At 41.2% G+C, this 288358-nt stretch overlaps 2 protein-coding genes, 2 long non-coding RNA genes, 1 other non-coding gene and 2 pseudogenes across 16 annotated transcripts; 4 read left to right on the top strand and 3 right to left on the bottom strand.

The window, feature by feature from the left end:
- Nucleotides 1-24413: 24413 nt before the first annotated feature.
- On the top strand, nucleotides 24414-31837 carry LOC144338496 (uncharacterized). Its single transcript, XR_013412713.1, has 3 exons — nucleotides 24414-24564; nucleotides 29524-29658; nucleotides 30822-31837. It is a non-coding gene; the product is annotated as an uncharacterized LOC144338496 (long non-coding RNA).
- A 34843-nt stretch (nucleotides 31838-66680) lies between these two features.
- Nucleotides 66681-80551, top strand: LOC114675022 (uncharacterized). The gene is made up of 3 exons (XR_003726107.2): nucleotides 66681-66793; nucleotides 79552-79626; nucleotides 80308-80551. It is a non-coding gene; the product is annotated as an uncharacterized LOC114675022 (long non-coding RNA).
- On the bottom strand, nucleotides 69908-74953 carry LOC100427882 (coiled-coil-helix-coiled-coil-helix domain-containing protein 2 pseudogene; annotated as a pseudogene).
- Nucleotides 80552-81759: 1208 nt separating the features above from the next.
- On the top strand, nucleotides 81760-81821 carry LOC114675207 (U7 small nuclear RNA). The gene has a single exon (XR_003726297.1). It is a non-coding gene; the product is annotated as a U7 small nuclear RNA (small nuclear RNA).
- Nucleotides 81822-85416: 3595 nt separating this feature from the next.
- On the bottom strand, nucleotides 85417-86467 carry LOC710748 (histone H3.3C). The gene has a single exon (XM_015116023.2). The coding sequence runs from the start codon at nucleotides 86355-86357 to the stop codon at nucleotides 85947-85949; it is 411 nt and encodes a 136-aa protein (XP_014971509.2). The 5' UTR covers nucleotides 86358-86467; the 3' UTR covers nucleotides 85417-85946.
- A 42367-nt stretch (nucleotides 86468-128834) lies between these two features.
- THOC2 (THO complex subunit 2) lies at nucleotides 128835-261258 on the top strand. Of its 12 annotated transcripts, none has more exons than XM_015128126.3 (39): nucleotides 128835-128929; nucleotides 149638-149696; nucleotides 155324-155415; nucleotides 158769-158820; nucleotides 164121-164191; nucleotides 165029-165150; nucleotides 165720-165853; nucleotides 175793-175959; nucleotides 188622-188714; nucleotides 192081-192236; nucleotides 193115-193287; nucleotides 194568-194763; nucleotides 214699-214740; nucleotides 215174-215304; nucleotides 215407-215508; nucleotides 219459-219543; nucleotides 221079-221172; nucleotides 221964-222044; nucleotides 223918-224014; nucleotides 226031-226148; nucleotides 228036-228215; nucleotides 229217-229381; nucleotides 233413-233688; nucleotides 234715-234856; nucleotides 235307-235464; nucleotides 236710-236838; nucleotides 237184-237315; nucleotides 237404-237588; nucleotides 238086-238264; nucleotides 238509-238611; nucleotides 240068-240498; nucleotides 240696-240754; nucleotides 242250-242285; nucleotides 247527-247664; nucleotides 248007-248076; nucleotides 248159-248316; nucleotides 250210-250286; nucleotides 250762-250807; nucleotides 258077-261258. In XM_015128126.3, the coding sequence occupies exons 1-38, from the start codon at nucleotides 128859-128861 to the stop codon at nucleotides 250787-250789; spliced, it is 4782 nt and encodes a 1593-aa protein (XP_014983612.1). In that variant the 5' UTR covers nucleotides 128835-128858; the 3' UTR covers nucleotides 250790-250807; nucleotides 258077-261258. The 12 variants fall into 12 exon arrangements, 11 of the variants coding, with proteins under 11 accessions (XP_014983612.1, XP_077843691.1, XP_014983608.1 ...); XM_077987565.1 differs by having other exon boundaries at nucleotides 242169-242285; nucleotides 260487-261258; XM_015128122.3 differs by having other exon boundaries at nucleotides 242169-242285.
- Nucleotides 258078-287778, bottom strand: LOC106995314 (tyrosine-protein kinase Fer-like; annotated as a pseudogene).
- Nucleotides 287779-288358: the final 580 nt, after the last annotated feature.

Below are 288358 nucleotides of genomic sequence, written 5' to 3'. Positions count from 1 at the left end.
ACTAAAAATACAAAATTAGCCGGACATGGTGGCACATGCCTGTAATCCTAGCTACTCGGGAGGCTGAGGCAGGAAAATCGCTTGAACCCGGGAAGCGGAGGTTGTGGTGAGGCGAGATTGCACCTCTGCACTCCAGCCTGGGCAACAAGAGTGAAACTCTGTCTCAAAAAAAAAAAAAGAAAAGAAGACAAAAAGAATGGATTTTAGATTGGGTAACCATCTGTCTTTGCCACAATATTCATGGATTGGTGAACTCAATATCATAAATATATTTCCCCAGTGAATCTAAATACAGATCCCGTTGGAATTCCAATAAAAATCCCAACAGATTTTTTTTATTTTTTATTTTTATTTATGTATTTATTTATTTATTTATTTTATTATTTTTTTGAGTCAGAGTCTCACTCTGTCACCCAGGCTGGAGTGCAATGGTGCGGTCTTGGCTTACTGCAACCTCCACCACCTGGGTTCAAACGATTCTCCTGCCTCAGCCTCCAAAGTAGCTGGGATTACAGGCATGCTCCATCATGCCCGGATAATTTTTTTTTTTTTTTTTTTGACACCAAGTTTCACTCTTGTTGCCCAGCCTGGAGCCTTGGCCTGCCTCAGCTTCCTGAGTAGCTGGGATTTCAGGTGCATGCCACCACGCCTGGCTAATATTTTGTATTTTTTTAAGTAGAGAAGGGATTTCACCATGTTGACCAGGCTGGTCTTGAATTCCTAACCTCAGGTGATCCTCCCACCTCAGCCTCCCAAAGAGTTGGAATTACAGGCGTGAGCCGCCTCGCCCAGCCCTACTTTTGTTTTTTATCATTTCCACACTGTATTCTTTGGTTGAAAGTTACTATGCCCAGTTTATAGTAGGAAGTGGGTAGTTGTGTGCTCCATCTCCTGAAAGGTAGAGTATCTACATACATTATTTAGAATACTCCTGCATGGTGTACTTATTCCTTCTCCTTCATTACTTTTTCTTCTTTTAGAGACAGAATCTCAAGAGCCCACTGCAGGCTTTGAACACCTGGACTCAGGTGGCACTCCCACCTCAGCCTCCCAAGTAGGTGGAATTGCAGGTGTGTGTCACCATGCCTGGCTTCATTTCCTTATTTAATCATTTCTTTTTTTCTTTCTTTCTTTTTTGAGACAGAGTTTTGCTCTTTTGCCCAGGCTGGAGTGCAATGGTACCATCTCGGCTCACTGCAACCTCCACCTCCCAGGTTCAAGTGATTCTTCTGCCTCAACCTCCTGAGTAGCTGGGATTACAGGCATGTGCCAACACACCCGGCTAATTTTGTATTTTTAGTTTAGATGGGGTTTCACCATGTTGGTCAGGCTGGTTTTGAACTTCCAACCTCAGGTGATCCGCCTCCCAAAGTGCTGGGATTATTAGGCGTGAGCCACCGTGCCCGACCTCAATCATTTATTTCTATCAGTATGCACTCATGGAAAAATACTACTTTATTTTGTTGCTCAAATTGCCCAGCTTTGGCTGAAGGGAATTATTTCTGCTGACTCCTGTGTTCCTTTCACATACCTCCATCATTGTGGGTTTTTTTTTTTTCCCTTTGTTTTCTTATTTCTTTTTAGCACATCCTTACTTTCTGGCAGTACAAGATGGTCCAGGCTCACCTTATATATTTCCTGTACCATTTCTGGAATTAGCTATTTCTCCAAGGAGCCCTGGTTCCTTTTAGTGGGGAGTGGGATTAGAAACCAAGATCTGAGTGGTAGGTGTGCCTGTTGCTACTGGGTTGTCATTGCTTTTAGACTCAAATAACAGAGCAAGAAGATATGTGTGTATGTCTACTAACCCATGTATATACACATACTCGAATATTTCTGATGTAAACATCAGTATCCATCTATATATATACACATATACATATATATACACATATGTGTATTCACCTTGTGATCCACCCGCCTTGACCTCCCAAAGAGCTGGGATTACAGGCGTGAGCCACCACGCCTGCATAATTTTTTGTTTTGTTTTGTTTTGTTTTTTGAGACAGAGTTTCTCTCTTGTTGCCCAGGCTGGAGTGCAATGACATGATCTCAGCTCACTGCAACCTCTGCTTCCTGGGTTCAAGAGATTCTCCTGCCTCAGCCTCCTGAATAGCTGGGATTACAGGCATGGGCCACCACACCTGGCTAATTTTGTATTTTTAGTAGAGACAGGGTTTCTCCATGTTGGTCAGGCTGGTCTCAAACTCCTGACGTCAGGTGATCTGCCCGCCTCAGCCTCCCAAAGTGCTGGGATTACAGGTGTGAGCCACCACGCCCAGCCCCGGCTAATTTTTTTTTGGTATATTTAGTAGAGATGTAGAGATGGGGTTTCACCATGTTGGACAGGTTGGTCAAGAACTGCTGACCTAGTGATCTGCCAGCCTTGGCCTCCCAAAGCACTGGGATTACAGGCGTGAGCCACCGTGTCTCGTCCCTCCCTTTTTTTTTTTTGAGACAGAGTCTCACTCTGTCACCAAGGCTGAAGTACAGTGGCACAATCTTGGCTCATTGCAACCTCTGTCTTCCAGGTTCTAGTGATTCTCATGCCTCAGCCTCCCCAGTAGCTGGAACTGAAACCACAGGTGTGCACCACCACATCTTGCTATTTTTTTTTTTTTTTTAAATTTTTAGTAGAGATGGGGTTTCACCATTTTGGCCAGGCTGGTCTCAAACTCCTGACCTTAGGTAATCTACCCACCTTGGCCTCCCAAAGTGTTGGCATTACAGGCGTGAGCCACCACACCCACCAATATCTATCTATATATTTTTTGAGGCAGGGTCTTGCTGTGTCACCCAGGCTGGAGTACAGTAGTGCCATCTTTGCTCATTGCAACCTCTACATCTTAGGCTCAAGCGACCCTCCCACTTCAGCCTCCTGAGTAGCTGGGACTATAGGCACACACCACCATGCCCAGCTAAATTTTTTTTTCTTTGTAATTTTGTAGAGACAGGGTTTTGCTGTGTTGCCCAGGCTGGTCTTGAACTCCTGAGTTTAATCAGTGGGCCCATCTTGGCCTCCCAAAGTGCTTGGATTACAGGTGTGAGCCACTGCACCCAGCACAGTATCTATATTAACCCAAAGAATTCATACTGATGTATCCAACTCTAATCCATTATCACATGGTTCGTTCTAGCCTCTTCCTGTTGCCTATCTGTACCTCCCACTCCAACAGTAAGAAACATGGCTCCCACCATCCACTATCCATTTACTTATTGTTGAATCCCAGTATATACATACAGCAATTTCAGAATTGTTAAGCCTTATCTTCTTGGGAAACAACTTTGACAACTACAGTACAGTGCTTATGCACAGTTCTTTTTGTCTTTAGTCTTACAGACCTCACTCATTTCCAATAGTACTTGCATTAGCACCTTTCCTCCCACCCTCTTCATTGAGGTTATGCTATGCATTTGTAATACAGTTAAATCCCTTTGTTACAGTCTGCATTCCATCCTGGGATTCCCTTAATCTCCTAAATATTTTTTCTTAATTTGCATATATTAAACTTATTCTCTTTTTCTTTTTTCTTTTTTTTTTTCCGGAGAAGGAGTCTTGCTCTGTCACCCAGGCTGGAGTGCAGTGGTGGGATCTCGACTCACTGCAATCTCTGCCTTCAGAGTTCAAGCAATTCTCCTGCCTCAGTCTCCCAAGTAGCTGGGATTACAGGCACGCACCACCACACCCAGCTAATTTTTGTATTTTTAGTAGAGATGGGTTTTCACCATGTTGGCCAGGCTGGTCTCAAACTCCTGACCTCGTGATCCGCTCACCTTGGCCTCCCAAAATGCTGGGATTACAGGCGTGAGCCATCGTGCCCAGCTGATGCTATGCTTTTTGACAAATGCACTGTGTCATGTATCCACTGTTACAATATCATACAAAATACTTTCATCACCCTAAAAAACTCCTTGTTTCACCTATTCAACCCTCCCCTACTCCAGCAACCATTGATCTTTTTTTTTTTTTTTTTTTTTTTGAGACGGAGTCTTGCTGTGCCCCAGGCTGGAGTGCAGTGGCGCGCGATCTCGGCTCACTGCAAGCTCCGCCCCGTCGGTTTCACGCCATTCTCCTGCCTCAGCCTCCCAAGTAGCTGGGACTACAGGCGCCCGCCACCTCACCCGGCTAATTTTCTTGTATTTTTAGTAGAGACGGGGTTTCACCGGGTTAGCCAGGATGGTCTCGATCTCCTGACCTCGTGATCCGCCCATCTCGGCCTCCCAAAGTGCTGGGATTACAGGCTTGAGCCACCGCGCCCGGCCCCATTGATCTTTTTACTGTTTCTACAGTTTTGCCTTTTACAGAATGTTATATAAATGGATTCATACAGGATACCACCTTTCCAAACTGGCTTCTTTCACATAACAATATACATTTACGATTCATCTATATAGTTGTGTGAATTGACAGTACATTCCTATTTATTGCAAAATATATACCATTGTCAGGCTGTACCACAATTTGTTTACCCATTCAGATACTGAAGTTTACCTTGGTTTCTTCCAGTTTTTGGCAATTATGAAAAAAGTGGCTATAAACCTTCACATGAAGGTTTTTTTGTGGGCATAAATGTTTAAATCAGTTGGGTAAATACCTAGGAGTATGACTGCTGAGTTAAATGATAAGAATATACTTATATTAATAAGAAACTGAGGCCAGGCCAGGTATGATGGCTCACACCTGTAATCCCAGCACTTTGGGAGGTCGAGGCAGGTGGATCACCTGAGGTCGGGAGTTCGAGACCAGCCTGACCAACATGGAGAAACCCCGTCTCTACTAAAAATACAAACTTAGCTGGGCTTGGAGGCATATGCCTGTAATCCCAGCTACTTGGGAGGTTGAAGCAGGAGAATCTCTTGAACCCGGGAGGCAGAGGCTGCAATGAGCCAAGATCATGCCGTTGAACTCCAGCCTGGGCAACAACAGCAAAAACTCCATCTCAAAAAAAAAAAAAAAGAAAAGAAAAGAAAGAAAGAAATTGAGTCCAGGCACAGTGGCTTAGGGCTGTAATCCCAGCACTTTGGGAGGCTAAGGTGGGTGGATCACTTGAGGTCAGGAGTTCGAGTTCAGCCTGTTCAACATGGTAAAACCCCGTTTCTACTAAAAATATGAAAAATAGCTGGGCATGGTGGTGCACACCTGTAATCCTAGCTACTCGGGAGGCTGAAACAGAAGAATTCCTTGAAGTCCGGAGACGGAGGTTGCAGTGAGTGAGATCGCGCCTTTGCACTCCAGCCTGGGAGACAAGAGTGAAACTCTGTCTCCAAAAAAAAAACTGTCTCAAAATATGTGTACCATTCTGTATTCTCACCAGCAAAGGATGAGAGTACATCCTCACCAGTAAGTGGTATTGTCATTTTATTGTATTTTTAGCCTTTCTATTAAGTATGTAGTGTTCTGTCAGTGTTTTTTTGTTTGTTTATTTTGTCAGTGTTGTATTAATTTGCATTTCCCTAGTGATGCAACATTGCTTTTAATAGTGACATATTGAAAATGACCTACATATGTACCAATACTAGACTGAGTAAATACATTGTGATATATTTATACAATGGAATTTTTTTCTTTTTTTTTTTTCTTTTTTTTTTTTTTTGAGACAGAGTCTCCCTCTGTCGCCCAGGCTGGAGTGCAATGGCACGATCTCGGCTCACTGCAACCTCCGCCTCCCAGGTTCAAGTGATTCTCTTGCCTCAGCTTCCCAAGTAGCTGGGATTACAGGTGCTCACCACTATGCCCAGCTAATTTTTTTTGTTATTTTTAATAGAGACAGGATTTCACCATGTTAGTCAGGCTGGTCTCGAGCTCCTGACCTCACGTGATCTGCCTGCCTTGGCCTCCCAAAGTGCTGGGCTTACAGTAGTGAGCCACCATGCCCAGCCTGGAATTTCATATGATAGTTGAAGGAATGACTTGCATGTGGCTGGGCACAGTGGCTCATGCCTGTAATCCCAGCACTTTGGGAGGCTGAGGAGGGTGGATCACCTGAGGTCAAGAGTTTGAGACCAGCCTGACCAAGATGGTGAAACTCTGTCTCCAGTAAAAATACACAGAAAAAATTAGCCAGGCGAGGTAGGGGGCGCCTGTAATCCCAGCTACTTTGGAGGCTGAGGCAGGAGAATTGCTTGAACCCGGGAGGTGGAGGTTGCAGTGAGCCGACATCCCACCATTGCGCTCCAGCCTGGGTAACAAGAGTGAGACTCCGTCTCAAAAAAGAAAAAAAGAGTTGCATGTGGTGGCCAGGCATGGTGGCTCATGCCTATAACACCAGCACTTTGGGAGGCCAAGGAGGGCAGGTCACCTGAGGTCGGGAGTTCAAGACCAGCCTGACCAACATGGAGAAACCCTGTCTCTACTAAAAACACGAAATTAGCTGGGCGTGGTGGCACATGCCTGTAATCCCAGCTACTCGGGAGACTGAGGCAGGAGAATCGGTTGAACCCAGGAGGCAGAGGTTGTGATGAGTTGAGATCGTGTCATTGCACTCCAGCCTGGGCAACGAGAACCAAACTCTGTCTAAAAAAAAAAAAAGGGCATCCCGCTCGGGTCCTCTTCCACACTGGAAGCTTTGTTCTTTTGCTCTTCACAATAAATCTTGCTGCTGCTCACTTAAAAAAAAAAAAAAAAAAAAAAAAGAGTTGCCTGTATCATGATCAGGTGAGGTGACTCATGCCAATAATCCCAGCATTTTGGGAGGCCAAGGTGGCCAGACTGATGGAGCCCAGGAGTTTGATACCAGCCTGGGCAACATGGGGAAACTTCATCTCTACCCAAAATACGAAAAATTAGCTGGGGATGGTGGCAAGTGCCTGTAGTCCCAGCTACTTAGGCAGCTGAGGTAGGAGGATCACTGGGGCCCAGGAGATCGACACTGCAGTGAGCTGTGTTCACACCACCGCACTCCAGCTTGGGTGACAGAGCAAGACTTTGTCTCTAAAAAATAAAAAATAAAAAAGAGAGAGAATGAAACATATACCACATATACTACAAGATGCATATACTATAAGAAAAACGGATACCAAGTTACAATTATGCATCTATAACTATGTATACAAATGATAGATACCAAATTATTCTAGTGGTGTTTTTGGGGGAGGGAGAGGGAAATGGGATAGAGAAGAGATACACAAGACAATTTAAGTCTATTTATACTTTTCTTGTACTATTAATGTTTTGTTTTTAAAACAATCTGAAGCAAAAATGGCAAAATGTAGGCCCAGGTGCGGTGGCTCACCCCGGTAATGCCAGCACTTGGGGAGGCCGAGGTGGGTGGATCATGAGGTCAAGATATTGAGACCATCCTGGCTAACATGGTGAAACCCCGTCTCTACTAAAAATACAAAAAATAGCTGGGCATATTGGCGCGCATCTGTAGTCCCAGCTACTCAGGAGGCTGAGGCAGGAGAATCGCTTGAACCCAGAAGGTGGAGGTTGCAGTGAGCCAACATTGCGCCACTGCACTCCAGCCTGGCAACAGAGCGAGACTCTGTCTCAGGAAAAAAAAAAAAAAAAAAAAAAGGCAAAATGTTGAGATTTGTTAAAATTGAGTGGAATAAAAAAGAAAAATACTTAGATATAAACCTAACAAAATATGTATAAAAGTTATGTGAAGAAAACTACAGGTCCAGGCGTGGTGGCTCCAGAAGGCAGAGGTTGCAATGAGCTGAGATTGCGTCACTGCCCTCCAGCCTGGGCAACAGAGCGAGACTCCATCTCAAAAAAGCAAAAAAAGAAAAGAAAAAAGAGAAAACCACAGGTGGGGTGCAGTGGCTCATGCCTGTGATCCCAGCACTTTGGGAGGCTGAGGTGGGTGGCTCACTTGAAGTCAGGAGTTCTAGACCAGCCTGGCCAACATGGTGAAACCCCGTCTCTACTAAAAATACAAAAATTAGCTGGGCATGGTGGCGGAAGCATGTAATCCCAGCTACTCAGGAGGCTGAGGCAGGCAAAAGTGCTTGAACCGGGAAGGCGGAGGTTGCAGTGAGCCTAGATAGCACCACTGAACTCCAGTCTAGGCAACACAGTGAGACTCCTGCTCAAAAAAAAAAAAAAAGGAGCCAAAGACCTGACAGATAATCTCAACAAATAAGACATATAGATGTCAAATAAACATATTAAAAGATGTTCTACATCATATGTTGTTAGCTGAATGCAAATTAAAGCAACAATGAAATACCACTGCATACCTAGTTAGAGTGGTCACAATTCAGGACACTGACAACACCAAATGCTGATGAGGATGTGGAGCAACAGGAACTCTCACTTGTTGTTGGTGGGAATGCAAAGTAGGACAGACACTTTGGAAGACAACTGACAGTTTCTTAGAAAACTACACATATTCCTACCACATAATCCAGCAATCACGCTCCTTGGTATTTATCCAAATCAATTGAAAATTATTGTCCACACAAAAACCTGCATATGTGTGGTTTTTTTTCTTTTTTCCTAGTCCTTAACCAATCACAAATAAAACACATATGTATGTTTATAGCAGCCTTATTTATAATTGCCAAAATTTGGAAGAAACTGAGATGTCCTTCAGTAGATGAATGGATAAATAAACTGTGGTATATCCAGACAATAGAATATTATTCAGCACTAAAAAGAAGTGAGGTGGCCGGGTGCAATGGTTCCTGCCTGTAATCCCAGCACTTTGGGAGACTGAGGTGGGCAGATCACCTGAGGTCAGGAGTTCGAGACCAGCCTGGCCAACATGGTGAAACGCCATCTCTACTAAAAGAAAAAATACAAAAATTAGCTGGGCGTGGTGGCAATGCCTGTAATCCCAGCCACTCAGGAGGCTGAGGCATGAGAATCGCTTGAACCCAGGAGGCGGAGGTTGCAGTGAGCCAAGATAGTGCCACTGCACTCCAGCCTGGGTGACCAATAATGAAACTCAGTTTCAAAAAAAAAAAAATTAGGCCAGGCGCGGTGGGCTCCTGCCTGTAATCCCAGCACTTTGGGAGGTCAAGGCTGGCGGATCACAAGGTCAGGAGGTAGAGACCATCCTGGCTAACACGGTGAAACCCCGTGTCTACTAAAGATACAAAAAAAAATATTAGCCAGGCATGGTGGTGGACGCCTGTGGTCCCAGCTACTCAGGAGACTGAGGCAGGAGAATGGCATGAACCCGGGAGGTGGAGCTTGCAGTGAGCAGAGATAGTGCCACTGCACTCCAGCCTGGGGGAGAGAGCGAGACTCTGTCTCAAAAAAAAAAAAGAAAAAAAAGAAAAAGAAAAAAGAAAAGGAAAGAAAAAAAAAGAAACAAAGAAATGAGTTGGCTGGGCGCAGTGGCTCATGCCTGTAATCTCAGCACTTTGGGAGGCCAGGGCGGGCGGATCACTTGAGGTCAGGAGTTCAAGACCAGAACATGGTGAAACCCCATCTCTACTAAAAATTTAAAAATGGCCAGGCGTGGTGGCTCACTCCTGTAATCCCAGCACCTCGGGAGGCTGAGGCAGGTGGATCACCTGAGATCGGGAGTTTGAGACCAGCCTGACCAACATGGAGAAACCCTGTCTGTACTAAAAATACAAAATTAGTTGGGCCTGGGGTGGCACATGCCTGTAATCCCAGCTACTCGGGAGGCTGAGGCAGGACAATCACTTGAACCTGGGAGGTGGAGGTTGCGGTGAGCCGAGATCGTGCCATTGCATTCCAGCCTGGGCAACAAGAGCGAAACTCCATCTCAAAAAATAAATAAATAAGTAAATAAATAAAAATAAATAAGTAAAAAGGGGGCTGGGCACGATGACTCACGCCTGTAATCCCAGCCCTTTGGGAGGCCGAGGCGGGCAGATCACGAGGTCAGGAGATCGAGACCATCCTGGCTAACACAGTGAAACCCGGTCTCTACTAAAAATACAAAAAATTAGCCGGGCTTGGTGGCCGGCACCTGTAGTCCCAGCTACTGGGAGGCTGAGGCAGGAGAATGGCGGGAACCCGGGAGGTGGAGCTTGCAGTGAGCCGAGATCGCGCCACTGCACTCCAGCCCGGGGGAACAGAGGAAGACTCTGTCTCAAAATAAATAAATAAATAAATAAGCCCGGCACGGTAGTGGGTGCTTGTAATCCTAGCTACTCAGGAAGCTGAGGCAGGAGAATCACTTGAACCTGGGAGGCAGATGTTGCAGTGAGCCAAGATCGCCCCCCATTGCACTCCAGCCTGGGTGATAGAGTAAGACACCATCGAAAGAAAGAGAGAGAGAGAGAGAGAGAGAGAGAGAGAAAGGAAGGAAGGAAGGAAGGAAGGAAGGAAGGAAGGAAGGAAGGAAGGAAGGAAGGAAGGAAGGAAGGAAGGAAGGAAAGAAAGTTATTAAACCATGAAAAGACATATAGGAACTTTTTTTTTTTGAGTCGGAGTTTCACTCTTGTTGCTCAGGCTGGAGTGCAATGGCACCATCTTGGCTCACTGCAACTTCTGCCTCCTAGGTTCAAGTGATTCTCCTGCCTCAGCCTCCCGGGTACCAGGGATGATAGGCATAGCCACCATGCCCGGCTAATTTTGTATTTTTAGTGGAGACAGGGTTTCTCCATGTTGGTCAGGCTGGTCTCAAACTCCTAGCCTCAGATGATCCGCCCGCCTTGGCCTCCCAAAGTGCTGGGATTACAGGCATGAGCCACCACGCCCGGTCTAGACATGTAGGAACTTTAAATGCATATTACTCCCTGACAAAAGCCAATCTGAAAAGTCTACATATTGTATGGTTCTAACTATGTGACATTCTGGAAAAGGCAAAACTATGGAGATAGTGAAAAGTTCAGTGGTGATCAAGGGTTAGGAAGGAGAGAGACAGGGATGAATAAGCAGAGCACAGAGGATTTTCAGAGCAGTGAGACTATTTTGTATGATATTGTAATGGTGGATACATGCCATTATTCATTTGTCCAAACTCATAGAATATACAACACAAGGCCGGGCGCGGTAGCTCACGCCTGTGATCCCAGCACTTTGGGAGGCCGAGGTGGGTAGATTGCTTGAGGCCAGGAGTTCGAGACCAGCCTGGCAAACATGGCAAAACCCCGTCTCTACTAAACATACAAAAATTGCCAGGCGTTGTGGCAGGCGCCTGTAATCCCAGCTACTTGGGAGGCTGAATCAGGAGAATTGCTTGAACCTGGGAGGCATGGATTTCAGTGAGCCTAGATCATGCCATTGCACTTCAGCCTGGGCGACAGAGAAACTCCGTCTCAAAAAAAAAAAGTATATACAACACAAAACGTGAACCCTCACTTAGTGTCAGAAACAGCAACAGCCTCCTGTAGAAAGGAGTAATCAGACGTTGTCAATGGAACCAACTGTGTTGTCTTTTTGTTTTGTTTTGGGTTTTGTTTTTTTGTAGAAATGGGGTCTCACTATGTTACCCATGCTGGTCTTGGAGGCCTAGGCTCAAGTGACCCTCCTGCCTTGCCCTTCCAAAGTGCTGGTATTACAGGTACGAGCCTCTGTGCCTGGCCCCAACTATCTTCTTCACCTGTCACGCTTTGGACTCAATCACATCTTGGTTGTGTGGACTGGTTTAAGGGTTGTCAAGCTCACATATAAGACAAGGTAAGGGCCGGCCAGGCGTGATGGCTCATGCCTGTAATCCCAGCACTTTGGGAGGCCGAGGCAGGTGGATTACAAGGTCAGTAGACCATCCCGGACAACATGGTGAAACCTCGTCTCTACTAAAAAAAAATGAGCCGGGTGTGGTTGCATGCGCCTGTAGTCTCGGCTACAGGAGTGTGAGACCAGCCTGGCCAACATGGTGAAACCTTGTCTCTGCTAAAAAAAAAATGTGAAAATTAGCTGGGTGTGGTGGCATACTATGCCACCTCAGGAGGCTGAGGCAGGAGAATCGCTTGAACTCGGGAGGCGGAGGTTGCAGGGAGCCAAGATCGTGCCACTGCACTCCAGCGTGGCGACAGAGGGAGACTCCGTATCAAAAAAAAAAAAAAAAAGGCAAGGCAAGGGCCAAGATCTGACTAATTTAGCTGGTAAAGAAACAATGAGTCATTCTAGATATAGACATTTTATTACTTAGACAGCAAAAAGAAGACGAAACCCAAGGTGAGAGCTCCCTGTGAATCATTGTCCCCAACACTAAAAATACAACACTGGCTGGGCATGGTGGCTCACACCTATAATCCCAGTGCTTTGGGAGGCTGCGGCTGCAAGACCACTTGAGCCCAGGAGTTCAAGACCAGCCTGTGCAACATAGTGAGACACCGTCACTACAAAAAATAAAATAAAAATTAGCTAGGCATGGTGGCAGGCACCTGTGGTTCCAACCACTCAGGAGGCTAAGGCAGAATGATCGCTTGAGCCCAGATTTCAAGGCTTCAGTGAGCTGTGATTGCACCATTGCATTTCCAATCTGGGCAACAGAGCGAGAATCTGTCTCAAAAACAAACAAAAAAACACGACAATGAGGCAAAAAGGGGCCAGATGACTGCAATGTGTGTTGTGGGACATTATATTTGGGAGGAGTCCCTTCACAACTGCCACTTGGAGGTTTTATATTCTGCAGCTTTATGGTATGTATTTGTATAAATTTATATTTAATATTTATACAAAATGTGCATTTTATAAATTTTTATTTATATATTATATTTAAAAGCAGCTTTATATTATGTGGGAGTGAGGCAGAAAGCTCCATTCCTCATCAGAAGCTGAGAGCTGATGGAAAGTTGTCTGACAGCCTCCCATGGGAGATTTGAGAGGTGGGATATGGCCTTGTAGACTCAGGCCTCTTGTGATTGATCAGGCGATGACCTGGATTGGTCATTATTTGGAAGAAATCCAAGTTCAGACTTTTCAGGTAACTGGCTACAAATTCCTAGAATCCTTATGTTGTCCTAGAAATTGCTTCACTTCCCTTAGCCATTTCTTGCTAAGGACGAGGAGGAATTAGTGGTAGTTCATTAGTTCATAAATTAGCCTTTACGTGAATTGCAATATGCTTTAATTTTTTTTTTTTTTTTTTTTTTGAGACAAAGTCTCACTCTGTCACCCAGGCTGGAGTGCAGTGGCGTGACCTTGGCTCACCACAACCTCCGCCTCCTGGGTTCAAGTGATTCTCCTGCCTCAGTCTTCTCCTGAGTAGCTGGGATTGCAGGCATAGCATGCCACCACACCCAGCTAATTTTCGTATTTTTTTAGTAGAGAAGGGGTTTCACTATGTTGGCCAGGCTGGTCTCGAACTCCTGACCTCAAGTGATCCACCCTCGGCCTCCCAAACTGCTGGGATTACAGGGGTGAGCCATAGCGCCTGGCCTCCTTCTGGTTTGCTTTAGAAATTCCTGAGCAAAGATCTGTTCTGTGTGAAGTAAAGAGCTCTTAACTGGTGGATGGGCTTAACTCAGTTACAGCCAGGTTTCTGACCAGAGAGAGCAGACTGAGTCAACAATCCTGCTTCGGGATGGTATCTGAACAAGGCTTATTCCTGTTTGGGTATGCCACATGTTACTAGACCTTAGGACAAATTAAGATTAACATTCAAAAAGTCAATAACCCACAGGAAGCCTGCGGACTACTTTAAAAATACTTTATTGGAAGCCTGAAAAAAATGTATGCCAATGATAAAAAATACTATGCACTTGGGAAATAAAACCTGCAGCTTGGTGAACTAGCAAAGTGAAAGAGGCTATTGTAAGGGGGAAAAAGTGTTTTTCAAAAAATGGAAATATAGCCGGGCGCGGTGGCTCACGCCTGTAATCTCAGCACTTTGGGAGGCCGAGGCGGGCGGATCACAAGGTCAGGAGATCGAGACCACGGTGAAACCCCGTCTCTACTAAAAATTACAAAAAATTAGCCGGGCGCGGTTGTGGGCGCCTGTAGTCCCAGCTACTCGGGAGGCTGAGGCAGGAGAATGGCGTGAACCCGGGAGGCGGAGCTTGCAGTGAGCCGAGATCGCGCCACTGCACTCCAGCCTGGGCTGGGCGACAGAGCGAGACTCCGTCTCAAAAAAAAAAAAAAAAAAAAAAAAAAGGAAATATAGTTTCTAATGGGGAGAACGGGGAAGTCTGGAAAAGATGGCAGCTCATATACAAAGTAGAAATTACATAGGCTAAAAATGAATGATGAGTTCTTTGCCAGGGACTCTAAAGCTCCTCTCTGAAATATATCCAAGAGAAAGCCAGCTAGAGAATCAGTGGGATAACAAGGCTTAAAAAGGGATTTGACATGTGGCAGGAGCCTGGGAGGTGGGGGTTTCAGGTTGCTGGTGGCTTAAATGAAAGGGCTTTGGCACAGCTTTTGGTGAGGCCCTGGAGAGGTGACTGAGTAAGAAAACTTTTATCTTTTCCTCTCTCTAAATCTCTTCTTTCCTCCTCCTATTTCATTCTCTCCCTGGCCTTTTCCTGATTCAGCTTTTTTGCTCTTCTTTGCCTTGAACATTCTTTTTCTGTTTTTCCTTGACCTTATCTTGGTCATTTCCAAATTTCCATGTCTAGGGAGACTGCGGAACTGAGTTTAGTCTGTAGGCAGGCAATTCTCACCTAAAATGGGTACTAAGATATTTCTGGGCTGGGTGCGGTGGCTCACGCCTGTAATCCCAGCACTTTGAGAGGGCGAGGTGGGTGGATCACCTGAGGTCAGGAGTTCGAGGCCAGCTTGGCCAACATGGCGAACTCCCCGCCGTCTCTACTAAAAATACAAAAAATTAGCTGGGCGTGGTGGCACACGCCTGAAGTCCCAGCTACTCGGAAGGTTGACGCAGGAGAATCGCTTGAACCTGGGAGGCGGAGGTTGCAGTGAGCCGAGATTGCGCCATTGCACTCCAGCCTGGGCAACAAGAACGAAACTCCATCTCAAAAAAAAAATTGATACTGATATTTGTGCACCTAAGTAGCTCAGAAAAGGAATAGGTGAAAGGCAAATCATCACATCAAGATCCTTTGCTCTTTCCTCTGGTGTTGGAGAGGATAGACAATCTGGCCACCCTTCACCTGGTAGGGTTTGGCTAGGGGAGGCTGACACCTGGTGGTCACATTTGGGAGGTGCAGAGAGTTCATAATAGCCTCATGCCTTTACCGTTTACTGACCATATATATATATTGAGCTATTTGCTGTACATTAATGCTCTCCTTTAAAACTCAAAACAATGTTTCCCTGTGAAGTGGGTGTCATTACCTCTACTTGATATTTGGATGATTTATGTTAAACAGTTATGAACTAATTTGAGCAATGGGATAATGTGGTCTTTTCTTTCTCCTTTGTTCTCAGCTTCTGGGACAGTACCTAGCATGTAGTAGGCTCTCAGGAAATATTTGATGAAATATTGTTTTATTTATCAACATCATGGAACTTTAATTCAATGTCATCCCTTTGTAATAGAGTTGATTTGAATACATTCTTGCCTAGACTGTCTGCTGCAACTCTTGCTTAAACACCCTTCCCAGACACTTCCCCATATAAGATACTTGGATATCTAGTCAGCCGCTGAAAAAAAATTCAGAATTTTTTTTAGAACTGACATCATCCTCTACTCTCTATACTGGACAACACAAGACTGAGTCTCTGTTCAAATGCAGTACTTTTATAATGAGAAACCACCAAGAAACCAGAAGGTTAAGTCGGTGAAGGCTGTTCAAATGCTGACATCTTAGACTCCCCAACCTGGACATTAAGTGCCCAAGATGGATGTTTATTGATAAGAACACTGAAGTCACCCAGGTTGATGGCCAATTTAGTAGAGAGGAAAGAGAGGAAGACTGTGATACAGGTGCAACATATCCAGTGAGAGACTGACTGGTAGGTTGTTAGATGACTGCAGTGAAGAAGAGAAACTGAGTGGCATGAACTTCAAAGACACAATGTTGGAAGAGTTACAGCTTGGAAATAGTGACAAAGTAGTAGGAGCATATCAACCCTACCTCTGGGTCTTTTTTTTTTTTTTTTTACAGAGTCTCACTCTGTTGCCCAGACTGGAGTGCAGTGGTGCAATCTCAGCTCAATGCAGCCTCCGCCTTCCAGGTTCAAGTGATTCCCCTGCCTCAGTCTCCCAAGTAGTTGGGACTACAGGCATAAGCCACCACGCCTGGCTAATTTTTGTATTTTTAGTAGAGACGGGGTTTCGCCATGTTGGCTAGGCTGGTCTCAAACTCCTGACCTCAAGAGATCCGCCTGCCTTGGCCTCCCAAAGTGCTGGGATTATGGGCGTGAGCCACTGCGCCCACCCTCTGGGTCTTGTAATATGTAGAAGACGAATAAATGTGTGGCCTCCCCTGGAGGGAGATGCAGGGCAGTGGTGTCTTGAGAGAAGAGCAATGTTTCATTTAAAGCTGGAAAGTCGGAAAGTTTCCATGGAAAGGAGTTTGTCTGTCTTTGAATGAGAATTCCCCATGGTGCAGTGGAAAAATCTGAGAGGGAGAGGTGCATTGTGGATTTGTGTTGGGGAGGAAACGGAACAGTGTGGAGATGAAAGGAAGGGAAAGGATAGATGATCCAAGGGGCTTCTCTCGGCCAGTGACCAAATGTGATAGAATGTAAAGAACAGTGGTATGCTTTCCTCAAAGCTGAGGCAAGGGCAGCTATGGTGGGGGATGGGACATTTGGAGCCATTATTTTGAAATTTATCAAGGAGGGGTCTGGAGTCATCAGGATAGGAATGGTGGTTGCAAAGATAAAATCAAAGCCATCTGCCTCACGCCTGTAATCCCAGCACCTCAGGTGGATCACCTGAGGTCAGGAGTTTGAGACCAGCCTGGCCAACATAGGGAAACCCCGTCTCTACTAAAAATACAAAAATTAGCCAGGTGTGGTGGCGGGCACCTGTAATTCCAGCTATTCAGGAGGCTGAGGTAGGAGAATCGCTTGGACCATTGTGCCATTGCACTCCAGCTTGGGTAACAGAGCAAGACTCAGTCTCAAAAGAAAAAAAAAAAATCAAAGCCATCTGAGTGATTAACCTTGGAAGGTAGAAAAGCTAGGGCTCGGAAGGTGAGGAGTACCTTTAAAAGGCTGAAGAATGAAAGTCTTTACATATTGGGCGACCTTATATGAGAAAGAAGGGTATTTTTCAGAAATCAGTAAGCTGCCCCACAAGAAACAATTATGTTGTTTTTTGTTTTGTTTTGTTTTGTTTTTTTCATTCAGCTGAATTTAAGATTCAAAAATGTTGGTCGGGCGTGGTGGCTCACACCTGTGATCCCAGCACTTTGGGAGTCTGAGGCAGGTGGATCACTTGAGCTCAGGATTTTGAGACCAGCCTGGGCAATATAGCAAGTCACCATCTCAATTAAAAATAAGTAAATACAATAAATAAGATACAAAATATTATGCTTTTAACCCGGAAACCTTATTGGGCTCCTTGTCTTCTGATTTTAGGATCTCCTTTGGGTGAAAACTTTCTGAATTTTCTTGGAAGGCTCTTTTTTTTTTTTTTTTTTTTTTTTTTTTTTTTTTTTTGAGACGGAGTCTCTCGCTTTGTCACCCGGGCTGGAGTGCAGTGGCCGGATCTCAGCTCACTGCAAGCTCCGCCTCCCGGGTTTACGCCATTCTCCTGCCTCAGCCTCCCGAGTAGCTGGGACTACAGGCGCCCGCCACCTCGCCCGGCTAGTTTTTTGTATTTTTTAGTAGAGACGGGGTTTCACCAGGTTAGCCAGGATGGTCTCGATCTCCTGACCTCGTGATCCACCCGTCTCGGCCTCCCAAAGTGCTGGGATTACAGGCTTGAGCCACCGCGCCCGGCCTTCTTGGAAGGCTCTTGGTGCTTCCTTTTAGACATCTCTTTTGATCCTCCTGGACTCTATTAAAGGTGTGTGCTGGCCAGGCGCTGTGGCTCATGCCTGTAATCCCAGCACTTTGGGAGGCTGAGGCGGGAGGATCACCTGAAGTCAGGAGTTCAAGACCATCCTGGCTAACATGGTGAAACCCCGTCTCTACTAACAATACAAAAATTAGCCAGGCGTGGTGGCAGGCTCCTGTAATCCCAGCTACTCGGGAGGCTGAGGCAGGAGAATCACTTGAACCCGGGAGGCGGAGTTTGCAGTGAGCCAAGATCGTGACATTGCACTCCAGCCTACGTGACAAAAGCGAAATTCCATCTCAAAAAAAAAAAAAAAGGTCTGTGCTTCTTGAGACCATGGACTGAGTATGTCTGTCTCTCAGATGCCTCTTTATTTCTGTCTCTGTCTAGTTGATATTTTTTCACAATTGGAGCAAAGGAAGTGAAGCAGAAAATTTCCAGAGAAATTTTGAGATGGGTAAGAGAGGAATTGGGGAAGCTTATGTTGGATGGGCTCCTTCTTTCCCACATTATGGAAGGCATGATCATTGGCGGAAGGCGAAGCGGTAATTCATGCTTCATAGGGTTGTGAGCTAGGGATAGGGATGTGATGCATTTAGTAGAGTGTGTGACTCAATATACAGGAGTTTTAAAAAGCTCCCAGTGGGCCAGGTGCGGTGGCTCACACCTGTAATCCCAGCACTTTGGGAGGCTGAGGCAGGTGGATCACCTGAGGTCAGGAGTTCGAGACCAGCCTGACCAACATGGAGAAACCCTGTCTCTACCACAAATACAAAATTAGCCAGGTGTGGTGGCACATGCCTGTAATCCTAGTTACTCGGGAGACTGAGGCAGGAGAATTGCTTGAACCTGGGAGGCGGAGGTTGCGGTGAGTTGAGATCATGCCACTGCACTCCAGCCTGGGCAACAAGAGCGAAACTCCGTCTCAAAAAAAAAAAAGCTCCTGGTGGGGCCAGATGTGGTGGCTCACACCTGTAATCCCAGCACTTTGGGAGGCTGAGGGGGGCAGATCACAAGGTCAGGAGTTCAAGACCAGCCTGGGCACCATGGTGAAACCCCGTCTCTACTAAAAATACAAAAAAGTTTAGCTGGGCGTGGTGGCCCATGTCTGTAATTCCAGCTACTCGGGAGGCTGAGGCAGGAGAATCGCTTGAACCCGGGTGGCAGAGGTTGCAGTGAACCAAGATTGCGCCACTGCACTCCAGCCTGGCGACAGAGTGAGACTCCGCCTCAAAAAAAAAAAAAAAAAAAAGAAAAGAAAAGAAAAAAAGCTCCCGGTGGAGAAGTTAAAGTCCTGACTTAGCGTGGAAGTAGTCAAGGCAACCGACAAGGGTTGGGCAAGGTTCAGTAACTGGAAAATGGTGTGGGTGGAATAGATGGTGCGGCATGTGGCGTGGGGCAGCACTCAGCAAGGGATGAGTGAACAAACAGAAACTGAGACCTGAGCAAAGAGTAATCAGTAAGCTACAAGAGTTAAAGGAATACGTTCAAGTTCCACCTTAAGCCGTGGGTTTTAAGTGATGCATGGATCCTGGCAAACCATTTGCTAGCCAGGAGGCTGTCTTAGACCCAAAGACTATTCCTTTCCAGAGTTGGATGTTAAGGGCTATCCATTGAGAACCTGACTTTGTATGGAATCTGGGCAGTATGATTAGAATTTCTTTCTTTTTGAGACAGTCTCTCTCTGTTGCCCAGGCTAGAGTGCAGTGTCGTGATCTTGGCTCACCGCAACCTCTGCCTCCGGGGTTCAAGAGATTCTCCTGCCTCAGCATCCCATGTAGCTGGGATTACAGGTGAGTGCCACCACGCCTGGCTAATTTTTGCATTTTCAGTAGAGACGGGGTTTTGCCATGTTGGCCAGGCTGGTCTTGAACTCCTGACCTCAGGTGATCCACCCACTTCGGCCTCCCAAAGTGCTGGGATTATAGGTGTGAACCACTGGGCCCGGCCTGATTAGAATTTCTTTCAGAACACTTAGTAGGTAGGAAGATAGTCAGTCAGGCACTGTGGTGCACTCATATAGTCCCAGGAATTCTGGAAGCTGAGGCGGAAGGATCACTTGAGCCCAGGAGTTAGAGGCTGCAGTGAGCTATGACTATGCCTGTGAATGGCCACTGTCCTCCAACCTGGGCAACACAGGGAGACCTCATCTCCTAAGAAAAGAAAAAGGAGGTAGGAAGACGAAGGAGAGAAATTGTGATGGGGTGGAAGACTGTCAAAAAGGAAAGTGAATGAGATAGAAGCCATATTGTTGAAGTGTTTGATAATCAGATGAAGCCAAAAGAGGGAAAGCATTTTGAAGGATAAGAGATGACTATAAAAAGAAAGGAAGGAAATGGAATAAGATGCTGTATATTTGGTTTTCCTCCATCAAATATAGTATCTAGACCCCAAATATGTAATTGCTGGAAATTTAATTCTAAATAAGAACACTACAAATCCATAAAATATGAAGTAAATTTACCTATTAAAATGGATTAAAACTACACTATCATAATTACTAAGGTAAAAAAACAGAGCAAGCAGGATGGATGCAAAATATTTCCCCTGATGTTAAAATGGAGAAAGGTCTTTATTTATTAATTATTATTATTATTATTATTATTTTTCGTGACAGAGTTTCCCTCTTGTTGCCCAGGCTGTAGTGCAATCGCATGATCTCAGCTCACTGCAACCTCCACCTCCCGAATTCAAGTGATTCTCCTGCCTCAGCCTCCCGAGTAGCTGGGATTATAGGCATGTGCCCCACACCTGGCTAATTTTGTATTTTTGGTAGAGACAGGGTTTCTCCATGTTGGTCAGGCTGGTCTCGAACTCTTGACCTCAGGTGATCCGCCTGCCTCGGCCTCCCGAAGTGCTGGGATTACAGGGGTGAGCCACTGTGCCTGGTCTTATTTATTTATTTATTTATTTATTTATTTATTTATTTATGAGACGGAGTTTCACTCTTGTTGCCCAGGCTGGAGTGCAATGGCATGATCGCGGCTCACCGCAACCTCCGCCTCCTGAGTTCAAGCGATTCTCCTGCTTCAGCTTCCCGAGTAGCTGGGATTACAGGCATGCACCACCATGCCTGGCTAATTTTTTGTATTTTTAGTAGAGACAGGATTTCTCCATGTTGGTCAGGCTGATCTCGAACTCCCGACCTCAGGTGATCCGCCAGCCTCGGCCTCCCAAAGTGCTGGGATTACAGGCGTGAGCCACCGTGCCCGGCCTATTTATTTATTTATTTATTTTGAGACAGGTCTCAGTTTGTCTAGGCTGGAGTGCACTGGCGCCATCTGGGCTCACCACAACCTCTGCCTCCAGGGTTCAGGCGATTCTCTTGCCTCAGCCTCCTGAGTAGCTGGGACTACAAGTGCCCGCCAGCACCCCTGGCTAATGTTTGTATTCTTAGTAGAGATGGGGTTTGCCATGTTGGCCAGGGTGATCTCAAACTCCTGGTCTCAAGTGATCTGCTTGCCTTGACCTCCCAAAGTGGCAGGATTACAGGCGTGAGCTACCGCACCTGACCTTTCTCAGGAATTTTTTTTTTTTTTTTTGAGATGGAGTTTTGCTCTTGTCGCCCAGGCTGGAGTGCAATGGCACAATCTTGGCTCACCGCAACCTCCTCCTCCCAGATTCAAGCGATTCTCCTGCCTCAGCCTCCAAGTAGCTGGAATTACAGGCGTGCGCCACCACGCCTGGCTAATTTTTTGTATTTTTAGTAGAGATGGGGTTTCTCCATGTTGGTCAGGCTGTTCTCGAACTCACGAACCTCAGGTGATCTGCCTGCCTCAGCCTCCCAAAGTGCTAGGATTACAGGCGTGAGCCACCGCGTCCGGCCCTTTCTCAGGAATTTTTAAAGGTCTTTCTTTCTCAGAACAAGTTTGTGTGCTTTAAATCTGCGGTAAATTAAACATTTTACTTGTTTTACTATTAAAAAAAAATATCTGCTGGGCGTGGTGGCTCACGCCTGTAATCCCAGGACTTTGGGAGGCTGAGGCGGGCAGATCACCTGAAGTCAGGAGTTCAAGACCAGCCTGGCCAACATGGTGAAACCCTATCTCTACTAAAAATATAAAAATTAGCCGGGTGTGGTGGCGGGCACCTGTAGTCCCAGCTACTCAAGAGGCTGAGGCATGAGAATCGCTTGAACCCAGGAGGCGGAGGTTGCGGTGAGCCGAGATCACACCACTGCACTCCAGCATGGGTGACAGAATGAGACTCCATCTCAAAAAAAAAAAAAAAAAAAAAAAAAAAAATTAGCTGTATTCTAAATTGGTACCACTTGGTACTATTTCAGCTGTCCTAATTGCTTCACTGATGAAGATGTTTGATGAAATCCAGTTGGCATTATACTCACTTTTTCTTTTTTTTTTTTTTTTTTTTTGAGACGGAGTCTCGCTCTGTCGCCCAGGCTGGAGTGCAGTGGCCGCATCTCAGCTCACTGCAAGCTCCGCCTCCCGGGTCTATGCCATTCTCCTGCCTCAGCCTCCCGAGTAGCTGGGACTACAGGCGCCCGCCACCTCACCCGGCTAGTTTTTTGTATTTTTTAGTAGAGACGGGGTTTCACCGTATTTAGCCAGGCTGGTCTCGATCTCCTGACCTTGTGATCCGCCCGTCTCGGCCTCCCAAAGTGCTGGGATTACAGGCTTGAGCCACCGCGCCCGGCCTACTCACTTTTTCAAAGAGGAATGAACTTACTAGTGAACTAGTGAAAAAAAAAAAAAATCCTTGGTGTTTAGACAGGGTCTAACCAAAAAGAAAGGAAATAGAAACAAGTTGTATTAGTTTCCATAGGCTGCCATAACAAATTCCCCCTGAGTGGCTAAAAGCAACAGACATTTATTATCTCTCATGGTTCTGGAGGCTAGAGGTCAGAAATCAAGGGGTCAGCAGGGCCTCTAGGGGATGATTCATCCTTGCCTCTTCTTAACTTCTGGTGATTGCCACTAACCCTTGGCATCCTTTGGCTTGTAGACACATCACTCCGATCTCTTCCTTCACATGGCATTCTCCTCTGTGTGTCTACATCCAAATTTCCCTCTTCGTGTATATATATATACATATATTTATTGAGACGGAGTCCTACTCTGTTGCCCAGGCTGGAGTGCAATAGCAGGATCTTGGCTCACTGCAAACTCCGCTTCCAGGGTTCAAGTGATTCTCCTGCCTCAGCCTCCTGAGTAGCTAGGATTACAGGCATCCCCCACCACGCCTGGCTAATTTCTTTCTTTCTTTCTTTTTTTTTTTTTTGAGATGGAGTCTCGCTCTGTCGCTCAGGCTGAAGTGCAATGGCACGATCTCAGCTCACTGCAACCTCTGCTTCCCAGGTTCAAGTGATTCTCCTGCCTCAGCCTCCTGAGTAGCTAGGATTACAGGCATCCCCCACCACGCCTGGCTAATTTCTTTCTTTCTTTCTTTTTTTTTTTTTTTTGAGATGGAGTCTTGCTCTGTCGCTCAGGCTGAAGTGCAATGGCACGATCTCAGCTCACTGCAACCTCTGCTTCCCAGGTTCAAGCGATTCTCCTGCCTCAGCCTCCTGAGTAGCTGGGATTACAGGCACACACAACCACGCCCAGCTAATTTTTGTATTTTTAGTAGAGAAGGGGTTTCACCATCTTGGCCAGGCTTGTCTTGAACTCCTGACCTTGTGATCCACCCACCTTGGCCTCCCAAAGTGCTGGGATTACAGGTGTAAGCCACCGTGCCTGGGCCTTTTTTTTTTTTTTGAGATGGAGTTTCGCTCTTGTTGCTGAGGCTGGAGTGCAATGGGGTGATCTTGGCTCATTGCAACCTCCTCCTCCCGGGTTCAAGCAATTCTCCTTCGTCAGCCTCCTGAGTAGGTGGGATTACAGGTGTGAGCCACCGTGCCCAGCCACATTTTCCTCTTCTTAGAAGGACATCAGTCACATGGGATTTAGGGCTTACTCTAATCTGATATGACCTTCTTTTCACTTGATTACATTTGCAAAGACCTATCCACAGGTTCTGGGTTGACATGAATTTTGGGGGGCACTCTTCTTCCCACCTGTTAGGGAAAACTAACCATGTTTGGATTCTTCGGAAAAAACTCTCAAACAGGTTTTTCCTCTGCTCTCACACCAACACAGCAACAATCAATGCAGAAGAATTCTGTGACCAAATGTAGGAGATTTCTCCTCACCAACAAACAAGCAATCAATTCTGCAGCGGACACTAACTGGGTGTCCTCTAATTCAATTCTAACTTTACCCTGAGATAGCATCAGATCCCATATATGTTGAGGGCTGAGTCCCCAAAACTGCCCCCCACCCCAGATACCAGTCGCAAGTCCAGGCCTCCAGAACTTCTGACTAACCGGCTTCAAGTTGGGGTTCCCACAACTGCCTCTTTGGGTTTAATTTGCTGGAGTGGCTCACGGAACTCAGAGAAACATTTACATTCACTGCTTTATTACAAAGGATGCAGATGAGATACATAGGGCGAGGTATGCGGGAAGGACTGCAGAGCTTCTGTACCCTCCTTGGGCACACCCCACTCCAGGAACTCCCATGTATTCAGTCATCCAGAAACTCCCTGAACTCTGTCCTGTCCTCTTGGGTTTTTATGGAGTTTTCATTACATAGGCATGATTGATTAAACCATTGGCCGCTGGTGCTCAACTTGACCTTCAGCCACTCTCCACTCCCTGGAGGCTGGCCTTTGTCTTTCGGGTGAGTCATATCCTGAAGCTATCAGTCAATCATTAGCATACAAAAAACACATAACTGGAGAGTCCAAGGATTTTAGTAGTTGTATGCCAGGAAACCGGGAGGAAGACCAAATATATATATTTCACAGTATCACACCGGTACACACGGGAACCAGGACGGTAAGTATGTACTCTGAGTTTCTGAAACTACCGTGGGGAATGACAGCAGTGACTGATAGAGAAACTAAAGAAGGAAGGCAGAGAGTTAATGATAGCAGAGAAAGGGATCATACTTGTTACTTGTTTGCTCTCCAGATTTTTTAGTATCTAGGCATAATGAATGTTTAGGAGTACTCCTTGGCCCGCAGGTTGAAGCTATTGATATGACAGACGTGGCCAGAGTAAAGTATTGCGCGTGGAGACAATAATTGCTTTAGGATGGGTCTGCTCTGTGGAGTACTGGGTTATGCTGTTCCAGCAGAAATTGAGAGTGTGAAAGAGAGCAGTTTGGTTATACTTTTTTTTTTTTTTTTTTTGAGACAGAGTTTCGCTCTTGTTACCTAGGCTGGAGTGCAGTGGTGCTATCTCGGCTCACTGCAACCTTCGCCTCCCAGGTTTAAGCGATTCTCCTGCTTCAGCCTCCTGAGTAGCTGGGATTACAGGCACCTGCCACCATGCCCGGCTAATTTTTGTATTTTTAGTAGAGATGGGGTTTTGCCTTGTTGGCCCGACTGGTCTCGAACTCCTGACCCCAGGTGATCCACTCGCCTCGGTCTCCCAAAGTGCTGGGGTTACAGGCGTGAGCGACCGCGCCCAGCCTGGTTGCACTTCTGATGGAAAGTGTAGCACCCACCCGGACAGGGACCCGTATTCTGCCACCACTCAGCATATTAAAATATAGCCCCTTCCCAGAGCTGGGTGGGCCTATAGCTATACCACTGCTTGAAAAACTATGAGGCTCACTCTTGCCCAAACACAGACTCAGGCCCATGCATAAAAGATCACTTAACTTTTCAGGGCCAACCTGGTCCTGTGTCCCACCTCTAGTCAATATATTGCCAGGCAGTTCATGTAGGATACCTACCACGATTCAACAAGTCTAAGTCAGGTGCTCATGCACTGACCACAGTATGTACACATCTCACCTCTCAACACATGTGGAGACAGCCCTATCTTGTGGGAACCTACACTGACTTCAGCCTTCTTTTTTTTGAGACAGAGTCCCGTTCTGTCGCCCAGGCTGGAGTGCAGTGGCGCCATCTCTGCTCACTGCAACCTCCGCCTCCCGGGTTCAAGCAATTATCCTGCCTCAGCCTCCTGAATAGCTAGGATTACAGGCTTGAGCCACCATGCCTGGCTAATTTTTGTATTTTTAGTAGAGACGGAGTTTCACTATGTTGGCCAGACTGGTCTCGAACTCCTGACCTCAGGTGATCCGCCTGCCTCTGCCTCCCAAAGTGCCGGGATTACAGGCATGAGCCACCACACCTGGCCGACTTCAACCATCTGATCTTCACACTGAGAACAGTCTCCTGCTTAAAAGAGGAGCCAGACAAGTGACCAGTTGGTACAGACAATGTTATCTCAGAGGGTATGGGGTTATGTCTCACGGTGGGTAGGTTTATGCACACCTGCCCCAAAGTGCGAGGCAGTTCACCTTGATAGAGCCCTGCTCAGATCACTGCTCATACTCGTGCATTGTTCAGCAAATTATGAGACAGCCCTTGCCTTAGAATCAGGCCTCTACCCATCCATCTTAAAAATTTTCCATGAAATAGCCTTCTGCCAGGCTGGAATCTATGTTCAGATATTCAGATGTGCGTAGCACATCAGGGAACAGATGAACTCAAACAGGAACACTAGTCATACTACTATTTAGCAAGAGCTTAGTACACAGACTTGCTTCAGCACATCATGGGAAGGATTAGCACAAAGACCAAAACCTATCTGTACTTTATCCCAAACTCAGTGTTCTACAGAACGTACAAAGCAGAGACCAGGAAACACACTTATCTGGGCATTCAGTAAATCAACAGGAGCTCCACATCCAGAGCAATCATCAGGAATCATTCCCTCACTCATTACACTAGAAGACCTACCATAACAACACTATATTGCAGATCACTTGTCAGCAAACCAAGAGAAAAAAGTCTTATACGGAAAAGAGATAATACTATATATACTGCCATTGAACACCATAACATGAAGTCCTTGTTGACCAAGACTGATAACTATACTCACACTTAGCCCATCAGGAAACAGCTCTCACTTGGATAAAGGTCTACATCTATACCATTAGATAGATCAAAACTGAAATCTGAACTAGGCCATAAAACTCCCCACTAGGAGAGATTCATGAGCCGAAATGGGGCCTAGATGCCTATTCAGAAAAGAAAGAATGAGCCCTGGCTGGGTGCGGTGGCTCACGCCTATAATCCCAGCACTTTGGGAGGCCGAGGCAGATCGATCACCTGAGGTCAGGAGTTCGACACCAGCCTGACCAACATGGTGAAACCCTGTCTCTACTAAAAATACAAAAGTGGCCCGGCGTGTTGGCTCACACCTGTAATCCCAGCACCTTGGGGGGCCGGGGTGGGTCGATCACCTGAGGCCAAGAGTTCGAGACCAGCCTGTTCAACATGGTGAAACCCCGTCTCTACTAAAAATACAAAAATTAGCCAGCCGTGGTGGCAGGCTCCTGCAGTCCGAGTTACTCAGGAGGCTGAGGCAGGAGAATTGCTTGAACCCAGGAGGTGGAGGTTGCAGTGAGCTGAGATCATGCCACTGCACTCTAGCCCGGGTGACAGAGCGAGACTCCGTCTCAAAAAAAAAAAAGGAATGAAGAGATTTATTGAAAATGAAAGTACACTCCACAGTGTGGGAGCGGGCGTAGGGGCTCAAGAGCCCCATTATAGAATTTGTGGGGGTTTAAATACCCTCTGGGGGAAAAAAATAAAAATTAAAAAAAAAAAAAAAGAACAAAGAAAAATAAATAAATAAATAAATACTCTCTAAGGGATTCTATTGGTTACTTGGTGTATGCCCTATGTAAATGAAGAGGATGAAGTAAAGTTACAAAGTCATTTTCTCAGCGTACACCCTATGGAGAAGATATGTCCTGTCATAGCTGAAGTGTGTATTGGCCTTATGTTACCTGCTTCCAAACCCCATTTTCCTGCCTCATTGCCACACCAGTATGTGGGCCACTGTGAGACAGCACCAACCTAGAAACAGAGACTACACCATGCCACGCATCCAGCACACCAGAAGACCAGAAGTCAGTCCCTGCCCAGACGACCCTTTGTGGTAACATCAAGACTGGCACATACCAGGACAAAGCACTCACAGAGAAAAACGAACTTATACCATCACTCAGCCCATATGGTGATCCCCACTTCTCAGCTACCATAGGATCTAGAGCACATATTCTCATTTTCTCTCAGCACCACTGCTACCTACCCCTTCTCAGACAAAGGTCAACATCCACACCATCACTGTGCACTCAAAAAAGCAGCATCAGGCCGGGCGCAGTGGCTCACGCCTGTAATCCCAGCACTTTGGGAGGCCAAGGCGGGCGGATCATGACGAGGTCAGGAGATCGAGACCATCCTGGCTAACACGGTGAAACCCCGTCTCTACTAAAATACAAAAAAATTAGCCGGTATGGTGGCACGCACCTGTAGTCCCAGCTACTCGGGAGGCTGAGGCAGGAGAATCACTTGAACCCGGGAGGCAGAGGTTGCAGTGAGCCAAGATTGTGCCACTGCACTCCAGCCTGGGTGACAGAGTGAGACTCCGTCTCAAAAAAAAAGAAGAAAGAAAGAAAGAAAGAAAGAGAGAAAGAGAGAGAGAAAGCAAGAAAGAAAAGAAAGAAAGAAAGAAAGAAAAAGAAAGAAAGAAAGAAAGAAAGAAAGAAAGAAAGAAAGAAAGAAAGAAAGAAAGAAAGAAAACGCAGCATCTGCCCTCGGAGAGACCATTCTTTCCTTCCCACACAAATGTTTCACACATAAGGAAATAGCCCAGACGAAACCAGGGTCTACACCACCATTTGATGAACCAAGAGACAGCTCTGGGCAAAAGCAGAGCCCAGGAACACATCTCTGCTCAGTGAGTCACTGGATAGTTGGGGTGATCAGATCACTGATCTGCACACTGAGAACAGTTTCCTGCCTAAAAGATGACCCAGGCCGGGCGCGGTGGCTCACGCCTTGTAATCCCAGCACTTTGGGAGGCCGAGGCGGGCGGATCACGAGGTCAGGAGATCAAGACCATCTTGGCTAACACGGTGAAACCCCGTCTCTACTAAAAATACAAAAAATTAGCCGGGCATGGTGGCGGGTGCCTGTAGTCCCAGCTACTGGGAGGCTGAGGCAGGAGAATGGCGTGAACCCGGGAGGCGGAGCTTGCAGTGAGCCGAGATCGCGCCACCGCACTCCAGCCTGGGCGACAAAGCGAGACTCCGTCTCAAAAAAAAAAAAAAAAAAAAAAAAAAGATGACCCAGACAAGTGAACACTTGGTACAAACAGTGTAATCTCAGATGGTATAGGCTTATGTCTCATGGTGGGTAGGTCTGTGCAACCTGCCCCAAAGTTCGAGGAAGCTAAGGGGCTGAGAAAGAGGCTGACAAATCCACTTTCTTATTTTTTTTGAGACAAAGTCTTGCTCTGTCGCTCTAGAGCCGGCAGGTAACCTTTGATATGCAAATGCAGGCCATTGGAAACTGGGTCCACCCAATATGGGGATTCCCACCCTTGTCCTCTTGCCCTTTGCCCCCACCTGTGCCTGGCAGTGTAGTCTTCCTCACACCGGTAGAACATCACAGGGCCCTGCATTTGCATATTAAAGGACTAGGGTGGGAGGGACAGTTTTTTCCACGAGCTACGTGAATGACACACCTGGTCAAACCAATCCCCTGAACCCTATACAAATCAGACACCGCCTCCTCCAGCCCCTCATATAACTGGCTGGTGTCCGCATCCTGCAGGGTCTCCACTCTCGGGTTTGGAGCCCCCCTCCCTCTTTCTCTGTAGAAGGGAGCTTCTTTCTTTCTTCTCCCTTCTTTCTTGCCTATTAAACTTTCTGCTCCTTAAAACCACTCCACGTGTGTCCATGTCGTTTTATCTAATTCTCCTCAATAGGAAAAACCCTGGTGGTCCTCCACTCATCAGAGCCGTATCAAAATGACGCCACTGCACTCCAGCCTGGGCAACAGAGTGAGACTCCGTCTCAAAAAAAAAAAAAAAAAAAAAAAGGAATTTATGAACAAAAGCCAGGTCTGTGTTTTGGGTGACAGCAAGACAAAATGGTGGATCCCTGCACCATTTTCCCCAGACCTAGGGTTTATGTACCATAGGGTAGAGGGTAGTTCAGAAGGGATGTGTAGAACAGCTGAAGTATGACAACATCAAGGTTGTTTGACCTAAGGGCGGGATTTACGGTAAACATTAGTACATGTTCCTACACTAGGATCAATACATAAACTGGAAATCTTAGAGACCTTCCTTGAATAGGGGTTGATGGGAAGCCAACACGGTGAAATATCTTCCAAGACAGAGTTGCTTTAGCCTCCACGGGCTAAGTTCACACACTCTCATTTGGCATGCCAGGAATTATCAGAACATGAATCATACCTGAGCCATTGCTCAGGACACTATGAGGGCCTCCCTGTAAATAGATCATGGCCCAGTATTCACCAAACATGACACAGCTCCTAGACATACCCCATGTGACCACTTGATCAGCAGATCAGAACATGATGCGGGTTCTGACACTGCCATTGCAAAATGGTAACTGAGATAGTGAAAGTGATCTAACCTAACCAACCCCATCTTGCTTCTAACCTCCAAGTTGTCCTTGTTCATTCCTGGCTGTAGGCTGAAGTAATTTTTGGGGGAACCTAGTTTATAATTTAATTTTGGAACAAAGATTATAACAGCTCTTTCCCTTTTTGCCTGTGGACTAGACTGTCTTTGTAGGATTAATAAATTAGCCAAAAGATGAGAAATTATGATTTAGGCTGCCGGGGGGGGGGGTGGGTGGATCATGCCTGTAATCCCAGCACTTTGGGAGGCCGAGGTGGGCAGATTATTTCATCTCAGGAGTTTGAGATCACCCTGGGCAACATGGCAAAAACCCATCTCTACAAAAAATAAAAAAATTAGTCTGTTGTGGTGGTACATGCTTGTGGTCCTAGCCACTCAGGAGGCTGAGTTGGGAAGATGGCTTGAGTCCCAAGAGGTCGAGGCTGCAGTGAGCCAAGATTTCGCCACTGCACTCCAGCCTGGGTGACAGAGGGAGACACTGTCTCAAAAAAAAAAAAAAAAAAAAAAAAGAAAGAAAAGAAAAGAAATTATGGTTTAGGAGTCATGCAGCTGGAGGCTACAAGATTCTGACCCTCCCCACTGCTCCTAAGATCAGTGCTTGACATATTTTTCAGACCCTGCACCTGGCACCACCCAGATCGATAAACTGGATTATCTGATCTTGTGGCCCCCATCCAGGAACTGACTCAGCACCAGAGGACAGCTTCAACTCCCTTTTATTTCATGTCTAACCCAACCAATCAGCACTTTTGACTCACTGGCACCCCACCCACCAAATCATCCTTAATAACTCTGATCCTGGAATGCTTGGGGAGACTGATTTGGGTAATAATAAAATTCTGGTCTCCCATGCAACAGGCTCTGAGTGAATTTACTCGTCCTCTATTGCAATTCCCCTGTCTTGATAAATCGGCTCTGTCTAGGCAGCGGGCAAGGTGAACCCATTGGGTGTTTACAGTTCCAACACCAGCTGAGACAACTACCTGCAGGACAGCACTCTACCTATATCCCTGCCCAACAAGGCACAGGACAATACTTAGGCCAGGATCTGTACACATGTCAACCCTCAAGTAAACTCTATGATAGCCAGCTCTTTCTCTGTACAGGGACCCAGTGTTCTCAGCTGCTCAGATAAAGAGTAAGAGACTTGGTTCAACACATGATGTGAACTCTTACTACCTTGCAGCATACCTGGACCCAGCCCCCAACAAGAACCTTCTCTCTATCTCTTCATTCATTTTATTTTATTTTTTTAGATAGAGTCTTGCTCTTGTTGCCCAGGCTAGAGTACAATGGCACAATCTCGGATCATTGCAACCTCTGCTTCCCGGGTTCGAAAAAGAAAAAGAAAGAAAGAAAAGAAAAGAAATTATGGTTTAGGAGTCATGCAGCTGGAGGCTACAAGATTCTGACCCTCCCCACTGCTCCTAAGATGAGTGCATACCTGGACTCCCTGCCTCCCTCCTGCCGCAGCCTCTTGTGATCCACCTGCATTGGCCTCCCAAATGGGATTACAGGTGTGAGCCACCGCACCTGACCTATCTCTTCATTCTTTATTCACTTTCACTCCTTTTCTACTGCATCCTTCCCCAACCTCCTCCTCCTCCTCCTCCTCCTCCTTCTTCTTCTTCCCCTTCCCCTTCTCCTTTTTTTTTTTTTTTTTTTTTTTTTTTTTTTTTTTTTTGAGCAGCAGCAAGATTTATTGTGAAGAGCGAAAGAACAAAGCTTCCACAATGTGGAAGGGGACCCCAGCCGGTTGCCCTAACTTCCTTCTTATAATCAACTACATCTCTTCCACTTGAAATCCCAAAGTTAGCTCCTCCCTCCCTCCCTTCCTTCCTTCCTTCCATCCTTCCTTCCTCTTTCTCTCTCTCCTTCCTTATGATTCATGTGTCCGTGTGAAGAGACCACCAAACAGGCTTTGTGTGAGCAACATGGCTGTTTATTTCACCTGGGTGCAGGTGGGCTGAGTCTGAAAAGAGAGTCAGCAAAGGGTGGTGGGATTATCATTGGTTTGTATAGGTTTTGGGATAGGCAGTGAAGTTAAGAGCAATGTTTTTGGGGGCAGGGGGTGAAGCTCATCAAGTACATTCTCAAGGGTGGGGAGAATTACAAAGAACCTTCTTAAGGGTGGGGGAGATTACAAAGTACATCGATCATTTAGGGTGGGGCAGAAACAAATCACAATGGTGGAATGTTATCAGTTAAGCTATTTTCACTTCTGTGGATCTTCAGTTGCTTCAGGCCATCTGGATGTATACGTGCAGGTCACTGGGGATATGATGGCTTAGCTTGGGCTCAGAGGCCTGACACCCACCCTTCCTTCCTTCCTTCCTTCCTTCCTTCCTTCCTTCCTTCCTTCCTTCCTCCCTTCCTCCCTTCCTTCCTTCCTTCCTTCCTCCCTTCCTCCCTTCCTCCCGCCCTCCCTCCATCTCTCCCACCTCCCTCCCTCCATCTCTCCCACCTTCTCTCCTTTTCTTCTTTCCTTCTTTCTTTTTTGAGACAGAGTCTCATTTTGTTGCCCAGGCTGGAGTACAGTGGTGCCATCATGGCTCACTGCAGCCTCAAGCTCCCAGGCTCAAGTGATCCTCCCACCTTAGCCTCCTTAGTAGCTGGGACTACAAGCGCACAACACCAAGCCAGGATAACTTTTGTATTTTTGTAGAGATGGGGTTCTGCCATACTGCCCAGGTTGGTCTCGAACTCCTAGGCTCGAGTGATCCACCAGCTTCAGCTTCCCAAACTACTGAGATTACAGGCATGAGCTACCATTCTTAGCCCCAAAACTAGGACTTTCTATTTCTATGTCTATAAATGTCAGAGCCAAGCTTTTAGAAGAGCAGTCTGTAGCCCCTGTCTCTTCATTCCTGTTCACCACTCTACCTCCTGTAAGCTGGCCTCTGCCTTAATGCCTCAACTGTGAAACTCCTCTCCTAAGATCAACACTTGCTATATACCCAAAGGCTGCTTTTCCAGCCCTCACATACTGGACTTGATGGGGATGGGACATGTGGGCCCCACCTTCCTCCATGAAACGCTCTCTTCCCTCAGATCCCCGGAATCTGCTCCTGCCTCTCCCACCCTGCAAGTTCCCCTCCCCTGCTCCCATGGACACGTCTCTGGGCCCCTGAAGACCTCCCCCGCTACTTCACACAACTCCCAGGTGACCTGTGAGTCTCTGCTCAGGTGTCCCCTCCTCGAGAAGCCTTGGATGGTCCTACCCACAGCACCTGGACTTGCCTCTGTGTCACAGTGTGACCGTGTGTTCCCGGGCACCTATCTCTCTTTTGAGAGCTAAGGTCCTCATGGGCAGGAAACCACTGCCACTCTCCTCCAGGTCTCCAGCGCCGAGCATGGTGCCCGGCTGTGAGCCAAGGCTCCATAAAACTGGGTGCCTCTTGAGCTGGAAGCCTGCGTGTGTGGAAGCTCAGGGAGCAGCTGTGACCTGCACGTGGGATTCCTGAGCTCCCATGAACGGGCAGGAGAGGAGACACAGGCCTGCACGTTGCTGTGGAAAAAGCCTTTGCAGAAGGCAGGAGGGGCTGTCAAACCAGGCTTGCTCTGAAAATGTGGCAGCAAGGGCCGCCTCTAATAAACCCCGTAAAGGCTCAGTAAATGTGTGTTGAATCAGCAGAGAGGCGTTGCTGCAGACTTAGCCATCATGAGAGGGATGAAGGGCCCTTGAGTTCCTCTGTCAGTAAGGATAATTTAGCAGGCAGAAGAGAGGGAGGCTGCATCAGTGGCTTGTAGGGAGAAGCACTCGGCGCAGCAGAACGGGCAGTGATGGCCCAACAATTGCAGGTCAAGTGATGGCTTCTGAACACACAGGGGATCCAGGCCCCTCCCTGCACGCAGAGGGGGAGCACTCTCTGCAGTAGTCGGTGACACACATTTCATCACAGGGATGAGGAGTGGCTTCAGGGTGACTGACTGTCTTGGCTTTGCTGGTACTAGGGGATTTCCTGAGTAGCCAGACTTTCCAGTTTAAAGTCAGGCCAGTTCCGGGCAAACCGGGACAGCTGGTCACCCTCTGTGTCATTGGAGGGCATGTCAGCCTCAAGCAAGGGTCTCTTTCCTTCTGCTGTTTAGAGTGGAGGAAGTGAAGGGGCCCTGGGTCTGAGTTGTAGCTCAGTGGGACTATGGGCCTGCATCCAGTTCTAATGGGGGCTCCTGGAGGTGGCATGGGTTGGGCCCTCTTCTGGAAGGCTTGCCCTAAAGGGGCTTGGTCTCAGCTCTGCTATGGGCACACTGTGCTTGACAGTTATGCTGTGAGGGTTAATGCATGTATTAACTCTCTGTAAAAGCCATGCCTTATATGGAGATGGCATATATTGAGGTATGCAACAAGGCTGAAATTAGCCTGAGCGTTTTGCCAAAGTTCTTGACTGGCACTGATTCCTGGTCAAAGCATTCAACATATTATCTAATAGTGTGGCTTTGTACCCATGGGTCTGATGAGTTTCAGGGTAGTTTGTACTACAATGACATCATTGTATTGTTTATTTATTTATTTGTTTTGGATGATTCGCATAACATAAAATTCACCATGTAAACCATTTAAAATGCACAATTCGACCGGGCGCCAGCACTTTGGGAGGCTGAGGTGGGTGGATCACCTGAGATCAGGAGTTCAAGACCAGCCTGGCCAACATGGGGAAACCCCATCTCTACTAAAAATACAAAAATTAGCCAGGCGTGGTGACTCATGCCTGTAATCCCAGCTACTTGGAAGGCTGAGGCCGGAGAATTGCTTGATCCCAGGAGGTGGAGGCTGCAGCGAGCCGAGATCACATCACTGCACTCCAGCCTGGGCAACAGAGTGAGACTCAGTCTCAAAAAAAAAAAAAATAAAAATAAATAAATAAATAAAATGCACAATTCAGTGGATTTTAGTATATTCACAATGTTGTAATCACACCTATTTAACTTCAGAATATTTTCATCACCCCAAAAAGAAACCCTGTGCCTCCCAATTTCCCCCTCCTCACATCCCCTGACAACAACTAATCTACTTTGTCTGTATGGATTTTCCTTTTTGTTTTTGTTTTTGTTTTGAGACAGAGTCTTGCTCTGTTGCCCAGGCTGGAGTGCAGTGGTACAATCTGGGCTCACTGCAACCTCCACCTCTCAGGTTCAAGCAATTCTCCTGCCTCAGCCTCCTGAATAGCTGGGACTACAGGTGTGCACCACTACACCTGGTAATTTTTGTATTTTTAGTAGAGACGGGGTTTCACCATGTTGGTCAGGCTGGTCTTGAACTCCTGAACTTGTGATCTGCCTGCCTTGGCCTCCCAAAGTACTGGGATTACAGGCACGAACCACTGCACCCAGCTCCTTTTTTTTTGAGACGGAGTTTCACTCTTTTGTTTTTGTTTTTGTTTTAGATGGAATCTCACTCTGCTGCCCAGGCTGGAGTGCAATGGCACGATGTTGGCTCACTGCAACCTCCACCTCCCAGGTTCAAGCGATTCTCCTGCCTCAGCCTCCCAAGTAGATAGGATTACAGGCTCACCCCATGACATCCGGCTAATTTTATATTTTTAGTAGAGATGGGATTTCACCATGTTGGTCAGGCTGGTCTCAAACCCCTGACCTCAGTGATCCACCTGCCTTAGCCTCCCAAAATGCTGGGTTTACAGGTGTGAGCCATCGTGCCCGGCTTTATTTTCCTCTTTTGAAAAAATATAGCCATCCCAGTGGGTATTAAGTAGTATCTCACTGTGATTTTGGTTTGTATTTCCCTAATGATTAATATGTTGAACACATTTTCATATCATTGCCAGCCATTTGGGTAGCTTCTTCGGACATATATCTTTTCAGATGCTTTCTTTGGCCACTTTTAAATTGTGTTGTCTTTTTTATTGCTGAGATTTAAGTCTCCTTTAGATATTCTGGATACTAGAGGATTTACTTTCATTACTAGTGAGATTAACAATGCTCCCTCTCCTTCCTCTCCCGCACTCCCAGGGTTCTGGGGTGGAACTTCTGTGGTTATTGCTGGGTGAAGTGGCTCATGCCTGTAATCCCAGCACTTTGGAAAGATCATTTGAGCCCTGGAGTTTGAGACCAGACTGGGCCACATAGCAATTCCACATCTCAAAAAAATAAATAAACAAACAAATAAATAAATAAACTAGCCGGACGTGATGATGTGCACCTGTGGTCCCAGCTACTTGGGAGGCTGAGGTGGGAGGATTACTTGACCCAGGGGGTCAAGGCTGTAGTGAGCCATGATAGTGCCACTACACTTCAACCTGGGTGACAGAGCAAGATCCTGTCTCAAATAAATAAATAAATAAAAACTTAAAAAAGAGGAAAATAAGAAGAACTTCTGTGGTTCTTTATCTCAGAGATAAAACGCATCCTCCCAAGGCCATTACAGAGGAGGACAATTGGAGCTTGCTCCTGGCTTCTCCAGACCCCTTGCTGTGAGACAGCCTTTGCCTATGATGCATATCCTTCCTTTCCTGCTATATGTATCATTCTGCTCTAATCCACTGTGCATTGGTGGGTTTTTTTTTTTTTTTTTTTTTTTTTGGACAGAGTTTCGCTCTTGTTGCCCAGGCTGGAGTCTAATGGTGTGATCTCAGCTCACCGCAACCTCCGCCTCCTGGATTCAGGTGATTTGACTGCCTCAGTCTCCTGAGTAGTTGGGATTACAGGGATGTGCCACCGTGCCGGCTAATTTTGTACTTTTTAGTAGAGATGCTGTTTCTCCATGTTGGTCAGGCTGATCTCGAACTCCTGATCTCAGGTGATCTGCCCATCTCGGCTGCCCAAAGTGCTGGGATTACAGGCATGAGCCACCGTGCCTGGCTCAACTGTACATTTGTAAACACTGTCATGCTGGGTCTCCTGGGTCTGCTATAGCAATCCAACCCTGTTTAACTATTGGGAACTTATAGTAGGGGAGTTGTGCCTGATTCTTGTCTGTTAAATTTTGGAAGCAGGAGAATTGTAGAACTAAGCCACACCAGTGTGGTATGAAAGAATTGTAATGTGACATCTAGACACTTAAACATCTAGACACAAGAGAGGCCCAAGATCACTCTGATTAATTATCTGTACTGCCTATCTTCTTGTTAAGAATTTCTGTCCTGAAAGAATTCTTCCCGTTTTACACCCTTGTCTCGCTTCTCGAAACTGATGCTTGGCATGGTTTTTCCTCCTTTCTTCCTCTCTCCCTGCTTTCCTCTCCTTCTTTCCTTCCTATCTTTCTCTCCTTCTCCCTTCCTTGCTTCTTTTTCTTTCCTCCTTTTTTTGAGACAGAGTCTTGCTGTCTCGCAGGCTTGAGTGCTATGGCACAATCTGGGCTCACTGCAACCTCTGCCTCCCAGGTTCAAGTGATTCTCCTGCCTCAGCCTCCCGAATAGCTGGGATTACAGGCACCTGCCACCACGCCCCACTGATTTTTGCATTTTCACTAGAGATGGGCTTTCACCATGTTGGTCAGGCTGGTTTCGAACTCCTGACCTTGGGTGATCCACCCACTTTGGCCTCCCAAAACGCTGGGATTACAGGCATGAGCCACCATGCCCAGCCCTTACTGGGTATTTTTCATGGATTCCCCTTGCCTCCAAAATTTGTTCTCCATCCTTCTTCCTCTTGCTCCAAGAAGCTAACTTTTCCATGATGTATGTCACATGAGCTCCCCTGCCCATTGGCTTCTGACTGGGTTTGGCCAGTGGCAGACACTGACATGAGTTTGGAGGGTAGAAAGAAAGAGAAGTCAGGATGTTTATTCTCCTTGTTCCCTTCCTGTGCAGCCATGGTTCTGGAAGGGGCAGGATTCCTCAGTGGCCACAATGGCCATTAAGCCTTTCTCTTCCACAACTGCATCTCTCACCAAGCTCTGATAGTGCTTTGCTCTCATTGACTCTTCTGAGAGAGGGGTGGTAATAAGTTCCCTCCATAACTAATCCATGAAGACTTTGATATGCCTTATTGCTTCCCTTATTCTTACTTCATTCAACTCGCCTCAGATAAATCCTTTCAATGTGGTGTCTGTTTCCTGCTAGGACCCTGCCTCATACAAGTAGGGCAAAAAGGTGCCCTAAACCCAGGGCCAGGATAGTGGCATTTCAATTAAGCATGGGGCTCTCCTTCCCATCAAGTGAGCCATGAGATTGGGTCCTAGAAAAAGAGATGAATACAAGGCCGGGCGCGGTGGCTCAAGCCTGTAATCCCAGCACTTTGGGAGGCCGAGACGGGCGGATCACGAGGTCAGGAGATCGAGACCATCCTGGTTAACACAGTGAAACCCTGTCTCTACTAAAAAAAATACAAAAAACTAGCCGGTCGAGGTGGCGGGTGCCTGTAGTCCCAGCTACTTGGGAGGCTGAGGCAGGAGAATGGCGTAAACCCGGGAGGCGGAGCTTGCAGTGAGCTGAGATCCGGCCACTGCACTCCAGCCTGGGCGACAGAGTGAGACTCTGTCTCAACAAAAAAAAAAAAAAAAGAAAAAGAGACGAATACAAATCTGAAGTATGGCTGTAAGAGCATTGATTCTTTCTGATAAAGCTCTGGGACTTTTTGTGAAAAAGTGAAGTGAGAAGGTCAGGCTTTGCTGAGACTATCAGATCCTAAACAAAGAGGATGGTACAGAATCACTATTCTCCTGCTTGTCTCTGGATGACTGGTTTGTCGCAGAAATGCTCAGGAGCTCTCAAATCTACACTTCATGGGAATGAATAATCTTATCCAAATCAGAGAGTGATAAATCAAGATGTCATTTTAGTCTTTATACGGCAGAAATGGTACTGGATGTTGCCTTTGGACTTGGCAACGGGCCTGCATTATTCCCAAGCCAGGTATATGGCGTCCTCTATGACCTCCTGGAATGACAGTAATCATCTAAAAAGATAACTATTATGAAACTCCTGGTTTATGTAATTGTTCCCATGGCTGGAATTGAACTGTTTGGGCATGTCTCTTGACTTGGAGGAGTAGGCAATTCAAAGATATTATTTGGAACAGTATCAAATTGCATAGTGCACCTATGTAAAGGAAGTTTGAATGGGCACCTGGGGAAAGATGAAAATAAAGAGGACGGTACCTTATTTTTCTTGGGTATTGATTTCCCTGCCCAGCCTCAGAGACATATTTGAGCCCTGTGGAGACGGAGACAAATCACAAAAGCTGATGGATCACGGATCTAGTTCCTAGCTGACATCTGATAGCATGGGAGGGAGCACTTTCCTGACACCTCAGTAATTTGCAATTTCAGCAATATAAAAAGTACACAATCTTGGCACTGATGTTGTTTTTTTTTTGAGACGGAGTCTTGCTCTGTCACCCAGGCTGGAGTGCAGTCGCACAATCTTGACTCACTGCAACAACGTCCACCTCCTGGGTTCAAGAGATTCTCCTGCCTCAGCCTCCTGAGTAGTTGGGATTACAGGCGCCTGCTACCATGCCTGGCTAATTTTTGTATTTTTAGTAGAGATGGGGTTTCACCATATTGGTCAGGCTGGTCTCGAACTCCTGACCTCAGGTGATTGGCCTGCCAGGGCCTCCGAAAGTGCTGGGATTACAAGCATGAGCCACCATGCCTTGCCTAATTTACTGCTTACTATTGATTAAGATCAAGTCTCTGTGAATTTGCATATTAACTTGCAGACTTCTTTCATGCAAATGTTTTCTGTCTGGTGGAAAAGATAATCCCAAAGCTAACAGCTGTGTTCCCCTATGGGATATCAACCAGTGTTGTATCTAATTTAGTAATCTTATTCTAAAATTCTTTTAGTATCAATATCTATCTTTCAGATTTTCCTCTGAACCTACTTACCATACTGCTGTATCCTCATTAATGAGTTAAATACGAATTTTAAGGCTGGGCATGGTGGCTCACGCCTGTAATCTCAGCACTTTGGGAGGCCAAGGCAGGTGGGTTGCTTGCACTCAGGAGCTCAAGACCAGCCTGGCCAATATGGTGAAACCCCGTCTCTACTAAAAATACAAAAATTAGCTGGGTGTGGTGGCACGTACCTGTAATCCCAGTTGCTCGGGAGTCTGAGGCAGGAGAATCGCTTGAACCCAGGAAACACAGGTTGCAGTGAGCAGAGATTGTGTCACTGCACTACAGCCTGGGAGACAAAGCGAGACTCCATCTCAAAAAAAAAAAAAATTCATTGGTGCTCACTTTATATTTTGTGAGAGTCAGATTTTTAACTTCCTAAAAACTATACTTTGACAGTGAACACTAACTGTGGCAAGGGTAAGGCACTCAGGTGTCTTATTGAACTATCCATATCAGTGAGAGGGCTGCAGCAGATGAGGAGAATGGTGGGTGCTACATGTTCACTATAGCTAACAGGTTCATGAGGTTCATGAGGACATTAAAAACACCTCCTGAGGACTCCCAGACATAATTTGGTAAAACAAATATTTTACCCAGACTTCCTGGTTTCATCTTGATTGTGAAAGCAAAAGGAAATTAGAAGAGGGAGACTGTCCACGTTTCTTTTTTCTTCTTCTTCTTTTTTTTTTTTTTTGAGATGGAGTCTCACTCTGTCGCCCAGGCTGAAGTGCAGTAGCACGATCTGGGCTCACTGCAAACTCCGCCTCCCTGGTTCAAGGGATTCTCCTGCCTCAGCCTCCTGAGTAGTGGGGATCACAGGCGCGTCACCACGCCCGGTTAATTTTTGTATTTTTAGTAGAGACGGGTTTCATCATGTTGGTCACGCTGGTCTTGAACTCCTAACCTCGTGATCTGCCCGCCTCGGCCTCCCAAAGTGCTGGGATTACAGGTGTGAGCCACCACGCCCGGCCTTTTTTTTTTGTTTGTTTAAGATGGAGTCTCCCTCTATCGCCCAAGTTGGAGTGCAATGGCGTGATCTCGGCGTACTGCAACCTCCGCCTCCCGGGTTTAAGTGATTCTCCTGCCTCAGCCTGCTGAGTAGCTGGGAGTACAGGCGTGAGCCATCACGCCTGGCTAATTTTTGTAGTTCAGTAGAGACAGTGTCTCACCATGTTACCCAGGCTTGTCTTGAACTCCTGAGTGCACAGAATCCACCTGCCTTGGCCTCCCAAAGTGCCGGGATTACAGGCTTGAGCCACCACTCCAACCAACTTTTGCTAATTCTATCTCATAGACATTTATCTCTTTTTGTCCAATCTTCCTGCTACTGCCTTCTTAATTCAGTTCTTTATCGCCTTTTATTTTCTGAGCCTCCTTACCTGCCTCTGGTTCTACCATTCTTATCACTTATTCTCCTAGTCTAATCCATACAACATTGCCAGTTTCCTCTCACTAAAAGAAAATTATAATTCTGTTACTGCCCTGATTAAAAAACCTCGAGGTCCAGGCACAGTGGCTGACACCTGTAATCTCAGCACTTTGGGAGGCTTAGGTGGGTTAATCAATTGAGCTCTGGAGTTTGAGCTCAGCCTGGGCAGCATGGTGAAGCCCTGTCTCTACGGAAAAAAAAAAAAAAAGATTAGCAGGGTGTGATGGCCTGCGCCTGTAGTCCCAGCTACTTGGGAGGCTAAGGTGGGAGGATTGCTTGAGCCCAGAAGTTCGAGGCTGCAGTGAGCCATGATTGCACCACTGCACTCCAGCCTGGACGATAGCATAAGAGCCTGTCTAAAAAAAAAAAAAGGCGCCGGGCGCGGTGGCTCAAGCCTGTAATCCCAGCACTTTGGGAGGCCGAGGCGGGCGGATCACAAGGTCAGGAGATCGAGACCACAGTGAAACCCCGTCTCTACTAAAAATACAAAAAATTAGCCGGGCGCGGTGGCGGGCGCCTGTAGTCCTAGCTACTCAGGAGGCTGAGGCAGGAGAATGGCGTGAACCCAGGAGGCGGAGCTTGCAGTGAGCCGAGATCGCGCCACTGCACTCCAGCCTGGGCAACAGCGTGAGACTCCGTCTCAAAAAAAAAAAAAAAAAAAAAAAAAAAAAAAAAAAAAAGGCTGGGCGCGGTGGCTCACGCCTGTAATCCCAGCACTTTGGGAGGCCGAGACGGGCGGATCACGAGGTCAGGAGATCGAGACCATCCTGGCTAGCACAGTGAAACCCCGTCTCTACTAAAAAATACAAAAAAATTAGCCGGGCGAGGTGGCGGGCGCCTGTAGTCCCAGCTACTCGGGAGGCTGAGGCAGGAGAATGGCGTGAACCTGGGAGGCGGAGCTTGCAGTGAGCTGAGATCCGGCCACTGTACTCCAGCCTGGGCGACAGAGTGAGACTCCGTCTCAAAAAAAAAAAAAAAAAAAAAAAAAAAAGGGGGTCGGGTACAGTGGCTCACGCCTGTAATCCCAACAGTTTGGGAGGCCAAGGCGGGGAGGTGGATCACCTGAGGTTGGGAGTTTGAGACCAGCCTGACCAACATGGTGAAACCCCCCATCTCTACTAAAAATACAAAAATTAGCTGGGCGTGGTGGCACATACCTGTAATCCCAGTTACTCGGGAGGCTGAGGCAGGAGAATCGCTTGAACCCGGGAGGTGGAGGTTGCGGTGACCTGAGATTGTATCATTGTGCTGCAGCCTGGGCAACAAGAGCGAAACTCCGTTCCCTGCCTCCGCCAAAAAATAAAAATAAATAAAAAAAAAATTTAAAAAACCCTTCAAGAGGAGCCATCGTGGAAGTAGAGTTGATGGAAACTGATGACTGAGTGAATATGGCAATATTGCAATCAAGGGTGTGGAAAATATCTTCAAGGGTTTCTTCCTGCCTCTAGGATAAAGTCCAGGCTCTTAGCACCTAATGCAATTCATAACCCAGCCTCCGCCTATTCTATTAGCCTCATCTCCAGGCTCTCCCTAACAAACATTCTCTACTTCAGTTACATTACACTTTTTCACAATGCTCTTTCATGCTTCCTTGCCTTTGCACATACTGTTCCTTTGTCCTGTCTTGATCCTCTGCTAGGTGTATACCTATTCACCTATCAGATATCAGACTCCTCCAATCAGAGTTCACTAGTGTCTCCTTGAATTTTGCGCCCAATATGCCTTACCTCACCCTAGTCCTGACATTAGTAGACCTTAAAATATCCCTATTTGGCAGGGCATGGTGGCCAAGGTGGGAGGATCACCTGAGGTCAGGAGTTCAAGACCAGCCTGGCCAACTTGGCAAAACCCTGTCTCTACCAAAAACCCAAAAGTTAGCCGAGCATCATGGTACATGCCTGTAATCCCAGCTTCTCGGGAGGCTGAGGCATGAGAATCGCTTGAACCCAGGAGGTGGAGGTTACAGTGAGCTGAGATCGTGCCACTGTACCCCAGCCTAGGTGACAGAGCAAGACTCTGTCTCGAAAAAAAAAAAAAAAAAAAATTCCCTATTAATGTTAAGCAAAAGAAGAAAACGAAAAAGAGTGTATGTAGTAGTTTCCCATCTGCTCAACAAAGAAGGAAAAATAAGAAAACAGTCATATGTCTGCTTATCTTTAGGAAAAGAAACACAGGACAAATAAACCAAAAAACAACAATGCAGATCACCACACAAGAGGTTGGAGGAGCAATGGTACAGAAAGGATATGGATGGGAGGAAGTGACACTCCTGAGTATGAATTATTACATATTTTTGACTTCTATAAGCATATTAATGTTTTATATAATCAGAAAATTCAATAAAGGCCGGGTGTGGTGGCTTACACCTGTAATCCAAGTACTTTGGGAGGCCGAGGCAGGTGGATCACCTGAGGTCTACATCTCTACAAAATTAGACGGCGCATGCCTGTAATCCCAGCTACCCGGGAGGCTGAGGCAGCAGAATCACTTGAACCCGGAAGGTGGAGATTGCGGTGAGCTGAGATAGGGCCACTGCATTCCAGCCTGGGCAACAAGAGCGAAACTCCTTCTCAAAAAAAAAAAAAAAGAAAGAAAGAAAGAAATTAATTCAATAAGAATTGGAAGGGGAAAAAAACTGAAAGAAAACTGAAACAGGCCTGGCACAGTGCCTCAAGCCTGTAATCCCAGCACTTGGGGAGGCCTAGGCTGGTGAATCACTTGAGCTCAGGAGTTCGAGAATAGCTTGGGCAATATGGTGAAACCCTGTATTCAGGGTTTTTGTATTTTGTAAAAATACAAAAATTAGCCGGGCGTGGTGGCTCAGGCCTGTAATCACAGCTACTAGGGAGGCCAAGGCACGAGAATCGCTTGAACCCAGGAGGTGGAGGTTGTGGTGAGCCGAGATCGAATCACTTCACTCCAGCCTGGGCATCAGAGCGAGACTTTGTCTCCAAAAAAAAAAAAAAAAAAGGGCCAGGCGTGGTGGCTCATGACTGTAATCCCAGCACTTTGGGAGGCCGAGGATGGCGGATCACGACGTCAGGAGATCAAGACCATCCTGGCCAACTTGGTGAAACCCCGTCTCTACTAAAAATACAAAAAATTAGCCGAGCGTGGTGGCGGGCACCTGTAGTCCCAGTGACTCGGGAGGCTGAGGCAGGAGAATGGGGTGAACCTGGGAGGTGGAGCTTGCAGTGAGCCGAGATCACGCCACCGCACTCCAGCCTGGGCGACTGAGCGAGACTCTGTCTCAAAAAAAAAAAAAAAAAAAAAGACAAAACAAAAAATTAATACCTTCATTAGGGTACTTATATTGTGACTATGGCTCCACTAGTCTGTGAGCAATCACAGACGCGAACTATGTCTTACTCATCATTGCCAGGGCCTTGGTGTGGGAGGGTGTCTTCACAGGACAGGACAAATAGTAGGTGCAGCAGGAATGTTTGCTGATTTATTGACCAGAAGCATCTGCAAATGAATGCCCTGAAAAGTGTGTACTGATGAGTATTATTTCCTGAGTGATGTGTTAGGTAAGGGCACAACTAAGTCAAGGATTCTCTGCTAGTGCTCTATCAAAAGCATTTACAGGTTTCTTAATGTTATTACCTTTTCCCTTCAGGGACTCATTTGATATTACAGGCACACCCCTGCAAAACATGTGTTATGAGTTCCTCAGCTCTGAATAAGGCTTTAAGGCTTTCCTAAAGTCCACACAATTTTGTTCAGGCTATGTTGAAATTTACCATCTCATGTTATCTTTATAATTAAGCAGACACCCTGAAAAATTTGTGAACACTCCCACACCACCTTCACAAAACGATATAATTGTAAGCCATAAATAGGTCACATGATTCACTAAGGACACTATCCAAACAAATGCCTGCCTCATCACATCTGCGTGTAATTAAGAGAGTGACTCATCAGTAATCCATGATGGTTAATTGTTGTTATTACTACTTTTGACTTTTTTTCACTCATTAAACTTAAAAAAAAAAGTCAAGTATCTACTATTTGAGAGTTACCGTCCTCATCCCTGAGGATACAGCACACAACAAAACACACATGTCCCTGTTCTAACAGAGTCATGGAATTTAGTAGGGGACATAGACATCAAATAAACACATCAGAGATTATCTTTGTGAAATTCAACATTTTAAAAAAGATATTAGGCCGCGCATGGTGGCTCACGCCTGTAATCCCAGCACTTTGGGAGGCCAAGGCAGCCGGATCACTTGAGGTCAGAAGTTCAAGACCAGCCTGGCCAGCATGGTGAAACCCCCATCTGTACCAAAAGTACAAAAATTGGCCGAATACTCAGGAGACTGAGGCAGGAGAATCACTTGAACTCAGGAGGCGGAGGTGGTGGTGAGCTGAGATTGTGCCACTGTACTCCAGACTGGATAACAGAGCAAGACTCCGTCTCAAAAAATAAATAAATAAATAAATAAATAAAAATAAAAAATTTAAAAGATATTACAGATTCCTGAGCTTAGAACTCAGGAAAAAAAATATGATTTCTTTTCTTTTCTTTTTTTTTGAGACGAAGTCTCGCTCTGTCACCCAGGCTGGAGTGCAGTGGTGTGATCTCGGCTAACTGCAACCTCCACCTCCTACGTTCAAGCAACTCTCCTGTCTCAGCCTCCCGAGTAGCTGGGACTACAGCCATGTGCCACCACGCCCGGCTAATTTTGTATTTTTAGTAGACATGGGGTTTCTCCATGTTGGTCAGGCTGATCTCGAACTCCCGACCTCAGGTGATCCACCTGCCTTGGCCTTCCAAAGTGTTAGGATTACAGGCGTGAGCCACCACACCCAGCAATTTTTGAATTTTGGTACTTTTTTTTTTTTTTTTTTTAGATGGAGTCTCGCTCTGTTGGTAGGATTATAGGCGTGAGCCACCACATGCCAAATTTTTGTGTTTTTTAGTAGAGATGGGGTTTCACTATATTGATCAGGTTGGTCTCCAACTCCTGACCTCAGGTGATCCGCCTGCCTTGGCCTCCCAAAGTGCTGGGATTACAGGCGTGAGCCACCGTGCCAGGCTTTTTTTGTTTGTTTTTGTTTGTTTGTTTGTTTGTTTGTTTGTTTTGAGACAGAGTCTTGCTCTGTTGCCCAGGCTGAAGTGCACTGGCAAGATCTTGGTTCACTACAACTGCCGCCTCCCAGGTTCAAGCAATCCTCCTGCCTCAGCCTCCCGAGTAGTTGGGATTACAGGCTTGCAACACCACACCTGGCTAATTTTTGTATTTTTAGTAGAGACAAGGTTTTACCATGTTGGCCAGGCTGATCTCGAACTAATGACCTCAAGTTATCAGCCCATCTTGGCCTCCCAAAGTACTGGGATTACAGGCGTGAGCCTCCGCACCCAGCCTGGATATGATTTCTTTAGGAAATTTGGGTGTAAACATTTTGTGGTTTCACATTATTAGAGTGTCTTTTTATATATCTCTTCCTTGAATTGAAAGTTAATGAGTTGTCATTTAATAGAAGTAATGGAATTATTTTGTAAGGAATTTTCTCAGTAATACAAAAAGGAGTTCTGGATCAGTTAAAGTCCAGTAGGAACAGATGGCCTAACCAATTTTTTTGAAAGAAGCACTGAATAAAACAACGATTTACAACATTTGCTTTTTATTTTTTTATTTTTATTTATTTATTTATTTATTTATTTATTTATTTATTTGAGACGGAGTCTCGCTCTGTGCCCAGGCTAGAGTGCAGTGGCCGGATCTCAGCTCACTGCAAGCTCCGCCTCCCGGGTTTATGCCATTCTCCTGCCTCAGCCTCCCGAGCAGCTGGGACTACAGGCGCCCGCCACCTCGCCCGGCTAGTTTTTTGTTTTTGTATTTTTTAGTAGAGACGGGGTTTCACCGTGTTAGCCAGGATGGTCTCGATCTCTTGACCTCGTGATCCGCCTGTCTCGGCCTCCAAAAGTGCTGAGATTACAGGCTTGAGCCACCGCGCCTGGCCTTTTATTTATTTTTTTGACACAGTCTCACTCTGTCACTCAGGCTGGAATGAAGTGGCGTGATCTTGGCTCACTGCAAACTCCGGCTCCCAGGACTAACAATTCTCGTGCCTCAGCCTCCTGAGTAGCTGGGATTACAGGCCTGTGCCACCAAGCCTGGATGATTTTTGTATGTTTAGTAGAGACGGGATTTCACCATGTTGGCCAGGCTGGTCTCAAACTACTGGTCTCAAGTGGTCCACCCGCCTCAGTCTCCAAAAGTGCTAGGATTACAGGCTTGAGCCACCGCTCCCGGTTTATTTACAACATTTGTATAGGATGTAGAGAATCCATAAGTGATATTGCAGAACCTAGGTTTAACAAAGTAAGAGGCAAAGGAAGGGGGTGGTTTCTTGCATTTGGGTTGGAGAAGAGCAAATATTGTATGGAAAGGGCTAATTCACAGGAGAAACTATGACCTTCATTCAGGTGAGAGAAAGGGCCAGCCAGCATGCTGGAAACCCCTCAGTAAAAAAGTCAGGGAATAAGTACCCTAACTTCATTCTCTGCCCTTTCTGAAAGTTCTTGCCAGTCTCTCCCATTGACCAAACTCAGCTGGAGAGGCTGGGTGTGGTTTCTCACGCCTGTAATCCCAGTACTTTGGGAGGCCAAGGCAGGCGGATCACCTGAGGTCGGGAGTTCGAGACCAGCCTGACCAACAAGGAGAAACCCCGTCTCTACTAAAAATACAAAATTAGCCAGGCATGGTGGCGCATGCTTGTAATCCCAGCTACTCGGGAGACTGAGGCAGAAGAATCGCTTGAACCCAGGAGTCGGAGGTTGTAGTGAACTGAGATTGAGCCACCACACTCCAGTCTGGGCGACAGAGTGAGACTCTGTCTCAAAAAAAAAAAAAAAAAAAGAGAGAGTGGATCTAGAGGAGCAAATCAATAAAGGACATGCAGCACAGGTCTCTACTACTCTTTCCTCTTGTTTTTGTTTTGTTTTGTTTTGTTTTGTTGTTGATTTTTTTGAGATGGACTGCAGTGGAGCAATCTCGGTTCACTGCAACCTCCACCTCTTGGGTTCAAGCAATTCTCCTACCTCAGCCTCCTGAGTAGCTGGGACCACAGGCACAGGCCACCATGCCCGTATAATTTTTTTATTTTTAGTAGAGATGAGGTTTCCCCATGTTGGCCAGGCTGCTCTCTAGCTCCTGACATCAGGTGATCCACCCACCTCAGCCTCCCAAAGTGCTGGAACTACAGGCCTGAGTCACCACACCCTCTCCTCTTTTTTCAATTCAGCCCGGGTCTTGAGCTGTTTGCCTCAACTTAACTTACATTTTCTTTTCTTTTCTTTCTTTTTTTTTTTTTTTTCTGAGACGGAGTCTCGCTCTGGAGTCACCCAGGCTGGAGTGCAGTGGCCGGATCTCAGCTCACTGCAAGCTCTGCCTCCCAGGTTTACGCCATTCTCCTGCCTCAGCCTCCCGAGTAGCTGGGACTACAGACGCCCACCACCTCACCCGGCTAGTTTTTTATATTTTTTAGTAGAGACGGGGTTTCACCGTGTTAGCCAGGATGGTCTCGATCTCCTGACCTCGTGATCCACCCGTCTCGGCCTCCCAAAGTGCTGGGATTATAGGCTTGAGCCACTGCGCCCGGCCACATTTTATTTTCTGACCAATTTCTGACCTTACCATCTAGTAACCCGTAAACTATTTTTTTTTTTTTTTTGAGATGGAGTCTTGCTCTGCTGCCCAGGTTAGAATGCAGTGGCCCGACCTCGGCTCACTGCAACCCCCGCCTCCCGGGTTCAAGCAAGTCTCCTGCCTCAGCCTCCTGAGTAGCTAGCACCACAGGTATGAGCCACCACATCTGGCTACTTTTTGTATTTTTATAGAGACAGGGTTTCACTATGTTGGCCAGGCTGGTCTCGAACTCCTGACCTCAAGGGATCCGCCGACCTGGGCCTCCCAAAGTGCTGGGATTATAGGCACGAGCCACCACACCAGGCCTAAACTTATTTCTTTTGGAAAACTGAAGATGATTCTTGGAAGCCAATGCTTGTCACCTCTTTCTTACTTGTGACTTCTGGCTTCCTTCCTTCCTCATCCCTTTGATCAAGATGTTTTCATCTGCTGTGGGTTGCCTTGCCCAGTACAGCATGCACTCTGGAACACCATTTAAACAAAGGCCCTTATAGGAAGTGCCCCTGCTATATTTGCTTTGGCCCTGTGAGTAGCAGCTGGATGTCACAGACTGAGATAGGAAACACTTAATTGTGGCCGACTAATGACTCAGACCTGACTCTAGTTCTGTTTACTTCCATCCACCTTTCTTGCCTGGCAACCACTCCCGTGAATAGATTAAGATCACCATGAACAAAGACACTGAACTCCAAACAACCAGGTTCAAAGGCTACCTCATCAGAGGAGGGATGAAAATGATTGGAGAGACTATATGAACTTGAAAAACTAGTATTTCTTGCCTATGCTGGATGATGAAATTAAAAAAAAAAAAGGCAGGCTAGTTAAGAGTTCTGGCACACACAGGAAAGATAAGCTCCAATTTCAGAATAGTGGTTACCACTGGAGAGAGAAGGAAAAGAGATCCAGAAGTAAACCGGGAGTTTCAACTGAGGCTGTATTTTAGTATTTTTTATTTTTTTAATTTTGATTTTAATTTTTTTTTTTTGAGGTGGAGTTTCACTGTTGTCGCCAAGGTTGTAGTGCAATGGCACGATCTGGGCTCACTGCAACCTCTGCCTCCCAGGTCCAAATGATTCTCCTGCCTCAGTCTCCCGAGTAGCTGAGATTGCAGGCACCTGCCAGGGCACCCAGCTAATTTTTTTTTTTTTTCAGACGGAGCCTCACTCTGTCGCCCAGGCTGGAGTGCAGTGGCTCAATCTCGGCTCACTGCAACCTCTGCCTCTCAGGTCCACGCCATTCTCCTGCCTCAGCCTCCCAAGTAGCTGGGACTACAGGCGCCTGCTACCACACTCGGCTAATTTTTTGTACTTTTAGTAGAGATGGGGTTTCACCGTGTTAGCCAGGATGGTCTCGATCTCCTGACCTCGTGATCTGCCCGCCTTGGCCTCCCAAAGTTCTGGGATTACAGGTGTGAGCCACTGCAACCGGCCAATTTTTGTTTGTTTTTTTTTTTGAGATGAAGTCTTACTCTGTCGCCCAGGCTGGAGTGCAGTGGTGCAATCTCGGCTCACTGCAACCTCTGCCTCCCGGGTTCAAGCGGTTCTCCTGTCTCAGCCTCCCTAGTAGCTGAGATTACAGGCGTGTGCAACTACGCCTAGGTAATTTTTGCTTTTTTTTTTTTTTCTGGAGAGACAAGGTTTCACCATGTTGGCCTGGCTGGTCTTGAACCCCTGACCTCGTGATCCACTCCCCTCGGCCTCCCAAAGTGTTGGGAATACAGGTGTGAGCCACCGAGCCCGGCCTGTATTTTATTTTTTAATAAATGAGATTCTGAAGCAGATATAAAAAAATGCTAGAATTTAATAATAGTTAATAAATAAGTGTTACTTATGAAATTCTTTGTTCTTTCTTATTAGAGACAGGGTCTTGCTCTGTCACCCAGGCTGGAGTACAGTGGGACAATCATAGCTCACTGCAGCCAAGTGATGTTCCTAAGTAGCTAAGTCTTTGTCATTTTCTACGTGTGGAGCGTATGGCTGAGGAAAGTAGAACAGGGAGGCCTTCACAGATGTGACAAGGGAACTCAGATAGGATGTAAAGAATAGCGCAATTATTTGTCTGCAAGGGTCCAGATGTTGCACTGGAGCATGTTGCTTTGGTCCAGCTGAGGCCTCAATTAACTCTGGAATCATGATAATGCTAGCAGGGTGGAGGCTGTATAAAGGCTGCATGTCTAGCCTTCTTTACAAAGGAGACAGTTCTCTGTAGTAGATAGGAGCCAGTCTATAAAGCCAGCCTGTTTGGGGCCAGATCTTGATTCTGGCACTTACTAGCTGTGTCACTTCACTTCTCTGTATCTCAGTTTCCTCATCTGTGAATGTGATGAGAACGTTACCCTACGTCAACGGGTTGTTGTGAGGATTATGGCCATGAACTAAATTTTATGCTCTTTTTTGCCATCTATTATCCTTCCAGATGAGCCGAACAAATGGAAATGGAAACAGTCCTCTAGCATAAGGATTGGCAAACTTTAAATTTCCTTTTCCTGGCCGGGCGCGGTGGCTCAAGCCTGTAATCCCAGCACTTTGGGAGGCCGAGATGGGCGGATCACGAGGTCAGGAGATCGAGACCATCCTGGCTAACACAATGAAACCCCGTCTCCACTAAAAATACAAAAAAATTAGCCGGGCGTGGTGGCGGTGCCTGTAGTCCCAGCTACTCGGGAGGCTGAGGCAGGAGAATGGCGGGAACCCGGGAGGCGGAGCTTGCAGTGAGCCGAGATCGCGCCACTGCACTCCAGCCTGGGCGACAGAGCGAGACTCCGCCTCAAAAAAAAAAAAAAAAAAATTTCCTTTTCCTTCCTTCTTTCCTTCCTTCCTTCCTTTCTTCCCTCCTTCCCTCCCTCCCTCCTTTCTCCTTCCTTCCTTCCTTCCTTCCTTCCTTCCTTCCTTCTTTCCTCTCTCCTTCTTTCCTTTTTTCGAGACCGAATCTCACCTTGTCACCCAGACTGCAGTGCAGTGGCAAAATCACTGCAGCCTTGACCTCCCGAGCTCAAGCAATTCTCCCACCTTAGCATCTTGGGTAACTGGGACTACAGGTGCTCACCAGCATGCCTGGCTAATTTTTTTTTGAGACATACTCTCACTCTGTTGCTCAGGCTGGAGTGCAATGGCACGATCTCAGCTCACTGCAACCTCCGCCTCCTGGGTTCAAGTGAGTCTCCTGTCTCAGCCTCCCGAGTAGCTGGGATTACAGGCATGCACCACCACGCCCAGTTGATTTTTGTATTTTTAGTAGAGACGAGGTTTCGCTATGTTGACCAGGCTGGTCTCGAACTCCTGACCTCAGGTGATCTGCCTGCCTCAGCCTCCCAAAGAGCGAGACTCTGTTTCAAAAAAAAAGAAAAGAAAAGAAAAGAAAAAAAGTGGTGAACAGCCTAGATTATTTGGGGTGAGTGATACACATGCCTAGGCTCTGTTTGGACCCTTACTAAAAACTATACCATCCCTTTCTTCAATAAAGAAGACATTTTGTTTCCTTAATACAAACTGGGGACCAAATCTCCACCATTGCGACCCTCCCTAAGCAGATTCTGCTCGTATCCCTCCAGTTGCATTACCCCAAGATTCAGGACTTGCTTTCAAAACAGGATCTCCTCAGTCATACCATTAATACTTCAGAAAACTCTCCATCCTGTTGAAGAACTATAGAGAGTCTCAGCCAGGTGCGATGGCTCACACCTGTAATCCCAGCACTTTGGGAGGCAGAGGTGGGTGGATCACTTGACCTCAGGAGTTCAAGACTAGCCTGGCCAGCATGGTAAAACCCCGTCTCTACTAAAAATACAAAAATTAGCTGGGCATGGTGGTGCATGCCTGTAATCCCAGCTACTCGGGTGGCTGAGGTGGAAGGATCACTTAAACCTGGGAGGCGGAGGATGCAGTGAATTGAGATTGCACCAGTGCACTCCAGCCTGGGCGACAGAGCCAGGCTCTGTTTGAAAAAAAAAAAAAAAGAAGAAGAAATACAGGGAGTCTCTAACAGGGACACTTGAAACCTGCCCAGAACTCAGGTTGCACAGCCCACGCAAGTTCTAAATCACAGCATGAGTCAGCCATTATGGTCAGGGACAGACATGGACTATGAGACAGACATTGTCTAGAAAAGGGTAAAAATTACCACTAACATGCCAGGGGACTGCCACAGTACATATCTTTATCTCAGGAGACACCACCAGCCAAGATGACACCATGGCACATCAGTGCCAAGGACATGACCTACATATATACCCACAGAGAGCACTTTCCAAACCAGCTCATGGCTAGACCAGGGTTTATGGCCAACCTTCAGCTAGGCATACTGAGACAGCTGCCCCTCAGATACCTGCTCATGCTTCCACTTAGGGGGCAGGCTTTGTTGAGACAGGATGTGGACATCTCCCTGCTCAACAAACCATGACACTGACTTGACACAGGCCTGCACACACACTGATCCCTAAACCAGTCCAGAGTGCATAACCATAACAAGATTAGGGATTCCCCAAGACAGACTTTGGCCACACACAGAGCCCAGTTTAGGACAAGACAGACTGGTCTTAGCTCAGTCTTGGGTCATTATGAGTACACCTGCCAAGAACAATGTGCCCATAGCAGAGCTGAGACCAAACTTTTCTAGGGCAAGCCCTCCAGAACAGGGCCCAACGTTCCAGGCATGGGTAATGTCAGCACTTTGGGAGACTGAGGCAGGAGGATTGCTTGAGCTCAAAAGTTTGAGACCAACCTCAAAGGCAACATAACAAGACATCGTCTCTACTAAAATTAAAAAATATATATAGCACCAGGCATGGTGGTACGCACCTGTAGTCTCAGCTACTTGAGGGAGTTGGTGGCTGAAGGAGGAGGATGACTTGAGCCTGGGAGATCGAGGCTATAATGAGCTCTGATGGCACCACTGCAGTCCAGCCTGGGCAACAGAGAGAGACCTGTCTCAATAACTAATTAAAAAAGAAAAAAAAAAATCGCTGGGCGCGGTGGCTCACGACTGTAATCCCAGCACTTTGGGAGGGTGAGGTGGGTGGATCAGGAGGTCAGGAGATCGAGACCATCCTGGCTAACACAGTGAAACCCCATCTCTAACAAAACTACAAAAAAAAAAGAAAAAAAATTAGCTGGTTGTGGTGGCGGGCGCCTGTAGTCCCAGCTACTTGGGAGGCTGAGGCAGGAGAATGGCGTGAACCCTGGAGGCAGAGCTTGCAGTGAGCCGAGATCGTGCCACTGCACTTCAGCCTGGGCGACAAAGCAAGACTCCGTCTCAAAAATAAAAAAAGAAAAAAGAAAAAAAAGAAAAAGAGGGCCCAACCCATGCCACCTCCAGGCAGTCCCCATTAGAACTGGATGCAGGCCCATAGTCCCGCTGAGCTACAACTCAGACCCATGGCCCCTTCACTTCCTCCACTCTAAACAACAGAAGGGAAGAGACCCCTGCTTGCGACTGACATGCCCTCTAATGCCACAGAGGGTGACCAGCTGTCCCGGTTTGCCCGGGACTGGCCTGATGTTAAACTGGAAAGTTTGGCTTCTCAGGAAATCCCCTAGTACCAGCAAAGCCAAGACAGTCAGTCACCCTGAAGCCACTCCTCATCCCTGTGATGAAATGTGTGTCACCGGCTACTGCAGAGAGTGCTCCCCCTCTGCGTGCAGGGAGGGGCCTGGATCCCCTGTGTGTTCAGAAGCCATCACTTGACCTGCAATTGTTGGGCCATCACTGCCCGTTCTGCTGCGCCGAGTGCTTCTCCCTACAAGCCACTGATGCAGCCTCCCTCTCTTCTGCCTGCTAAATTATCCTTACTGACAGAGGAACTCAAGGGCCCTTCATCCCTCTCATGATGGCTAAGTCTGCAGCAACGCCTCTCTGCTGATTCAACACACATTTACTGAGCCTTTACGGGGTTTATTAGAGGCGGCCCTTGCTGCCACATTTTCAGAGCAAGCCTGGTTTGACAGCCCCTCCTGCCTTCTGCAAAGGCTTTTTCCACAGCAACGTGCAGGCCTGTGTCTCCTCTCCTGCCCGTTCATGGGAGCTCAGGAATCCCACATGCAGGTCACAGCTGCTCCCTGAGCTTCCACACACGCAGGCTTCCAGCTCAAGAGGCACCCAGTTTTATGGAGCCTTGGCTCACAGCCGGGCACCATGCTCGGCGCTGGAGACCTGGAGGAGAGTGGCAGTGGTTTCCTGCCCATGAGGACCTTAGCTCTCAAAAGAGAGATAGGCGCCCGGGAACACACGGTCACACTGTGACACAGAGGCAAGTCCAGGTGCTGTGGGTAGGACCATCCAAGGCTTCTCGAGGAGGGGACACCTGAGCAGAGACTCACAGGTCACCTGGGAGTTGTGTGAAGTAGTGGGGGAGGTCTTCAGGGGCCCAGAGACGTGTCCATGGGAGCAGGGGAGGGGAACTTGCAGAGTGGGAGAGGCAGGAGCAGATTCCGGGGATCTGAGGGAAGAGAGCGTTTCATGGAGGAAGGTGGGGCCCACATGTCCCATCCCCATCAGGTCCAGTATGTGAGGGCTGGAAAAGCAGCCTTTGGTGCTGAGCAGCGGTCATTACAGAGGTCTCGCTCCAATGAGGATTTCTTATATGGTGAGTGATGGTATAGTGAGTTTGCCTGGAGGCTATCACATTCTGTGCTGATCTTTGGTGTGTGAGTGTCTCCTCTGTGGAACAAGGGCTGCATTTGTGTGTGCTGGGGAGTGGATGGTGCATGGGCCTCATTCTTAGTGAGGGCCATCATGTAGCTGCTATGTTACAGCAAGTGTGTGTTTGCGTGTGTGTGTGTGTGTGTGTGTGTGGGTCTCAGGCCTGGCATTTCCATGATATGCTTGGTATGTATAGAGGCATAGATGCAACCTGAGTGGGAGACTGTGTCCTGGTGGTACCTGTATTGGCTCTGATGTATACCATGGTTCACTCTTATTTGAAGAGCCATGGGGTGGGTACAGGGTTAAGCCAGGCCATGTGGTATCTGTTTGTGGTCTGAGTTATTCTGTGGGCATGAGCTTAGGTCTGTGTGGGGGTCTGTCCCCTGTCTCACTGTGTGATGTGTATGTGTGAGTGTGAAACTTATAGGAGTAGGTGCATAGGAGTTTGCTGGTATAGATACAGCTGCTTGTAGATATAAAGCCTCACCAGAGTGGTCCCTTGTCAGTGTGCTGAAGCCTGCTGTGCTTCAAGGGCTCTCTGTGAAGCAGTGAAGAGGTGTATTTGATTTTTAGGTATTTTTGGGGGAAAAAAACATTTTTGAAATGGTAGAAGCACACAGTGTCTCTAGTTTTTTTTTGTGTGTGTGTGTGTGTTTTAATTTTTTTGTCTCAAACTTCTGGCCTCAAGTGATCCTCCCACTTCTGCCTCCCAAAGTGCTGCGATTACAGATGTGACGCACCAGGCCGAGTCTCTTTCTAGTTTTGTTAATGAAACAAAAGTCACTCTTCCCACTCTGCATTGCTAGGACGTGCATTTCTCCATGGCATGGGAGAAATCCATTGATAGCCAGTGGAAGCTAGAATGCTTGATTTTGTAGGACTCAAGAAAGGATTAGGGGAGCAAAGACTTATGATCCCATGGAGAGATTGCATACATCCTAAGGACAGAGTATGAGGACAGGTGTGGGAGAATGGCTTTTCAATGGGTAACAGCTTAAAAGGGAACTATTATCTGGGGAAGGAGAGAAGGGGAAAGTTAGAGAAGAGTTTCCCAAATGGTGTGCCTCTGCACACTGGTGTTCCCCCTATGGATTATAGGGGTCCCAAGGTATTGGCCTCCTCAGTCCTCAGGACTGCCCTGCAGGGTCTGATACGGCAGAGCCCCCAGGCTGATTGTCTTTGGCTATGAGCTTCCTGTCCATTTATCACAGCGTGCCCCAAAAGACTTATTTATTTTTATTTTTTATTTTTTTGAGACAGAGTTTCACTCTTGTTGCCCAGGCTGGAGTGCAATGGCCCGATCTCAGCTCACTGCAACCCCTGCCTCCCAGGTTCAAGCAATTCTCCTGCCTCAGCCTCCTGAGTAGCTGGGACTACAGGCGTGCGCCACCATGCCTGGCTAATTTTTGTATTTTTAGTAGAGGCGGGTTTCATCATGTTGGCCAGGCTGGTCTTGAACTCCTGACCTCAAGTGATCTGTCCACCTCGGCCTCCCAAAGTGCTGGGATTACAGGCGTGAGCCACCATGCCCAGCCCAAAAGATCTATTTCTGTGAATACTATGATAAGAAAACAACCTGGAAGCACCATATTAGGAAACAGGACATACCCAAGGCACCACTCCTGATCTTTCTACCAGCCGGAAAGCCTTAAGTCAAGAGCTGTTTAAGGTCTTCCACATCAGGTGAAGGCAGACCAGGTAATTCAGACCAACCTTATCTTTACTTTCTTTTTTTTCCTTTGTTTTTTTTTTTGTTTTTGTTTTTTTGTTTTTTGTTTTTTGAGACGGAGTCTCGCTCTGTCGCCCAGGCTGGAGTGCTGTGGTGTGATCTCGGCTCACAGCAAGCTCTGCTTCCCAGGTTCACACTATTCTCCTGCCTCAGCCTCTTGAGTAGCTGGGACTACAGGTGCCTGCCATCACGCCCAGCTAATTTTTTGTATTTTTAGTAGAGATGGGGTTTCACCATGTTAGCCAGGATGGTCTCGATCCCCTGACCTCATGATCCGCCTGCCTCAGCCTCCCAAAGTGCTGGGATTACAGGCGTGAGCCATCGCGCCCAGCCACCTTATCTTTACTTTCTAAAGATAAGTAAAAAAGCGATCAAAGCACAAGAAAAGATGTTTAGAATCATCAAATAGCTACTAATGAGCAATTTATTGGTTCAAGATCTAAGAGATAGATAATAAGAGGATAATATCACCAACTTTATGTCGTAAGCTAACATGTAAATAAAATGGATAAGTTCCTTGAAACACAACTTATCAAAATTGATACGGAAAAAATAGAAAAGTCAAATAAAAGTAAAGCTCCAGATCTATACGTCTTTACAGTTGAGTTCTACTAAACCATTGAAGAAGAAATAGTTCCAATCTTCTCCAGAGACTAGAAATAGATAGGCTATTCATCAACTCACTTTATGAGGTTACTATAATCTTGATACCAGAACCCACAAACAGTTTGAAAAAGGGAACAGACATGTCAATTTCACTTATAGGTGCAAAAATCCTAAACCAGATTTTAGCAAACCAAGTCCAGTAATATATGAAAAGGATAATATATCCTGAATAAGTTGGGGTTATTCCCAGAAATGCCAGGATGGTTTATTATTAAGGACTTAATTGTTTTAATTGGTCATCTTAACATATTAAAAGACAAAATCATATGGTAATCTCAGAAGATGAAAAAAAAATACTTTCTACAACTCAATATCCCACTCATGATAAAACTAATGGCAAAATAGGGATGTAAAGAAAAGTCCTTAATTTAATAAAGATATTCAAATGACTTACAGCCATTATCATACTTTATCATACTTACAGCCATTATCATACATTATCATACGAAACAAAAGGTTTTTCCTTTGAGATCATGAACATGACAAAGATGCTCACTACAATCATTTTTCTTCAACATTGTAGCTGAGGTCTTATGCAGTGTAGTAAGGGGAAAAATAGCGTAAGGTTTTGCGAGGATAAGCCAGAATTTTTGTTATTTGCATAAGATATGACTATATATGTAAACATTCCAAAAGTATATACAGATCAATGATTATTATTATTATTATTATTTGTGATGGAGCCTTGCTCTGTCACTCATGCTGGAATGCAATGGCATGATCTTGGCTCACTGCAACCTCCACCTCCCAGGTTCAAGTGGTTCTCCCACCTCAGCTTCCCGAGTAGCTGGGATTACAGGCACCTGCCATCATGCCCAGCTAATTTTTGTATTTTTGTAGAGACAGGGTTTCACCATGTTGAGCAGCCTGGTCTCAAACTCCCGACCTCAGGTGATCTGCCTGCCTTGGCCTCCCAAAGTGCTGGGATTATAGGTATGAGCCACTGTGACCAGCCGGGTTTAGACTTTCCGGTCCAGTGCTGGCTCATGAGTAAGGCTTATGTAGTTTGGGCCTATTATGAGTAGGGACTACCCTTTGCTAAAGAGTTATATGGATATACACCTTAATCTAGACAGAAGAAGTGTCCAGTAAGATTTGGGCTTACCTGTAGTCCTGGGTTGAGAGAAACTGTTTCATAGTTTTTGTTGTTGTTGTTGTTGTTTGAGACAGCGTCTCACTCCGTCGTCACCCAGGCTGGAGTGTAGTGGTGTGATCTCGGCTCACTGCAACCTCTGCCTCCCAGGTTCAAGCAATTCTCCTGCCTCAGCCTACCGAGTATCTGGGATTACAGGCACGGGCCACTGCAATTAGCTAATTTATGTATTTTTAGTAGAGACAGGGTTTCACCGTGTTGGCCAGGCTGGTCTCAAACACCTGACCTCAAGTGATCCTCCTACCTCAGCCTCCCAAAGTGCTGGGATTACAGGTGTGAGCCACTGCGCCCTGCCTGTTTCATGTTATGCTACTCTTTGTCTAATCAAAGTTTGCTAAATGGCTATGATGAGCAGAGCCTCTCTGCTGAACTGCATTGGATATGTAACAAGAACAAAAAATGAACCTTTGTAGTTTTAAGCCATTAAGATTTTTTTTTTTTTTGAGACACAGTCTTGCTCTGTTACCCAGGCTGCAGTGCAGTGGCATGATCTTGGCTTACTGCAGCATTGACCTCCCAGACTCAAGGGATCCTCCCACCTCAGCCTCCCAAGTAGCTGGAACTACAGGTGTGCACCACCATGTCCAGCTAGTTTTTGTATTTTTTGTAGAGATGGGTTTTGCCATGTTGCTCAGGCTGGTCTCGAACTCCTGGGTTCAATTGCTCCTCCAGCCTCAGCCTCCCAAAGTGCTGGGATTACAAACATGAGCCACCATGCCTGGTCACCACTAAGATTTTTCAAACTTGGTATAATCTAGCCTAACCTGATTGATACATCAGCTCTCACCATACAAGACATTCTATGTTCAAAACTAATCCCATAGGTGATGCCCCCATTCTTCCATTGCTATAGTAATACTGGACACAGGGTAATTTATACAGAAACGACGTTTAATTGGTTCATGGTTCTGCAGGTTGTATAGGAAGCACAGCAGCTTCTGCCTCTGTAGAGGCCTCAGGAAACTTATAATCATGTTGGATGGCAAAGCAGGAGCAGGCACGTCTTACATGGCTGGAGCAGGAGGAAGAAAGAGATGGGAAAGGAGCTACACACTTTTAAACAACCAGATCTCGAGAGAACTCTATCACGAGAACAGCTAAAGGGGGATGGTGCTAAACCATTAGAAACTGTCCCCATGGGCCGGGCGCGGTGGCTCAAGCCTGTAATCCCAGCACTTTGGGAGGCCGAGACGGGCGGATCACGAGGTCGGGAGATAGAGACCATCCTGGCTAACACGGTGAAATCCCGTCTCTACTAAAAAAATACAAAAAACTAGCCGGGCGACGTGGCGGGCGCCTGTAGTCCCAGCTACTCGGGAGGCTGAGGCAGGAGAATGGCGTAAACCCGGGAGGCGGAGCTTGCAGTGAGCTGAGATCCGGCCACTGCACTCCAGCCTGGGCAGCAGAGCGAGACTCCATCTCAAAAAAAAAAAAAAAAAAAAAAAAGAAAACTGTCCCCATGATCCAATCACCTCCCACCAGGCCCCACCTCCAGCACTGGGGATTACTTTTCAACACGAGATTTGGGTGGGGACACAGATCCAAACTATATCACCTACCTAAAGGTAAGTGTATGGATTCAGACTACAGCCCATTCTCATACCATCACTCAGCTTAGTGTGAAACAGCTATCAATATATCGAGTTCCTGTATCCATGCCATAGTTCAGAAAATCATGACAAGATATAATTCTAGGTTTGTTTTTTTTTTTTTTTTTTTTTTTTTTTGAGACGGAGTCTCGCTCTGCCGCCCAGGCTGGAGTGCAGTGGCCGGATCTCAGCTCACTGCAAGCTCCGCCTCCCGGGTTCACGCCATTCTCCTGCCTCAGCCTCCCGAGTAGTTGGGACTACAGGCGCCCGCCACCACGCCCGGCTAGTTTTTTGTATTTTGTAGTAGAGACGGGGTTTCACCGTGTTAGCCAGGATGGTCTCGATCTCCTGACCTCGTGATCCGCCCGTCTCGGCCTCCCAAAGTGCTGGGATTACAGGCTTGAGCCACCGCGCCCGGCCTAGGTTTGTATATAATGAACTGTGAAGGGTCTATCTCAACACTCTAAAAATGATCTGTCTAGTGCAGACTGTATCATGTGTAGTGAAAGGGTAGGATGAATATAGGTTTTTGGTTTTTATGTATTATCTTCTGATTTGCCAAATAGTGGCGTGTTTATGTATCATGATCTATGAAGATCCTGTTTCAAAGTCTATTGAGTAATGAATTGGGGATATCTATATGACCACTATTTTTGGGGATGCTGTCTTCATTTTGACTGAATATAGGTAGAGGATTAGGCCTATATCTGGATAGGTAGCTGTATGGCCATATTCTTGGAGAGGACTGTCTGATAGTTGCTGAGCAGCAGGATTACTAGTTCAGATGCCAGCAGGTAAATGAACAAATACTGTAGGCTGAGTATCTACACATTTAATTGCAGAGGAATATTAATTACTTTCACAAAGAAATTAGCACTGCCCCATTTTTCCTGAAACACTCACCCCTCATGGAAACGGGTTCAGAAAACAACCTGTAATATGAGAGAAAAATAAACAGTATAGGCTGGATGTGGTGGCTCATGCCTATAATCCCAGCACTTTGGGAGGCTGAGGCGGGTGGGTTACCTGAGGTCGGTAGTTCAAGACAAGCCTGACCAACATGGAGAAACCCTTCTCTGCTAAAAATATAAAATTAGCTAGGAGTGGTGGTGCATGCCTGTAATCCCAGCTACTCAGGAGGCTGAGGCAGGAGAATCGCTTGAACCTGGGAAGCAGAGGTTGTAGTGAGCTGAGATCATGCAACTGCACTACAGCCTGGGCAACAGAGCAAGACTCCATCTCACAAAAGACATAAAACAGTATTTTTTATTATTATTATTATTATAATATTTAGTGGAGATGGTAGAGATGGGGTTTCACCATGTTGGCCAGGCTGGCCTTGAACTCCTGACTTCAAGTGGTCCACCCACCTCAGCCTCCCAAAGGGCTGGGATTACAGGCATGAGCCACCACGCCTGGCCTCTTTTTTAAAAATTATTATTATTTTTTATTTTATTTTTTATTTTATTTATTTATTTATTTTTTTTGAGACGGAGTCTTGCTCTGTCAACCAGGCTGGAGTGCAGGGGCGCCATCTCGACTCACTGCAAGCTCCACCTTCCGGGTTCACGCCATTCTCCTGCCTCAGCCTCCCAAGTAGCTGGGACTACAGGCACCTGCCACCACACCCAGCTAATGTTTTGTAGTTTTAGTAGAGACCATGTTATTCAGGATGGTCTCAATCTCCTGACCTCATGATAGTGATCTTCCCACCTCAGTCTTTCTAGTAACTGGGACTACAGGTGCACACCACCACACCTAACTAATGTTTAAATTTTTTGTAGAAATGTGGTCTTGCTATATTTCCCAGGCTGGTCTTGAACCCTTGGGCTCAAGCAAATCTCCCACCTCTGCCTCCCAAAGCACTGGTGGCATGGGCCACTGTGCCCTGCCATAAATATTCTGATTTTTAAGTCTTGGTTCAATTTGAAAAGGGGCTGTGTGTGGTGGTATACTCCTGTAATCCCAGCACTTTGGGAGGTTGAGGCAGAAGGATCACTTTAGCCTGGGAGTTCAAGACCAGCCTGGGCAACATAGCAAGACCCTGTCTCTACAAAAAATTTATTAAGAAAAAAGAAACATTGTGTGTGGAGAAAAGTGTGCAATGTGTATCAAGAATCCACTCAAGGATACCACTTTGCCATTCCTGATATAGATGCTGAGTGGTGTCTATCTCCTATCGAACTGTGTTAGGGGTCTGGACCTTGGCTGAATTGCTAGTGTCTGCTCAGAGGATTGTCTGCTTAGTAATTTGGGGAGCATATGTCTGTATGAAGATCCTCAACCAGACAGAGGGTAATTTCCCACCTTGCTGACTCCTATTGTTAAGGACTGTGAACTGTGTGAGGGCTCCTTTGTGTTGGACCAAGACATGGTATGTGAAGGAATCCTGAACTGAGCAGGGACCATGCATGGGATGATGGGCTGTGCTATGTCTTTGGGCTCTGTATCCTGATAGTGATGGTTTGGAAGGGGAAAAAAAAATCAGTCAAGAAAATGGGGTTGCCGGGCGCGGTGGCTCACGCCTGTAATCCCAGCACTTTGGGAGGCCGAGGCGGGCGGATCACAAGGTCAGGAGATCGAGACCACGGTGAAACCCCGTCTCTACTAAAAATACAAAAAATTAGCCGGGCACGGTTGTGGGCGCCTGTAGTCCCAGCTACTCGGGAGGCTGAGGCAGGAGAATGGCGTGAACCCGGGAGGCGGAGCTTGCAGTGAGCCGAGATCGCGCCACTGCACTCCAGCCTGGGCGACAGAGCGAGACTCCGTCTCAAAAAAAAAAAAAAAAAAAAAGAAAAGAAAATGGGGTTGCTCAAAATAAGTTTGATGAAATAACTTAAAAATATTGCCGGCTGGGCCGGGCGCGGTGGCTCATGCCTGTAATCCCAGCACTTTGGGAGGCCGAGGCGGGCGGATCACAAGGTCAGGAGATCGAGACCACGGTGAAACCCCGTCTCTACTAAAAATACAAAAAAAAAAAAAAAAAAAAAATTAGCCGGGCGCGGTTGTGGGCGCCTGTAGTCCCAGCTACTCGGGAGGCTGAGGCAGGAGAATGGCGTGAACCCGGGAGGCGGAGCTTGCAGTGAGCCGAGATCGCGCCACTGCACTCCAGCCTGGGCGACAGGGCGAGACTCCGTCTCAAAAAAAAAAAAAAAAAAAAAAAAAAATATTGCTGGCTGGACGTGGTGGCTCACGCCTGTAATCCCAGCACTTTGGGAGGCCAAGGCGGGTGGATCACCTGAGATCAGGAGTTTGAGACCAGCCTGGCCAACATAGTGAAACCCTGTCTCTACTAAAACTACAAAAATTAGCTGGGTATGGTGGCGGACACCTGTAATCCCAGCTACTCGGGAGGCTGAAGCACGAGAATCACTTTAACTTGGAAGGCAGAGGTTGCAGTGAGCCAAGAATGCACCACTGCACTCCAGCCTGGGCAACAGAGTGAGATTCCGTCTCAAAAAACATATATATATGTATATATATATACATATAAATATCTGCAAAAACCCTGATATGATATTTAACAACAACAACAACAAAAATTGTGCACTAACCATGGCCAAGTGGAATTCATTCCAGAAATTTAAGAGATGGTTCAGTATGATGAACTATATTAATTTTATAGTATTTATTATATTAATAGACAAAAGGCAGAAAACCACATGATCCTCTTGATATATGCCAAAAAAGGCACCTGATAAGTTCAATGTTTATTTATGATAATAGTTTTTAAAAACCTTAGTAAAACAGGCTCAGATGGATATTGTGTTAACATGATAAAAAAAAAGACTAAACAAAAAGCCAACGTCATCTTTTAGTATACATTTTTTTCTGAACAACCTCCTGTCTGCTCTTCCATGGCTTGAGTAGCAAGCAACTGAGTAAGCCCTAAAGCAAACAGTTACTATTTAGAATTTAAACAAAAATCTTGGTTGGGTGCGGTGGCTCATGCTTGTAATCCCAGCAGTTTGGGATGCCCACGCAGGCAGATCACCTAGAGATCAGGGGTTTGAGACCAGCCTGGCCAATGTGGTGAAACCCCATCGCTACTAAAAATGCAAAAATTAGCTGGGCATGGTGGTGGAAAAAAAAATTAGCCGGGTAGCAGAGTGTGCCTGTAGTCCCAGCTACTCAGGAGGCCAAGGCAGGAGAATGGCTTGAACCTGGGAGATGGAGGTGGCAGTGAGCCAAGATCGCATCACTGCACTCCAGCCTGGATGACAGAGTGAGACTCCGTCTCAAAAAAGGAGAGAAACCACAAGGGTCAGAGCATGAACAGGCTTACAGGATAGATGAGGTGGTCGATACCAGCATAGCTAAGGGTCTCAGCTCTTAGCCCTCATCTTTCTTTCTTTCTTTCTTTCTTTCTTTCTTTCTTTCTTTCTTTCTTTCTTTCTTTCTTTCTTTCTTTCTTTCTTTCTTTCTTTCTCTCTCTTTCTTTGTTTCTTTCTTTCTTTCTCTCTCTCTGTTTCCTTCTTTCTTTCTTTCTTTCTTTCTTTCTTTCTTTCTTTCTCTTTCCTCTTCCCCTTCCTTCCTTCCTTCCTTCCTTCCTTCCTTCCTTCCTTCCTTCCTTCCTTCCTTCTTTCTTCTTTCTTTCTTGACGGAGTTTCACTCTTGTCACCCAGGTTGTAGTGCAATGCCACAATCTCGGCTCACTGCAACCTCCACCTCCCGGGTTCAAGCCATTTTCCTGCCTCAGCCTCCTGAGTAACTGGGATTACAGGCACCTGCCACCACACCTGACTAATTTTTTTGTATTTTTAGTAGAGATGGGGTTTCATCATGTTGACCAGGCTGGTCTCGAACTCCTGACTGCAGGTGATCCACCTGCCTCGCCTCCCACAGTGCTGGGATTACAGGCGTGAGCCACTGCGCCGGGCCAGCCCTCATTTTTCTTACCTAGGTTTTTACTATTTGGTTTCCTAATTTTTAATTTTTTTTAGTTAATTTTTTTAAGAGATGGAGGTCTTGCTACATTGCCCAGGCTGGTCTTGAACACCTGGGCTCAGGCTTAAGTGATCCTCTGGCCTCAGACTCCCAAAGTGCTGGAATTGCGGGTGTGATCCTCTGTGCCAGGCTGGTTTGCTTGTTTAAAAGATATGCTTTAACTTTCACCTTTTACCTGTGCTTAATCATTGAGCTTATTCTTCTACATTTCTTCTTTGCTCCCATTTTTAATTGTATTTCTACTTTGCCAGAGAACATTCATCAGCACTTATTCTTACATTTGTTTTAGTCTTAGATTTATATAATTGAACATGTTCAATTCTTAAGATCTGTTTTTTTTGGCTAAAATTTTTCAAACATCTTTTAGTTGCATGAAACTTGACTCCTAGTAGAATCCTCAGAAAGAGTCCTTGAATACAAAATTACTTGAGTTCTTGAAAGTTTAAAGATGGAATCTTTGGCTCACACTTTTTTCTTTTTTTTTTCTCTGATATGTTTGAGTCTTCTGAAACTCAGACTTTTTAAAAACTTGAGTTTCTTCAAGAGATTTCTTCACTGTTATCTTACTTTCTATAATTCTGTCAAGTACTTTGATGCCAACTGATTTTCTTTTCCTGTAGGTCACTTAAGTGTTTTTTTGTTTATTTTGCCTATAGAGTCAAAGGATTTTTTTTTCTAATCACTATTGTCTGTTTTACTGAGCTATGTCTCAGAGTCCTTAAGTACACCATGGAATCTTTAAATATGTAGAAGTGGATGTTGCTTTGTTTCTAGAAAGTTTTAAGTTATAATTTTAAATATTATAACAGTTCTGTTCCATTGTTTGTTTTGTTTTTGTTTTTGTTTTTGTTTGAGACAGAGTCTTACTCTATTGCCCAGGCCGGAGTGCAGTGGCACGATCTCAGCTCACTGAAACCTCCATCCGTTGGGTTCAAGCGATTGTGCTGCCTCAGCCTCCCAGGTAGCTGGGATTACAGGTAGGCGCCACCACGCCCAGCTAATTTTGTATTTTTTTTTTTCTTTTTTTTGGTAGAGATGGAGTTTCTCCATGTTGGTCAGGCTGGTCTTGAACTCCTGACCTCAGGTGATCTGCCCGCTTTGGCCTCCCAAAGTGCTGGGGTTACAGGTGTGAGCCACTGTGTCTGGCCGTTTGTTTTTTTCTTAAGAGCTTTCAGGCTGGGCTCGGTGACTCACGCCTGTAATCCCATCTCTACTAAAAATACAAAAATTAGGTGGGTGTGGTGGCGTGTGCCTGTAATCCTAGCTACTCGGGAGGGTGAGGCAGGAGAATGGCTTGAACCTGGGAGGTAGAGGTTTCAGTGAGCCGAGATCACGCCACTGCACTCCGGCCTGGTGACCAAGCGAGACTGTCAGTTTGCTCTTTGCCCCTTTAATTTGTTTTGGTTGTCTTGGTTCTTTTTTTTTTTTTTTTTTTTTTTTTGAGACAGAGTCTCGCTCTGTCGCCCAGGCTGGAGTGCAGTGGCCGCATCTCAGCTCACTGCAAGCTCCGCCTCCCGGGTTCACGCCATTCTCCTGCCTCAGCCTCCTGAGTAGCTGGGACTACAGGAGCCCGCCACCTCGCCCGGCTAGTTTTTTGTATTTTTTTATTAGAGACGGGGTTTCACCGTGTTAGCCAGGATGGTCTCGATCTCCCGACCTCGTGATCCGCCCGTCTCGGCCTCCCAAAGTGCTGGGATTACAGGCTTGAGCCACCGCGCCCGGCCTATCTTGGTTCTTTTTTATTCACATTCTTTCTTTCCCTTTACGGCATTTTTCAATGATACCAATTCTCCCTTGGGCACCTTGTAATTGAGTTTTCTCTTCTGAGATGATTTTGTCTTTTTCTGCAATTTCTTTCCTGAGTTCAGTCAGCACGCCACATGTTCCTGTTGTTTGTTTCTATTGTGTGTGTGTGTGTGTGTGTGTGTGTGTGTGTGTGTGTGTGTGTGTGTTTTGAGACAAGAGTCTGGCTCTCTCGCCCAGGCTAGAGCACAGTGGTGCAATCTTGGCTCACTGCAGCCTCCACTTCCCAGGCTCAAGCAATTCTCCTGCCTCAGCCTCCTGAGTAGCTGGGATTACAGGTGCACGCCACCACACCTGGCTAATTTTTGTATTTTTAGTAGAGATGGGGTTTTACCATGTTGGCCAGGCTGGTCTAGAGCTACAGGGCTCAAATAATCCACCCACCTCAGCATCCCAAAGTGCTAGGATCATAGGTGTGAGTCGCTGTGCCCAGCCTTAAATTTTTGATTCACAGTAGTCTTTCATATCTGCAATTGCGTGTTTAATTATATTTAAGGTTTTCTCTCCTTTACTATGCTTTTTTTTTTTTTTTTTGAGGGTATTTATTTTCATCAGCTGAAAAGTTTTGGTTCTTGCTTTTTTACCCCCTTATAGTAACTCTGTGAAGATAATCATTTTCTGATTATTGTAAAGTATCCTGGATTTTCCTGATTCGTTCATAACGTTTTGATTAATTCTATGTGAAGAAAAGGATTCAGATACCTTATTTGGTTTATTGGCTCAAGAGCACCCTCTTCTGTTGATACAATAAAGTATAGTGGCTTTAATAAATGATACTTTTGGAGAGAAGGATCTTTTGATCTTCTGAATGCTATTCCTCCAATGACTACTTCTTCATGTCTTGCCTTCACAAGACTACTGTCTCTTGTACTGTGCAATTCTTAGGCTCCTTCCTTTTTTTTTTTTTTTCCTAACACATCTTTCTTTTTCTTTTTTCTTTTCTTTTCTTTTTTTTTTTTTTTGAGATGGAGTCTTGCTCTGTTGCCCAGGCTGGAGTACAGTGGCACAATTATGCCTCACTGCAACCTCTGCCTCCCAGGTTCAAGTGATTCTCCTGCCTCAGCCTCCCGAGCAGCTAGGACTACAGGCATGCACCACCAGGCTCAGTTAATTTTTGTATTTTTAGTAGAGACAGGGTTTCACCATGTTGTCCAGGCTGGTCTTGAACTCTTGACCTCAGGTGATCCACCCACCTCGGACTCATGAAGTGTTGGGATTACAGGGCCACTATATCCTGCCAACACATCTTTCAAATACCACCCTTCCGGTCGGGCGAAAGGGTCACAATTTCTGCTTCGCATTTCAAATAAATGGAACTATATAATATGTGGTCTTTTGTGAGTGATTCCTTCACTTAGCATAATTTCTTTGAGATTCATCCATGTTGTAGCATGTATCAGTACTTCATTCCTTTTTATGGCCAAATAATATTCCATTTAATGGAATAAGTGGAATATTTGGTATAAATATACCACATTTTGTTTATTCATTCATTAGTTGATGGACATGTAGATTGTTTCCATTTTTTCCAAAGTAGCTAGATTATTTCACATTCTCACCAACAATGTATAAGGGTTCCCATTTCTCCACATTGTCAGCAACACTTGTTATGTCTTTTTTGGGCGAAGAAAATCACCTTATTCTAATTAACTCACAAACAAAACAACAACAAAAAAAATCACAACAGCTGGTTTAAGGAGGCCACACAAACATTTGACAAGCCCCAAATTCTATACTATCTTAATGAAATTCTACCAAATAAGAACACTCTCTTCTATTGCAATTCTGAAGCAAGAAAGTAATGAATGACAGAGGATTGGTTTAACTGATGGTTTTACACTTTATACCTTCACTATTAAATATATATATGTGTGTATATATATGTGTGTGTGTATATATATATGTGTGTATGTGTGTGTGTGTGTGTGTGTGTGTGTGTATATATATATATATATATTTTTTTTTTTTTTTTGAGACGGAATTTCGCTCTTGTTGCCCAGGCTGGAGTGCAGTGGTGCGATCTCGGTTCACCACAACCTGCAGCTCCTGGGTTCAAGTGATTCTCTTACCTCAATCTCCTGAGTAGCTGGGATTACAGGCATTTGCCACCAAGCTAATTTTTAGTATTTTTTTTTTTTTTAGTAGAGACAGGGTTTCTCCATGTTGGTTAGGCTGGTCTCGCACTCCCAACCTCAGGTGATCCGCCCGCCTTGGCCTCCCAAAGTGCTGGGATTACAGGCGTGAGCCACTACGCCCGACTATCAATTATATTTTTACACTAAATTAACTTAGTTATGAGAGCTGATTTTCCATTTCTTCAATTTGAACTTCTTGATTAGATAAATCCATTTGCAAGTCTGCACTGCTTCAACACCTCATGGAAACCCTCACAGAACTTTGTCTCCCTAATTCTGGGCACATTCCAAAAACCATTTTATCTCATACAAGCAAGGTTACTGCTGCTGGGCCGGCTGGGTTCCCTGAGGCTCCTGGTAAGTGATGTCACCACTTGTGGGCTCAGCATCATTTGCTCCACTGAAGCTCCCATTGATGGCATGACCCAGTGTGTGCCCCATAGCAGAGTCCACAGCCATGCTTGCTGCAGTGATTGCCACCTGGGCCATCAGACCTTGCTGCTGGGGAGTGCAGCAGCAGGAGAGCCAGCTGCTGTGGGTGGGGCTGATGCTGGTGGCTGACCTGCTGGTGCTGGACTGGGTGTAGTTCTTATCTGAGGTGCTCAGCTGGCCAGAGGGGCCACGTCGGGGGTGCAGCTTCAGCTTCCACGTGACGTTGCGAATGTGGAGCGGCTCAGCGTCTAGATTTGTGAAACTCTATCTTTTTAAAATTATAGCTATTCTTCTGCATGTAAAATGGTATCTCGTGATTTTGGTTTGCATTTCCTTAATGATTAGTGATGTTAAACACCTTTATTTTATTTATTTATTTATTTTTGAGATGGAGTTTTGCTCTGTCACCCAGGCTGGAGTGCAATGGCTCAATCTCGGCTCACTGCAACCTCGGCCTCCCAAGTTCAAGCGATTCTCCTGCCTCAAGTAGCTGGGATTACAGGCGCCCGCCACCATGCCAGGCTAATTTTTGTAGTTTTTGGTAGAGACGGGGTATTGCCATGTTGGCCAGGCTGGTTTCAAACTCCTGACCTCAGGTGATCTGCCCGCCTCGGCCTCCCAAAGTGCTGGGATTACAGGTGTGAGCAACCGTGCCCAGCCTTATTTTTTGTTTTTATATGGAGAGAGGGTCTCACTATGTTGCCCAGGCTGGTCATGAACTCCTGGGCTCAAGATATCCTCCCACCTTGGCAGCCCAAAGTGCTGGGATTATAGGTGTGAGTCACCACATCTGGCCCTGAACATCTTTAAATGTCTTTATCGGCCATTTGTATATCTTCTTTGAAGAAATGTCTACTTAAGCCCTTTGCCGCCCAGCACCCCGCCAACTTTTTTTTTTTTTTTTTTGAGTAGGAGTCTCACTCTGTCCCCCAGGCTGGAGTGCAATGGGGCGATCTCAGCTTACTGCAACCTCTGCCTCCCAGGTTCAAGCAATTCTCCTGCCTCAGCCTCCTGAGTAGCTGGGATTACAGGTACCCGCCACCACGTCCAGCTAAGTTTTGTATTTTTAGTAGAGACAGGGTTTCACCATGTTGGCCAGGCTGGTCTTGAACTCCTGACCTCGTGATCTGCCCACCTCAGCCTTCCAAAGTGTTGGGATTTCATGCGTGAGCCACCGCACCTGGTCCCTGGTTATCTTTAGTTATGTGTTGGATATCCTATTTGAATTATCATTATTATTATTATTTTTTGAGATGGAGTCTTGCTCTTGTCACCCAGGCTGGAGTGCCGTGGCGCGATCTTGACTCACTGCAACTGCGTCTCCTGGGTTCAAGCGATTCTCCTGCCTCAGCTTCCCGAATAGCTGGGATTACAGGTGCCTGCCACCACGCCCAACTAATTTTTGTATTTTTCGTAGAGATGGGGTTTCACCATGTTGGCCCAGCTGGTCTCAAACTCCTGACCTCCAGTGACCCACCTGCCTTGGCCTTCCAAAGTGCTGGGATTACAGGCATAAGCTTCTGTGCCCGGCCCTGAAGAATTATTTATAGAAATAATTTGAGACTTGGAATAATATTATCTTTTCCCAGAAAGGATTTTTTTTTGTTTCTTACCAAGTGCCTGGGGCACTAATAGTATGGGAAAACTATGGGATTACCTTATTCCAAGTTTAAATCTTGATATTTTGTGGGCCATTCAAATGATAAATCTGGTCTATGGAGGTCATGAAGGCGAATTTACTTCTGGTTCGTTCTTACTCCTAGGGTGTAGCTATCTAGTTTCCAAACCCAAAGCAAGGAACAGTACCCCTTAGATTCCACCTTTTGCCCCCAGCCCCATTAACCAACAAATGAGCAGCTCAGCTTCTCACATACCTCTTTGGAATGGTCAAACACCTTAAGGTTAAAAGCTATCCCTGCATGCTATGCTAACCTCTCTGGGTTTCTGTCCTCTCTCAAAGCTTGCCTTAGTCATGACTCACCATCTGAAAGCATTAATGATCTGGAAACAAAGCTTGAGGATTTTTCTGTTTCCATATTCCAGAGCGTAGTCCTTTGAGTTCTCTCTGCACAAGAGTGTAATTTGCGCTAGGAGTCCCCTTTGGCTGGTGCACAGCTTCAGCTGCTTTCTTCAGTTCCCAGTGTCCACCCCAAAGCACTGCTTGCCTATCAGTTGTTTCCTGGGGTAGGCAAATGACCCCTAGGGCAAAGACTACGACAGAATCCTAGTTGAGTGTGTGTGTGTGTGTGTGTGTGTGTGTGTGAGAGAGAGAGAGAGAGAGAGAGACACACACACACACACACACACACAGAGATATTACCCAGAGTCCAGGGTCTACTTTCCTGGCAGCTGCAGGTCACTAACTCATTGCCTCGTGTGTCCCTCTCACTTAAGGAACACCTCTTGTTTGGTAAATGCCTCTGGATGGAAGAGGCCCTGGCTCACTTCTTTCTGTTCTGAGCACAAATTACCCTCCCCACCACCCTGGCCCAAGCTACCATCATATGTATCTCCTGGATTTAACTGAGTTCCCAACTTCCACCTTTGCCATTCTATTCTCCTCATAGAAGTGACAGTGATCCTTTAAAAGAATAAATCAGACATGTCGCTTCTTAGTTTAAAACCTCCCAGTGCCTTTTAAACCCACTCAGAATAAAATCCAAAATTGTTCCCATGACCTACAAGGACTTATATATAACCTGGTCCCTGGTTAGCACTCAGATCTTATCACCTGTACTTCAGTCATACTAGCTTCCTGCTGTTCCTCAAACAAGCCAGTCACGCTTGAGCCTTAGGGCTTTGTACTTACTGCCTGCAATGCTCTTTACCTTGATATCCTCATGGCTGATTCATTCACCTCCTTTAAGTTTCTGCTAAAGTTTTACCTATCAGAAAGGCCTTCCCTGATCAGCCTATGTAAAATAGCATTCCTTTCCTTTTATTCTTTATGCTCTTACCTAGGTTTATTTTCCTTATAACACTTGTCACCAATTGTCATATTATATTTGTTTTTAATTTAATTTAATTTTTTTTGAGACAGAGTCTCACTCTGTTGCTCAGGCTGGAGTGCAGTGGTGCGATCTCGGCTAACTGCAACCTCTGCCTCCTGGGTTCAAGTGATTCTCCTGCCTCAGCCTCCTGAGTAGCTGGGACTACAGGCGTGCACCACCATGCCCGGCTAATTTTTGTATTTTTAGTAGAAACGGGGTTTCACTATGTTGGTCAGGCTGGTCTCAAACTCCTAGCCTCGTGATCTGCCCGCCTCGGCCTCCCAAAGTCCTAGGATTATAGGCATGAGCCACTGTGCCCGGCTGTTTTTTTGTTTTTTGTTTTTTGTTTTTTGTTTTTGAGACGGAGTCTCACTCTGCCGCCCAGGCTGGAGTGTAGTGGCCGGATCTCAGCTCACTGCAAGCTCCGCCTCCCGGGTTCACGCCATTCTCCTGCCTCAGCCTCCCAAGTAGCTGGGACTACAGGCGCCCGCCACCTCGCCCGGCTAGTTTTCTGTATTTTTTAGTAGAGACGGGGTTTCACCGTGTCGGCCAGGATGGTCTCGATCTCCTGACCTCGTGATCCGCCCGTCTCGGCCTCCCAAAGTGCTGGGATTACAGGCTTGAGCCACCGCGCCCGGCCCCGGCTGTTTGTTTTTAAAAATGTTGTCTCCCTCCCCAACTAGATTGTAAACTCCATGAAAACAGGGATATATTCTTGTATGTCCAGCATACAAGAATAAACAGTGCCTTGCACATTACAGGTGACTCATAAATACGATATTAATGAAGAAATTGTGTAACACCTATACAAAGGAGACTAAAATTAATCCAGAGGGACAGCAAAGGATTGAATTTTGCAAAAGTAGTAATTATTCCCAAATTAATTTATAAATTTATCACCATTCTGATTTTAAAACTCCACAGTACTTTTTGGATAGCTGACAAAATCATCTTAAAGATTCATCTGGCCGGGCGCGGTGGCTCAAGCCTGTAATCCCAGCACTTTGGGAGGCCGAGACAGGCGGATCACAAGGTCAGGAGATCGAGACCAGCCTGGCTAATACGGTGAAACCCCGTCTCTACTAAAAAATACAAAAAACTAGCCGGGTGAGGTGGCGGGCGCCTGTAGTCCCAGCTACTCGGGAGGCTGAGGCAGGAGAATGGCGTGAACCCGGGAGGCGGAGCTTGCAGTGAGCTGAGATGCGGCCACTGCACTCCAGCCTGGGCGACAGAGCGAGACTCCGTCTCAAAAAAAAAAAAAAAAAAAAGATTCATCTGAGTGGAAATATGCAAGAATGTCTAGGAATTTGTAAAAATAAGTTTAATAGAGAAAAATCCAGCTCTACTAGGTATTAAAACTTATTGTAAGGTGACAATTTTATTTTATTTATTTTTTTCAGATGTTTCTGAAAACAAGCTTATTTAAATAAGGGTTTAAATACATTATGGCTGGGGGTGGTGACTCTCACCTGGAACCCCAGCACTTTGGAGTGCTGAGGTGGGAGGCTCATTTGAACCCAGGAGTTTCAGACCAGCCCGAGCCACATAGCGAGACCTCGTCTAGAAATAAATAAATGAACAAACAAGCAAATAACACACAACATTAAAATCGAAGGGAAAAAAACCCCCAAAAACCAGTTTGTTACTGCTGCTAATTTAAGTTGAAAGCTCTATAGCTAGCTAGCTACATGACTGATTTCATCAGTTTGAGGTTTGTTCTCCTGTCAAAAGTTTAAGTCTGATGGGAGGTTGGCCTCACATTCCGTTGCTTGGACATCCCTTAGCTAGGATATGTCTGGTCAAAAAGATCTTTGTGGGCCGGGCGCAGTGGCTCACGCCTGGAATCCCAGCACTTTGGGAGGCCGAGGCGGGCGGATCACGAGGTCAGGAGCTCGAGACCATCCTGGCTAACACAGTGAAACCCGGCTCTACTAAAAATACAAAAAAAATTGCGGGCCGTGGTGGCCGGCACCTGTAGTCCCAGCTACTCGGGAGGCTGAGGCAGGAGAATGGCGGCAACCCGGGAGGCGGAGCTTGCAGTGAGCCGAGATCGTGCCACTGCAGTCAGCCTGGGCGACAGAGCGAGACTCCGTCTCAAAACAAATAAATAAATAAAAATAAATAAATAAAAAATCTTTGTGGCAAGCCAGATATCCTGTCACCTCACCAAAGGGTTAGGTTGGAGACATCAGGGGATCTTTCTTTTACCACCAAAGGCTCCCTCTAGTGGTACTGCTGCTGTTGCTCTCAGCAGGTGGTGACATTCTCTTAGGGCAGGGAACTGCAGAGAAGGAGCTGAGGAGCTTCCGGCCAGACACAGCCTAGTCGTCTGTGATCTTAGGACTCTGGGCTTGGGTGAAACATCACGTTATTGCTTTGTTTCAGGCTTGATACTACCAGTTGCCTACTCCTTGACCTCTGTTTAAATGAGGAACTTCAAGAATAGACAATTTCACGCGCGTCCGTGTGAAGAGACCACCTAACAGGCTTTGTGCGAGCAATAGAGCAATAAAGCTTTTTAATCACCTGGGTGCTGGCGGGCTGAGTCCGAAAAGAGAGTCAGCGAAGGGAGATAGGGGTGGGGCCGTTTTATGGGATTTGGGTAGGTAGTGGAAAATTACAGTCAAAGGGGGTTGTTCGCTGGCGGGCAGGGGCCGGGGACACAAGGTACTCAGTAGGGGGAGCTTTTTTTTTTTTTTTTTTTTTTTTGAGACGGAGTCTCGCTCTGTCGCCCAGGCTGGAGTGCAGTGGCGCGATCTCGGCTCACTGCAAGCTCCGCCTCCCGAGTTCACGCCATTCTCCTGCCTCAGCCTCCCGAGTAGCTGGGACTATAGGCGCCTACCACCACGCCCGGCTACTTTTTTGTATTTTTAGTAGAGACGGGGTTTCACCGTGTTGGCCAGGATGGTCTCGATCTCCTGACCTCGTGATCCGCCCGCCTCGGCCTCCCAAAGTGCTGGGATTACAGGCGTGAGCCACCGCGCCGGGCCTGTAGGGGAGCTTTTGAGACAGGATGAGCCAGGAGAAGGAATTTCACAAGGTAAGGTTCACAAGTTAAGGCAGGAATAGGCCATTTACACTTCCTTTGTGATTCTTCAGTTGCTTCAGGCCATCTGGATGTACACGTGCAGGTCACAGGGGTTATGATGACTTAGCTTGGGCTCAGAGGCCTGACAGACAACATGACTCTTTTCAGTTTATTGCATGAAGGAGTTACACTAGTACAAATTAAAAGTAGATCACAGCCAGGCATGGTGGCTCACGCCTGTAATCCTAGCACTTTAGGAGGCCCAGGAGGGTGGATCACCTGAGGTTAAGAGTTCGAGACCAGCATGGCCAACATGGTGAAACTTCGTTTCTAATAAAAATACAAACATTTGCCAGGAGTGGTGGCAGGTGCCTGCAATCCCAGCTACTTGGGAGGCTGAGGCAGGATAATTGCTTGAACTCAGGAGGCAGAGGTTTCCGTGAGCCAAGATCATGCCACTGCACTCCAGCCTGGGTAACACAGTAAAAACCCCATCTCAAAAAAAAAAAATTTTTTTTTTTAAATTAAAAGATTAGGCGGTTATGGTGGTGCATGCCTATAGTTCCAGCTACTCTGAAGACTGAGGCAGGAGGATTGCTTGAGCCCAGGAGTTCGAGGCTACAGCGAGTTATGATCACACCGCTGCACTCCAGCCTGGGTTACAGAGAGACTATCTCTTAACTGCAACAGCAAGGACAACAACAAGAAGCAAAAAAAAAAAAAAAAAAAAAAAAAAAAGCAGGTGAGGGGTTTCTAAGCATGACAAAAGCCAAGAAGTTTTTTGTTTGTTTGTTTGTTTTTGAGATGGGGTCTTTCTCTATCTCCAGGCTGGAGTGCGATGGTACGATCATTGCTCACTGCAGCCTCCGCCTTTTGGGCTCAAGCTATTCACCCAACTCAGCCTCCTGAGTAGCAGCGACTACACTTCAGGTGGGCACCACCATGCCCGGCTTTTTTTTTTTTTAATTTTTAATTTTGTAGAGACAGGGTTTCCCTACTTTGCCCGGGCAAGTCTTGAACTCCAGGGCTCAAGTGATCTTCCTGCCTCAGCCTACCAAATTACTGGGATTTCAGGCATGAGCCACCATTCCCGACCCCAAGAAGCTTTGAAGGAAAAAAAGATGTAAATTCAACTACACTAAAAAAAAAAAATCTTGCACAGCATAAGGCAGCACAAATAAATATTTTAAAAAACAAATTGTGAATAAATACTTGCACTACAGGCCAGGTGCGGTGGCTCACGCCTGTAATCCCAGCACTTTGGGAGGCCGAGGTGGGCAGATCACGAGTTCAGGAGATCAAGACCATCCTGGCCAACACGGTGAAACCCCATCTCTACTAAAAATACAAAAAAGCAGCTGGGCGTGGTGGCGGGCGCCTATAGTCCCAGCTACTCGGGAGGCTGAGGCAGGAGAATGGCATGAACTCGGGAGGCAGAGTTTGCAGTAAGCAGAGATCAGGCCACTGCACTCCAGCCTGGGCAACAGAGCAAGACTCCATCTCAAAAAAAAAAAAAAATTTGCACTACATATGAGAGAGAAAATCTTATTTACTTAATACAAAAAAATTTCTTACAAATCAATGACCAATGACGCATTAGAAAAATAGACAAAGGTTATGAGAATATACATATACAGATGGCTAATGTATGAAAGACACTGAACCTCATTAATAACCAAATAAATGCTAATCAAAATATTTCTTTTTTTTTTTTTTTTTTTTGAGACGGAGTCTCGCTCTGTCGCCCAGTCTGGAGTGCAGTGGCCGGATCTCAGCTCACTGCAAGCTCTGCCTCCCGGGTTTACGCCATTCTCCTGCCTCAGCCTCCCGAGTAGCTGGGACTACAGGCGCCCACCACATCGCCCGGCTAGTTTTTTCTATTTTTTAGTAGAGACGGGGTTTCACTGTGTTAGCCAGGATGGTCTCGATCTCCCGACCTCGTGATTCGCTCGTCTCGGCCACCCAAAGTGCTGGGATTACAGGCTTGAGCCACCGCGCCTGGCCCCTCTAATCAAAATATTTCATTTGATCTGTCAGATTAGTAAAGATTTGAAATATTGACAGTTTCCAGGGTTGGCTTGAATATTGATAAATAGCCATTCTTTTAACACTGTCTGTAGGATTATACATTGGGTTAATATTTTGATGCCATTTTATCAATATCTATAAACATTTTAAAGGTATAGACCTTTTTTTTTTTTTTGAGACGGAGTCTCGCTCTGTCATCCATGGTGGAGTGCAGTGGCGCAATCTTGGCTCACTACAACCTCCGCCTCCTGGGTTCAACCAATTCTCCTGCCTCAGCCCCCCGAGTAGTTGGGACTACAGGCGCATGCCACCATTCTCGGCTAATTTTTTGTATTTTCAGTAGAGACCGGGTTTCACCATGCTAGCCAGGCTAGTCTTGAACTCCTGACCTTGTGATCCGCCCTCCCCGGCCTCCCAAAGTGCTGGGATTACAGGCGTGAGCGACTACGCAGGGTCGGTATAGACCTTTTGATCTAGCAACTACACTTTGGTGAATATATCTTGTAGAAATACTTAAAAACGGATACATAGTAATGATCATTGTAGAATTATTTGTAACGATGAATACTTGAAGGAAGAAGCCCTAAATATAGGGCACTGGTTAAATAATTTTTTTTTTTTTTTTTTTTTTTGAGACAGAGTCTCGTTGTGTCTCCCAGGCTGGAGTGCAGTGGCGTGATCTCGGCTCACTGCAAACTCCGCCTCCCGGGTTCACACCATTCTCCCGCCTCAGCCTCTCAAGTAGCTGGGACTACAGGCGCCCGCCACCACGCCCGGCTAGTTTTTTGTATTTTTAGTAGAGACGGGGTTTCACCATGTTAGCCAGGATAGTCTCGATCTCCTGACCTCGTGATCCACCCACCTCGGCCTCCCAAAGTGCTGGGATTACAGGCTTGAGCCACCGCGCCCGGCCTGGTTAAATAATTTATAGTAATCCATGTAGTACAAATGACAAAACCATTAAGAAAATTAATAAACTTTTTTTTTGAACACTTTTAGGTCTACGAGGAAAATTGAGTGGCCACAACTTTCTCTTGGTATTGTAGGGATAAAAACCTTCTTCTTCGCTAATGCTTTCTCATGGAGTGCTAAATGTTGATATGAATATAAGTCATGGTTGTATCAGAGATTGGCTCCTAGTAAATTAAGTGATGGTACGATGGCCTTGATTTTAAAAGGTGCTTTTACTTGATGTGGTGAAAGTTGGTATGGGTTTTATTCTGGTGCTATGAGTAGGGATCTCAGTAGTACTACCTTATGGTTTTCTTGAGTAATCAAAAGAGTGGTGATGTAATTCCTCATTTTTTTTGTTTTTTTAGATGGAGTTTCACTCTTGTTGCCCAGGATGGAGTGCAATGGGATGGTCTTGGCTCACCGCAACCCCCACCTCCCAGGTTCAAGTGATCCTTCTGCCTCAGCTTCCCAAGTAACTGGGATTACAGCCACCACCCCCGGCTAATTTTTGTGTTTTTAGTAGAGACAGGGTTTTACCATGTTGGCCAGGCTAGTCTCAAACTCCTGACCTCAAGTGATCTGCCTGCCTTGGCCTCCCAAATTGCTGGTATTAAGCCCAGCCATAATTCTTCATCTTATTGCAGCCTTTTTACTGTATGGTGAGTGGTGGCATGGGTACAGGTTCAGCTCTAAATGTTGGTTGTATTGCATTGTGGTTAAAAATGTAGCTCTGGTTTGGACTGCATTTTTGACTGCAATGTACGCTGGAGCGAGTAGCTTGCCTTCTGGAATTTGCTGCCATCCTCACCACTCATACAGTGAATACTTATGCAGTTATACTTGGTCCCTTCCTTCACATACTTACCTGCTTGACCCTAGTCTTTGAGTTTGCCACCCCTGCTTCAAGTATTTCAGTTTAGTCATTAAGATGTTGGGCCAGGCGTGATGGCTCATGTCTGTAATCCCAGCACTTTGGGAGGCTGAGGCAGGTGGATCACTTGAGGCCAGGAGTTCGAGACCAGACTGGTCAAAATGGCAAAACCCTGTCTCTACCAAAAATACAAAAATTAGCCGGGTGTAACAGCACATTTGACTCACTCTGTTTATTCTACCCTCAACAGGGACTGTGCAGATATGCTGCAGTGACCACTCTGTAACAATGCAACCCCATCAAACTCATGCCTGCTTTCTCTAACCCCACAATTGGAAGGGAACTCTGATTTGATAGTATCCTGGGCCCCAGTGAATGACTCATTGCATAGGTCTTCTCTGTTTCTCACTCCCCTCTCACTGGTTTGACAATCTGCTTGTTGGCACCCTTCTTCTCTCTGGGATCTATGAGTAATAAACTCCTTTTGTTTTTCATGTGTTTTTGTTGTGTTGTCTTCTCTGTACCTCACCTGACTGACACACACAGACCTAATTTTACTCCCAGTGAAAGCTCTCCTAAAGAGTGGCTATCTTGGCAGGAATAAACTGAACACAAGTCAGGCAAGAACCTCAAGGGCAGTTGACAGTATAAACAAGTTTCCTATGAGAGGGACACCTGACCATGGGTCAGATACCTAGGTATTAGTCCATCTGATAGGATAAAGAAGTATCCTGTGAAAGGCACAGTGTAAATATCCGCAAAGAATCCCCTGGAACCTGATCAGGGCAGGGCTAGAGTTTATACTTCCTCTGCAGAGAAAGATCTCAAGATCAAACTAAAGAGAAATACAACATAATTTTTAGGTCTTGGAAAACCAATAGCAATGCTATTCCTACTTTCTTTCATTCTTCTCTTTGAAATTAGCTTGGCTGCAATGTTTCTATAGTATGGAAGGTTAAACAAGGAAATAGTATCCTCAAGTTCTGGGATGATAAAAGCTTGAATAAATGTTCCTGATACACTCTTCCTCCTGAATCCTGCTGGAGAGTAACTCAACAGTCAGGATAGGTAGCATGATGGAGCCTAAAATCTGTATTTAAGGCTATATTTCTTTTAGTATTTTCTAGTGGGGATGGAGAGTAGATTTGAGTAGCATCCAGGCTATGACTGCATAAGGCAGTGATGTTAGCATCTGACCATTTCTGCCCAATGTGGGACACTTCATTTTATTTTTAAAATTTATTCTAAATTAAATTAAATTAATTAATTTATGTTTTGTGACAGGGTCTCACTCTATCACCCAGGCTGGAGTTCAGTGGCGCGATCTCGGCCCACTGCAGCCTCTACCTCCTAGGTTCAAGTGATCCTCCCATCTCAGCCTCCTGAGTAGCTGAAACTACAGGCATGCACCACCACACCTGGCTAATTTTTGTATTTTTTGATGGAGATGGGGTTTTGCCATGTTGTCCAGGCTGGTCTCAAACTCCTGACCTCAAGTGATCTACCCAACTCAGCTTCCCAAAGTGCTGGGATTACAGGCGTGAGCCACCACGCCTGGCCAGTGAGACACTTCAAATAGACAATTTTGGCTCTGGAGTTCCCCTGCTGAATTGGCTGAGACTGATCTGCTTAGTGCCAGGAGAGAGTCAAGGAGTAGTGGTAAGGGCAGGGTATCTCTCTTAAAACCTTGGGGGGGGGGGGCGTGTGTTACAGCTCTTTTAGAATTTGTCTAGCAGGCTTTCCAGTAAACACCGGAAAGCCCTCAATGAATTAAAAAAAAAAAAAAAAAGAAAGAAAGAAATCTGGAACAAAGACTGATTCTGCTGTATGAAGCCTGTTCTATGAAGGTTCAACCTGCTCACCTGCCTTCCTGAAGACCTAAGGGAACTGACCGATTCACATGATCATGATGGAACTTGAGGAAAATTATTTTGCTGGCCTGAATTACTTTCAGCTCCTATGATTGGAAGAGATTGCCACGTATGCTCAGGGAGGCTTGGGGCAAAGAGGCTTCCTTCCTATGTCTCAGCAAAGGCATTATATCTCTTCATCTAGTTTACTTCTCACATACAACAGCAAAAACTACTTAGTCTTCCACCATTCACTGGTTTACCACTGTTCAGGAGACCCTAATCTGACCTAACTGCTAATAAGTCAAAACCATGAGCAGGTAAGGAGAAATGACCCCTTTGAGGACATTTGTTAACCAGAGGGAGGAAGACTAACTCACACAACTAGACAGATGGCTTCTATTGATGCAGAATCACAGGAAGAGTCAGAGAGAATTAGTAAATGATTAAACAAGTTAATATTTGTAAAATGTTTAGAACAGTGCTTGGCGTATTTTATATACATGTGTGTCAAATGATAAAGTGTAACAAGTAATGAAAGCTCTCAAGGATGTGCAGTTAGAGCACAATAAAAAGACATTCTAGAACTGGAAAACATGATTTCAGAATTTAAAAAAATTAGTGCACAAACTGGAAAAGAGGATGATCCTTAACTGAGAACCAAATTAGTAATCTGTAAGATCAAGCGGAATAAATAGCTTTCAACAGAGAACAAAAATGTAAAGAAATAGAAATCATTGAGGATTAAGAAACTCAGGAGATCTGTTGTGAAAATGATAGGAGTCCAGAAGGACAAAGTGAATATAAGGAAGCGAAAACCTAACTAGATAAATAATAGAAGAAAATTTCCCTGAGATGAAGAAAGATTTGGGTTTGCAGATTAAAAGTGTTCACTGAGTCATATGAATGATAATCAAAAAAGACACACATCAAAATTTATCCTTGTGAAATCCTTGAATTCCAAGTATAAAGAGAAACCCTTGTTAAGTTTCCAAACAGAAAGAACACATTCTGGCTTCCAGCTGGCTTTGGCCACTGGGAGGCACTGGTAAAAGGCTGAAGACTGGGAACAAGTAGAAGCTTGGATATTTCCGTAGACCTTCCTCTCTGTGTTGGGTAATATGTCTGGTACTGGTTGCAGCTCCTCTGTAACCCCAGATCCTGCCAGACAGGCTTGCACTGGATAACCCTGATTCTTGGGCTCTGGTAACACCACTTTCTTCCCCTCCCTTCTTTCCTTTCCTTTCCTTTCCTTTCCTTTCCTTCCTTCCTTCCTTCCTTCCTTCCTTCCTTCCTTCCTTCCTTCCTTCCCTCCCTCCCTCCCTCCCTCCCTCCTTCCCTCCTTCCCTCCCTCCCTCCTTCCCTCCCTCCCTCCTTCCCTCCCTCCTTCCTTTCTTTCTTCTTTTATTTTTTTTTTTTTTGACAGAGTCTCGCTCCCAGGCTGGAGTGCAGTGGCGCGATCTCAGCTCACTGCAAACTCTGCCCCCCACCGTTCACGCCATTCTCCTGCCTCAGCCTCTCGAGTAGCTGTGACTACAGGTGCCTGCCACCACACCTGACTACTTTTTTGTATTTTTAGTAGAGACAGGGTTTCACCATGTTAACCAGGATGGTCTCGATCTCCTGACCTCGTGATCTGCCTACCTCGGCCTCCCAAAGTGCTCGGATTACAGGTGTGAGCCACTGCGCCAAGTCTTGTCTTGTCTTTTGTTTTCTCTTCTTTCTTTTTTTTTTTTTTTTTCCCAGGGTTTCACTCTGTCACCCAGGCTGGAGTGCTGTGGCGCGATCACAGGTCACTGCAGCCTCAACATGTCCAGGCTCAGGTGATCCTCCTGCCTCAGCCTCCCAAGTAGCCAGGACTACAGGTGTGCACCACCATGCCTGGCTAGTTTTTTTTGTATTTTAAAAATCTACAACACAGAAAGGTACAAAACAGTGGAACACAATCTGCAGAAAATTGGGAGAAAAGAACTGTTAATTAAAAATCCTGTATCTTGCTCATATTCTGTCTCGGGCTCTTCCTGAGTGATTACGCTGATGCAGAGGGCCCCCTGGCAAGGAACTGAGGCCTTTAGTCCAACAGCCAGCAAGAAGCTGCATCCTTCCAGCAACCATTTGAGTTATTTTGGAAGTGCATCCTGTCACAGTGAGCCTTGAGATAAGACTGCAGCCCCAGCTGACACCTTGATTGCAGCCTGTGAAAGACCCTAAATGGACACCTTGATAGCAATCTTATAAGAGAACCTGAAGCAGAAGACCCAGTTAGGTCAGGCCTAGAGTCCTGACCTACAGAAACTGTGAGGTTATAAATGTGTTGCTTAAGCCATCAAGCTTTATTAGAAAAAAGTGGAATTCAAGATCAAATGCATTAAACAAGACAAAAAGGGGGCATAAATGGTTCAATCCTTGTTGAAGTGATGAATCACAAACTTTTATGTACTAAATTATTATAGCAGCTTAATATTTACAGCAAACTCTCAGAAACCCAAGAATATTTTGATAGAAAACCACCACCATAATGGAAGATTATAATATATCTCCTTCAGAACTTGAATGATCAAGTAGATGAAAAATAAGCTAGAGAATAGATGATTGAATAATGTGACAAACAAGTTCAACATATAATCATATATATGTATATTTCCACACACATTTTAAAATGTAAACTATTTTGTTTTCCAGCTCTTGGGAACTTGGAAAAAATTTTTTTAATGTAAATTATGTTCTAATGTCCATCGACTGTGTGCTTCATCACAGAGGAAAACGTCATGAATTTAAAGAAGCAGCGATTTGTAGAGGCTACACCTTCTCATTATAATCCACTAAAATTTAAAATAAATAATAGAAGATGGTCAAAATATCTTTACTACTTAGAAACTGAGGAACAGTCCCCTAGATACCCCTAGATCATGGCTGGGTACAATGGCTCGTGCCTGTACTCCCAGTACTTTGGGAAGCCAAGGTGTGAGGATTGCTTGAGACCAGGAGTTTGATACCAGTCTGGGCAACATAGCGTGACTCCTGTCTCTACAAAAATTTTGTTCAAGATCGAAGCCTGGGCAACATAGTGAGAGCCCATCTCCAAAAAAAAAAAAAAATAGCCAGGCATGGTGGTGCATTCCTGTAGTCCCACGTACTTTATTTTTTAATTTTTTTTTTTTTTTTTTTTTTTTTTTTTTTTTTTTGAGACGGAGTCTCACGCTGTTGCCCAGGCTGGAGTGCAGTGGCGCGATCTCGGCTCACTGCAAGCTCCGCCTCCCGGGTTCCCGCCATTCTCCTGCCTCAGCCTCCTGAGTAGCTGGGACTACAGGCGCCCGCCACTGCGCCCGGCTAATTTTTTGTATTTTTAGTAGAGACGGGGTTTCACTGTGGTCTGGATCTCCTGACCTTGTGATCCGCCTGCCTCGGCCTCCCAAAGTGCTGGGATTACAGGCTTGAGCCACCGCGCCCGGCCTTTAATTTAATTTTATCTTATTTATTTATTATTATTATTATTTTGAGATGGAGTCTTTTTTTATATAGTTTAATGTATTTTAATAGCAAACTTACAGGAACAGCACAGAAGACAGACAACATTAAAAACACGTACTTGTATGTAGGACAACTCAGAAAAGTATAGTGAATGGATGGAATCTACTGTATGATAAAAATGCTACAAACACCATTTAGTTGCCGTCAATAAGAAATTTACTTGTTTTAAAAAAAATCCAAATGCTGGCATTGTCCAGAAAAATTTAACAGGTTTATTTATAATTATTATAAAGTTGAACCGCTGAAACTTGTTCACTGAAACATTTTAACTTGCATTAATGCTTTACGCCTCTGCATTTATATTAAAAATTCACACACAAATGAAAATGGAAAAACTGCCAATACCTGATTTCTGTCCCCTATTTTTCCACTCGCAATCATATACTTAAGTACCTTTTGACCCCATGGAAAAAAAATATCTAACGTTCAGAACTACCAATAACAGGAAGAAGATAATTTGTTTTTTTTTTTTTTTTGAGAATGAAATGTTTCCCATCATAGTGGATTCTTAAGCACGTTCTCCACGTATGTGGCGTGCTAGCTGGATGTCTTTTGGCATAATTGTTACACGTTTGGCATGGATAGCACACAGGTTGGTGTCTTCAAAAAGGCCAACCAGATAGGCCTCACTTGCCTCCTGCAAAGCACCGATAGCTGCGCTCTGGAAGCGCAGATCTGTTTTAAAGCCCTGAGCAATTTCTCGCACCAGACGCTGGAAGGGAAGTTTGCGAATCAGAAGTTCAGTGGACTTCTGATAACGTCTAATTTCACGGAGCGCCACAGTACCAGGCCTGTAACGATGAGGTTTCTTCACCCCTCCAGTAGAGGGCGCACTCTTGAGAGCGGCTTTTGTAGCCAGTTGCTTCCTGGGTGCTTTACCACCGGTCGATTTGCGGGCAGTCTGCTTTGTAAGAGCCATGGTACAGAGACCTCCTTACTTACCTCCCTTCTCCTTCGGCTGGAGCTCGGCGAGAGAGAGGCAGCGCTGGCGTTAGAGAGCGACGGAGGCGCGGCGGCGGCTGCGAACACAGTTCGAGACCGAGTCTTGCTCTTTCGCCCAGGCTAGAGTGCAGTGGTGCGATCTCGGCTCACTGCAAGCTCTGCCTCCTGGATTCACGCCCTTCTCCTGCCTCAGCCTCTTGAGTAGCTGGGGCTACAGTCACCTGCCACCACACCTGGCTACTTTGTTGTATTTTTAGTAGAGACGAGGTTTCACCCTGTTTGCCAGGATAGTCTCGATCTCCTGACCTCGTGATCCATCCGTCTCGGCCTCCCAAAGTGCTGGGATTACAGGCTTGAGCCACCAAGCCCGGCCGAGAAGTTATAAATTTTGTAGGAAGTAACAAAAAGGTAAATGCTTTGTAACAAAACCTATGGGATCATCTAAGTCTCTATTTAGAAGAAAATGTGTATCTTTTTTTTTTTTTTTTTTTTGAGACGGAGTCTCGCTCTGTCACCCAGGCTGGAGTACAGTGGCCGGATCTCAGCTCACTGCAAGCTCTGTCTCCCAGGTTTATGCCATTCTCCTGCCTCAGCCTCCCGAGTAGCTGGGACTACAGGCGCCCGCCACCTTGCCCGGCTAGTTTTTTTGTATTTTGTAGTAGAGACGGGGTTTCACCGTGTTAGCCAGGATGGTCTCGATCTCCTGACCTCGTGATCCGCCCGTCTCGGCCTCCCAAAGTGCTGGGATTACAGGCTTGAGCCACCGCACCCGGCCTAGAAAATGTGTATCTTTACATCAGGAATCACAAATGTGTCCAGGGCCTATGTAGGTGATGTAGAGGTAGGAAGTGGTTAGATGTAAAAATAGGGAGAGGAAGGGCCTATGGAGAATTGGAGAGTACGTGACTGCCCTAAAAGCATTCAAATCCAGCGGTTTGCAATACTCCACTATAAATGCTCTTATTACTAAAAGTGGAAAATATGTACACTGAGTAGTATACTATAAGCACAGTTGCAAAGCCACAAAATTATCCAAAAGAAAATACAAATAGGGAATTAATGAAAGAAAAAGCTCAAATGAATGAACTAGAAACTCGTCACAGGTTGGGTTGTCAGGGAAACAGATACCAGGGAGTTAAGGGTACAAAAGGTTTATAGAGAAGTAATATCCATGAAAAAAAAAAAAGGTCAGGGGGTGTTGTACGACTGCAATGTAGACCTGAGAAAGTCTCTGTCAGTCCACTGGGGAGCTCTGGAGCAAAGATTGTCCCTCAGATGAGTTCTGCATTGAGCAGAAAAGGCTATATCCCAATACCTCCTTTTGCTCCATCGTTAGCCATGGGCATCCTGAGGATGATCTCAGCTTAAAACCTGAGGTGGTCTGACCTTGGAGCTACTAACAGCTGATGGCAGTAACAGCTAACCACACTCCTTGCAGCTGGACAGTGAGAGCCTTCATGAAGTGGGATCTCAGTAAGCCTCTCTGTTTCTGCCACAAAAATAAACAAAAAGGCATAAAGCCAAAACCCAAAAGTTAGCTTTTAAAAAAAGTCAATTCAGGCCGGCGCGGTGGCTCATGCCTGTAATCCCAGCACTTTGGGAGGCCGAGGCAGGCGCATCACTAGGTCAGGAGATCGAGACCATCCTGGCGAACACGGTGAAACCCCGTCTCTACTAAAAATACAAAAAAATTAGCCGGGCGTGGTGGCGGGCGCCTGTAGTCCCAGTTACTCAGGAGGCTGAGTCAGGAGAATGGCGTGAACCCGGGGGGAGCGGAGCTTGCAGTGAGCGGACATCACAGCCACCGCACTCCAGCCTGGGCGGCAAAGGGAGACTCTGTCTCAAAAAAATAAAATAAAATAAAATAAAAATAATAAATAAATAAATAAAACATAAAAAAAGTAAATTCAACCTATTAATGCTTCCACCATTTTGTGTCTCTGTGCAATCTGCAAAATTGTTCAAGTGGAATTCATGTGCACAAATTTTCAAAGAGTGGACATTCATTAAATTATATTAGGCAAAAAGCAAGTAGCATTTAAAGGGCTGCCTGCCATGGTGGGAACTGTAAGTCAACATATTTTCATGTTGGCCTTTCTTCCACTGCCCTAAACGAGGAAGAAATTTGTAATCAATTCAAATTTTAAAAGGACTACTCCTACTAGAAAACAAGAGAACATTCTATTAGTTTGAGGTTTCAGTGTCCCCTAAGATCAAAAACAGTATTTTGGGAAGGGCAGGGCTGGGCTGGGCTGGGACCGTGGACAGAATATGTGTACATGCAGTGGCATCCCTGAGGATCCAGAGCTTCAGTGCTCCAGCTGCCCAACTTATTGGGCTTTCCCGCCAATTTCTACACTGGGCTGAGTGGGCATAATTCAAGCAGGAAAAGGTCATAGTTGTCTTAATATTCTGGAGCTCCATGAGAGCATTTACTGACACCCAATGGGATATATTTCACATATTGTAGTATTGTATTTCTTTAACTGCTAAAATATATGTGGTCCAGTTGCTCTGTAGTACTTACTCTTACATGTTTTATCTAGATTAGATTGTAGATAGTCAATATATTTCTTTTCTTTTTCTTTCTTTTTTTTTTTTTTTTTTTTTTTTTTTTTTTGAGACGGAGTCTTGCTCTGTCCACCGGGCTGGAGTGCAGTGGCCGAATCTCAGCTCACTGCAAGCTCCGCCTCCCGGGTTCACGCCATTCTCCTGCCTCAGCCTCCCGAGTAGCTGGGACTACAGGCGCCCGCCACCTCGCCCGGCTAGTTTTTGTATTTTTTAGTAGAGATGGGGTTTCACCGTGTTAGCCAGGATGGTCTCGATCTCCTGACCTCATGATCCGCCCGTCTCGGCCTCCCAAAGTGCTGGGATTACAGGCTTGAGCCACTGCGCCCGGGCTTTTTTTTTTTTTTTTTAAGATGGTGTATTGCTCTGTCACCGAGGCTGAAGTGCAATGGCACGATCTCAGCTCACAGTAACCTCCACCTTCCAGGTTCAAGTGATTCTCCTGCCTCAGCCTCCCAAGTAGCTGGGATTACAGGCGCCTGCCACCATGCCCGGCTAATTTTTTTTTTTTTTTTTTTTTTTTGAGACAGAGTCTTGCTATGTCGCCCAGGCTGGAGTGCAGTGGTGCCATCTTGGCACCCAGGTTCAAACAATTCTCCTGCCTCAGCCTACCTAGTAGCTGGGATTACAGGCATGCGTCACCACACCCAGCTAATTTTGTATTTTTAGTAGAGATGGGGGTTTCATCATGTTGGCCAGGCTGGTCTTGAACTCCTAACCTCAGGTGATCCACCCACCTCAACCTCCCAAAGTGCTGGGATTATAGGCGTGAGCCACCTCGCCTGGCTTGATAGTCAATATGTTTCTAAGTCTCTCCTGGAGATTCAGCAGAGTAACTGTCCAGAACTTTTGATCTCAATGGCAGAAATAGAAGAAAGAGCACTGTCCAAAATGGTGGTTGCTATTGAGTACCTGGAATGCAGCGAATCTAATCTGATTGGAAATGTGCTGCAAGTGTAAACACAGACAAGATTTCAAAGACTTAGAATGCAAAAAAAAAAAAAAAAAAAAAAAAAGGTAAAATATCTCACACTTTTCATATTAATCGATTATGATCTATTTTGGATATGTAAGATTAAATCTATTACGATTTGGCCAGGTGCGGTGGCTCAAGCCTATAATCCCAGCACTTTGGGAGGCTGACGTGGGTGGATCACCTGAGGTCAGGAGTTTGAGACCAGCCTGACCAACATGGTGAAACACCGGCCCTACTAAAAATATAAAAATCAGTCAGGTGTGGTGGCACACACCTGTAGTCCCAGCTTCTCCAGAGCCTGAGACAGGAGAATTGCTTGAACCCAGGAGGCGGAGGTTGCAGTGAGGTGAGATCGTGCCACTGCGCAACAGCCTGGGCGACAGAGCGAGACTTAATAATAATAAATCTATCAAGATTTATTTTACCTGTTTAACTTTTTCTAATGTAACTACTAGAGCATTTAAAATGACACTCATAGCTCACGTTTTTGGCTCATGTTATCTTTCTATTGGATAGTGCTGCACTAGCTACGTATTGTAGAGTTTCCTATATTCCTCTTTTGACTCACTCAAAGTTCCAACCAGTACAGAAATGATGGTAAGCTCATTCTTATGGTTCTCCATGGCTTTAGCAGTATAAGGCCAATGTATGTCATACTGTGTTCAATTTTTGATTCTCCGTACATCTTTTGCTCAATAGGGAGCTCATACAGAAGTGTCCTGTCCCCATACCAGAAAGTGCACATCGACGGGGGACACATGATGCGAAGGCCATAAGCACCGGCAACAAAAAGACCCATGGAGTGCGATAATGGCTCTAGAGTCTTTTTGTTAATCGACCCTGTGAAAGCCACCCTTCTAGCTGTGCTTTCAGTTGAGGTCCTGAGACTGACTGCCACTGTGTACAGCCTCATCACTCGATTGGCCATCTGGTGCAGGAGGATGAACCGAGTGGCCGAGGCGGCGGCGGCGGCGGAAGAAGCGGCTCCAAGAGGAACCAGGCACCGCGAGCCCAGCGCGGGAGGAGGAGAGGGGGGAGGCGGAGACAAAGGAGGATAAGATGACATCCGGGGCGGCGACGCCGGAAGATGGGGCCCGGAAAACCCTAGGTCCGGCCCTAGGAATTCTCCTTGGCGGGGCTGAGTCCGCGGAGCCGCCTCGGTCGCTCCTTCCTTCGGCTCAGACTGGCGTCATCTCCCGACTCTCAACTAACGCAGCTCTCTACCCTGGACTGAACCCTCCCACCCAGCCCTTAAAGCAGGTGTTTTTTTGGCTTTTTTTTTTGAAAGGACTAATAAAATAGACAAACTGTCAGCTAGCCTGACTGAGGTAGGAAGAAAAAAAAAAAAAAAAAAAAAAGGAAAGAAGGGGAAAAGAGGGAAAAAATTAGTAATGAGCAAGTCGATAAAAGCACAGATATATGATAAAGATGTTAAGAAACTATTGTGGGTAACAAATGTGAATATGTAGAAGAAATTATTGCTTTCCTAGCAAACTATGAACTACCAAAATTGACCCCAAAAGTAGAGAACCTGAAAAGAGCAATAACCATAGAAGAGAATGGAGAGTCACCAGGTCTAGTTGGGTTTTAGCTAAGTTTTAGTTAACCTTTTTTTTTTTTTTTAATGCTTTGATTAGAAAAAAAAAAAAAAAGAGAGAGACTATGTTCCTCAGGCTGGTCTTGAACTTCTGAGCTCAAGTGATCCTCCCACCTCCGCCTCCCAAAGTGCTGGGATTACAGGCGTGAGCCGCTGTTCCTGGCCAATTTTAGCTAACCTTTAAAGAACAAATAATTTCAATGTTACCTGGTCCATTCTAGATAGTGTTTTTCTTTTTTTTTTTTTTTTTTTTTTTTTTTTTTTTTTTTTTGAGACGGAGTCTTGCTCTGTAGCCCAGGCTGGAGTGCAGTGGCCGGATCTCAGCTCACTGCAAGCTCCGCCTCCCGGGTTCGCGCCATTCTCCGGCCTCAGCCTCCCGAGTAGCTGGGACTACAGGCGCTGCCACCTCGCCCGGCTATTTTTTGTATTTCTTAGTAGAGACGGGGTTTCACAGTGTTAGCCAGGATGGTCTCGATCTCCTGACCTCGTGATCCGCCCATCTCGGCCTCCCAAAGTGCTGGGATTACAGGCTTGAGCCACCGCGCCCGGCCTAGATAGTGTTTTTCAAAATATCTGCAGTGAAGAACAAGTTTTTTAAAACTTAGAATTATTGTGGACATATACTTTTGCCATTTCTTTCTTTTTTTTCAGACGGAGTCTTGCTCTGCCACCCAGGCTGGAGTGCGGTGGCACGATCATAGCTCACGGCAACCTCTGCTTCCTGGGTTCAGGCGATTCTCATGCCTCAGCCCCCTGAGAAGCTGGGACTAAAGGTGTGCCACCACACCCGGCTAATTTTTATATTTTTAGTACAGACAGGGTTTCGCCATGTTGCAAAGGCTGGTCTCTAACTCCTGGCCTCTGCCCACCTCGGCTTCCCAAAGTGCTGGGATTACAGGCAAGAGGAACCGTGCCTGGCCTACTTTTGCCAATTTTAATTTAAAAGACTAGAAAAATTAAATATTAAGCAGACATAAAGTACAAGGCCAATTTTCAAATTTTTAGAACAATCAGAAATAAAATTAAATTTTCTTAAAAAATAATCAAAATAGGCCGGGCATGGTGGCTCATGTCTGTAATCTCAGCACTTTGGGAGGCCTAGGTGAGTGGATCATGAGGTCAGGAGATCCAGACCATCATGGCCAACATGGTGAAACCCCATCTCTACTAAAAATACAAAAATTAGCTGGCCGTGGTGGCCCAAGCCTGTAGTTCCAGCTACTCAGGAGGCTGAGGCAGGAGAATCACCTGAACCCGGGAGGCAGAGGTTGCAGTGAGCAGAGATTGTGCCACTGCACTCCAGCCTGGGCGACAGAGCAAGACTCCATCTCAAAAAAGAAAAAAAAACCAAAAAACAAAAAAAACTTAAAAAAAATAATAATCAAAATAAATTTAACATAGGGCCGGGCACGGTGGCTCATGTCTGTAATCCCAGCACTTTGGGAGGCAGAGGCACATGGATCGCCTGAGGTCAGGAGTTCGAGTGCAGCGTGGCCAACACGGTGAAACCCCATCTCTACTAAAATTACAAAAATTAGCTGTGTGGGGGGGCACGTGCCTGTAATCCCAGTTACTCAGGAGGCTGAGGCAGGAGAATTGCTTCAACCTGGGAGGTGGAGGTTTCAGTAAGCCAAGATCGTGCCACTGTACTCCAGCCTGGGCAACAGGGCAAGACCTCGTCTCAAAAAAAAAAAAAAATAAATAAATAAATAAATAAATAGATCAAGACCATCCTGGCATCCTGGCTAACATGGTGAAATGCCGTCTCTACTAAAAAATACTTAAAAAAAAAAAAAAGTTAACATAGGGACAAATAAGATAATTACAAAACCTGAATACACTACTCTTTGATGAGTCCGATGATCACTGCTTGGATGTCATAATGATGTTAAATTGCTATAACAGTTTCTAAACCCTCTCAATTTCTGTATTTATCTCATTATAGATGGTAACAGGTTAGGGACAGGCACCAGTCCTCAGACCACAGAAAAAGATGAAAAGATCCGAAATTTATTTTGTAAAGCTAGCATAGCCTTACATGTGGGAATATTAAAATATGACAATATTTGCACAAAAGATACATGTAGAAATTCAAAATAAAATATTAATAAACTGAATCTAGCAGTGTAGCAAAGAATAATATACCATGACTAAACAGAGTCTATTTAAGGAAAGCAAAAAAAAAAAAAAAAAAAAAATTGCTGAGCACAGTGGCTCACACCTGTAATTCCAGCATTTTGGGAGGCCCAGGTGGGAGGATTGTTTGAGGCCAGGAGTTTGAGACCAGCCTGGGCAATGTAGTAAGATCCTGCCTGTACAAAATATAATTATAAAAATAAAGAAAGCAAAAATGATTCAAAATTAAGAAACCTATTAACATTGCTGGGCATGGTGATATGTGCCTGTAGTCTCAGCTACTCAGGAGGCTGAGGTGGGAAGATTGCTGGAGGCTGGGAGTTCAAGGCTGTAGTGTGTACTATCAATGCACCTGTGAATGGCCACTGCACTCCAGCCTGGGCAACATAGTGAGACTCCAAAAAGTCTATTAACATAATTCATGACCTGAAACAATTAAAGGAGAAAACTCATGTTATTATGTCAATAGAAACTGAAAAAGCATCAAAAATTCAACAGCCATTTCTAATAAAACTTCAAAGTAAAATAGAAATTAAAAAGAAACTACAGGCCAGGCATGGTGGCTCACGCCTGTAATCCCAGCACTTTGGGAGGCCGAGGTAGGCAGATCACTGAGGTGAGGAGCTCGAGACCAGCCTGGCCAACCATTTTGTCTCTACTAAAAATACAAAAATTAGCCAGGCATGGTGGCACATACCTGTAGCCCCAGCTACTCGGGAGGCTAAGGCACAAGAATCGCTTGAACCCGTGAGACAGAGGTTGCAATGAGCCAAGATCGTGCCGTTGCACTCCAGCCTGGGTGGCAGAGTGAGACTCTATCTCAAAAAAAAAAAAAAAAAAGAAAGAAACTGTTTAAACATGATAAAGACTCCTTTCCGAAACTCAACAGCAAACATTATGCTAAATGAAAATGTGAAGCCATTTTCACTAAAATCAGGAACAAGAGAAGGATGCTATCACCACTATTATTCAACATTGTTTTGTATGTTCTGAACAATCCAATAAGACAAGAAAATGAAGTGATATGTGTAGAAGACTGTTAGTTGTCCTCCAAAATCTATTCTCCCCTTCCTCCTCAGAAGTACGGCTTTAAAGCACATGACTGAGAGAGACTACATTTTCCAGTTTTTCTTAAAGCTACCTGCAGCCACATCACCATGTTTGCATCAGTAGAATATGCACAGAAGAGATAGGTTTCAATGTACCCCTCAATTGCTTAAAAGGAAATTGCTTGTCCTAGACTTTTCTCCCACCCTGCTCCCCACAGGCTATAATATAGGTACAACTGTAATTTAGCTCCAACCATTCAGATGAGCACAATACCCCAGTAGATGGCTGGACAGTAATGGATCACTGAATAACCTAGTGGAGCAAGGATGTCCCACCAGCCTGAATTGGTCATATGGATATATAATAAATAAATAAGCTGGACAGGTGTGGTGGCTCATGCCTGTGAGTCCAGCACTTTTTGAGACAGAGGTGGACAGATTGCTTGAGCCCAGGAATTCAAGACCAGCCTGGGCAACGTGGTGAGACCCCATCTCTATTTTAAATAAATAAATAAATAAACAAGCAAACAAATAAATAAACTTCTATTTTATTTTCTCTCTCTCTCTCTCTCTCTCTTGCTCTGGCTCTCGTTTAGCTTTTAGTAAAACTAATATAATAAGAATAATTATCAGAAAAAAAGATCCAGAAATTATCAAATTTTTATTATATTCATAGAAAACCGAATAGACTCTGGTTTTACAAAAATTTCCAGAATAGTTTTCCTCACACTCTTGACATTTTGAAAAAACTACTAGAATTAATAACAGTTCTTGGCAAGGTGGTTAGCTACATGACAAGCAAAAAACCAGTAGAATTTCCTAATGTTATGAATAACCAGCTAGAAATAGCAATGGGAAAATATTCCATTCACAACACCAAAAAAAAAAAAAAAAAAAAAAAAAGTAAAATAACCTAGGAATGAATGGAACAGGAGATATACAAGATTTATATGAAGAACATTATAACTTCTTTTGGAAAAACATAAAACAAGATCTGAGCAAGTTGAAAGATATAAAAACACTAATCCTCCCTCAAATAACCAATACAATAAAATTCAAATAGGAATATTTGTAAAAATCTCATTGAACTGGATAAAACAACTTTATATTATAATTATTATAGAAATTATAATTGTATTTATTATTTTGAATGAGTAAAATTTTCATATCATTCAAATTCAAAAGGTATCAAGAGGGATGCAGTGATAAAGCTCTTTTCCGGGCCTCCCTCAGCCACTCAGTCCACTCCACATAGGCAGCCTAGGTCACCAGTTTCTCCCATAAACTTTTAGAGATATTTACATCATTATTATTATTATTATTATTTTGAGACTGAGTCTTGCTCTGTCACCCAGGCTGGAGTGCAGTGGCACAATCTTGGCTTACTGCAACCTCTGCCTCAAGTGATCCATCCACCTTGGCCTCCCAAAATGCTGGGATTACAGATGTGAGCCACTGTGCCCCCACCGTGCCCAGCCTGCATCATATTTTTTTACACAGGTGATAGTGTGATATACAGATTGTTCTGCATATTGCTTTATTTGTCTTAGCAGTGTAACTCTGAGATGTACAGAGCTTGCTTCTTTTTTTTTTTTTTTTTTTTTTTTTTGAGACGGAGTCTCACGCTGTTGCCCAGGCTGGAGTGCAGTGGCGCGATCTCGGCTCACTGCAAGCTCCGCCTCCCGGGTTCCCGCCATTCTCCTGCCTCAGCCTCCTGAGTAGCTGGGACTACAGGCGCCCGCCACCGCGCCCGGCTAATTTTTTGTATTTTTAGTAGAGACGGGGTTTCACTGTGGTCTCGATCTCCTGACCTTGTGATCCGCCCGCCTCGGCCTCCCAAAGTGCTGGGATTACAGGCTTGAGCCACCGCGCCCGGCCCAGAGCTTGCTTCTTATTTCTTTTTTTTATTTCTATACATTTATGTCTATGATGCTGTATTAGTCCATTTTCATGCTGCTGGTAAAGACATACCTGAGACTGGGCAATTTACAAAAGAAAAAGGTTTAATATGGACTTACAGTTCCACACGGCTAGGGAAGCCTCACAATCATGGCAAAGGAAGGGAGGAGCAAGTCACATCTTTTTTTTTTTTTTTTTGAGGCGGAGTCTCGCTCTGTCGCCCAGGCTGGAGTGCAGTGGCGCGATCTCGGCTCACTGCAAGCTCCGCCTCCCGGGTTCCCGCCATTCTCCTGCCTCAGCCTCCTGAGTAGCTGGGACTACAGGCGCCCGCCACCGCGCCCGGCTAATTTTTTTGTATTTTTAGTGGAGACGGGGTTTCATTGTGTTAGCCAGGATGGTCTCGATCTCCTGACCTCGTGATCCGCCCGTCTCAGCCTCCCAAAGTGCTGGGATTACAGGCTTGAGCCACTGCGCCCGGCCGGAGCAAGTCACATCTTACATGGATGGCAGCAGGCAAAGAAAAAGAGCTTGTGAGGGAAAACTCCCCCTTATAATACCATCAGATCTTGTGAGACCCACCCACAACCATGAGAACACCATGGGAAAGACCTGCCCCCATGATCCAGTTACCTCCCACTGGGTCCCTCCCACAATAAGTGGAAATTAAAGGTGAGATTTGGGTAGGGACACAGCCAAACCATATCATTCTGCCCCTGGCTCCTCCCAAATCTCATGACCTCACATTTCAAAACCAATTATGTCTTCCCAACAGTCCCCCAAAGTCTTAACTCATTTCAGCATTAACTCAAAAGTACACAGTCCAAAGTCTCATCCCAGACAAAGCAAGTCTCTTTTGCCCATGAGCCTGTAAAATCAAAGGCAAGTTAGTTACTTCCTAGATACAATGGGGGTACAGACATTGGGTAAATACAGCCATTCCAAATGGGAGAAATTGGCCAAAACAAAGGGGCTACAGGCCCCATGCAAGTCTGAAATCCTGTGGGGCAGTCAAATCTTAAAGGTCCAAAATGATCTCCCTTTACTCCATGGCTCACATCCAGGTCAAACTGATGCAAGAGGTGGGTTCCCATGGTCTTGGGCAGCTCCACCCCTGTGGCTTTGCAGGGTATGGCCCCACTCCAAGTTGCTTTCATGAGCTGGCTGAGTGTCTGTGGCTTTTCCAGGCGCATGGTGCAAGCTGTAGGTGGATCTACCATTCTGGGGTCTGGAAGACAGTGGTCATCTTCTCATAGCTCCACTAGGTAGTGCCCCAGTAGGGACTCTGTGTGGCAGCTCTGACCCCACATTTCCCTTCTCACTGCTCTAGCAGAGGTTCCCCATGAGAGCCTCGTCTCTGCAGCAAACTTTTGCTTGGACATCCGAGTGTTTCCGTAAATCCTCTGAAATCTAGGCGGAGGTTTCCAAACCTCAATTCTTGACCTCTGCTCACCTGCAGTCTCAACACCACATGGAAACTGCCAAAGCTTGGGGCTTGCAGCCTCTGAAGCCATGGCCCGAGCTGTAACTTGGCCCTTTTTAGTCATGCCTGGAGTGGCTGGCACACAGGGCACCAAGTCCCTAGGCTGTGCACAGCACAGGGACCCTGGACCCAGCCCACAAAACCATTTTTTCTTCCTAGGCTGCCAGGCCTGTGATGGGAGGGGCTGCCGTGAAGACCTCTGACATGCCCAGGAGACATTTTCCACATTGTCTTGGGGATTAACATTCGGCTCCTCATTACTTACACAAATTTCTGCAGCTGGCTTGAATTTCTCCTCAGAAAATGGGATTTTCTTCTCTATCACATTGTCAGGCTGCAAATTTTTCAAACTTTTATACTCTGCTTCCCTTATAAAACTGAATGCATTTAACAGCACCCAAGTCACCTCTTGAATGCTTTGCTGCTTAGAAATTTCTTCCACCAGATACCCTAAAACATCTCTCTCAAGTTCAAAGTTACACAAATCTCTAGGGCAGGGGCAAAATGACGCCAGTCTCTGCTAAAACATAACAAGAGTCACCATTGCTCCAGTTCCCAACAAGTTTCTCATCTCAATCTGAGACCACCTCAGCCTGGATCTTATTATTCATATCACTATCAGCATTTTTGTCAAAGCTATTCAACAAGTCTCTAGGAAGTTTCAAACTTTTCCACATTTTTTCTGTCTTCTTCTGAGCCCTTCAAACTGTTCCAACCTCTGCTTGTTACTCAGTTCCAAAGTTGCTTCCACATTTTTGGTTATCTTTTCAGCAACAACTAATACAATTTATTGTATTAGTCCATTTTCACGCTGCCGATAAAGACATACCTGAGACTGGGCAATTTACAAAAGAAAGAGGTTTAATGTGGGCTTCCAGTTCCACATGACTGGGGAAGCCTCACAATCATGGCAGAAGGCAAGGAGGAGCAAGTCACATCTCACATGGATGGCAGCAGGCAAAGAAAAAGAGCTTGTGCAGGGAAACTCCCCTTATAATACCATCAGATGTTGTGAGACCCACCCACAACCATGAGAACACCATGGGAAAGACCTGTCCCCATGATCCAGTTACCTCCCACTGGGTCCCTCCCACAACATGTGGAAATTAAAGATGAGATTTGGGTGGGGACACAGCCAAACCATATCAGATGCATATTCTTACTTTCCTGCTATGTTGTATCATTGTCCTCTAATAAACTGTACATTCGTAAGCACCCTCATGCTGGGTCTCCTGGGTCTTCTATAGCAATCCAACCCTGTTTAACTATTGGGAACTTATAGTAGGGGAGTTGCGGCTGATTCTTGTCTGTGAATTTTTTTTTTTTTTTTTTGAGACAGTGTCTCACTCTGTCGCCCAGGCTGCAGTGCAGTGGTGCAATCTTGGCTCACTGGAACCTCTGCCTCCTGAGTTCAAACGATTCTCCTGCCTCCGCCTCCTTGGTAGCTGGGACTACAGGATCATGCCACTATGCTTGACTAATTTTGTATTTTTAGTAGAGGCAGGGTTCCACCATGTTGACTAGGCTGGTCTCAAACTCCTGGCCTCAAGCAATTTGCCTGTCTCAGCCTCCCAAAATGCTGGGATTACAGGCATGAGCCACCACGCCTGGCCCTGGCTGATTTTTAATTTTATTTTATAAGCAGTACTCTTGTTGGCTTCTATTATGGGCTGAATTGTGTCCCCCTCAATATCATATGTTGAAATTCTAATCCTCATTTCCCCAGAATGTGACTGCATTTGGAGACAGAGCTTTTAAAGAGGCAATTGAGGTTAAAAGAGATCTTATAGGTGGGCCCTAATCCGATATGACTGGTGTCCTTAGAGGTAAGAGATTAGGACACAGACAATATGGAGCCCATGGGGCAACTATGTTAGGACAGTGAGAAGGAGACCATCTGCAAGTCAATGAGAAAAGCCTCAGAAGAAACCAAACTGTCCCCACCTTGAATTGGACTCCTGGCCTCTAGAACTGTGAGAAAATACATTTCTATTGTTTAAGCCACCTGTCTGTGGTATTTTGTTATGGCAGCCTTAGCAAATTAATATAGCTTCTCATCTATCTTGTTCCTGGGAATGTCAGTTTATTAACCATCTCTGCAGACTCCTGCAGGTCATAGTTCCATCTTTGCCATTCCAGACTTGCTGTCCATTCTGGTTATTACATTCACCTTGACTCTGAGAGTTAACTGCAACTACCTGGCCTCTGCTCTTTCCGAATCCTATTATCTTCATTGACAGACACCAAGGAGCCTAATTACATAGTAATCTTTCCTATCATGCACCCTGACCCATAGAAGACAGCCACCATGGAGTTTTTCAATATTGCTAGTAGCACATTCCTTATTGCCTTAACAAAACAAGTGTCCTCTGGGCCCTCTCAGGAGACATTGTCCACTGATGTATTTTCTGGTTTTACATAAGCAAGCTGTGCTAATTTGCCTACCTTTCTGGCCTTTTAACCCTTCTCTCAAGTCAAGGCAGTTCCAGCAACTCCCCTTCATTTACTATAGAGGCATTGTTTTCTCCAAGTTTCAAGGAGCCATTCCAGCAGCGTACTAGGATTGGCTCCAGATGCCCTTGCCAGGATGCTAAATCCTGAGTCATGGGAGAGTGTTCCAATAACTATAAATTCTCCCATATCCAGCTTTCTATCCCTTCCTGGTCCAGCACCCTCAAGATCTATTCCCAGTTTATTCTCCTGATTCCTGCAAATAGAAATTTTCCAAGACTGACAACTCTTCAGTGGATAATCTATTTTCTCCCAGAGTAGAAACACTGTTTCTCTTCTTGGGCTATGCTAAGAATCATCCCTTGTTATTTGTCTATAGAAGAAATGTGCTGAGGTGGGGGCAGATCTTGTGGAAGACAAGTATCATTCTTCTGTGTAAGTCCATCACTCTCACAGTTGAACCTGGGGTCTATTAGAATAGACTATTCTTTTCTGGAAGAGATAAAAAAAAGATACAATTTCTTATGAAGGCCTTTTGCTTTTACATCATTCTTTAAAAAAAATATTTTTTTTTTTTTTGAGAAAAGGTCTTGCTGTGTCATCCGGAATGGAGCACAGTGGCATGATCACAGCTCACTGCAGCCTTGACCTCCCAGGCTCAAGCAATCTTCCCACCTCAGCCTTGTGAGTAGCTAGGACCACAGGCATGCACCACCATGCCTAGCTATTTTTTAAAAATTATTTGGAAAAACAGAGTCTCACTATGTTTTGCAGGTCTCAAACTCCTGGGCTCAAGTGACCATACCACGCTGGCCTTCCAAAGTGTTAGAATTACAGGTAAGCCACCGAGCCTGGCCCACACTATTCCTTGAGTTAATAGCTGGCTGACCATGGCTGGGCGTGGTGGCTCATGCCTGTAATCCTAGCACTATGGGAGGCCAAGGCGGGTGGATCGGCTGAGGTCAGGAGTTCAAGACCAGCCCGGCCAACATGGCGAAACCCTGTCTCTACTAAAAATACAAAAATTAGCCAGGCATGGTGGCACGCACCTGTAATCCCAGCTACTTGGGAGGCTGAGGCAGGAGAATTGTTTGAACCCGGGAGGCAGAGGTTGTGGTAAGTTGAGATGGTGCCATTGCACCCCAGCCTGGGCAACAAGAGCAAAACTTCATCTCAAAACAGCAACAAAAAAAATGTTGGCTGACCAAACTTATCATTTTCTTCCTTTAGGGTTTCTATGGCCACTAACAACAGGAAACTAACTCCATGATTCTTAAAATTTCCACTTTTCAAGTGCTAGAATTATTGCATAAACTTCCTTTCACTTGTACCCTATACCAATCTCAGCAATTGTGAGACGACAGCATGCTGGGGATTACCAACACTCTGCTTACCATCAGTATTGAGGTTCTTGTTTTCATACATTCTACAAGTGATCCGATTCCAGAATTCCATTCTGAGGGTCTATTTTAAATGACCACTTCTGGTACCAAAAGTCTTACTTGGGGTGAAACAGGCCCTGAGGTAAATGTTTGAGAGCAAGTGGTTTACTTGGGAGGTAATCCCAGGAAGCAATGGAAGGAATTGAGATAGGGAAGAAATGGAAAACAGTACATGGTCTGCCAAGAAAAGAAAAGAAAAAAAAAAAAGGCCATATGCAGTGACTCACTCATGTAATCCCAGCACTTTGGGAGGCCGAGGTGGGCAGGTCAGCTGAGGTCAGGAGTTCGAGACCAGCCTGGCCAACGTGGTGAAACCCCGTTTCTACTAAAAATACCAAAATCAGCTGGGCATGGTGGCGGGCACCTGTAATCCCAGCTACTTGGGAGGCTGAGGCAGGGGAATCACTTGAACGTGGGAAGTGAAGGTTGCAGTGAGCCAAGATCATGCCACTGCACTCCAGCCTGAGCAACAGAGTGAGACTCCGTCTCAAAACGAAACAAAACAAAACAAAACACATGGTCTGCTAATGAACAAATTACACTGAGGCAACTGGGACTCAATTACACTGGGACCTCAGGAAGGGTAGATAGGACATGCATCAAGTTTTCTGCCCAGGGAACAAGGAAGCTGGGGGCATTTTCCCTTCATTTGTGTCCATCATTGATTAAGGGTTTCTAACAAGGGCCTTAACTCCCTGGCACTTCTGGCCTGCCTTGTATACTGGCTAAGCACACTCCTGTGGTCAGAAAACCCTTAGGCAGAGAGTCACAGGTGCTTGCAGTAAGAAAACAGTGGCCTGTACAGAAACATTGAGTGCCTAGAGGATATTGGGAGAAACATCCAGAGTCTGTTATGAGGGGGGATGGTGAGGAGGAATTATTAAGTTTTTTTTTGTTTTGTTTTGTTTTTGAGACAGAATCTTGCTCTGTTGGCCAGGCTGGAGTGCAGTGGCACGATCTCGGTTCACTGTAACCTCCACCTCCCGGGTTCAAGGGATTCTCCTGCCTCAGCCTCCCCAGTAGCTGGGACTCCAGGCGCCTTCCACCACGCTTGGCTGGTTTTTGTACTTTTAGCAGAGATAAAGTTTCGCCATGTTGGGCAGGCTGGTCTCCAACTCCTGACCTCAGGTGATCTGCCTGCCTCAGTCTCCCACAGTGAGGGATTACAGGCATGAGCCACCGTACCTGGCCAGAATTGTTAAATTTGTTTTTAAATAGCCTTGTTCCCTTTTTCTGGTTGAGGTGAGCTTGTGCCTGTGCACTGGTTGCCATGGAGCAGCTAGATGGAAGATTTTCTCATTTAGATTTTGAAGTAGGAGTTTCAGTACTACAAAGCTGTACATACTGGGGGATTCTTCCCCAAATAGGGAGAGGGATTGGATGTTGAGCAGCAGTCAGTCAATCAGTCAATAGAACAAGAAGAAGAAATAAAAATTGGAAAATTCTACTACCCACATTATTCATAACTACCAGTCCAAGTTTCTGTTATATTCTCTCATAGCCTCATACTTTTACATTCTTATCACTCAGAGGTGTTTTTGTCTGTAACAGAATATCTACCTACAATGGCTTTAAAAAATGGATTTCTGGGTTTATTTTCTCACAGAACTGGAAAGCTAGAGATCAGGAGCTGCTAGCAGTTGTTCAGCAGCTCAACAATGTTAGGGCTGATGGCTTTACCGTTCTTTTGGCCTTTTCCTCAATGTCGCTAGATGACTTTTACAGCTCCACATTGAAGACAAAAATAAGAAAGAAGAGGGAGAGATGGTGCCTGTTATCAGGAAAGCAAAAGTTTTCTGAAAGAACCCCTGCATTCGTTTCCCATGACTGCTATAACAAACTACCATAGACTTAGTGGCTTAAAAGAACACAAGTTAGTTAGTTAGTTAGTTAGTTAGTTAGTTAGTTAGTTAGTTTATTCTATTTTGTTTATTTGAGACGGAGTTTCACTCTTGTTTCCCAGGCTGGCGTGCAATGGTGCGATCTCAGCTCACTGAAACCTCGGCCTCCCGAGTTCAAGCGATTTTTCTGCCTCAGCCTCCCGAGTAGCTGGGATTACAGGCATGTGCCACCACGCCCGGCTAATTTTTGTATTTTTAGTAGAGACAGGGTTTCTCCATGTTGGTCAGGCTGGTCTCGACCTCCTGACCTCAGATGATCTGCCCGCCTTGGCCTCCCAAAGTGCTGGGATTACATGTGTGAGCCACCAAAACTGGCTATAAGAACACAAGTTTAATATCTCACAGTTCTGGATGTTGGAAGTCTGAAATGGCTCTCTCTGGGCTAAAATCATAGTGTCTGCAGGCCTGTGTGCCTTCTGGAGGTTCTAGGGGTGTATTGGTTTCCTTTTCTTTGCCGACTTCTCAAGGGTGCCCATATCGCTGGACAGGTAGCTCCCTTTCACCTTCACAGCCAGCAACAGCAATCACAATCACATCGCTTTTGACTTTTTTTTTTTTTTTTTTTTAAGATGGAGTCTTGCTCTGTCATCCCGGCTGGAATGCAATGACAAGATCTCGGCTCACTGCAAGCTCCACCTCCTGGGTTCAAGCGATTCTCCTGCCTCAGCCTCCCAAGTAGCTAGGATTATAGGCACCCACCACCACGCCCAGATAATTTTTGTATTTTTACTAGAGATAGGGTTTCACCATGTTGGCCAGGCTGGTCTCAAAATCCTGACCTCAGGTGATCCTCCTGCCTTGGCCTCCCACAGTGCTGGGATTAGAGGTGTGAGCCACTGCGCCCAGCCTACATCACTTTGACTTCTGTTTTCATCATCACATCTCCTTCTCTGACTCTTCTGCTGCCAGCTGTCTTCCACATTTAAGGACCCCTGTGATTATTTTGGACCCACCTGAATAATTCCAGCTGATCTCCCTATTTTAAGGTCACCTGATTTGCAAACTTACTTCATAATTCTCCTTTGCCACGTAACCTAACATATTCACAGGTTCTGGAGACTAGGACATGTACATCTTTTGGGGGCCATTATATTGCCTACCACAACCCGCTGTGTCTCTTTAGCCAGTATTCTAGCTGGGAGGAGGCTGGGGAAAATGGGACTGGGAGTGAGAGTTGGGTCACTGAACAACAGTGTCTCCCATACCTTGCTAGAACTTTAGACAGTTTTTTACTAGGTACTAATGGTATGATACTCTCCCCAGTAGATTATATGTTCCATAAGAGCAAGAATCATGTCTGTTTTGTTAGTCATTGTATTTTCAGCACATAATACAGCACCAAACACATAATAGCGACTCAATAAACTTATAATGCGTAAAGGAATGCATGAACAAGTACATACACACACATATACACATGCCTGTTACAGCATTTCTTTCTTTTCTTTTTTTTTTTTTTTTGAGATGGAGTCTCACTCTGTCACCCAGGCTAGAGTGCAGTGGCGTGATCTTGGCTCACTGCAACCTCTACCTCCTGGGTTCAAGCAATTCTCTTGCCTCAGCCTCCCAAGTAGCTGGGATTACAGGCGCATGCCACCACGACCGGCTAGTTTTTGTATTTTTAGTAGGGACAGGGTTTCACCATGTTGGCCAGGAATGGTAACAAACTCCTGACCTCAAGTAATCCCCCCACCTCGGCCTCTCAAAGTGCTGGGATTACAGGTGTGAGCCACTGCGCCCAGCCTGCTACAGCATTTTTGAGGTCATAGCTAAGACCTGGAAACAATTTATTCATCTATGGGAAACTGATTAAAGAAATAATTGAGGCCGGGCGCGGTGGCTCAAGCCTGTAATCCCAGCACTTTGGGAGGCCGAGACAGGCGGATCACGAGGTCAGGAGATCGAGACCATCCTGGCTAATACGGTGAAAGCCCGTCTCTACTAAAAAAAATACAAAAAACTAGCCGGGCGCGGTGGCGGGCGCCTGTAGTCCCAGCTACTCAGGAGGCTGAGGCAGGAGAATGGCGTGAACCCGGGAGGCGGAGCTTGCAGTGAGCTGAGATCCGGCCACTGCACTCCAGCCTGGGCGACAGATCAAGACTCCGTCTCAAAAAAAAAAAAAAAAAAAAAAAGAAAGAAATAATTGAGGCCAGGTGCAGTGTCTCACACCTGTAAATCTCAGAACTTTGGGAGGCTGAGGCCGGAGGATTGATTGAGACCAGGAGTTTGAAACTAGCTTGGCTGTAGTGTGACCCTATTTCATTTATATATATATAAAAGTTATAGTTGAGCAAAATTAGTTGGGCATAGCGGCATGTGCCTGTAATCCCAGCTACTCAGGAGGCTGAGTCAGGAGAATCACTGGAACCTGGGAGGCAGAGCTTGCAGTGAGCCGAGATCGTGCCATTGCACTCCAGCCTGGGCAACAAGAGTGAAACTCTGTCTCAAAAAAAAAAAAATAATAATAATAATATATTTTTTTCCCCGAATAAATCCCTAGTGCATTTATATTATAAAATACTATGCAATCGTTATAAGCCATGAGGCAGATCTTAAATGTAGTGACATGGAAGGATGTTCATGATTTATCATTAACGGAAAACGCAAGTTGCAGAACAGCATGTATTGTATGACCCTATTTATGAGATAGAGAATAAACTGAAGCTTATTGCCCAAGGGAGAAAAAAACACAAAGAACCAGAAAGAACAAAGAATCAAATTCTTGGCCTTGAGTTATTCCAGGAACACACACCAAGCATATTCCTGTCTCATGGGTTTTGCACTGATTTTTCTTTCTGCCTGTGATACTCTTCCCTCACATATTAACATATTGACATGAATTATAATTAATAGCTTGCTCTTTGTTCATTAAGGTCTCTGTCCAATGTTTTCTTCTTAGAGATGCCTGATTTGACCACTCTATCTAAAATAGCATTCCCTATCACTCTTCATCTCATTGCTCCACTTTATTTTTATGATATTTTCTTTCTATTAGTTTAATTGCTTATTGTATCTCTTCTCCTTTAAAACTGACACCTCAGGAGGCCAGGGTTCTTGGTGATTCGGATTTAGGTTGCTGGAGTATCTCACTTTAAGAACCACTTTTTTGTTTTTTTTTTTGAGATGGAGTTTCGTGCTTGTTGCCCAGGCTAGAGTGCAGTGGTGCGATCTCGGCTCACTGCAACCTCTGCCTTCTGGGTTCAAGCGATTCTCCTGCCTCAGCCTCCCAAGTAGCTGGGATTACAGGCATCTGCCAAAGCGCCCAGCTAATGTTTTGTATTATTAGTAGAGACGGGATTTCACCATGTTGATCAGGCTGGTCTCGAACTCCTGACCTCAGGTGATCCACCCGCCTCGGCCTCCCAAAGTGCTGGGATCACAGGCATAAGCCACCACGCCCAGGCTTTTAAGAACCACTTCTAATGTTTAGGGCAGCAGTTCTCAAAATATTGTCTCTAGACCAATAGCAGGAGTATCCCCTGGGTACCTGTTAGAAATGCACATTTCAAGACCCACCCTGGACCTACAGAAACCCTGTGAGTAGGGCCCAGCGGTCTGTTTTAATAAGCTTTCTAAGGGATTTTAATAAGCTTTCTAAGGGATTCTGGTGCACACTAAAGTTTGAGAACCACTGACTGAATAAAAAAATTAGCCGGATGCATTGTAAGTACCAGCTACTCAGGAGGTTGAGGAGGGAGGATTGCTTGAGCCCAGGAGGTTGAGGCTGCAGTGAGCCATGATCACAGCACTGCACTTCAGCCTGAGCAACAGAGCGAGACCTTGTCTCAAAAAAAAAAAAAAAAAAAAAAAAAAAAAGAACGTTGAAATCCTGTGTTTAACTTAAGTTTAATTTTTTTGAGTGTCTAGACCTCTCATTACTGATCCCCTTTTCCTTCATGAGTTTCACTTTCCAGTAAACTCCCTGCACTCCTAATTTCTGCTTCTTCTTCCTAAAGAATGCTATCGGCTTGATGACCTCTTTGCTAGAGGAAATGGGACATTTTTAATGTGTGGCATGAATTGAATGGTGATTACTTAAATTATCACCCATGGTGGCTTCAAATGGGATGCAATTGTAAGACAAAGCTTTGCAAAATGAAATGGCTAGAGCACTTAGTCCCTATGGTGACAATGGTGATTGCTAACGTGGCTAAGGCTGTTTCTGATGACCATAAAGAACTTACATTGAAAAGAGGACAAATTGAAAGACTTGAATGCACACCTCATACCCCAATGGAAAATCAAAGAGCCACAATGCCAGCATTAAAGTAGTCTTAATTTTCCTGGAGCTGCAGGACAGATATGCCTGAAGATCACACTCAGGGACTGATTATAATTTTTTTATTTTTTTGAGATAGAGTTTCGCTCTTGTTGCCCAAGCTGGAGTGCAATGGCACCACAAGTGATTCTCCTTCCTCAGCCTCCCGAGTAGCTGAGATTACAGGTGTGCACCACCATGCCTAGCTAATTTTTTGTATTTTTTATTATTTTTTTTTTTTTAGTAGAAATGGAGTTTCACCATGTTAGCCAGGCTGGTCTTGAACTCCTGACCTCGGGTGATCCACCCGCCTCGGCTTCCCGAAGTGCCGGCATCACAGGGGTGAGCCACCGCACCCAGCCGGGACTGATTATAAATGTTGCAGATGTGCGGCATCAGTTAAAGGTACAGGCTTGCCAGGACTCAGGCTAAGTTAAAGGCACTTCTGGAGAAGGAATAGGACCCTAACACATTGGATGGAATTATTTGGGCATAAACAGATGAGGTCGAGAAAAATTTAACTTCCAACTCCCCTTCCTTGCCTGTAGAAGCAGCCCTATATTCCTTGTCTAAAGGTACCAGGCTTCCCCTGCATAAAAACCTTTTATGGCCAGGCACGGTGGCTCACGCCTGTAATCTCAGCACTTTGGGAGGCTGAGGCGGGTGGATCACCTGAGGTCAGGAGTTCAAGACCAGGATGGCCAACATGGTGAAACCCTGTCTCTAGTAAAAATACAAAAATTAGCCAGGTGAGGTGGTGAACGCCTGTAATCCCAGCCACTTGGGAGGCTGAGGTAGGAGAGTTGCTTAAACGCAGGAGGTGGAGGTTGCAGTGAGTGGAGATCATGCCACTGCATTCCAGCCTGGGTGACAGAAAACACACACATACACACAAAACCACAAAAAGATCTTAGTGTAGCCTAGATGCTCAAATGCCCAAGGGGAAGGGAATGTTAAAGTGGGATTATTATATGCCACCTGCTCAGTGCCTACTTGCAATTATATTCTCAGAAGAACTGGGTGATGGGGTGACCCACTCTCTTGATTTGCCTAGGACTTACAGGTTTCCTAGGTTGTGACATTTTCAGTTTAAAAGCGGTACAGTCCCAGGAAAATTTGGACAAGTTGGTCACCCTACTGGGAGGGCACTCTCTTCAATAAGGCATCAAGAAATACACTGATGAAATGAGCATTAGTATTATTGAAAAGCTCCACAGAATATCCTTTGTAGGCCAGGGATGATGGTGGGAGAAGCTTCAGTGGGAACAATAGGGTCCAAAAGGGTACAGTGCATGTGATGGTACTTAACTTTGAGAACTAAGGTGGGTGCAAGTAACATAATAAAGTGCAGGGATAGGATGACAATAGAGTGTTTTTGCCTCCATCTGTTGCAGTGGTTGATTATTTATGGAATTCCTTTGGAATAAAATAGATATGACTTTCAGAAGCAGAAAAATTCTAGGTCTAATAGGCAGAAACTTTGCAGACTCCTTGACTCTTACTCTGTTCCCAGATCTACTAAGCCAGTTCACAGATCTGGAGCCCATTGATTAAGAGGGAGGCTGGATCTCTCTGAGAAAGGACTCTGCTTTGATGCTATCACAGATGTATATTGCAAATCTTCTAAATCTCCATCAGACTGGGACCTGTGGCCATTTACTAGAGGACTATGACCAAGAAAAAGGAAATACCCAGAACTTGTTGAAAATTATTAGATCCTGTCTCTGAATTGATGCTAATTCTTATAGACATAGTTTGCCACTGTCGTCCACCACCAGAGTGGGGATTTATTGAGTCAGGTGCTAAATAAAGTCTTGGTGTGAGTCAATTTCAGTGGGAACTTGCACCCATCTTTGCAGAATCACCACACATTGTTTTTCTGACCCACATATCCACAGAGGGAAAGCTCTTATTATAGGGAAGTAGCAAATAGTAACCATTTTAACTGTACCTCCTCCTCTCACCCCTACCACTAAAGCAATACCAAATCCCTGACACAATGCAAGAGATTGGAACCAAAACCAAGGATTTGAAAAATGGAAATGTGAAGATTCCAACTACTTACCCCTGTTTAACTGACCCGTTTGGCCTATGGAAAATGCCATATAGGTTTTGGAAAACGATTGTGAGCTACTGTTAGTCAGGTAATGATGCCGGTCACGGCTGTGGTTCCCATTTACTGGAGCAAATGAACATCGCCTCTGGCACCTAATTCCCTAGCAAATGTTATCAGCAAAGATCATCAGGAACAGTTTATCCTCATTCTCTTACCTCAGGGCTATCTTAAACTATGTTGTTTTCTGTCATACTCTATTTCAAAGGGAACTGCTGTCTTTTCATCCCACAGACATAATGCTGGTCTATTACATTGATGACATAATGATAACGATGCCTATGAGCAGCAACAATCAAGCACCCTAATTGACTAGTGGTCACAGGCTAGGAGACGAATACTGTGAAAGTTCTGATTTTTGCTAAATAGATGACATTTCTAGGGGTCCAGTGGTCTGGAGCATGTCAGGATACCTCCTCTTAAATACAAGACAAATTGTTTTTCCTTGTATCGCCCACCGCAAAGAAAGAAACCAATCCTCTGTGGGCCTCTTTAGATTTAGGTGGCAATGTATACCATATTTGGGCATGCTGTTCTGGCCTATTTACTGAGTAACCTGTAAGGCTGCCAGTTTTGAGTGGGATTTGAAGTAAGAAAAGGTTCTGCAGTAAATCTAGGCTGCCCTGTTGCTTGGGCCTTATGACTCAGCAGACCGAATGGTTTTGGAAGAGTGTGGCAGAAATGTTCTGTGAAGCCCAATAAAATTCTCACAGCACAGAATCTTAGGCGATTGAAGTAGGGCTATACTTCCCCTTTTTATTTTTTGAGACAGGGTCGGGCTCTGTTGCCCAGGCTGGAGTGCAGTGGTGCAATCTTGGCTCACTGCAACTTCCACCTCCCAGGCTCAAGTGATTCTCCCGCCTCAGCCTCCAGGGTGGCTGGGCCTACAGGCGCACACCACTGCCCCTGGCTACTTTTTGTATTTTTTGTAGAGATGCAGTTTAACCATGTTGCACAGGCTGGTCTCGAACTCCTGAGCTCAAGTGATCTGCCTGCCTCAGCCACCTAAACTGCTGGGATTGCAGGTATGAGCCACCACACCTGGCCAAGACTATACTTTCCTTGCTTGACAATTATTCTCCATTTAAAAGGCAGCACCTGGTTTGCTACTAGGCCCTTTTTCCTTTTCTTTCTTTCTTTCTTTCTTTCTTTCTTTCTTTCTTTCTTTCTTTCTTTCTTTCTTTCTTTCCTTCCTTCCTTCCTTCCTTCCTTCCTTCTTTCTTTTCTTTTCTTTCTTTCTTTCTTTCTTTCTTTCTTTCTTTCTTTCTTTCTTTCTTTCTTTCCTTCCTTCCTTCCTTCCTTCCTTCCTTCCTTCCTTCCTTCCTTCCTTCCTTCTTTCTTTCTTTCTTTCTTTCTTTCTTTCTTTCTTTCTTTCTTTCTTTCTTTCTTTCTTTCTTTCTTTCTTTCTTTCTTTCTTTCTTTCTTTCTTTCTTTCTTTCTTTCTTTCTTTCTTTCTTTCTTTCTTTCTTTCTTTCTTTCTGGATCTTGTTCTGTTGCCCAGGCTGGAAAGCAGTGGTAAAATTATAGCTCACTGGAACCTTGAACTCCTGGGCTCAAGGGATCCTTCCACCACAGCCTGCCAAGTAGCTAGAACTACAAGTGTGCACCACCATGCCCAGATAATTTTTATTTTTTTTGTAGAGACAGAGTCTCACTATCTTGCCCAGGATGGTCTCAAACTCCTGTCCTCAAGTGATCCTCCTGCCTTGGTATCTCAAAGTGTTGGGATTACAGGTGTGAGCCATCACTGTTGGCCATGACTGAATTTCTGACTATGGAACACGAAGAGATTTTGTGACTTGAACTGTCCATCATTAAACTGAGTGTTATCTAACCCATTCAATCATCAAATGGCCATATGCAGGCAGCATTCCATTGTTAAATATAAATTGCATATAATATTGAATCCTAGAAAAGTGGGAAGGTAGAATTAAACTGAATGAGTAAGTGGCTCAGACTCTCATGGTACTTGCAACTACTTCTCCATAAGTCCATACATACAGCCTCAAAGAGAGTTCTCTATGACCATTTAAGAAAGCAAGAAAATGTAGGTCTGTGGGTCTATGGATGTGTTTGCATAGTTGGCTTGCAGCTGCTGGAAGTGGGCAGCAGTTGTCTTATAGCCCCACTCAGGAATGGCCCCTAAAGACAGAGGTATAGGAAAATCTTCCCAAATATGACATCTGATTGTTTACATTGAAGGAAAGAGAAATGTCCTCATATACTGATCTATGCAGATTCATGGGCAGAGGCTAACAAGTTGGCTGGCTAGTGAAGAGTGTGAAAAGAACAAGGTAAGAATTTGGTGATGAGAAGGCTTAGGAGAGAGATACATGGATGGGCCTCTTAGAGTAGGCCAGAGTGTGAAGGTGTTTGTATTCCTCGCAATTGTCCCCAGAGGGCATTCTTTGTAGAGGAGACTTTCAGCAATCAAGTGGATGAGATGATCTATTCTATTGATGTTAGCCAACCTTTTCCTTCAGCTACCTTAATGTTTGCTCAGTAGACCCTTGAACAAAATGGTCATGGCAGCTGGAATGGGGCCTATATGTGGACTCGACAGCAGGTTCTTCTCACTGGAGCTGATCTCTCTAGCATCACTGTTTAATGGGCAATCTGCGTATCAGCAGAGACCAAAGGCTGAGGCATCAGTGTGATTCCATTCCACAGGGAACCAGATAGTCATCTGGTGGGAGGTTAGTTACACTAGACTCCTTTCATCATAGGAGAAGGCACAAAATGTCTTTACAGGAATAGATACATAATCTGAATACAAATTTGCTTTTCATACTTGCAGTGTTTTTGCCAGCACCACTATGTGGACTCATGGAATGCCTTATTCATCAACATGGCATCCCACCGAACAGTGCCACCAACAAAGGAACTCATTTTATTTTAGGATGAAGAAAATGTGATAAGCTCATCTCCATGGAATTCATTGATCTTATCCTGTGTCCCATCATGCAAAAACATCTGTCTTGATATGTCAACTGAAGAATCACATCAACTGAAAAATGATGAGGTTTATACATTTGGAAAGGAGAGTTTTTATGGAGCCTCACTCCATTGCCCAAGATGGAGTACAGTGGCACTATCTCAGCTCACTGCAACCTCCGCCTCCTGGGTTCAAGCCATTCTCCTGCCTCAGCCTCCCAAGTAGCTGAGATTACAGGCACGTGCCACCACACCCGGCTAATTTTTTGTATTTTTAGTAGAGACAGGGTTTCACTATGTTGGCCAGGTAGGTCTCAAACTCCTGACCTCAGGTAATCCACCCACCTCGGCATCCCAAAGCGCTGGGATTACAGGTGTGAGCCACTGTGCCCGGCCACTGAGAGTTTTGTTTCTCAAAAGGGGGTTGTGACCTGCAGGCTGGCAATCTTGCACGCTGGGAAGCAAAGTCTCTAGCTGGACACATCAAGGGAGGAGTAGAGGGAACAGGAATTGAAGCGAAGCAGATTGGCTAAGTATACACATTCGACAGGTTATAAGAGGAGCTATGATTATTCATGAAGGAGAGGCACAGGCATGTGTAGTAAGCTAACATGTAGGCAACAGGAGTCCCATGTTCACATTGGGATAGAGACTTAACATTTAGATGTATTACAATTAGGCTCTACACATCAAAAAGTGAAGCAGAGGACATGAAATTCCTCTGTGTGCAGCCTCTGTAGACTAGTCAGAACTACCCCCACGGTCAGTGGTCTCTGATCAGGAAGAAATTCTAGTCAGTTGTATCAAACCACAAAAGGGAGGGGCAGCATCATGTGTCAGGTGGTTGGTTGATATCAGTGGTGGAGCAAATCTTTCAAAAGCGCTGGTTTCTGTTTAACTCTTAGGGAAGAAAGCTTAATGGCAGTTAGCGAGAGAGGGGGTAAAATGAGGCGTGTCCTATCTCTTATCCCATTATGGCTGGGAACTAAGTTTTGAAAGTTTCTCTGGGACCCACTTAGCCTAGAGAGGGGCGGTTTAGTTGGTTGCAGGAGTTGGTGGGGGGGCATAGAATTTTATTTTATTTTATTTTTTGAGACAGAGTCTCACACTATCAGCCAGGCTGTAGTGCAGTGGTGCAATCTCAGCTCACTGCAACCTCTGCCTCCCAGATTCATGTGATTCTCCTGCCTCAGCCTCCCAAGTAGCTGAGATTACAGGTGCCTGCCACCAAGCCTGGCTAATTTTGTTGTATTTTTAGTAGAGACGGGGTTTCTCCATATTGGTCAGGCTGGTCTCGAACTCCTGACCTTGTGATTCGCCAGCCTCAGCCTCCCAAAGTGCTGGGATTACACGCGTGAGCCACCGTGCCCAGCCTGGATTTTATTTTATTATTTTTTATTTTTTAATTTTTTATTTTTTATTTTTATTTTTTTTTTGCGACAGAGTCTCGCTCTGTGGCCCAGGCTGGAGTGCAATGGCACGATCTTGGCTCACTGCAACCTCTGCCTCCTGGGTTCAAGTGATTCTCCTGCCTCAGCCTCCCGAATAGCTGAGATTACAGGCGCCCGCCATCATGCCCAGCTGATTTTTGTATTTTTGTAGAGATGGGGTTTCACCATGTTGATCAGGCTGGAATCTAACTCCTAACCTCAGGTGGTCCACCAGCCTAGGCCTCCCAAAGTGCTGGTATTACAGGCGTGAGCCACCGCACCCGGCCAGGATTTTATTTTTATTTCTTAGAATGGTGAAATTTCCTGCTGAAAGCTCAGTAATGACACCAACTGGGTGGCAGCACCCAGCAAGTTTGGGATTCTGTCCTATTGAACCTACTACGTGCTTTACATCATAGGCCAATATGTCATATTCTCTCCATTGTCGCCATAATGTATGGGTCCAAGATTCAAGGAGTAGAGGTAGGAGTGACCCCTCTCACTGAAAAAATACTTGCTTTCCATTTCTACATTTTTTTTTTTTTTGAGACACAGGCTCGCTCCGTCTCCCAGGCTGGAGTGCTGTGGCGCGATCTCGGCTCACTGCAAGCTCCGCCTCCCGGGTTCAGGCCATTCTCCTGCCTCAGCCTCCCGAGTAGCTGGGACTACAGGCGCCCGCCACTGCGCCCGGCTAATTTTTTGTATTTTTTAGTGGAGACGGGGTTTCACCGTGTTAGCCAGGATGGTCTCGATCTTGGACTCAGTGGGTTAGGAAGTTCTAGTGCAGGAGAAATGCTTCCACCAGGGAATGTGACAGGATTCGGATATTTGAGAAGCTGACACCCTGCTCTCTGGCCATTTTATGCTCCTCAATCCGTCGAATAGCAGCATGATGAACAGGGGGCAAATAAGGAGTCACTACTGAGCAGGGTGGTCTACTTTGACCACTACACAATGAAAGAAGAAGGACTGTGTCTAGAACCAGGGGCTTTCAGTGGGCTTCCTCTCATCATTGTCTTGCTCAATAGTATTGGTCAATGAAAACTGGTAATTCAATCAAGGCAAGATTATAAGGACCCAGATTCAGTGGGGATAAAGGTTTCAGGAACTTCATCTGGTAATGTATCCTGTCCTGCTGAGATGCTGGAAGAGGATAAGGGAAACATGGAGTGAATGGTAGAAAAAAGAGGTATGATTATCAAGTGAAGGCTTGCTTCCCGTTCTAGAAGCAGGGATTGTAGCTATTATGCTTATGTTAATAGCTCCTCCTTTCTCTTCTACTTTATGTAAAAACCACTGGTGGTGGCTAATATTTTAGATTTCATGTGGGAGTATGAATGAATCAACATCACCCTGTAATGATACAGTAGCTGATAGGACTTTGCACATTCTGTTTTGAGTACAAGAGTTTTTCATCCAGACAAAAAGCAAGAGTGGATGTAGAGGGGACAAAAGGAATGGGCAGTACTGGAAATTCTGTTTTCCCTTTCAAGATCCACTTTTAACCTTTCTCCACCCTGCTCTGTCCCCTGACCCACAAAAATTGCATTCACCAGCATTTTTTGCACTGTGACTTCTTCTGTCCTTTAGCCCATGGGAGGTATCAGCAGGAGATCAGATGGTGAAGGAGAGAAAGATTGGGGTATTTTCCAGACTCCCTCCCTGCTGGGATATGAATTGGTAGTGGCTATATTTCTCTACAGAAATCCACAGTTCCCATTGGGTGTTCCTTTCCTTACAGTTACTGCTACAGCTCTCACTAGTTTTTGGTAAACGACTCCCTCCCCTTGCCCCTTGAGGCTTAGGAGTGCTAATGTTTTCTAGTGTTGCTATCCCAGAGGTGCTTCACCACCTCTTGTAGGTTTCCCTTAATCCTGCCCATATCCTTGTGCATGGTTATTTCATTAAACTCTCTTTAATTATTCCTTTTGAGTATGTCATCTGCTTTCTGTCATGAACCCAGTGATATAATTCCTAGTACTGGTTTATATGTACCTTCTCTCTTCTTTTTATGATCAGTCTTGCCAGATGATTGTCAATTTTATTAGACTTTTCAACCAATCAATTTTTTGTTTTATTGATCATTTATCATGGATATTTTCTTTTTCATTAATTTTTTAAAGATACCTGCTTATTCTTAGCCAGGCATGGTGACTCAATACTATAATCCCAGCACTTCGGGAGGCCAAGGCAGGTGGATCGCTTGAGGCCAGGAGTTAGAGACCAGCCTGGCCAACATGGCAAAAAACCTGTCTCTACTAAAAATACAAGAAAACTATCCCAGCTACTCTGGAAGCTGAGGCATAAGAATCGTTTGAACCCAAGAGGTGAAAGTTGCAGTGAGCCAAGATTGCACCACTGCACTTCAGCCTGGGTGACAGAGCAAGACCCTGTCTGAAAAACAAACAAACAAGCAAACAAACAACAAAAAACCCCCCTGCTTATTCTGGAATTTTATGAATATTTGCTATTTTAAAGTTTCTTTATTTCTATTTTCATTTACTCTGTTTACTCTGTTATTGGATGCTTAGCTTTTGAATTTTCAACCTTTTTTCTTTAATAATACAAAGGTGTAAGAGCATATTTTTTTTAAAACATCACTTTAGCTGCAACCCATAATTTCTGCCATTAGTTGTGATATGTAATATTTTTGTTATTATTTGGTGCTAAGTATTTTATAACTTTTGACTTTTTCTTTGACCTGCGATTTATTTCAAAATATGTTTTTAAATTTCCAAAGATGGTCATTGTCTTTTTTATAATTTTCTTTCTTTATCTTTTTGTCATGGATTTACAATTTAATTGCATTGTGGTCAGAAAATGTGAACTGGTTAAGATTGATTCTTTGAAACTTGTTGACTTTTTAAAAATTTTTTTATTTTTATTTTTATTTTTTCTTTGAGACAGAGTCTCACTCTGTCACCCAGGGTGGAGTGCAGTGGCGCAATCTCAGCTCACTGCAACCTCCACCTCCCAGGTTCAAGCAATTCTCCTGCCTCAGCCTCCTGAGTAGCTGGGATTACAGGCTTGTGCCACCACCCCTGGCTATTTTTTTTTCTTCTTTTTTTTGGTAGAGAAGGGGTTTCACCATGTTGGCCAGGCTGGTCTCAAACTCCTGACCTCAAGTGATCCACCAGCCTCTGCTTCCCAAAGTGCTGGGATTACAGGCATGAGCCATTGCAGTTGGCTGACATTTGTTTTTTTTTAAACTAGTATATGGTTAATTTTTTATATGTTTGATGTGCTGGACCACCAGGATGACACATTGCCTTTGTATGAATTAGGAAAATATGCTCTATCTTCCAGCTAAATGCAGTACCACACTTGAACATGTGGTTTGGTAAGTGGAGCATGGCATGGAGTTTGGCCCCCACTTTCCCCTTTGACGAGGTCCCTTTGATCTGTGAACACGGCCCTGCTTATTTGTTTTTCTTTTTTTTCTTTTCTTCACTCCCTCCCTCTACTTCTGTTCATGTGTTCTTGTAAAGGATGTTTATTTTCCAGTTGCTAGGTACAGTGTTCTATGTATAGCTACCAGATCAAGCATATTCATTTGTTCAAATTTTCTACATCATCACTGATTATTTTGTCTGCTTCATCTGTCAATTTCTGAGAGACATGAACTAAAGACCCTGTCTGTGGTGGTGAATTTGTCAATTTCTTCTCCTAGTTCTGTTAATTTTTGCTTCACATGTTTCAAAACTGTAATTGAGTACATTCAAGACTAGGATTGTTATATTTTCCCAGTCAATTGAAACTTTTGTGAATACATAGTAACCCTCCTTAAACATAGTAATTATGTTTCTTTTACTTTCTTTACTTTTGAGACAGAGTCTCACTCTTGTTGCCCAGGCTGGAGAACAATGTTGCCATCTCTGCTCACTTCAACCTACGCCTCCTGAGTTCAAGCGATTCTCCTGCCTCAGCCTTTCAAGCAGCTGGGATTACAGAGATGCACCACCATGCGTGGCTAATTTTGTATTTTTAGTAGAGATGGAGTTTCACAATGTTGGTCAGGCTTGTCTCAAACTCTTGACCTCATGTGAACCACCACCCTTAGCCTCCACAGTGCTGGGATTACAGGCGTGAGCCACCGCGCCCAGCCTTCTTTTTCTTTCTTTCTTTTCTTTTGTTTATCTCTCTCTCTCTCTCTCTCTCTCTCTCTCTCTCTCTCTCTCTCTCTCTCTCTCTCTCTCTTTCTCTCTTTTGAGACGGAGTCTCGCTCTGTCGCCCAGGCTGGAGTGCAGCAATCTCAGCTCCTTGCAAGCTCCGCCTCGCGTACTCACGCCATTCTTCTGCCTCAGCCTCCCGACTAGCTGGGACTACAGGCGCCCGCCACCACACCCGGCTAAATTTTTGAATTTTTAGTAGAGATGGGGTTTCACCGAGTTAGCCAGGATGTTCTAGATCTCCTGACCTCATGATCCACCCGCCTCGGCCTCCCAAAGTGCTGGGATTACAGGCGTGAGCCACTGTGCCCAGCCTTATTTTTATTTTAATGTTTATTTTATCTGATTTTTACCTTAATATCAAGAAGAAATTGAAAGACAATTAAAAGAAATTAAGTTACAACAGCTTAATTTTTGTTGATCTTAGTATTTGGCTGGTGTATTTGCCCCATCATTTCACTTTCTTTTTTTTTTTTTTTTTTGAGACGGAGTCTCGCTCTGCCGCCCAGGCTGGAGTGCAGTGGCCGGATCTCAGCTCACTGCAAGCTCCGCCTCCCGGGTTTACGCCATTCTCCTGCCTCAGCCTCCCGAGTAGCTGGGACTACAGGCGCCCGCCACCTCGCCCGGCTAGTTTTTTTTTTGTATTTTTTAGTAGAGACGGGGTTTCACCGTGTTAGCCAGGATGGTCTCGATCTCCTGACCTCGTGATCCGCCCGTCTCGGCCTCCCAAAGTGCTGGGATTACAGGCTTGAGCCACCGCGCCCGGCCTTCATTTCACTTTCAAACTTCTTGTGTCCCTGTGTTTTAGGGATGCCCCTTAAAAATAGCTAGATTTCAGCCAGGCACAGTGGCTCACGCCTGTAATCCCAGCACTTTGGGAACTCGAGGTGGACAGATCGCTTTAGCTCAGGAGTTTGATGAGACCAGTCTGGGCTGTCTTCACAAAAAATACAAAAATTAGCTGGGTGTGGTGTCCCACCTGTTCGGGCGGCTGAAGCAGGAGGATTGCTTGTGTCTGGGAGGTGGAGGTTATAGTGATCCAAGATCACACCACTGCACTCCAGCCTGGATGATAGAGCCAGACGTTGTCTAAAAAAAAAAAGCTAGAGTTCTTTAAACCCAGACTGATAATCTTTGCTTTTCAGGTGGAACATTTAGTTCATTTGTATTTCATGCAATTACTGATATACTTAGGTTTAAATCTTCCTTTATTCTATTCTGCCACTTTTCCAAAAATTTTTCCTATTTTCTTGTCGTCTTCGGATTGATTGATTTTTTCTTTCTTTCTTTCATTTTTTTCCCCTTTGCTGGTTTGAAAGATACACTTTTATGTTTGTAGTGGTTATCCTAGAAATGTTAATATTTATATTTAACTTAACTAAGATTAGTTTTAAAAAATACATTACCAATATCCAGCATTCTAGGAGACAGTCCCACACAGACTACAGTTTATAACAATGTTCAGCATACCAAAGACAGGTCCTAAGCACATTAAAGAACATATCCACACTACTGTGGAGTCCATTAGCAAACAACCCCTGCCTATGCATAGGGCTAGGTCTAGATATTTTGAATCCTTCTAATCAGTTCTGTGGGCTCATCTCCTGTCCTGTGTGATTTTCTTTTTAAAGTCTGGCACCATCAACCTTCTTTAGCAGACTGCCATTGGGCTACAAGAGCAACTTATTGCTGTAAATATGTGGAGAGCTGGAAGTGTCTAGGAGTTTATGTTTCTGCTGGGATAGCCTGTAGCCAACTGGCCAACTCCTGTGAAAGTATGAAAGCTTTCTTGCCAGCTCCCTTGCCTCAAGCTGGACAAATCCTGAATAATCTATGTTCCATATATATCCTGACAGGATCAAGCAGAGGCTGGCACTTCATTTTGCACCCATGCTTGGTCTCATCCTCTCTTCTGTCCTCTTTTCCTCACTCCCTTACCTGTTTCTCCTGGGAGCACTTCCTTAATAAGCCACTTATGCTCAAATCTTCATTTCAGGGTATGTATCTGTTTTTTTTTTTTTTTTTTTTTTTGACAGAGTTTTGCTCTTGTCGCCCAGGCTGGAGTGCAATGGCACAATCTCAGCTCACTGCAACATCTGCCTCCTGGGTTCAAGCGATTCTCCTGCCTCAGCCTCCCAAGTAGCTGGGATTACAGGCGTGCACCACCGCGCCTGGCTAATTTTTGTATTTTTAGTAGAGACGGGGTTTCTCCATGTTGGTCAGGCTTGTCTCGAACTCCCGACCTCAATGATCCGCCCGCCTCGGCCTCCCAAAGTGTTAGGATTATAGACGTGAGCCACTGCACCAGGTCAGGTGTGTATCTGTTAAACCTGACCTAAGACAGAGCCTATGCATATGACAAAGCTTAGTGTACCATACAGCTCCCACCCAAACAAAGACTGTTGGCCTATACAAACAGTCTCCATGCAGCGCACATAGAGATGTATCATTCTGGTGAGGGTGAAAAGTCTTTCTCTATAGATTAATATTAGTTCCTTTCCCTTTGCTCTCTGCCTCCTTAATTTCTCCACCCTTCCTCCAACTGCCTTCCTTCAGGAGGCATGACTTACTTGATGGATCCTTTTTGGAAAAAGAAACTGGGCATGTGTAGCCCAGCCTTTACCTCTCTATATAATCTTGGGAAGAGAGTAGTTGTTCTGCTCTGTTCTGCTCTTGTCCAGTGCTGCATGTGACTTGGTGGGTCAGTCTATTTCAGGAGTTTACTATTAGGAGGCCCAGTTGCTTGGAGATTTAACCACATTCTCCTAGATACTTCATCCTTTCCTCTTTTTTTTTTTTTTTTTTTTAATTGATTTAGAACTTGGACAAAGAAAAGGAGTGTGTCATTTGGACTCCTCCAATCCCAGTGGATACTATTACCTTCATTTGATAGAGGAAGAAACAGAGGTATAGAGAAGTCAATTAATTTGCTAAAGGTCATGCACCTAAGTGGTAGAATCTGGGTTCAAACTCCTGCAGTGTAGAGTTAAGAATGTGGGCTCTGGTCTGGGCGTGGTGGTTCCTGCCTGTAATACCAGCACTTTGGGATGCTGAGGCAGGTGGATCACTTAAGCTCAGGGGTTCAAGACCAGCCTGGGCAAAATGGCAAAAACCTGTCTATACAAAAAATACAAAAATTAGCTGGGTGTTGTGGCACACACCTATGGTGCCAGCTACTTGAGAGGCTGAGATGGGATGATGGCTTGAGCCTGGGAGGTGGAGGTTGCAGTGAGATGAGATCACGCCATTGCACTCCATGCACTCCAGCTTGGGTGACAGAGCCAGACCCTGTCTCTTTTTTTTTTTTTTTTTTTTTTTTGAGACGGAGTCTCGCTCTGTCGCCCAGGCTGGAGTGCAGTGGCGCGATCTCGGCTCACTGCAAGCTCCGCCTCCCGGGTTCACGCCATTCTCCTGCCTCAGCCTCCTGAGTAGCTGGGACTACAGGCGCCCACAACCGCGCCCGGCTAATTTTTTGTATTTTTGGTAGAGACGGGGTTTCACCGTGGTCTCGATCTCCTGACCTTGTGATCCGCCCGCCTCGGCCTCCCAAAGTGCTGGGATTACAGGCGTGAGCCACCGCGCCCGGCCTGACCCTGTCTCAAAAAAAAAAAAAAAAAAAAAAAGTGGGCTCTGGAGCCTGACTGCGTGAGTTTGAAGTAGGAGAGAAGAGGTAAATGAAATGGAAGGGCAGGGAAAACGACAATAAAAAACTAAGAGGAGACAATGAGAGTTTTTATAATCTGGGCCCTATTTACACCTAGAAGACAGGTAGTTCTAACACCTCACCTCTCACTTGCCAAACTGTGGTCATCTCTTCCCTGTGACCCTGACAAACCTCTCCCTCACAGGGGTCTGGACCAACCTCTCTGCCGCCCCTCCCAGGCTCAAGTGATCCTCCTGTCCCAGCCCCCTAGCAGCTGGGACTACAGGCACACACCATCATGCCCAGCTAATTTTTTTCTTCAATTTTTATTTTAAATACTGGGGTACATGTGCAGGGTGTGCAGGTTTGTTACACAGGTAAACGTGCCATAGTGGTTAGCTGCAGAAATCAATCATCAACTAGGTATTAGTATGTCTGGGCATGGCATGACCCTTCTTCCCTCTCTGCCTCTTTTGTGGGATTCCAGTTCCCACCTGAAGGTCTAACTCTACCACCTGGCACAGATAATGAAAAGACCTTTTTCTGGCCAGGTGTGGTGGCTTATGCCTGTAATCTCAGCACTTTGGGTGGCCAAGGTGGGCAGATCACCTGAGGTCAGGAGTTCAAGACCATCCTGGCCAACATGATGAAACCTGTCTCTACAAAAATACAAAAATTAGCCGGGCATGATGGTGGGTGCCTGTAACTCTAGCTACTCTGGAGGCTGAGATGGGAGAATCGCTTGAACCTGGGAAGCAGAGGTTGCAGTGAGCCGAGATCGTGCCATTGCACTACAGCCTGGGCTTTTATTTTTTGAGACTCTGTCTCAAAAAAAAAAAAAAAAAAAAAAAAGAAAGAAAGAAAGACAAAGGAAAAAAGAAAAGACTTTGTTTTCACCAAAGGAGCACTGTAGACGGGAAGGAGACAGTAGATTGGTTTGGCATAAACAGCCTTAGCATAAAATGCAGAAATTATCAGGTAGTTTATTCTAAAGAACTTTTCTTCATTTTAAATCTCAAAAAAAACCCTTTGCATTCATTCTTTAATTATTTTGTTATTTTGTCTTGTTTTGCTTTTATGTGCTTCCTTTTTGGTCCCATTCTTTGTCTTTACTGAGATGGTAGGTTATAAGATTGCTTGACCTTACAGTAACCTAAAATCGACCTATCATTCCATGCATCAGACTGTCAACATTGAAACTACCCAATCCCTGGCCTCCACCACAGCCCTCAGTCCCTGAATAGCGCATTGGTATCCATGAGCTTGTGAGATCACCAGAGAAAAATCCCCCCAGCTGTTGAGATAATACCAGATGCAGATAGCAAAGAGCAGGCAAGCCAACAACAAGGATGCAGAAGATTTCATAGCTTTGCAATCTTATAGATCAAAAAGCCAATTAGCTCTGAGTAATTCCTAAAGGAGTCATCATACCATGTAAAAATAGTTCTGCAGTTTCTGGAAGAAGAGAAAACCAGGCCTCAAAGGGCATCATTGCACTCAGGTCATATCACAAGTGTGACATATTGATTACTATGCATACTGCACAGTTCAATGTTTGGAAGAAGAAGTCACTGTGATACGTGGCAAGGTAAGTCACAGTACAGGAGAATACTGTAGCTCAATGGTTCTCAAAAGGGGACTATTTTGCCCTCTGGAGAATTTTAGCAATGTCTGCAAATGGTTGTAATAACTGGTGTGTGTGTGTGTGTGTGTGTGTGTGTGTGTGTGTGTATGGAGGCTGATACATCCAGTAAGTCAAGTACAGTGATGTTGCTAAACATTCTACAATGCAGAGGACCCCTGCCCCCTAGCCCCCATCCCCCCTATTCCCACAAAAATGTATCTGACCCAGGTTGAAAGCCCTTGCTGTAGATTACACAGAGAAGTATACATAAGTAGCAAGATAGTGCTTCTTGTATCACAGAAGCTACCTTGTAATAATGACTTCAAAGTTTTCCAGGGGGGATGATGGTACGCGAAGATTCATTGTATCATTCTGTTTGCTTTGTATACATTTTAAATTGTCCATAATAAGGAAACATGAAAAGATCAGAGGGCACTATATTTGACCCCCCTCGAAATGGCAGAAGGTTTTTACAGGCAGAAATCACTGAAATTGAAAGGTGGATATTTTCTAGTGCGTGGCTTTAGAATTTCAAAGTCAGACAGGACACTAGAAGACTAGATACAACTGGTGAAAAACAACCATAAACAATGGAGCATTTTCCCAGAACCAGTTCTGAATACAGCACATAACTTAGTTTTTCAATGCAAGTGAACCTGGTTCATCTGACAAAACTTGCCATATTTAGAAGATACTAGCTCTAAAGTTCATATATAGGGTAGGATTTCTTCATTTGGATTGTCTGTATTTTCTGCCAAACATGTGTTTTTTTAAAAACACCTTTTATTTTGAAAAGTTGCTGTAGGGGTCAAGGGAAAACTTTCCTTTCATCCTCTGAAAGTTCACTGAAAAAACAATTACCAAAAGGCAGATTAATTGGAGAAAAGGCATACAAATTAATTTAACGTGTATACATGGGAAGAACCACAGAGTGATCACCGACCCCACAATGTGGTTCAGGTCTTGGTCAACCAGATTCTGGGAGAGTGGAGACGAGAAATTCTGTTGAGTGGATTACTGGGACGAATGAGTGGATCAGGAAACAGAGATTAATTGTACATTATCTTGTGAAAGAGTCTTTTCAGGTGTGGTTGCATTCTTGGTCCTACAGGGAAAGGAAAAATAGACAATTATTCTTTTTGGTGGGTCTGAATCTTAGCCAGATAAAGGTTTGGGGTGAGGCAGTGGGGAGTGGAAAAGGTCAAGAGGCCTTGAGGCTTCTTCAGTTCAGCATGTCAAAGTGCTGAATTTCAGGGTATCAGCTTCTGAGCCCCAACATTGCACAAGTGGAACAGAGAATCCCTATATGTCCTTCATTCCTTCATCCTGTAGGGTAGGGAAAACTTTTCCTTTACTCTCTGAGGATTCAGTAATTGAGTCTATGAAATAAACTGATTGTAGACAGATTAAGAGGAGAAAACGTATAACAATTCATTACATGCATGGGGGTATGTCATGAAAGAAAAGTGAACAGCCCCAAACCCAGTAGATTTAGAGGTTTATATACCCTTTTCATAGGGGCGAGAGGAGGGAGGATATAGGGAACTTAGGATAGAATAAATGATTTTGGGAAAAGATGAGTGGGCCCTCAGAATAGGTGACAGACTGTGACAAAGTCTGTCTGGGCATGGCATTGACTTCCAGTCTCCTCTCCTGTTTAATTTTCTCTGGTTGGTGAGATTCCTGGGGAGGAGATTCATGATAACTGAGTTAGTTTTTGAGGATCTGTCTTTAGGCAGATTGAGGAAGTTCAGAGAAAGCCTCTCCCTGCATTTGCTCTTCCCCAAGAGCCCTAAGTTTAAAGTAATCAGCATACTAAAACAGCATATTTTGGGATGGTATTTACAGAACTCCTTCAATCCAGATTCCTAAAGTTAATAGTTTACATTTGCTTAATCATCCTATTACTTTTTTTCTTTCTTTGAGACGGAGTCTCACTCTGTCACCCAGGCTGGAGTACAGTGGCACGATCTAAGCTCATTGCAGCCTCCACCTCTCAAGTTCAAGCAGTTCAAGCAATTCTGGTGCCTCAGCCTCCCGAGTAGCTGGGATTACAGGCATGGGTCACCACATCCAGATAATTTTTGTATTTTTAGTAGAGATGGGGTTTCACCATGTTGGCCAGGCTGGTTCGAACTCCTGACCTCAGGTGATCTGCCTGCCTCGGCCTCCTAAATTGATAGGATTACAGGTGTGAGCCACTGTGCACGGCCTTATTACTTTTTTTCTAAAATATTTTAGAGTAAGTTGTAAAATAATGCCCCATTAACTCTAAATACTTCTGTGGTTGTTCTTTATTTTTAAAATGTAAAATTTTTAATTAATTTTTTAAATAGACAGGGTCTTGCTCTGTTGCCCAGGCTGGAGTGCAGTGGCCAGATCATGGCTCACTGCAGCCTCTAACTCTTGGGCTCATGGGATCCTCCCACCTAAGCCTCCTGAGTAGCTGGGACCACAAGTGTGCACCACCCCTTATGGTTAATTAAAAAAATTTTTTTTTTTGTAGAGATAGGGTCTGTTGATGTTGCTCAGGCTGGTCTTGAATTATGGCCTCAAGAGATTCTCTTGCCTCAGGCTCCCAAACTGCTGGGATTACAGGCATTAGCCAGCATGCCCAGAGGTATATTCTTTTTTCTTTTTCTTTTTTCTCTTTTGAGACAGGGTCTTGCTCTGTCACCCAGGCTGGAGTGCAGTGGCATGCTCACAGCTCACGGCAGCCTCAACCTCCCCAGCTCAAGCAACACTTTTACATCAGCTTCCTTAGTAGTTGGGACTACAGGCGTGCACCACCAAGCTGAAATAATTTTTGTATTTTTTGTAGAGATGGGGTTTCACTCTGTTGCTCAGACTGGTCTTCAACTCTTGAGCTCAAGCAATCCACCTGGCTCAGCCTCCCAACGTGGTAGGATTACAGGGGTGAGCCACCACACCCGGTTCCAGAGGTGTTAACTCTAAATACGTCAGTGGGTGTTTTCCCATCACCATGGCACACGTTTATCTACATAACAAACCTGCACGTCCTGTACATGTAGCACATGTATCCCAGAACTTTAAATTAAATTTAAAACAATAAATAAGAAAGAAATTGCCACAACAGCAGCCATCCACATTGAGACAAGACCCTTGACCAGCAAAAAGGTTATAACTCTCTGAGGGCTAAGATGACTGTTAGCATTTATTAACAATAAAGTATTTTAAAATTACAAAAAAAAAAAAAAAAGAAAAACACGATGTTGTAGTATGTCAAAAAATTGCATAAACTTAATTTAATCGTGAAGGAATATCAGACAAACAAATACTGAGGTACAATCTACAAAATTACTGGCTTGCACTCTTCGAAAATGTCAAGGTTGTGGAAGACAGACTGAGGAATTCTTCCAGATTAATGGAGATGTGATAACTGATACGCAGTCAGAAAAATTTTTTTTTGTTGTTGCTATAACAAGCATTATGGAGGTGGGGTGGGAGCACATGTTGTCAGGACTTCCTGAGACTGTGTCATGAAAAAAAAAAAAAAGTATTATTGGGGTGAGCAGGGTGGCTCACGCCTGTAATGCTAGCATTTTGGGAGGCTGAGGTGGGCAGATCACTTGAGGCCAGGAGTTCCAGACCAGCCTGGACAATGTGGTGAAAAACTGTTTCTAGAAAAATACAAAAAATTTAGCAGAGCCTGGAGGTGTGCATCTGTAGTCACGGCAACTCAAGAGGCTAAGGTGGGAGGGTAGCTTGACCCCAGGCAGGTAGAGGCTGCAGTGAGCCATGATTGTGCCATTGCACTCCAGCCTGGGCGATAGAGTGAGACCCTGTCTCAAAAAAGAAAAGAAAAGAAAAGAAAAGAAAAAAAGATCAAATTTGAAATATCTGTAGATTAAGGAATAATACAGTGTTTTTTTTTTTTTTTTTTTTTTTTTTAAGATGAAGTCTCACTTTATTGCCCAGGCTGGAGTGCAGTGGCTCCATCATGGCTCACTGCAGCCTCCGCCTCCCGAATTTAAGCGATTTTCCTGCCTCAGCCTCCCGAGTAGCTGGGATTACAGGAGCGTGCCACCACGCCCGGCTAATTTTTGTATTTTTAGTAGAGGCGGGGTTTCACCATGTTGGCCAGGCTGGTCTCAAATTCCTGACCTCAGGTGGTCCACCTGCCTCGGCCTCCCAAAGTGTTGGGATTACAGGCGTGAGCCACCGTGCGCGGCCCATTTTGTTTTTCATGGTACTTAGTCCCTAGTTTAGCCTAAGGTAACAATGATAGCAGGCCAACGCAGCGTGTCAGAACTCGTGGATCCATGTTTCCCACGGTTAGGTCGTATCCCTCGCATTAGCGTAATGCTTGGCACACAGACAATGGCTACCACCTTCCCGATTATTTCCTTTTATCTCAGCAGTCAGCAGGGCGTAATGTAATTTATCTGCTTATATTTATGTCTTTCCCAAAGACTGTATTATTTCTCTATCCCCAGTGTCTAGCACATATTAGGTGCTTGAAAAATGCGTGTTTGTATTAGTGGTTGGGGTAGATACTATGGAAGAAGATAAGGTCTACTTGTTGGCCCGTGGATGGCATTTTTCTGTTCTAATGGAAAGGCTGAGGACTTCGGACGGCGCAGCCCGCGGAGTAACTTCGCAAAGGAGCCCGCGAGTCTCCACGTCGTTGGCTGCCGAGCCTCGGGTTTCCGCTGGGTGGGGAGGAAAGTGGGGCGGGAAATCGAAAAACGAACTCTCAGCTCCCGGCATTCCTCGTGGGCGGTGCTCCCCTTTGACCCTTCGCTCGCGTGCTACACATCCGGGCCTCTGCTACTAGTGAGAGGAAGATGGCGGCCGCGGCTGTGGTGGTTCCTGCAGAGTGGATAAAGAACTGGGAGAAATCAGGGAGAGGCGAATTGTGAGTGTTCGGGCCGGAGGCAGGCGCACTGCCGGGCCGGGCCAGGGCGTCAGCTGCACTCTCACCTGTGGTGGGAGGTTGGGGGGGGAAGATGTACCCCCTCCCCCACCCGGGCGGCGGGCGTGGATGGTCGGCTAGGAGTTTCGAACTCGGGGAGAGGTGCTGTTAACCGCCGCGGACCTCTTTCCTTCCCTGGCCTCCCAGAAATCGCTACTGCCTGCGGTAGCTCGGCTTTCTTTAGCCTCTTAGTAGAACTCCTGTTCCGCCCCTGCAGGTCTCTGCGCTCCCTCTTGGTCTCTTTTTGTGTCCCCCTTTTCGCTTGATCTCACTGGGCTCCTTTATCTTTATGGGGCTGCGCTGGGGCGATTCGGACTTTCCATCTCTCTCTGTCCCATTTCTTCACTCTGCACCCGTTGGACTCCGCAGTTTGGAGCTTGGCGCCTCCTCTGCCTGAAGTCCGAGGAGGGCGAACCGTCCCGGATTCCCTCCCCTCCTCTTCGCCCGCTGCCGCGAAGCCCGGGGCGCCGCGAAGAACCCGGTTTGGCACCTCTCGTCCTCCCGGGGAGCGGTCTCTTGACTGTCCCGGCCTCGCGTAGCGCCGTGGGGAAGTGTGGCAGGGATTGCCGCTTTCCCTGAAGAACTACAGACATTTCTTTGCTCCGTCTGTTCACCTTAGAGCTATTTAGGGTTGGATTTAACTTTCGTCATTAAATGTTCCCTAAACCCCATTTTATCCTGGGACTGCAACTAATTCTGGCAACTCTCCAAGCTTCTCGAGTACCTAGGATAACGCGTTTCCTTTAGTCGTGAAACTTTTCCCCCGTAACGCCGAAAACAGTAATTTGCCATACCCCTAGTCTTCTCGCCCCCACATTAGAGCGCTCCCTCCTCCCCTCTCCCTGAAAAAAGTCGTTTAAGCAGCAAAGCAAACCTCAGATTTAAGAAAACATATTAATAACAGCTTCTCATTTCCTTCTCTGGATCGCTTTTAGATGCTAACGCTCAACCCTGGATCAAATTAACTCTTGTTAGCCATTTTTGTCGTCCTTGCCCACCCCTCTCCATTTCTAGTAGCCAGTTTACCGTGGCTCATGCTAACGATTCAGATCTTTGTAACTTCATTACTTGGAACGAAACACGAGGAACGCGTTGCCGGATCCCGCGCTTGTAATAGTGCCAGCCTATGTGGCTTCCTCCCCCGCACCCCCCGCACTGCTGTATGAAGTCTTAACAGTGCGAGCGCTAGAATTCCCTAAATAAGCGGCTGTCTTAGCCACTTAACTAGCCGAGTGACCTTGGGTAAGTTCCTTAACCACTTGGACTGTTTCCCCTTGAGTAAATTGGGAATAATAAGTACTCTACTCAAAGGATTGTTGTGAAGACTAAATAATGCCTGTAAAGCACTTGGCTTATAGTAAGTGCTCAAGTGATAGCTATTAAAAGTAATATTATTCCAACCTTTAGATATTTAAACTTCTCAGGACAGCTCATGCACTTAAAGTCTGTACCACTCTGGTTAGCAATTAATTGGTCTCTGACTCCTTCATGTGTTTTTACTCTTGCACTGTAATGAATTGAGAGGCCCTTGAAAGATAGGGACTATGTCTCATATTTCTTTCGGTTCCACGCACGCCCACCCCCCCCCCCCCCAGCATATGCTTAGAGTGCTTATTGGTTTATTAATTGTCAGAGAAGACTATTTGATAAACCTTCGTTTTTAACTGTAATGAACATTTTACAAATCCTCGTACATGCTAGTTAACAAATAGCTATCAAGTTTGTTAGCTAGTTGACAAATAGCCATCACGTTTGATAGCTAGTTGACAAATAGCCATCAAGTTTGGGGAAGGCAAGATGGGAAGTTACCCAGCCAGACCATCATCTTCATCCATATTAGGGTAATCCACCAAAACTCGTAAAGCAATTCACTGTTTTGTTTACTTTTAAAGCCAGCTCATTTATTTAGGGGCTGTTATCTTTGTAGATGGCTCAGCTTCCTCCTTTCAGCTACTGTTTTTTGACAGTTTTGCTTTTCTTTTTTCCCCTTGAGACGGAGTCTCGCTCTGTCGCCCAGGCTGGCGTGCAGTGGCGCGATCTCGGCTCACTAACCGCTGCCTCCCGCGTTCAAGCGATTCTCCTGTCTCAGCCTCCCTGTCTCACCCTCCCGAGTAGCTGGGACTACAGGCACGTGCTACCACGCCCGGCTAAGTTTTTGTATTTTTAGTAGAGACGGAGTTTCACCGTGTTAGCCAGGATGGTCTCCATCTCCTGATCTCGTGATCCGCCCGCCTCGGCCTCCCAACAGTTTTACTGTTATTGCTCCCACCTTAGAATGAGTGGTATTAGGGCTACAAGGTGAAATTCTGCTTGGCTTCTGACTGGTAATGGTTGGAGAAAAAGTGATGTAGGAGGTCGAAATACCTAGAAAAAATGGAATTTTAGGTTCACATTATGTGTATTTATATAATACATGCTACCTGTCATAGTTCTTATATTTGAAGAGCTGCTTCAAAACTGTTATTAGAAGCCGGGTGAGGTGGCTCACGCCTGTAATACCAGCACATTGGGAGGCCGAGGTGGGTGGATCACCTGAGGTCAGGAGTTCGAGACCAGCCTGACCAACATGGAGAAACCCCGTCTCAACTAAAAGTACAAAATTAGCCAGGCGTGGTGGCACATGCCTGTAATCCCAGCTACTCGGGAGGCTGAGGCAGGAGAATCGATTGAACCCGGGAGGCGGAAGTGGCGGTGAGTTGAGATCGCAGCTGTCGCACTCCAGCCTGGGCAACAAGGGGAGCGAAACTCTTTTTCAAAAACAAACAAAACAAAAATAACAACAAAAAAACTGTTATTAGAACTTACATGTATGTAGTTATTGCATGACTTGTGGAATGTGGATTGAATTATAGTAGATCCAAATCAGTATAGTCAGTTTTATGATTGCATTCTGTTACAGGAAGAGAGTTTAAAATTGTGTAACATAATAAGCTATTTTAAATAGTTAAACACATCACCATTCAGTACTTAGTTTCAGTTTATTTGACCTGTTTTCCCTCTATGAAAACTTTGTTGCATATAGCATGTCTTTGGAGTTTTTGTATCTTCTTAAAGATAGGTGTTAGCATTTTCATATTACTAGGCAGAATACGTGGTGGTGCAAATATATTACAAAAAACATTTTTCCTTTGTCTGAAAACAGCCTCTGAAATATAAAAGAGCAACGGGAAAATTTAAAAATGAAGGTAGTGTGCCACCAAATTATTAGTGAATCTATTTATAGATTTGGCGTTTAGAATATGACCAATATTTAAAATTATACCTTGGGTGAATTTTTCCTTTTTAACAAGATAAATTAGTAGATAAGCTTTAACTTGACTGAAAATTACCTTTTTAAAAAATAATGTGATGTATTTCATGAGGTTGTTAATTCATTTCTTGTCTGTCAGTTCTTACCACCATAAATCTTTTCTGGGGGTGGTTGTCAACTAATGTTGAAAGCAACATATGAGATGTATGGGATATTTTATAACTTTCAGATAGGGCAAATTCTTAATTGTATGCCATGAAAAACAACTGTCTATTAAATGGAAGGTCTTGGCTTTGAAGAATGTTTTATTAGGTAATTAGGGAGAAAAGTAAAACTGTATTTTGCCTATCTGAATGGTCCATCCATCGCATACCTAGATATCCCATTATGTTTCCAGATACCAATTATGTTTTTAATGCTAAATTATAGAACTCTTAAAGAATGACCTTTTCCAAGAGGGCTCAGAAGGGCAAAGGAGGGCTACCAAAATGTAATTGTAATTTCCAATAATACTTATATCTAAATGCAAACTCTTTCAAATTCTGAAAGATATGTATTTGATCACTTAATTTTGGAATTAGTTTTAGTTTCTTGATTATTTTATATTGACGTAGAACTTGCCATGATTAAGCTAATAAACTTGCATGTACTGGTAGATCCGGTGGAGAATTCTGGTTTTGATAGAAATCATTAACACAGTGAACTCAACATTTCTTTATCACAAGCAACCTTAATGGAGAATTGATATTCGAAGCTCTTAATCTGAAGATGCTAGCCTCATGTTAATACTTAGTCTAATTTTGAAATACTTATGTTTGTTGAATATCATCTGTTTGTTTGAATAGCTTATTTTAGGTATCTCAATTAGAAAGTTTTGTTAGGTCTTACCTTATTAATGGTAGTTATAATAAAGTTTTAAAATTTAATTGCCAAATGTTTTGATTGCTACTCTTTTTCTTCTGCTGCTACGACATTATTTTAAACATTCTAGAACTTATTTAAGTACATTTGGTTGTTCAAAACATGCCATATGATCTGAATTTCTTGGAGAATTCTAGGTAGAGGGTTATAATCATTCTAAGAAATTTTAGTCTTGGTGGTTGAGTCTTTTTTTCCTCGCAAAGTTGCTCCAAATTCAGCCAAAGCTTTATCTGAAACCTTTTCTTGATGTCTCAGTTTTCATTTCGTATTTAATTTCCCATTTCGACCTGTATTCATAAACTAAGTATAAGTCTTAGTCTGTTTTCCTGGGAAGAGAAACATTCTTCAAGAAATGTTGAAGCAATGTCAGGAGGTTGTATAGGCTACTGCCTTGTTTGTTAAAAAAAAAATATATATATATATATTCTGTAATGCTTTAATGTTTAGGTAGGGTGAGTGCTGTCAATATACTTGTGCTTTTTTCCTGCTGTAAGTGCGGCAACTCCTGTTGTCTTTTTTTCTTTTTCTTTTTTTTCTTTTTCTTTTTTTTTTTTAACATTTCCTGTTTCTTTTTCTTTTAAATGCATGTTTCTACAAGATAAAACTATATTGTCCCAGTATTCATTTTTGTGGGTTTTGTTTCTGTTCTACAAATGGTAATAGAGGTAGCACTTTGCTTAACTACATTTAACCTTTTTGTTGTCTTGTTTTAAAGAATTAAGTGAAGCGTAAATAGCATCAGCTTTTTATATATGAAAGCCACATTTGCGATGTGAGCATAATCAAGTAATTTAAGCTTGTGACTCTGTTTCCTTTTTACTGGAAAATGGGAACAAGTAAGATGAAAAGCCGTATACCCATGTTAAGAAGTATTCACAAAATACCTTTTAAGTCCTTGAAGGAACCTCAGACATTTTATTCAGTTTTCCATACATCTTTTGACAGAAAGTAGATTCTGTCCTCGTTCTCAGGGACCTGAGACAGCATCTCCATAATAGCACTAAACAATTTTAAAAGTGGAAAAAAACGAATGCCTGGCATGGTGGCATGTGAGGTGGTGGTGGCGTGCACTGTGGCACACACCTGTAATCCCAGCTACTTGGGCAACTGAGGCAGGAGGAAGGATCGCCTGAGCCCAGGAGAGCTCTGGGTGACATAGCGAGAACCTGTCTCTATTTTTATTTAAAAAAATAAATTAAAAAGTGGAAAAATGGTAAACTCAAGTATTTGAAAGTTATTAAGGGATTAAAATAATTTCAATTTGGACTAAGACAGAAAATTTGATTATTTTTAAGCCATATTAAAGTGGGCAACTATTAGAGGTAGTTTTGTTTGTTCCTTTCCCTATAATTTAGGTTAGTGACCTAAAACCATTAGGCAGGCGTATAGTAAGACAAATGTAACGTTCAGAAACAGTTTCTTTAAGAATCCTTGGTGGGCTTCTGTTAGTGAATCACTTAGGGAGAAGAGCACAGATACATCTACTTGTTGGCGGAAAATTCTTAGTGTTTGTTTTTAGTTTCTTGTTATAACTAAGGAATACCTGTTTTATTTTTTTATTAAAAAAGTTATTTTTAACTAATTTTTTTTTTTTTTTTGAGACAGGGTCTTGCTTTGTCACCTAGGCTGGAGTGCAGTCATACGATCACGGCTTACTGCAGGCTTGACCTCCCAGGCTCAAGGGATTTTCCTGCCTCAGCCTCCTGAATAGCTGGGGCTACAGGAGCATGCCACCATGCCTGGCTAATTAAAAACATTTTTTTTGTGTGTGTGTATGTATAGGGATGGGGTTTTGCTATATTGCCCAGGCTGGTCATAAACTCCTGGCTTCAAGTGATCCTTCCCCCTCACCCTCCCAAAGTGCTGGGATTACAGGCATGAGCCACTGCGCCCAGCCAAAGGAATACCTCTTTTATACTAGGGAAATATAAGTATCTATTATGCAAACAAATTGCCTTGTTGTAATAACCTTTCAATGGTTCCATATGCAACTTGAGCACATCTTTGAGATTCTAATAGTTCATGATGACATTGTCATCTGTGTCCTAATGAACATGTTTGTAGCCTGGTGACTGACAATATAGAATTATATTTCAGTTATTTCTTAAAGTTATGTAATGATGACTGTACCATTAGTCTAGGTAGGAGTTTGCAACACTGACGCAACCTCTTCCCCCCAACCATTGGAAGGCTTTTTGCAAAAGATGTGCATTAAGATTGTTAAATAGAAATAAAACTGTTGGAAATGTGAGGAAGCAAATGCATTGTTATAAGGAGAAGTTTTTTTTTTTTTTTTTTTTTTAAGAAAGGGTCTCACTCTGTTGCCCAGGCTGGAGTGCAGTGGCATGATCTTGGCTCACTGCAGCCTTGACCTCCCAGGCTCAAGTGAATAAGGAAGAATTTTAAACAATTATTTTGTTTCTCTTTCTTTCTCATCCTTTCCTTTTCCTTTCCTCTTTTTATTTTTTCTCTTTTTCTATATGAAGGAATATTTGAAATTGCATTTTAGTAGCCTGAGTACAAAGGGAAAGATGAGTTACTTTATTCTCTTAAATTCTTCTTTCAAAGACATGGTGCTTCCTGCTATTATTATTATTATTATTTGAGGCAGAGTCTCACTCTGTCGCCCAGGCTGGAGTGCAGTGGTGCGACCTCGGCCCACTGCAACCTCCGCTTCCTGGGTTCAAGTGATTCTCCTGCCTCAGCCTCCCGAGTAGCTGGGGTTACAGGCATGCTCCACCAAGCCTGGCTAATTTTTGTAGTTTTAGTAGAGACAGGGTTTCACCATACTGGCTAGGCTAGTCTCCAGCTCTTGGCCTCAAGTAATCTGCCCTCCTCGGCCTCTTAAAAGTGCTGGGATTATAGGTGTGAGCCACTGTGCCTGGCTCCTGCTATTATATTCTAAAGGGAATTGACCCTATAGGGGAAATAGGAACCCAAAGAAGGAATTGTTTTAATACTTCATAGTAAATATTGAAGCAATCTTGATATACTTATATATCTCCTCTCCGCAAAAGACCTAGATGGCATTTTTAGGTTATATCTTCTGATGCTAATCTGAAGCAGATATTATTTCTATGTTGCCTACTGGAAGGAAGATTGATTTTGTTTTATATTCCAGATAAACTTAGGTTTAACATATTTTGTGAAAATAGAAGCTTAATCAGTGGGGTTTTTTTTTTTTTTTTTTTTAAGATAGGGTTTCACTCTGTTCCCCACGCTGTCCAGGCTGGAGTGCAGTGGTAGGATCACCACTCACTGCAGCCTTGACCTGCAGGCTCAAGTGATCCTCCCAGCTCAGCCTCCCAAGTAGCTGGTACTATAGGCACGCGCCACCACACTCGGCTAATATTTTTTTTCTGTTTTTTTTTTTTTTTTTTTTGAGATGGAGTCTCGCTCTGTCACCCAGGCTGGAGTGCAGTGGCCGGATCTCAGCTCACTGCAAGCTCCACCTCCCGGGTTTATGCCATTCTCCTGCCTCAGCCTCCCGAGTAGCTGGGACTACAGGTGCCCGCCACCTCGCCTGGCTAGTTTTTTTGTGTTTTTTAGTAGAGACGGGGTTTCACTGTGTTAGCCAGGATGGTCTCGATCTCCTGACCTCGTGATCCGCCTGTCTCGGCCTCCCAAAGTGCTGGGATTACAGGCTTGAGCCACCGTGCCCGGCCTGTTTTTTTTTTTTTGTAGAGATGGGGTCTCACTTGTTGGCTAGGCTGGTCTTGAACTTCTGTGCTCGAGTGATCCTCCCACTTAGGCCTCCCAAAGTGTTGGGATTATAGGCATGAGCCAGCATACCCAGCTTTAACCAGTGTTCTTTTTTTTTTTTTTTTTTTTTTTGAGACGGAGTCTAGCTCTGTTGCCCAGGCTGGAGTGCAGTGGCCAGATCTCAGCTCACTGCAAGCTCCGCCTCCCGGGTTTACGCCATTCTCCTGGCTCAGCCTCCCGAGTAGCTGGGACTACAGGCGCCTGCCACCTCGCCCGGCTAGTTTTTTGTATTTTTTAGTAGAGACAGGGTTTCACTGTGTTAACCAGGATGGTCTCGATCTGCTGACCTTGTGATCCGCCCGTCTCGGCCTCCCAAAGTGCTAGGATTACAGGCTTGAGCCACCGCGCCCGGCCTTAACCAGTGTTCTTAACCAACCACTGTTCTCTTCTCAACCCATTAGAAGGCCTGTCTAGTCTCCAGGGAAGTAGTTGAAAGTGCTTGGGACCAAACTTACACCAGCTTACCATTCATAAGGTATTCTCAGAATAATTTTTTTTTAGTGAGAAATGTTTAATAGCTAAATGACATTTTCTTTCTTTGTTTTTGTTTTTGAGATGGGATCTTGCTCTGTCACCCTGGAGTGCAGGATGGAGTGCAGTGGTGCGATCATGGCTCACTGGTGCGATCTTGGCTCACTGCAGTCTCAACTTCCTGAGCTCTGGCGATCCTCGCATCTCAGCCTCCTGAGTAGCTGGGACCACAGGCGCGTGCCGCCATGCTCTGCTAATTGTTTGTGTTTTTGGTAGAGACGGGGTTTCACCACGTTACCCAGGCTAGTCTTGAACTCCTGAGCTCAGGTGATATTACCAGGCTGGTCTCGAACTCCTGAGCTCAAGCAATTTACCCAACTTGGCCTCCTAAAGTGCTGGGATTACAGGCGTGAGCTACTATGCCTGGCCTGACATTTTCAAACTAAATATTTAGTTTAGTAAATGCTCTCCATTGCCCTTAGTTTTTATTTTTATTTTTTCTGAGACAGAGTCTCGCTCTGTTGCCCAGGTTGGAGTGCAGTGATGCAGTCTCAGCTAACTGCAACCTCTGCCTCCTGGGTTCATGTCATTCTTCTGCCTCAGCCTGCAGAGTAACTGGGATTACAGGTGCGCACCACCGCAACCAGCTAATTTTTTTTTTTTTTTTTTTTGAGACGGAGTCTCACTCTGTCACCCAGGCTGGAGTGCAGTGGCACGATCTCGGCTCACTGCAAGCTCCACCTCCCGGGTTCCCGCCATTCTCCTGCCTCAGCCTCCCGAGTAGCTGGGACTACAGGTGCTGCCACCACGCCCGGCTAATTTTTTTGTATTTTTAGTGGAGACGGGGTTTCATTGTGTTAGCCAGGATGGTCTCGATCTCCTGACCTCGTGATCCGCCCGTCTCGGCCTCCCAAAGTGCTGGGATTACAGGCTTGAGCCACCGCGCCCGGCCATCCAGCTAATTTTTATATTTTTAGTGGAGACAAGGTTTCATCATGTTGGCCAGGCTGGTCTTAAACTTCTGACCTCAAATGATCCACCCACCTTAGCCTCCTAGACTTCTGGGACTACAGGTGTGAGCCACAGCTGCCGGCTTCCATTGCCTTTTTATTCGTTGGTTTTGAACATACTTTTGTGAAACCTGGAAGTGAATTGTTGACTAGCAAAAGTTTACTCTGCTTACTTTTAATAACCTTACCCTGCTCATCCTGATGATACAGTATTGACACAGTCAGAAGACACAGAGGTGAGCTGCAAGGTTACGTGTAATCTGCAAAGTAGATAATCTCTCTGTGGATGATTGTAATCTGGCATCTTATTTAGCCTTAGATGTGATATATAAGCAGGTTCTGTTAAGTCTTTTTTTTTTTTTTTTTTTTTTTTTTGAGATGGAGTCTCGCTCTGTCGCCCAGGCTGGAGTGCGGTGGCCTGATCTCAGCTCACTGCAAGCTCCGCCTCCTGGGTTCACGCCATTCTCCTGCCTCAGCCTCCTGAGTAGCTGGGACTACAGGCGCCCGCCACCACGCCCGGCTAATTTTTTGTATTTTTAGTAGAGACGGGGTTTCACTGCGGTCTCGATCTCCTGACCTTGTGATCCGCCCGCCTCGGCCTTCCAAAGTGCTGGGATTACAGGCGTGAACCACCGCGCCCGGCCGCTCTGTTAAGTCTTAAAATTATTTGTTTCATTGACTAGAAAAAGGATTACATGATATATAAACAGGTTCTGTTAAGTCTTAAAATTATTTGTTTCATTGACTAGAAAAAGGATTACTAGATACAAAAGAGTAAGAAACTCTTCTATATGAATTCATTGGCTCTCTTTAAAGCCTTGTGCACCTTGGAAGAATTTTTTTTCTAAATTATGAAATGTAACAAAAATACAGAGAAGTCATGAAACCTCAATATAGAGCTTAAAGAATCATTGTAAGATGCACCCCCATGTAACTTACACCCAGGTTAAGGCAACATACCATTTGTTCCCAATCAAACCTTTCCCACCTCCCATGTAGTAACCATTATCCTGACATTTATGGTTTTCCTCTTTCTTGATTTTTCTCTTTTTTTAACCTTGCATCTTCAGCTCAAAGGAACTTTCTTGCTTTTCTTTGCAGTGTCATTACCAAATATGTTTAATTTTTTTCTTGAACTTCATATAAATGAAATTGAATATTTATCCTACTGTATCTGGCTGCTTTTGCTCAACAGTTATGACTTTAAGATTCATCCATATTGTATGTTTGCAGTTCATTGATTTTCCTTTTTTTTTAGTTCATTCATTTTCATAGTTGCAAGATACTCCATTGTATACCAGTGTTTATTTTTATGCTGTCTTGTTGATAAACATTTTTGTTGCTTCTAGTTTTTGGCTATTACTAACAGTGCCAATAGAAACATTATACAACAGTTTTGGTGTATACAAGCATGTGTTTTTGTGGAGTATATACTAGGTGTAGAATCTCTGGGTTATAGGTTACACTTTAGCTCTGTTAGATATTGCCAAGCTATTTCAGTGTACACTCCCACCAGCAGTGTATGAGTTGACCTTCTTTCACATTGTCACTACATTTGATATTGTCAGACTTAAATTTTTTGTAAATATGTATGTAATTTTACTGTGGCTTATATTTTCATGAGCATCTTTTTATATGTTGTTGGTCATTTGGAGTACTTATTATTATTATTTTTTGTTGTTTGAGACAGAGTCTTGCTCTGTCGCCCAGTTTGGAGTGTGGTGGTGGCGCAATCTTAGCTCCCTGCAACCTCTGCCTTCCGGGTTCAAGCGATACTTGTGCCTCAGCCTTCTGAGTAGCTGGAATTACAGGTGTGTGCCACCACACCCGGCTAATTTTTGTATTTTTAGTAGAGACAGGGTTTCACCATGTTGGGCAGGCTGGTCTTGAACTCCAGGCCTATGGTGATCAGCCCACCTTGGCCTCCGAAAGTGCTGGGATTGCAGGCATGAGCCACCACGCCTGGCCTGGAGTTCTTGTTTCTTTTTGTGAAAGGTCTCTGTCATATCTTTTGCCTTTTTTGCTGTTGAGTTGCTTGAGTTTCTTTCACTGATTTGTAGGGGTTCTTATTATAGTCTGTATTTGAGCCCTTTTTGGGTTACACTGCATGTGTTACAACTGTCTTTCTTTTTTTTTTAATTTTACGTTCTGGGATACATGTGCAGAATGTGCAGGTTTGTTACATAGATACACATGTACCATGGTGGTTTGCTGCACCTATCAACCCGTCATGTAGGTTTTAAGCCTCGCATGCATTAGGTATTTGTCCTAATGCTCTCCCTCCCCTTGCTCCTCAACCCCCAACAGGCCCCAGTGTGATGTTCCCGTCCCTGTGTCCTTGTGTTCTCATTGTTCAACTCCCACTTATGAGTGAGAACATGTGGTGTTTGGTTTTTTGTTTCTGTGTTAGTTTGCTGAGAATGATGGTTTCCAGCTTCATTCATGTCCCTGCAAAGGACATGAACTCATCCTTTTTTATGGTTGCATGGTATTCGTATTCCATGGTGTATATGTGCTACATTTTCTTTATCCAGCCTATCATTGATGGGCATTTGGGTTGGTTCCAATTCTTTGCTATTGTAAATAGTACTGCAGTGAACATATGTGTTTATGTGTCTTTATAGCAGCATGATTTATAATCCTTTGGGTATATACCCAGTAATGGGATTGCTGAGTCAAATGGTATTTCTGGTTCTAGATCCTTGGGTAATCGCCACACTGTCTTCCACAATGGTTGAACTAATTTACACCCCCACCAACAGTGTAAAAGCATATCATCAGCAGCAAATACTCTGCTGTTTTCCTTGAAATGACAGGCTCACTTGGTTCATTTTTGAGAAAATGCACGTGGAAGACCCATGTCTGAATAACCGTAGTTTGTTTTTCTTTCAAGTAAAAAATGGTGTTTCATAAAATCAAGCTGGTTCAGCTTACAATTCTAATAGTCGCACAGGTGCGTCACCTGTAGACAAATACTGTGGTTGTATTTGGGTGTGTGGCAGAAATTACTTATGCAAACTTCTAAATTTCATCACATAGGCTATTAAAAGGATGTGTTATTTTTAATTTTTAATTTTTTTTTGTTTTTTTTGGAGATAGAGTCTCGCACTGTCGCCTAGGCTGCAGTGTAGTGGCGTGATCTCGGCTCACTGCAACCTCTGCCTCCTGAGTCCAAGCGATTCTGCTGCCTCAGGCTCCCGAGTAGCTGGGACTACAGGCATGCACCACCATGCTCGGCTAATTTTTGTATTTTTTAGTAGAGATGGGGTTTCACCATGTTGGTCAGACTGGTCTTGAAGTCCTGACCTCAAGTGATCGACCCTCCTCAGCCTCCCAAACTGCTGGGATTACAGGTGTGAGCCACCACACCCAGCCAAAAGGATGTGTTCTTAAAAAAAGACATGCTTTCCCAGGCACAGTGGCTCACTCCTGTAATTCCAGCACTTTGGGAGGCCAAGGTGGGCAGATCACTTGTGGTCAGGAGTTCGAGACTGGCCTGGCCAACATGGTGAAACTCCATCTCTACTTAAAATACAAAAATTAGCCAGGCATGGTTGTGCACACCTGTAATCCTAGTTACTCAGGACGCTGAGGCGGGAGGATTGCTTGAGCCTGGGAGGCAGAGGCTGTAGTGAGCCAAGATCGTGCCACTGTACTCCAGCCTGGGTGACAGAGCAAGACTCTGTCTCAAAAAACAAACAAACAAACAAAAAAACCAAAATATGTTCTTAGGGTTCAGGATTTAACAAAATTAACAACTTTTTAAGTAACTTTTTTATTGTGGAAAAAAAACACCCAACATGAAATCTACCTTCTTAGCAAATTTTAAGTGAGCAGTACAATGTTGTCAACTCTAAGTACAATGTTAGCAGATCTTTTGATCTGATCTTTTTCATATTCTATGAGCTGAACTTCGTATCCCTTATACACCAACTCCCCATTTTCCCCTTCCTGCAGCCTCTGACAACCATCATTCTACTTTTCACTTCTGAGTTTGACTACATTAGATACTTTATATAAGTAGAATCATACAGTGTTTGTCCTGTGACTGGCTTCTTACCTTAGTACACTGTCCTTAAGGTTCATCCACGTTGTAGCACGACGGGATTTCCTTTTTTTTTTATGGCTGAATAATGTTTGCTTTCATTGATATACAACACGTTTTCTTTATTCACTCTTCTGTTGGTGGACATTTAGGTTGTTTCTACCTCTAGGCTATTGTAAATAATGCTGCAGTGAACATAGGAATGCAGCTATCTCTGTGAGATCCTGACTTAAATTTTTTTGGATAAATACCCAGAAGTAGGAATGCTCGATCATATGGTAGTTCTACTTTTCATTTTTTGAGGAATCTCTATACTGTTTTTCATAACAATTGCATTATTTTATTTAATTTTTTTCGAGAGACAGGCTCTTGCTTTTTGTCACCCAGGCTGGAGTGCAGTGGTGCAATCATAGCTCACCGTAACCTTGAACTCTTGGGCTCAAGTGATCCTCCTGCCTCAACCTCCTAAGAGGCTGGGACTATAGGGATGTGCCACCATGACCTGCTAATTTAAAAAATTTTTTTTGTAGAGATGGAGTCTTGCTGGGTTGCCCAGGCTGGTCTTGAACTCCTGGCCTCAAGCAATTCTCATGCCTTGGCCTCCAAAAAGGCTGGGATTAGAGGTGTGAGCCACAGGCCTGGCCTATTTTTTTTTTTTTCTTTTTTGAGACAGGGTCTCACTCTGTTGCCTAGGCTGGAGTGCATGGCGTGATCTCAGCTCACTGCAGCCTTCACCTCTGGTGCTCAAGTGATCCTCCCACCTCAGCCTCCCAAGTAGCTGGGACTATAGGCCTGCACCACCATGCCTGGCTAGTTTTTGTTTATTTTTTGTGGAGACGAGGTCTCTTTGTTACCCAGGCTTATTTATTTTTTATTTTTATTTTTTGTTTTTGAGATAGCATTTTGCTTTGTTGCCCAGGCTGGAGTGCTGTAGTGAAATCATAGCTCATCATAACCTGGAAATCCTGGACTCAAGCAGTCCTCCCACTTCAGCCTCCCGAGTAGCTAGGACTCACACCACAATGCCTATTTCTTTTTTTCTTTTTTGTAGAGACAGAGTCTTGCTGTGTTGTTCAGGCTGATCTCCAACTGACCTCAACGAATGTTCCTGCCTCGGCCTTGCAAATTGCTGAAATTACAGGCATGGGCCACTGTGCCTGGCTGGCATCACCATTTTCTTTTATTTTGAGAATATGTTTAATTTTTTAATTTTTTTTTTTGAGACAGGGTCTCACTCTGTTGCCCAGGCTGGAGTGCAGTGGCTGATCTCAGCTCACTGCAAGCTCCGCCTCCTGGGTTCACGCCATTCTCATGCCTCAGCCTCCCGAGTAGCTGGGATTACAGGCGCCCGCCACCTCGCCCAGCTAATTTTTTTGTATTTTTTAGTAGAGATGGGGTTTCACCGTGTTAGCCAGGATGGTGTTGCTTTCCTGACCTCGTGATCCGCCCGTCTCAGCCTCCCAAAGTGCTGGGATTACAGGCGTGAGCCACTGCGCCCGGCCCCTTGACTTCTTTATATATTTTGGATATTAAACCCATATTTGATGTTTGGCTTGCAAGTGTTTTCTCCGAATCCATAGGTTGTCTCCATCACACTGTTAATTGTTACCTTTCCTGTATAGAAACTTTTTTTTTTTTTTTTGAGACAGAGTCTCGCTTTCCAGGCTGGAGTGCGGTGGTGCGATCTTGGCTTGTTGCAATCTCTGCCTCCTGGGTCCAAGCGATTCTCCTGCCTCAGCCTCCTGAGTAGCTGGGATTACAGGCATGTGCCACCATGCCCGGAAAATTTTTGTATTTTTGGTGGAGAAGGATTTCTCCATGTTGGTCAGGCTTGTCTTGAACTTCTGACCTCAGGTTATCTGTCCGCCTTGGCCTCCCAGAGTGCTGGGATTATAAGTATGAGCCACTGCACCTGGCCTCCTGCATAGAAACTTTTTTTGTTTGATGTAATCCCATTTGTCTATTTTTGCTTTAATCACTTGAGCTTTTGGGGTCAAATCTAAAAAACTGTAGCCCAGACCAATGTTGTGTAGCTCTTCCCCTGTTTTTTCTTTTAGGATTTTTATAGTTTCAGGTCTTACATTTAAGTCTTTAATTCATTTTGAGTTGGTTTTTGTATATGGTGTGAAGTAAGTGTCCAGTTTCATTGTTCTGTATGTGGATATTAAGTTTTACCAGCATTCTTTATTGAAGAGACTGCCTTTTTCCCCATAATGTGTTCTTGGTACCCTTTGTTGAAAATCGACTATAAATGCATGGATTAGTATCTGGGCCCTCTATTCTATTCCGTTAGTTGATGTGTCTATTTTTATGCCAGTGCCATGCTGTTTTAATTACCCTAGTTTTGTAATATATAGTTGGCTGGCCTTACATTTGGTTGGCCGCATCCACAGATTCAACCAACAACAAATCAAAAGCTGTGGATATGGAGGACTGACTGTAAGTGTTTTCTGTCTACAGTTGGTTGAATCCGCAGATGCGGAACCTGTGGACACAGAAGGATGACTGTATATATGCCATATATAAGGGACTTTTGAGCATCTGTGAATTTGGTGTGTGTGGCAGATGGTCCTGGAACCAATCCCCCTTGGATACAGAGGGCCAACTGTAGCTTGAAGTCAAATAGTGGGATACTTCTAGCTTTTTTCTTTTTGTTCAAGATTGCCTTGGCTGCTATTCGTTTTTTTTTCTGGTTCCATATAAATTTTTAGGATTTTTCTGTTTCTGTGAAAAATGTCATTGGTGTTTTGATAGAGATTGCATTGAGTCTTTATATCTCTTTGGGTAGCATGGACATTTAAACAATCTTAATTATTATAATCAATGAACATGGAATATCTTTTCATTTATTTGTCATCTTCAGTTTCTTTCATCAGCATTTGATAGTTTGTGGTGTATAGATCTTTCACCTCCTTGGTTAAATTTATTCCTAAGTATTTTATTTTTTGTAGCTATTTTATTTTTATTATTATTTTTCTCTTTTTGCCATTCTTGCAATGCTATAGCTATTTTAAATGGAATTAAAATTATTTTTCAGGTAGTTCATTGTTAGCATATAGAATCACTACCTATTTTTGTGTGTTGATTTTTATATCCTGTAACTTAACCCTATTTATTATTTCTTTTTTTAAAATTTTTTTTGCCTTGATGGATACAGCATATTTATTTCTAACAATTTTATGGTGTAGTCATTAGGATTTTCTAAATATAAGATCATTTTGTCAGCAGAGACAATTTCACTTTTCTTGTTTGGATAACTTTCATTTCTTCTTTTTGCCCAGTTGCTCTGGCAAGGACTTTTAGTACTCTGTTGAATAGACATGGAGAGAGTGGGCATGTACCTGATCTTAGAGGAAAAACCTTCAACTTTTCACCATTGAATATAATGTTAGCTGTGGGCTTGTTATTTATGGTCTTTTTTTTGTGTGTGTTGAGGAACATTCATTCTATAGTTAGTATGTATATTTATTTGATAGGGAGTCTTGCTCTGTCACGCAGGCTAGTTAATTGTTGAGAGTTTTATCATAAAAGGGTATTGAATTTTGTCAAACGCTTTTTCGGCATCTAAGGAGATGATCAAGTGATTTTTATCCTTCATTTTGTTAATGTAATGTGTCACATTTAGTGTATGTTGTACCATCCTTGCTTCCCAGGGATAAATCCATTGTAATCATGGTGAATGATCTTTTTAATGTGCTGTTAAATTCCGTTTGCTGGTGTTTATTGAGGATTTTTTCATCTGTGTTTATAAGAGGCATTGACCTGTAATTTTCTTTTCTTGTAATGTTTTTGTCTGGCTCTGGTATTATGGTGTACTAGCCTCTTGTATTCCTTTTTGTTTCTGTGTAATTGGTTGTAATGTTTTTTCTTTTGTTTCTAATTTTGTTTGCATTTTCTTTTTCTTTATTAAATGTCTAGCTAAAGATTTGTCAGTTTTGTTAATCTTTTTTTAAAAAACAACTTTTAATTTTATTGATTTTTTTTTCTTTTTTTTTTGAGATAAGTTCTCACTTTGTCACCCAGGCTGGAGTGCAGTGGCACTATCTTGGCTCACTGCAGCCTTGACATCCTGGGCTCAAGTGATCCTCCTATCTCAGCCCCTCAAGTAGCTGGGACTACAGGTGTGGGGCACCATGCCCAGCTAATTTTTTGTGTTTTTTTTGTAGAGACAAGGTTTTGCCATGCTGCCCAGGCTGGTCTCGAACTCCTAAGCTCAAGCTATCTGCCTGCCTCAGCCTCTCAAAGTGCTAGGATTACAAGTGTGAGCCACCGCACCCGGCTGATTTTTGTTTTCTTTTTTAATTCTCGATTTCAGTTGTTTCTGCCCTAATCTTTATTATTTCCTTCCTTCTATTAACTTTGGGCTTAGTTTATTCTACTTTTTCTAATTCCTTGAAGTTTTGAGTTAGGTGGTTTATTTGAGATTTTTTTAAAAAAAGGCATTTATAGTGCTGGCTTGGTGGCTCACGCCTGTATTCCCAGAACTTTGTTGGGCTGAGGTGGGCAGATTGCTTGAGCCCAGGAGTTTGAGAACAGCCTGGGTAACATGGTGAAACCCATCTCTTCAAAATATACAAAATTAGCTGGGCATGGTGGCATGCACCTGTGGTCCCACCTAATGGGGTGTTGGGGGTGGGTGCTGAGGCTGAGGTGGGGGGATCACTTGAGCCCAGAAGATCGAGGCTGCAGTGAGCCAAGATTTTGCCATTGCAGTCCAGCCTGGGTGATAGAATGAGATACTGTGTTTAAAAAAAAAAAAAAAAAATTATTGCTACAAATTTCCTCTTTTGAACTGCTTTTGGTATATCTCGTAAGTTTTGGTATTTATGTTTTCATTTTCATTTGTCTCAAGATAATTCCTAATTTCCTTCTTGATTTTGTTCTTTGATTCTTTGGTTGTTCAAGATGTGTTTAATTTCTACATATTTGTGAACTTTCCAGTTTTCTTTCTGGTATTGATATCTAGTTTTATTCCATTGTGTTTGGAAAAGATACTTGGAATTTCTGTCTTTTAAAATGTGTTATTTTTTTGTGATATCTAATGTGATCAGAAGGTTAGATCACATGTTAGAGCCTGGAAAAAGGTTTGTGTGTGCTTGAGAAGAATGTAGTCTCCTTATCTTGGGTGGCATGTTAAGGATAGGTCTGTTAAATCCATTCGGTCTGTAGTATTATTCAAGTCTTCTGTTTCCTTACTGATCTTTTGTCTAGATATTCTATGGAAAGTAGTGTATTGAAATTCCCTACTATTACTGTGTTGATGTCTATTTATTTCTTCAGTTCTGTGTCACATATATTCATATGCTTTTGTCCTCTGATGTGGTATGTGTATATATTTATAATTGTTATATTTTCAAAGTATATTTTGTCTAATATAAGCATAGGCACCCCTGTTCTCTCTTGGCTAACATTTGAATGGATTATCTTTATCCATCCTTTCACTTTCAGCCTGTCTGTGTCCTTAAATTTAAAAGAAGTTTTTTGTAGACAGCATACAGCTTTAAAAAAAATAGCTTGTCTTAAAAAATATCAATTTAGATACTTTGTCTTTTGAATGTGGAGTTAGATGTTACATTTAAGGTAATTAATTACTGACAGGAAAGGACTTAACTACTGCCATTTTGTTAATTGTTTTTCTGTCTTGTAGCTCTTCTGTTCCTCTTTTCCTCTCTTGTACTCTTCTTTTATATTTTATTATATTTTTCCTTGCAATTTGTTTGTTCAAGAGATTGGGTCACTCTCTGTTAGATTTTCCCACAGTTTGAATTTTGGTGACTGTATCCCTATGGTATCTCTTAATATATTTCTCTGTGGTCTTTTTCTGTAAATTGGTAGTTGGATCTAGATGGCTTGATCAGATTTTGATTTACACTTTCCCCCCCCCCCAAGACAATTTCATAGGTGGGTGATGCTTTCTTTTCTTTTTTCCCTTTTTTTCTTTTTTCTTTTTCTTTTTTTTTTTTCTGTTGCCCAGGCTGGAGTACAGTGGAGCGAGCAGTCATGGTTCACTGCAGCCTCAATTTCCTGGGCTCAGATGATTTTTTCACCCCAGCCTCCCGAGTAGCTGGGAGTGCAAGCGTGAGCCACCATGCCAGGCTAATTTTTGTATTTTTTGTTGAGACAGGGTTTCACCATGTTTCCCAGGCTGGTCTTGACCTCTGGGCTCAAGCTATCTGCCTGTCTTGGCCTCCCAAAGTGCTGGGATTACAGGTGTAAGCCACCATGCCCAACCTGCATGGTGTTTTCTTTCATCAGAATCTGGAGGCACATAATGTTTCATAGTCTCTTTTTCTTTTCTTTTCTTTCTTTCTTTTTTTTTTTTTTTGTAGAGACGGAGTCTTGCTCTGTTGCCAGGCTGCAGTGCAGTGGCACGATCTTGGCTCACTCTGCCTACTGGGTTCAAGCAATTCTCTTGCCTCAGCCTCCCTAGTAGCTGGGACTACAGGTGCATGCCACCACACCCAACTAATTTCTTTTGTATTTTAGTAAAGACGGGGTTTCATTGTGTTGCCCAAGCTGGTCTTGAACTCCAGAGCTCAGGCAATCCTCCCGCCTTGGCCTCCCAAAGTGCTAGGATTACAGGTGTGAGCCACCGTGCCTGGCCTCTTTTTGTAATGTGAGCAGCCATTGGTAGATGCCTAGATTCTGTAATTTTTTTTTTTTTTTTTTTTGAGACGGAGTCTCGCTCTGTCGCCCAGGCTGGAGTGCAGTGGCGTGATCTTGGCTCACTGCAAGTTCTGCCTCCCGGGTTCACGCCATTCTCCTGCCTCAGCCTCCCTAGTAGCTGGGACTACAGGTGCCCGCCACCACGCCTGGCTAGTTTTTTTGTATTTTTAGTGGAGACAGGGTTTCACCGTGTTCGCCAGGATTTTCTCAATCCCCTGACCTCGTGATCCACCCGCCTCGGCCTCCCAAAGTGCTGAGATTACAGGCGTGAGCCACCGCGCCTGGCCTAGATTCTGTAATTAATTAGGGATCTTAAAATGGTGATATTCTAATTTCATAATTCCTTCTTTATTACTACAGAGATAGTTTTAATCTTCTATGAGTTACCAGTGGTACAGTTTGTATATGAAAGGCAGAATAAATGCCTGATTAAAATTTTTTTTTTACTTGCCAGTTGATATAATTTGCTCTATAAGCATCATCTCATGTTATGTTGGAAATTGAAATGTTTTCTATTTTATTCTAGTTTGCATTTATGTCGGATCCTCAGTGAAAATAAAAGCCATGATAGTTCGACGTATAGAGGTAAGATTTTTAAAAGTATCTTAGTTATTTTTGGCTTGATTAAAATTAGTAACTGTCTGCTTTCTATTCATTGTTAGGTATGAAAACAAAAGGTGTAAGATAGTTCACATTACATAAAGGTTTTACATGGTTATATTATAGTCAGGATTAAAACTGTAATTACAGTAAGACTATATCTCTGTATACCGATGTTATTTGACCTGCATTATAATGATATGATATTGCTTGACTTTTGTAATTGGGGCTTGGTATATTTAGCTAAATTTCAGCAGTTGTTAGCTGTATCAATCATAAATATGACAGAAAAGATAGCATGGAAAGAAAAATTGTTCTGATCTTATTTGCACTAGAAAATTTCCAGAAACTGAGGTTCAGTGTTTTTACTACAGCTGGTTATGTTTAGGTGGTGTCTGGGGATCTTGTTAAAGGCAGTTGTCATGGAAAACATTCAAACAAAGGAGTTGTTTATTGCATATCACAGATATGATTTATTAAATAAAATATTATATAATTAAATAGTATATATTATAATTTTCCAGTATCTTTAGTTTCAAAAGATTTTACTATTTAACGTTTTATTAATTTAAAATTAGACATGTGGATTTGGCAAAGGAGGGACAAAACTAAAAGCGATTGTGTCTAGTAAGTGTAAAGCATTTACATTTGTAGTATTGTTGGGGGTAAAACCCACAGTATTTTTTTAAATTAGAAAATACATTTTTATAACTGATATTCTATTTGAAGGCAAAAGCATTAGATAAAATGTATTATGGTCATTTAAATTATGCTTTTGTGAATAGAAGATTAAGAACAGAATTTTACATATATATATATGCTTATTTTTGTTCCACCAAAAGTTATAACTTTCATAAGAGAGAATATATTTTCTTTTTTTTTCTGTCTTTTTTTTTTTTTTTTTAAAGGAGACAGGGTCTCTTTCCATTGCCCAGGCTGTAATGCAGTGGTGGTGTAATCATAGCTCACTGCAGCTTCAAACTGGGCTCAAGCGATCCTGCCACTTCAGATTCCCAAGTAGCTGGGACTGCAAGTGTGCAACACCGCTCCTTGCTTATTTATTTATTTATTGTTTGAGATGGAGTTTCACTCTTGTTGACCAGGCTGGAGTGCAATGGTGCAATCTCTGCTCACTGCAACCTCTGCCTCCTGGGTTCAAGCGATTCTCTTGCCTCAGCCTCCTGAGTAGCTGGGATTACAGGCATGTGACACCATGCCTGACTAATTTTGTATTTTTAGTAGAGATGGGGTTTCACCATGTTGGTCAGGCTGGTCTTGAACTCCTGACCTCAGGTGATCCTCCCGCCTCGGCCTCCCAAAGTTCTGGGATTACAGGTGTGAACCACCGTGCCCAGCCTTATTTTTTTAATTTATTTTTTTGTAGAGATGAGGTATCTTGCTATATTGCCCAGGCTGGTCTCATATTGGCCTCAAGCAGTCCTTTCGCCTCAGGCTCCCAAATTGTTGGGATTACTGTCATGAGCCACCTTGCATAGCTGAGAATATACTTTTTAAAGAACATTTGGGCAGGGTGTGGTGGCTCATGCCTGTAATCCTAGCACTTTGGGAAGCTGAGGTGGGTAGATCACTTGAGGTCAGGAGTTCGAGACCAGCCTGGCCAATATGGTGAAACTCCATCTCTACCAAAAAAAAAAAACCAAAAACCAAAAAACAAACAAACAAACAAAATAGCTGCGTGTGATGGCGTGCGCTTGTAATCCCAGCTACTCAGGAGGCTGAGGTACGAGAATCGCTTGAACCCGGGAGGCAGAAGTTGTAGTGAGCCAAGATCACACCACTCCACTCCAGCCTGGGTGACAGACCTTGTCTCATAAAAAGAACATTTGGATGTGTGAGTGAAAAATGTTTTTTTTAACAAATGAAAAAGCCATTTTTTACCCTGTCATATGGGTAAGACCTGTTTTAAGAATTAACATTCCTAGCCTGCCATCCCCAAATTATTTTCTTGTTTATCCTGCTTATAAAATTGCATGATCACTCAAAAGATTTTTGAGGTTGATAGACAGTAATGTATTCTTGTTTAAGTTAGTTGACTGTCTGAAGTGTAAGAATGTACAGAAAGACTCCTTTCTAAAAATACTTGGGTACTTTATCTTTTTTCTTCCCCGTGTTTAAAATCAGTTTTTAACATCTCAGTTAACTTTGATCTTGTTTAATAGAAACATTAGGTGGATAAAATAGAAGAATTTTCAATAAATGATAGTGTAAATAGTGTAACAATGTGACTCTGGATCTTTAATAACTATTAGGTTATTGTTTATTTGCATGGTTCTGATTCACATGTGAAACCAGAAATAGTTATGAGTGTGGCCTTATTGGCAGAAGTGCCAGTGCTCTCCTTCTCTTACCCTTGCTTGTTTCCTTAACACATATACTCACTCCTTGGCTGATCTCTGTCAACAGTCAGGCTTTGGTTTGAGGGGCTCCAGTTTGTTGTCCTAGCAGGAAACTGACTGAATGTCATTCCTTCAGAATCTCTTTTCTGTCTTAGGGGTTTGTGTTTGGGCAGTGTTCCCTCTGACCTTTCTCTTTCTGCCCTTCCTTTGAATTAATTTCATTTCAGGCAGGCAGTTTCCCTTGCACACACTGCTTCTCCTTGTTTCTTTTATAAATCACCTTCCCCCCACCCCAACCACTGCCAATGAAACAACACTGTAAGGATGGCTAATAAACATGAGTAATTGGGGTACAGTGTGATATTTTGATATGTGTATATAATGTGTAATGATCAAATTAGTATAATTAGTGTATCACCTCAAACATTTATCATTTCTTTGTGTTGGGAAAATTCAAAATCCCTTCTAGCTATTTGAAAATAAACAGTACATTATTGTTTAAAAAAAACAAACATGAGTAGTACTAGTAATATTATTAGACATAACCAAGAATTGGTGTCTTCAACATTCAAACCCTGCAAAAACTAAGAATCTCTAGAAGTACCTTCTAGTGGCCATTCTTTTTTTTAATTTTTTTTTTTTTTGAGATAGAGTCTTGCTCTGTTGCCCAGGCTGGAGTGCAGTGGTGCGATCTTGGCTCACTGCAAGCTCCGCCTCCTGGGTTCACGCCATTCTCCTGCCTCAGCCTCCCAAGTAGCCGGGACTACAGGCGCCCGCCACCACGCCCGGCTAATTTTTTGTATTTTTAGTAGAGACAGGGTTTCACCGTGTTAGCCAGGATGGTCTCGATCTCCTGACCTTGTGATCCGCCTGCCTTGGCCTCCCAAAGTGCTGGGATTACAGGTGTAGCCACCGTGCCTGGCCTCTAGTGGCCATTCTTAAAACTACTCTTTCTGAAGTGTTAGCGTTAAGATAAAATATTTTATTGAATTTTTTGTGGATAACTATAAGGGTTATAAGTTTTCCTCCTCATTGTAAATGTAAAGTTTTTCACCCGCAATATAGATTTTATAGGTTTCTGTGGAACTAGCCTGATAGTTTTAAACCACCACTTACAGTTTCTATGGATAAAACACAGTAGGAGTTCCCAACCATTCTTAAATAGGCATTTAGAAAACTCGTGAATTAGGCCAGGCATGGTGGCTCACGCATATAATCCCAGCACTTTGGGAGACCAAAGCGGGCAGATCACTTGAGGTCAGGAGTTCAAGACCAGCTTGGTCAACATGGTGAAGCCCTGTCTCTACCAAAAATATAAAAATTAGCTGGGCTTGGTGGCGGACGCCTGTAATTGCAGTCACTCGGGAGGCTGAGGCTGGAGAAGCGCTTGAACCCAGGAGGCAGAGGTTGCAGTGAGCCAAGATTGCGCCACTGTACCCCAGCCTGGAAAGCGAGACTGTGTCTCAAAAGAAAAAAAAAAAAATTGTGATTTGAGAACTATCGTTGCTGCTGTGTGGATCACAGTATGATTGTTTTTATGTCACTTTAGTGTCAGCAAAATGACCCAGGTCACTTGTTCTCTATTTTAATCTCCTTCTGTGATTAAGATTAGACTTCCCTGGTTCGCTATGAGTACCAGAGGACATATTCTCACGGGACCTTAGTTTTTGATAATTGGCTATTTTGTTCCTCTGATTGCTTAAAAAAAAAAAAAACCCACCTTAATTGTCTGGAAAATTTTAAATAAGTATTGTTTGTTGTAAAGCATTTTATTCATGGAAATACAAAGCATGAAGTTGACCTCTTATACCTACGATACCAAAAAATAGAAATTTTTTCCTTTGTTTTTATATTGTTTATTTAAAAGCACAATGAAGATATAGTTGTAAAATAGGCAGAATATATTTAATAAATAATTCTTCATAAATACTTGGAATAATTATTAGCAATAGCAATAGCAAATGATTTAATGAACAAGTTAATTTTACTGCAAAATAGTATTTTCATTAAGGGGGGATTTATATACATTTTGATTTCTATTATGTTCTTTTTTGTGGCTAGGAGTCATAGCAGGGGAGAAGTTTTTTTTAAATTTTATTTTTGAGACAGTGGTGCTATCACAACTAATTGCAACTTCCGGAAGTCTCCTGGGCTCAAGTTCCCGCCTCAGCCTCCCAAGTAGCTGGCATAACAGGTGCACGCCACCACACCTGGCTAATTTTTTTTCTCTTTTTTTTAGTAGAGATGAGGTCTCCCTATGTTGCCCAGGCTGGTTTCGATCTCCTAGGCTCAAGCCATCCTCCTGCCTTGGCTCCACAAAGTGCTGGTATTATAGGTGTGAGCCACTGCACCTGGCTAAGAAGATTTTTAAAATATTTGATTTTTTAACTTGCTGTTTGGTTCTGAAAAAAATTTGATTCTGCTCAAAAGTAGATTGTAAATAGACTTTATTTTACATTAGTATCTTTAAAGCTTCTTGTTTAACTACTTTCTCATGATTGGAAGGAGGTAGAGTTTTTAGTACATGGGACTTAAAAAAAAAAGATGACCAGAAAGAGGTGTTCACCTGGCCACTAACTACCCATTCCAAAACCAAAATATCTTTCTTCAGGAAAGGGGACTGTGGTAATTAATAGTGAATGTTGCTACTTGTGGTTGACAGTTATCATAGAACTACCATTTTATACATGTATTTTTTGTTAGATTTTTATGGGACAAAGAGATTTTAGATTTGGGGAGAAACTTCTCTCACTCTAGGGTATGGTTAAAACTCGGTAGTATATTTACTGCTACTCTTTATCTGTTGTCACTATAGCCCTGAGATTGAATTGAGAATATATCCGAAGTCTACTAGTGAGGAGAATGATTGGTTTAAATCCACTCGCTAGAGTTCATTGAAAATAATTAGAGAGACTTGAGTAGCATGAAAAAATGCTTTAAAAGTGTTTTGGGGGGAATCAGAATGCTATATGATGTGCATGGTGAATTTAAATATGTAAAATCTGTAGACATACAGAAAAAACTGGAAAGGAATGCTCAAGCTGTAGTTATAGTAGTGGAGAGGTGGTTAACATTTTTCTAACCTTTTAATTTTATGTTTTTGTGAAAAAGAAAAAAGTGCTAGAGGAAAAGCGTTAGAATTATATTTTTTCATTATTGATGTTTATAATAATTCTGAGAAGTAGGAAATATATAGATTTACTTTTCATGTTCAAGAGACTGTATCCTTACATTTATTTCTCTTATGTTCAACAGATTTCCAGCAAGCTCTCTATGAGTTGTCATATCATGTAATTAAAGGAAATTTAAAGCATGAACAGGCATCTAATGTTCTTAATGACATTAGTGTAAGTATGTATATACATATTTTTAAGTTAATAGTTGTTATATATCTTTTGCTTTGACACAAAGATCCCTGAAGTTTATAACTTGTATTTTATTCAAAATTATAGTAGTGGATGGATTTTTAAAATTTTCTTTTTTTTTTCTTTTTTCCCCTCAAAACTATGGAAGGGAGTAGTGGATGTTTTAAGATGATATTGGTAAACCGTTTTTGCCAGACAGGAACACAGATAGTTTAATCTTTTTATCTGGTTGTTACTAAAGTAGGAAATATCAGGTAAGCTGGTAGGGGAAAAAAAAAAAGGCTGTGCTGTAATGAAATTAAGGTATCCATGGGTGGGGGTAGGGGAGAGGGATAGCATTAGGAGATATACCTAATGTAAATGATGAGTTAATGGGTGCAGCACACCAACATGGCACATGTATACATATGTAACAAATCTGCACATTGTGCACATGTATCCTAGAACTTAAAGTATAATTAAAAAAAAAAAAAAGAAATTAAGGGATCCTTAATTAAAAACGCCACTCTAAAAACATAAATTGGCTAAAATATTTTTCTCTCAATATAAGTCATTTTTTTGTTTGTAGTTATGTTTAGAAATTAAATATATTTTAAAAATTGAGGATTAAATTATTTTAAATTGCTATTGCTTGGCTCTAACATTCACTTGGTGCCAGTTTTCATTTACTTATGGTTTAAAAAAAATTGACTAGATTAAAAAAAACCCTTTTACATGGTTATTCTGTTTCACTCTTTCTTTGGAGGATTTAAGTTAGATTCAGACCAAATGTTTTTCATGGTGGTTTGGCATTTGAATTGGAAGATGGGCTTTCACATTGTAAACCAGTAGTTAAGCTTGAGGTTTTATGAGTGGTGTGCTGTTCTTTTATTATTAAGCTGGTTTTTAAACTTGTATATGAATAAAATTATCTTGTGTGTGTGTATGTATATATACATTTATAATGAACTTGTATATAAATAAAATTCAGAATAGCTTTTATAATAGGTTTTATTAAGGTGTGGGAATTGAAGCTTCTTGGTCTCAATCTGAACTTCTCTTACTGTGTTTCTTTAATCTTCTGTAGCCTTTTTTTCTGTCAGGGGAGGTAATATTTGTATGTTTTTTGTGCTTTCCCAGGGATAGTCTTAAGGAAATTCTAAGTTTAGCTGTTGTGATTTCCACCCCATATTGGGGTGTATTTGAGCAGTAGGAATTCAGTGAATTTCCCTTTTGTCTCTAAATTATCTCCAACTGATAACAACAGCATTAGTTCATGCTGGAGTAGTCTATTTCCTTTTTTTTCTTTTAACGTTAAAAAAATTCAGTTGCTGCCAATCTTTCTTAAATAACTAATTTTTCATTTTTGAAAACTCTTATCTTACTATATTTCTGATCTTCAAGTGGCCTGAGTACTTGCATTTAAATAGACGTAACCAGAGTTCAGAGCCCTTAAGAAATTTGAGGCTAAAATCTGATTGACAAGGTTATTTCATTTTGTAAATTGAGCATTGGTATAGGTTTTAGTTTGTTTATGGGATCTGATTCTGATTCTTTTTCCATTTATTGAAAATGGATAGTTCAAGTGAATTTTATGTATGTATGTTTGGTTCTTACATAGCTTCTTTCTTTTGAATACTTAATGATGTTTTTATAGATACTTCTGCAGCTTAATTGTCTTTGTCATGGCTTTCTCTTAGTACTAAACACTGTCCAGTATCTTACCCACAGAAGAGTATCTTGTGCATTTCTTTGCAGCTGCCAGATTTTTCTTTAGAATTTCCTTTAGTTTCTGAAAATAGGCTAATTTTAGGGTTGCTGTACTGCCAGCAAACTGTTAACTGCAATAAGTGAACTATGATCCCTTCTAATGCAAAATAGCCCTAAAATTGAGTGTGGGAGTAGAAAGTCAAGAGACAAGTCTAGAATAATACTGAAGTTTTTATTCAGAAACAGGAGGGTCCTTTTCTTTTCTTTTCTTTTTCTTTCTTTTTTTTTTTTTCCCCCAAGACGGTGTCTTGCTCTGTCACCCAGGTTGGAGTGCAATGACACAGTCTCAGCTCACTACAACCTCCGCCTCCCAGGTTCAAACAATTCTCCTGCCTCAGCCTCCCGAGTAGCTGGGATTACAGGCGCATGCCACAACACCCGGCTAATTTTTGTATTCTTAGTAGAGACAGGGTTTCACCATGTTGACCAGGCTGGTCTTGAACTCTTGACCTTGTGATCCGCCTGCCTTGGCCTCCCAAAGTGCTAGGATTACAGGTGTGAGCCACTGTGCCTGGCCCGATTTTGGGTCATTTTCCCCAAAGGCTACAAGAGTGAATAAAGAAAATAAAGAGAACATTGAGCTCTAAAAAAGGGGAGAGGGAGGAGGAGGAATAAGGGTTGGAAAACTACCTATTCAGTACTGTGTTCACTATTTGGATGATGGATTCGATAGAAATCCAAACCCCAGCATTACGAAATACATTCATGTAACGAACCCGTACATGTACCTCCTGAAACTAAAAAACAACCCCCCCAAACCAGCTTTTAGCTTTTTAGCTGGTTTTGTATTTTCAAGATTTCTGTTTTTCTGATACCATTATGATTTTTGCATAGATCAAATGTTGACTCAGGCATGAGCACAACATTTAAAGTCTTGGGTGAAAAATGTACCATTTTTAACAGTCTTCCTTTAGGTAGGTATGAGGTACTCTAAATTCATGTGATTTCTAAAATGAAACCTCATTGGAAAAATGTTACTCGTTTGTGCTCTTTAATATTTCCCAAAGTGCTTGTTTAGGTTTCCGTTTTTTAATCAAGTTATTTCATGGCAGACGTAAACATTTTTTGCAAACATTATCTTCCTCTTTGTTATGAAAGTTTACTTGAAGAATTTTAATATTTGTCAATATAATGATGGGGTTTTTGGTTTTTTTAAAAAATTTTTTCAGCTTCACCTGGAAATAAATTTTTTTTTTTTTTTAAAGTCAGAGTTTCCTCTGTTGCCCAGGCTGGAGTGCAGTGGTGCGATCTTGGCTCACTGCAGCTTCCACCTCCCAGGCTCAAATGATCCTCCCACCTCAGCCTCCGGAGTAGCTAGTGCGCCATCATGCCTGGCTAATTTTTTTTTTTTTTTTTTTTTTTTTTTTGTAGAGATGGGATTTCATCACGTGGTCCAGGCTGGTCTCAAACTTTTGGGCTCGAGTCTTCTGCCCTCCTTGGCCTCCCAAAGTGCTGGGATTGCAGGTGTGAGCCACTGCTCCCAGCCGTTTTTTGTTTCTAAGTTTCACAGAAGAGTGTTATTATGAAACCCTAATACTTGCTGTGTGCTTTTTTGCTATTTACTGTAATTATATTTTTAAAATTAGGAATTTCGTGAGGATATGCCCTCCATTCTTGCTGATGTATTCTGCATATTAGGTAGGTATTAAGCCTTTATTTCACCTGTAATGTGCTGTTTGGTAAGTCAAATGTTTGTTAAATAAAATGTTTTAAACTAAGAATTTTACAAATGTTTCTGCAAATCTCGAAGCAAATTGATTCTTTGTAGAGAATATAGCAATATAAGTCAAATGTCATAATGTTATAAACAAGCTTTAGAGGTATAATTCAGATTGTTTGAGTTTTTGACAATGTAGATTTGTATAAATTTGAGCTAAATTAAGTTATTTCAAGTTAAAAGGCCAAGTTTTCTGAGATTTTGGTAACCAAATAATCTTATTTAATGCAGGTTTTCAATGAATGATGTCAGAATCTCATACTTAGGACACTCAAGAAATACTTTGCTATTGTACTCTTTTGATTCTTCTTAATTTTAGAAAGAGCAAGAAGAGCCAAAGTAATCAAAAGTACTTTTGTTTTGAGGATGAGAAACCAGCTTTGGGAATAGCAACTTCTTTATTTTTCCAGAATAAATACGGATTCATGCAAGATAAAAAAAGGAGTATTTCTGTGACTTAGAATGAAATGTAGTGTCCCATGGCATGGATTTAAAAAGTAATGTTTATTATAATTTTTTTTTCTCCAATTTTAGATCTAGATGAAAATAACTGAGCACAGGTTTCCCATCAGTCAGTCCTGTGCTTTCTTTTCTTTTCTTCTCTTTCTCGAGACACGGTCTTACTCTTTCGACCAGGCTGGACTGCAGTGGTGTGATCTTGGCTCACTGCAGCCTCAACCTCTTGGGCTCAAGTGATCCTCCTATTTCACCACCACGCCCTGCTAATATATATATATACACACATACATACACACACACACCAAACATATATTTATATATAAACAAATATATAAATATAAATATATGTGTGTGTATATATAAATATAAACAAAAAATGTATATATTTTAGTAGAGATTGGATTTCACCGTGTTGCCCAGGGTTGTCTGGAACTCCTGGGCTCAAACAATCTGCACACCTGAAGCTTCTAAAGTGCTGGGATTATAGGCATGAGCCACGGCACTAGGCCCAGTCTTGTGCTTTCTGTTACTTTGAATCTAATAGAAGACGTTGCCAAACATTATTGTATTCATTTTATTTATTTAGTTAGTTTTTAGAGGCAGAGTCTCGCTATTTTGCCCAGGCTGGTCTTGAATGCCTGGCTTCAAGTGATCCTCCCACCTTGGCCTTCCAAAGTGCTGGAATTATAGGTGTGAGCCACTGCACCCAGCCAATATTCACTTTAAAATAAGACATCCTCTGAGGGTTTGTGAACCTGGAATGAATTGTTTTAGCTCATTAATCTTAATTCTTAGAATTAGATACATTACTTAAATGTCTTACTGAGAATTTAGAATTTGTTCTTGACAAATGTAAATGCTGGTGCTTGATCCTTCAGGAAGTTTCAGATTTCATAAGTTCCCAGTAATGTTGGGAGTAGGTCAACATGTATGTGGACTGGGAGTGATAAATGAAAAGAGAAGACCGTTGATGAGATGAGCACATGTCCCAGTTTTGTTTTCACTGGCTAATTATTAATAGTGCCCCCTTTTACTCATATGTTCATGCTATCTGTTGGATTGATTTAAGCCAACCAAAAAACCTTTTAAGCTAAAATTTTTAGTGAGGCACTAAAGATATTACCTTTTTTTTTTTTTTTTTTTTTTGCAAATAAATATATCATGAAACAAATTTCAGTTAAAAATATTTTTACTATAAATTTGTAAAACTGTAAGACTGATTTGTAGGTAACATTTTGTGGAAGCTATTGTTCCTTGATAGTGTCAGGAGTATATCTTTCTTTGGGTAATCATCAATTATCAGCTTATTGGCCCTAGTAATTTCTTTATTGACTTATTAGGTTATATTTTTCCCTTCGTAGTTATTTAGTAATATGAATTATTGTTACAAGTCATTGTCTTTTACTAGTAACATGAATTCATGAAGATGATGCTTGGTTGCTCTTGGGAAATTTCTCTTAGCCTATCCAGTCCATTTTTTGTTTGAGATGGAGTCTTGCTCTGTCACCCAGGCTGAGTTCAGTAGCACGATCTTGGCTCATTGCAACCTCTGCTTCCTGGGTTCAAGTGATTCTCCTGTCTCAGCCTCCTGAGTAGCTGGGATTACAGGCGCATGCCACCACGCCTGGCTAATTTTTTTGTATTTTTAGTAGAGATGGGGTTTCACCATGTTGGCCAGACTGGTCTCAAACTTCTGACCTCAAGTGATCTGCCCACCTAGGCCTCCCAAAGTGCTGGGATTATAGGAGTGAGCCACAGTGCCCGGCCTATCCAGTCCATTTTTATAAGCAAGATTATGATGGCAAACTTGGGAAGAGGATTTTCCTCACCTGCCCCCTCACTCACCCACCCTCACCCTTGGCAGAAAAAAAATGATTAAAGTGTGACCCCAGATCAAGGCTGGGGAATAGGAGTAAGAATGTGAGCTACCTCTAATAATAATGATGATGATGATGATGATGATGATAATAATAATGATAATAATAACAATTTAAGTTCTGCTTTTAGAGTACCTTCCATGTTCTAGGCATTGTGTTAAGCATTTAATTTTTATTTTAATCCTTACATCAACTCCTGTAATGGTGGTAGGTGTACAGATCAGAAAAATGAGGTTCAGTGAAGCGGTGATTTTTCAAGGCCACACAAGCCAGTAAGGCAGAATTTGAACCTGGGTCCCTTTGGCTCCACAGCCTGTTATCTTTTTATTACATCATGTTGTCATTCTAAATGTTAACAGTTATAAGGGAAATTAGTGCTGCGCTTTCCAGGTTAAGATAGCAACTCCCCCCTGCCCCCACAAGCCCGCCCCGAGATGGAGTTTCACTCTTGTTGCCCGGATTGGAATGCAGCAGTATGATCTCGGCTCGCTGCAACCTCCGCCTCCCAGGTTCAAGTGATTCTCCTGCCTCAGCCTCCCGAGTAGCTGTGATTGCAGGCATGTACCACCACACCCAGCTAATTTTTGTATTTTTAATAGAGACAGGGTTTCGCCCTGTTGGCCAGGCTGGTCTCGAACTCCTAACCTCAGGTGATCTGCCTGCCTTGGCCTCCCAAAGTGCTGGGATTGCAGACTTGAGCTACCGCACCCGGCTGATAGCGACTTTAATAGACTAATCATATGAAGGTGAGGGGACGTGAGAGCTATAGAAACGGGGAGTCTGCTGTAACTTGGTATGCTGATGGGACCTCTGGGCTAGAGTAGGTAATTGGTGATACTGGGCACTAGAGTTGGAAATAGCTGAGGGCTTTTTATTAAAATCAGGGGAAATTAAAGAGAATTTATTCGAAGTAGAGGAGTCAGGGATAATAAATGAGTTTATTAGAATGGAGTTAATGAGTTAGAGCAAAAAGAATAAAGAAACCAGGGAAGGTACAGTTGGGATAATAGAGTCCTGTACTGATTGTTGAGATAGTTCAGCTAAGAAATTTACTGAGACCCTATTAAGCATTTCCTAACATTGTCAGAACCCAAGAGAATGGTTAGACATTTAAGTAATTTATCCAATTCTAAGAATTAAGATTAATGAGCTAAAATAATTCATTCCAGGTTCACAAACCCTCAGAGGATAACTGTCTTAATCAGGTTAGGTGGCTGAGAGGAGAGAGACTTGACTTGAACAGGATGAATCTGCCATCCGTTGCCTCTGATCTTAGGGACCTTGAGAGGTAGATCTTAGGGACTTTAGGGCCCTGGAGTATAGATAGATGTTGGGTAAAAGAATGAACTCAGTTTAGCCCCAGTCCCTTAAAATCAGTATCTTTAAAGTTCTAGACTGAGGAGGGACCAGAAAACCAGATAGCAGGGCAACAATTGGGAGTCCCTGAAAAGGATTGGTGAGGTACACATGGGTTAAAACTCTTAATGAGAAATTGAGATTATACTGTAATTTACATTGCATAAATTACACCCTAAAATTTCCTTAATACACATGAGCTAACTGCATGCTTAGCTACAGTGGCCAGGATATGTAGAAATGGCAACTGTCCAAGAAGGGAAAGTCAAGGGCCAGGAAAATGTGGATATGTTTGATGAAAAATCCCCTTCTCTTTTGATTCTCAATGTTGGCAGTAGAGCGTGTAGAGGACAATTTTTATTACTTCACTAAAACCAGTGCTTCTCTTTATAGCATATTCTAAATTATGAGTTGACTGTAAAATTAGGTTAATAGTATATAATCAGTTAAAGCAGTAATCCTGAGATTAGCCTTGTTTGTAATCCTGCCAATGCTGGTTGAAATTTTTGGTGCTTGGCATTTGGCACTGTTTTCTTTCTTCCACACTTCAGATCAGAAAAATTTTTGACAAATTTTCTGAATAATTTACTGAAACTCACAGTCTCAGTTTTTAAATATTTCAGTAGGAAGATAAAAATTTTGAATAATTTCTATTTACTGACTAGAATTATAATTCAAGATAAGATGTTATTTATTTTATTTTATTTTATTTTATTATTATTTTTTTTGAGACAGAGTCTTACTCCGTCACCCGGGCTGGAATGCAGTGGCATGATCTTGGCTCACTGCAACTTCCGCCTCCCAGGTTCAAGTGATTCTCCTGCCTCAGCCTCCCTAGTAGCTGCACTTACAGATGGGTGCCACTGCGCCCAGCTGATTTTTGTATTTTTAGTAGAGACGGGGTTTCACCATGTTGCCCAGGCTGGTCTTGAACCCCTGACCTCAGGTGATCCACCTGCTTTGGCCTCCCAAAATGTTGGGATTGCAGGCGTGAGCCACTGTACCTGGCCAGAACTATTTTTTAATACTGTCTTTTCATAAGGTTGGTGGCCAGGTAGCTTGGTTAGGACATAGTAATTTGACCAGGGTGGCGAAAGTCATGGGTTTGATTTTCATGAGTATTAGGATCTTTAGAGTTAGAAGAAATCTTTCTTATAACCCTATTCAACTTTTCACCTAAAATAATCTTTTTTTTTTCTTTTTAGCATCTCTGACAAGTAGTCATTTAAACTTTGAGTGTTTCGTTTTTTGCGAACAATTTTTTATGAAGCTTTGTTGCTTCCAGTGCCATAGCAGGCAGCTCCAGTGTAATTGATGTACCATTTTATGGATCTGTCATAGGTCACAGGGTCAACCTCCAGTTTTAGGAGAAATTAAAGCATTCATATAATATTTCATGTTACCATAGTTTTGAATTTTTCCAAATTCAGATTGAGGCATTTTGAAATTAGTTTTTAAATAATTATCTTTCTTTAGTGCTGGGGAGTGTAGAAAAATCAATCAAACTTTTTTCGTCTTCATCATTATAGATATTGAGACAAATTGTTTAGAAGAAAAAAGCAAGAGAGACTATTTTACACAGTTGGTATTAGCATGTTTGGTAAGTTTTTAAAAATATTTTTCCCTTTTAAAAATCTGCATTAAACAGCTGCGATAGAAGTTAGTCATGTTAATGGAGGAGGATATTGACATTCAGTTGACTTTTCTCATAAGGTGAGATTTGCGTTTTGAAATGGAATGTTTTGTGAAATTAGACATGCTGTTTCTATGAAATAAGCATGTAACCATATCCATATCACTCAAACTATCTAGACATTTAAAACCTTTGGTGATATTCCTGACCTAGTAAGTTCCTAAGAAAAAGGTAAGCATTTATAAAGTAAGTAGAAATGATTGTAGACAGCTTTTAAATGGATTTTTTTTTCTCATAAACTGGTAAGCAAAGAGTAAAAGAGTAGAGGTAGTTTAAAAATGATAAACTCTAGAACTCGCCATGATTGTTGTCTGGTAAACCATTTGTGTTCATAAATTTAGAACCAGGGAGAACTGCCATGGTTCAGACCTGGAAGAAGGTGCTCGTCTTTGCTATACTAGAATTTAACTTCAAGTAGGAGGCTATTAAGTGCTGTATTAGGTGAAAATCCAGTTAAGCCAAATGCAATCATATTGAAAATTTCATCTGTAGTTCTTGTCATTTATAGGCAATATACAACATGCATATAATTTTGTAGGGAATTTTTTGAAAGCTATTTATAAAATATTTCAATATTTGGAGTCATAATATTTGTTAAATTGAACTTCCAAGCCTTTTTATAAATTGTAGGTTGTTATATAATGTTATTTTTGTATTCTTATTTAGGAAGCTTTAGTTTGAATATATTTAACGTTGCGGATGCAATGCTAAGGAATAAATGACTTTTAATATTTTTTAATACAGTATTTAGTTTCAGACACAGTTTTAAAGGAACGCCTGGATCCAGAAACACTGGAATCATTAGGGCTTATCAAACAATCACAGCAATTCAATCAAAAGTCAGTTAAAATCAAGACAAAACTCTTGTAAGTACACGTATCTTACGTTTCAGATCAAGTAGCTGAGTATGTTTTTTCATTCATATTTTGAATGCTAGTGGCTTCTAAGGGGACTTTGAAGACTGTTTTTTTGTTTGTGGTTAGCATGTCTTGTGTTTTTTGCCTTCTAAAAGTAGCCTAATATTATTGAGTCATCAGTGACCTTTACCTGTGTAAAACCAATGTTACTTTTGCCCATATTCAAAGTTAAAATAATACTCATGCTTTCATCATTAGCAATAAAATGATTTATGACTATGACTATACTCGGGGTATATTCTTAGAGATGGAAATAGTGATATGTTATTGTTCCCTGATATTAACAATATCCTTTTCTTGTGTTACTGGTTTTCCCCGTGTAATTAATATTGGGGGTTCTCATATGAACCACTGTTGTTTTCTACTCTAAAAGGCACACAAAGAAGTAAACTTTAAACAACTATTCTTACGATTGTTGTAGGTTGGAGATAAGAAAATTCAGTGAGAATACAGTACTCTGTGCAAGCTTGTTAATTGAGATTAATTTTATCCCCTTAATGGTATTTATCTGATTTCAGTTATAAGCAGCAAAAATTCAATTTGTTAAGAGAAGAGAATGAAGGTTATGCCAAGCTGATTGCCGAATTGGGGCAAGATTTATCTGGAAGTATTACTAGTGACTTAATCTTAGAAAATATCAAATCTTTAATAGGTAAGACATATATCTGTATAGTATGTGTTGTTAAGATAAGTTATTTTAATTGTTGGAGAATATCCATAAAGACAAAATGAGTGCATTCCATATACTTTTTTTTTTCTGGTTAAGGAATGGGAGAGGTGTTTAGCTTTTACTTTTAATGTTTTATCAGTAATTATAAAATTTAGCATGATATTTGTGAGAAATCTTTTTGTCACTATTACTTGTATGTTAATATTAGGTCCTGCTCTGTCTAGTCTTTCTTTTTTGTGGAGGGGATCCTGAGTGGTAAGCCAACGCTTTCAAAAGACAATGGATGACAAAGAACAGAATGGACTGTTCTGATACAGTGCCCTACATTTCTCTGGTATTTCTCTTTTTAAGTATTTCTCAACCATTTTATGGAGGACCGAAAAGCAAACATGAAAACTTTAATACAGTAAATCTTCAGTGAACTTTTGAAACCTACAGATGTGTAATTTTGAACTTTTTTCAAAATAACTTTACAAGGGACTTTGATGCATATTTTATCTTTATAATAGCCTTTTAAAGTAAGTGCAACAGCTGTTGTAAAAGTGTAACAGGAAAGTTTTTATTCTCCCTACCCTTTAAGTAGAATTCCTGTAGCATTACTTTTTTCTTTTTATTTGCATTGAGCATTTGGAAGAAGTAGTTGACTTCTTTTTTTTTTTTTTTTTTTTTTTTTTTTTGAGACGGGGTCTCGCTCTGTCACCCAGGCTGGAGTGCAGTGGCCGGATCTCAGCTCACTGCAAGCTCCGCCTCCTGGGTTCACGCCATTCTCCTGCCTCAGCCTCCCGAGTAGCTGGGACTACAGGCGCCCGCCACCTCGCCCGGCTAGTTTTTTGTATTTTTTAGTAGAGACGGGGTTTCACCGGGTTAGCCAGGATGGTCTCGATCTCCTGACCTTGTGATCCGCCCGTCTCGGCCTCCCAAAGTGCTGGGATTACAGGCTTGAGCCACCGCGCCCGGCCCAGAAGTAGTTGACTTCTGTGGAAAAGATGAATGAGCACCAGAAAAATAGGGTAATCTCGATTTTCCTAAGGTGGAAATAGTTTTTTCTATTATTTGCTAGGTGGTGTGCTATCGTAGGGAAGATTTTGCGGTACCTGGGTCTTGAGACCTGCCAGAGGAGTCATATTTTGTGCCTCACTAGTTACATCTTAGGGGTGCTTATCATCAGCTTCTTGATTCTTTCTCTGTTTTTTGGAGTTTATATATGACTACGAAAGAGGGAGAAGGTGTCCCAATCCTTATCTCCTTCCTCTGGTGCTTTGTGTAGGAATCCAATTAAAACTAGATTTACTATAATCACCCTTGTTCTTACCAGCAAGTAAGTAGCTTTCAGTTTATTTTTAAAATTTTTATTTTTTTTTTAAGAGATGGGGTCTCGCTATGCCCAGGCTGGTCTTGAACTCATGGGCTCAAGCGATCCTTCTGCCTTGGCCTCCCGAAGTACTGGGATTATAGGCATGAGCCACTGTGCCCGACTAAATAGCCTTTTGTTTAAATACCCTTTTCTTTGAAGTTAATCTAGTTCTGGCAGCTGATGTAGTTTCTTTGCTGTTTCTTCCAGTTGTCAATTTAACATCAAGATGGGTGGCCCCCTAGGGCTGTGGGACTCTTGCTTACCTGTGTGGCCGTGACTCATTTTTAGAAACCTTCCTGTGGTGGTTCCTTAGTTCCTTTCTGTTCGTTCTTTTGACTTGGCTTGTCTTGTCTTTTCTTTCTATGGAGTCTCACTCTGTCGGCCAGGCTGGAGTGCAGTGGCACAATCCCAGTTCACTGCAACCTCTGCCTCCGGGGTTCAAGCAGTTCTCCTGCCTCAGCCTCCCGAGTAGCTGGGACTACAGGAGCCTGCCAACACACCCAGCTAATTTTTGTATTTTAAGTAGAGATGGAGTTTCACCATGTTGGCCAGGTTGGTCTCAAACTCATGACCTCAGGTGATCCGCCCGCCTTGGCCTCCCAAAGTGCTGGGATTGCAGGCTTGAGCCACTGTGCCCAGCCCCTTTCTGTTCTTTCTAGGGTAGGCACCACACTTTCCTGAGTGTTTTTTGATCTAGCTTGAGAAGCTTGTCAGTGCTGCTTTGCTATAAGTTTGTCTTTCCTTGTATCCTGTCATGTACTTACTTAAGATAGTATTCCCCACATAAAAATTCTGTGCTATGTTTTTTTTTTTTACTTTATATCCTTTTTTGTTGACATCTGTTTCTTCTATTTCTTGTGAGTTTATACCTTTTCGTTCCTTCGTTATTTTGGGAACATTTCAAAGAGGGATTTTCTTGAAGGTGTGCTTTTATCTTACTAGAAAATGTACACTACTTACTTTTCTTGAACTTTGCTCTCAGGGAGAACAGGCTATGATCCTATTTCTGAAAAACAGCGTAACAAACACAATTGTAAGCTCATGAAGTATATGGACAGTCTATGAGTATAAACAATTTGATTTATTGGGCTAAACCTATATTCTGACCCACCAAGTAGTACTCAAATGTCACCTTCTTAGTGAAGCCTTCCCTGCCCACCCCTGTCAAAACTCCCTATTATTCCCTGATTATTTTTCTTTTTTGCACATATCACCATATAATATGCTCTGTACCTCCTCCCCCTCCCCCTCCCCCTGTGATGTAAGCTCTGTGAGGACTAGGGTTTTGTTTAGTACCTTATCCTTTCTTTTTTTTTTTAATTGAGACGGAGTCTTGCTCTGTTGCCCAGGCTGGAGTACAGTGGCGTGATCTCAGCTCACTGCAAGCTCCGCCTCCCGGGTTCACGCCATTCTCCTGCCTCAGCCTCCCGAGTAGCTGGGACTACAGGCACCCACCACCACGCCTGGCTAATTTTTTGTAGTTTTTTAGTAGAGACGGGGTTTCACCGTGTTAGCCAGGATGACCTCGATCTCCTGATGTCGTGACCCGCCCGCCTCGGCCTCCCAAAGTACTGGGATTACAGGCGTGAGCCACCGCACCTGGCCAGTACCTTATCCTTAATACTTGGTATGTAGGTGATAAATAAATACTGGGTATAAAAGGAATGAATATTTCCTCTATTCTTGTACAATCTATACTGACTCTTAGCCTCTTTTTCCTGACATGGAGAATTTTAGAAAGTTCATCTCCCTGTCTCAGTGTTTATTTATCTCTGACTAGGTGATTTCCTCCTCCCTTTAATTGTCTGAGAAATAAACTTTTATTTTTTTGAGACAGAGTCTCGCTTCATTGCCCAGGCTGCAGTGCAGTGGTACGATCTTGGCTCTCTGCAACCTCTGCCTCCCAGGTTCAAACGATTCTCGTGCCTCAGTCTCCCGAGTAGCTGGAATTACAGGCGTGGGCCACCCATGCCCAGCTATTTTTTTTTTGTGTGTGTGTGTGTGTTTAGTTGAGACGGCGTTTCACTAAGTTGGCTGGGCTGGTCTCGAACTCCTGGCTTCAAGTGATCCGCCTGACTCAGCCTCCTAAAGTGTTGGGATTACAGGTGTGAGCCCCCACACCCGGCCTGAATGAAACTTTTCATTGATGTGAAAATAGAGGTTGAAACTTCAGTTCCAATGAGTATTCTTTCAATGTTGTTAGCATTTATTGGAGTCCCTCTTAGTGCATACTTCATCCAGGCCTTGTCTTATCTGTCCAGAACAGCTCACTGACCAGCATCCTATTTTTCATGGCCTCTTTGGATGGGTTTCTCTGTGTTTATTCCCATTGTTTTCTGTTTAGGAACAGTCTAGACAGGTAGTTTCTGACACCTCTTTCACCAGCCAGTGTCAGAAACTGATACCTAGTTTGGGCAGTATACATTTTAGGTGCACATACTTTCAGGGTACTTGGTCTGACCAGGATAAATCCTTACTTATCATCCTTTAGTTAAAAGACAGTTATTTGGCTGGATGCAGTGGCTCAAGCCTGTGATCCCAGAACTTTGGGTGGCCGGGGTGGGCAGATCACCTGAGGTCTAGAATTTGAGACCAGTCTGGCCAACATGGTGAAACCCTGTCTCTACTAAAAACACAAAAATTAGTTGGGCATGGTGGCACGTGCCTGTAATCCCAGCTACTCTGAAGGCTCGGGCAGGAGAATCACTTGAACCCAGGAAGTGGAGGTTGCAGTGAGCTGAGATCACGCCACTGGACTCCAACCTGGGTGACAGAGTGAGACAGTGTCTCAAAAAAAAAAAAAAAAAAAAAAAAAAAGGCTGTTATTTGCTCCTAAAAGATTCTGGCACATCAAAATTTTTATATTCTGCCAGATAACTTGGGGCTATTTAGTGCATGTGCAAGCAAGGAAGCAGAACCATTGTGCATCTGCATGGTGATTGTGATCTGACACTAAATTTGAACAACTTATTAAATAGTAATGAATAGTGAACAGTAGACTGTTGAGCTGCCAAGTCATAGACACCATACAAGTGACCATTGCTTGAAGATGGCAAAAAAAATCTTTTAGAAATAGAGGAAAGGATATCACAGGTGGACTCCTTTGTTTGCTGAACTAAACTGTAAGAACTCTTTTGGATGCCCTTCAAAAAAATCAGAGCATCATGCTGTACACTTTAAGTATATATAATAAAAACAAGTGGTTGCTAAGTGTTCTTTCCTTTCTTCTGAATCAGTGGTAAGCAAGTGTTTTCTATAAAGGGTGAGATAGTAAATATTTTTCGGCTTTGTGGACCGTATGGTTTCTGTTGTAACTACTTAATTCTGCCATTGTTGTGTAAAAACAGCTATAGATAGTACATAAATAAAGTGACTGTGTGCCAATAAAATTTTATTTACAAAAACAGACAGCTGAATGGATTTAACCCACAAGCCATAGTGCTGATTCTTGCTCTAAATCAAAAGTTCTGGCTAACAACTAATTACGGAGCTAGCTTATTTGAGCGTAGCTTTAGAGAGTGAAAATGGTTCTTCCTGGTTTTAGGTTTTAGTGGTCCAAGACCTTCTGGCGTAGGCTCTAACCCCTTTACCTTCGCTCGCAGAACCAGAGCTTTCTTCATCAAACCTCAAGACCTTCATTTGTTGCCTGGTGTCAAAGGGTACAGATTTGGCTAGGGAAGGGTAGAGTGAGAGTCTTTGCCTTTTCAGTCTCTCAAGTGACCAGAGTAACATTAAAAACAAGATAAATCCTTAAGCCAAACAATTTTTAGTTTTGGATAGATTATGGGACATTTTACCCCTTTGACTACATGATTTTGAGTGTACTTAGTATTTTATCTTTGGTTCAATCTGAATATAGGGTCCATTCAGCTTAGACACATCTTATTATGCCACCTTTCTCCTATTTCTTTGAAAGGGAAGTTGGCTGCCTTCTTTACTTAAGTTTTTACATTATTGAAGTTTCTTGGCTATATGTTAGAAGTTTTCCCTTTGTAGTATGAAAAAGAAGACAGCAATTGGTGTTTCCAACTATAGGGGTTTTTTGTTGTTGTTATTTATTTTATTTTTATTTTGAGACAGGGTCTGGCTCTGTTGCCCAAGCTGGATTGCAGTGGTACAGTCTTGGCTCACTGCAACATCTGCCTTCTGAACTCAAGCCATCCTCCCACCTCAGCCTCCCAAATAGCTGGTACTACAGGCACACACAACCATGCCCACTAAGTTTTGTGTTTTTTGTAGAGACGGGGTTTTGCCATGTTGGCCTGGCTGGTCTCAAACTCCTGAGCTCAAGCTATCCACCTGCCTTAGCCTCCCAAATTGCTGGGATTACAGGCATGAGCCACCGTGCCTGGCCTTCTTACTGTTTTTTAGATCATACTTTTATTTTGTTATTCATTGGTTCTTGCTTTGACATGTGCAGGTTTTTTTTTTTTTTTTTTTTTTTTTGCAAATAGTGTTTCTTAGAAATAGTCTAGCATAGATTTTTATTAGCTTGCTTCTAAAGAAATTCTTTCTACATGATACATCATTTCATTTTGTTAAAAACATGATTTTCTTTGTCTCCTAAGGTCCATTCTCTTATGAACATGATGATTGAGGCTATAATTCCGTTTTCTTGCCTGAAATTTATAGGCTGGACATCTCTCCTAGTTATGTCTGCAATACTCTCTTGGTCTTTTATTTTCCTGTTAAGATCTCAATTTGGCCTAATTTCTACAACGGTCATTGTCAGTTTGACCATATTTCTTGCCCCTAGTTGGTGTCGCTGTAACATACTGGCCATTTTTTCTATCTTTGGGGAAACTCCAGTTGCTTTTTAGTGCATTTCTTCAAAGATATATCATTCAAAAGGTGTGAACTCTCCTCAAGGGTAGCGTAACCATTTTACTAATCGCTCTAAAATTTGAGCTTTATTGAGGCTTCATTGACATATAGTAGAATGCTTGTATTTAAAGTGTACAATTTGACTTTTACATCTGTGAAAACACCACAAACGAGATAATGCACATTCCTTCCACTACCCCTGAAATTTTCTCTTGCCTGTGTGTTTATCCCCCCTCTCTCCTCTCTTTATTTTCCCGGAGAATCACAAGCACCTGGCACATGGTGGGTAGTTATTTAATACTTATTTAAATGAAGGAGGGAATCTATGGCCATTGTAGATTTGCAGTTTCTTTATTTTTCGACTTATTCTCTTTAAATATGGTTTCTTGTTTGTTCCTCAAAAGGCATAAAGGCATGTGTGTGTGTGTGTTTGTGTGTGTGTGTGTATGTATGTATATGTAAATATATATATGTATATATATAAGTTTGTGTGTGTATTAATGTAGCTGGTGGTAAAGTTAGGGAGCTAGGTTTATGATCTCTCTAAAGATCACATGACTATCAGTGCTTGGGCTGGACAAAAGCCTTTCTAAGATGTTTGCATACAAGACTGCTTGTATTCTATTACAGCTGCCATTAGGGAAACATTTTGGATTTTCAAACTTACTGATTATTATTAGAGTCTCACTGTATATGAACTAGTTTAACTGTTACTTAAAACACTAAGACTTTAAAAATAATTTTCAGCTGGGCATGGTGGCTCATGCCTGCAATCCCAGCACTTTGGGGAGGGTAAGGCAGGAGGATCACTTGAGACTAGGAGTTTGAGACCAGCCTGGGCAACATAGTGAGACCCCATCTCTACAAAAAAGTTACCCAAGCGTGTTGGTGTGCATCTGTAGTCCTCGCAAATTGGGAAGCTGCGATGGGAAGATACTTGAGCGCAGGAGTGTGAGGTTGCAGTGAGCTATGAATGCACCACTACACTCCAGCATGGGCAACAGAGCGAGACCCTGTCTCTAAAAATAATAATACATAAAAATAAATGAAAATAGTTTTCTAAACCTTCAATTGGCTACCTTTTCTATCTGATGGATAAAATTATTTGGACTTACGGCACCTGAGATAGTAATAGAAAACTCATGAGCCAGATTTTCTGTAATGAAAGATGCAAAGGTGATACCTGTTATAAATAAAAGTGCATAACTCTTGTTTCAGATTACCGCATTAAATTGCACCTAGAAAGAAAGTGGGTAGTTGACAGTAAAGGTCACTGATAGAATAGCCTTGATGGAGTAATGCTGTTAAATAAAATATAATGCTAGTGGTTCACATTTCAGCATACTGAAAATGTAAACTTAAAAGCAATGTGAATGAAGCACTTAAAAGATTTTAATCTAACTTGTTGCTATTCTGTTCTTTATGAGTTTTGTGTATGTAGCTTAATGGGTAATTACAAGCCAGCCAGTTTGTCAAAAATTATATTCAGTGTCTCTTTTGTCTTCTATGATAGAGTGTTAATTCATTTTTATTTAGTGATTTTTTTAATATTTAGTTAATGTAGGAGAAGTTACATGATTTGAGAATTTGCTAGATCTTACTTCCATAATATATCATCAGTGTTACAGCAGTGTGAAGGCATTTTTCACCTTTGTTCAGGCTTCATTGACATACAATAAAATGCACATATTTAAGGTGTGCACTTTGAGTTTTAACATACATATACATCTGTGACAACACCACAAACAAGATAGTGCAGATTTCTCCCATTCCCCCTCAATTTTCTTCTTCTTGGCTCACTGCAACCTCTGTCTTCTGGGCTCAAGTAATCCTTCCGCCTCAGCCTCCTGAGTAGCTGGGACTACAGGCATGTGCCACCATGCCTGGCTAATTTTTTGTAGTGACAGAGTTTTGCCATGTTGCTCAGGCTGGTCTCAAACACCTGGACTCAAGTGATCTACCCGCCTTGAACTTCCAAAATGCTGGGATTACAGGCGTGAGCTGCCGTGCCCGGCCTGATCTGCTTTTTGTTACTGTAGATTAATTTGCTTTTTCTAGAATTTGTCTATAAATGGACTCATACAGTGTGTACTGTTTTTGTCTGGCTTATTTCATTCAGCATAATTATTTTGTGATTCTTTGATACTGTTGCCTGTATCAATAGTTCTTCCCTTTTTATTGCTGAGTATGTCCACTGTACTTATCCTTACTCCACTTATCCTATACGGCAAGTTGTTTATCCATTTATATGTTGATGGACATTTGAGGAGTGTTGTATATTACAAATAAACCTGCTGTGAACATTTGCGTACAAATCTTTGTATTGACATAGACATTTATTTCTCTTGAGTAAATGCCTAGGCTGGGTCATATGGTAGGTGTAAGTTCAAATTTTAAAGAAACTTGCCAATTTTACAAAGTGGTTGTACCATTTTACATTGCTATCAGCAGCATTTAAGGATCTTAATTGCTATTTTGGAATCACTTTTATATTCATAGGCCGTACTTTTTGGAAGTACAGGGGTAGATAAAAATATTTAGAAGTTTTCTTCCTAGAACTTCAGGGAAACGTCTTTTTGGAGAGTTTATGAAAATACGGAACTTTTTTTGAGTAAGACATGCTCACTGCCTTAGTCCTTTTCCTTAGTATGATGAGAAGCAGAAGAAAATGTGTTCTTAAGTTTGGATCTCATAAAAAGAGGGAAAACTTGCATTTGGAGGATTTGGTTTTCTAAGTGATTGCTAAGGTAGTATGAAACATGAAATGACATTAGTTTTATAGCATTTAATATGAATAAGTGTGGAGTTAATAGAAGTAACTGGAGATACCATCTTACAAAAGGGTTTGGACAGGAATAGGTTATATAAGAATTTTCTTGGAAAAATCCCCTAACTCATCCATAAGGTATAAGTGTTTAGATCTAACATACGTCCCTAAATTTATCACAGTTCTTTTCTCCTCCAGTATTAGAAGAAATCAGTGTTTATTTTTTGGCCCAGTGAAGTGGTTAGCTTGCATTTAGGGACTGTGTTTAATGAAATATACATATTTTAAAATACTAGAATCCCATTCAGCTTGATGAAAGGCATGTGGGAACTGACGTAAACCAGGAACCTCCAACTCCCTTGGTATTCTTTGATCTATAAGTATCAATAGAATACCACTTTTCCCTTTAGAATGCTACTAAAAGCCATGGATATAAATCAGTGTTATATTTTATAGTTCTGTAGTATATGTAAGATAAAATAAAAAAAGATTTTAAAAATGATTGTCCACTTTTGTGAACCTGGACTTTTAACTGTTTATCAATATTCCAAATACTCTGCCTAAAACATTAAAAAAAAACCCCTTTAGTTGCTTAATTTGTAAAATGCATTGTTTGATTTTCGTGTTTTTCCAAGAATTAATAATGTGGACCTGTTTCAGTAGCTCGAGTAATCAAGAACTGATGAGGCAAAGTGTGGCATAGAGGAATGTTTATTTGACTGGTATCACAGGTCCTGGACTATACCAACCCAGGTCTGTCGTTAACCCGTTCTGTGATTCTGGGAAAGTCACATTCTCATCTGCAAAAATGTGTAGCGGATTTATTTCCTTCTGGGAGAGGGGAAGCAAATTTGTAAAGGAAGTTGTTTTTAAAATCATTTTTATCTTGCTATATGAGTTATCCCTGAAAGTTAATGGCTTCACTAGAAATGATGTATAATCATTTTTAAATTTTTGTATGTCTTATCTGTTGCAGGATGCTTTAATCTGGATCCCAATAGAGTTTTGGATGTCATTTTAGAAGTGTTTGAATGCAGGCCAGAACATGACGACTTCTTTATATCTTTGTTAGAATCTTACATGAGTATGTGTGAACCGCAAACACTGTGTCATATTCTTGGGTTCAAATTCAAGTTTTACCAGGTAAAGAAAAACGTGTATGTATGTATATTTAGAGATTAATTTCTTAATCTTGTTTGTATAATTTAATTTGTTTTATTTGTAAATGATTGGTCTCATCTCAGACATTCTAGCAGAAGAGATAGATAAATGGATAGCTAACAATGCAATGGGATAAGTACTATATTGGTAGTATGAATGATGTTATGTGAAAGCCTAGAGGAAAGCATTATTAAGTTTTGCCTTGGGAGAGGTGGAGTCAGGGAAGACTTTGTAGATGTATCTTTTTTTAAACCTGGTCCTTGAAGGATGAGTAGGAGTTCATTAAGATTTTCTCTGCGTAAGTAACAAACAATGGGAGAATAAAGATGTGGCAGTGTGAATATATTTAAGAGATAGAAGGAATGGTTCATAGTCTAATGTGGCTGGGTTGTAAGATGGGAAAAGAAGGGACAGGAAATGAAATTGGGAAGGTATGTGTACTTTGGATGGTCACAGACTTTGAATACTGTGTTAAGAGTTAGAATCTTATTTTTATTTAATTATTTTTTATTTTGAGATGGGATCTCACCCAGACTAGTCTCAAACTCCTGGGCCGAAGTTATCCTCCCACCTCAGCCTCCCAGGTAGCTGGGACTTACAGGCATGTGCCACTGTGCTTAGATCAAGAATTTTATTTTATAAACAATGGCTATTGGAATTTTTTAGGGACATGAATAAATATTCAAGGCACATCTTGTATCATTTGCTTAAGCCACTAAAATAGCTGTCAAGCTAATCTGTGTCTCTGATTATTTCTACTTCAATCCATCTTTCATATTATTGTTACTGTTGCTTTCTAAAAGAGACCTAACTGAGGCACTTCACTGGTCAAAAACCTTTACTTGTAGGATGAAATTATAACTTCTAAGTGTGGCAGAAATAGCTCTTCACAATTTGGCATTGTTCTTTCTGGCCTTATCTTTATAGTTATTTTTTTTTTCTTAAATCTAATATTCTAGTCATATTAAGTGACTAGCCATTTCTTGAACTTAGATATAGATATTGCTGTGAACCTTTATTCCTGTAGTTCTTTATAACTAAAAAACTATTCTTACCCAACCCTCTCACTTCTCCTTTCTTCATCTTGTGAACTCCTATTTATTCTTTAAGAGCAAATGCTCCTTGCTCTGTAAAGGCTTAGCTGACTCTTTACCCATGCAGAATTAGTCACTTCTTAATCTGTATTCTCGTAAAACTTGACACATAACTTCTAACACCCATCAGATTATCTTAGAATAAATTGTATCTATCTCCTTTGCCAGATTGTAAACCATATAGGGCAGGTTCTATGTTTTACTAATTCCTATGGATTAGTTTGTTGCCTAGCCTATAGTAAATGCTCACTAATTATAAATGAGTGATCTATGTTTTAGGAAGACAATTCTCTTGATAGCATGGAGGATTTTAATGTAATAAGGCCTCCATTTACCTTTTGGTATAACTCTGCTAATTTGTTTACTTGCCTGGGATAGTCAGCTAGTCAGAAAGCATTCATTGAATGTTTATGATTATGCTCTTTGCTAGGCACTGAGGTTACTCTGGTGTAGAGGAGTGTCTGTTTCTGTACTCTTGGAGTGTGAGGTCAGGTTAATAAGATAATTCCTTTTAGTATTCTTAAATGATATAGTACCTACTGCCTTTGCTAATCTTTTATTTTCTATGATCTGGGATGCTGCAGCAGACAGAAGAGAAAGCAGACAAGAGTTTAAAAGCATATAGCTTTTCAATACCAAACAAGAGACATGGTAGGGTTTTTGGGCAGGAGCACAATACCTTTGTTCAAAAATGAGCAGTGGAGGCTGGGTGCAGTGGCTTGTGCCTGTAATCCCAGCACTTTGGGAGGCTGAGGCAGGCAGATCACCTGAGGTCAGGAGTTTGAGACCAGCCTGGCCAACATGGCAAAAACCTGCCTCTGCTAAAAATATAAAAAAAAATTAGCTGGGCGTGGTGGCGGGTGCCTGTAGTCCCAGCTACTCTGGAGGCTGAGGCAGGAGAATCTCTTGAACCTGGGAGGCGGAGCTTGCCATGAGCCGAGATCGTGCCACTGCACTCCAGCCTGGGCAATAAAAGCGAAACTCCGTCTCAGAATGTTCACTGTTGGTATTGGGAAAGAGATTCAAGCATTCTATCAGATTTTAAGAGCCACCATGATTGCTTTGGGCTTGAGTACATGAAGCCAACTGCTTTAGTGACAGGTTGGCTGAAATTTAACTTGTGCATGATTAATTAAAATATAAATTAGGGCTTTGGAGACTGTAGGTTTGAGAGCATATGACAGTGAATAATGATGACCTACTACATAACATCAAGTTAGTTGAATGTAAGTTTTAGAATTAAAATCTTTTTGTATAAAAACATTCCTTATAAATAATATAACTTTTTTGAGCTGAATTAAAATATACTCGGGGGGGTTGACAGTATTTGAATAATCCTTTTTTTTTTTTTTTTTGTAGACAATGACCATTTTTCTTATATAAGAAATGCTCAGCCAAGAAATACTTAATTTAGAAATAACTTGTTCTTGGAATGACTAACCCTCATATTGCTCTATGTAATACCATCCCTTTGTTTCTATTGTTAGAACTGTCTTATGGGCCGGGCGTGGTGGCTCACGCCTGTAATCCCAGCATTTTGGGAGGGCGAGGCAGGTGGATCACCTGAGGTCAGGAGTTTGAGACCAGCCTGAACAACATGGAGAAACCCCGTGTCTACTAAAAATGCAAAATTAGCTGGGCGTGGTGGTGCATGCCTGTAATCCCAGCTACTTGCGAAGCTGAGGCAGGAGAATTGCTTGAACCCAGGAGGTGGAGGTAGTGGTGAGCCGAGATCGCGCCATTGCACTCCAGCCTGGGCAACAAGAGCGAAACTCTGTCTTTTTAAAAAAAAAAAAGTCTTGTCATTGTGAGAATCTGCATTCTTAAGGGCCGTGGAGGGTAGGGGAAGAAATGTCAGATATTTTTGAAAAGTTGTGGCCTTGAAGGTAAAGTAAGGAAAGCTGTGAAAATCAGGAACTGCTTAGGTGATGTAACCTTGAGAGTTGGCTCCCAAGCATGTATGGCCAATCTGTGTATTGGTCCCTGGTGTAATTCCACCATCCATCCCCCTTTCCCATCACTACCGGAAAATGTTCACAATCCCTTTCTCCAACTCATATTTTGACCAGCTGGGTCTTATTTGGATTAATAGGCTTCTTTTTTTCCCCCTTAATGCTAGTATTACACTATGGTATCAACGACAGTGAGAGGTTGAGCATCCCAAATCCACAAAGCTCCAAAATCCAAAACTTTTTGAGCACTGAATGATGTTCAAAGGAGATGATTGGAGCATTTTGGATTTTGGGTTTTCAGATTTGGGATGCTTAACCAGTATGCAAATATTCCAAAAGCTGAAAAAAAAAAAAAAATTCCCAAATCTAAAACACTTCTGGTCCCAGGCATTTTAGATGAGGGATACTCCACTTGTACAGTAGAGGACTTGGGGACAGCATGAGAGACAGCACAGGAAGGGAGTACAAGAAAGTGTGAAGGTACCAGAAGACAAACTTGTCTGGATTGTCGTTACAGGAAAGGAGGAGGAGGTGATAGGTCTCATCTGTATTGCCCTTTGATTTCTGGATTCAACACACAGTAATAGTAATGGTAGTACCATGGTTCAGCCCTATTATACATACCCAAATTCATTCATTTAAGAAATAGAGATTGAGCATCTATATTTGTGCAAGGTAGAATACTAGGTACTAAGGCTTCATCTGTAAACAGAAATTCTTTTTTGATGTTTACATTCTGAGTAAATTATATGTTAGAAAATAATTAATGAGATGGGGAAAAATAGAGAGCAAGATAAGATCAGGAGTGGTAGGTTGCAATTTTAACTAGAATAGTGAGAATACTCATTGAAAAGATGAGATTTAAGCAAAGACATGAAGGATATGAGGATGTAAACTGTGTAGATGTCTGAGGAAGAGCCTCTAGGCTAAGGGAACAGTCACTGCAGTGGCCCTAAAGTGTCAGCATGCCTGACATGTTGAAGAAAAGTAAGGAGGTCAGTGTGGATGTATCAGAGTGATTGAGTAGAACAGTAGGAGATGAGGTCAGAGATGCAGGGGATGAGATCACAGAGTCAGTGCAAGGTTTTTGATTTTGATACTGTGTGAAGCCAGTGGAGGGTTTTGAGTAGTGTAGTGATGTGATCTAACTTAGCTTTACATTTTGTTTCTCTCTTATTTTATTGTGAACATTTTCAAATGTAGAAAAGAGTGAATAGTATAATGAATACTTATAACCCCATTATTTACAATTGAGTTTATTAACATGTTGCCATATTAAAAATTTTAATTTGTGTTACAAATATCATGAAAGCTTCTTCCTAAATACTATAGTTTACAGTTTTTAAAAGGAAGGGCATTTTCCTTTTTTCTCTTTTTTGAGATGGAGTTTTGCTCCTGTTGCCCAGGCTGGAGCACAATGGTGCGATCTCAGCTCACTGCAACCTCCGTCTCCTGGGCTTAAGCGATTCTCCTGACCCAGCCTCCTGAGTAGCTGGGATTACAGGCGCCTGCCACCATGCCTGGCTAATTTTGTGTTTTTAGTAGAGATGGCGTTTCTCCACATTGGTCAGGCTGGTCTCGAACTCCTGACCTCAGGTGATCCTCCAGGATCAATTTCATAACATAACTAGATTACTGTCATATAATAAACCTAGACTGTATTCATATTTTCCAAATTGTCCCCAAAATGCATTTTACAACTGGTCTGTTCAAATAATGATCTAATCAAAGACCACATGTTGTATTTGATTGTCAAGATTCTCCTTCTCTTTTAATTTAGAATAGTTCCCCACCTTCTCCATTTTTTCATGGCGTCGACTTATTGATGAGACTATTCCTAGAAGACCCCATCTTTTGGATTTATCTAATTGCTTTTTCATCTTATTTGTTCTTTATTTCCTGTATTTGTTATATACTTGGAGTGAGGTCTAAAGACTTGATTATGTTCAGGTAAAATATTTAATGGCAAAAATACTTTATAGATTGTGATATTATGTAACATCTAATGTTTGACTGTCTTTAAATGGTTCAGTAAGTTTGTGACAGTCTGATCCCTCAGTTATACAATGGCACTCCCCCTACCCCCATCCCCACCGTCTTTCCCTTCAATAACAAATTATCTGCAGGTTGATACTTTGGCAACCTGGGAGTATCCAGTTTCTCATCAACTTTACGTTAAATGGTTTAGAATCCATGGATGACCTTTGCTTGAGCCAGCTTTCCCTTTAGGGTTTCCAAATTGATGATTTACTAATTTTATCATGCCCTATATATTTATTAGCTGTCATTCTTCTAATAAAGAAGAGTTGTCCCTTACTAACTCAGGCTGTTTGCTTTCCTTGAAATACAGTTCCTACTGGAAAGGCAGGACAAATGATTAATATGTTCCCACTAATTGCGAGCTATCAGAGTAAGGAGTTTCTTTAATAGCAACCTCCAGTGGTGACGTGAGTCGGGTGTGTGTGTGTGTGTCTGTGATGAGAGAGAGAGAGAGACAGAGAGAGAAAGTGTGTGTGTGTGTGTGTGTGTGTGTGTGTGTGTGTGTGTGATTACTTAGATTTTCAGCGGATCAGTCTATGTGTGGCAGCAGTGGATATCAATGAGATTCTGAATGTATTTGAAGGTAAAGCAATAGTGTTTGCTGATGGATTGGATACAGGATGTGAGAAAGTAGAGTTAAGGACTATGCTGAAGTTTTTTGGACTGAGCAGTTAAAAAGATAGTGTTGTCACCAACTTAGGGAAAATTTCAGGTGGATTGGGTTTGGAGTGTTGGAAGTGAGAATTAGGAATTCACTTTGTGCATGTTAAGTTTGAGATGTCTCTTCGACATCCAAGTGTAGATAATCAATTTATGGATCTGAGTAAATAATTGGATATATGGACCTGGTGTTCAAGAGAATAGACTGGGCCAGAAATAGAAATGTGGGTATCAAAAGCATGTAGATGCTATTTAAAGATATGACATTGGATGAAATCACTAAGGGTTGTATACTGAGAGGCAAGAGAAGAGAGCCAAGGACTGTGTCTTGGGGCACTCCAGTGTTAAGGGTCTAGGAGAAGACGAGGAACCAGCAAATAATGTAGATGACGAACAACTTGTAAAGTAGGAGGAAAACAGAGAATGTGGCATTTTGGAAGCTAAATAGAGGAAGGAATGATTAACTGTCAAATGCCTCTGACAGGTCATTCAAGGACTGAAAATTGACCGTTGGAGGGAGGTCAAAACTAGCAGTTTTGGTGGAATTGGGTGATATTAAGAGATAATGGGAAGAGTAGAATTGGAGACATTGACAATTGACAACTTTATCAAGCAGTTGCTACAAAGGGGTACAGACTAAATGGGATGGTAGATGGCAAGGGAGTGGGCTTGAGAGATTTTTTAAGATGAGAGAGAGAACGTGTTTGTATGCTGATGGATACGACTGAGTGGAAAGGGGAGAGCTGGTGATACAGGGGAGAGAGTTGAGAATTATTTGGAGCGGTGTTCTTGAGGATAGAGAAAATGGAGTTTGGTGCTTAAGTGGGTGGATTAACATTTTATAGGAGGATAGAGAGTTTATCATAAGAGGTATAAAGGCAATATATGTAGGTATAGTTGGGTAGGTGTGATTGGGAGTTTGTAGAAGTCCAATTGATCTAATTTTCTTACTGAGAACAAGGACATCAGCTGTGAGGATGAGAGAGGAGGTATTGGAGGTTAGGAGAGGAGGTAGGGAAGTACAGTTATGTGCTGCACAATGATGTTTCGGTCAACAATGGACCACATATATGACAGTGGTTGCGTTAAGATTATAATGAAACAGGAACACATAGCTGAAAAAGAGGCCCAAGAAAAGGAAACTACAGGAGAACAACCCCCAAGAAAATTCACAGTAAAGGGTTTAGCAGAAGCTTTTCAGCAAGCTCCTTAAAAAATTTGAAAACATGGGCCGGCCACGGTAGCTCACGCCTGTAATACCAGCAATTTGGGAAGCCGAGGCGGGTGGATCACTTGAGGTCAGCAGTTCGAGACCAGCCTGGCCAACATGGTGAAACCCCGTCTCTACCAAAAACAGAAAAATTAGCCAGGCATGGTGGTGCATACCTGTAATCCTGGCTACTAGGGTGGCTGAGGCAGGAGAATCACTTGAACCCGAGAGGTGGAGATTGCAGTGAGCCGAGATCATGCCACTGCACTGCAGCCTGGGTGACAGAGCAAGACTCCATCTCAAAAAATAAAAAATAAAAAAAAGTTTGAAAACATGGACCCCAACACTGACCAAGGTTTTTATTAATAGAGAGGAATGTACATGGTGCATTATCTACTTACAAGCAAATCTGTGACAGGCAAACCATCATGGCATGGACATATTTCTGAAAAGAGTGACACCTCCTCAAGAAGAGCCTCAGGTCCTTCAGGAGGTATTCCAGAAGAAGACATTGTTATCATAGATGACCACTTCATGAGTGGTATTGCCCCTAAACATCTTCTAGTGGGAAAAGATGTGGAGATGGAAGACAGTGATATTGATGATTCTGATCCTGGGTAGGGCCTAGGCTCATGTGTGTGTTTGTGTCTTAGTTTTTAACAAAAATGTTTAAAGAGCTTAAATCTTTTTTTTTTTGAGATGGAGTTTTGTTCTCCTTGCCCATGCTGGAGTGCAATGGCGCAATCTCGGCCTCACTGCAGCCTCCGCCTCCCGGATTCAAGCCATTCTCCTGCCTCAGCCTCCCGAGTAGCTGGGATTACAGGCGCCTGCCACTAAGCGTGGCTAATTTTTTGTATTTTTAGTGGAGATGGGGTTTCACCATGTTGGTCAGGCTGGTCTTGAACTCCTGACCTCAGGTGATCCACCTTCCTCGGCCTCCCAAAGTGCTGGGATTACAGGTGCGAGCCACCGCACCTGGCCAACAAGTCTTAAAAATACAAAAAAGCTTATAGAATAAGGACATAAAGAAAAAAATTTTTGTACAGCTGTACAAAGTGTTTTAAGCTAAGCGTTATTACAAAAAAGTCAAAAAGTTAAAAAATATTAAAAAGCTTATAAGGTAAAAAAGTTACAGTAAGCTAAGCTTAATTTATTTTAATTTATTGAAGAAAGAAATATTAAAAAAATTTTAACCTAAATATATAGTGTTTATAAAATATAGTGTTAGTAGTGTCCAGCAATGTCTTAGACCTTCATATTCACTCGCTAACTTACCCAGAGCAACTTCTGGTCCTGCACGCTCTATTCTTGGTGGGTGTCCTACACAGGTGTACCATTTTAAATCTTTTATACTTGCTACATAATATTAAATATGTCCAGTTTTTTTTTGAGGTGGAGTCTCCCTCTGTCACCCAGGAGACCCTAAGCTTTCTCTTCTGGGTCTGAGTAGGCAGGAAGTGAAGACCGAGGCAGAGCTATGAATGGTCTGGCCAAACTTTGAGGAGTCTTCTAATGCACTCTCTTTTCCTATTTATTTTTGCTCCAGGTCTTTAAAAAAACTGTCAATATACTAGTTGGTCACTAAGCTGACAGAACATAGATTCAAGTGGCCACACGTGATGAAGAATACAGACTTTACAAAAAGGGTTTATAAAAGTCACTAAACACACACACACAACAATAAATCCACAATGAGCAGCATCAACCAACCTCTGGGCATTTGGGGGTGGATAATAATCTGATCTCCATACTTGCTACATAATATTAAATATGTCCAGTTTTTTTTTTTTGAGACGGAGTCTCCCTCTGTCACCCAGGCTGAAGTGCAGTGGCACAATCTTGGCTCACTGCAACCTCTGTCTCCTGGGTTCAAGTGATTCTCCTGCCTCAACCTCCTGAGTACAACTGGGACTACAGGTGCACACCACCATGCCTGACTGATTTTTGTCTTTATAGTAAAGACGGTTTCACCATGTTGGCCAGGCTGGTTTTGAACTCCTGACCTCAATTGATCTGCCTGCCCCGGACTCCCAAAGTACTGGGATTATTACAGGTGTGAGTCACTGTGCCCGGCCTAGATAAGGAATTTAAATCAATAGTCTTAAAATGCTTTATGAGCTAAAGGAAACCAGGAGTGTGCTGTCTCACCAAATAAATAGAGAACATCCATAAAGAGATACAAAATTATGAAAAGGAACCAAACAAATTCCGGAGTTGAAAAGTACAATAACTGAAATAAAAAATTCACTTTAGAGGTTCAACAGTAGATTTGAGCAGGCAGAAGAAGCCAAGCCAAAGAAAGAACACTGTAAGTAACTCTAGGTAAAATATAAAAGCCAGTATTATTACATTTGTGGTTTGTAACTCCTTTTTTTCCTATATGACTTAAAAGACAAATACATAAAATAATAATTATGAATCTTTAAAAAAATAATTTAAACTTTTATTTTAGACTCAGGGTACATGTGCAGATTTGTTACCTCGGTATATTGTGTGATGCTGAGGTTTGGGGTACAATTCATCCCATCACCCAGGTTATAAATCTGTCAAATGGCATACTATAAAAATGTAATTTGTGACTAACAATAGATGGGGAGGGGCAGAGATGTATAGGTGCAGAGGTTTTGTACACTATTGAAGTGAAGTTGGTATTAATTCAAACTAGGTTGTTTTAAGTTTAAAATGTTAATTATTATACCTAAAGGAACCACTAAGAAAATAATTAAAAACTAAACAGAAAAGAGAAGAAGGGGATCAGAATGGTGCACACACACAAAATCAAACAAAAAAGGCAGTGATAGAGGAAATGAGGAACAAAAATATGACAGAAAACAGCTAGCAAAATGATAAAGTTCATCCTTATCTATAATTATTTTGAATGTAAATGGATTAAACTCACCAATTAACAGGCAAGAGTTTGGCAGAATGTATAAAAAATCATGATCCAGCTATGTACTGTGTATGAGGAACTTGCTTTAGATTTAGAGATACAAATAGCTTGAAACTGAAAGTATGGAAACATACTTTGTGCAAGCATTATGCTGGAGAGACCTGGGGTGGCTATACTAATATCAAAGTGGACTTTAAGACAGTAAGTTTTTACAAGAGACAATGAAAGACATAATGATAAAATGGATAACCCATTGAGAAGATATAACAGTTATAAACATACATGTACCAAACAACAGAGCCCCAGAGTATTTGAAGCAAACATTGGCAGACTTGAAGGAAATATAGTTCTGTAATTATTGGACATTTCCATACCTTACTTTCATTAATGGTTAGAACAACTAACCATTACTTGACAAAAGATGAGTAAGAAAATAGAAGACTTGAACAACGTTATAAACCAATTAGACTTTTTATATATATAGAACATTACACCCAACAACAGAATCTACATTCTTCTCAATGCACATGGAACATTCTTTAGAATAGACCATATATTAGGCCACAAAACAAGTCTCGGTTGAAATCATACAAAATATCATCTCTGACCACAACAGATTGAAACTAGATTGCAACAATAGTGAGGGAGTAGTGAGTGATATGAAATTCAAAGCTGGGAGGATAGAGGGAGAATAGCCTGGAAGCAACAATAAAAAGCAAAAAGAAAACTGCCACATCACCTCTAGGCCTGGTAGTGTGAAGTGTCTGAGGAAAACAGCTACCATTTAACTGGGTTACAATGGCAGTGCTGTTCTCAGGGTGAACCAGGTTCTGTGTGAGCACCATGATGAAAAGAACCTTTAGATGAGAGGTTTGGATATAGGGAATTTTGCTGAGGATGGATCATGAATTCCATATGATTCTGTGGAAGTATTTCAAGGATGTGGAAAGGTATGATGGGACAGAACAGGGATTGTGCATAACAGTATGTGGATGAGAGTGTGGGGCATATTGTGGTGATTTATTTAAACAAGAATGAAGGGAGTAATGAACATGGCTCTGGTACATTCAAGTCAGGTAGTGGAGGAGAGGTTGTCAATAAGTTAAATAAGCTTTTGTGAGTTTGTTTTGAAACCCTGGCAACAATTGGTTTTTATGGGAAAATGTTTTGATACTAAATAACCATTTATAAACATTTATTTTTATATGTTTTAAAAAGTTTTTTGAGATGGAGTCTCTCTTTGTCACCCAGGCTGGAGTGCAGTGGCATGATCTTGGCTCACTGCAACCTCCGCCTCCTGGGCTGAAGTGATTCTCCTGCCTCAGCCTCCCAAGTAGCTGGTATTATAGGTGGCTGCCACCACGCCCGGCTAATTTTTGTATTTTTAGTAGAGACGGGGTTTCAGTGTGTTGTCCGGGTTGGTCTGAAACTCCTGACCTCAGGTGATCTGCCCACCTTGGCCTCGCAAAGTGTTGGGATTACAGGCTTGAGCTGCTGTGCCTGGCCTGCAAACAAATTAGAATTAGGAAACTATTGTTACATTGAAGACATCTCATCTGTTTTTTAAAAATAGAGTGAAACAATGCCTTCTATAAATGATAAACATTAGTTTGGTTAGCTTTGTATTTTATTTGCGTAATATCACAATTGTGGGAAGAACCTTACATACAAAGGTCTCATTTTCAGTATTGAGTATAAAAAGAACATAGTGTATTGTTATTGTTTGCTTTTTATTTACATTTGGCCAGTTAGTTATTGCCAGTTATTCTCACGTCACTGTTCCATTCATCTGACCTCAGCAGTATGCAAATTAGATTTGAAAATTCATAGCATTCAAAGATTCTTATGTTTCTATGTAGGGTCCTCATGGCTAGCCTGGAATTGACTTTGACATTCTGTACTTTAAAACATCGATTTATTCATCTGTAATATTTACGTACACCTGTTTTGTGGGGAACATCAACTGACAGCCAGATATACTTAGTATAAAACCCAAGAAATAAAATTAAAGGAAGAAAAATATAAAGCAAACGCTGATGGTTCTTCTGCACTTGTCAGTTTGTCTCTCTGCGTCTCCACTGAGAACTAATTTGAAAAAGCAAGTTAAGAAAACACACATGTATCAGCCAGGCGTGGTGGCTCATGCCTGTAATCTCATCACTTTGGGAGGCTGAGGTGGGAGGATCACTAGAGCCCAGGAGTTCGAGATCAGCCTGAGCGACGTAGTGAGACCCCATCTCTATTAAAAAAAAAAAAAAAAAAAAAAGTCGAGTGTGGGGGCATGTACCTGTAGTTCAGCTACTCAGGAGGCTGAGATGGGAGGATCGCTTGAGCCTGGGAGGTCAGGGCTGCAGTGAGCCATGATCATGCCACTGCACTCCAGACTGGGTGACAGAGTGAGACCCTGTATCCAAAAAAACCCCTAAAACCAAAAAACACACAAAGAACAGAAAAGAAAACACAGATATAAACAGAACTGCAGACTAAATCTTGTGCATTATAAAATATCACTCTATTCAGTTGTGAGGTTTTATTTAAATGTTAACCTGCACTGTAAATTGTGTCCATTTTTGAAATTACTTTCCTTGTGTTCTTCAGAAGATGTTCCAATGTGAAAAGGGATGTTGGCATAATAATCCTTGTATTGAATTCAGATGTTTGGTAAGATAAGGAAGAGCAGTGAAGCACTTTCTTGGCCTAGAGTATTTGATCTAATTGTTCTTAATTATTGGTAGGTGAAGGATGTTGCTTTAATTGTCCTTTCTGCACTAAGTGGAAACTTTTTTTTATATTTCTAGGAACCAAATGGCGAGACACCATCATCTTTATACAGAGTTGCAGCAGTACTTCTGCAATTTAATCTTATTGATTTAGATGATCTTTATGTACATGTAAGTCAAGTGGGCTGCTAAGAATATTTGGTTGTCTGTCCCAAGGGTAGGGAAGAGGAGTAGGTAGCCACATAGCACCCCCAGGATTGGGTTGGTTCTAGGTTCTCAAGTCTTACTCTTTGAAGCCCCACTACATTGTTGCTTTTTGTTTATTTTATAAAGTGAATGAATTTAGTTCTTTGGCAGTCTATGAAAATTACATACCTTTTTGGTCACCTTTACGGAGTTTGAGTTTGGATATGAAGTTCAAGTTCTTAACTGTCATCAAGGAGTAGCTCATGGGGAGAGAGGCCAAGTTCTAACCAATGTGGTTTTTTAAGCCTTTTTATTATCTACAAATGATGAGAAATACGGAGTTACCTATATACTGCTTCTTTCTCTCTAAACTGTTAATTTTAGGCATTCAGGATGAATGGGGAACTTCATTAGTGTATTTTTATGTTTAGTATATTTAAAAAATATTTTTCTTGTGTTATTTGTGTGCACTAAATGACTACTATTATGCTTTTATTGCTGGACCCAGGATGTAGAAGAGTTCATGATTGTGGCAGTTGATCTCTAGTTTAACAAAAATTTAGCCATCAGTTTGAAAATCTAGGCTAATAGTGTATAAATTCCTCTTCTATTAGGTTTTGCATTAGGATATCTATTATTTTAAAACAAATATGTCCAAAGGTGATATCATCTTCACTGCCTTTGAAATCACTTTATTAACATCATTGCCTATTTTTGTATACTGTGGCTACAGAGTTGAGTAAAACTTGGTCTCTACCTTGGAAGCAGTCATAGTCTAGCAAAGGAAAAAAAAATTTTGCATTATTTAATAGGTACTCTATTGGAGATATTCACAAAGCTCAGAATAGATAGTGACCATATCTGTCTTGGGGGGCTTTTGGAAGACTTTCCCAAACTAGTTATGTTGAACTGGGATCTTGATAGACAAGTAGGGTCATCTAGGCTGAAATGGTAGAAAACTTTGTAAGTAGAATTAACTGAGTATAAAGACAGGAGGAGTTGTTGTTGTTGTTGTTGTTTTGAGACAGAGTCTCACTGTTACCCAGGCTGGAGTGCAGTGGTGCGATCTCAGCTCACTACAACCTCCGCCTCCCGGTTCAAGCGATTCTCCTGCCTCAGCCTCCCAAGTAGCTGGGATTACAGGTGCACGCCACCATGCCCAAGTAATTTTTGTATTTTTAGTAGAGATGGGGTTTCACCGTGTTGGCCAGGCTGGTCTTGAACTCCTGACCTCAGGTGATCTGTCTGCCTCAGCCTCCCAAAGTGCTGGGATTACAGGCATGAGCCACCATGCCCAGCTAAGGCAGGAGATTTGAAAGGGCTTTTTTATCCCTTTATGGGACTGTCAGGAAGCTCAGAGTGGTTGGAGCCTAGGGTGATATATAGGGGGAATGAGGATGGAATAGAGAAGAGCTAAACTGCTAAGGGCTTAAGTGACATAGTAAAGAATCTGGATTTTTCTGTTGGGAGTGGAGAACCATTTAGTATTTAAAGGAGAGATGTGATGTAGAAACTGAGAATATGGAAAATTGGACAGAAAAGGGAGAATTTAAAAACCTAGGTATGACTTTACAGGGAAGTATAGACCGGCATATGTGGAAGGTACAAATTGATGATAGATTTATTACTCATTATGATTGCATTTAACAGTAAATGTAAGCAGACTAAGTGGTCCTGTTAATATGACAAAGATTGTCAAATGGAATTAAAAATGAGTTTATTATTTTTATGAGAAACAGCTTAAACCTAAGGATAATGAAATGTTGATAGTAAAAGGATGAGAAAATATATCAGCAAACTTATTATTGTTGGACAAAATAGACTTTTTGGCAGAAGGAGACAAAGAGGGCTACTTCATAATAACAAGATTGTGCTCACTAGGAAGATAAAAACAGTTCTAACTTTACATGTATCTAATGACATATTCTCAAAATACACAGAAATAAAAGTTGAGAGAACTATAAGAAGAAACAGTTTGCCCATTAGAGGGAGTTGTAATTGTCTGGGTAAAAGGTAAGGACCTGTGGCCGGGCGCGGTGGCTCACGCTTGTAATCCCAGCACTTTGGGAGGCCAAGGCGGGCAGATCACCTGAGGTCAGGAGTTGAAGACCAGCCTGACCAACATGCTGAAATCCCATCTCTACTAAAAGTACAAAATTACCCCGGGGGTGGTGGCCCATGCCTGTAATCCCAGCTACTCGAGAGGCTGAGACAGAATTGCTTGAACCTGGGAGGTGGAGGTTGCGGTGAGCCGAGATCGTGCCATTTCACTCCAGCCTGGGCAACAAGAGCGAAACTGACTCAAAAAAATAAATAAATAAATAAATAAATAAAAAATAAAACAAAAGGACCTGTGCCAGGTGTATAAGTACAGCAATAAAAATGTGTTTGATTGCCAGGGGAGAACATACAGAATGAGAAAAAGTCTTGCTTACTTCCTTGCACCAGTCCATAGTGACTTTTCTCTCTCCTTCCTTTTTTTTTTTTTTTTTTTTTTTGATTAATGGAATGGAATCTATAATGTTTAATATTTCATTATTATTTTCATTTACTGTTTATGTTAAACCTAACTAATGAAATAGATTATGCATTTTTAGGGGGCAGGAACATTTCTTTTATAGTTTATAGTGACTAGCAGAAACTACTAAGTAATGGTTTGTTGCCTGAATTTTTCTTTGTGTTAGGGTTATTTTATAAATGTCTACATTAATCATCTTTCACTCATACAAGGTGACTGTACTTGAGATACTTGAGCCTTTTTCATAATGGGGGGTTGACTATGCACATAGTACTTTTCCTTTTGCAATAAACTAGTAACTGGCTTGTGACTTAAGTTAAATAAGCTTCTAGAAGAAGTGAGATGTCAAGTTACTAATAATTTTTCTACCTAAAATTTTTCATTTAGATGATTTAAATTTATCCCTTCGTGTTATTCAGTAGCTCACCTTTCCCGTATTGGATCCATATTGCAATGCTTTATTTAATTTGGAGTTTAGCCTTTAATGGGGAAATTTGTAATGTTTTTAATGGAACTGCTATATATTTTCTTGGGTAAACTAATAAATTCAATGGAAAACATCACTGTTGTGGTATTATATTACTTTAGGGACTCTATCAGACAGAAGATGTGAAACTTTGAGCTGCGACTTGATTTTAAAAGGGGTACAGAATTCAGGTACTTAATTCTGTCAAATTATAAGAAAATAACTGGAATTTACTTAGAAGGCAAATGGTCATGAATAAGTTAGACTTCTTATTTTTAGTTTTATCAATTGAGAATAGTGTTTGCTTTTTATGTGAACAGGTAGTTGGTATTAGCTGTTTTATGAAATTTTAATGTACCATTTTTAGCTTCTTCCAGCTGATAATTGCATTATGGATGAACATAAACGAGAAATTGCAGAAGCTAAGCAAATTGTTAGAAAGCTTACGATGGTTGTGTTGTCTTCTGAAAAAATGGATGAGCGAGAGAAAGAAAAGGAAAAAGAAGAGGAGAAAGTAGAGAAGGTACGTAATTCATTCTAGTAAGATTAAGTGTCTTCTGGATTTTGAATTATGAAATTTAACTTCTAAATTGTCATTTATGGAAGAATAATTTCTTAGTTTTCATTTTGCTGAAACCTCATTTTCTGGATCATTTGCTCCAGTGGTTTTATTTTTAATCTGAATGGTTCCTTTTTAAGAGAAGCTGTCATATTTTTTTCTTGTATAAATTTCAAAATGTTTTCTAAGTAAAATCACAAGAGGTATTGACTTTAATTGTCCTCTGTGTATTAGTGGCCCTCAAATCCTAAAGGGATTCTCATAGATGATGAATTCTGGTTTCCTGTGGCACGACATAACATTAAGTAGAACTTAATTCCAAGTCTATAAACTGTAATGCCTGTGTCTGTTTTTTTTTTAAATTAATTTATTATTATTTTTGAGACAGGGTCTCACTCTTTCACCCAGGCTGGAGTTCAGTGACATGATTACAGCTCATTGCAGTCTTCTGCTTCCTAGACTCAAGTAATTCTCCCGCCTTAGCCTCCTGAGTAGCTGGGACTATAGGCATGCACCACCACACCTGGCTAATTTTTGTATTTTTTGTAGAGATGGGATTTTGCCATGTTGCCCAGGCTTGTCTCAAACTTCTGAGCTCAAGTGATCTGCCCACCTCAACCTCCCAAGTTCCTGGGACTATAGGTGTGAGCTGCTGCGCCTGGCCCTGATGTTTTTTCAATAGCTAAAAATTTTGATTGTACTTTCAGGAATATATTGTTTAATTTCCCATGAATAACAAATATTTTTGATGTGTTGCTTAGGTCAATTTTTTAAGTGATGAAGTATTAAGATTTCTTGATGTCTGTATCCTGAGTATCTTAGTTTTGACTATTCATTTTTAGCCACCTGATAACCAAAAACTTGGCTTGTTGGAAGCCTTATTAAAGATTGGTGATTGGCAACATGCACAGAACATTATGGATCAGATGCCTCCATACTATGCAGCTTCACACAAGCTAATAGCCCTTGCTATTTGCAAGCTCATTCATATAACTATTGAGCCTCTCTACCGAAGGTATGTATCTGTATACTTTACTAATCATTGAGGTAGAAATAGCTTAGGACTACAACAAATTCTGTATTTATCTTATCTCCTCAAACCAAGCATGTATTATAGTACCTTTTATCAAAAGATAAGAACTATTCACAGAGTGTATCAGTCTGATATATATTAATCAGTGGCTTGTCTTCTAACGTCTACACCAGGGGTTCTAGAATGTGTGCTGCAGTGTAGTCTAAAAACTACAAGTTAGACTTCTAGGTTACGTTTGTTCCATTGAGAGTTGAAACCCCATTCTTCTGGTTTTGACTTTTCCTCCTCTCAGTGGTTGGGAGGGGCAAAGAAGAATTTCTGAAGTTTTTTCTTAGTGTAATTTTTCTCTATCCTGGCTGAGTGGCTCTGAGTGAGGACATTGCCTTTCTGATTCCCTTACCTTTCCTGGCATATAGGTTGCTGTTCTGGAAATTACTAGTGCAGCCTCTCTTATCATCCCTGGTTACTATGTCGTCTAGTCCTTTAGCTTTCTGCCTACTTGCAGGATACGTAGGAGCAGTATTGATAGCAGCTCTGGCTACAGCCCCATAGATCAGAGCCTGCCTCAAAAGCCTCAGCCTTGTGACTTTTGTGTAGCTGCTGGTTGCTGCCGTCAGTGTCACCTCATGGGCCGTGGACCATGCAGGCTTCTTAGAGAGCGACCCCTGTGACTCCACAGTGGGACACCTGCTGAGCAGGTGGGAACTCTGGGTGTGATCTCCTGAAGTGACCCTCTTTAATTACGTGACTCACTTTCCCTACCACCACATTCTACATACTCTAGGTTGTGGAATCCAGATTGAGAAATGTCAATGTCAGTTGACTTGAATCAGTGTTGTTATATCCATATTTTTCTGTTTCATCTTTCAGTGTATCTTAGGTCCATCCCTTGTTTCCCATTCCCACATCCAAGTTCACGATACTGGCCAAGTTTAAAAGCAGATTCAGTTGGTGTATGTTAGATGTTCCTTGAAATCCGCACTTCTCTGATTAAGCAGTTAATTTGGAACATTCTCCTCTGAGTTCTGATTTTTTTTTTTTCTCTAATGACTGTTGTTTTTATGTGTTTCTACCAGTTGAGAATTATCTGGTATAATAAAGTTAGGCACAATTGAAATGTAGAAAGCAAATATGAGCAAGAAAACATTTCGCTGATTAAGATAACTTTGTTAACTTAAAATGATAGATATTGTAGTGTGTGTGTATATAGTTATATTTATTATATATATGTATTTATTTATTTATTTTACTTTTTAAAATAGAGTTGGTGTTCCTAAAGGTGCTAAAGGCTCACCTGTTAATGCTTTGCAAAACAAGAGGGCACCAAAACAAGCTGAGAGCTTTGAAGATTTGAGGAGAGACGTGTTCAATATGTTCTGTTACCTTGGTCCTCACCTTTCTCACGATCCCATTTTATTTGCAAAAGTGGTGCGCATAGGCAAGTCATTTATGAAGGAGGTAAGTAAGATTTTTCTTACAAACCTAAATTTTGAAATGAAAATGTTCTGAGTGTACTTGTGTTATGAGTATCTTTAGAAATAAAAATATGAACCTCAGTTAATAAAGGGTTATGTTGAGTGAGGTTTGTGGAAAATTCCAGTGTGTCCTAACCATATACAGTCACGTGTTGCTTAATGACAGGTGAGAAATGCATCATTAGGTGATTCGTCATTGTGCAAACGTCAGAGAGTGTACTTCTACAAGCCTAGATGGTGTGACCTACTACATAACCTAGGCTATATGGTATGACCTGTTACTCCTAGGCTACAAATCTGTACAGAATGTTACCATACTGAATACTATGGGCAGTTGTAATACACTGTTAAGTATTTGTGTATCTGAACATATCTAAACATATAAAAGGTAATACCTTGCACTAAGTTGTTAGGACAACCATGATATCACTAGGCAATAGGAATTTTTTAGCTCTAGTATAGTATTATATGACCCTGGTCGTATATGTGGTCCATCAGCCGAAACATTGTTAAATGGTGCATAACTGTATATATTAATATAACCCAAATCTAGCTAGATTATTAGTTAAGTCCCTCACATGGGAAAATGTACTTCAGACAAGTGGCCGCTTTTTGAATTCCCTTATAATTAGTGGTTACCTTGCATTCTTTTCCTCTGCTTACCATCTAGTCATTTTCTTGAGTGTAGTTTTCAATCATTGCTGCTATGTGTAAGAAGTCTTTTCAGCCTCAGACTGTTGAGGACCCATTTTTTTTTTTTTTTTAGTAAGATTTTTATTGAAATAAAACATACATATGGAAAAATACAGCTCAGTGACTTTCCCTAAACTAAGCACCCATATGTCCACTACCCAAATCAAAAAATAGAATAGTACCTGCAACCTAGAGTCTTTCTCATACTCCATTCTAGTTATTATCCTAACGTAAACATTTATGCTTTTTTAAAAAATCAACTTTGAGGTATAATTTAAATACAGTAAACTTCTACAATTTTAAGTGTACAATTCGATGAGTTTTGACAAATGCATACAGTTGTATATTCACCACTACAATCATGATATAGAAGTTCCCTCCTTCCATTGCTGTTCCTGGCAACCTCTGATAGGCTTTCCATCACTATAGTTTTGCTTTTTCTACATCTTAATTAATAAATGGAATCATATGGTATATACTCTTCTCTGTCTAGTTTCTTCCATTTAAGCTTTCGAGATTTATCCAAGTTGCATGTGTCAGTAGTTTCCTTTATTGCTGAGTGATATTTTATTACATAGATGTACCGGAGTGTAGCCACCAGTTGATGGGCATTTGGGTTGTTTCTACTTGGAGGCTATTGTAGCGCTGCTTTCAATATTCTTGCACAAGCCTTTTGGGAGGCATGTGTTTTTGTGTCTCTAGGAGTGGGATTGATGGGTCATATGAGTAACTATATGTTTAATTTCATAAAAAATTACCAAACTGTTTCAAAGCGTCTGTACCATTTTGCATTCCTAAGAGCTGTTGTATGAGACTTCTAATTGTTCCACATTCCCACCAACACCTGGTGTTGTCACTCTTTTAAATTTTAGTCATTCTAGTGGGTATGTAGTGGTGTCTCGCTGAACTTTTAATTTCGTTCCGGTGACTAGGGATGTTGATCATCTTTTCATGTGCTTATTTGCCATTTATAGTTATCTTTAGTGAAATGTCTGTTCATGTCTCTTGCACATTTTTAAGTTGGATTATTTGTCTTTTTATTATTGAGTTGTAAGAGTTCTTTATTCTGGATGCAAGGCCTTACCAGACATGTGATATTTGGAAATTTTTTTCTTAGTCTGATTTGCCTTTTCATTTTGTTAACTATTTTTTAACAGCAAAAAAATTTTAACGTTTGATTAATTCCAATTTAGTAGTATTTTTCTTTTATGGTTTGCTTTTCATGCTCTAAGAAATCTTTGCCCAGCCCAAGGTTTTAAAGCTGAAAAGAATTATACATAGTTTCTTTAAAGTTGTGAAACATGACAACTGAAAAAACACCTAGACGTTGTTAAAAAGCACAAATGCAGGGTGTCTTCAGTGTTTGGTGATTATATCTAATTTGAATTTTCGACAACAGTAACTGTATAGAAATACTAATGGCTATTGTATATTAATTTCTTGACATCTGAAATATTTGACTTGCCTTTTTATACTTAGCTGGTAGTTTTTTTTGTTTGTTTTTGAGATAGGGTTGCACTTTGTCATGAAGGCTGGAGTGTAAGTGGCACCACCATGGCTCACTGCAGCCTTGATCTCTCACGCTGAAGGGATCTTCCTGCCTCAGCAGCCCAAGTAGCTAGGACCACAGGTGCATGCTGCCATGCCTGGCTAATTTTTAAAAATATTTGTAGAGACAAAGTCTCTCTATGTTGCCTAGGTAGGTTGTTTTTAGTGCCCACAAATTTAAATTATGTAAAGGTACTCTAAAGAAATCTGTTAAGTAGTTAATTATTACTATATATATTGCTTATTATGTAATATTCATATGAAATGAAAGTATATCATTTCTAAATGTTGGGAACATTCTAAGTCCTCTGTTCTAGCTATTTTGAAATATACAATACATTGTTGACTGTAGTCACCCTACTCTGCTATTGAACATGGGAATTCATTCCGTTAATCTAACTGCATATTTGTACCTATTAATCAACGTCTGTTTATTCCCCCTCACCCCCAGCCTCTGTTATCTGTCATTCTAGCCTCTCCCTCCATGAGACCACCTTTTTTTTTTTGTTTTGTTTTGTTTTTGAGATGGAGTTTTGCTCTTGTCGCCCAGGCTGGAGTGCAGTGGTGCGATCTTGGCTCACTGCAACCTCCGCCTCCTGGGTTCAAGTAATTTTCCTGCTTCAGCCTCCCGAGTAGCTGGGATTACAGGTGCCCGCCACCAAGCCCAACTAGTTTTTGTATTTTTAGTAAAGACGGGGTTTCACCATGTTTGCCAGGCTGGTCTCGAACTCCTGACCTCAGGTGATCTGACCTTCTTAGCATCCCAAAATGCTGGGATTACAGGCGTGAATCACTGTGCCCAGTCATGAGACCACTTTTTTAGCTTTCACATGAGTGAAAACATATGATATTTGTCTTTCTGTGCCTGGCTTATTTCACTTAACATAAAGACCTCTAGTTCCATCAACATTGCTGCAAATGATATGATTTCATTCTTTTTTTATGGCTGAATAGTATTCCATTGTGTATATATACATCACATTTTATTCATTCATCAATTGATGGGCACTTAATAGGTTGATTCCATAACTTTGCTGTTGTGAGTAGTATTGCAGTAAACATGAGGATACAGGTATCCTTTTGATATATTGATTACTTTTCCTTTTGATAAATACCTGGTAATGGGATTGCTTGTAACAAATTATCACATATACCCCACAAATATGTACAAATATTTGTACCAATAAAAAAATTTAAAGAAATTTAGGAAATATAGTAATGTTTCACTCTTGATTTTTATTATCTGAAAAGGATGATTCATGTTAGCTAGTGCCTGCTCAAGAAACAGAAGGGCTGTATTTTTTCCAGTGCATCATATCAGATGCACATGAAGTCACTTTGTTCCATTGCTAGTGATGTTAACTTTATCATTTGGTTAAGGTGATCTCTGCCAGGTTTCTCCACTATACAGTTACTGTTTTTTCCCTTTGTTATTAAGATACGTCTTGCGGGAAGATATAATACTTTGAGACTATATAAACAGCCTGTTTCTCCTCATACTTTCACCTACCTAATGCTGCTCTTTTTACTTGAAAATTTTAATGTTCAGGTCTCTTGTTCTGAAATTCTTTGTTTGGTTACAAGTATGAAACTTGTGAGCAGGAGACCAAACCTCCAACTCATGGAAGTCCTGTACATAACCATATACAATATTATTACCAAGATACACACTTGGTAGAGCTGTCACACTTCCCCTCTTGCCTTCTCCATTGCATTCATCCTGTACACCCATTCTGCCCTAGTTGTGCCAGGTTCCTGCATTAACTCCAGTCTATTCTTGCAGAGATGAAGGGCAGAAGGGAAGAGAAAAATGTTAATTTTGACCATAGAGACCAGTGTAAGAAGAAATCTGCATTTTCTCATTACTAAGTTTGTGATGGAAAAGTAAATATTTACAGTTATCTGAGTTAGAATTTTGATCTGTTCTTACCCATAAAAGATTTTGCTGTGACAAATCATTTGTTCTGCGTTTAAAAGGGTTTTGTTGTCTAGCTTGGAATTCAAGCAGGATTTTTAAGATTGCTTCTAAAGGGTGAATATGACCTTAGTTCCAAATAATTTATTTACAATTACACTTCTTTAACAAATCTCATTTATAAGCTTAGGGTTGCTTTTATATACAAATTAGGCATTTTTTTTTTTTTTTGAGACGGAGTCTCGCTCTGTAGCCCAGGCTGGAGTGCAGTGGCCGGATCTCAGCTCACTGCAAGCTCCGCCTCCCGGGTTCACGCCATTCTCCGGCCTCAGCCTCCCGAGTAGCTGGTACTACAGGCGCCCGCCACCTCGCCCGGCTAGTTTTTTGTATTTCTTAGTAGAGACGGGGTTTCACCATGTTACCCAGGATGGTCTCGATCTCCTGACCTCGTGATCCACCCGTCTCGGCCTCCCAAAGTGCTGGGATTACAGGCTTGAGCCACCGCGCCCGGCCCAAATTAGGCATATTTTTAAAAAGAGGCTTATATACTTATACCGGATATCACTTAACAGAATTATCTTCTAGCCCTATAGTTATTTGTAATTTATTTCTCTGATTATGTGTATATATGTTTCTTAAATTTGAGGTATGTAGTATATAGGACTAACTCCTAGTACAGTGATTCTCAAGCTTCAGCATGCATCGTAATCATCCAGAGGACTTGTTTTTGTTTGTTTGTTTGTTTTGAGACATTCCAGCTCTGTCGCCAGGCTGGAATGTGGTGGCACAACCTCGGCTCACTACAACCTCCACCTCCCGGGTTCAAGCTGTTCTCCTGCCTTAGCCTCCCAAGTAGGTGGGACTACAGGCATGCGCCACCACACCCAGCTAATTTTTGTACTTTAGGACGGGGTTTCACCATGTTGGCCAGAATGGTCTCGATCTCTTGACCTCGTGATCCGCCTGCCTCGGCCTCCCAAAGTGCTGGGATTGCAGGCGTGAGCCACTGCGCCCGGCCGAGGACTTGTTAAAATAGATTGTTGGGCCCCATCCTTGGAGTTTTTGATTCAGTAGGTCTTGAGATGAGACCTTAGAATCTGCATTTCTAGTAAGTTCTTCTGTGATATTGATGCTCCCGGCCCAAAGACCAAACTTTGAGGATTCTTGTTCTAGTCTTAAGCGGTGGAGGAGTTTGGTGGCTCTAGAATTGTTTCATATAAAATGACACATTTTGCTATAATAACATTTTCTTTAATTGTAGAGCACTAACATGCTCATCTGACATACTCAAATGTTTTTGATAGCACCTATACACTTTTTAGACTTTATTTTTTAGAGCAATTTTAAGTTCACAGCAAAATCCAGAGGAAGGCACAGAGATTTGTTATATGCCACCTGTCCCCATATGTGCATAGCCTCCCTTGTAATCAACATCTCCCACCAGAGTGGTACATTTGTTACAGGGATGAACCCACATTGACACATCAAAGTCCATAGTTTACATCAGGATTTGCTTTGTGTTGTACATACTAGGGATCTCGTCAAATGTATAGAATATTATCACTGCCCTAAAAAATCCTCTGTGCTCTGCTCATTTATCCCTCTCTCCCCACAACCCCTGGCAACCACTGGGCTTTTCATTGTCTGCATGGTTTTGCCTTTTTCAGAAAGGCATATAGTTGGAATCATACGGTATGTAGCCTTTTCAGATTGTTTTCTTTCACTTAGTAAAATTATACACATTTAGGTTTCCTCTATGTCTTTTCGTGGCTTGATAGCTCATTTCTTTTTAGCACTGAATAATATTTCATTGTCTGGATGTATCACAGTTTATCCACTCACCTACTGAAGGACATGTTGGTTGCTTCCAAGTTGTGGCAATCAAGAATAAAGCTGCTGTAAGCATCTTTGTACAAGTTTTTGTGTGGACCTAGGTTTTTGATCTGCTCTGACAATCTATGTATTTTAATTGGTGCGTTTACACTGTCAGTGTTCGAAGTAATTGATGTATTTGGATTAATATTAGTATCTACCATTTTTCTTACTGTTTTCTAGTTTTTGCCCCTGTTTTTTGTTCCTGTTTTTGTCTTCCGCTCTTTTCCTGCCCTTTCTGGCTTTTTTTTGGTTAAGTTTTTTAGTGATTACCCCACAGTCTGCAATGTACATTTACAATTGATCCAAGTCCACTTTCAAACACACTATTTTGCCTCATGGGTAGTGTGAGTACCTTACAATAACAGCATAATCCTAATTCTTTCCTCCCGACATCACTGAAGTCATTCATTTGCTTACACACACACACACACACACACACACACACACACGCACGCATGCATATGCATATGTAATCAAATACATTGTTGCTATTCTTTTGAACAAACCATTATTTTTGTTATATTAGTTAAGCATAAGAAAAATAAACATTCTTATTTTACCTTCACTTAATCTTACTTCAGTGTTTCTTTTTTTGTTTGCTTATATGTGTCCAAGTTTCTGACCTATATTATTTTCTTTCTGTCTAAAGAACTTACTTAGTATTTCTCAGGTCTACTGGCAACAAATTCCCTCAGTTTTTGTCTGAGAAAGTCTTTATTTCTCCTTTACATTTAAAGTATAATTTCACAGGGTCCAGAATTCTAGGTTTTTTTTTTTTGTTGTTTTTTTAATCTTAACACGTTAAATCTTTCACTCCACTCTTGCTTAGTTTCTGAGGAGAAATGTGTTGGAGTTCTTACCCTTGCTTCTCTATAAGCAAGGTGTTCTCCCCCGCACCCAGCTTCTTTTAGGATTTTTTTCTTTTTCTTTGATTTTCTGTAGTTATAACATGATATGCCTAGGTGTAGTTTGTTTTGTTTTATTATTTATTTATTTATTTTTTGCATCTGTCTTGCTTGGTGTTCTCTGAGTTTCCTGCATCTGTGGTTTGGTGCCTGATACTAGTTTGGGGGAAATTCTGTCATCATTGCTTCAAATATTTCTTCTCTTCCTTCCTCTCTTCTGCTATTTCCATTATGCATATGTTACAGTTTTGTAGTCCTACGGTTCTTGGATATTCTGTTCTGCCTTTTATGAGCCTTTTTTCTCTTTGCTTTTCAATTTTGCAGGCTTCTATGGAGATATCCTCAAGCTTAGAAATTTTTCCTCCTCAGCTGTGTTATTTCCTAGTAAGACCATCAAAGGCATTCTTCATTCTGTTACAGTGTTTCTGATCTGTAGGATTTCTTTTTGATTTTTTCCTTAAAATTTCCATATTTCTGCTTATATTGCCCCCTGCCCTTTTTTTTTTGAGGTGGAATTTTGCTTTTGTTACCCAGGCTGGAGTGCAATGGCATGATCTTGGCTAACTGCAACCTCCACCCCCAGGTTCAAGCAGATTTCCTGCCTCAGCCTCCCTACTAACTGGGACTATAGGCATGCACCACCACACCCAGCTAATTTTTCTATTTTTAGTAGAGATGGGGTTTCGCCTTGTTGGCCAGGCTAGTTTTGAACTCCTGACCTTAGGTGATCCGCCCACCTCAGCCTCCCAAAGTGCTGGGATTACAGGCGTGAGCCACCACGACTGACTCCCCACCTTTTGTTTTTTTGAGACAGAGTTTTGCTCTGTCACCTAGGCTGGAGTACAATGGCATGACCTTGGCTCACTGCAACCTCTGCCTTCTGGGTTCAAGCAATTCTCATGCCTCAGCCTCCTGAGTAGCTGTGATTACAGGCACGTGCCACCATGCCTGGCTAAATTTTTGTATTTTTAGTAGAGACGGGGTTTCGCCATGTTGGCTAGGTTGGTCTAGAACTCCTGGCCTCGAGTGATTCACCTGCCTCGGCCTCCCAAAGTGCTGAGATTACAGGTGTCAAACACCGTACCCAGCCAGTCACAGAATCTTGTTTGTCTTTTTTCCCTCCTAGAAGTAAATAGCATAAGTTCCTGTCTCTCTCTCTCTCTCTCTCTTTTTTTTAGATGGGGTCTCGCTCTTGTTGCCCAGGCTGGAGTGCAGTGGCACGATCTCTGCTCACTGCAGCCTCTGCCTCCCGGGTTCAAGCTATTCTTCTAATTCAGCCTCCTGAGTAGCTGGGATTACAGGCGTCCGCCACCACACCCGGCTAATTTTTGTACTTTTAGTACAGATGAGGTTTCTCCATGTTGGCCAGGCTGGTCTGGAACTCCTGACCTCAGATGATCTGCCCACCTCGGCCTCCCAAAGTGCTGGGATTACAGGCATGAGCCACCGTGCCCAGCCGTAAGTTCCTTTTTTTTTTGAGACAGAGTCTTGCTCTGTCACCAGGCTAGAGTGCAGTGGTGCAAGCTCAGTTCACTGCAACCTCTGCCTCCCGGGTTCAAGCGATTCTTATAAATAAAATACATTTTATTTATTGTGTTAGGAATTGGGGTAGAGAGATTCTGTGTTTATGTTTTACTCTGCCATTGTAATTCATTTGTCTAGAAAGACTATGTGGCTATTTCATATGTTGGCCCTTGGTAAAAGCCAAAGTGTTCTAAATTGATTTACAAATAAAGCTTAGTAAAACCTGAAATTAGGCAGGCAGAATATACCCCAGACTGGGTATTAGATGACATTAGGAAATAGGTGAGATAGTGATCTTGTGGTAATGTGGAGGCATGTCCTTATTCTTAGGAGACATCCTGCATTATTTTGAGAAAAGTGTCATGCCTGCAAATTTTTTTGGTCTGCCAAAAAAAGGGCAAAATGTTAACTGTTGAACTTAGAAGGTAGGTATATATAGGTGTTTAGTATACTATCCTTTCAGTTTTTATGTAAATTTGAAATTTTTCGTAATAAAAATTTGGATTGGTAGGAGGAGAATGTACCTTAGACCAGTAGTTTCAAAACTGTAGTTTATAAAATAAATGCTTTAGAACTTTGAGGCTGATGTTTACTACTTTTTGTTTTTTTGTCAGCTATTACAGGAGGGGGAGTCTGTGATTCTGCTTCATTCCACTTATTTGTTTTCAAAATTGAAAATCTGTCTTGGTTATGTAGCTTAAAACCCAAGATTCTTCATAGAGTAGTTTTAAGAAATAAATGCGAAGATTTTAGTCTGTACATGGCACACAGTGAGTACTAAATAAATTGTAGTAAGAATGAGAAGAAGGGGGAAGTTGAAAATAGTGTTTTAATTCACACAGACAGCTTCAGGTTCCAGTCTTTTCAAAAATCTTGTGTTTTTTTCCTCTCTTCTGAGACATAGTTCTGAGTAGTGTTTGAAATGTTTAAGGGGCAGAGATACTCAAACTAAGTCGTTATTAATAAAAAATTATCTAGTTATGTCTACAACTTTTCCATTTATTCCATGACTCTCCAAAAACCCTCCTCCTAATAAACCTATAAACCTATATATTTTTTGTGAGTCCTGTACAGTTATGCAGCTGGATCAGCTACTGTGTCTTTATAGGGCAATTTTGGAACTTGTTTTGGGCCATTCAGCTAATGGCCTATATGGGCGTAATTGTGTCTAGTTTTATTAAACCTTTTTTTTTTTTTTTTTTTTTTGAGACGGAGTCTAGCTCTGTCGCCCAGGCTGGAGTGCAGTGGCACAATCTTGGCTCACCGTAACCTCTGCCTCCCAGGTTCACGCGATTCTCCTGCCTCAGCCTCCTGAGTAGCTGGGATTACAGGCGCGTGCCACCATGCCCGGCTAATCTTTGTCTTTTTTTTTTAGTAGAGAAGGGTTTTCACCATGTTGGTCAGGCTGGTCATGAACTCCTGACCTTGTGATCTGCCCGTCTCAGCCTCCCAAAGTGCTGGGGTTACAGGCGTGAGCCACTGCGCCCTGCCTATTCAAACTTAAAAATTCAGTTGCTCACAGGCAAGTATAGTTTTTTTTTTTTTTTTTTTAAATTATACTTTAAGTTCTGGGATACATGTGCAGAACATGCAAGTTTGTTACATAGGTATACACGTGCCATGGTGGTTTGCTGCACCCATCAACCTGTCATCTACATTAGGTATTTCTCCTAATGCTATCCCTCCCCTAGCCCCCCACCCCGTTACAGGCCCCTGTGTGTGATGTTCCCCTCCCTGTGTCCTTGTGTTCTCATTGTTCAACTCCCACTTATGAGTGAGAACATGTGGTATTTGGTTTTCTGTTCCTGTGTTAGTTTGCTGAGAATGATGGTTTCCAGCGTCATCCACGTCCCTGCAAAGGACATGCACTCATCCGTTTTTATGGCTGCATAATATTCCATGGTGTATATGTGACACATTTTCTTTATCCAATCTATCGTTGATGGGCATTGGGTAGGTTCCAAGTCTTTGCTGTTGTGAAGTGTGCTGCAATAAACATACATGTGCATGTGTCTTTATAGTAGAATGATTTATAATCCTTTGGGTATATACCCAGTAATGGGATTGCTGGGTCAAATGGTATTTCTGGTTCTAGATCCTTGAGGAATCGCCACAGTCTTCCACAATGGTTGAACTAATTTACAACAGTGTAAAAGCATTCCTGTTTCTCCACATCCTCTCCAGCATCTGTTGTTTCCTGACTTTTTAATTATCACCATTCTAACTGGCGTGAGATGGTATCTCCTTGTGGTTTTGATTTGTATTCCTCTGATGACCAGTGATGATGAGCATTTTTTCATATGTTTTTTGGCTGCATAAATGTCTTCTTTTGAGAAGTGTCTGTTCATATCATTTGCCCGCTTTTTGATGGGGTTGTTTTTTTCTTGTAAATTTGTTCATTCTAGATTCTGGATATTAGCCCTTTGTCAGATGGATAGATTACAAAAATTTTCTCCCATTCTGTAGGTTGCCTGTTCACTCTGATGATAGTTTCTTTTGCTGTGCAGAAGCTCTTTAGTTTAATTAGATGCCACTTGTCAATTTTGGCTTTTGTTGCCATTGCTTTTGGTGTTTTAGTCATGAAGTCTTTGCCCATGCCTTTGTCCTAAATAGTATTGCCTAAGTTTTCTTCTAGGGCTTTTCTGGTTTTAGGTCTTACGTTTAAGTCTTTTAATCCATCTTGAGTTAATTGTTGTACACAGTGTATGGAAGGGGTACAGTTTCAGTTTTCTGCATATGGCTAGCCAGTTTTCCCAACACCATTTGTTAAATAGGGGATCCTTTCCCCATTGCTTGTTTTTGTTAGGTTTGTCAAAGATCAGATGTTTGTAGATGTGTGGCGTTATTTCTGAGGCCTCTGTTCTGTTCCATTGGTCTATGTATCTGTTTTGGTACCAGTACCATGCTGTTTTTGTTACTGTAGCCTTGTAATATAGTTTGAAGTCAGGTAGCATGATGCCTCCAACTTTTTTCTTTTTGCTTAGGATTGTCTTGGGTATATGAGCTCTTTTTTGGTTCCATATGAAATTTAAAGTTTTTTCTGACTCTGTGAAAAAAAGTCACTGGTAGCTTGATGGGGATAGCACTGAATCTGTAAATTACTTTGGGTGGTGTGGCCATTTTCACAATATTAATTCTTCCTATCCATGAGCATGGAATGTTTTTCCATTTGCTTGTGTCCTCTCTTATTTCCTTGAGCAGTAGTTTGTAGTTTTCCTTGAGGAGGTCCTTCACATCCCTTGTAAGCTGTATTCCTAGGTATTTTATTCTCTCTTTAGCAATTGTGAATGGGAGTTCACTCATGATTTGGCTCTCTATTATTGGTGTATAGAAATGCTTTTGATTTTTGCACATTGATTTTGTATCCTGAGTCTTTGCTGAAGTTACTTATCAGCTTAAGGAGATTTTGGGCTGAGACGATGGGGTTTTCTAAATATACGATCATGACATCTGCAAACAGAGACAATTTGACTTCCTCTCTTCCTATTTCAGTACACTTTATTCTTTCTCTTGGCTGACTGCCCTGACTAGAACTTCCAATACTTTGTTGAATAGGATTGGTGAGAGAGGGCATCCCTGTCTTGCGCTGGTTTTCAAAGGGAATGCTTCCAGCTTTTGCCCACTCAATATGATATTGGCTGTGGGTTTGTCATAAATAGCTCTTATTATTTTGAGATATGTTCCACTGATACCTAGTTTATTGAGAGTTTTTAGCATGAAGGGGTGTTGTATTTTATCGAAGGCCTTTTCTGCATCTATTGAGATAATCATGTAGTTTTTGTCATTGGTTCTGTTTATGTGATGGATTACGTTTACTGATTTATGTATGTTGAACCAGCCTTGCATCCCAGGGATGAAGCTGACTTGATTGTGGTGGATAAGCTTTTTGATGTGCTGCTGGATTCGGTTTGCCAGTATTTTATTGAGGATTTTTGCATATATGTTCATCAGGGATGTCGGCCTGAAATTTTCTTTTTTTGTTGTGTCTTTGCCAGGTTTTGGTATCAGGATGATGCTGGCCTCGTAAAATGAGTTAGGGAGGAGTCCCTCTTTTTCTGTTGTTTGGAATGGTTTCAGAGAGAATGGTACCAGTTCTTCTTTGTACCTCTGGTAGAATTTGGCTGTGAGTCTGTGTGGTCCTGGGCTTTTTTTGGTTGGTAGGTTATTAATTACTGCCTCTATTTCAGAACTTGTTATTGGTCTATTCAGGGATTCTACTTCTTCCTGGTTTAGTCTTGGGAGGGCACATGTATCCAGGAATTTATCTATTTCTTCTAGATTTTCTAGTTTATTTGCGTAGAGGTGTTTATAGTATTCTCTGATGGTAGTTTGTATTTCTGTGGGATCAGTGGTGATATCCCATTTATAATTTTTTATTGTGTCTATTTGATTCTTTTCTCTTTTCTTTTTCTTTTTTTAGAGTTTTAATCTGCACTTTTATTTTGAGTGAGGTTGAGCATCCTTTTATATGTTTAATAGCCATTTGAATTTTTTTTTTTTTTTTTTTTTTTTTTGTGAACTGCCTGGTTGCATCATCTGCCCACAATTCTTTTTTTTTTTTTTTTTTTTTTAAATACTTTAAGTTCTAGGGTACATGTGCATAATGTGCAGGTTTGTTACATATGTATACTTGTGCCATGTTGGTGTGCTGCACCCATCAACTCGTCAGCACCCATCAACTCGTCATTTACATCAGGTATAACTCCCAATGCAATCTCTCCCCTCTCCCCCCTCCCCCCTCCCCACTGGCCATCAGAGAAATGCAAATCAAAACCATAATGAGATACCATCTCACACCAGTTAGAATGGCGATCATTAAAAAGTCAGGAAACAACAGGTGCTGGAGAGGATGTGGAGAAATAGGAACACTTTTACACTGTTGGTGGGATTGTAAACTAGTTCAACCATTATGGAAAACAGTATGGCGATTCCTCAAGGATCTAGAACTAGATATACCATATGACCCAGCCATCCCATTACTGGGTATATACCCAAAGGATTATAAATCATGCTGCTCTAAAGACACATGCACACGTATGTTGATTGCGGCACTATTCACAATAGCAAAGACTTGGAATCAACCCAAATGTCCATCAGTGACAGACTGGATTAAGAAAATGTGGCACATATACACCATGGAATACTATGCAGCCATAAAAAAGGATGAGTTTGTGTCCTTTGTAGGGACATGGATGCAGCTGGAAACCATCATTCTTAGCAAACTATCACAAGAACAGAAAACCAAACACCGCATGTTCTCACTCATAGGTGGGAACTGAACAATGAGATCACTTGGACTCGGGAAGGGGAACATCACACACCGGGGTCTTTTCTTCTTTATTAATCGGGCTAGCAGTCTTATTTTGTTAATCTTTTCAAAAAACCAGCTCCTGGATTCAGTGATATTTTGAAGGGTTTTTTTGGTGTCTCTATCTCCTTCAGTTCTGCTCTAATCTTAGTTATTTCTTGTCTTCTGCTAGGTTTTGAATTTGTTTGCACTTGCTTCTCTAGTTCTTTTAATTGTGATGTTAGGATATCGATTTTAGATCTTTTCCACATTCTCCTGTGGGCATTTGGTGCTATAAATTTCTCTCTAAACACTGCCTTAGCTGCGTCCCAGAGATTCTGGTACGTTGTCTCTTTGTTCTCATTGGTTTCAAATAGCTTATTTATTTCTGCATTAATTTCATTATTTACCCAGTAGTCATTCAGGGGCAGGTTGTTCAGTTTCCGTGTAGTTGTGTGGTTTTGAGTGAGTTTCTTAATCCCGAGTTCTAATTTGATTGCACTGTGGTCTGAGAGACTGTTATAATTTCCATTCTTTTGCATTTCCTGAGGAGTCTTTTACGTCCAATTATGTGGTCAATTTTATAATAAGTGTGATGTGATGCTGAGAAGAATGTATATTCTGTTGATTTGAGGTGGAGAGTTCTGTAGATGTCTATTAAGTCTGCTTTGTTCAGAGCTGAGTTAAAGCCCTGAATGTCTTAGTTAATTTTCTGTGTCGTTGATCTGTCTAGTATTGACAGTGGGATGTTAAAGTCTCCCACTATTATTGTGTGGGGGCCTAAGTCTCTTTGTAGGTCTCTAAGAACTTGCTTTATGAATCTGGGTGCTTCTGTATTGGGTGCATATATATTGAGGATAGTTAGCTCTTCCTGTTGCATTGATCCCTTTACCATTATGTAATGCCCCTCTTTGTCTTTTTTGATCTTTGTTGTTTTAACGTCTGTTTTATCAAAGACTAGGATTGCAACCCCTGCTTTTTTTGCTTTCCATTTGCTTGGTGAATCTTTCTCCATCCCTTTATTTTGAGCCTATGTGTGTCTTTGCACGTGAGATGGGTCTCCCGAATACAACACACTGATGGGTCTTGACTCTATCCAATTTGCTAGTCTGTGTCTTTTAATTTAGGGGCATTTAGCCCATTTACATTTAAGGTTCATATTGTTATGTGTGAATTTGATCCTGTCATTATGATGCTAGCTGGTTATTTTGCCTGTTAGTTGATGCAGTTTCTTCACAGTGTCGATGGTGTTTACAATTTGGTAGGTTTTTGCAGTAGCTGTAACCAGTCTTTCCTTTCCATATTTAGTGCTTCCTTCAAGAGCTCTTATAAGGCAGGCCTGGTAGTGACAAAATCTCTCAGCATTTGCTTGTCTGTAAAGGATTTTACTTCTCCTTCGCTTATGAAACTTAGTTTGGCTGGATATGACCTTCTGGGTTGAAAATTCTTTTCTTTAAGAATGTTGATTATTAGACCCCACTCTCTTCTGGCTTGTAAGGTTTCTGCTGAGAGATCTGCTGTTAGTCTGATGGGCTTCCCTTTGTGGGTAACCTGACCTTTCTCTCTGGCTGCCCTTAACATTTTTTTCTTTGTTTTGACCTTGATGAATCTGATGATTATGTGTCTTGGGGTTGCTCTTCTCGAGGAGTATCTTTGTGGTGGTCTCTGTATTTCCTGAATTTGAATGTTGGCCTGTCTTGCTAGATTGGTGAAGTTTTCCTGGATAATACTCTGAAGAGTGTTTTCCAACTTGGTTCCATTCTCCCTGTGACTTTCAGGTACACGAATCAAACGTAGGTTTGGTCTTTTCACATAGTCCCATGTTTGTTGGAGGCTTTGTTTGTTCTTTTTCATTTTTTTTTCTCTAATCTTGTCTTCACGCTTTGTTTCATTAACTTGAGCTTCAGTCTCTCATATCCTTTCTTCTGCTTGATCGATTCGGCTATAGATACTTGTGTATGCTTCAGGAAGTTCTCATGCTGTGTCTTTCAGCTCCATGAGGTCATTTTTGTTCTCTTAACTGGTTATTCTAGTTAGCAATTCTCTAATCTTTTTTCAAGGTTCTTAGCTTCCTTGCATTGGGTTAGAACATGTTCCTTTAGCTTGGAGGAGTTTCTTATTACCCACCTTCTGAAGCCTACTTCTGTCAGTTCCTCAAACTCATTCTCTGTCCAGTTTTGTTCCCTTGTTGTTGAGGAGTTGTGATCCTTTGGAGGAGAAGAGGCATTCTGGTTTTTGGAATTTTCAGCCTTTTTGTGCTGTTTTTTCCTCATCTTCGTGGATTTATCTACCTTTGGTCTTTGATGTTGGTGACATTCGGGTGGAGTTTTTGTGTGAACGTCCTATTTGTTGGTGTTGACTCTATTATTTTCTGTTTGTTACTTTTCCTTCTAATAGGCCTCTCTGCTGCAGGTCTGCTGGAGTTTGCTGGAGGTCCACTTCAGACCCTGTTTGCCTGGGTAGCTCCAGCGGAGGCTACAGAACAGCAAAGATTGCTGTCTTTTCCTTCTTCTGGAAGCTTCATCCTGGAGGGGCACCTGCCAAATGCCAGCCAGAGCTCTCCTGTATGATGTCTGTCGACCCCTGCTGGGAAGTGTCTCTTGGTCCAGAGGCACAGGGGTCAATCACCCACTTGAGGAGGCAGTCTCTCTCTTAGCAGAGCATGAGCGCTGTCCTGAGAGATCCGCTGTCCCCTTCAGAGCTAGCAGGCAGGAACATTTAAGTCTGCTGAAGCTGTGCCCACAGCCACCTCTTCCCCCAGCTGCTCTGTCCCAGGAAGATGGAAGTTTTATTTATAAGCCCCTGACTGGGGCTGCTGCCTTTCTTTCAGAGATGCCCTGCCCAGAGAGGAGGAATTTAGAGAGACAGTCAGGCTACACCAGCTTTGGGACGCTGCAGTGGGCTCTGCTCACTTTGAACTTCCCATTGGCTTTGTTTACACTGTGAGGGGAAAACCACCTACTCAAGCCTCTGTCCCGGCTTGACTTAAGACTGCTGTGCTGGCAGTGAGAATGTCAAGCCAGTGGATCTTAGCTTGCTGGGCTCCGTGGGGGTGGGATTCACTGAGCTAGACCACTTGGCTCTGTGGCTTCAGCCCCCTTTCCAGGGGAGTGGATGGTTCTGTCTCGCTGGTGTTCCAGGAACTACTGGGGTGTGAAAGAAGACTCCTGCAGCTAGCTCAGTGTCTGCCCAAACGGCCATCCAATTTTGTGCTTGAAACCCAGGACCCTGGTGGTGTAGGCACAGAGGGAGTCTCCTGGTCTGCGGATTGTGAAGACTGTGGGAAAAGCTTATCTGGGCCAGAATCTACCATTCCTCACGGCACAGTCCTTCATGGCTTCCCTTGGCTAGGGGAGGGAGTTCTCCGACCCCTTGCACTTCCTGGGTGAGGCGATGCCCCACCCTGCTTTGGCTCACCCTCCGTGGACTGCACCCACTGTTTAACCAGTCCCACTGAGATGAGCTGGGTACCTCAGTTGGAAATGCAGAAATAATTCACCTTCTTGCTGGGAGCTGCAGACTGGAGCTGTTTCTATTTGGCCACCTTGCCAGCCACCGAAGCCATGATTTCTGAGAGTTCATAGAAATTAGGCTGATGAAATTTAAATAATTTGCCAGGTCTCAACAATTGATACAGCTTTTTTTTAAACTTCCCCTTTGATCTTCATAGATCTGCAGGTTTTATTTTCCATTTTCAAAACCTTTTTTTTTTTTTTTTTTTTTTTTTTTGAGACGGAGTCTTGCTCTGTTGCTCTTAGGCTGGAGTGCAGTGGCGTGATCTAGGCTCACTGTAACCACCACCTCCCGGGTTCAAGCAATTCTCCTGCCTCAGTTTCCCGAGTAACTGGGACTATAGGCATGTGCCACCATGCCTGGCTAGTTTTTTGTATTTTTAGGAGAGATGGGGTTTCACCATATTGGTCAGGTTGGTCTCTAACTCCTGACCTCATGATCTGTCTGCCTCGGCTTCCCAAAGTGCTTGGATTACAGGCATCAGCCACCATGCCTGGCCCAAGTATAGTTTTTGATCTTCAAGAGGTGCCAGTACTCTGTCCTGTTCATATTTGAATTCCCAATGCCTGGAATTTAGTCAGTAAATGAATGAATGAATGCATGAATGCATGTCTCTTGTTCTCCCTCCCTGTTTCTGTCTCCCTCCCATCTAGCTGGCATTCAATAAAACTTATAGTGTTGTGTGAGAATCTTACAGTTGCTTTGAATTAAAAAGCAAATTAAACTAAGAGAAAAAGTATCAAGGGAGTAGAATGTATTTTCCTACCAAACAAGAAAATTCCTTTTATTTGCATGTACTTCTTGATTTAATTTTGTACATTCTTGCTATAATTCGACTTTGATAGGAAGGTCTTTTACTGCTCTTCTAGTTGGTTTTATTTTGCTTCCTATATTTCTTTCCCCTTTTCAAATTTTCCTGCTTATGAAATCTAGAGAATTGATGCTTGAAATTGATATGAAATCTAGAGAATAGATGCTTGAAACTCATAAGAGTCACCTAGAAAGGGAATTAGGACAACTTAGTAAATAAAATGTTTTATTTCTGTGGGAAAAAAACTGTGTGTTGCTTTATTAGGTTTGTTTAAATTATAGTATACCAGGAAAGGAGGAGCTTAACTGTCTTTATCCCCGACATAATATACCATAAACCTAGTTTTTCCAATTACAGGATACCTGTATTTTTGTTTCCCAATGTACATCCTATATGCCACCAGAATTATGTGTGTGCCACCTCACCACCCCCAAACCAAACCAAACCATCTGGCTTTTTTCTGCCAGGCCACTCCTCTGTAACCCAGTTCCTCTTTGCTTACCAGGATATATGTTGACTTAATAAATTATTTCTGTGAAAGGAACCATACCTTTTTAACCTGCCAATTAAAAACAAATTGAGTGTATGTATTTTCCCATAAAGGTAACATGGCAGGCCCTGAATTAGTGTTATGTGAAAATGTAGCATAACGGTTAGACTTTTCCTGTGGTAACATCCATTACTGAAGTGTGAAAATGTATGCATACACAAAACACCCTTATCTACCAAGAAAATAAGAAGCTTATTATCCGCATATTAGCTTTTCCCTCTTTCTCACTTGATATTGAGCTAAATTCTTGTCAGAAATCTAGATTGTCACTGGTTGTCAGTACTTTAGTTGTCTTTTTGTCTTCTACAGACTCCACCCGCTGTCTCTGTTTACATTCACACAAATATCATTCACTGTTTAATTTTGAATTAATAGACATCCTTGTCAAACATCACTTTAGGGGCTCATCTGCAAATCTACAAATTGTTTATATAATACAGACCCAGGATTTTTCATTCAGTCTGTACAGTTTAAGCAATGGTTTTGTCTTTGTTAGTAATGTTATTGGTATTTTGGGCTTATCTTTCAGTGAGGACTTTGGGAGTGGTGAATTAAAAGATAGTTTTAAATTTCTTTGTGTTTAATTTGGCTTTGTTTTTGCTTTTTGTTGCTTTAGTGTTTGATTATACTAATTCCGTAGAAGAAAAACTATAATCTCTGGATGGAAAAATGCAAATGTATTATAATGAAATTATTGTACTGGCCACAATTTTTTTTTTCTTTTTTTTTGCTCTTGTCGCCCAGGCTGGTGTGCAATGGCACAATCTTGGCTCACTGCAACCTATGCCTCCTGGGTTCAAGCGGTTCTTCTGCCTAAGCCTCCCGAGTAGCTGAGGTTACAGGTGCGCGCCACTATGCCTGGTTAATTTTTGTATTTTCAGTAGAGACGGGGTTTCGCCATGTTGGACAGGCTGGTCTCAAACGCCTGACCTCAGGGGATCTGCCCACGTCGGCCTCCCAAAGTCCTGGGATTACAGGCATGAGGCACCATGCCCAGCCCTCACTACATTTTTATAATAAATACTTTGATCAATTTTAGGATGCGTTGGTTTGATAGGTTGAGAAAAGAATTGGTTTATAAAAATTGACACTTAAAATTCATGGATATCAAGTATGACTTAGAGGTTAGAAACATAGATAAAATTTAAAAAGGTTAACAGGCTATATTTAAAATCTACATATTTGTAAAAAGTAAGAATCATGTGCAAGTTAAAGTTTTTTTCAAATTAGAACCTAAATTATGACACCATAATCTTAGCCATTTTGTATTTTATTAGTTTCTTTTTTTAAATTATAGTTTCAGTCTGATGGAAGCAAACAAGAAGATAAAGAAAAAACGGTAAGAGACTAGAAAAATCCAATAATGTGTCTAATGTTTGTCTTGGTACAGTATACTACTAATTTTACTGTGAACAAGCTTTAATCATCTGTATGAGTAATTGTTTTATAATGTAGATGCTGATTATAGTTTTTGGCAGCTTATGCAAAGTTATCTTTTAAGATTAACATTTTTTCCCCTGAGGATTAATATGTTGAAAAACGAAGAGAGATAAAAGTTCCTCATTCCTTTGCTACCCCTTTCCTTTCCTCACCCCATTTTATGTCTTAGATGGAGAAACATAAATAAGCATTGTGAAAAAGGTGGGTGAGGAATGGGATATTGTGTGTTATGAGATTAAGAAACAGTAATTTTCCCAAGGCTGTCATAAATTTATTGTTGATTATATTAATATAGACCTCTTACCGAAATAACTTTTCCTTCTTTCTTTTAGGAAGTTATCCTTAGCTGTTTGCTTAGCATTACTGACCAGGTACTACTTCCATCTCTTTCTTTGATGGACTGCAATGCTTGTATGTCTGAGGAACTATGGGGAATGTTTAAAACATTTCCATATCAGCATAGGTAAATACATATTATTTTCATGTTTTTAACTATTAGTAATTCTAGTATATTAACCTCTAAGTGTTTAACTTTTCCTAATTCTTCATCTCATCGTTTTTTAAGATACCGTCTGTATGGCCAGTGGAAGAATGAAACTTATAACAGTCACCCACTTTTAGTAAAAGTTAAAGCTCAAACAATAGACAGAGCCAAATATATCATGAAGTAAGTTTTAATTTATTTTTCATATTAATCTAAATTATATCTGGAGCTCATTTATTTTCTTTCAGGTAGCTTGTCTGAGCCTCAGTTTTGAGAAAGCCTATGTGTTGTGAATGGTATAGCTGATTTATATACTACAGATGGAATGACTATTAACTGTGGTTTTAGCTCATTTTGACTACCAAGTTAATGTTTTCATAGTTGTCCTGTTTACATATGGATAAAAATCTAATGAAAATCCTCTTTAATACATGCATCATGTTATTGGATGAGGGTTTTGTTTTCTTCTTTTTAAGGACAGCCTGCTGTGGCCTTTGCTCACCTTTAGTGATTTGTGCAAGGTAGTAAAAGTTCTAGCAGTTTCCTCTGCTGAAAGTTGCCATAATAAATTTTTTTAATCTGTTAGGAAGAACTAATGAAATTATCCAGAACTATCTCTGCAGGGAGTCAACTTTTGAGAAATTTCTTTTTAAAAAAAATTTGTACACTTTTATTTTCATATCATTAAAAACATAAGAGTGATGTTCTACTTCCCAGTAGATTATTTGAAGTTTAATTATGAAAATCATATACTTCAGATTTGTATTAGTTTAGATACTTAATTACATTGCTGTATTGCAAGTGTTTTCAATGAGGCTATTGTCAGTTGTCATTCCTTTTTTAAATTCATGTGGTATGGTATTCTAATTAAAAGTAGTTCGTTCTCAGTTTATTGAGATTTAACAGTGTGTAATATCTGTTAAATGTTGTCTTTGCCCAGTGATACTGTTTCTGGTCACAGTCTACTGGGAAAACAGGTGTGTGCATGATCACAATCTATTTTTTTTTCCCTGTGAGCCTATGAATTATATTGAAACAACCTAGTTTAATAGGTTATACATGTTATACAGCATGAATAAAGTGCTATGGGAGGATAGATGAGAGTAAATGATTTCACTTGGGGGAGTTTTGCTTGGCAGGAGACGATATTAGATCTGAAAGAGTTTCTGGACTTAAGAGTTCTCCAGGTACAGTTTCTAGCTTAACAACATCAGCTAATATTTAGGGGAGCTCTTACTATATGTGCCAGACATTGAACTAAGTGCTCTGCATGGATTGTTTAATAATACATTAAGCATTATTAAATACCTTAAATTCATCCGCTGTCTCTGCCACCACTCCCTTAGTTCTTTTATCTGGCGTATTACAGTGATTTGTATATTCTCTTACTTAAAAATCCTTTGGTGACTGACTTTACCTGAAGGTATATGTTAGGCTCTATGGCATGGTGATATAAATAAGAGGTCCTCCCTGGTTTGTCCCTCCCTGCATACAACCTCCTTTCCTGCCAATTCTACTTCCAGATGTGCTGAGCCTACTAATGTTTCCCTAAATGTACCACTCTCTCCTTAGCTTCTCTTCCCCTGTATATACTTTTTGTTTCCTCTGTTGGTACAGATTTTCCCTTACCTTCCTTTCCCCCTTTCCATCTGGTGACCTCATTCTTGGAGAGTGAGCTCCAGTGTTACTTCCAGTGAAGGCTTCCCTAGCATAAACTGCCAAGCACAATCGATCTTTATTTCCACTGCTATTTTTTATGCATATAATGTTATCATACCTCTAGGTACATTGATATGATTGTTTTTCTGTTTTTAATTATCTAATGTTTTGAATAGTTTATATGTTTACATGGGTTAAGTTTCAGTAAATATAAAAGGTATACATACAGCAAAAAGTCTCACCCCATCCTCCATCTACTCAGTTCTTCCCCCCAAGGAAAATAAAGTAACCACTGTTTAGTCTCTTATTTATCCTTCCATATATTCTTATGTATATGCAAGTCAGTACGAATATATTTTCCCCCTTATTATTATTATTATATTAATATTGTTTTTTCTTTGTAAAAATGGGACCTCACTATGTTGCCCAGGCTGGTCTTGAACTCCTGGCCTCAAGTGATCCTCCCACCTTGACCTCTTAGTCTTAGTGCTGGAGTTACAGACGTAAGCCACCACACCCCAGCCACCTTTTAGATTATCAATAGCATATAAGTACTATTCTGTTGATTGCTCTTTTTAAGAATATTGAAATTTAATAAATGATTTTAAATCTGTCTCCCTCACTGGACCAGGCTTGAGAGCAGGAACTGTTATTCTGTTATTCATCCTTTTTTTTTTTTTTGGGAGATGGAGTTTTGCACTGTCGCCCACGCTGGAGTGCTGCAGTGGCACGATCTTGGCTCACTGCAACCTCTGCCTCCTGGGTTCAAGCTATTCTCCTGCCTCAGCCTCCCAAATAGTTGGGATTATAGGCGCCCACCACTACGTCCAGCTAATTTTTTGTATTTTTAGTAGAGACGGGGTTTCACCATGTTGGCCAGGCTGGTCTCAAACTTCTAACCTTGTGATTCACCCACCTCGGCCTCCCAAAGTGGTGGGATTACAGGTGTGAGCCACTGCACCCGGCCTCATCCTTATATTTCTACGCTTGACCTTAGCCAAAAGGCTGAGAGACACAATCTTCCTTGTTTTTCTAATGCTTAGTACTTTGACTGTCATCGTAGGTATTAATATGAATGAATAAAAATATAATTTACTACAGAATAATATGTGCAGAATTTTTAATATACTTGGATTTTTGTTATATTCATAAGCTAAAACTATTTTACCAGGCTTAAACAATATGATTTTGTTACTGTTTGAAGTTTTTACATTAAGCATATAATGTATTAATTTATTACTTGTAGAATTTAATGAGTTTTGAATACTATTTAAAACATGAGCTTGCTATAGGGCATTTAATAATTCTTTCTACAAATGTTTGTTGTGTTCCATATGCTAGACACTGGTGGTTTGAGGGGAAGACAAAGACAAGAAAATATTTCTTTAATTTTTGTTTGTTTGTCCCTCCAGGGTGATGGAGGCAGAAGGGAATGGAATAAAAAACAGAGAGAGGAGGGGTTGACCTTGGCAAATAAAGGGAGGCACCTGAAATATTGGGGTTAGAAATAGGGACAGGTAGTGGTAAGTTGGAAATTTGAACAAAATACTGTATAGCTAACTGTTAAAACTAATGGTCTCTCTTTTCTATGAAACAAAAACTGGGATATGGAGAATTGGAAAGGGCAGCAGTTGATGATGAAATAATTTTGATTGATGGGGCCAGTTTTGTCATGAGAAATTAATTATAGCAAGTTTGTCACTTGGATAATGGTCACATCTCCTGAATTATAAACTGAATTCATAATTTACTTCATTATATTTTCATCCTAGAAAGCTTCCTTCCTGTCACTTGTAGCCTTTTCAAGTCTCTAGATTTATTATGTAATAATCTCAGCAGAGACATTTAAGATTCTGTATAATAATTGTTTTGAACTCTAAGAATTAATAAATATAAATTTGAAGAATGCTGGTAAAAGGATGATGAGCAAAGGAAGAAATAGGAAGGAAAGGAGTAGAATTTAGTTTCAAAACATTGTTTACCTTGAATATGAAAAGCAGATAACTTTACATATTGAGGAGTGCAGCATTACCTATTGCTGTGTTAGAGTCACTGAGCCAGATGGCATGAGGCATTTCATTGCTTGACACCAAATTTGATATCTTAATCCCTAAACTGATAAATGAGTCCTCCTAAATCTGAAATAATTTTGATTCTTTGTAAGAAGAGTTTTGCGTACTTGCAGAGTACATTAAGAGTTTTACTGATTATCAGACTATTACTATGAAGTGGAAATGTGTATTTTATAAATGTTAAGCATTTAATATAAAATCTCAATACCCTCTGGGAGAATCCCTAACCAAAATAGCCCAAATCCTGCCATAAAGGATGTGATGAATGTGGTTGTTTGCATTAATCCGTTTTCGATATTTGGGGAATAATTGCTTTTTCCCCCACGATGATGTAACAAAGCTATCAACATTACAAGGAATGTTACTTAAGATGATCCCTGCCACCTTTTTCTTCCTCTGTAGGCGCCTAACCAAGGAAAATGTGAAGCCTTCTGGAAGACAAATTGGGAAGTTGAGCCACAGCAATCCAACCATTTTGTTTGATTATGTATGTTTTGAGGTTAATATTATTTTAAGGGATTTTTCTTTTTGTTGCCTTTAAATCAGCTCAGGTGGAAATAGAATGATGTTAGAAAATGAAACATCTTAAGGTTATACTAAAAACAAAATTACTACACAATATATGTAACACATTGATCTATTTTTCTATTAATAGTAACAGTGCTACTATTATAGGCAATATAATAGTTATTTTGTATATATAATGTTATTTTGTATACCACATTTTGATTTCTGGACTTATTACTTGATTTTAGCTTTTAGAAACATTCAAATGACATTTCATTGTGATTTACATGTAATACTATCACTGCAATGTTTATTTATTTTTATTTATTTATTTTTTTTGAGATGAAGTCTTGCTCTGTCACCCAGGCTGTAGTGCAGTGATCCGATCTCGGCTCACCGCAACCTCTGCCTCCCGGGTTCAAGCGATTCTCCTGCCTGTCTCCCGAGTAACTGGGATTACAGGTGTGCGCCACTGCACTTGGCTAATTTTTCGTATTTTTAGTAGAGATGTGGTTTCACCATGTTGGCCAGGCTGGTCTTGAGCTCCTGACCTCAGGTAATCCACCAGCCTTGGCCTCCTGAAGTGCTAGGATTATAGGCGTGAGCCACCATGCCTGGCCAATATTTAGAGATTTCTAAAACACATGAGAGAGACTAGACTCTTTCATTCCAAAATTCAGCTTTAGGCCAACTGGAGTTATTTCCTTTTTTAATTAATTTTTTTTAAGATTCAAGGGGTACATGTGCAGGTTTATTACATGGATGTATTGCATAATGCTGAGGTTTGGGCTTCTATTGAACTCCTCACCCAAATTGTGAGCATAGTACCCAGTAGGTAGTTTTTCAAACCTTGACAAGCCCCCCCCCCCCGCCCCCACTTACTTTTAGAGTCCCCAGTGTCTTTCTATCTTTATGTCTGTGTGTACCTATAGTAAAGTTTCAGGATACAAAATCAACATACAAAAATCAGTAGCATTTCTATACACCAATAATGTTCAAGCTGAAAACCAAATCAAGAGCACAATCCCATTTACAATAGTCACAAAAAAAGTGCCAAGAGATATATCTAACCAAGGAGGTGAAAGATCTGTATTAGAACTGTAAAACACTGATGAAAGAAATCATAGATGCTAAAAGCAAATGGAAAGACATTCCATGCTCTTGGATTGGAAGAGTCAATATAGTTAAAATGTCCATACCGCCCAAAGGAATCTACAGATTCATTGCAATTCCAGTCAGATTACCACTGTCATTTTTTTATAGAATTGGAATTATTTTCTAACTGAAAAATGTAGCCTAAGAAAATATTTTCTAAGCCAGTGATAAAATAGTAATTTCTATATAAATATGAAATATTTATACAGAAACCACTTTATTTAAATATTTATATAGGAAACCACTTTAATTATAAGCATTATTTCTTTTGAAAAATAAAAAGTGTAGCCATTACTTAGTTGGCACAGTAGAAATCCTTTGATCAGTTAATGCCTTCTATTATTTGTTGCTGTTTTCCAGATCTTGTCACAAATACAAAAGTATGATAACTTAATAACACCTGTAGTAGATTCATTGAAATACCTCACTTCATTGAATTATGATGTCTTGGCCTGTATCCTTTCAAATGAAGTAATATGTAGATTTCATATTTAATAGATCATATGGTAAATGTTTTATTTTCATTCTGTTTTCGTTTGGTAACCATCTGAGGTTGATTCAGGTGGCTGATCTGAAGTTTGGTCAGTCAGTAGTGTGTGTGTGTGTGTGAGAGAGAGAGAGAGAGAGAGAGAGAGAGTGTGTGTGTGTGTGTGTGTGTCTTTGTGTTGTATAAAGGGAGACATGAGGCTTACCAGACTTTTTTTTGCGAGATGGAGTTTTGCTCTGTCGCCCAGGCTGGAGTGCAGTGGCACGGTTTCGGCTCATTGCAACCTCCGCCTCCTGGGTTCAAGTGAGTCTCTTGGCTCAGCTTCCCAAGTAGCTGGGATTACAGGCGGGTGCTATCACACCTGGCTAATTTCCTTGTTTTTTGGTAGAGATGGGATTTCACTAGGTTGGCCAGGGTGAACTTGAACTCCTGACCTCAAGTGATCCACCCACTTTGGCCTCCCAAAGTGCTGGGATTACAGGCATGAGCCACTGCACCCAACTGGCTTACCAGACATCTTGATATTGATGGAATCTATCTTGATTGCTGAAAGATGGAAAGGAGGCTAAAGAAGGAATGTTGGTACTACAATGAGTGTATTTTTCAATAATTAGTTTTAGCAACATCCCTGGTCTTGGAAAAAAAAGAAAAATAATTTGTAATGACCAACAATTTTGCCCCTATGGTGTGGCATATTTATGTTTTAAGGGTCTTTATTAGAGATGTAATGACTTAAGTTTTTTCTTAATGTATGAAAGATTGTATCATTGAAGCTTTAGCTAATCCAGAAAAGGAAAGAATGAAACATGATGACACAACCATCTCAAGCTGGCTTCAGAGTAAGTATTTTTATTTTTGAGAAAATGAAAATACTGTCTGTGGTAACTGCCATGTTATGTGTTTTATTACCTACGCTTAGAGACTTTTAGAAGCCTATTCGTTAAGAGTTGTTGAGAATATCTAGCTACTGAGTTTGTTCTACAGAGTCCTTGGCTACTTAAGGAGGTTGATATGGTACTTATTTATTTTCCTAACTTAAGAGACCATTATTGACTGTGATAGAATTTGGGTAAGCATTACTGGGGAGATGAAATCTTCTTCTTTTTATTTATTTATTTATTTTTTGAGATGGAGTCTCGCTCTGTCATCCAGGCTGGAGTGCAGTGGCGTGATCTCGACTCACCGCAGCCTCCGCTTCCCAGGTTCTAGCAATTCTCCTGCCTCAGCTTCCCTAGTAGTTGGGATTACAGGCATGCGCCACCATGCCCAGCTAATTTTTGTATTTTCGTTAGAGGCAGGGTTTCACCATGTTGGCCAGGCTGGTCTCGAACTCCTGACCTCAAGTGATCTGCCCACCTTGGCCTCCCAAAGTGCTGGGACTACAGGCATGAGCCACCATGCCTAGCCGAAAATCTCCTTTTTAACTAACATTATTTTATAGGAGTTGATCGTAAGGGAGCTAGTCTCATTTCTTCCCATTCCATCCTGAGGTTCCAGTCATCTTAAAAGAACAAAAACTTGACTTAGTTTAACCAAAAAAACTAACCATATTTCTTTTTAATTCTTGTACCTTTGGTTTCTAGCAGCCAGTTCCCTTTCTTTCAACTTATTGTATCTGATAGCGGAATCTTGCAGTGGCTCCCCATTGTCCTTTAAAGTCCGAAATGTTTAATAAGTCATACAAGTAAGTTCTTTTGAAATCAGGTCCTTTTGCGCTGTTCTAGCCTCATCTTTTCCCTGCTTCCCAATATTCTAGATTCCATTAATACTGAACTTCTTGTACTTTCCATGAACTTTTGCCCATTATTCACTTAACTTGGAATACCCTTCATGGCCCACTCCGTGTTCTGTTTATTCATTAGATTTCAGCTTAGAGGTCACTTCCTCTGGAAAGCTTTTTCTGTTAATGCTGCCACCCACAAGTCTGAATTGGGTGTTCCTCTTTTATATTCCCATGGAGCATTTTGCTCATCATAGTTATTTGTTTACTTTTCTGTATCTTCCGCTAGACTCAGCTCCTTGAGGGCAGGACTTGAGTTTTGTCCAATATCATTTAGGTGCTTAGCAAATAGTTGTGGAATAGCTTGCAGAGTACTTGACTTTACTTGCATCTCCTACTCTTGTATTGGCTGGAGTCTCCTCCCTATTCATGGTATGATAAGGACCATTGGTTAAAATTGGTCTCTTGTCTGCTTCTAGGTCTGGTAATACTTTATTTTCTTGCACCTCCACAACTAGTAGCATGTTCTTAGATAAAAAGAGATTTTTTTTTTTTCCTTGACTCACATTCGGGGGCTGGCATTTTGTCATTTATTCGAGTTTACTGAGTGATCTGCAAGATTTTGTTATATCTTAGTTTCACAAACTCTGGAATCAGGCTGCAAAGATTTGACTTACTGCTCTACTTTGTACTATGTGACCGTGAGCAAGTTACATGACATATCTGTTCTGAATTTGCTTCATCAATAGGTGATACCAACCTAGGATAATAGTTGCAAGGATTAAGTGAGATAATCATGATAAAGTGCTTGGTACAGTGCTTGACATATGTATGCTCAATAAATATTGGTTATTGTTATTATTATGAAACTCCATTCAACAGCATCAGCAATACAATTATTCCTATCTCATTTTATTTTAGAGGTTTAGTTGAAATGATACTTGTGCATTTTGTTTTATGAGTTGTTTTTACTCCTTTTTTATTTCATATAGGTCTGGCTAGTTTCTGTGGTGCAGTTTTTCGTAAATATCCAATTGATCTTGCTGGTCTTCTTCAGTATGTTGCCAATCAGCTAAAGGCGGGCAAAAGGTATTCATAGCAAATTATACATAACGAAATTCAATAGAGTACTTCTGGTGGTTTGGGGTTATTGAGACTCCTATTATCCTGAAAGACTACTTACTTGTTGGTTGTAGGCTCAAGTAGAATAGTTGCTCACTTATTTACATGAAATTCTTTAGTTAAGTGATAATACATAGACACTTTTTTTCACGAATAAATGTACTATTTGGCTATATATGTTAATGCACTAAAAATATACTTTCATTTATTTTGACTGCCTATTGGGCTTTTGAGTAAATGCCTAATATGATATATTGTGTATCTTCCTATAACAAAACATACTGCACTAGGTCAGTATGCAGTAATTGACCTGTATCACATTGAACATCTGGTAGGAACATGTTTATTTTGAGGGTGTATATAATACCTTTAAAGCATAATTTTTGAATTTGAGTTTTAGAGATACATAAGGCTTCCATACCTTTTGGACAATGTCCTTTTTGCTTTATAAATACTGAAGTTTATTTTATTTTGGGCCAATATCAGTGCTTAGAGTTTGAATTAGTATGTATGTATATTAAACCTCATGAGAAGTAGACTGACTAGAATCAAAGAACCTGAAATTGTTTTCAGAAGCTTTCTGGTAGAAAGCAAACAAACAAAGCATTAAAAGCTATTTGGTGTTCCAAACAAGTATTACCTAAGTAATTATTGACAGATTCTTATTTTGGCTTAGGGAAAACTTAAAAAATATTTAAACTTATGTTTTTTTTTTTGGCACATCCCTTATGCTCATCTCTCTGCCATTTCTATATATTTTTATTCTTCTTTATCTATAGGCCGGAATAACATATATCATTTTTAAAATCTGTAACTCAGCTTTCTGTACTATGAATACAGTTTTTGTGACCATCTAATTAAAACATAGTTTGAAGAAAAAATAAACTGTTTCATTGGTACTTATATACTAGTTTTCATGAGGGCTTTCTTTAAAAAAAAAAAACAAAAAAAAGCAACTAAGGAAAGCACGGCAAGTTGAGAAAACAAACCCTTAATAAGAATCTTAGAAAATGGTTCTTTTGTCTATTAGCTTGTGTCTTGGGTATGTCTGACTTTACGTTTGGAGAAACATCTAGAGTTTTTAGGAAAGAATGTTTTTACTTTGTTTAGATTAACTAATTAAAGAAGATCTTGGAGGACGTAAGATATTATTTTCATTGGTAGTCCTAAACTTTGACAATTAAAAAGCGTAACTGTTGGCACATTACTGAAATGTGCTCTGGGCTGGCCACTAAATTGTCATCTTTGGCTCGGATATCACAGCTTAGAACTTCTTTTTTTCCTTCCTTCCCTGCCTCTCTTCCAAGTGTATGTGACCATGCTGCATCTTTGTCCCTTTTTAGTAAACGGATTATTTAGAAATGGCTCTATACCATCAAAAATGTTTTGGCCATCCTGTATTGGAGGAGAAAAAAATGCTGTGAAGGACTTTATTGGGTCAACTGATAAAATGAAATATCAATGGTAGATTTAAGTATTTTATCAGTGTTTGATGTACTAAAATGGATAACTGTGCTGTGGTTATTTAAGAGAACAGCTCTCTTAGGAAATGCAGTCTTAGAAATTTTAGGGGTAAAAGGCCATGATATATAAATTTCCCTCAAATGATTAAAAAATTGAGTGTCTGACTATGTATGTAGAAAGGGGCTCCAGAGAGGGAGAGGAAATGCAAATGATCAAGCAGGAGTAAAAATGTTACCAGGTGAAGTTGAGGTAAAGGATATATGGGTGAGTTTTGTACTGTTTTTATTTTTCCATCCAATCTGTAAATTTGAAATTATTTCCAAGTAAAAGTTAAAATGAACTTACACACCAAGTATTTGTCAATATAGTTCTAGGAATGCAGTTAAAAACTGCTTCCGCCCCTTCCCCCATATTTATATACAAATAATTTAGGGTTTCTCAGTATATTAATTACAATATATTGTTACTTTTATATTTGAAGTTCTAACTATAGACTGTTTCTTTTTTCTTTTTGAATAGTTTTGACCTGCTTATATTGAAAGAAGTGGTGCAAAAAATGGCAGGAATAGAAATTACAGAGGAAATGACAATGGAGCAACTAGAGGCTATGACTGGTGGAGAGCAGCTAAAAGCTGAGGTAAGAATTGCTATTTTTGTTCATCAGCTTTTAAAATTCATAATGTATGCATGGTCATAGTAAAGAATCCAAACAATATGTAAGTTTATAAAACCAAATGTCAAAGCCATACATACCTTCCTTTCACAACCACCCCTACCCCCCTTTTGAAATTGAGATACAGTAATTACTTCAACTTTTTAAAAAAGCTGAAACAAAGTATAAAAGACAGCAAGTATTTCTCTGATGGCTAGTGATGATGAGCATTTTTTCATGTGTCTGTTGGCTGCATAAATGTCTTCTTTTGAGAAGTGTCTGTTCATATCCTTTGCCCACTTTTTGATGGGGTTGTTTGTTTTTTTCTTGTAAATTTGTTTGAGTTCTTTGTAGGTTCTGGATATTAACACTTTGTCAAATGAGTAGATTGCAAAAATTTTCTAGCCATCAGAGAAATGCAAATCAAAACCACAATGAGATACCATCTCACACCAGTTAGAATGGCGATCATTAAAAAGTCAGGAAACAACAGGTGCTGGAGAGGATGTGGAGAAATAGGAACACTTTTACACTATTGGTGGGACTGTAAGCTAGTTCAACCATTGTGGAAGACTGTGGCGATTCCTCAAGGATCAAGATCTAGAAATACCATTTGACCCAGCCATCCCATTACTGGGTATATACCCAAAGGATTATAAATCATGCTGCTATAAAGACACATGCACACGTATGTTTATTGTGGCACTATTCACAATAGCAAAGACTTGGAACCAACCCAAATGTCCATCAATGATAGACTGGATTAAGAAAATGTGGCACATATACACCATGGAATACTATGCAGCCATAAAAAAGGATGAGTTCATGTCCTTTGCAGGGATGTGAATGCAGCTGGAAACCATCATTCTCAGCAAACTATCGCAAGAACAGAAAACTAAACACTGCATGTTCTCACTCATAAGTGGGAATTGAACAATGAGAATACTTGGACACAGGAAGGGGAACATCACACACTGGGGCCTGTTGTGGGGTGGAGGGACGGGGGAGGGATAGCATTAGGGGATATACCTAATGTAAACGACGAGAACGACGAGTTAATGGGTTCAGCACACCAACATGGCACATGTATACATATGTAACAAACCTGCACATTGTGCACATGTACCCTAGAACTTAAAGTATAATAAAAAAGAAAAAAAAAAGACAGTAAGAAATGCATCCATAAGGAAAATAATTACCAAATAAGGCCGGGCGTGGTGGCTCACGCTTATAAACCCAGCACTTTGGGAGGTGGGTGGATCACTTGAGGTCAGGAGTTCGAGACCAGCCTGGCCAATATGGCAAAACCCCACCTCTACTAAAAATACAAAAAATTAGCCACACGTAGTGGTGGGCACCTGTAATCCCAGCTACTTGGGCGGCTGAGGCAGGAGAATTGCTTGAACTTAGGAGGCGGAGGTTGCAGTGAGCCAAGATCTCGCCATTGCACTCCAGCCTGGGCAAGAGAGTGAGACTCTTGTCTCAATAAATAAATAAATAAATAAATAAATAAATAAATAAATAAAATTACCAAATAATTACTAAATCTTCTGTGATCTTTGATATCCTCACTCCCTTAAGTCTTAGTTGCTCTGTTGAATCTGTGCCATACTGAATAACGAATAATCCTTTATGACGGACTGCAAGGTGGAAAATGGAAAATTTGCAAAAATTTAAATTCAATTGACATTTGCTTTTAAGCCAGTGACTGTAGTCTGTAATAGTCACTGAAATAAATTTGTGTAAGGGAAGGAATGTGGAATGTAGGAGTTTTTTATATTAAGGATTCTAACTCAACTTTTTTCTGCCTTTTTTCAAATTAGCATGGGTTATGTACTGTACAGTGGTAAATTTGTGTCTTTTCTTGTGCAGGGTGGTTATTTTGGTCAGATAAGAAACACTAAAAAATCCTCTCAGAGATTAAAGGATGCTCTATTGGACCATGATCTTGCCCTTCCTCTCTGTCTGCTTATGGCTCAGCAGAGAAATGGGGTAATCTTTCAGGAAGGTGGAGAGAAACATTTGAAACTTGTGGGAAAGCTCTACGACCAGGCAAGTTAAAGTGGCTTTTATGTTTATGTACATGTTTTTAATCCTGTTAAAGGAAGATAATGTGTTATAATTTGAAAAATGTCATTTTTGCACATCATGTGAATATGAGACATCCTAATCTAATGTGAAAGACATTCTGGAAATAGGGCCTATTTCTATGTAAATTATGATATTTAAGAGATAGCTCCAAGATATGTTATGTGTAAGGCTGTCAATTAATTAAATATTACATCATTAAATTCCTGCAACTTCAAGTTGTTTGCATCTATATCTTTCCTGATCTCTGGAAATCTCAGTCATAACAGAATAGATGCTTGCTTGCTTGCTCACTCATGCATGCTCGCTCTCTTTTCCTTTTTTTTTTTTTAAGACAAGGCCTCACTCTGTTACCCAGGCTAGAGTGCAGTGCATGATCTCGGCTCACTGTAGCCTCTACCTCCCTGGCTCAAGTGATCAGTCTACCTGAGCCTCCCGAGTAGCTGGGGACTATAGGCATGCACCACCATGCCTGGTTAATTTTTGGATTTTTTTTGTAGAGTCAGAGCTCTGCCATGTTGCCCAGGCTGGGTTGCTATCTCTCTTTTTCTTTGCGTTGTAGTTGATGATAGTTAAACACATTTTGTGGGCTGATCTTAAGTTTTGGTACTTAATATTTATAAATATATTCTGTAAATAAAGTTTTCTTTTAAGGGCAAAGGAATTGACTTCTGTTTGTCTATGGTTATTATCTTATTTGATTTAGGTAAATATATTCCACTAAAAGTGATGAACAACAGCTTGACATTTAAGAGACCTAGTTGGCTAGTAAAGCCTTGGATTAGTCAACCTGTCAGGGCCTTGGCATCTTTTTTCGTAATATGGTCATGTGATTATACTTGTAGATGGTCTCTAAAGTCCTTTTAAGTTATAAAATTTGGATTCTTAATTGTTAAAATATTCCTGAAATGACTTCTTAATCACTTTGGAAAATATGTTGATTTTGTCTTATTTTTTAAATTTAGTGTCATGATACCCTGGTGCAGTTTGGTGGGTTTTTGGCATCTAATCTGAGCACAGAAGATTATATAAAGCGAGTGCCTTCAATTGATGTACTCTGTAATGAATTTCATACACCCCATGATGCAGCATTTTTCCTGTCTAGGCCAATGTATGCGCATCATATTTCGGTAAGTACAAGTGTCTTTTCTGCCGCTCAAGAACGATCCAAATTATTTCTTAACTATTTTATCTGTAAGTACATTTCACTACAGATTTTGGGGGAAGGTTTTGGCCCTTAAACTAGGATTCCTTCTTTGTTTCCAATAGGGGTACAGAGCTGTGTGGTAGAGGTATACAAAAAAGGTGATGAGAAATTTGGAGTCTAATCGTTTAATCAAACATCTGCTGTTAGTGTTTACATATCAACTGCTACAGTCTCCCACTTCTTTCCTAACTGTTACTTGATTTAATTATCACTTTGTTAGCACTATGCAGGAATTCCTGTGTTATGTATACACTCTGAAGGGGAAAAGACAATAAGGGAGTGGTGTTAGGCTAGCTTCTTCCCCTTTAGATCCTCTCAATCCAGAGAATTGTATGCTGTCTTTGTGTAATGTCTTACTGTTGTCACACCGCATGGTAGATCATTCTCAGCTGTACAAGAGAGTACCTGATTTCTTGACAGACAGAGGTGGGAGAGTTGCTTCATCTTAGGAATTCTGACCTGCCCTGTGCTAAGTGAACACACTAATTAGCAATATGGAATCCTAGCAAACAGGAACACCTGATTGTCTGAGGTTGGCTGAACTTTGCCAGGTCAGAAAATGGAGCAGGTCATTCTAGCCAAGTCAGATATAAATCTTGTATCTGTAGGCAACATGCCACTCTCTGGAAAAGGGGTTTCCCAGCAACCTTGTGGTTGCACTGGATGGGCATCCAAGCTGCCCTGGGATCCTTGCTTTTGCTTCTTGAGTGAAAACCGCTGTTGAAGAGGTGACTGCTATGTCCCCTCTATAAATTGACTATTAGCAGGCTCTCTTGGAGATAATTCAGCCAAACGCTGCTCAGATTTTTTTTTTTTTTTTTTTTTTTTTTTTTTTTTTTTTTTTTTTTTTTGAGATGGGGTCTCGCTCTGTCTCCCAGGCTGGAGTGCAGTGGTGTAATCTCAGCTCACTGCAACTTCCACTTCTTGGGTTCAACTCCTATCCCAAGCTCCCAAGTAGCTGGGATTACAGGTGCCCACCATCACACCCAGCTAATTTTTGTATTTTTAGAAGAGATGGGGTTTTGCCATGTTGGCCAGGCTGGTCTCAAACTCCTGACCTCAGGTGATCCGCCTGCCTTGGCCTCCCAAAGTGCTGGCATTACAGGCATGAGCCACTGTGCCTGGCCTGCTCAGATTCTTGAGATGAGATTTTTGAACAATAGTGAGAAGTACAGCAATAATTGTAGATATCAGTTCTATTCCATAAGTCTAGCTCCCCAGGCGATTTGAAATGCAGAACTGTTATGTCTCTTCATTTGACTGAAGGTGTGAACTTGAAGTGGGAGTTAAACTGACTTTAGACAAGAACATATTCATCCTAGGTAAATATGAAGTATAGCCTTCTTTTCTGACCAAGCCTATTTTTCTAACTAGATAGTGACTATGGGGTTCCTAACAATAGAAATCACAGATTCAGACCCAGAGGAGGGAGACTGGAGCTATCATGTAACCCTCTCATACCGAGAAACTAATTTTTAGTTTTAACTGTTGAGGTTGTGGTCCACCTTGAGACACAGTTCTGAAAGATAGGCTTTTACCTAGTTCATATCCTAGATCTTGCCCAGAACAGGTAGCTAGGCTGTCTTTTATGCAGATAGCATCAGCCCTATTTTATCCCGTTTTGTTAGAACCTTAGAAGTCATTCTGCTCATCTAGATTCATATTAGTTACCTTCAATAAGACCTGTCCTCTAAATTAAAAAAAATTCTCTGTTTTCCCAACTGCTATTCCCTCAGGTTTCTGATGCAATTGGGACTCCTTTTTCATAACTAATGTTCTTTGTAACTTTGTCACTTATGTGGTCTCAGTGGTTGTCAGCATGCTCTCTAAAATGGGAGTAACGGAGCGTAAATCTTCCCACTTCTAGAACAATTGTAAAATTCTAGAACAATTGTAAAATTGAGCAGTCAGGAAGGAAGGCAGGTAACTGAGCTGTAAGGAGCTGAGACTCTTTTGCCTATCACAGTGTAGAACTGGAAGCAGAACCTTTGATCATCTCATTTTGGGTTATGTGTTTAGCACAAATAGAATGATTTAAGTCATTTTCTAACATAAAGAAGTAACTAGTTTTAGGACATCCTTTAGGTTCGTATTAAGGGTGATACCTAACCCAAACAAAATTTTCTGCATGAGAGCTCATTCGTCCTAAAGAGACTGAAGGATGTGAAACAATAGCAGCAACTCTGTGTTATCTTCTCTCATATATATATATGTTCATATATATGTATATATATGTTCATATATATGTATATATGTTCATATATATGTTCGTATATATGTATATATGTTCATATATATGTTCACATATATGTTCATATATATGTTCACATATATATGTTCACATATATGTTCACATATATATGTTCACATATATATGTTCACATATATATGTTCACATATATATGTTCACATATATATGTTCACATATATGTTCACATATATATGTTCACATATATGTTCACATATATATGTTCACATATATGTTCACGTATATATGTTCACATATATGTTCACATATATATGTTCATATATATGTTCACATATATATGTTCACATATATATGTTCACATATATATGTTCACATATATATGTTCATATATATGTTCACATATATGTTCATATATATGTTCATATATATGTTCATATATATGTTCATATATATGTTCATATATATGTTCATATATATGTTCATATATATGTTCATATATATGTTCATATATATGTTCATATATATGTTCATATATATGTTCATATGTTATCTTCATATATAGAGAATATGTATATGTATATATTTTGTGTGTGTATATATATGTATAATATATTTGGCATACACATATCTCTACAGCCCCTCCCATTGTACTAACAATTTTTTTTCCTCACAAAATTAAGAATATGGCATTCTTCTGACTTTTCCCCCAAATTAGGTTAAATCAGTTAAGCAAAAGAAGCTGCAGCATCAGTTCTCACATGCTTTAAACTTCAATATACCAAAGCTTTTCACAGAAAAATTTATTTGGCTTAGCAATAGAGTAACCAGTTGGTTCCGGTTTGCCTGGGATGTTCCCAGTTTTGGCACTGAAGTATTAAATCCCCAGAAACCCCCAAATCCCCAGAAAACCCTGACAATTGGTCACCCTACTTAGCAGTCTTAAAACAAATTTCTTGTAACTTTTCTTAATGTTGATCCAGCTTTTTTTTTTTTCTTTTTCTTTTTTGAGACAGTCTCCTTCTGTTACCCAGTCTGGAGTGCAGGGGCATGATCTCAGCTCATTGCAACTTCCGCCTCTGGGGTTCAAGTGATCCTCTCACCTCAGCCTCCGAAGTAGCTGGGATTACAGGCATGTGCCACCACACCTGGCTAATTTTTCGTAGAGATGGGGTTTTGCCATGCTGGCCGGGCTGGTCTTGAACTCCTGACCTCAAGGGATCTGCCCTCCTCAATCTCTTGATCCAGCTTTTTAATTGACGAATTTTAACAGTTGGTAGGGTCTACATGTAGTGATACTACGTTCTGTCCTAGTTGACTGTTATTAGTTCCATTCTTCCTCTTTTCTCATGTTAAGACCTTCTATTTGTTCCCTTGAATATCTCAAAAGCAGGACTGGAAACCCTACATGTTCAATCCCTGATACAGCAGCAAGAGGGAGTAGGGTGGAGGAGTGGAAGAGGGGGACATGCATATACCCTGTTCACTTTACTCAACAGGTCAGATTAGATAAGAGCCCTTATCGCCTAGTTGGCACACAGTACTAAAGATTGGAATATCTTCCAGAGATGATTTATCTTAAAATAAATGTTGTTGGTAAGAAACTAGAATTTCTATAACAGTTTTGAGATTGGTCATCTTTTGATTCTTTAGAAGGGAATATAGATTTTTATACCATGAAAGTCAAAGCTATAAATTATGTTGTGTGTGTATGTATGTATGTATGTATTTTTACTTTTTATCTACAGTCAAAGTATGATGAACTTAAAAAATCAGAAAAGGGAAGTAAACAGCAACATAAAGTTCATAAGTACATTACATCATGTGAGATGGTGATGGCGCCTGTCCATGAAGCAGTGGTCTCCTTACATGTTTCCAAAGTCTGGGATGACATCAGCCCTCAATTCTATGCCACATTCTGGTCATTGACAATGTATGACCTTGCAGTTCCACACACCAGCTATGAACGAGAAGTCAATAAACTTAAAGTCCAGATGAAAGCAATTGATGACAATCAGGAAATGGTAGGTTTTTGTTCTAGTAGTTCAAGTGCAATAACTTTATGGTCTCACCTATATTTTGAAATTATTTTAGCTCTGGTTCCTTAAAACAGTGATCTTGTTGCTATATAATATTTTCTTAAATGGGGTTTAATAGTTATTCTGAGTGGAGGGCCAGGAGGTTGGTGACTAGGTGGAGATTATGATTAATCAAAAATTATTTGAGTGTCCTTTTCTACTGATGACTATGCTGGTAACTTAAAGTGATTCGTGTGACTCTAATAGCAAGATCAGTAGTTCTCAAGAAGTGAGTGCTTTAGGAGAAGACTGTTGAAAAGCTGAGTCTTGAAATGGACCGGCCTTGAAGGTAGATTAGGTTTGGAAATATGGAAGCAGATAGGGAGGTCACCATAGGGTTCCAGCAAAGACAGGAAGTACATTGAGGTTTAGGGAGATCACGTTTACTGATTCACTTTCACATAGTGAATATACTTAGTGATACATATGAATATGATGGGGCCAGATTATGTAGGGCATTGGAAGTCAGGGAGAAAAATAGACTTGGTAAAATTGAGGGCTATTTTAGATTCCTGAGCAGGGGAGTAATGTAAAAAATGGTACTTAAAACAGATTACTCATGACAGCAGTGTGAAAGATGCTTTTGATAGGGGAAGGGACTAGCATTAGGCTAAAGACCAGCTAGGTGGCTTTTTAGGCAGTCTATTGTGAGAGCATAGACTGATGGAGGTAGTGGCAGTGTACAAGGCTTGTAAACCAGTCTTGGTATAAAGGAGAAGGAAGAGTCAAAGATGACACCATGCCTGAGACTGATAGTATCAGTGTTGCAAATGTAGCCTGTTTTGATGGTGTGTGAAGATGCCATGACAGTGTTATGAGTGTGTTGAATGAAGATAAAAGCACATTCAGGTGGACCTATATTCATGTTAAAGTAGTTATAAACTGTCAGCCTTTATCTCTTTAAACTTTTCAATTAAAAGAAGAAAGGTAATGTGCATATATTTAGAAAAGTATCTGATTTATTCTTTGTAGCCCCCAAATAAAAAGAAAAAAGAGAAGGAGCGCTGTACTGCCCTTCAGGACAAGCTTCTTGAAGAAGAAAAGAAACAGATGGAACATGTACAGAGAGTTCTACAGAGATTGAAACTGGAAAAGGACAACTGGCTTTTAGCAAGTAAGTTGTTGGAATTGTTACATTCCCGATGCTGGTGAATTGCAGAAAACAAAACATTATAACTTTACAGGTGTTACAGTGTATTATGTTTGTATTTCAACTCAGTGTTCTCTATCCCATTCTTTGGTTATTTGTTAATGCAGAATCAACTTCACGTTCACTAGAGGAACTGATATAGTTTGCTGGTGAAGTTAATTAACTTTTAACTACATATTGGCAGCTTGTCATTCAACTTTTCTGTATAAAACATATTTCTGGAGAAAGATAGAAAAAAAGTCCACATAGTAAAAATGATAATCATGACCAGGCATGACATTTGGTTACAAACTATAAATAGTTTGTGGTTTTATAGTATTCTCTACACTAAAGGTAATATGTTGTCATGTTTAGTGGCTTTGAGGCACTTGAGGAAGAAGTTTACCACTTAATATATTCTTCCTTTATTTTTAGAATCTACCAAAAATGAGACCATCACAAAATTTCTACAGCTGTGTATATTTCCTCGATGTATTTTTTCAGCAATTGATGCCGTTTACTGTGCTCGTTTTGTTGAATTGGTACATCAACAGAAAACTCCAAATTTTTCCACACTTCTTTGCTATGATCGAGTAAGTTTTTATTGCAACCTTTAAAAAATTCTCACACAAAGATAGCTAACATTATAATTTATAGAGGTATTATTGTGTGTTTGGTTAAAAAGCATGAACTCAGGAACCAAGTGTCTGAACTTGAATCCTAGATCTACTATTTTCTAGCTGTATGATCTTTGGCAAGTTATTTAACCTCTCTGTGCCTGTTTTCTTATCTGTAAAGCATAAGTACCTGCTTCATAAGATTGTTGTGAGGATTAAATGAATCACTACACATAAAAAGCACCTGATATGTAATAGTCACTCAAGGTTAAACTATTAACTATATGAGTTTACATGTTGTATCATAATAGGTAGAACTTTCTTCTCCATTCTTAACCTTCACTTCTCAAAAAAAAAAAAAAAAAAAAAAAAAACCAAAAGTTTACACCTTCACACACACATAAAAGCAGGGAAACTTTTTAGTATGGTCGTATTTACATTTTGCATTTAGCTTTTTTCTTATTAGTACATTTTGTGGTTTAAAAACATAATGTGGCCGGGCACGGTGGCTCATGCCTGTAATCCCAGTACTTTGGGAGTCCGAGGCGGGTGGATCACGAGGTCGGGAGATTGAGACCATCCTGGCTAACACGGTGAAACCCCGTCTGTACTAAAAAAATACAAAAAAAATAGCCAGGTGTGGTGGCGGGTGCCTGTTGTCCCAGCTACTCGGGAGGCTGAGGCAGGAGAATGGCGTGAACCCGGGAGGCAGAGCTTGCAGTGAGCCGAGATCGCACCATGGCACTCCAGCCTGGGTGACAGAGTGAGACTCTATCTCAAAAACAAACAAACAAAAAAACCCCCACAAAACATAATGTTTGTTACAGCATGTCAGCTGCCTATTTTTAATTTCTATTAGCATCTCCTCTGTTTACTCTCCCCATAAACCCAGTAATATGTATGGCTAAGTGGTTAAGAAACTATTATGTAATAAAAAAAACTATTATGTAATAATAATGACAGTTTTTTTTTTTCCCCCTGTCACTGTAAATCAGCTTTCTATATAAAAGTTCTTGTTTTGGGTGGTTGTTTTATGAATTCACTATTTCCCCACAAAAGCCAAAATCTCCAAAGGTCTCTGCAGTGTCATTATATAAAGGGAATATACATTTCGACTAAGCTTACCTGTTTATTATGACTTGCTATAAGAGAATCTTCTAATATTTTTAAATGATTTTGACCTTGATTTGTTTATATTTTTTAAACATTTTTTTCCTGTAGGTTTTCTCTGACATAATTTACACAGTTGCAAGCTGTACTGAAAATGAAGCCAGTCGATATGGAAGGTTTCTGTGCTGCATGTTAGAGACTGTGACCAGGTGGCATAGTGATAGAGCCACATATGAAAAGGTATGATTAATAAAAACCCTTATATTTTACCCATGTATATAATGACCACATCCATTAATGTCTAGATTGTTGAGTTTTAAAAGAGAAGCTGAGTTTAAGATTCAGTTGTAAAACGGTGTTTATAAGCACAATTCATTATTAAAAAGTTCTGTATAGTTTTTTATTCTCTCTCAAACTGACGTTCCAAATTAATATCTTTGTATAAGTTGAACTTTTTGTGACTACTTATCAAAATACGCATGATGGTTTTATATGGAAACATTGATCTAGTCTACTTAAGTTTCAGTTTCTGCGATTTTGTGGATCATAATTTTTCCTTAAAAGTGACAAACATTGTTTCCTTAGGAATGTGGAAACTATCCAGGATTCCTTACCATATTACGGGCAACTGGTTTTGATGGTGGAAATAAGGCTGATCAATTAGACTATGAAAATTTTCGACATGTTGTACATAAATGGCATTACAAACTAACCAAGGTAAAAAAAAAATTGGGTTTTTCAAAGGCAGATTTTTCTCTTTATACTTGTACTTTTATAATAATGGATCTGAAAATGTTTGTTGTAGGCATCGGTACATTGCCTTGAAACAGGCGAATATACTCACATCAGGAATATCTTGATTGTGCTAACAAAAATACTTCCTTGGTACCCAAAAGTTTTGAATCTGGGTCAAGCTTTGGAAAGAAGAGTACACAAAATCTGCCAAGAAGAAAAAGAGAAGAGGCCAGATCTATATGCATTGGCTATGGGGTAACAAAATTATATTTTAATGTGATTTACAAGACTAGATGACAGAAGGATTCTGAAGACTTTAAAATGTTTTACAGTGTTGAAGTTTATCTTCTGCCTTCAGGAGATTATGGGAGATTATGCGATCATGTTCCCACAGGCTGGTGAGAGTTACCACTTCTGATTATCAACTTCCGGTCTATACTGGATGATAGTTTCAAAAGTCATATATAATATTTCTTGATTGGGAGGAAATATAATTTTATCATCATAGTTAACAGATCTTCAAGAGTAAAAGAAAAAAGCCATCTTAGTTTAAGGATTAGTTTATAGTGAAATTGTAATTTTTAAGAAAGTTGGGCATTCTATAAAAACCTTCAAGAACTTACTAAAAATTGGTATTTTTTTAATTCTCTAGAACTACATAGTAGAATGAATAACTTGCTAATTCTTAAAAACCTCATGTTTATGTTTTTTGATTTGTGTTTGTATATTTAAACACTTTGTGCGACTTTCAGCTACTCTGGGCAGTTGAAAAGTAGAAAGTCATACATGATACCTGAAAATGAGTTTCATCACAAAGACCCCCCTCCGAGGAATGCAGTTGCCAGTGTGCAAAATGGGCCTGGTGGTGGGCCTTCTTCATCATCAATAGGAAGTGCATCTAAATCGGATGAAAGCAGTACTGAGGAGACTGGTATGTTTATTTGTAGAAACTTATAAGTAATATATTTTATTTCAACAAAGTAAAATGTTTAATATCACAGAATTAGTACAATGCTGGCTTAGTATTACTTTTTATTCCCTAGATAGGAGTATATAAACGTTAAGAAGTAATCAGCCTGCTGTTTCTTTCTAATTATTCTCTAATCATTTTGCTGTGAAATTGTAGCTTATTTACATTTAGGGGCTTGTTAAATAAAACCTTACTTTTATTTCAGATAAATCAAGGGAGAGATCTCAGTGTGGTGTGAAAGCTGTTAATAAAGCTTCTAGCACCACACCTAAAGGGAATTCAAGCAATGGAAATAGTGGCTCTAACAGGTAGGAACACTGTGCCATGTGTCATAATTCTAAATTCTTTTTAAAAATGATATTTATGTATTTTTTTTGAAATGGGGTCTTGCAGTGTTGCCCAGGCTGGTCTCGAACTTCTGGCCTCAAGCGATCCACCAGCCTTGGCTTTCCACACTGCCGGGATTAGAGGCATGAGCCATTGCATCTGGCCCTCATAATTCTAATTTCTTATATGAATCCTCATGAGTAGAAGGGGAGTGGTTGTTGAGTAATGTGAAAAGTCATTTATGTTGGACTTTGAAATTTTTTATGTACCCTATTTTGCTGATATGCTTTACATCCTAATTATGTTTTGTAGAATTATGCTTGTATAACAACTTTGTTTCTCCTGCTGGGATACTCAGGGGAATGTAGGTATGAAGTTAAAAAAAATAGTTTAGGTTAGAGTGATTGCTGTGAACAATCTGAGTAAGGACAGATATAAGAAAAGCCTACACTAATTTAAGTAGTGATCCATCCAGCTAAGTAATCCATTTCCTGATAGTAGTTCCCTTGGTTGGTTTGTGGGATATATTTTTGGTTTTTACCGTTTATTCTCATAGGTTATACATGTATGCCAAAAAAGAACCTGAGATGATTTTAATAATTATTTTTTTATTTTTTTGAGACAGAGTCTCTTTCCATCACCCAGGCTGGAGTGCAGTGGCGTGATCTCGTCTCACTGCAACCTCTGCCTCCTGGGTTGAAGCGATTCTTGTGCCTCAGCTTCCCTAGTAGCTAGGATTACAAGCGTGTGCCACCACACCTGGCTAATTTTTTGTGCATTTTTAGTAGAGACGGGGTTTTGCCATGTTGATCGACTGGTCTCAAACTCCTGACCTCATGTGATCTGCCTGCCTTGACCTCCCAAAGTGCTGGATTATAGGTGTGGGCCACCACACCCAGCTAATAGTTCTTTTAAATCTGCAATTCATGAATTTGTTTATGATTTACTGGATAAAGAAATACTTCCTTTTTTTTTTGAGATGGAGTCTTGCTTTGTCACCCAGGCTGGAGTGCAGTGGTGTGATCTTGGCTCACTGCAACCTCCGCCTCCCAGGTTCAAGTGATTCTCTTGCCTCAGCCTCCAGAGTAGCTGGGATTACAGGTGCCCACCACCATGCCCAGCTAAGTTTTTTGTATTTTTAGTAGAGATGGAGTTTCACCATGTTGGCCAGGCTGGTCTAGAACTCCTGACTTCAAGTGATCCACCCTCCTCAGCCTCTCAAAGTGCTGGGATTACAGGCATGAGCCACTGCACCCGACCATTACTTCTTCCTTTTTACTTGTCTTAAAGTTGTCCTTTAGTTTTTGAAGGACTCGCCCTTAGTTCTAATATTTTTGAAGTTAGTCAGAAACCCTTTATGATATATTTTATCATATATCAGACAAGGGATACATTTTATGATTATTTGTGTTAAAATCCCATGTTTTTGTTCTAAAGCAACAAAGCTGTTAAAGAAAATGACAAAGAAAAAGGGAAAGAGAAAGAAAAAGAGAAAAAAGAAAAGACTCCAGCTACTACTCCAGAGGCCAGGGTACTTGGTAAAGATGGTAAAGAAAAACCAAAGGAAGAGCGGCCAAATAAAGATGAAAAAGCAAGAGAGACCAAGGAAAGAACGCCAAAGTCTGACAAAGAGAAAGAAAAATTCAAGAAGGAAGAAAAAGCTAAAGATGAGAAATTTAAGACCACTGTCCCCAACGCAGAATCAAAATCAACTCAAGAAAGGGAAAGAGAGAAGGAGCCATCCAGAGAAAGAGATATAGCAAAGGAAATGAAATCAAAGGAAAATGTTAAAGGAGGAGAAAAAACGCCAGTTTCTGGGTCCTTGAAATCACCTGTTCCCCGATCAGATATTCCAGAGCCTGAAAGGGGCAAGTTTACCTTTCTTTATATGTTCTTACCTTTTGTTATTTTAATGTATAGTTGGTTATTGTCTCCTTGTTTTGGCAGGTTATATAGGGATTTTGCTAGGGGAACTTGATTGCCATGCAAATTTTTTTTTTTTTTTTAAAGTGTTTGGAAAACTAGAAATATACCTTATTCTGACTATTTCTTTTTGTCTTAACAGAACAAAAACGCCGCAAAATTGATACCCACCCTTCTCCATCACATTCCTCCACAGTAAAGGTTAGTATAGCCTGAGGAAGGCAGCGTCCATGTTAGGCTCACCTGTTTGGAATACCAGTGTCCTGACTTCCTTCAAGTCTTATGCCAAGCATTCACTGGAGCCACTGGAGGTTTTATATTGCATTAGAAAATGAATTTTTCTATATTGGTGGACTGATTTTTTTTCTATTGAGTATTTTTATTATAAAAATGTTAAAACTTCAAGGACTTAGCACTAATTTTGTAGTGTTTCAAAGTGCAAGAGAAATTTTACCCAGAAGTGCCTCAACTGCTTTAAGCAGTCTTTTTTGGAGTGCAATGGTAGCTACAAGCAAACGAATCTTTTCAGCAGAATGAAGCCTATTTTTCAGCATATTGAAGAATATATAGCACTGAAGACTTCCTGGATGATACAGGATAAACAAGTTACCTCTGAATTCAAGCTTCTTGATGAGCATCATACCGATGTGTGCCTTCTAAGAAGGAGTCTTGAAAGGAGTTCCATTTTAAAGTCTCCTTGGTGATCAGTTCTCCTGTAGTTGTGTATATTCAGTGAGCATGCAGCTTCTGTTTATCTTCCCTTGGAGGTTTGTTTATACCCAATGGGTTCCCAACAAGTTGAACCTTGCGTTACGATAAAAGCAGATGTGGCATCCAATCCTACCACCCAGCAAAGAGAAACCCCAGGCATTCAACTGCAGCACAAAATCGTGGGTGTAGCCTTCTTGAAGACTCAGGGTAGCCATTCCTTGCTCCATATTTAATTTTAATTCTAAAGTCATCTAATTTCATGGAATCTTTGAATTTGCAGTACGTTGAACTTTTAAAAAACTGTAAGTTATTAATTCTTCATCAAGAGCACTGTGGTGGAATATCGTAGTTGATTTCTTTTTCTTTTTTTTTTTTTTTAATGATTTCTTTGTGTGTGGGAGATTTGAGATTCACCATGATAGGCACTTTGCAAAAAAAAAAAAAAAAAAAAAAAGAAGTGATTACTCTTATATATTTTGTTTTCTTGTTAATACAATGCCACTGAATTTTCCAGCTAGGATTTAAAATATATATATTTATATTAGAGTTACAAGTAAAGTAAAATGTGAATCCTCCCAATTAAAGAAAAACTATGAAAAGTATAAGGCAATGTTGTTCTTCCACAGTGACTTCCAGTATTTTAAATTTTTTGTGGAGAAAAAACTGTTTTGCTTTCTTAAACCTCTTACGTTACATATAGCTTAAGTAGAGAGATATGAAAAATGTGGCATTGACATTTATTTTTAAATTCTGAGCAGAGAAAGATTTTTATTTCTTACATTGAGTACATTTAATTTAGTTTTTAACATTACAATTCCATTACATTTTTTTTTATTGTTGATATTCATATTGATAATGACATCATGAAATTTATCCTCACAAGAAGTAGCTGGTTTATTTCCAGGTTACAGCCATACTTCCCAAAGTTCCTCTGGGTTCTGAGAACTATGCCAGCTCACCTGTCATCTCCATTCATTTTCTACAGGACAGTCTCATCGAACTCAAGGAATCTTCAGCAAAGGTTTGAGTCTTTTAAACTCATCATGCCTAAGTAAACCAAATGTTCTTTACTTATTTTATTTAGTAGATGTCCTCACATCTAGCACATTCAGTAAGCTGAAATCAGTGGGATAAAGTACTCTGCTTACATTGAATAACCTTCAAAAATATTAAATGTTAAAACTGAAACAACAGACGACAATGATCCCTTTTAATGAGATTGTTATAAAATGTGTGTAATGTAGCAACATTTCTATCATCTCTCCTTGCTTGCTGTGTTATACATCCTCCTTTTATGCTTCAAAATCTGGAAATAAGTTTAACATTCAGGGAAGAGGTTATTGGATTGTTTTGGGTTTATTTAATTTTTCAAAATAAATCTGCCAGGCTGTCTGACTGTTTAGACAACCCAAAATACCAAAAAATAAATTTGATGCATTCACATATCTGTTTTAAAAATGGAACTCATCTCAATCTATAAAAATTCTTTATATATCCTCTGCTGAGGTACCTTTTTGGTAGTTGTAGCACAATATCAGGAGATACAGTTAATGTGAAAGAATCATTCCCCTGGAGGGGAATACTTGGTGGTTGCATTTACATGTCAGTATTGATTCTTACCTATTCTACTTTCTTGAATATTCTGCTACTAAAAATAGTGTGCAGTTTATGTATCTTATTACAGAGTTTATTTCAGTATACTTGAATTGTCCATTGTTCATGTTGTTTTTGTCTTTGTTATAAAACGTGTATCCTTCTTTGATTTTCTACTTTGCCTCCTCTTACAAGCTACAAGCAAATGAATCTGCTTAGCAGAATAAAGCCTATTTTTCAGCATAAATATTGCTTACCATGATTAAAATAGAAATCAGCTAAGCTTGATTTCTTTACTGGTGGACCAAATGAAATTTTGAAACAGAGCCAGTTGACATTACTAACTGCTTTTAGATGTATAGATTTATAATGAAATGTCTGTGGATATTGGGGAAATAAGCACTAATTTTTAAGTTTATATTAGCCAGTGTACCTGTGTCCTAAAGTTGTAGCATTGTTTTTTAGAATATACTGTATTAATCAAAAGTCTCAGCTATCCCAGGAGGACTTCCATTTAGTTAGTTTTTTTTTTTTTTTCCCTGATTTGAATGAATGTTTTATTTGAAGTAGATATTGGGATTATTCTGTAATATGCTATTGAAGAACAAGTCAAAATAACACATTAGACACAACATCAACTTAATGACATTATTTTTGAAAATTCTAAACGTCCAACGTATTTTTGTTTTTTTGATGTTAGCCATAACGTCACAATACTAACAGAGTTCTCCATACCTAGTAGGAGTTACAAAAATGTTGATATCAGGTTGGAATTATATATTGCTATTTTTTATTACATGGAATTATTATTTAAAATGATGTTCCTATTTAGGATAGTTTTGGAAAACTTAATTTATATTCCATTTCAATTTTGATATCTATAGAACTTTCATTTAATGTAAAGTTTTTGTTGGCTAACTTAAATACATACTGCAATATAGTAGGTTTTTATAACCAGTTTCAAATTGTTTATGTCAGTCTTAACCATCAGTGGCTTGTATGGGCTATTTTAAATTAATGGGCTAACAGTGTTACCTTCTGAATATTTGTTTACTGAAACATACTTTGAAGCAGTTTGTAACCTGCTTTTAAAATTAACTGAATTTTCTAACCGATGATAGTTCCTCACATTTGTGAAAAGGCCTTTTGAAAATATGTACTGTCTCATTTCATGCTCTTAACAGTGTTGTGAGGTAGACAGGGCAGGTGGATAGTGTCTTTTTGACAAATGAGAGACTAAAAGTTCTTTAGCTTTCCCAGTTACATACAATTTGTTAGTATCAAAACATGAACTAAAATTAAGGTTCCTTGATTCCTAGCACCACCCATTTCAACAATAGTTGAAAGGGTTTTTCTGGCTCCTTTAGTGTGTTTGCCTTGGTTTTTAAAAATTACAGTGATTCAGCTCAATCTCCCACATCCCCCCTTTAAAAAAATGGTGTTTTGTGGGCCTTTAAAATTTAATAGATTTATTCCACATGCAACCAGAAAAATTTGAAAATGGCATATACATATGCTTCTAAAAATTATGTGACTTCTACTACTTTTCAGATATTTAGTGCTTAGCATGGTGCCTGGCAGTAAGTTTAGGTATTCAATTAATATTTGAAGTGATTTCTTAAGCCTTTGCACTTTGGTAAAGCATGCAAAGTACTGGTTTGCATAGTAGCTGATGTTGCATTTTTATGTGTCTAGAAAGTTTAATAGTATATGAATGTCTTAGAAAAACAAATTCATTGGACTTTGAGTGATCTCCAAAGTTGATTATCTTTAGCCTGTTTCTGAGGTAGCTTTTACTTTCTAGAGGGTTTGGAAGATATGCATCTATTTTCATGTTATCTTGTCACTTGTACCTATAAGATTCTCTCCCTGCTTTAGTTTGACTTTTTAGTTATGCTTTGTCTGTGGGATTCTCTTTATTATTTATTTGCTATTTTTACTTTCTAATTTGTGGTAAAAGCAATACTTGGATTTTAGCTTTTCAAATGAGATTAGCTAAAAGAAGAAAAATCTAGCTTAGTATCCAAATCTCTTCTGTCAGTTTACCCTTTACCCCTAATTTTCAAATAGTGTATTTCTAGTTTTGATCAATTGTGTTTTGATGTAGCAATTCTAGCAGCTACTTTTGATGAAGAAAGGGTAAAAAAAAAAAAAAAAAAAAGAAAAAAAAAAAAAAAAAAAGCAAGTTCCACTAAGCAGCCCTTCTGTAATTTAGGAGGGCATCAGTAACCACCTCAAGAGAGAATTTAGCTTTTAATTTGTTCACCATCTTAAAATGAGGATTTACAGCCAAACCCAAGCCTAAAAGTGAGGCCATCTTTATGTAATATAGTGAAGCTTTAATAAAGTCAATGGAGCAGTGTTTTCTGAAACAGATTTTGAAAATCAGTCAAATTCTTTTTTGGACCTTAATGATCCCAATGTCAAGAATAAAAGCCAATCAAGAACAAAACCCAGCCATGCTACATACAAATCCATTTAATGAATCCTTAATTTTATTTGTCAAACTTATGAGAACTCACTGTGTGTACAAGGTACTAGGAAGTATGTAAAAGTAGAAAGGCGCCTTAGCTCTCCTACCATACTGGAAACTGTTATGGACAAAAATGTGTGACATGAAGTTAATAGGGAGCACTTGTCATAAAAAAAGTAAATATGAAATAATGGAAAGTGAGTTGCAGAGTTGAGAAATGGTTGAATACTGATGACTTTGAGCCATCTTTGAAGGCTAAGTAGAGTTTTAGGAAGTTAAGATAAAACTGAACAACCGTTCTAGTAATGAGAACTGCTGGAAAGGACAGATGTTAGGGAGCGGTGATAGCCACAGCATAGAGTGCACTGGGTTACTATAGCGGGATATAATTGTGAAAAGATGGTGGAGAGTTTGGAATGTCTAAACTAAGGAGTATGCATTTAATTCATTAGGCAATGAGAAACTCTTTTTATGCAAAAAGAGTATTGTGATCAGAACTATTCTAAAGAAGGAATTGAATTGGGTGCATTCCGAACTAAGAATTTCTGATTGTGTATCAGTTGAGCTATGTGACTTTTTATGTCAGGAATGAAGTATTTGAACATTAATGCCAGAAGTTCTAGAAAAATTTCTCAATTCCTTGCAGTACAGAAAGAAAGTAAGCACAGTTCAAAACTTCATTATTAACAAGGGTTGTGTGTATGTGTGTGTGTATGTATGGATTTGTGATTATAAACTTTTTTTTTTTGCTTTTATTGGGAAAAAGTTAATACTTAGAGAAGTCTTCTTTGAGTATTGCAGTCATATTTCCTTTGTCTTAATCATTTTCATAAATAATGTTAAGATATGAATAAGCCTCATGATTAGAAAAATCTTGGTGTCATTTAAGGCATTCTAGCCAGCAAGAGTATCTTTTAGATAAGTGCTTTTATGACTATCATTCTCTTGCTCTTTATTAATAAGCATTTTGTCTATTTCAGTTTATCAACTTTTAAACATTGAAATTTTAAAGAATCTACTTCTGCATTGCTATGGCAGTATTTCTGAGCCAACTGAATTGAAAATGTTTGGTGGTGTTAAAAAATAAGTGTTTATCAAACTGATGGTCTTCATTTTTCATGTATTCCTTTGAATACCAAAGGATTTCTTCATGTAAAAATACTTGACTTTTGACTAACTATTCTATTTGTTCCTAAGGTATATCTAGCATTGTATAGTTGTGTAATGAGTTATATTCAGTATTCTGCTGCATAATACTTTTAATGTCTTAAATTAAACATAGGCTTGTAGCACAGATATAAATGCCATAAGGTTAGGTATCTGATTATTTCCTGACTACTTCCTAAATATTTTATGTTACAGCATATTTCCATATTTACAACTCACCTAAGAAGGGTTATCTCTTAATTATTTAGTTAGAATACCCTTGATGACTGGCTGTTTTATTGCATATAGTCCTTTCGGCAGAGAAAGGATAGGCAGAGGAGAATATTGGTTCATTATTTTTTAGTCTTTTGAATTGTTTAATCATCCTCAGCTGACTAGATGGCTTTCTGAAGTATTTAGAACCAGGAAGACAAATTTCACAGTTAATTGTGATTATTTTGATAGAAATTGGAGTGCTTTCAGCAGTACAGAACACGCAGCCTTTACATTTGTAAAAATAATTTGGGATAATCTTTGCATGGTTCACACTGAGGCAGAAAAGAATTATTAGCAAAATCATGGCTAGGTTTTATATTTATACTTTTGCCCATTGCCATTATTGACTTCCTGTCAGTGGATGGTAAGACTATTTAAAATTTTCATGATTGTGTAGAGGTGTTTTTCTTTCTTTTTTTTTTTTGACAATAGAGAAAGTCCAGTCACTATTGTTCATATATGGACTCTTGTAATGGTGGTTATAGGTCTTTACAATAGAGCTATAAGGAATACTCTAGTTTGTGAATTTACTAATGAGTCTCAGTTGAGGCACAAATGAACTGATGGAGTTTAAATGGTAATTTTTATAAGGCCAAGAATTGAAGGCTTTGTATAATTTGTGCCATGCCCTTTTATTTTACCTCTTGTAATCCAGATAGCTGACCAGTTTTGACTTTGGGTATAATTCCCAATTGTGTTTCATTTAATAAACAAACAAATGATGCCAATACTGGAAAACTAATAATCTTTAGTAATATTGCCTTGATTTAACAGCTCTACATTAATCATACTCCTCCACCACTGTCCAAGAGTAAGGAGAGAGAAATGGACAAGAAAGATTTGGACAAGTCAAGGGAAAGATCCAGAGAAAGAGAGAAAAAAGATGAAAAGGACAGGAAAGAGCGGAAAAGGGTTTGTAATTTTTTTTAAACTAGTTTGGAAAGCTCATTGTCATGTACACCAGTGTGTATGTTGCCTTTTAAAAAATACTAGTTTGTTCCATAGTTGTCTGTTTTTTCATGATTTTATTGATATTTTTACCCCGAAGTATTTGCATCTTCTACATTAATAAGGATCTTCAGCCTAATAATCTCTATCAGCTCTGCTTGTCTTTCATGCCATTTTTATCAAGTGTGTGAAACTACTGCAAATATTCTCCATTGCTAGTTAGCTATGCCCTTCTCATATAAAAGTAATATTTTAAAACAAAAACAAAAGCCCTTGGTCAATGTAGTTCACAATTCTTGGTTCTAGGATCACTCAAACAACGACCGTGAAGTGCCACCGGACTTAACCAAGCGACGTAAAGAGGAGAATGGAACAAGTAGGTAGACTTATTCATATCTTTGAAGGTATCATCGAAGTGAATTGGAAAAGGCTTTCATGATTTTCTTTTGTAATTTTAGTGGGGGTTTCAAAACATAAAAGTGAAAGTCCTTGTGAATCTCCTTATCCAAATGAGAAAGACAAGGAAAAAAATAAGTCAAAATCTTCAGGCAAAGAAAAAGGCAGTGATTCATTTAAATCTGAGAAGATGGATAAAATCTCCTCCGGTGGCAAAAAGGTAAATTAGGAAAATAAAGGAATAATATGCTTTATCTTAAAAAAATCAACTCTGAAAATTTAGCAAATATTGAATTTTTTTCCTAGTCATACAGTCTTTTGTTCATTATTTAGGGGTGGGAAGAAGAGATATTGAGGGAGGGCAGGTTATGTGTTTGGGGAATTTGAGTCAGTTCAGTCCCAGATTACTAGGAGGGTAGAGTTAGTATACCTCTGAGATTCCTTTCCCCTCTCCATTCCATTCCCACCTACTTCTGTTGATTGAGTTTCAGCTGTTCTTTGCATTTTCTTTTTTCTCCACCAACTCTTTGCTTTTAGTTTCTCTTTATTCCTGAGATTAAAATACGGTCACGTGTATTCTCTCTGACCATCATAGCGTCAAAAAGTCTTGATTGTGATTTGAAACATTTTTGTAACGTTTTCTCCTAATAAACTCATTTGTTTGAAACTTGTATTTGATTTAAAAATTGAGTATAAGATACATTCTCTTACATATTAATGGTTGACATTTAAAATGAATCTCATGCATCTGCCATAAAGTAATAAGCAAACCATTACTAAAGTGTAAATTGTTTATAAAACATTGTTATGTATATTGAAAATATATGCCTTTTATTCATAGTTCATAAAAACAGCTTTAGAAAATTATATAAGGAACATTTTAATTCTATGCTTTAAAAGATAGGCTGTTCTTTTAGGTGTTTTTAAATTGAGGTAAAATTCAAATAACATAAAATTAATCATTTTAAAGGTATACATTTAAGTGACATTTAGTATATTTACAGTATTGTGTAATCATCTCTACCTAGTTCCAAAACATTTTTACCACCTCCAAGAGAAAACTCTATACCCATTTAAACAGTCACTCCCATTTTCCCCTTCTCCTTAGCCCCTGGGAACCATAAATCTATTTTCTTTATGGATTCACTCATTCTGAATATTTTATATAAATGAAATAGTACAATAATGTGGCCTTTTGTGTCTGATGTCTTTCATTTAGCATAATGTTTTTTTGAAGTTCTTCCATGTTGTAGCATGTGTCATTTACTTCATTTCTTTTTATAGCCAAGTAATATTTCATTATATGAATATACCACATTTATTTATCCATTTGTCAGTTGATAGACTTTTGAGTTGTTTCCACGTTTTGGCTATTGTCAGTAGTGCTGCTGTGAACATTTGTGTGGGGCTATAAGTATTTGTTCAAACACCTGTTTTTAATTATTTTGGGTACATGCCCAAGAATGGAATTTCTAGGTTATATGGTAATTCTATGTTTAACTTTTGAGGAACCACCAAACTCTTTTAGACAGTGGCTGTACAGTTTACATTTCTACCAACAAAGTATGAGGGTGCAGATTTCTCTACATCCTTGTCAACACTGGTTATTTTCTGTTTTTGTTTTTTTATTATAGCCATTCCAGTAAGTGCGAAGTGGTGTCTCATTGTGGTTTTGATTTGCATTTTCTTAATAACTAATGATGTTGAACATATTTTCTTGTGCTTATTGGCCATTTGTTTATGTTTCAAGAAATCTGTTCAGATACCTTGACCATTTTTTATTTAGAGGGTTTGTGTTTTTGTTGCTCAGCTGTAAGAGTTCTTTATATATTTTGGATACTAGATCCTTATGAGATATGTGATTTGCAAATTTTTTCTCCAGTTCTATAGGTTGTCTTTTCACTTTCTTGATAGTGTTCTTTGATGAATGAATATTTTTACTTTTGGTGAAGTTCAATGTATCTGTTTTTTTCCTTTTGTTGCTTATGCTTTTGGTGTCATATTAAGTAAGTTTTTGAAGACAAATTATAGCTTGTGGGTGATGAAAAGGGGTTTTGAGCTGGCTTTTATATTTGGTTTTCCCTTCCCCAACTAATTCTACCATTTCTTATAGGAGTCCAGGCATGATAAAGAAAAGATAGAAAAGAAAGAGAAACGGGACAGTTCAGGAGGAAAGGAAGAGAAGAAACAATATCCTTTTCATTTTGATGTTTTCAGTCAGTATAATGGAAAGCTTTGATACTGGTCATGTTTACAATTGTACTCTTTTAGTATGTGGTTTAAATGCTTAAGGGCTTATTAGTTTTGAAATGGTCTTTCCAATTAACTCTCTCAAAATGTATGAAATCTGGAAGTGGGATACTTGATGTTCTTGATATTTAAAAATACTTCTTTGGTGACTGAGTTTTATGCCACTAAGGGATTTATAGTCCTTCGGGTTATATTATCACAGAGAGGAAGAAAGGGAACAGAGAGTGCCTAGGGCCGGGGACATTGGGAATAGAAGGGCAAAATGATGAGGCAGACAAGCAGAGCTGGTAGAGTTTGAGGCTACCAGGCTGGTCAGAGCCTATATAGGCCTGCAAGCTGAGGTGCTGTACTAAAAGGGGAGATGTTCTTCTTTCCGCCATTCCCAAAAGTTGTTTTCCCTTAATTTGTCATCTACTCATAAGTCCTCGGACAAGCACAGATAATAAAGACTTTCCATCAAGGTGAGTGTTCTCTCACCACCTTTTCATTTAATGATAGAAACATAAAACGAGGTCTGACAGTGTTGAAAAACTAGATGCATTTTACAAGCTACAACTACTTGATTTTTTCACCTACATATAATGACCAAGTCTTTGGATATAGAAGCAAAACAAGATTCAGAGTTATTTTTAAGCTGTTTTCATTTTAAGCTTGCTGATTAGCCACACATTTTTTTTAAGCACCAAGATATATTTAAGAACATCTGGCTTTATCTTCACCACTTATTCCCATCTTCTCTGGATAATTAATTATGTTTTTAAAGTCCTTATAGCCTTGTAAATGATGGTGGTGGTATCTGCATTTTACAGGTGAAGAAACAGACTCTGAGAGGTTAAGTTGAAGAGGGTTATAAAGATATTAGTCAACAGAGCCAACACTCAAACCTCGGTCTTTCTATCCTTTAGTGTTTTCTGTTCCTTTTGCTTTCTCATGCTGATGTGTTATCCAAAGATTTTTAAGTTTTTGTGCCTTGGTTTTTTTTTTTTTTTTTTTTTAACCACTGCCCATGTTTTGCAACAGAAAATATGGTCTGTGTTTTTAGTTCTGGAATCTACAATGTGTAACTTTTTTTTTTAGGTAATGCACTTATGATTTATGTGAGATTTAAAAAGTATTTTACCCATCTTAAATAAATTGTATTTCCATCACAGTGGATACAGTGTTCAGACCCTAATATTGCCTTTTTTGAGCACTTAAGATAATCTGAATAGTTACTGTTTGGTGATACCTTGGTATTATTGAAGTACGTAGGACAATTTGCCCCCTAAATGTAATGGTTCCAGACAGCTGTATTTTGAGGCTGTTGATTCTGCCTTTATTGATTGATTGATTGATTGATTGATTGAGACGGAGTCTCACTCTGTCTCCCAGGCTGGAGTGCAGTGGTGCGATCTCAGCTCACTGAAACCTCTGCCACCCAGGTTCAAGCGATTCTCCTGCCTCAGCCTCCTGAGTAGCCGGGATTAGAGGTGCCTGCCACCGCGCCCGGCTAATTTTTGTATTTTTAGTAGAGATGGGGTTTAACCATGTTGGCCAGGCTGGTCTTGAACTCTTGACCTCGTGATCCACCTGCCTCAGCCTTCCAAAGTGCTGGGATTACAGGTGTGAGCTACCGTGTCCGGCCGACTCTTGCTTCCATGTTAGCTATCATTTCTTAATATATTAAGTATACTTGTTTGTCTATACCTCCTTAATATATTAAGTATACTTGCTTGTCTATACCTCCCCCCTAATATTATTGGATGCTTCTAATCTTTTATGAGACCAGATAGATAAGCAAGGCTATTTACCAGTGTTTAAATTATAAGTGAGAAATGTCTGAGAGCCAGTTCTGTATAAGGGTATGGGCTTAAAGGTATGGATTTTGTCATCTTTATTTTGGCTGCAAAGCAGGGATTTGAGAGGTTGCCATATAGTCAACACATGATGAATGGTGTGCTTTTCCTGCTTTTTTGGTGCTTGTTATGTAAGTAGAGTAGGGTCAAGTAGGGTAAATGAGAGTTAAGAACATTTAGAATTTAATAGATTTAAAAGGAAATATTACTGCTAATTCTTGAATTCTAGCTGCTCCTACCCCCATTCCAACCTTGACAACTATCTTCTCTGGTGAGCCATAAACTCTTAATCCTCATTTTAACCTTTCTTTTAATCTGGCATTTTGCTGTCACATGTGGTCTCCCTATTAAAAGAAAAACAAAAAGCCCACCTTTCATATCTTCATGAGGAGTGAGCCAGCCATTGTCACTGACAACTTTCACAGTGATTTTATATATCTCTCTTTACTCAGTACCTAAATATTATTTTTTTGTATGTGAAGGTTATGCTACAGATTTGAGTTTTTCTTACACTGACCATGAATTTGTATTTTACTCCTCTGTATAATCTCTTAGGAACAAAGGGATAACAAAACTGGTCAGGGTTAGATATTTGGCTTGTGGTCTTATAGCAAAGCTTCTAGATTCAGATGTTCTTTTAAAAGTACATCTAGCTGGATGTCCATCCTGTTGAATTCCTCATTGACAACTTTGTATGATACTTTCTTCTTGGGTAGACTCTTAATTCTGTGAGACTCTGGTTGATAGTTTCTTTTTTTTTTTTTGAGACAAAGAAGTCGTGCTGTTTTGACCAGGCTGGAGTGTAATGGTGCAATCTTGGCTCACTGCAACTTCCGCCTTCCGGGTTCAAGAGATTCTCCTGCCTCATCCTCCTGAGTAGCTGGGATTACAGGCATGCACCACCATGCCTGTCTAATTTTTGTGTTTTTAGTAGAGACAGGGTTTCACCATGTTGGGCAGGCTGGTCTTGAACTCCTGACCTCAGGTGATCCACCTGCCTTGGCCTCCCAAAGTGCTGGGATTACAGGTGTGAGCCACTGTGCTGGGCCATCTGGCTGATAGTTTCATTTTCTTTTTCTTTTTTCTTTTTGAGATGGAGTCTCGGTCTGTCACCCAGGCTGGAGTGCAGTGGTGCAGTCTTGGCTCACTACAATCTCTCCCTCTTGGGTTCAAACGATTCTCCTGCCTCAGCCTCCCTGGTAGCTGGGACTATAGGCACACGCCACCATGCCCGACTAATTTTTGTATTTTTAGTAGAGACAGGGTTTAGCCAGGTTGGCCAGGCCGGTCTCGAACTCCTGACCTCAGGTGATCCACCTGCCTCGGCCTCCCAAAGTGCTGGCATTACAAACGTGACCCACTGTACCCGACCGATAGTTTATTTAAAAAAAAAAAAAAATTATAAGTATAGATGGGGTTTCGCCATGTTGCCCAGGCTAGTCTGAAACTCCTGGACTCAAGCCATCTTTGTGACTTGGTCTCCCAACATGCTGGGATTATAGGCATGAGCCGCCGTGCCTGGCCGATAGTCTTCTTTTTCTGGTTGTTGACTGCTGCCTTCTATTTGGATACATTCCAGGGTTGGTCAGGTCTGTTTTTCTTCCTTTTCTTTTAGAATGTTATCATTTCTGATTGGAACCATCTCTTTACAGGCTACTTTGAAATCTGCTGCCCTCCCCCACTCCCCTTTTATTTTCTGTTCTTTAGAAAGGATAGCTCTTACATATGTCATATTTCCATGATTGAAAGATGTCATTACTTGTAAGATTTCATTATTGTTTTTAGAACAGTTTTCTTGAGGAGGGTTGGTAGAGAAGTAACACACTGATTTGTAAGTATCATCCTGATTTTCACAAACGTTAAAACAATCACATTAGAATTAAGATACAAGGCCAGGCATGGTGGCTCATGCCTGTAATCCCACTGTAGGAGGCTAAGGCAAGAGGATTGCTTGAGGCCAGGCGTTTGAGATCAGCCTGGGCAACATAGCGAGACCCCATTTCTAATAAATAAATAAATAAATAAATAAATAAATAAATAAAACAAACTTAGCTAAGCATGGTAGTATGCACCTGGAGTTTGAGACCAGCCTGGGCAACATAGCGAGACCCCATTTCTAAGAAATAAATAAATAAATAAATAAATAAAACTTAGCTAGGCATGGTAGTATGCACCTGTAGTACCAGCTCCTTGGGAGTCTGAGGCTGGAGGATTTCCTGAGCATAGGAGTTCAAGGCTGCAGTAAGCCATGATTATGCCACTGCACTCCAGCGTGGGTGACAGAGCAAGACTCTGTCTCTTAAGAATTAATAAGATACAGTATATAAATATGACCATAATTAAATTCCTTCCAGTCTTCTGTCATCTTCTCTTGTCTTCTATATTTGGTTGCAAAACTCTGTTCCTTCTCTGCATTGTCTATTTCCCTTAAAGTCTTTGTCCAAATTCATCTTGCCTCTCCTTGATTTAGTCTCTTGAAGATTACTAGTTCCTTTGCCTTTAACCTTTCTTCCTGCTGTAACTTTGTTTTTTTTTAAATTCCTGCTTATAAAATTATCCTCTGAGAACCACCACCCTTTGGCTTCTCAATTTTAATTTGATATATGTGATCCTCAACTCAGGGATGTTGAGTTCAGCAAACTTTTGAAAGTCCTTTTGTGAACCAGATGCTATGCTAAGCTGACATTTGCTCCCAGGCCTTGAGATGCTCAGTCTCCTTGCTTTTTATTATTTTGGATGTAGGACTTTGATTTTAAAGAACATAGCAGTTAGCACTACTTATTCATAATCTGTATTTTTAATCTACTACATTCCTATTCTCATCTTCCATTCCAAGAAGGCCAAATATATTTTGCAGGTCCATTCCTTCTAGTCTCACATGTGTAACCTAATTTTTATCCTCTAAATCCTAGGTTGCAAATTATCAGCCCTTGGGCAGAATGTGGCTTGTTAAATGTACTTTCTTATTTTATTTTATTTTTCATTTCATTTCATTTCATTGCATTTCATTATTTCATTTCATTTCATTTCATTTCATTTCATTTCATTTTTGAGACAGAGTCTCTCTCTGTCGCCCATACTGGAGCGCAGTGGTGCGATCTTGGCTCACTGCAACCTCTACACCCCGGTTTCAAGCGATTCTCATGCCTTAGTCTCCCAAGTAGCTGGGATTACTGGCATGTGCCGCTGCGCCTGGCTAATTTTTTTGTATTTTCAGCATAGGCGGGGTTTCATCACGTTGGCCAGGCTGGTCTCAAACTCCTGACCTCAAGTGAACCGCTCTCCTTGGCCTCCCAAAATGCTGGGATAACAGGTCTGAGCCACTGCGCCAGGCCTCTTTTTTTAAAAATTTTTTTGTAGAGACGAGGTCTCACTATATTGCCCAGGCTGGTATTGAACTCATGGGCTCAAGTAATCCTGCCCTCTGCCTCTCAAAGTGGTGGGATTACAGATGTGAGCCACCACCACCAGCCAAATGCACCTTCTTAACCTCACACGATATTTCAAAATTTTAAAAATCTGTTTGTTTTTAAAAATCAGAATTGACAAAATCCAAATTTCAGTTTTTCTTGAAGGACTGGAACATCTGGTAACATTGTGTTCTGATTTCTGCATAGCAACATTGTATCCTGGTTTCAGCTACACTTGTCTAGGTGCTGCCCCCCCCCCCCCCCATTTAGAATAGAGCAAGGGCCTTTTTAAAAAGAGTTCACCTCAGTCAGTCCCCACTCAGCTCGTTTCTTTTGTTTTCATTATGTTGTTGGCCTCTGTAGACAATTGATTTTGTAATTCCAGCTCTAAGCCTTTCTTTTGTATTGTTGTTTTCCCTTCAGCTCATACTTTGAAACTGACCTCCTAAGCTCCCAAAGATTTCTTGTTAAAATAAGCATTGCCATTTTGAGGCTTATTCCTAGATGTTGACGATAGGTATTGGGATAGGGTATGGGATAGGGAACTCATCAATGTTCACATCAATGCCAGAGAAACATTTAATATCTCTGTGTAAGTGCAACATTGACTTTTTTGCTACCAAACACACCATTTTATAGGAGAGAAACCGAGAAACCTATACTGATTAAAAGAGCTTGCTTATTTGCTGCAGCACATTTTTTGAGGGCAGATTTAGTATGCTCTCATTTTGGTCTGTATGTAGTAACCATTACATGTATACTAGACTCTTGTTAGGAGTTTGAAAATGACAAACACAAATCATTTTTCTCTTCATTATCATCTTTTATACTTAAAAATACTGAGTATAGGTTTTGTGCACTGATATTCATAGGCACCAAACAGTTGAAGAGGGCAGGAGAAATTTTCTGTTTCCTTACTGTTCCACTTACAGTAGAGCAAATATTCATTTATATGCTGTTTTTAAAAATCTTGACATAGGCATGAGCACTTATAAAAGGCTTCCATGCAACATTTGCCCTAAGTGTGTCTTTCCCCTAGGCACATAATTATCCTGAGAAGCATCCCTGGGTGCAGTTAAGATGCAGCTCAACAGAATCCACATCTTAACTCTGTTACATTTTATCCACATGGAACATCTCAGGAACTCTGTTTGCTATAAGAATTCCTAGGTTGCAGTATAAGGGTAAATGAAGGAGTAAAGTGGATTTAGGATAGCTGTCCCCATGTCTTTCTCCTCATAACTTTTTTCTTCCTTATCAATATTTGTTTGACTTTTTAAATGTCAAGTGCATCCGTATATGCCTTTCTACCTGGGGTTTATGTGCAAAGAATGAGAGAATGAGAATGAAATTCTGACAGTTTCAGACACTAGTAAAAATGCATGGAATGCAGTTCTGAGATGCTTCCTTTGAAGTGAAGACACTTAACCAAAAATAATATATTATTTTTGTGGGCTTGTATTTTATAGTTTCTCTTAAAAATTGTTTGGTTGCCATCCAGAGGGCTCTTTTATGAAGAATCTATATAAACTACTAAAATATTTCTTAGGACCTTTTTGGTAAATTTGATCATAAAATTAAAAAGCGTGTATGTGTTTTATAAAGGCATACCTCTGTTAAGAAGGCTGGTTTTATGTTTGCCTTTTCTTCTCTACTTTGATGACCACCCTAGCTGTTCCTTTCTCCAGACCACCGTACTTTTCAAACTTGATTCTTCTTGTCACAGCTCTCTATAACATCAGTTACAATCAGCTGCCTCAACTCTTTGAGGATTTTTGTGCATAGGATGGCATTGTGAAACATAGGGAAATGGCAGTCTTACTAACAAAACAGGACCTATCTCTGGCCAAAAAGAAAAAGAAAAAGAAAAAAAAAAAAACTAACAACTTAGGAGGTCCAGATAATTACCAATATAAAATGGTGTTCACAGATAAAATCTTGTCTCAGCAGAGTAGGAAGGCCATCTTCTGTTGGCGATGTTCCCTACAAATATTACCAATACAGCTTATAGCACCAATAGGTGTCTGTGATGGAGAAGAGCAGACTATGAACTGAGCCTGGAGTAGAAAATTTTTGAGAAACAGCAACAGTTCTAGATGTGAAAAAGATAGATCTGTGTGATCCCTTACATTTAGAACTTATACTTTCTTATTTACAATGGTTAAAGCAGCACATATTTTTCAAAAATAGTTAATGGGAGAATGTTGCAGGTAATGTGGTATAAATGTTAATGAGAAGAGAAATACTGCTCTGCTGAAAATAGAGTCCTGAAGGCTGAGTTTGGCACTGTTTCATCACTGTGCAACTTTCTTCTTGATGGCAGCTAGCTCTTTCTGAAGTTCAGTAAAGTTGGGGGCGGTTTTCAAGTTTGTAATCCTAACACCTCAGCATTATTTTGTTAAAATACTCTCTGGACACTGCCAAGAGACTGATATCCAGTATCTTCTTTCCACTTGCTCTTGTGCTTGCTGATTTGTCATTCCAGGCTATGGACAGACCCCCTAAGCTGAAAGTCTCCCAGAGGAGGATGCCAAAGCTCCGTGCGTCACTCTCAGAACGATATCTCCCATAATTAAGAGCTTCTGGTGCTGTCCATTTAATGGGAATCTGCTTTAAGTCAGAAGATGAATACACACCACCATCCTCTTGACGAGACATTCCAAAGTCACTGATTTTCAGAACATTATTTTCACCTCCAGGCAGTTTCTTGCAGCAAGGTCCCTGTGTATACATTTTTTACTCGAGATACGCCATCCAGAATCAGCATCTAATGAAAATTTCACTAACTGAGTTTTAGTTCATTCTTCTTTCTCAGAAAAGGAGAGGAAATCGCCTCCTGGAACCAGTTCCTTAATGATGTAGATAGGCCGTCTTTGTGTGCGAACTCCTATACGTTTGACAGTACTGGGATGATTATATTGCTTGAGGATTTTGGCTTCTAGTAAAAATTTTAATTTCAGTTCCTGGGGAAGATGTTCTTGACATATTTTAACAGCAACAGCAATTTTATCCTTTAATGTGCCCTTAAATGTGTCACCAAGATATCCCTTGCCAAGTAATTCTTGTAATGTGACACCTTTATGATTGAGAGCCCATTTCTTATTCTCCTAGTTATGACCACACTGTGATACCATGATGCTCTTAATTGGAACATTGACTTTTTTTGCAATTTAAACAATTGGGATAAAATTCATATAACTTCAAATTTGCCTTTTACTTTTATTTTATTTTATTTTATTTTTTTTTTGAGACCAAGTCTCGCTCTTGTCTCCCAGGCTGGAGTGCAGTGGCGCGATCTCGGCTCACTGCAACCTCTGCCTCCTTCCTGGGTTGAAGCAATTCTCCTTCTTCAGCCTCCTGAGTAGCTGGGACTACAGGCGTGCACCGCCACGCCTGGCTAATTTTTGTATTTTTAGTAGAGATAGGGGTTTCACCATGTTAGCCAGGATGGTCTCGATCTCCTGACCTGGTGATCTACCCACCTTGGCCTCCCAAAGTGTTGGGATTACAGGCGTGAGCCACCACGCCCGGCCTCAGATTTGCCATTTTAAAGTGTACAATTCAGTGGTTTTTAGTATATCCGCTGTGTTGTGCAAGCATCACTGCTGTCTAATTCTGGAACATTTCTATCACCCCAAAAAGAAACTCCATGCCTATTAGCAGTCACTCCCAATTCTTCCCTTCCTCAGCCCCTGGAAATTAGTAATGTACTTTCTGTTTCTATGATTTTGACTGTTTTGGACATTTCATTTAAATGGAATTATGCAATAATTTGTGGCCTTTTGTGTTTGGCTTTCACTTAGCATCATGTTCTCAAGGCTCATCCATGTTGTGGCATGTATCAACTCCATTCCTTTTTATGGCTAAATGATGTTTCATTGTATGAGTGTGTACCACATTTTATTTATCCATTCAGCAATTAATGGACAGGAACAATGGCTTTTAAGTATTAAATTGTAAGTTCAACATTAAATGTATCCACAGTTATTGATAATGTCAAGATTATACATGGTGTGAACAGAATGCTGTGTAGAAATGATATGTAAATTATTTGTCAGCATTTCATGTAAGTGTGATTATTTTCTAAGGACCCTTCTAGCCCTGGTTTTAAGAAATATGTGAATGTAGTATTTTCATCAATAAAGTTTAATGCATTAAGCATTAGCTTAAAATTTGAATGAAGGCAGATGTGAAGATATTTGCCACATGTTGTAATAATCATGTTTTGAAATTATTTCAATATGAAGTATTTGAAAAATGTCAATACATAAAGGAAAGGAAATGAGTATAATTAAGTCAATATATTTTTAAAGCAATTTTTATAATTTAGCAGACACTGCATCTTAATATAAGTTACTATTAAAATTGTGTCCTTGTGAAAAATGTGATGTCATTTTTCTTTTTTTGTTGACCATGTAAAATAGGTTACTTTTCTTTGCTACATTTTCTATTTACTTTTGATAAGCTATTGCTTGCCCCTGTGGAAAGTTTTACTTGTTGCTCCATTTTTTTCTCCCTACCCCCACCCCTCTCTCCCACATGCACACAATGTTCAGTTTTTTTTTTAAGTCATCATTAGTGTGTTTATCTTTAATGGTTTCTAAGAATGGACAAAAAGAAACACACAAATATTTCATCCTTTTCTGGGGACTCAAGTCTTTGTTACTGATGGAACTCATTAACTTTTCTTTCTTTCTTAAACCTTCCTCCCTCCTTACCTTTTCCTCTTCCTTCCTTCTTCTCTTCTTCCTTTCTTCTCCCCTCCCTCCTTTCATTCTCCTTCTCTCCTTCTCCCTTCCTTTTCTCCTACCTCCTTTGACTAACTGTCCCTCCCCTACTCCCTCCTTTCCTTCCTTCCTTCTTCTCTATCAATATAATCACTTTGTTTCTTTCAGGTGAGATTGGAGTGGAACTGTTCAGCTGCGACCAGAAATTTATTTTCCTGAGTAAATTGCCAAGAATTAAGAATGAAGAGGGCCATTTGCATCTCCTTAAATTATTCAGTTATCTGCTTTATTGCTCCATGTGGAAAACTTAAAATTGTTAAGTTGTGCATTACTGTATTTTAACTTGTTGCTTAGTTTCTACATGTTTATTTTCAGTAATGGCTGAAAGTGTTAACTGTTCCATACTTATAGCACAATGTGCTGCATAAGGTTACCTGTGTACAGAGTTTTACTTTAGTTTAACTAAATATTGCCTGGGTTCAGTTTTTATTTCCATTCTGAAATGCTTCCTTTTTATTGTTTGAAACTGAAAATAAACAATTGTTGAACCATTTTGATTTTACCTCATTTTAAAACTCAGTTTTAATTTATTATTTGGCTTGTTCTTAATATTAGTCACTAAAAGCAATGGGAGCATTGTCTTATGAAATGCTTAGGAATCATTTTATATAGTACATGTACAACATTAAACGTGTTTAAAAAAGAAAAAGGTACCAGCGCTCACTTGTCCCTTGCCATTTTTTCTTGTAATTATGTTAGACAAATCTTGGCGGCGGGGGGATCAAAACATAATTGTTTTAATTCTACAGCTATAGGAGCTTTGTATTGCTAAACTTTCGTCTGGAAAAGTTTCACAGTGACATTTTTAAAAGAGAATTTTTTTATCTACCGAATTCTACCAGTGTAACCTTTTTTCTAAATAAACAATAGTTTTCTCAAATGGTTGTATATTATTGTGTATATTGTTGCTTATTCAAAATGACATAGCAAAGATAATTCATTAAGGTTCCTAGCCCTTCTCAGTTCTTATTCCGTGGGCTACATTATTTTCAAATGACATATCATCCGATAATAGGAAAATATCCTCTTTGATTACCTCTATAGTTGGAGTAAACAGTGGACTGATATCATGCCTGGATTTGTCCATTTAGTCTTCAGTTCCTTGGAAACAATACCTATGCAAATTAAAATTTTCAGAGAATGACAAAAAGGATATACTTTTTTAAAGAACTGAGAAATGCTGAGCATATTTTAAATGAATTGGCAAAAGGGTATAAATCTTGATACCCTTTTCAGGTAATTGTAATTTGCAAAAATCGATGAGCAGAATATTTATGGGAGGGTGATGTATTCAGTGACTGTTGAGTGCTTATAATGTGCCTGACATAAAAATAGATGTTTTGTTAGAGTGACTTCTGACTTTGAGAAAATAACTATGGCTTATGTCAAAATTATTTGTCTGAAAGATATCAGGAAAAACTTTCCAGTTGTTAAATATGCATTCATATTTTAAAGGTTTCATGATTGTGATTTTGAACTAGAAAGTTTACTACTAATTAGATAGCATCAGTATACCTTCTTCCTGTTGCCCCAAATCATCAAACACAGGTAATCAGTTCTGGCCTTGCTAGAAATGCACTGATGATGGAAAATACTATCTTTGGATTAACTATGTAAAAATAATATATATTGGAAGTAGGAAATCTGTTTGTATAGTGCTAGCTATTTTAGGGCATCTACTCTGTTCTAGGTCCAAAGAAGTATAAGACCGGTCTCGAGAGTGCTTCCAATCTAGTTTGGAAAACAAGAACCAAATGAATGCTATAGGGGGCCAGCAAACTTTTTTTGTAAAGGGCCAGATAGTAAATATTTGTGGCCTTGCAGGCCATGTGGTTCCCATTGCAACTACTAAGCTCTGCCACTGTATTGTTGATGCAGTTATAAATAATATGTAAGTGAATAAGCATGGCTGAGTTAAGTAAAAGTTTATTTACAAAACAGGTGGAAGCCTACATTTGGCCTGCAGGCCATAGTTTGCCAACCCCTTCTATAAAGAGTAGAGAGTCCTATAGGGTATTCATTAAAAAATATTTGAGGGTGGGAGATGGGTGAGGGATAAAAGACCACATACTGGGTACAGTGCACACTGCTTGGGTGATGGGTGCAGCAAAATCTCAGAAATCACCACTAAATAACTTATTCATGTAACCAAACACCACCTGTTCCCCAAAAACCTATTGAAATATATGAGTGCCTCTTATGTATCAGAGGTGCAGCCATGAGCAAAACAAACCCCTGTCCTCATGGAACTTCCATTATGTTACTTGGAGGGAGGTCCTCTGAGGAAGAATAAACCTGGATAAGGAGACTGGGGTGAGGCCGAATTTACTACTGATTACACAGTGACTATGGAGTGAAGATGAACGAAGCAGGACATTTTGAGGCAGTTATCACAGTATGAATATTTTATTATCGAGTAATGTGTCTGATTCCCAACCCATCTTTGAACCTTTTACATGAAAGTAATATGCAGGATCTCTCTCTCTCTCTCTCTCTCTCTCGTTCTAGTGGGTGGCATCTAGCTTGCCATTTTCTAGAAAGGAGTTCTTGACTAAAGGCTCATGAATGAGCTTGGGGGATATTTACGGGCCTTCCAGAATCCCAGAAATTGGGTACAAGTTTGTGTTATGTACACTTTTCTGAGTCTATAGCTTTTGCCAGATTCTCAAGAAAATAGGCCTAAGGTGGTACGTTTGTTTTTCTGGGTCTTGTTCCAAAGGTGTCTGAGACCTTTATAACTAACGCTGAATTTTTGGGGGGATGGTGAGAAGGTGGAAGACAGTTGTCTGTATATCTACCTTGGATTATATGGTAGGGGCTAAAGTTAGAGCAGCAGCCTTCCTTGCCTTGGCAAATAATCTAGAAGTGATTTGCAATTTGTTGGAAAGTAACTGGTCCATGGTATAGGACCATTTCCTCTTTTAAGGAGGCACTTTAGCCAAACATGGGCAGACATCCTAGTAGCCTTTTTTTTTTTTGACAATTATGTGATTGATTTATTTCTACTGTACTATGATCCAAAAATGATTTATGAAAAAAACAGTGCAGTATCTTTAAATGAGAAAATTTGTTTCTGGGTGAAATTAATAACCTAACTGAAGCTATTACCCCAAAATGTCGTGTATAAGTGGGCCATGGAGAAACTGGCAGGCCACAAAGAGAAGGTAATGTGATTAGTTATAGGAACTAGTGTCCATCAAATATAAAGTTAGTTGCAGCGGAGAAGAATGTTTCCTGGCACCGAGGCCTGAAAGAAACTTCTTTGCATTCACAAAGCAATCATGTCTTTTCAGTGGATAAAACAAAGGAATGTGCCTTGTAAATGATCTTGAGTATTACCCGATGGCCAACACCTTAGTTCATTCTAGTAAGGTTATTCTACAATGACACTGGAACATGCGGTCCAGGCATGCGGGTCTCTGATGATTTGTTTCAGTCCAGGAAAACATTTTTAAATATTTGGGACAGGGTTTGTACACTGGGATTTATTATAGCCTTGTTTTTTATGTTTGTAAAGATTAGGAAACTCATGCAACTGTTGTTTGGTTCCCATGATGCAAGTAATATGAACAAGACCTGTTTAGTGTAAAAGCTTTGCCTGCCCTTTGTTTCATTTTTATGGATGGTTATCTCTAAGGCTGCCTCTTAGATAGAATGAAGCTTGTAATACTGTAACTGCTTAATGTTCTATCTCACTACTTATCAGAAATGTGGTTTAAATGCTTAAGTTGTTTGTTTTCATTTTTTTTGAGACAGGGTCTCACTGTTGCCCATGCTGGAGTGCAGTGGTGCGATCTTGGCTCATGGCAGCCTCCACCTCCTGTGCTCAAGTGATTCTCTTGCCTCAGCCTCCCGAATAGCCGGAATTATAGGCACGTGCCACCATGCATGGCTAATTTTTGTATTTTCAGTAGAGATCGGGTTTCACCATGTTGGCCAGGCTGGTCTCGAACTCCTGACCTCAAGTGATCCGCCCACCTCGTAAATGTTTAAGTTTTAAAAATTGAAGTAACATTTCTACAGACACTATCTTTCAGGGCCAAGGAGATTTTATTGGGTCCAGAGCTGAGAATAAAAAAAGGAGCTGCTTAAAAGATGGTAATTCATGCTAATCGAACACAGATTTTCTTCTATTTATAGACACGAGTAGACATAAGAACAAGAGGAGGGATGTTGGAAGTAGTGATTAAAGGAAGTGTGGCAACCTGAGAAAATAAACCTTAATGTAAAAAATTCTGGTTTTGTTCCTGATTCTTAGGTACTGTTTTAAGCTGTAATGAATGGCCATTTCTAAATGGATCAGGCTTAAAAAGCTTAATTCCTTTGATGTGTTGCTAAATGGATGTGGTTAACAGAGGAAGGAGAGGGAACAGAGATGATTCTGATTGGGCACAGGGCACATAAGCTTGAGAAATACATAATTGCAGATGAGAAACAGCCTTCATTTCATGGTTAGGAGCTAGAAAATGACCTGGCACTTAACCTCTAGCTTAGTCTGACCTCTGATTTTTGTTAGATGACAGCTAGATGTCCTTGGGCTCGAGTATCAGACCAATGGACAGCTATTATTACCTCTATCCTCACAAAATTTTCTTATATTTTAACGAGAATGATACTGTACTTTGTTCAAGGCTTTCTTGATCCTAATTTCATGTGGTATGTAATAGTACTTATCTCCTATTGCATATATCATCATTATCAAAGAACGCTTCTGAATTGTAATTGGATATGCCATTGCTAGGTACTATTATACAGCATCTTTTCTGCTTTCTGGAATAATTGATCCAAGACATCAGTAAGACAGACAAACATGCTAAGCAAGAAACAATATGTAAAATGAGTAAGGTATCCATACCACGTGCAGCTGGGGACCAGGTGGTACATTTTAAGAGTTGGTGAATATTCAGTAAGAATTACCTCAGACTAAGTGTGATTTGAGAAGTTTTTTGTCCACAACAGGTTCATCTAGGAAAATTTTATAAAGGATTTGGGCTTTAAGGAAGCCAGTTGATTTCTACTTAGACCTAGAGGGTATAGGTCTTTTGGGGTCTCGTTTAACTCTTAAGTTGGCACTGGCAGAGAGTGAATGTTGAATTTGGAATTCTGAACAATTCTGGTATTATGCAGAATCTTTGAAGCCAATTTGTTATACTAGCCCAGGAATTGATCAGATTTGAGAGACAAATGGTCTCTACCTCTTTGGGTACTTTTCCATGCTGTCTCAATATTTTCCCCCTTTTTTGGTCTTAAAAAAACCCCTGACATCATCAGTCTTTTATTGCTTTAACCAGTGTTAATCACACTTTTCATATCTTTACAGGTAATTAAAAAGTTGTTGTCTCTATGTCAAGATGACTTTCCTTATCCATTTCTATTCCTCTGAGTGGGGATGAACTCCACTGAAGCTTCTTACACTTTCTCGCTTGATCTTCACAATGCCCTTCTGCTAATGAGTTAAATCTAACAATACGTGTCAAGTACCTAAAACAGGACCTAGTACCTGGCAGGTACTCAATAACTAGTAGCAGTTGTTGTTATTAGTGGTAGTATTTATACCAGTACTTTCCACACTGAGAATTATTAGAATGAATTGAGAAACTTTTGGAGGTCCCCACATCAAGTATATTGAATCAGATTTTCTTAGAGTGGTGGCTTGGAGTATTTTTTACAAACGGTTCCTCAGGTGATTCCAAAGTAAGGATAACATTTGGGAATTACAGAGTTAAACCATCACACAATCCCCACATCTCTGTTCTTAATTTTGGACAGAACTCAGAGACTTCTTATTTCTGGAGGTGATAAGTATATTATGTCCCAGAGACAACCCATGCCTAGAAAGGAATATTGTAAAATCGATAGCAATAGCCTCTGTCCTGGTATCAGAGTTTATCAACTTTGCTAGCCCATGCTACTCTTGTTCACGGACCCCCTGACTTTTCCAGCGTTCCTTTACTGACCTTTCTGGATCTCACCTCTTGTTAGATTAGCTGTATATTGTCAGCAAGCATCTGCTACTGAAATAAGCAGTTTCAAGTTCAGAACGTTTTTTGATACCACTTACACCTCCTTTAACTTTATCTGTAGCAGTTCACTTTTATATTATTGGACTTGTGTTTAGGACTGGATTTTGTCCTTCATTCCTTGTTTTTCCTTGCAAAACAAACTGATGGTGAAGGGGTGTATGTATAAATGCTTAATAATTTAATGCTATAAATTTCCCTCTAATCACTATTCCAACTAGATCCCACAAATTTGATGTGTGACATTATAATTTTCATTCAGCTCAAAATGTTTTCCAATTTCTGTTTACTTTTTCTTTGACCCATGTGTGTTGCTTGATTTTCAAGTATTTGCAGATTTTCCAGATGTCTTTCTGTTGTTATCTAATTTAGTCTTATGTGGTCAAAGAACATACTGTGAATTATTTAAATCCTCTCAAATTTACTGGGACTTGTTTTATGGTCTAGTAGCTGGTCTTCTATGGTGAATATTCCACATGCCCTTGAAAAGAATGTGCATTTTGTTGTTGTTGGATGTAGTATTCTATAAATGCCAATTAGGTCAAGTTGGTTGGTGGTGTTCCAAGTCTTCTGTATTCTTGCTAATTTATTTTCTGCTTGGTCTGTCAATTACTAAGAAAAGCATGTTGAAATCTGCAAATACAATTGTGGATTTGTATTATTTCTTCTTTTGGTTTTGTCATTTCTTTGCTTCATGTATTTTGAAACTTTGTTATTAAGTATATACACATTTAAGATTATATACTCTAGGTGAGTTGACCCCTTTATCAAAATGAAATATTCCTCTTTATCCCTAGTAATACTCCTTATTCTAAATTCTACTTTCATATTAATATAACCTCTCCAGATTTCTTTTTCTTGTATTTGCATAGTATATTTTCTATTCTTTTTCTTGAAAATGAGTTTCTTGGTTTTTAATCCAATTTGACAATCTCTGCCTTTAGTTTGAAAGTTTACACCATACATTTAATGTAATTGTCGATATTGTTGTGTTTACATTTGGCATCCTGCTACTTTCTGTTTGTTGCATCTTCTCTTTTTTTTTTCTTTTCCTGCCTTCTTTTAAATGGATTGTGCCTCAGTTTTCCGATTTATAAAATGAGGCTAATAACCATTTTATAAGGTTGTCCTGAGGATTAAATGACATTTATACAAAGTGTTTAGATGAGGCCTGGCACACATTTTTATGTGGAGCTTGAGAAATACTAGTTTTTAAAAATTAGGAGATGGAGAACTCATTGGGATAGCAACTCTTCAAAGGTTTTGGGTTCTAGATCTGCTTATGTATGCACATGTAAGGTGCAGGTTGTTGTACAAGTGTGGTTTGAGTGGGCCTCTAAAGGCCTTAGCTCTAAAACATCTACTAGCTAGCTGTGGTATGAGAAATTCTCATAGTTAAGCACTTTACAGAGACTTCTGGAGATTTCCATATTCATTGAGGTAAGGTATTATGTGAGGGGGCAATCAGTTCTCACACTAGCACTGAAATATGGATGATTTCTGATGATACCCCATCATGCTCCTATTTCCTATTCCTAGGAAAGCCTTGGGAGGTTGGGCAGGTAAATGTACATAGGCAAAAGTCAGTGAAAAGGACAAAGCCTGATCCTGGGAAGGGAGCCACAATGGGTAGCCCAGATGGTTCCTCGAAGGTGAAAGGAGAGGTGGGAAAGTTGCCAAAAAGGACCTAGCCCAGTTGGTTTTACCTTGGACTGATTTGTGAAGTTAAACTTCTGAGTTTTGTATTTGCTTGGTTTACCTCAGTTTCAGTGTAGATGAAATGTGTCCCAAATGATATTTAACTATTCGACTCTTGAATAGTTGACTAGGTCATACTTTACAGTTATCTCCAAAACATGAGGTGGCTTGTTTGGAAGTCTAAGCAGTAGTGGCTTTGGAGCAGTCGTGCTTTTCCCTCTTTTTCATTTTCACTGAGAATTTGTTTGGTCCCTCTGAACTCTTCCCACATTCATCTAGAATATAAGCTGCATGAAAGCAGGGACTGTGTAATGCCAGCCTCTAACATAGTACATGGCATATTGTAGGTATTCAATAAATATTTATTGAAAGAATGAACAATTTGTCATTTCCTCCAAATGAATAGAAATCTTTTTGATCAGATAAACATCATTATTACCCGCTTTACTCATTGCCCTCATGGATCTTTAGTTCATCTCACCTGGACCATTAGCCTCCTCTAAATTGAGCACCAAACTTAGACCATGGGTTCAATACTGTCCCTGGGCTGGAGGAGTATGAAAAGTGCTATACAAGTGTCTCAGCAGCTCAGGATTAGCCTTGCTGCTGGTACAGCTTCAACTTTGGGTGCAGGTTTTGGTGGTAGGATTTTTCTTCTGCCTCTTATGGCTAACTGTACCTGTGCATCCAAGTTCCATAAACAGAGCCCTTGTTCTGTATCTCAGTTTATCTAGAGTTGGTGTCCATGTCTTATACACAGTCCATCATAGCTGAGTCCCTAATACCTGTTGCTCAGCCTACCATACTCTTCTTCCCCAATACACGTTCAGGGTTATGGTAGCTTTAAGGGACTTGAGAGAGGTTAAAGACATCGGGAGAGGAATATTAGCAGAACAGAGGGTGCCACACCTCAGCTTGGCCTTTTGGGAATTTTTTTTTTTCCAAATTGCTCTGTGAAAGGAAGGGAAAGGAGACCTTTTTCCTCTTCTCTCCTGCACTGCAGCCTATTGCTCTTAGGATCCAGAATACAGACTAGTGCTAGTGGTCCCATGGTTGAGGTCATAGGCTTCTGGGAGCTGGTCTAAAAACTCAAACCACCCTTTGTTTTTATGGGAAAATATGTTCTACTCAAACAGTTCACTTACAGATAAGTTTTGGAATACAGCTCATCGATAAATTAGAGATGGTTATTAAGCTAATCAGACAGGCTTTCCCCACTAGGGAGCCTGAGTAAATGGATTTGCAGGTTGGTCTCTATATCAAAAATGAGTGTCACTCCTTTTCTATAACTCTGGACAAATAGCAGATTTTTTTTTTTCTTTTCAAGGTTGGTATAATTATTTTTGACAGAAAATGTATTGGCTGAAGGAAATACTCTTCTATTTTGGTGGTAGAAGTCATTATTTGGGGAAGGACATCAGCTTAGGGCAACTTTTAAAAACATTGGAGTTAGGCTGCACGCAGTGACTCATGCCTTAATTCCAGCACTTGGGGAGGCTGAGGTGGAAGTATCCTTTGAGCCTAGGAATTCAAAACCAGCCTGGGAAACATAGCAAGACCCGGTTTCTACAAAAAATAAAAAAAATTAGCCGGACATGGTTGACACATGCCTATAGTCCCAGCTACTCAGGAGGCTGAGGTGGGAGGATTGCTTGAGCCCAGGAGGTCAAGGCTGCAGTGAGCTATGATTGTGCCACTGTGCTCTAGCCTGGACAACAGAGACACTGTCTCCATTAAAACAAAAGATTGGAGTTTTAATTTTTCAAATACATTTTTTCTTTATAACTAAAATAACACTAATTGAGGCAATTTACATGACAAATTTTCCCAGGGTCTCTAACCCTTCAATTTTGTTGGCAGACAAGAAATATTGATGTCTACTGTCCTAGAAACAAGAATATGCTAACCTTTGAAGAAAGAACATTTTGTGTAATAGAAGACATCAGCCTGGGGACCTTTCGTGTAATCCTTTCTAATCATTTTAGAATCAGTATATTAAAAGATGGTCATTAGGAGTATTTCAAGGGCCACATCCCATTGCTCCCTGCAGGATATGTCCAGGGGAGTTCTGACTTTGCCTGCTGGCCTAAATATAGTCTTAAATCTTTGTCAAAGTAACAAATTGATGTCCAACATGCACTCTCTGCCTTTGTGAGGCATTAAAGTCACTGAGGTACGAAATAAGTAATTTGCTGTTATATTTAGTCAGAAAGCTTTCTTAAGACACTTTTAAACCCTAGTTCAGTTAATGCAACTTGCGTTTATCCACCATATTTGGAGAACACGTTCAATGACTTAAGCGAGACATATGCTAAAATGAAAGTAGCAAATGACGTTTTGTTAAACTTCTGATTCATGTAGCCTAGTTAAATATTAACAATATGTCCTCGTTTGAGAAAGGATGGGAGAACACTTTGGGCCTGGACAGGGTGAAAGTGAGGTAAGATAGCAAGCATTCTTCTAGGCGCTACGATGAAGCATAGACACAGCAGTTATTCTCACCTCCCAAGGCATTTAGAGGTCAAAGAGCTATTATCCTGTAAGCAAAACTACTTCATTATGTGATTACTCTTGGTTCACTTTACACAACAAGTACATTCCTGGAAAGCTGTCTTGGGTGCACAAGCACAAATCAAATAGTTTTCTCGTTGACTCACACTTTCACTTCTGATCTTCATTTGTCAGCAGATTCTAAAACTAACCCAGTCAGGTAGTTAATAAGAGGTACTTAAACACAGAAGGGGATATAACTCCAGTGAATTATTCCTTGAAACAAAGAAGTTTTAGGAAAATGAATGTGCACTCTTGTATCCTAAATTTGAATTTCATATATTGGCTTTCCTAAAAGGAACAGCTAATTTTTTTCTCTTAACTATTATGTCTATTATGATAATTTCCCCTGCATTCTAGACACCAGGTTTTCTGGATTCATTTATTCATCTAATTATTGGTCATCACCTTGCAACAATGACAGAACAATCATTTGTTCTACAAACGCTGATTGATCGTGTATGATTTGAGACACTGCAGTTGGTCTTGGGGATCTACAATCAAGCAAGGAAAGATCTCTGTCAAGATGCTCACAGTCTGGTAAGGGAGGGAGATAAATTAATAGGCAATTCCTATGCAGTTTGAATACTGCTTTGATAGGAAAAGTACGGGGTGCTATGGAAGCACAGAGGATGGGTGGGAGGTTGGAGGGAGAGGGGTTCAAGGTTTTATGATGTCTATAAGAGCCCAAATTTCAGGCAAAGTCATCTGTTAGCACATGTTAAAGTTTTATTTAACCAATCAATGAAAGAACAGATACAGAAGAATGCTGATTCAAAGAGCATTTGAAAAGCAGGGATTCATGTAGTCAGTTGGGGGAAAAAAGCCAAAGTGACATTACTAAGTTACATTCAACTTTGGCTAATGTCTTATTGTGCAATAAACTGAAAATTTTTGGGTTATCTACTAAACCAAACTTCCCCCCAAATCTAAACCACATCTTAATAGTTTTCTGTGCGTTAACCTCTAGTGTTACAAGACTAAAATCATCTGGACCATAATTAATTATGGATAGTTGGTCAAAGTTACAAATCTTCAGAGAGGTGGCTGACAGGCCTATTAGAAAATGTTTTGCCACCCTGACATCACCACTATGCAATCAATGCATGTAACAAAATTACACTTGTACTCCATAAATTTATACACACATTCTACCAAAAAAGGCAAATAAAAAGTACAGCCATGATAACAAGTCATGAAAGCATCATTTTTCCTTCTTTTCTTTTTCTTTTTTCTTTTTATACAGAATCTTGCTGTGTCACCCAGGTTGGAGTGCAGTGGTGCAATCTTAGCTCGCTGCAACCTCCGCCTCCCAAGTTCAAGCAATTCTCCTGCCTCAGCCTCCTGAGTAGCTGGGACTACAGGCATGTGCCACCATACCTGGCTAATTTTCTGTACTTCTAGAAGAGACGGGGTTTCACCATGTTGGCCAGGCTGGTCTCGAACTGCTGACCTCAGGTGATCTACCCGCCTCGGCCTCCCAAAGTGCTGGGATTACAGGCGTGTCTTTTTTTGTAGAGACAAGGTTTTGCTATATTGCTCAGGCTGGTCTCAAACTCTTTTTATTTTAAATTTTATTTATTTATTTTTTTTATTTTTTATTTATTTATTTATTTTTACTGTGGGCGAATGATTATTTAGACATGGTAATCCCTCACCTCCTGTATTCTCCAGTTTCTCACCTCCTGTATTCAGTTTCTCCAGGCATGTAATCCCATGCCTGGGATTACACGCATGCACCATCACATCCAGCTAATTTTTGTATTTTTAAGAGAAACAAGGTTTTACCATGTTGGCTAGCCTGGTCTTGAACCTCTGGCCTCAAGCTATCCACCTGCCTCGACCTCCCAAAGTACAGAGATTACAGGCATGAGCCACCACACCTGGTCCATTAATTGAATTTATTGCTTAGTTAATTTTCTATTACTCTTAGTGGTAGTGGAAATTAGCCATAGGTTTCATAGGGTCCATGATGGTATTTGTTCAGTTATTTATTTCTTACCTTTCTTGTAAGAGTATTATATATCCCTGTTCATTGCCTGGTGACCTGCTATGCCTTCTGTGAGAAGAGGACAATACAGGTCCCTGCTTCATTAATTTTGGCCTTGATTGACATGCTTTGGCTAATAGAATGTGAGTAGTTATGACATATGCCACATCCAAGTAGAGATTTAAGCTGATTGTGTGGTCTGGCTTGGCCTCTTGTTGGGTTGGCCTGCAGTCAACCCACAGTTTACATATGATATGAGCAAACAAGAAAGGTAATAAGCCAGCGAAATTTCTCCCTAAGGGTAGGAACAAGATAAGACTGTCCAGTCTTACTAATTCTAGCCAACACTGTACTGAAGTTCTAGCCATGGAAGTAGACAAGACAATGAAATAAAAGGCATCCAAATTGTAAAGAAAGATGCAAAACTGTATTTGCAGATGGCATGATTTTTTTAATATAGAAAATCCTAAGGAGTTCACAAAAAATCTGCTGAAACTAATAAACAACTTCAGCAAGGTTAGAGGATAAAGGATTAATATACAAAAATCAATTATATTTCTATACAGTAGCAATGAGCAAATCAAACCTGAAATTATGAAAACAATTCTTTAACAATAGCATCAAAAAGATTAAAGTACTTAGGAATGCATTTAACAAAAGAAGTACAAAACTTACATTCTTAAGACTACCAAACATTATTGAAAGAAATTATGCAGGATCTAAATAAATAGATATCCTATATTACTGGATTAGAAGACTTACTAGTATTAATATAGCAATACTTCCCCAATTGACCTGTAGGTTTAACTCAATTTTTGTCAGAATCCCAGCTGACTTCTTTGTAGAAATTGATAAGTTGATCCTAAGATTCATGTGGAAATTCAAGGGACACAGAATTGCTGAAATAATGTTGAAAAAGAACAAAGTTGGAGAGCTTATGCTTTTTGATTTCAAAACTGTCTACAATGCAACAATAATCAAGATAGTGTGGTACTGGCATATGAATAGACACAGATAAATAGAATAGAATTGAGAATCCAGAAATAAACCCTCAAATTTATAGTCAATTGATTTCAACAAGGAAGCTAAAACAATTCAATGGGGGAAGGAATGATCTCTTCAACAAATGGTGCTGGGACAACTGGATATCCACATGCAAAGGAATGAAGTTGTATGTCTATCTTACACTGTATACAAAAATGAACTTGAAATGGATCAAAGACCCAAGTGTGGCCAGGTGCCGTGGCTCATGCCTGTAATCCCAGCTCTTAGGGAGGCAGAGGCAGGAGGATAGCTTGAGCCCAAGAGTTCGAGACCTGCCTGGGCAATATAGCGAGACCCCATTCTCCACAAAAAGGAAAAAAAAAAAACAAAGCAAAACAAATGTAACAGAACTGTAAACCTCTTACAAGAAAACATAGAAATATGTCTTTGTGACCTTGGATTTGTCAGTGGTTTCTTAGATATGAACCACATGCATTAGCAAAAAAGGAAAAAAAATAGATAAATTGGACTTGATCAAAAGTAAAAACTAGCTGGGTTTGGTGACTCATGCCTGTAATCTCAGCACTTTGGGAGGCCGAAGCGTGTGGATTGAGTGAGCCCAGAAGTTTGAGACCAGCCTGGGCAACACAGGGAAACCCTGTCTCTACAAAAAATACCAAAAAAAAAAAAAAAAAAAAAAAAAGGCTGGGTGTGGTGGTACATCCCAGCTACTCAAGAGGCTGAGGTGGGAGGATCCCTTAAGCCTAGGAGGCAGAGGTTGCAGTGAGCCCACATCTCACCACTGCCCTCCAGCCTGGGCGATAGAGTGAGACCCTGTCTGAAAAAAAAAGGAAAATGTAAAAACTTTCATGCATTATAGGACGCTATCAGAAAAGTGAAAAGACAGCTCATAGAATGGAAGAAAATATTTGCAAATCACACATCTGAAAAGGGATTTGTATCTATATAAAGAACACTTAAAAGTCAATAATAAAAAGATACATAACCCAATTTTTTAATGGGCACAGGATCTGAATAGCTATTTCTCTAAAGAAGATATAGAAATGTCCAATAAGCACATCAACATTATTAGCTATCAGGGAAATGCAAATCAAAATCACAATGAGATACTACTTCACACCTGTTAGGATGGCTGGAATAAAAAAGACAAATAATAAAAAAAAAGTCTAGCATGTTGAGAAATGAGAATTCTTATATACTGCTGATGGGAACATAAAATGGTACAGCTGCTTTGGAAAACAATCTGACTGTTTCTCAAATAGTTAAATATAGAGTTATCGTTTGACCCATGAATCCCACTTCTAGGTATATACCCAAGAGAGATGAAAACACACATCCACACAAAAACTTGTACACAAATGTTCATAGCAGCATTATTTTTAACATTCAAAAAATAGAAACCTAGTTGTTCATCAATTGAATAAATAAAATGTAATATTTTCATACAATGAGATATGATTCGACCAGAAAAGGGAATGAAGTAGTGATATGCACTACAGCATGCATGAATCTTGACAACATTATGCTAAGTGAAAAAATTATGGAAACATTATGCTAACCTTGAAAACACTAAACAGATTCTCAAAATACCACATATATGATTCAATTTATATGAAATGTCAAGAATAGACAAATCTATAGAGATAGAAAGTAGTTTAGTGGCTGCCTAGGTCTGGGGAAATAAGAGAGTTACAGGGTCATAGCTAAAGGTATATGGTTTCTTCTTGCGGTGATAAAAATGTTCTAAAATTGATTATGGTAATGGTTGAAAAACTGAATACACTAAGGACCATTGAACTGTGCACTTCCAATGTATATTTAAATAAAGCTAATACCAAGAAAATTAGTTATTTGACACTGCATATAAGCTTGCTGATGCTTTTATCTATCCTGAGGAATAAAATAGCTGAGACATTCATATTAAGAATATTTGACCTATAAAAAGTACCTGGTGGAGCTGGAGCTTCTCTTTTTATTTGGAAACTTTTCTCATATTGTAGATTTGATGATGAGGAAGCTCTTATAATAATGTTGATATAGTTTTAAAATATAGAGTCTTCCAGTAATTATGGAGGAATGAAGTGGTCACAGGAACCCTTTCATAGATAACAGTTATGAAACATTTTTAAAAGCTTGTTAAACGCACTGGAAAGACTACAAAAGCAGACAGAAGAAAGAAAACTGCAACTGCACAGGGTAAGAATTGTGAGTTTGTAGTTTTCTGGTCTGAAGACATTTCTTGACCCCTATGGCTATGGCTGAGAAAAGCAGCAGTAGAAAAACAGCCTTGTTGGCTCAAGGTACCTTTCAGGGCTGGACGATCAGCTTGAAATTTAAAGGGGGAAATTCTGGAAGCAAAATAATCATAGAAAGAGTGAGACTCAAATTCCAAATAGTTCTGTCTAAATCCTTTTGATGGCTAGACTATGCATGTGCAAGAGTGGATTCATGAGGCCTGACACAAAACATGTAAGGAACAGAGAGAAATCTATACTTCAACCATGGAGCAAGTTCTGTTCATTTGCTTTTTTGGGTATGTTGTTTGGTTTAACTAAAAAAAGTAAAAGTTAAAAATAATTTATTGAGGTGAAGTTCACACAATATGAAATCCATTTTACAGTTGACAAATCAGCGGCATATTGTACATTCACAATGTTGTGAAACTACTACCTCTATCTAGTTCAAAAACATTTCCATCACTCCAAAGTAAAACTCTGTATTCATTAAGCAGTTTCTCCTCACTATTCCCTACTGCCTAGACCCTGGCAACTGCCAGTCTGTATCCTGTCTCTATGAATTTGTCTATACCAGACATTGCATGTAAGTGGCTTCATACAATATGTGACCTTTTTGTCTGGAATCTTTCACTTAGCATAATATTTTGGAGGTTTGTCCATGCTGCAGCAAGTATTAGTATTTCATTCCTTTATTGTGGCTGAATAATATTTCATTGTATGTATATACCACAATTTATTTATGTATTCATTGATGGACATTTAGTCCCTTACTTCGTTTTGGCTATTGTGAGTAGTGTTGCTATGAACATGTGTGTACATGTATTTATTGGAGTACTTGTTTTTTAATTATCTTGGGTATATATGTAAAAGTACGTTTTTTTTTAAAAGAAAAAAAAGTCTGAATGTATATTCTTATTTGCACTCAGATGGAGCAGAAGAAAGCTGAAGCCTATGGGCTTGAAGTATCAGACAACAGAGCCCAAGGCTGGCAGGACAAATAGTAAACTAAGTGGGAAACCTTAGAAGCGAGGAAACTACAGAGAGACTGAGTTTCATCTCTGCCCAAATTCTTGGCTGACTGTCAAATTATACAGGCACATAGCAGATACCACATGTGCCTTCCATGTGGATAGGCCAGGCTAAAGCCAGAGGTAGGCCATAAGAACCGAGCAGACATATCAGTTGCTACATACCTCAAGAGACATAAAGTAGTCAGTTTGAATTCAGGTATGTTAACTGCCTACTTGAACAAGATCCCAGTAATCATAAGAACACATCAGAATCCAGATTTATTATAACATTGTCTATAATGTCTAATTTTAAAACAAAAATTAGTAGATGTTGAAGGAAACAGAAAAGTGAGACCTAGGCACCTGGGAAAAGGCAGTTAATAAAAACTGACTTTGAGTGGGCCCAGATTTAGCAGATGAAGAATTAAAAACATCTATTATAAATGGCCCAAAGAATTAATGGAAAATGTGGTATCAATAAATTAGAAACATCTCGACAGAAGTATGTTAACTATAACAAGGAAATAGAGATTATAAAGCTGAAAAATACAATAACTGAAATAAATTTACTAGATGGGCTCAACAACACATTGGACTTGGCAGAAGAATCAGTGGGCTTGATTTTACACACACACTCCAATTTGAATAACAGAAAAAAGATTGAAGAAAAATGAAGAGAATATCAAGCAGTCCAATATATGTGTAACTGATATTCCAAAAGGGAGAATAAGGGGCAGAAAAATATTTGAAAATATAATGGCTGAAAAATTTAAAGGAAATCAAACATACCTAATTATTTCTAGCATCCCTCTTGCAATTGGTTACAAAATGAAGAAGCAGGTCTTTGAGGAGATACCTAGTAGTCATATAGGAAGTGCCAACAATAAAATGGGTATTAAAAAATCTTCATGATGTTATTACATTGGATCTCTAAATTTGTGCTCCATCTCAGAGAAGGACAGCATTGACGAGAATTTTCAGTCAATAACACAGTTTCCCCAGAAAGAAAATGCTGCAGCTTTATCTGTGTTACTAATCAGGAAAATGATACTTTGTAATAACAGAAAAAGTAACATAAAGAATAATTATTTTGGCTACTTTATACCTGTAGAAGCCCTTATTGTTCTATTGTTTTATTATAATTGTTTAACTGGAATAGTTTGCAGTTTTAAATCTAAAGTATGCAAAATTATTGCAAAACCAAGAAAGTTAACAGACCTTTTTGAGAGATTGTATTTGGGTAGGGTGAGTAAAACAGATTTTGCCATTTGAGTAGAACATGCAGAAAGTAAATAGTAAGATTTTGCACCCTCACAGTTGAGAACAAACCAGAAATTCAAAGACCACTTGTCTTTCTGAGTTACCAGTCCCCTACTATATATAAGCTTCTGCTTTTAAAACCAATCATGTAATTTTAACAGACGTCCATTTATACATTTTTTTTTTTTTTTTGAGACGGAGTCTTGCTCTGTAGCCCAGGCTGGAGCGCAGTGACCGGATCTCGGCTCACTGCAAGCTCCGCCTCCCGGGTTTACGCCATTCTCCTGCCTCAGCCTCCGGAGTAGCTGGGACTACAGGCGCCCGCCACCTCGCCCGGCTAGTTTTTTTGTATTTTTTTTAGTAGAGACGAGGTTTCACCGTGTTAGCCAGGATGGTCTCGATCTCCTGACCTCGTGATCCGCCCGTCTCGGCCTCCCAAAGTGCTGGGATTACAGGCTTGAGCCACCGCGCCCGGCCCATATATACATATTAAAATGCAAACACATATACCAAATGTCAGATAACATTATTTAAGGCTTTAAACACTAGTTTTTGTTTATTTTATTCTAGGAATGCAAAGCTCTTTTAATATTTCAAGATCGATAGTGCAATTATCCAAATTAACAAGCTAAATAGAATAACTATCACGATGACATCAGTTGATGCAGAGGAAGCATTTTACAACATTCAACCCTCATTTGTAATAAAAATGCTCAAAAAATCATAAAAGGGATTTGAGGAGCAATTCCTCAACTTGCTGAAGAGCACCTACAAAAAACCTATAGCTAACTTAATACTTAACAGCAAAAGACTGAATACTTTACAGCTAAGACTGGGAATAAAGCAAGAATGTCTGCTCTCACTGCTCTTATTCAACATAAGGCTGGAAGGTCTCGGTAGTGCAATAAGGCAAGAAGTGGAAATAAAACATACAGATCAAAAAGGAAGAAATTAGATTTCTCTATATGCAGATATCATGATTGCCCATAAACAGCTTTTATTTTTTTTTATTTTTTATTTTTATTTTATTTTATTTTATTTTTTTGAGACAGAGTCTCGCTTAGTCGCCCAGGCTGGAGTGCAGTGGCGCGATCTCGGCTCACTGCAAGCTCCGCCTCCCGGGTTCACGCCATTCTCCTGCCTCAGCCTCCCGAGTAGCTGGGACTACAGGCGCCCGCCACCTCGCCCGGCTAATTTTTTGCATTTTTAGTAGAGACGGGGTTTCACAGTGTTAGCCAGGATGGTCTCGATCTCCTGACCTTGTGATCCGCCCGCCTCGGCCTCCCAAAGTGCTGGGATTACAGGCGTGAGCCACCGCGCCCGGCCATAAACAGCTTTTAAAATTAGTCTTACCAGCATACGCCTTTTTATTGCCTGGATTTTTCCTTGTAATCTAAATGCTATGAAGAACAAATACATTTATGTAATGAAAAAGACATTTAAAAATAAATGTCTCTTTTGGTGACAATTTTTTTTTCACTTTTTCTGTATTTCTTCATTTTAATTAAAAATTGTTGCACTCATGCACTATTACACTTGTGTTATATTCTTTACTGTCATAAACTCTGGGAGAAGACGTTTAGCTTTTTCTAAAACCAAATTTATCAAATCACTCTGATTTGTGGGAGGATTCAGCTTGATTAGGAATATTAGATGAACTTGGAACCATATATTCTTTTACATTTATTTAAAAATATTAAAATGCTTCGCAGAAGTTTTGAATAGTGCTTTTTTATGATTAGTAATTGCTAGCTTGATATCTCATTTTCATTTCTTTCTTTGGAACCTAGTCTCCAACCATTTGACTACTTCAGCTTTTCAGTTTCTGAATTGGCAGTTTGTGTGTGTGAAAAAGTTTTTCTTAAAGGGCCAATACATTTAAAGCATCAGAAGTCCAATTTCTTCTTTGTATGGAAATTCTTGAGTTCTTTTCTTTCAGGTTTATGTAAGTACTTGTTAGTCTCAAGAAGCTAAACAGAACAAAATCTCTTAAATTTAAGACCTCATAATCAAATTTATTAATTACCTCTGTATGTAGGCAGAAATGTTCTAAAGTACTTTCTTAGAAAATATTTCACATTCATACAGTAGAAGAATCATATAAACTCTTTGACAAGCTAGAGATTGCCCAAGCAGGAGTTTATAGGTGAAGTTTTAAAAAATGTTTTTTCTCTATTTTCTATATTTTGTTATATGCTATTGTATTCTCATTTTATGTGCAGTTCAAAGTTTTAAATACACATAAAATAATTCATATTATTGTTATGCAAGCCAAGTAAATGCTATAGAAGTCAAAATTCTCTGCTCTCTAAACAATGCAGAATCTATTTCAAGTCTATATGTTTTTCCAACCTTGACGGTAGATCTCTTTGGGTTGGATATCTCTAGTGTTCACAAATGATAGATTCCTATGATAAGTTAATCTCCAAAAATGTTTTCCTCAGAAGCCAGATACAGACAAAGGGTTACAATTACAAACAGATTATACTTCATGGCTAATTTCTTTTCCTCTATAAGGAGGGAGTAAAGGCTTTTCTCATTTAAATACACACAGAGAATTGTCTTTAGCCAGGGGACAAAAGCAGAGGCAGAGACAAATATATATGTAAAATTCACTATAGGGAAAAATAAAAATTCCCATCCTAATGATTTTTAAAAATCAGAATATTCACCATTCTTCAGACACACGACATACTGCTGTGGGCCATTAGTTTCTCTTCCATTTACTCATGAGATTTATGATTCCCAACCCACAGAATTTACTTAAACAAAAGAAACACTGACAAAAATCCCTGCAAATCTTTTACTCTACTTCACCTTTCTGAAACTTTTACAGGCTTTCAGATACAGTCTTATCACAGCCAGGACACCAACAGACTTCTAGGCTCTAACTGAAAGACAGGTGTCCAATCATATCTACTAGCTGTTTACCCTGGAAATCTAGTTACCATCATGACTCTGGTGCCCACGTCAGATTTTCAAACTCAAATTAAAAAAAAAATATGTTTCACAAGTTTTCAAATGTTAGACAGTCATGACTTGCAATCTGTATTTTCTCTCCGGATGAGAAGGGGCAGAACTCAAGCAGCAAAACACTGCGGGAGTCTATTTTTTCTTTGTTCCAAAGCCAAAGGATTCCTCTGGAGTCTTGGCTGTCACTTGAAACCTACCATGCTACCCTTGTCCAACATGGTAGGTTGGATCATTATACTATTCCTTGAGTGAGGTGAGTGTGCATAGTCCAGAAAGAAGTTTATGCTTCCAACTTTATTAAGCATTTCTGTATTAGGCATTTAATTGTTTAGAATTTTGTTGGTATGCTTTTTTATTTTATTTATTTATTTTACTTTAAGTTCTGGGATGCATGTGCACAACCTGCAGGTTTGTTACATAGGCATAAATGTGCCATGGTGGTTTTCTGCACCTATCAACTCATCATCTAGGTTTTAAGGCCCACATGCATTAAGTATTTGTCCTAATGCTCTCCCTCCCCTTGCTCCCCAACCCCCAACAGGCCCCAGTGTGTGATGTTCCCATCCCTGTGTCCATGTGTTCTCATTGTTCAACTCCCACTTATGAGTGAGAACATGCAGTGTTTGGCTTTCTGTTCCTGTGTTAGTTTGCTGAGAATGATGGCTTCCAGTTTCATCCTCGTCCCTGCAAAGGACATGAACTCATCCTTTTTAATTGCTGCCTAGTATTCCATGGTGTATATGTAACACATTTTCTTTATCCAGTCTATCATTGATGGGCATTTGGGTTGGTTCCACATCTTTGCTGTAGTGAACAGTGCTTCTATAAACATACATGTGCGTGTGTCTTTATAGTAGAATGATTTATAACCCTTTGGGTATATACCTAGTAATGGGATTGCTGGGTCAAATGGTATTTCTGGTTCTAGATCCGTGAGGAATTGCCACACTGTCTTCCACAATGGTTGAACTAGTTTACACTCCCAACAACAGTGTAAAAGTGTTCCTATTTCTCCACATCCTCTCCAGCACCTGTTGTTTCCTGACTTTTTAATAATCGCCATTCTAACTGGCGTGAGATGGTATCTCATTGTGGTTTTGATTTGCATTTCTCTAGTGACCAGTGATGATGAGCTTTTTTTCATATGTTTGTTGGCCGCATAAATGTCTTCTTTTGAGAATTGTCTGTTCATATCCCTTGCCCACTTTTTGATGGGGTTGTTGATTTTTTTTCTTGTAAGTTTGTTTAAGTTCCTTTTAGATTCTGGATATTAGACCTTTGTCAGGTGGGTACCTTGCAAACATTTTCTCCCATTCTGTAGGTTGCCTGTTCACTCTGATGATAGTTTCTTTTGCTGTGCAAAAGTTCCTTAGTTTAATTAGATGCCATTTGTCAATTTTGGCTTTTGTTCCAATTGCTTTTGGTGTTTTAGTCATGAAGTCTTTGCCCATGACTATGTCCTGAATGGTATTGCCTAAGTTTTCTTCCAGGATTTTTATGGTTTTGGGTGTTATGTTTAAGTCTTCAATCTATCTTGAGTTAATTTTTGTATAAGGTATAAGGAAGGGATCCAGTTTCTGTTTTCTGCATATGGCTAACCAGTTTTCCCACCACCATTTATTAAATAGGGAATCCTTTTCCCATTGTTTGTTTTTGTCAGGTTTATAGAAGATCAGATGGTTGTAGATGTGTGGTATTATTTCTGAGGCCTCTATTCTGTTCCTTTGGTTGATATCTCTGTTTTGGTACCAATATCATGCTGTTTTGGTTACTGTAGCCTTGTAGTATAGTTTGAAGTCAGGTAGCATGATGCTTCCAGCTTTGTTCTTTTTGCTTAGAATTGTCTTGGGTATACGGGCTCTTCTTTGGTTCCATATGAAATTTAAAGTAGTTTTTTCTAATTCTGCAAAGAAAGTTACTGGTAGCTTGATTGAATAGCATTGAATCTAAAAATTACTTTGGGCAGTATGGCCATTTTCACAATATTGATTCTTTGTGTTTATGAGCATGGAATGTTTCTCCATTTGTTTGCGTCCTCTCTTATTAACTTGAGAAGTGGTTTGTAATTCTCCTTGAAGAGGTCCTTCACGTCCCTTATAAGTTGAATTCCTAGGTATTTTATTCTCTTTGTAGCAATTGTAAATGGGAGTTCACTCATGATTTGGTTCTCTCCTTGTCTATTGTTGGTGAATAGGAATGCTTGTGATTTTTGCACTTTGATTTTTGTATCCTGAGACTGCTAATATTGCTTATCAGCTGAAGGAGTTTTGGGGCTGAGATGATGGGGTTTTCTAAATATGCAATCATGTTATCTGCAAACAGAGACAATTTGACTTCCTCTCTTCCTATTTCAATACCGTTTATTTCTTTCTCTTGCCTGATTGCCCTGACTGGAACTTCCAATACTATGTTGAATAGGACTGGTGAGAGAGGGCATCCTTGTCTTGTGCAGGTTTTCAAAGGGAATCCTTCCAGTTTTTTCCCATTCAGTATGATATTAGCTATGAGTTTGTCATAAGTAGCTCTTATTGTTTTGAGATGTGTTCTATCAATATCTAGTTTATTGAGAGTTTTTAGGGTGAAGGGATATTGAATTTCATTGAAGGCCTTTTCTGCATCTATTGAGATAATCATGTGGTTTTTGTCATTGGTTCGGTTTATGTGATGGATTATGTGTATTGATTTGCATATGTTTAAACCAGCCTTGCATCTCAGGGTTGAAGCCGACTTGATCATGGTGGATAAGCTTTTTGATGTGCTGCTGGATTCGGTTTGCCAGTATTTTATTGAAGATTTTCACATCGATGTTCATCAGGGATATTGGCCTGAAATTTTCTTTTTTGTTGTGTCTCTGTCAGGTTTTGATATCAAGATGATGCTGGCCTCATAAAATAAGTTAGGGAGGAGTCCCTCTTTTTCTCTTGTTTGGAGTAGTTTCAGAAGGAATGGTAACAGTTCCTCTTTGTATCTTTGGTAGAATTCGGCTGTGAATCCATCTGGTCTTGGACTTTTTTTGGTTGGTAGGCTATTAATTACTGCCTCCATTTCAGAACTTGTTATTGGTCTATTCAGGGATTTGACTTCTTCCTGGTATAGTCTGGGAGGGTGTATGTGTCCAGGAATTTATCCATTTCTTCTAGATTTTCTAGTTTATTTGCATAGTGGTGTTTATAGTATTCTCTGATGGTAGTTTCTTTCTGTGGGATCAGAGGTGATAGCCCCTTTATCATTTTTTTTGTGTCTATTTGATCCTTCTCTCTTTTATTCTTTATTTGTCTAGCTAGAAGGCCATCTATTTTGTTAATCTTTTTGAAAAACAAGCTCCTGGATTCACTGGTTTTTTTGAAGGGGTTTTTGTGTCTCTATCTCCTTCAGTTCTGCTCTGATCTTAGTTATTTCTTGCCTCTGCTAGCTTTTGATTTTTTTTGCTCTTGCTTATCTAGTTCTTTTAATTGTGATATTAGGGTGTCAATTTTAGATCTTTCCCGCTTTCTGTTGTGGGCATTTAGTGCTACAAATTTCCCTCTTAACACTGCTTTAGCTGTGTCCCAGAGATTCTGGTATGTTGTATCTTTTTTCTCATTAGTTTCAAAGAACTTATTTATTTCTGTCTTAATTTTGTTATTTACCCCGTAGTCATTCAGGAGCAGCTTGTTCAGTTTCCATGTGGTTGTGTGGTTTTGAGTGAGTTTCTTAATCCTGAGTTCTAATTTGATTGCACTGTTGTCTGAGAGACTGTTTGTTATGATTTCCATTCGCTGAGGAGTGTTTTACTTTCAATTATGTGGTTGATTTTAGAATATGTGCTATGTGGTGCTGAGAAGAATGTATATTCTGTTGATTTGTGATGGAAAGTACTGTAGATGTCTATTAAGTCTACTTGGTCCAGAGCTGAGTTCAAGTCCTGAATATCTTTGTTAATTTTCTGCCTTGTTGATCTGTCTAATATTGACAGTGGGGTGTTAAAGTCTCCCACTATTATTGTGTGGGAGCCTAAGTCTCTTTGTAGGTCTCTAAGAACTTGCTTTATGAATCTGGGTGCTCCTGTATTGGGTGCATATATATTTAGGATAGTTAGCTCTTCTTGTTGAATTGATCCCTTTACCATTATGTACTGGCCTTCTTTGTCTCTTTTGATCTTTGTTGGTTTAAAGTCTGTTTTATCAGAGACTAGGATGGATTGCAACCCTTGCTTTTTGTTGTTGTTGTTTTACTTTTCATTTGCTTGGTAAATATTCCTCCATCCCTTTATTTTGAACCTATGTGTGTCTTTGCACGTGAGATGGGTCTCCTGAATACAGCACACTGATGGATGTTGACTATCAAATTTGCCAGTTTGTGTCTTTTAATTGGGGCATTTAGCCCATTTACATTTAAGGTTAATATTGTTATGTGTGAATTTGATCCTGTCATCATGATGCTAGCTTGTTATTTTGCACATTAGTTGATGCAGTTTCTTTACAGTGTTGATGGTCTTTACAATTTGGTATGTTTTTGCAGTGGCTTGTACCAGTTTTTCCTTTCAATATTTAGTGCTTCCTTCAGGAGCTCTTATAAGGCAGGCCTGATGGTGACAGAATCCCTCAGCATTTGCTTGTCTGTAAAGGATTTTATTTCTCCTTCACTTATGAAGCTTAGTTTGGCTGGATATGAAATTCTGGGTTGAAAATTCTTTTCTTTAAGAATGTTGAATATTGGCCCCCAGTCTCCTCTGGCTTGGAGGGTTTCTGCTGAGAGATCCACTGTTAGTCTGATGGGCTTCCCTTTATAGGTAACCTGACCCTTTTCTCTGGCTGCCCTTAACATTTTTTCCTTCATTTCAACCTTGGAGAATCTGACGATTATGTGTCTTGGGGTTGCTCTTCTTGAGGAGTATCTTTTTGGTGTTCTCTGTATTTCCTGAATTTGAATGTTGGCCTGTCTTGCTAGGTTGGGGAAGTTCTCCTGGATAATGTCCTGAAGTGTGTTTTCCAACTTGGTTCCATTCTCCTCATCACTTTCAGGGACCCTACTTAATCGTAGGTTTGGTCTTTTCGTATAGTCCCATATTTCTTGGAGGCTTTGTTCTTTCCTTTTTGTCTTCACACCTTATTTCAATAAGTTGATCATCAATATCTGATATCCTTTCTTCCACTTGATCAATTCAGCTATTGATACTTGTGTATGCTTCACAAAGTTCACGTCCTGTGTTTTTCAGCTCCATCAGGTCATTTATATTCCTCTGTAAACTGGTTATTCTAGTTAGCAGTTCCTGTAATCTTTTATCAAGGTTCTTAGCTTCCTTGTATTGGGTTAGAACATGCTCCTTTAGCTCAGAGGAGTTGGTTATTACCCACCTTCTGAAGCCTACTTCTGTCAATTCGTCAATCTTGTTCTCCATCCAGTTTTGTGCTTGCTAAAGAGGGGTTGCGATCATTTGGATGAGAAGAAGCATTCTGTTTTTTGGAATTTTCCGCATTTTTGTGCAGGTTTTTCCTCACCTTCATGGATTTATCTACCTTTGATCTTTGAGGCTGATGACCTTTGGATGGGGCTTTTGTGTGGGAGGTCTTTATGTTGATGTTGATGTTATTGCTTTCTGTTTGTTAGTTTTTCTTTGAACATTCAGGCCTCTCTTCTGTAGGTCTGCTGCAGTCTGCTGGAGGTCCACTCTAGACCCTGTTTTTCTGGGTATCACCAGTGGAGGTTGCAGAACAGCAAAGAATGCTGCCTGCTCCTTCCTCTGGAAGCTTCCTCCCAGAGGGGCACTGGCCTGATGCCAGCCAGAGCGCTCCTGTATGAGGTGTCTGTTGACCCCTGTTGGGAGATTTCTCCCAGTCAGGAGGCACGGGGATCAGGGACTCACTTGAGGAGGCAGTCTGTCCCTTAGCAGAGCAGGTGCACTGTGCTGGGAGAATCCCTCTTGTCAGGATCAGCTACTCTCTTCAGAGCCGGCAGGCAGGAATGATTAAATACACTGAAGCTGTGCCCACATCCGCCCCTTCCTGCAGGTGCTCTGTCCCAGGGAGATGGAGTTTTTTTTCTGTAAGTCCCTGACTGGGGCTGTTATCTTTCCTTCAGAGATGCCCTGCCCAGTGAGGAGGAATCTAGAGAAGCAGTCTGGTCACAGCTGTTTTGCCATGCCCAGCCCAGACCTCCCAGCCTCCTTAGCATTGTCAGGGGAAAACCGCCTATTAAAGTCTCAGTAATGGTGGACGCCCCTTCCCCCACTAAGCTCGAGCATCCCAGATCGACTTCAGACTGCTGTGCTGGCAGCGAGAATTTCAAGCCAGTGGTTCTTAGCTTGCTGGGCTCCGTGGGAGTAGGACCTGCTGAGCGAGACCACTTGGCTCCCTGGCTTCAGCCCCCTTTCCAGGGGAGTGAATGGTTCTGTCTCGCTGGGGTTCCAAGCACCACTGGGGTATGAAAAAATACTCCTACAGCTAGCTCAGTGTCTGTCGAAACAGCCACCCAGTTTTGTGCTTGAAACCCAGGGCCCTGGTGGTGTAGGCACATAGGGAATCTCCTGATCTGCAGATTGCAAAAACCATGGGAAAAGCATAGTAACTCAGTGGGTAGCACAGTTCCTCATGGCTTCCCTTCACTCAGCCAGGGAGCTCCCCAGATCCTTGCACTTACCGGGTGAAGTGACACCCCATCCTGCTTCTCACCCTCCATGGGTTAGACCCACTGCCTAACCAGTCCCTGTGAGATGAACTGGGTACCTCAGTTGGAAATGCAGAAATCACCCGCCTTCTGCATTGGTCTTGCTGGGAGCTGCAGACCAGAGCTGTTCCTATTCAGCCATCTTGGCCCCTCTTTTGTATTTTTTTGTTTGTTTGTTTGTTTGAATTTCATTTAGTTCTGCTCTGATCCTGGTTGTTTCTTCTGTTGGGTTAGGGTTTGGTTTGTTCTTGTTTCTCTTGTTCCTTGAGGTGTGACCTTAGATTGTCTATTTGTGCTCTTTCAGACTTTTTGATGTAGGCATTTAATGCTATGACCTTTCATCTTTGTTTTTTTTTTCACACTGCCTTTGCTGTATCCCCGAGATTTTGATAGGTTTTGTCACTATTATCATTGAGTTCAAAGAACTTTTAATTTCGTTCTTGATTTCATTGTTGACCCAATGATCATTCAGGAGCAGGTTATTTAATTTCCATGCATTTGCATGGTTTTGAGGGTTCCTTTTATTATTGATTTCCAATTTTATTCCACTGCGTTCAGAGAGAGTACTTGATATAACTTCAGTTTTCTTAAA

The sequence above is a fragment of the Macaca mulatta genome, chromosome X (assembly GCF_049350105.2).
Source record: "Macaca mulatta isolate MMU2019108-1 chromosome X, T2T-MMU8v2.0, whole genome shotgun sequence".
NCBI classification, from domain to species: Eukaryota; Metazoa; Chordata; class Mammalia; order Primates; family Cercopithecidae; genus Macaca; species Macaca mulatta.
This window is presented reverse-complemented; position numbering and strand designations above follow the sequence as displayed.

Coding starts and splice junctions, on each gene's coding strand:
- LOC710748 (XM_015116023.2), bottom strand. CDS start 86,357: ATGGCTCTTACAAAGCAGACTGCCCGCAAATCGACCGGTGGTAAAGCA.
- THOC2 (XM_015128119.2), top strand. CDS start 128,859: ATGGCGGCCGCGGCTGTGGTGGTTCCTGCAGAGTGGATAAAGAACTGG. Junction 238,612..240,067: donor GGAAATAGTGGCTCTAACAG/GTAGGAACACTG, acceptor TTTGTTCTAAAG/CAACAAAGCTGTTAAAGAAA. Junction 240,499..240,695: donor TATTCCAGAGCCTGAAAGGG/GCAAGTTTACCT, acceptor TTGTCTTAACAG/AACAAAAACGCCGCAAAATT.